General features: G+C 52.2%; 1 protein-coding gene and 2 pseudogenes across 9 annotated transcripts; all 3 read left to right on the top strand.

The window, feature by feature from the left end:
* The first annotated feature begins 49638 nt into the window (after nt 1–49638).
* Igsf21 (immunoglobin superfamily member 21) lies at nt 49639–270283 on the top strand. 9 transcript variants are annotated; one of them, XM_087215693.1, is made up of 10 exons: nt 50662–51057; nt 147774–147886; nt 202760–202881; nt 238302–238420; nt 258272–258387; nt 260741–261215; nt 268099–268184; nt 268801–268993; nt 269337–269375; nt 270045–270283. In XM_087215693.1, the coding sequence occupies exons 1-10, from the start codon at nt 50988–50990 to the stop codon at nt 270116–270118; spliced, it is 1407 nt and encodes a 468-aa protein (XP_087071819.1). In that variant the 5' UTR covers nt 50662–50987; the 3' UTR covers nt 270119–270283. The 9 variants fall into 9 exon arrangements, with proteins under 9 accessions (XP_087071824.1, XP_087071822.1, XP_087071819.1 ...); XM_021262926.2 differs by lacking the exon at nt 50662–51057 and adding an exon at nt 139257–139507 and having other exon boundaries at nt 268798–268993; XM_087215691.1 differs by lacking the exon at nt 50662–51057 and adding an exon at nt 146933–147182 and having other exon boundaries at nt 268798–268993.
* On the top strand, nt 53283–86638 carry LOC147827278 (uncharacterized; annotated as a pseudogene).
* LOC147827277 (U2 spliceosomal RNA) lies at nt 264820–264931 on the top strand (annotated as a pseudogene).
* Nucleotides 270284–285371: the final 15088 nt, after the last annotated feature.

Genomic DNA, 285371 nt, shown 5'->3' with positions numbered 1-285371 from the left:
CCCCTCTTCCCCAACCCCCCCTGCCATAGCACAACCTCTCCTCAGCATGTGCATATGCTTGTCCTTGCAGAAGACACTGCCTGGGTCATGCGTATAGATGATCAGAACCACAATGATGTGGATACTGCAGCTTCTGGCCAAGGATGCGAACTTGATGTCATGGAGAGCCTGTGTAATGTAAGATGTGAAGGGATGGAGATTCCTGGAATACCTAAGACTTGCTCCCCTCCTCCAGAGTTGCCTAGATTTTCACACCACTTGTTTTCCTGCGGTGAGGATAAACAACAGGTGTACTACAACAGCCTGGCTGCACAAATCTACATTCGCCTTATTCTGAGCTTCCCCCAAAATACTCTTGCCAGGATACAACCTGAATTGATCGTGAATTGGCAGACATCTCCTGCGGGGTCCAACCCTATCCTCATCTCTACCTGAGAAGCAACATCTCTTCCTTTGCTCTGGATACCAGCAGGGAGACTTCTGGACTTTCAAACGCTGTCTTCCAATACACTGGAGTTTGAGCATGATCCCTGGGGTGATGTGTCCAAAAGAGAAGTTCTCAGGGAAATTCTCTGCATCGTAAAATGTCAGGATGTCTGCAGTCTTTATTTATAGACACATTACTTTTCAACTTTTCTCACTCCAACATTTCCATGTGTTATTTCTGAAGATAAATGCACATTATGATTTCATAATAGAAATTGCATTTCTCCCTCGTGTCACCTCTAAGCATGTATATACATAAATATGGCACATTGCCTCCAACAGTAACTTAAAAGGCACTTTGAAAACATATTGATCATGACCAGGGAACAGAGCTGGCATCAGGAGTTCATGGAATCTGCCTCTTTCCTACCCCAGCCTATCCTCCTCTTCTTTGTTTGGATTCTGAAGCTCAGGAACTTATGATTTCTATTTATCTTTGTATATCAGGGTGCTTATTTATAGACATCATAGGCTTTGGGGGGGATGAAGGAAAATTTTATAACTGCAAAGTATAAACAATGAATGAAAAATGCAGCCTTCTCACCAAAGTGAGTTCACCGGAGGCAGGAATTCTCCATCTCACTCCTGGCTGGACTGAGGGCCCATGTGGGAGATGCTGTCCACAGCTGCCCACGGTTCCCCAGGGCTGCCGCTCTCTGTTCAGCTCATCATCACATTTTCTAAGGACTGAATTCTTGGTCCAACCACAGCATCCTCCTGGGCTGGGCCAGCACCCCCCCTGCTCCATCCACATCTGCCTGCCTCCTGAAGAGCTCTGGAACCTTGAAACACAGTTTCCTCCCTTTGAGCCATTCTTCATTGTTTGTGGAAACTACTAGAAACCCATCTCTTCTGGGACGTTTCCATGACTACTCAGAGCTGTGTCCCAGCATCCCTCTCTCTTTGTGGTACCCTCCACACTCTCCCAATCTTAGAGATGGTTTCTCTCTGGGCTACTTTTAAGATGGCACTGTCTGCCCGGGACCAGGGACCTCAGTTCACTGGAGGAAAGCGTTTTGAAATGGATTATGCATTTGCATCGCACCAGGCAGCTTCCCTCAGTCCATCTCATTCAGCACCTGCAGCAGACCTGCAGGGCAATGTCCCCCCCCCCGCCCCCATTTACAGAAGGGAAACAGCCTCAAACATTTCAAGCTACTTCTCCCACACAACCCCAAGATCTTGAGGCTTGAAGTGGAAAAATCACCACTCAACCCTCTAAAGACCAGACTCCTCTAAATATGTAAAGCTGATGGTGCTGGCATTGGTCAGTTTTTAAAGATGCCAGTTATTTCTTCAATTAGGAATAGTCAGGCAGATTGGTGCATGCCTATAATTCTGGCACTCTGAGAGGCTGAAGCAGGAGGCTGCCAAGTTCAAGTCCAGCCTGAGCAACTTAGAAACTCAGTGAAACACTGCCTCAAAATGAAAAAAAAAAAATCTTAATGGCTGGGAATGCAGCTCAGTGCAGAGGCCCTAAGTATTGGGGTGGGGGTGGGGGAAACAAAGCATAACAACAGTCTCTTGGCTATGCATGGACAGCATCCCTGTCCTGGCCAAGTGTCCTGCAGAAGTTCATGTGAGTCACAGGCCCCAGGCTAGAGCCAGCTTGGCTCTGTGACCATCACCTGTTCCTGTCTTTTCTATGTCTCCAGCCTCCTCCTCACCCTTCTCCTCTGCCCTTTCCCTCTGCCCTTTCCTCTGAAATCAATGTCTCCTACACTTACCTCTTGCACCCTCCTTTGGTCCTCTTTCCCTCTTCCTATACTCTTTCCCACCCACACCAGCATCCCTGACCATTTGCTCTCAGCATCTTTCCCACCTCCAGGGCAGCTCAGCCCTCTCGGACCACCTGTCTACTGGCCGTCCCTTGTGGCTGTCTCACAGGCTTCCCAAATTCAATATGGCAAAGATGGGGCTGAACATCCCCTGCTTAGTGAGGGGAATGCTATGGTTTGGATGCTGTTTGTTCCCACATTTCATGCTATGTTTTGGATCTTAAATGCCCCCCAGTAACTCACGAGTTGGAAACTTGGTCCCAGCTGACGGGGCTATTGGAAGATAGTGATAACTGCTGGAGGTGGCTCCTAGTTGGAGGAATCAGGTTGCTGAAGCCATAGTTTTCAAGGGTTTATTTTGTCTCCACCTCTCCCTCTGCTTCTTGGCTGCCATGAGGTAAGTGGCTCTGCTTGATTACCATCTCCCCACCATGATTTCTGCCTCACTGCAGGGGGAGAGAGAACAGAGCCAAGCATCCATGGACTGAACCCTCTGAAACCACAAGCCACCATACACATCTCCTTTTAAGTTGTCTTTGTCAGGTACATTGTCTGAGAGATGGAGAGCTAACCTGACTCATGTGTTGCAAACCTGGACCTTGTGGTGATTCAGGGAGGTAGAACCTAATGACAGGTCACCAGGTCCTTGAATGGATGAAGGTCATTTTCATGGGACTCTGGTCATTTCTCAAGAGTGGGTTGTGATGACAGCCTGAGCCTGGTCCCACACCACCTCTCTCTGGTTTCCTTTTTTTGTTTTGTTTTGGTACCAGGGATCGAACTCAGGTCCTTGCGCTTGCGAGGCAGGTGGCGGAACCACTGAGCTAAATCCCTGGCCTGCTGGTTTCCTTTAGATGATGTGATTTCTTCCTCCCACACACACACTCACCATCTGCCTGGGGCCCTCACCAGAGCCTATGCCATGGTGTTTGGATGTTCAGCTTCGAAAACTACGAACCAAATAAATCACTTTTCTTATTGTTAGCCTATCTTGAGCATATTGTTATAGTAAAGCAAAGCAGGCTGCTATGGGCACCATGGCCCACATCCACGGCTGAAGTCAGACGCGTTAGACATCCCCACTTGCTTCTGTTGATATTTTCCCACAAACCCATCCCCAGGGCCTACATTCTGTTTCCAGAGCTTTTCTCTCACATTCTTCCCTTGTCTCTGTGTCCTCCAAATCTGTGTTAGTTCAAGCCACCTCTAGTTCAGACCTGTTATGCAGTGGAGTCCTAGTGATCTCGCAGTCCCCACGCCACCCCCTTTAGCCATGTCACATGCAATGACCAGAGGAAGTTTTCTCAGGCAGAAACCAATCAGGTCCACCCTGCATCCTGCTCATGGTCAGCAGGAAGCATCCCCTGTGGCTCCCTCTTGGGTGGGGCACACAGTAGGTGCTCAGTGTGAATTTCTTCCCTTTTCCCCAGTTCTGTTCCCAGGTCTTGTGCCTGCTGACTTTTCCTCCCAGTCTTCTGAGATCAGTTCCATTTCATCATCTTAACTGTCCCTCGGAGCCAAGACCATGGGGGCCGAGCTGGCCTTTGCTTCTGCCATTAACTGTCTTCCCCTCTCAATTACATGGTAATCCCTGTTAAAATTACAAATTTATTTATAGTTTTTTCCCTTTCTTTTTTTCCCCATCCAGCAATTTTTATGGCTCATCGGCTGTAACAAATTCTACTTCATAAAGCAAAGTCCCGTTATTATTACCTTATGGAAATCGGCAGAGGCTGTAGACTCCCATTCCCAGATGCCGTGTTGTCTCCTCAAATCCATAATGGTTTCAATCACTATCCCGGTGGGATTCATTCAGCTCTTTGAGGATGAGGGCATTTGGACCTGAGAATGGCATTTCTGCCATTCTCCCAGCAGGTTGGCAGCAGCGGCCTCACCCAAGGGCCCTGGATATTGGTTGGTGGTCATTCGGTGAGAAAGGTATAGCAGGAAATCCAGGAGATTCCATTCTGGCCAAGAATAAGGAGATCATATTCGTGCATAGAATTTATCAAAAGCACTCAGTGACTATGAGGGTGACCACATGTGGTAGAGGCTAATTGGGATCCCGTTTTCAGGGAGGGAACCTGTGGCTCAGAATGCATGTGTGCTCCCTCTACAGGAGCACAGAGCAAGTGTGGACATCTCTAGAGGGTAAGCTCCTCCCGGGCCAAAGAGGCAGGCAGCAGGCATTGGGGTGCCTCGAGTTCTTTTTTCCCCTACAGATCTTTCCCAAGCTCCACTTAAGTCCTTCCTTCCTTCCTTCCTTCCTTCCTTCCTTCCTTCCTTCCTTCCTTCCTTCCTTCCTTCCTTCCTTTATTCCAAACGTACTAGCATTTACTGGGTGCCATGTGCTGTCTCCCATGGCTTGAACCCTGTGATAATTCAGCCCTGGAATAAAGAGGTGGACATCATCTTCTTCCCCATCAGGTAAGAGGCCAACTTTATCAATGAGAATGACATTGATAATAATGAGGAGAAAAGGAACTCAGGGAAGGCAGAGGTGAAGGCACAGAGGGAGAGCCAATGCCAAGCATTCCAATTCCAGTGTGTGAGCTCATGTTCTCCTCAAAGGCTTCTAGGAGTTGGGGTCAGAGGGCTTTGGAGCAGAGACCCTGAGCCCCTCAATGCAGACCTCAGCTCTGTGACCTTGGGCAGCCAATGACAATTACTGCACCTCATTCTTCATGGCTGAAATGGGGGTCACATCAACACCTACCATTACTGTATCATGAAGCAGTTAAAACATCAGATTTGTGCACAGTGTATTAAAGGCACTCAGTGGGTATTTTAAGTACTGTTTATTAGTCCATTGTACAGGTCAGGAAAGTGCAGGTCACATCACTGGCATCTTGCTCAGGGTAACAGAGACAGTGAGGGGCACCATGAGATCCTGGGGCAGCTCTGAGCTGTCTTCTCTCTGTTCACCTCCTGAGCCCCCACCATTCCTACTTTTCCATGCATTTGTTCAGTAATCAGGGCATCTGTTCAAGGTTCAGCCTCCTAAAGTAGAATTACAGCTCACTCCCCTTTAATCCAGCCACGTGAAGATGTGGGAACACAGCAGTGGACACAAAGGAGAGAGGAGGGTGCCTTTGGCCGGAAGTCCAGGGCAGAGCCTGGAGGGACAGTGAGGCTGGGAAGGAAGCTCTAAGAAGCTCCAGGTCATTTTGACTCTTCATCAGCTTCAGTGTCTCCATGATCCAGGGTACAACCTACGCACCAGTTAGGACTCCATTCTGTGCCCCTAGAAATTTTCTGACTGGCTCAGATCATGCCCAACTCCAGAACCTGCTGCCCTCTCCCATCACTCTCACCGTGGTCAAATCTTCATTAGAAGCATCACCATCCATGTTATCTTCCCTCTCCCCATTTCAGGGTCCCTCACAAATCCTGAATTATGTGACCTAAGTGTATGACCTTAGTGTGGTGTGACCAGAAATGAAAAGCAACATGTGTGATGATGATTAGATTGCTTTCATAACAAAAAGGTGACTTTTTTGCAAAGGTCTTCATCTGCTCCCAGATGGCACCATACACAGGTCCTTTTATTGGCCTCCCTGGAGCCTACCACTGAAGGTCAGCTTCTCTAGAGGTGAGCACATCTTCTCCTTCTGATTTGGGTACAGAGGGCACAAAAGGTTCAGGAAGGGATAAGGTGACCACTGGTGGGCACTCATCTCCCCTGTTGACTTCTCCCTGCTTTTTGTTTCAGACCTGATCATATTTGGAATAAAATCCATTCACTATCAGAGAATACCAGGGCATCCTATTGCTGGGGCATAAAGTTAGAAATGACAAGCAAGTCATATCTTCCCACTTCACTTAGATGCCTTTACAGACAGGGAACTCACTATCTATGGAGCAAGGCCATTCCTCAGCAGTCCCAACTCTCCCATGATTCTCTTTTGTTGGAGCCCCAGGTGCCAGGTCTTCAACTTCTGCCCACAGGTCATAGGTCAGCTCTTAGAGGTCTCAAGGGCAAGGCCAATCATTCCTGCCCATTCTAGCTGCTTGACTATGGCAGATGGAGCATGGGAACTGGAGGAGCTGGGAGGTCCTCATCTCCGGTTGTGGGGGGGTCCACATTTCCCCTGGGGCTAGTGACTGGGTCTGGCATTCCTGCTAGGTCCTGCAGGGCCTGTCATAGTCAATGTCTGGCAGTGATGTTACCCTAGCATCAGGGCTTGATCCCATCTCCAGCCTCCTTGCTAGCTGCTCTGGATACCCAGTTGGCAAAAAGTGGAGTTGGCCAGCCATGCTCACTGTCTGTGACCCCCCAAATTAACCCAGCTACCTGCAATGTAGCCCAGCTTGGCCTGTCTCAAAATCTGGATGCTTAGCTTCAGCCACATCATCACCCCCATCTGTCTGACAAATGCAGCGGATGGAGGCATCCTGGAGTGTTAGCCGACACCCATGGAAGCAGAAGTTCCACCACCAGAACACTTGTCGGTTTACTCTAAGATGGGGAAGGGCCTTGCTGATTCTCTGGTGTCCAGACAGGCTGAAAGTGCAAATGTGCCTTCCAAGGCCTTCAAAGTAAATGTTCCCTTTGTCCTGGAAGCAGCTTGGCAGAACAGAAAGTAAAAACAGGGATGGTGGAGACAGAGTCCAGATCAAATTCTGCATCTTTTCTGGTTATGTGACCCAACTCAAAGCCCTCCACTTTGCTTGGCCTCAGTTTCCTCATCCACAAAAGAGAGATTAAAATATCCCATCCAAAGGGCTATTGTTGGGTTTTAAAGCGAGAGAAATGAAGGGTCAGGTGTGGCCTGCTGTCCAGCACAGGACCAGCCTTCCCCATCCCAGCCCCCTTCACACACACCCCCGTCCTTGCACAATCCCCTCAGACCTGAGCCTCCTCTGGCTCACACTTGGAAGATCACAGTTACCATGGCAACATGGGCAGCACTGCTCCTGTTCCCTGCTCACCCAGCCCCATCCCTCTCCACTCTGTGCCCAGCCCAGGCCAGGCATCTGCCCAGGGAGCAGATGGTGTCGGGTTGACCACCACTGCCTGGGGGTTTAAAGGGTTTAGGATGTGGGGGCCCTGATAGGCTTTTCTCAGTCAGCAGTGGCCCTTCAGCGCCCCTACTCCGGTGCCTGTTGGGTCTGCTCTGTCCCTCACTGGGAAGACTGGCTGATTGGGCTGCTGTTTGGAGAGCTCTTCCGTGTGGCAGGGCAAGGGTTTGCCCTCTTCCTTCTCTTCCCTGCCTCCTCCCAGCATGTGTCTGGACAGGTTGTGTCTGGGAGGGAGGGGCAGGTGCTGAAACGAGCAGCATCTAGGTTCTGGGGCTGGCCTTACGTGTAATCCGCTGAATATGTCCACCAGGGTGGCCGTGACAAAGTACCACAGACCATGCCAAAACCACAGACATGTCTGTCTCACAGCTCTGCAAGCTGGGAGTTTGCAGTCACAGTGTCAGCAGGGCTGGCTCCTGCTGAGGCAGGTGAATCTCCTGGCTTTGGAGCAGTGGCTGGCAGGTGCTCTCTGGTGCTGCTCCGAGATGCTCCACCTCCATTTCTACCTTCACCTTCACCCAGGGTTCAACCTGAGCACATGGCTTTGCGGGCCCAATTTTCCCCTTTCAAAAAGGACACCAGCCATCTTGGAAGAGAGCTCAGCTCCGTCGAGACCCTATTTCCAAATAAGATCACATTCTAAGTCTCCTGGGGCTAGGACTTCCACATGTGCACTGGGGGGAATGTTATCCAATCTGTAACCCTACCCTTGTGGCCTTGGGCAAACCACGTAGCCTCTCAGGGCCTCAAAAAGACTCTTCTTGAACACAGGGCTAAAAACAGCTCTGTCCTCATGGGGCTGTTGTAAGGGTTAAATGGGACAAGATATATGCGTGGTTAGCCTGGGGCTGCCATGCAGAGCCAGTTGGCGCAGCTGCTCTGAATTCCCACTCCGGGGAGGGCATTGATCCTCACATTCTCCAGGGAGAGCGTGCAGGGATGGCGGGAAGGAAGCTCGAAGGCTTCTCAGGGTCATTACTAACCTGCCTCCTGTCAACCCCAAGAGGGCCACACTTGTGGCCGTCACTGATCGGCGCCATCAATTTCCTCCACAAGTGCTGTGCGTGTTCTATTCCATTTAATCTTTCCTAAAGTATGATTATTGCCAATTTACAGATAAGGAAATTGGGGCTCCAGGAGTGATGTGGCTTCCTCCACAGGAATGGAGGGAGCCCAGCTCACCAGTCCAGCAGCATGAACGTGCCAAGTGCAGGGACACATGCCCGAGTGGCTTTCCATTTCCTTCTTGGCGCAAGCTCCACCAACCCTTCAAGCCAAGGCCCCCCAGTGTCCGCCGTCGTCCCTGAAGGGGACCCCATGCACTCTCACGCCATTGGCACAGGGCGCTGGGAACTCTCTGATTGCACCCCAGCACGGATCCCCTGGCTCTCATATTTTTACATTTACATATGTCCTTTCCTTGTCATCAGGGTGTTTACCGCCACACAGGAATGCATCCTTCATACATGTTAAATAGATGTGCATCTCTGTGTGTACGTGTGTGCCTTCCCAGTTATATTTATGCAGTTCCTTGGAGAATTAATTTAGCCAAATAACCGAAGCTATTTAGGTAGCTAGCATTCACGCTGGAAAGAGAAGCAAGAATGGAGTTGGCGAGGTGCTGGCTCTGCTCCTGAGCCTCCCAGAACGGTTTCCTTAAAGTTGGGGGCAGGGTGGGTATAAAGGCCACAAGCTCAGCTACTTTGAGGTTGTGGCCCAGGACCTATAACAAGGAACTGTGCAGCTTTGGAAAAAGCCTCAGTTTGTTTTTCCCATGGAGAATGAAGTTTTAATTGATTCAATGAGTTCGAGATCTTCCTCATTGTAGGTACTTATTTGTTGGTGCTGCTTTCTCCTGCTTACGTCTCCATGTCATACCAAGTGACACATTGGATAAAAGTGAAATTTCCTGGCCTGACACAAGAGGTCCTTGCCTCTCTGCTCCCCTTTGAGCTTCTTCCTCTGGAGATGCTGGTGTCACTGCACCTGAAAGTGCTGGAGCCCAGTTGGGAGAACTGATGCTGTCGGAGCTCTCTAGGTCACTCCTAGGTGCTTGACATCACCCTGCATGGTGCCCTACAGCTTCCATTGGAAGATTAAGGGAGGTCTGACATTAACGCCAGCTCACTGCTCTGGTGGGAATGACCCATGGGCCTGCTCTGTCCTCTTGCCTATTTTTCCCAGGGCCTGGCCCCCTGGTTGGCTTCTGCAGAAACCTGCTCCATGATGCTGTTAATTGGCTTCATTCTCTTCTCTTCCCTGTCTTCTCCTTCATGCTCATACAGGTGTGTCTGGGAGCCCCTTCAAAATCAACTCTATACACTCAAATCCTTGTCTGGGGTCTCAGATTGAGTGGTGATGTTGGGAGTCTGGGTTCTGGGGCCCTCCACCTATCTTTGAACCATATTTTAAGGCAGTAAGAAATAATTTAACCTTTGTGAACCTCAGTTTCCTCTTGTGTAACGTGCAGGATTTGCAGTAGCTGCTCCAGGAGGCACAAGATGGCCACTGGGGTAAACTCCTGACTGTCTTTCTTGTCTGGATTCAATTTGCTCCTACACCCCTGTCTTCTGCCGCACAGAGATTCTATTCCCACTGATTTACATGTGGTCTTTCTTCGCAGAGACTGGCCCCACTTCCCCTAGCAGATCACTCTGAGAGCGGGTCCCTTGCTGTGGGGTGGGGTGGGGTGGGGTGTGGCGGCTTTCAGTACCTTGGACAGCCCCGGGCCCTCTGTAGGCCCTGACCAGTCCCTGATCTCGCTTTGTTCTCAGTGCCCCCCTACTAGTGCTGGGCACACTCCTGACTCTGGTTTTGCCCTTGCTGTTTCCATCGCCCTGAATCCCCCCGCCACCACCACCGATCCCTTGCAACTCAAGGAGCCGTCCAGGTCAATCCTGGCCCCTCTACCTGAAGGCTCTCCTCTGAGTTTTTTCCTTGGGCTAAGGACTTGGATCTTGGGCTCACTTCTGTTCAGTGCCTCCCGTCCCTCAGCTCCTGTCCCCTTTCCCAGGCACAGCAGGATGCAGCAGGGCACCTGCAGCTCCCTCCTCTCCTTGGCCAGCAGCAGCAGGCAGAGAGGACCACAGCCCCTTGCCCTGCCCAACTGGCAAGAGCCCTCCCTGCCTGCTCCTCCCTCCCAACCTTTCTGGCCAGTGACAGCATCAGACTCATTCAACCTCAGACCTAGGTCCAGCCTGCACAAAACTGTCTCTTAGCATCTTTGTGCAACATGGTGTACTTCCTTTCATCTCCCTCAAAACGCTAGGCAGTTCTGGACATAGCAGGGAGCATGGAGTCAAACTTGCAAAATAGAATTAGAAATAAAATTTGAAGAAGGTGGAGGTGGTTCAGAAGACCTGGGCCTTCCGGCTTACTCCATATTCCTCCGGAATATTCTCTCTCCTTCTCTGTGCCTCAGTTTCCCCCATATGGGTGAGATGATCTTGAGGTGCCTCCAGCAGGGAATAACAGGTCACTTGTTGAGCATCTACTACATGGCAGCTGCACTCACAGGCATGGTCCCTTGTCATCTCACCTCACAAACTGGTTGGCAACATCCGCATCTTGCAGTGTAGATTCTTTGAGGCAAGAGGGGTGAAAGTCCTGGAAGTCTGGAGCTCTGTCTTCAGGAATAACAGAGGACACCTGAGCCTGAACAGGCTTCTGGGTGTTTGGGGCAAGAATGCACCTCTTGCTGCCAGCCTGGGGCTCAGATGCTCCCTCCTTCACCAGCTGCCCACCTTCCATCACACTCCATCCCCCAGGGACACCATCCCATCACTGGGAGCCTGCTCACATTATTGCCCCAGGGTTCCACCCGTATGGAGCATGGAGCTTGGAGCACACGGCCCTACACTTGCTCATGGCAGATCACATCTGGGATCCAGGCCTGAGTCAAAAGTGTTTTCCCCCCACCAAGGGGTCCTAACCAGCCCACATGGAGCACATCTGTGGGTCATGCCATGCCCTATGCCCTCCCCCCATGACCTTGCTAATCCTCCCAGGGAAAGTGAGGCTGGGGCTGGTGTGATCATGTCCACTGCACATGCGCCCAGACCCAGGAAGGTGCAGCAACTTGCACAATCAGGACTTGAACTATCTCACCTGACTCCAGAGCAGGAATGTCACCCTGTCCTCTCCTGTGGGTGGTGACTCCCTGCAGCTCTCCAGTTGTCCTTCTCAGACCCTAAGGCTTTGAGTGGCCTAGCCCACCACAAATATGTGTGTGGGGAGCACATGGACAGACAGACAGGATAAGGGAGGAGAGAGGAGCAGAGAAATGGCCAAAAGACTGAGGACAGAGGCTGGAAGCTCAGGCCAGGGCAAAGACCCAAGCAAAGAGGAGAAGCAGAGGGGAAGGGCCTGACCTAAGGACTGTGCTTTCCTGTGGCCTCCCCTCCACCTTGGGAGCCCAGTGTGTGCCAGGGGTCAACTCCCAAGAAAAGCTCCGGTTCTCCTCAAGGCTGGGCCCTGCAGTAGCTGGAGTGGTCCCCATCCTTTAGCAAACTTATGGTGTCTGTCTCCCTTGCAGCCCAAGTAGCCACCCCAACACCATTGCTTTCAACACCATCCCCCTCCACCCTCTGACCACATCAACCCCACTACCATGATCCTTGTAATCTTATCTCAGGAGACCTTCTCCCTGCCACTCACACCAGGCCTGCCTCACTTCCCCACCAGCAATGTCAGCACTCTGGTTCACTTGTTCTTTCATTCCACAAAGATTCCTGAGCCTCTATAGGTGTCGGGTGCTGGCCTAGCCACCAGGACACAGCAGTGAACAACACCAAGACTTGACTGACTCTCAGGTCTTCCATTTCCCATCCTCATCACCCTCTGTGACCTGACAGTACCATCACTGTCCCCAGCACTAGCACCATCACTGTCACAGTGTTGCCAGGCCATATGGTGTTAGCCAGTAAAACACCTGAGACAAACAATGTAAAGGGGGAAGATTGATTACTGCTCATGGTTTCAGAGGTTGCAGTCCATGGTTTCAATCCCTACTGCTTTTGGCCTCTGGCAGCAAAATACATCATGGTCGAAAATGGAATAGAGGAGCTCCATTCACCTTGTGGCAGTGGAGAGCCAAAGAGACAGAGGAAGGGCTGGAGACCCAATATCCTCTCCAGGGGTAAAACCTCCCAATGTCTTAACTTTCTTCTACTAGGCCCCACCTCCTGGAGGTTCCCCCTAGTATCATCATATTTTGGAAACCAAGGCATGGTGCTTCAACATTCCATTTACTGAGCACCTATTATGTGTAGCCCACCAGACAGGGAGTAGGCCATACACAGAGATACCCCACCTTTGTGGTCCCTATTCTGCCTTCTACCTTGTGATATGCATCGGGGCAGACCTCTCCTGGAAGAGAGGCACCTCCAGTTCCCCGAATATTGTTCCTCCCCAAAGTCTGCTGGGCTGGGAGTGGGGCTCTCTTACCTACTTGGAATCTTCTTTCAGGGCAAAATGGAAGTGCCACTCCATTTTAGAGGCAGTTGTACTTCCCAGAGCAGAAACACAAATCAGACAAAGACTGTAGTGCTTCTCAACCCAAAAGTCCATTTGGTGCCAGGAGGAGCTGAGGCTGGGGCTTGCCATGACCTGGAGCACTCTCCACCCACCAGCAGCACCTCAGTGAGACCCGTCAGAGGTAACTGATGGGAGGCGTGGGAGCGGGAAGGGGCAGCCCCTGTGTCCCCCCAGTCACTTCTCTGTCTCAGCACCCCACCGCCTTCTCACTCGGCTCTCCATACTGCAGAGGGCCCCACCATCCCCAAGGCTGGGATTTACTTAAATAGTGAGTGAGTTGAATGGTGAAAGTGTGTGTTAAGCAATGTTTATTACAATCAATAAATCATGGCCCTGTATTTGATCCAGAGATGGAAAGAGCCGTGAGCCCAGTCTGGGGGAGACGAGGTGACTGCAGTCCTGGAGAGCAGCCAAATCCAGCCAAGGTTGGCCTCTCTGTATTGGCTGCCAGGAGCAGGTGTGCCCAAGGGACCTGTCTCGCCTGTCCCCATGGTTTCTCCTCTCCCTTCTCTTTAGAGTAACTTGGGACGAGCCCACGATTGTTTTGCCCAAGTGTGAGAGCAGGAGCTCCAGGTAAGGACCAGGGGGGCCCTCACAAGTCACAAGACTTAGCCAGGAAGCTCCCAGGTCTCTTATGGTGACTTCTTCCTGTGTAGGTGGAAGCCTAGCTCCACACCCTGTATTTCTGGGAGGAGAGCGAAGACCCGAGCTGGAAGCTGCCATGTGGGAATCTGCAGGCTTGAATGAGAGGAGCATGGATTTGGTATCATGAAGTGCTGGGTTCAAATCCCACTTCCTTGAGTGAGTTTCCAAACTCTTTGAGAATCCAATTCCTTGTGTGTGAAATGCGGAAGCAATATCCCACACCCTCCAGGGTCGCAGAGGAGGAATTCAGTGGGCGAACAGGTGCAGAGACACTGAATATGAGGCTGGCGTGTGGTTGGTGCTCAACACAGTACTTGTCATGGTAAGCTGAGTAGTGACTCCCAAAGATGTCTTTGTCTCAGTCCCCAGAACTGTGTGTGACTGTGTGGTAAGAGGAACTTTGCAGGTGGGATCAATTGATTATCCCGATTGTTCTGGTGGACCCTTCGTCCTCACAGAGGTCTCTGAAACAAGGACACAGAAGGCTGAGAGTGAGAAGGGAGACACATAATGAGAGAAGCAGAGTCAGAGAACCAGGGTGAGGTCCTTTCCCCTTCAGCTCATCAGGCATCTGCTGTCTGCTTTCTTGATGATGACCTTTCTGGAGTAAGATGGAATCTGTGTTGTTTTAATTTGCATTTCTCTAATGATCAGAGATGTCAAGCATTTGTGTGTGTGTGTGTGTGTGTGTGTGTGTGTGTGTTTATTGGCCATTTTTCTTCCTTCCTTCCTTCCTCTCTCCCTCTTTCTCTCTCTCTCTCTCTTTCTTTCTTTCTTTCTTTCTTTCTTTCTTTCTTTCTTTCTTTCTTTCTTTCTTTCTTTCTTTCTTTCTTTCTTTCTGTATCAGGGATTAGGCAGTGGAACCATGGAGCTAAATCCCTGACCCCGGCCACTTATATTTCTGAGAAGTATCTGTTCATTTCAGTTTCCCATTTTTTGATTGGGTCTTTTTTTTTTTTTTTTTTGGTGGTATTGGGGATTCAACTCAGAACCTTGGGCTTTCAAGGCAGGCACAGCACCACTGAGCTAAATCGCTGGTCCATGATTGGGTCTTTTATTTTAGGGGTTCTGGATTTTTTTTTTGAGCTCTTTACAAATTCTAAAGATTAGTCCTCAGTTAGAGGACATCTGGAAAAAAATTGTTTTCCCATTGTGTAGGTTGTCTCTTCACTCTGTTAGTTGTTTTGATTGCTGTGCAGAAGTTTTTTAGTTTGATATGATCCCATTTGTTGATTCTGGATGTTATTTCTTGTGCAATTGGGGTTCTGTTTTGAAAGTCCTGACTTGTGCCTATATCTTCAGAAGTTTTAGCCATTTTATCTCCCAGCAGATTGTTTCTGTTTTACCATTTAGGTCCTCTATCCATTTTGATTTTATTTTGGTATGAGGTGGTAGACTTGGGTTTACATTCAATCTTTCGCATGTGTGTGACCAGTTTTCCTGGCACCATTTGTTAAAGAGGCTGTCTTTCTCCCGGGGTAGTTTTTTGGACCCTTTGTCAGAGATCAGATGACTGAATATGCCTGGGGTTGTTTCTGCATCCTCTATTCTGATCCACATTGTTGGTGGGAATGTAAACTAGTGTAATCTCCATGGAAATTAATTTGAAGATTCCTCAAAAAACTAAAATTAGAAATTCCATTCCACCAAGCTATTCCCCTTCTCAGTGTCTTCCTGAAAGAGTTAAAACATCATATTACAGTCATATATGCACACCTATGTTTATAGCAACACAATTCATAACAGCTAAATCTTAGAAGGTGCCTACATATCCATTAGCAGATGAATGGATAAAGAAAATGTGGTGTTTATACACAATGGAGTATTACTCTTCCATAAAGAAGGATAAACTTGAGTCATCTGTAGGAAAATGGATGCACCTCAAGACCATGATGTTAAGTGAAATAAATCAAACACACAAGCTTAAATATGCATAACTTCTCTTATAACCCAAAGTATAAATAATTTTAAAAGAAAATAAAAGACAATAGGAAACTGGAAGGTAGATCTTTTGCAAATGGGAAGAGGATCTAGAGATGGAGGGAGGGGAGAGCAGGGGAGAAGAAGGGGAAGTAAAAAGAACTAAGATGTGTTATGTACATGTACCGACTCCCCAGGTATTAATGTAACCACATACTAATAAAAATATTTTTTTAAAAAAGAAAGAGATAGGATGTTATACTGGTGGGTCTGCAGATGGAGGAAGAGGTCATAGGAAGTCTCTGGAAGTCAGAAATGGTAAGGAGGGAGGTTCGCCCCTGGAGCCACCAGAAGGAACCACCCCTTCTACACCTCGGTTTCATGCCCATCAGCCTCACTTTGAGCTTCTGGTCTCCAGAACAGTAAGAGAATACATCTGCCTTGTTCAAACCCCTGGGCAACCTCCCATGGGGTCCGTGTGTGCCAGCCACCCAGGGGAAAGGCTGAGATTTCAACAGGGAGCTTTTCCTCAAATAGTGCTCTCCTCTGGACCAATGCACGGGCTGGCTCAGGATCTCCTCTGCCAGGGAGCGGCTCCCATCCAAACCAGACAGATGAGCCATCTCAGCAGTGAGTCAGGCTGGTGGGAAGCAGGGGGTGGCAGCTTCCTCTCCTTTGTCTGTTCTAAGCAGGGCTGTCAGCTCTCTTGGAGCTCCTATCCTGTATCATGAAGGCCTGTGGGGGGGGGCAGTGACTATCAGTGGAGGAGGGTGTGCGGGGTGGGTTCTGGGGCCACCTCAGGGGAAGGTGCTGGAGAAGATGGGGTGAGGACTCTGCTCTCTGGTGGTGGTTAGCAGGTGCTGGTGCCTGGATTAGACATGGCAGAATCGTCTGAGGAACACGTTCAAAGACAGACTCCAGAGACTCATCCCCAGGGGTCCCCACCAGGTGGTCTGCACTTGTTGGTGGTAAGTTTGGAAACTGCCAGTTTCCATGTTGGTTTCACATAAGTCATGTCCAGCAGGCTTGGAGAAGTGAGAGAAAGAGGGGAAGCAGAAGTGAGGACAAAGAAAAGTCAAAATGGAAAGACACAATGGGAGACCAGAGAAAGCATGGGCTGAGCAGAGCACCTAACCTCTGTTGAGGCCTCTGTGGGCAACAGCTTCATCCGCTCTTCCCTAGGGCCCCATGAGGTTACCATGGTTTTCCCCATTATTCAGTTGTGGATAATGAGGCCCCAGGAGCAACTTGCCAAGGTCAACAGGCGATGGGTTGTTGTGGTGGTTTATCTCAATTGTCAACATGATTGGCTTCAGGGACAACTAAGAGACTAATAATACATACTTCTTGGTGTGGCTGGGTGGGTCATGGGAGCATGACCTTGGGGACTATGTCTGGTCCCTGTCCTCTTCCTCCCTGACTTTTCCTGCTCATTCTGCTTCCTGGATGCCATGAGGTGAGCAGCTTTCCTCTACCAGGTCCTTCTGCCATGTTTCTGCCTCAGAGTCAGCTTACCATGGACTGAAACCTCTGAAACCATGAGCCAAAATAAACTTCTCCTCCAGTAAGTTGTGGGTGTTGGATATTTTGTTGCAGTGACAAGACAGTAGCTATGACATTTCGTAAAGTCCACATTTGTAATCACTGAGCTTATGAGGTAGTCCCTTGAGGGCTTATGTGCCCTAAGTCACATGATGAGGAAGAAATGTGTTTTGGGTTTCTGAGAGAAGGAACAACACCCCAGCTGGAAAGTCCTCCCAGCCTAACCTCAGGCTTTAGTGACTCAGTCAGACGATGTGAATTCTTACTGTTCAGATCAGAGCCTCTGGGGAGCTGGCCAGGCCCTCCCTTACTTCCCAGAGCCACTTCTTCCTTGTAAGCACTTGGCACTGGCCCCTAGTCACCTTGTCCCCTCCCAGGTGCTCTGACTGCTTCCTCTCGATGCCAGACTCCTCTTGGTTAGGACCGAACAGCACTTCCCAGTTAGGACCTTGGCCCTGGCGCTTACCACTGGGAGTGGCCTTTCCCCATGTGCCTCTGACCCTTCCCCAGGACTCGCCTCCAGCCCACCAAACTAGCCTCTTTTGCAGCTGCCATGGCAGCCCTTTGAGCCTCCCTCAGAACAGCACATGGGCTTCACATATCTCTCCACCTTGCTGGTGCCCAGGGAACACAGTGGGAGAGGAGAAGCGTATCTTGTGCTCTTAGTTCTCCTCCTGTGTCTGCACTGGGAGGGCTGATGTGGCTCTGTTCTAAGCTGGCATCCCCAGGGTGTGGCAGGCAGGGACAGAGCCCATCCTGGAGCTGTGACTATGCAGCCATTGTGAGGAGGGGCAGGGGCAGAGAGAGGAGGGAAGGGACAATGACCGGCTTCTTCCACCCCCACTTAGAGACCACTCGCTGTCCACCCAGTGCCTGAAACATGACTAATGTGTGAGTCATCTGAACATCTCTGTTGCAGGGCTTCTCCTTGACATTTTAGACTGGATCAGCCTTTTTGGGAGGGCTATCTTATGCCCTGTAGGGTGTTCAGCAGCAGCCATGGCCGCTGCCTACCAGTGACACCAACCCCCTACCTTGGCAAGTGAAAATATCTCCAGTTATTGCCCCATCCCCACCGGGAGGGGGCAAAGTTGTCCCCAGCTGAGAACCACTGCTGGCTTGGCCCCAGGCTCAGTGGCTTCTTTGGGCATTGCTTTACTGTCCCTCCTTCTTCATCCACGCCCTTAGCCACATGACCCTGTAGTCCCTCCCTGAGGGCAAAGCACATTTCTTCATCTCAGTGAGATTGGGCTCTGCCACAGACTTCCCTGGCCAATGGGACACGAGCCGAAGTGACAGCAGGTCAGCTCCAAGACTGGACCATGTGAGGCATCGCCTGTGAGCATCTTGTGTTTGTGCTGTTGCTTCCAGAAGAACATGCTGGGAGAATCCCTCTGGCCCCAGAGAGGGTGTGTGCTTACAGAGCAAGCCTGGACCCACCCACAGCTGAAGCCCAGGAGACTAGGCTACCCCCACCCAGCCGCTATTATGGAGGCACATGACTGCCTTAAATCCTATGGTGGTTTGTTATGCAGCACTGTGTGGTGACAGCTGACTGATACAGCTTCCTGTTGGAACCAGCAGAAAATCCAAACTCCTTCTCTGGCCTAGGAGGCCCAGTAGGATCTGGCCACTACCTAACTCTCCCAAGGGGCAGAGCAAGCACTAGATAGAGGGAAGCATCTGGTTTAGAGCAAGCATCAGGCAAGGAGAAAGATGGAGAGACGGCACCAAGGTGAGGTGTTCAAGGGACAGAAATGTGTCCTGTCTTAAGCAGGGAGCAGATTGTGTCTATAGGCTCTGCTTTCTAAAGAACCCAAGCTAAGACAGGTATAGGCAGAATTAAAGCCCAGGACATTCCAGTTGTAGATTCTATGTCCTTAGCATCCAAACCATAGGTGAAAACTACTACTGTATTGTTACAAGTAATAGTGGTATTGCTAGGAAGTGTTCTCTGTGGGCTGGGCCTGAAGCTACATATTCAATGCATCTTCCCATGCTGAGAGTGGGCTATTTATTGATCTGGGGACAGCCTCAGTGTACATAGCCTGGATCCTGGGTCAGATGCCCTGAGGTCTGTCCACTCAGCTGGAGAGGGGCAGATGGTGGTTTGGCAGGAGACTGGCCAAGGTCAAGGGACTAAAGGGGGCTTTGGCACTTGGGAAAGCTTCAAAGAATCCACAAGGCTGGGCTCTGGCCCCAACCTCTGCCTTGGAACCCTGGGCTTATTTTTTAAAGCTTTCCCCCATCCCCAGACAATTGCAGTGTACACCCTGCTTAAGAATTTCTACCCCAGAGGCAGTGTGTGCTCAGATGAAGTGTTCTTTGCCTCCACCACCCACCAGCCTTTCAATATTTTATGGCCAGGTTTTATAAGCCTTCCTGGGTTGATCACTAGAGACAGTGTTTTTTTCTAGCTTCCCTTTCCAGACCTGACTCTTAGAAGATGCCTCAACACACCCCAGAGGGACTCCCCATTGATCCTCAGCCTGCCTCCCTTCTTGAGCTTTCCGTCTCAATGAACGGCAACCTCTATCTTTCCAAAAGCAGAAGGGAAGATGCCACCAATTCTGGTTCAGACCCTGCCTGGGCTGTGGTGTCAGTCAGCCTCTGGTTCTAGCAGCTTCCACTGCCCACTGGCTGTGTGACTGTTAGCAAGTCATTTAACCTCTCTGGGCCTCCTATTCCTGACTACAAAATCAGACAGCACTGCACCCGTGTTCTCAGATTATGCTTATGGCCCATGGCATGCTATATACATCAAATGCTCAGCATAGCACCTGGCACCATGTGTGAAATCGATGCTCACTGCAGCATTCTGATGCTTCCCTCTTTGCGTCTGATCCTGTCCGTCCTGTTTCTGAATACCACATCCACCCTCTTCTCCATCTCCATCATCACAGCTGAACCGGGGCAGGTCACCATCATCTCTGCCCAGGGCGACTACATCTGGGTCCTTGCTGGCCTCTCCGAGTCCCCTTCTGCCCTCCTCTGATCTACTCTCCATGCAGCAGCAACCCAGTGATCTTTGAAAAACACATAGGAAATCTTTCTGATGGGCAAAACCATTCTGATTCCTTCATGTGCCTTTTGGCTGCGCCAGGCTGGGCCCTGGCCTTCCCAGTCTCCTGTCTGGCCTCCATCTCTCTCCTTTCCTTCAGCCTTTGTCTCCTCCTCTCTCCTCCAGCCTGTCACCGTGCAGATCCTTCTGCCTCATCTGCCCTCCTCCACTCCATCCTGCCTTCCCAACTTCTTCTCCCTCCTACTCAAAGCCATATCTGAGCTGTTGCTGGCTCAGGGGACACCTGATTCTCCTGCAGGTCCCTGGCTGTGTGCCCTGCTCCCCACTTCCTGTGTCCCCTGGTACAGCACCTGTCATGAACACACTGCATTATATATTAACATCTCTGGTCCAGTCTGCAAACATGTGGTTTCTTGGCACGATGTAAATAGAAGGTGATGCTTCAGTGCTCTGCATCCCTCACCCATCACTGTCATCAGCATCTCTCTCTGCCCAACTCCTGCCAGCGCCTCGGGTTTGCTATCCTCCTGGAAGCCAGGAAATTTGTGGCACAGATGGTATCTGTGCCCGATGCATCACCCTTCCCTGCCTCCACATCCAGTGCTTGTGACTTTGCAGTTCACTCCTCGACAGAGGCCAGGTCTATTCCTACCCCTCAAATCTGGACTGGCTTTCATACAGAAGGTGGCAGGCACAGCAGATGCCCATCCTGAGTTCAAGCTCAAGGGGAGTTCTGTGTTTCCTACCTTCTTCAACTTTTTGCCTTCCCCAGGCTTGGGCCAGCCTGCAGGAGGCTGAGATAGATGCACTGAGCTGAGTTGCAAACCATCCCTGATAAGAGCCTCTGAGACTAACAACAGCCACCCTGCCACACACTCATATGACTGTCGAGCCCATCCAGATCAGCAAAGTCACCCGGCTGGCCTGACAGGACCACAGACACATGGACAAGCCCTGCCCAGAGGCTCAGAGCCAAATAAGGGTTTATTATTGTGTGTCACATTTTCTTGAATGCTTGTTACATGGCATTATTGTAGCAATAGATAACTGATACAGAAGCTGTGCAGGGAAAGGCCAACCTGAGCACTAGGGAAAACTTCCCAAAGCTTTAGATCTTCTCAGAGTGCTGGTTGGTCATTAACCAGCTGACTTTCACTTTCACTTTCTCTGCCATCCACTCTGCTAACCCCACCCCAAGTGAACTACCTCACCTCCTTCTCACTGCCAGCCTGAGCAGCAGGGCTGTGAGCCCCAGGCAAAACCTCTGCAGGAGCCTCTGGCTATGGGAGATGGGTGGAGTCTAAGTCACTCAGGTTTCTGATTTCTGGCACCTGGATGCAACCCCACCTGAAGCTTCCCATCTGGTTTAAAGCTCTCAGCCTCCATAGAAAGACTCCCCCAACCTAGGTTCCTAGGGAAGGCTCCCATGAATAGTTTCGACTCATGCCAGCTTTGTCTCTGGGAACTGAGCAGTAAAGCCTTCTCCTTCTTTGAGAGGTGACAGTGACCAAGCTGTGACTTGTGGCACGCCTGTCTCACCTCTTAGCTGCCCCTTTGCTCAGCTAGTGCCCACGTTGGTGTCACCTGCTCACTGACAGCCCAGGAGAAAGTGGAAGAGAAGCCTTTTTAAAAATTAGCATCAAATAACCCCCCCCCCCGGTCCTTTGAAAGAGATGGCAAATAAGCCAATTTGACATAGGCTGAATTTTCACACCTGAGCCAGGTCCAGAGACCTCTGTCCACCCTCAGCATCACAGCAAGGAGGAAGCCACTGCTGTCACTTTGAAACCATCAACATTATTTCAGTTGTTGGCAGTGAATCTGCCAAGACATGAGACATGCCTAACATTGGGTACCCTTCCAGCCCCATCCAAGCCCCAAAGCCCCTTGACAAACCAAAGGAAAATATCTTTCAAGTGGTCCTGAACATTTGAAAATTTCTTGGACATCTGTCCCAGTGTGAGGGAGTGTAGTAAGAGCTGTCTGCTCCTTGGAGGCCCCAGAGAAAATCATCTCCTTCACCCAGGATGGAGCTAATGGCTGCTTCCCTTGGGAAAGGAGGTGGTCTCTGCTCTGCCTCAGACAAGCTATAAAGCAGGCCTTAAAAAACCTGCCTACACCAGATGATCCAGCCATTCCACTTTCCGGCTATGCACGCAAAAGAATTGAAAGCGGGGATTCAGACAGATAAATGCACTCCCATGTTCACAGCAGTATGATTCACATCAGCCAAGAGGTGGGAGCAGCCCAGGTGTCCGCTGGATGAATGGATAAATAAAATGCACTGTGTACATATATAGGGTCGTCACCCAACCTTAGGAAGAGGGAAATTCTGACACGTGCTGCTCTATGGATGCCACTTGAAGGCATAATAAGCTGGGTGAAATAAACCAGCCATGAAAAGGCAAACACTGTGTGATTCCACTCATACGAGTATCTAAAATCATCAAATTCACAAAGACAGGAAGTCGAATGGTTATGGGGCTGGGAGGAGGGCAATGAGGAGCTGTTGTTGAGGATGGACAGAATTTCAGCTTTGCAAGTTGAAGAAGTCTTGAAGATTGGTCACACAGTGTAAATATACTGAATACTACTCAACTGTACACTGGATAATGGTGAAGATGATCAATTTTATGCTGCATGTTTTTAATCACAAAAATAATTTTTAAAAGTATATGCTATATGTGTGTTAATTTAAAAAAGACTTTTCATGGGGCTGGGTATTTAGTGGGTTCACCGCCTGCTGCACAAGCGCAAGGACCGGAGTTTGATCCCTGGTACCAAAAAATAAAAATAAAAATAGAAATAAAAGACTTTTCATGCTCCTAACCTGGACATTTTTTGGTGGTGGTGCTCAGGATGGAACCCAGGACCTTGCGCACGCTGGGCAAGGCTCTACCGTGACCCCTCACCACCATCTGAGAACAACTCTTTCTTGACATTTTATAAAAATAAAATATACACATATGGCTAGAATACTTAAGCATTGTAGAAGAGCATAATTTAGATCTATTTTCTAAAATTTACAGGAAAAGGAGTTTTCTCAGAGCTTTCTGGGTTTTGCTCTTTGCACTCCTGAAACCTTGGAGACCTTTTTAAATCAGCACGTCTGCTGCTCATTCTTAGCAATTCCAGAATCCTAGGAAGAATCTCCTTTTCTGAGCCTGTATTGTCGGCCAGAAATTGTAAGAGCTTAATATGTGACCACCTGTTTCATCTTCCAGTGACCTTTGGAGGCAGGCTCTATTATCATGCCCATCTTATATAGAAATAAAAAGCCCCAAAGAGGCTCAGTCACCTGCCAGGTTCAGGTAACTGATCAGTGGGAGAGCAGGGAACTTGGTCCCAGAATTGAGCTCTGAGTCAGTTTGCGACTCTGAACCAGGTGGCATTTGATCTTACCGAAAAGCCTTCCTTTATTTAGCAAATTATTTGTGGCCATTTGTGTTATTTTCATTCTTTTTCTATTATAAATAATGCTGCATAAATGTGTGTGTGTGCGTGTGTGTGTGCGTGTGTGTGTGTTGTATCTAACTACAAGAATGAGTCTATGAAAAAACAAGAATGAGTCTATGGAGGAAATTCCCAGCTATGAATAGATGGGCTAAAGGGTTTGTGCATTTCAAAATTTGATATTATCGTCCAATTGCCCTCTGAAGCAGTAGCATCGATTTGCACTCTCGCCTCTAATGGATGAGAGGCTTGGCAAGAGCCCCTGTTAAAGTGCACACCCGAGAATATTCTAGGAGCACTGGAGCAGCCACACCGCTCTCCTTTCGCAAGCCAGCTTCTCGGGCTTCAGCAATGCACTGCCCACCTCTGGCGAGCTCTTTAGGGGGGTGGGGCCTGGCTCTGGAACTAGCACGAATGCCACTCCAGATCCCAGATGGTGCTAAATCACCATGAAGTCAGGATGTGCAGGCACCAACTGGTGATGTACCAGGCTCTGTGCCCCAGGTGACATGCTGGGGTCTTCCTCAAGTGACCACCTCTGGGAGGGTCCTGGTGAGACCGAGGAGGCTGCACAAGAGGACACCAGGACTGGAGCCGTAGCCCTGCCACAACTTTCTCTGTGACTTTGGCCAAATGTCTCTCCTCCTGGGCCTCAGTCTCCCCCTCTATAAAATGAGATGGTGGTACCTTTTCTGCCCCACTATTCTGTTATTCTGGGATTTGCGACATCAGCAGGGATTTTCCATAGAGCTCTTTTCACCTCGGGTGTTTCTATGCAGTGCTGTCAAACACTGAAATCTGTGGGCCCTGAAGCCAGACTGCTGGGTTCAAAGACCAGCTCCGGTCTTGTTAGCTGTGCGTCCTCAAGCAAGTCACACAACCTCCCTGACCCTTGGATCCTTCATCTAAAGATAGGAGTAAAAATAGTTAGATGGGAGGGTTATTTTGGGTATTCAAAGAGACAATGTATGCATTGTGCCTGGTCCATAGTAACCACTCAGCAAGGACTGGCTGAGGCTGTGGGCACAATTACTGCTGCTGTCACTTTCTCCCCAATGGAGCCTGGAGAGAGGCCACTAAGCAAGGCTGGCTTCTTCTTGGACTGCAGCTGCTTGGCTGTCCTTAAAAGAGGGAGCCACCTGGGGCACCCTGGGCCTTGAAATCTATCTCCAAATGAAGCATCCTTCTGTGTGTTGTGCCCTGGACACCTTGGAGAGGTGATGAGATGTGTTTGTGGCTGCAACTGTGTTAGAGAAGGCCATCGGGGTCACTGGAACAGGGCGTTCAGAGATGCAATGAGCCAGGCACACCTTTGAGAGAACACTGGAGACCTGCTTATTCTGCTCTGGGGGAAAAGTAGAGTTTGGGGAACTCACAGATCTGGGGTCAGGGTGCCTTGGGCACCTAATAGCCAGTGACCTTGAGCAAATAGCCATGTTCCCTGAACCCCACTTGCTTCCTCTCTGTAATGGGGATAAGAGCTGCTTTGCTGGGCTGTAGTGATGACGAAGGCCACAGAGACATGTCACCATGGTGGCTGCTTAAAAACTGGTGCCTCCTTTCCTTCCTGCCCAGGTAGCCCTGTACTCAGAGCCTTTGTCTGATGGCATTGATGGGAAACAGAAGGCCCAGCTCCTACCCTTGGGAGCTTCCAGTCCAAGGGCACCCTCGGTCTTGGCCTTGGTGACCTTAAACACTTTGACCATCCTGGGTTCCATTAGTCTGCCCTGCTCCAAGAAGTAGGGGCTCTGTTCAGAGTGTGGTCCCCGAGCCAGCAGCACCAGCAGCAACATCCTGTAGGACCTAGTTAGAAATTCTGGGTCTCAAAACAATCTCCAGGCCAGAAGCTGAACTGTGACAAGGTGCCCAGGTGATTTCTATAAGTGGCCACTTCCATGCAGCCTGGTGTATGGCACCGATGCTTCAGGGCCACCTGGGGCTCACCCTTGAAATCCATGTGCAAACAAAGCATCCTTCTGTGTGTTGTGCCCCAGGCACCTTGGAGAGGTCGTGAGATGTGTTTGTAGTTGCAACTGTGTGGCAACAGAGGTGGCGGGAGATTTGGGGCCACCAGTGTGAGATGCAGGTGCCTGGCCCTGTCCTACCCAGCCTTGGGTCCAATGGCCTGCAGGGACAGGGACAGAGTCCTACCTCAGCAAAGCACCCCTCAAAGGTCAGGCTAGCGGGACACAGTCTTTGTCTCCTCCAGTGCCTTTTCCCATAAGCCCTCCCTCTCTCCCTGTGCTGTCCCCTGGAATAAACCAGGGAAACTGGGGCAACAGGGGCTGCCTGCCAGCTAGTAATGATGCAGATCCACCAAATAGCCAACGCAGAAGGCCTATTAAAGACATTTGCTTGATCCCACTTTAATAACCTGCCACCCTGCGAGGCCACACACAGCTCAGAAGTTGTGGAACGAGAGGGCCATTTCTTATTATTTTTAATAAAGAGCTTTATATAACTGACTTTGTTGGTGCTATTAACATGCCTCGTGTTTAATAAGATAGTACATGGTAACAAGGGGCCTGCCTCGTTACTCAGATGCTGGAGGAGCAGGAGCTGTGGGTGCCTCTGCCTTCTCAGGCCTGTGTGCACACATAGGTATTGAGGTACACACAGGCACATGCATGCCAGTGCATGCAGATATTCGGGGCCGGAAGGAGAGTGCATGGACCTGGACACATGAATTGTACACACGTGCACACATGCTAAGGATGAACATGGGTTTCCAATCTGTGCACTGGCAAGGGGGAGGAACAAAAGGAGGTCTCTGAGACAGGAAGGCAGGGGGTAGGGAGGACTCCAATGGGCTGGGCAGAGGGAGTGGTGGCCACCTGTGACAGCCAGGGTGGCAGGGAGAGTGGTGAACCTGCCTGTCTCTTCTTTCAGAGATGCCCCTTTCACCCTTCAGGGGCTATTTCTGGACTCATGATGCACGCGCGCGCGCGCACACACACACACACTTGAAAGCACAGAGGAGGTAAGAGGACAGTGGCAGCAGGCCCGTACAGACTGGAGCAGTATGCCTGGCCTTCTTCTAAGTCCTGTGCACACATCAGCTTTTTCAGACTCATTCTCTTCTTCCTGGGAGTCCATGACAACCTCGTCATTACAGCCAAGGAGACGGTTTGCGGAGAAGGCAAGGGACCCACCTGACAGTTATCCTGCCTGTATGGGGTGGGGACAGGTACTGTCCCTTCTAAAAGCAGTGGTGGAGTAGAGGAAGTGAGAGGCAAGGGTGGGGAGGATTCAGACCAGAAAAAAAGGGAGGTGAGGAAGGGGAGAAAGGGCTGGGGTGACTGACGTGACTGCACTTGGTCTTTGTGTCAACCTGGGAGGGAGGGATTGGTGGCCTCCTTTCTACAACTGAGGCCTAAGGAGTTGCGCTGTGTGTCCCCCAAGATATCCTGGAGCAGGCATCTGCCATGGTCCGCTGGTTCTGGTGGGCACAAATTTGCAGTCAACTCAAAGTGTGGCCGGGGGCTCTTCTGGCCACTGGGCCATGCAGGCCAGCTGCTCCTGGGGCTCCTTTACAGGCAGAGATGGCTGCAGAACAAGGGGTCAGCATCTTCCTTGGATCACCTCGTGCTGGGTGACTGGTAATGAGACACCTGTCCGCCTCTCGTCCTTAGGCCTCGGCGCAGAATAGATAAGAGCAGCTCTTTGCAGAGTCTCACTGAGCGGGAATGAAAGGAGAAGGGCAAGCGAGAGGGGGGTGGAGGGCCATGAACAAAACCATCAACGTTTGCAAAGACAGATGTGGCGGTTCTGCTTCTGATCTATAAGCCTCTGGAAATTGGGGGGCCGCGGGGGTCCCTCTGTGCAGCAGTTTTTATTCTGGCCTCTCTGCTCCACATGGCTTTCTAGAGCTGGTATCGAACGGGCTCCCCAAAGGAGACATCGATATTGCCCGGAAAAGACAAAACGGTGAATCCCCCTGCCTTCTCTGGGGGCAGGTGAGGAAAGATCGACATTTTAATAGCTGCAGTCAGCGTGGCACTGGGTAGCCGGGGCCCAGACAAAAGCCCCAGATCCCTTTGCCAGTCCCCATCCCAACTGGCCTCCTTCTGCCTCACTGTTTTCTGGGGTCCTGTTCAGACTGGGCTTCATGCATGCTGGGCCCTCCAAAAGGTCAGGCGCTCCTGCCTGCCAGGCTGAACTGAAGTCTTGAACTTTAAAGGGACTGTGAGAGATGCAGATTCAAGGAAGCAGCTCAGATGGAGGCTGTGATGCTGCTAGGTCCAGGAAGCTGGTGGGGTCTGTAGCAGCTTCCTGGCTCCAGGGAGACTGGCTCTCAGCCCCCTCCTCCTGCCGCCTGGATGACCTACTTTCCCACCTCCTGGACTTGCCATTCTGTTTCCCAGGTCCAACCAGCACCCCCCGCCATGAGCAGAACCAAGTAATAGTAATAGGCACACTTAGGCACATCCCCAGGACCTCCATTATTGTCCACTATCCTGATACACATCTCTAACCAAGCTTGGTTGGCCCAGCAGGTCTCAGACAAAGGAGATGAGACGATGGCCGAGAATGTGCTTTGTGACTGCTCGAAGGTCACTTTCCCTGCCCTGGGAGGGAAGTGCCAGGATGCAGCACAGCTCCTGTTTCAAGCCAGGCCTGGGCTGAGCAGTGCACAGAAATGCATTGGTTTCATCTGCATGGTGACCCTAAAAGGGAAACACACTGACCTTTTTTACAGGTAGGGAAACTGAGTCTCAGTGAGGCGAAGTGACCGGTCCAGGATCATACACAGCTGAGTCAGAGTGGGGTCCAGGCTACCGACTCCAAACTGCACACTGCTATGCCTTCTCTGGCCATCCGGAGCCTGGAAAGCACGGTGCACCACCGCGTCTCACTCCTCCCCACCTGGCAGTGGCTGTCCTCTCTGCCGTCATCTGTTCCTAGTCCTGTGGTGGTCCACTTACCTCCAAGTGTCCCTAGACTCACTGTCATTGCTCTGGCACCCTTCTCCCCAGAGACTCTGGAATTCCTCCCTGTGGGATGTTGAGTAATAACAATGGTTTAGTCTCAGCTATCCTCCAAAATCATGACTTCAGATTCTACAGCCACCACCCTGGGCAGCAACAGTGATACATTCATTGAGCCCAGCCAGGTTCCCACTGTAGTACAACAACACACAGCCCAGGGCACTGGTGAGGAGGGTTGGGGTGGGAAGAAGCAGGTCTGACCTGGGTGTCTGAGGCCAGCAGGAAAAGATGTCCCTCCCAGCACCATGAAACACCCAGGCAGGACCAGGGGCCAGTTTATTGCCCTGCTGTTCGCCTGGGGCTGGGGAAGTAGGAATCCCTCTGGCCACCAGCCCTGTGTAGACTTCACCCCCTTCCCTCACCTCTGGGGGTTGGACGATGACAAGAGCCAGTACAGAATACCTCTAGAGCCCATATTTAGGGGTCAGTCAGACAGGGGTCCAACCCTAGTTCTTCTTGTATGTAAATGGTATGATGTTCCCACCAGTAAGGCAAGGGTGATAAAACTCACTGCACAGATAATGCAAAGACTAACTGTGCCTAAAGCAGCACAGACACTAAGTCAGGGACATTGCTGGGTGGAATTCCCCACTGCACCTTTGGGAACAGGACTAGGACCAGGAGTGGATACTGCGAGCTGCCCACGTGGCATGGACTGTCTTGGACTCATGAGCAGTGGGCAGTCAATGGCAGAGGCTGGCTGGGTAGGGACACTTTGGAGGACATCTCCAAAGGCAGGGAGAGAAATGGATGGCATCGAGATCCTGTTCCATCTTTTCAGACCTGTGCTAGCTGAAGCTCCTCCACATTTTCCTGACTCTTGACTGCCAAGTGGCCTTTCAGTGTCAGTGTCTGCCTGGATTGGATCAGCCTGGGGACTGCAATCACCCAGTTTAGGCTCTACAACCCAGTTATATCCAGAGCAGGGGCTCAGTGAAGGCTTTGCAGGGGATGAAGAAGACAGATTGGCAGAGCAGACAAGATGAACTGGGCCGAACTAATGGTGGTAGGAAAGGATCCCACCAAGCCAGGCGAGAGGGCCTTATTGAGCCCCGTCACAGTCCCAGCACTGGGCCTGGCCTGGGGGCCCCGGGATGGGTAGAAGAAAGCCCTTGCCATGTGAGACAGACAATTTGGCCACTCAAGGTGGGGACATTAAGTCTGACGAAGACACAAGATACCACGGGAGGCAAAGGAGGAACATCCACCCCAGCCTGGACAAAATGAGCCAGTCCCAAGGGTGCATAGGCCACAGAGAGGGGTGGCAGAGGAAGATAGGTAAGCTATTCCTTGCAGAGGGAATAAAAAGAAAAAAAGGAAAACGTTCTATAACTTACCTATATTGATCACCACAATACTCTAGCACTTAGCACAGTGCCTGGCAACTGTAGGTGCTCAAAAGACATTTGTAGAATGAATACTTAAGCTAGTGCTTACATATTGCTTATTAGTTTAATCTATTCAATAGCCATATGAGGCAGACGTTATTATTACCCTTGTACAGATGGGAAATAGAGAGACTAAGTGACTCATTCAAGGTCAAGTCACTTAAATAAGCTCATAAGTGGCAGAGGTGGGATTCGAGCAGAGGGATCTCACTCAGCAGCCCGAATTCTGAGCCTCCCTGCTGTAGTGCGGCCTCTGTGAATCCCCCGAGGCTGAGCAGGATACTTGGGTACACAGCCCACAAGCAGGGGTGCATAGTTTGCTAGGGAACACCAGTCACCTTGGCTTAAGGCCTACTGCTATGATCTTATTTAACTTTGTTACCTCTTTAAAGAGCCAGTCTCCAAATTCAATCACATTCTGAGATGATGGGGGTCTGGATGTCAACATATGAGTAGGGGGTACAGTTCAGCCCATCAAAGGGGGCTCAGGGCTGGAGTGATGGTCCAAGCCCAAACCCTGCTGGTCTCTGTACAAAAATGCCCCGAGTGGACCGACCACACCTGGAGGCTGAGGCGAGGCCCTTTGCCGGAGGACGAGGCTGTGACAGAGACTCCGAGGCTCTTTTCCGCACCCACCTCTTCAGTGGAACCGCAGGCCCCCACGCATGCCCACTTGACAGTTGGCAAGATAAGTTGATGATAACAACAAGGCATCGCCAGGTCACAATGGCATACATTTGCTGCAGTCAGCGATGCACAGAGGACTCTTGTTCAGCCGAACCTACCAGGATTAACTGAACACTACAAAGGTAACCAAAGCTCCCCAGCAGATGAACCTGACGATGGCAAGGTTAAACCAGCAGGCCTTACTAATTTCAAATCAAGAATAGCCGTCAAAGGGCATAGCTAATTCACGGTAGCAGTGCACCTGCCCCCCCCCGAATCTGGGGTGCTGATACCCCACATGAGCATGTGTACAGAAGGGGCTGCACAATGTTGGCAAATGCACAGGGAACTCAGACCCCTCAGGAGACGAATCTCAGCCCTGAGCATCACATGTTGGTCACTGTTCGTAATTCACCAAGTGGGTTAGTAATAAATAGGTCACAGTCTGATGTCGAAGCAAGCTCACAGAAGCCTGAGCCATGTGCCTGGAAGACAGGAAGAAGAGATCTGCAGTACCTGTGTGTTCCTGGTCCAGAAAATGACCCTCAGCTTCCCCCACCACTCCCTCCCCCAGACAGACCAGGAGCTACAAACATATTCTGAAAATCTCTGCAGTGAAGAAATAGCTCAGATCCACAGCTATTTGTCCTATACCCCAGGACCACCAACCACCAGGATGCAGGACCTGATGCACATTTAAAGACGTTTAAACATTTCTTCACTGAGAGTGGCAAGCATTTTCTAAGTCCATATTAAAGTCTCAAAGGACATAGCAGCCTTTGACAGGTCGTGTTCCAGAGGAAAGAGTCCTGGATGGGGAGCTGGCAGGCTGAGCACAGCCCAGCTCCACCCCGAGTCAGCTGCATCCCAGGTCCCTCTCCCCTCTGCATGTGCTCATCCATACAGTGGTACCCAAGATTCTTTCTGATCTGAGAGCCCAGGGTGTAGCTCCCTTTACATGTATTGCTCTATTTCCTGCTCACTGCATTAAGGATCTACCGCTATGTAATAAATTACTCCTAAATCTAGAAGTTTAAAACAGTATACACTATGGGGTCAGGGAAAGAGGTGTAGCTTAGTGGGGTCCTCTGGCTCTGGGCTCTCCCCAGGCTGCAGTCACTTGCAGGCTCAACCAGGGACAGTCCTGTCCCCAAGATGGTGTCAGGGGTCCTTGGTAGGATGCAGTAGTTTGTCCTTTGGGACTGAGGACATCAGTTCCTCATGTGCTGTTGTCTGGGGGCCTCCCCCCAGTCCCTTGCCAAAGGGACTTCTGCCAATGTGAGGCTCACTTCTTCAGAACCCCAAGGGACAGGGCCAGAGACAGTGCCAGCTGGAATGAAGTTACAGCCCTGTGACTTCATCTCAGGAGTGACATCACTTTCCCCATCCTGCCCATTAGAAGAGACTCTCCAGGACAGACCCATGCTCAAGGGGGAGGAAATCACACACATGCAGATGAGGGGGAGCACTAGGGGCCACTTTAGAAGCACCATGGGTCATCAAGGATGGACGTCCCAGCAGGCTGGCCCAAGGTGTCCTTTAAAGAGGGGTGAAGAGGTGGGCTTGTTTCATGGAGAATGGTGAGGGGGACTTATGGCAGCTGAAGCCCCATCGCTGTTAACAGGAGTTGCTCAGCTTTTTAATCAGGCAGAGAACTGGGGAGGAAAGGCCATGTCCGTGACACCTTCTTCCATCTGTCTCTTGTGTTCCATGGGACCTCGTGTCCTCCTGTCCTCTGAGCCTGAGTTACAGGCCCTTAAGGGTGACGAGACCCTGGGGAGTCACTGTGTTCAATTTGTTCTGAGGAGTTTCTGGATATCCACACCTTCTGGAAGAGGAAAGCAAAGACAGCTTTTGTGGAAGGGTAGCTGGACTCTGCTCTGAGTGGTAGGAACAGTATGGTTCATTGTGGGGAGTGAAGAGCGAGTTAAAGTTTGCATCAAATCCCAGAGACTTTGGACATGGACTTTTCAGCAATGCTGAAACTGTTAGAACTCGGGCAACTCTTAGAGATGGACTTTTGCATGAAGGGATGTGCATGAGTCTTTGGGGGGGCAGGGAGAAGTATTGCAGCTTTTCCTAGACATCCCCCCAAAGTCTCATTCAGTCATAGGTGGGACTTTTCAGAGGTGACTGGATCTAGGGTGTGTGATGCTGGGATTGATTCATGGTGTGATGCTGGGATTAAGGGTGCCCCACCTGGGTGTGAGTGCTACTTGCCTAAGGGTGAGTAGCCTGGATAGGATATGAGGAACAGGAAGAGGGCTGCTGATGTCGCTTGCTGCTGTTGCCGTTCGCTGCTTCTTCACTACTTCGCTGCTGGCTGCCTTCTGCCTGCTCTGCTTTGCCATGGACTGTTTCTCTTCTCCAATGCCCCTCTGCCATGCCACCCTGCCTTGGAACCAGCCAATTATGGACTGAAACCTCTACCAATTGTGAGCCAAAATAAACCTTTCCCATTTTAACTTTGGGGGTCAGGTATTTTGTCTCAGCAATGAGAAAAATAACTAAGAAGATGCTTTGTGAGATGTAACAGGAAAACAGCGTGTGTATTTAGCTTTCTCATTGCTGAGGACCAGTGCCTGACATTCACAATTAAAAGGAGGAGAAGTTTGATGTGGCTCATGCTTTTAAGGCATTCAGTCCATGGCTGAATGGCTCCAAACCAGAAATAGCACAGTAGAAGCCAGAAAGCAGAGAGAGAAGGGAGGAGCTGGGGAGGGAGATACACCCTTCCAGGTCTTGCCTCCAGGGATCTGTCTTCTCTGGCCAGGCCCCACCTCCTAATAGCACCTTTAGCTACACACTCATCCATGGATCAACCCACTGATGAATTTGGCACCCCCCTGACCCAGTCACCTTCCCAAACCTTCACCTCTGGTCACAGAAGGCTTGTGGGGGCATACTAGATCTACCCATAACAGTGTGTGTCACCATGGTCTTGCCTTATATGACAAGGAAGACCTGGGAACAGAAAGCATGGGAAGCAGATGTCTAGGACGTCCCAGAGAGCTGCCTGATGAATATGCACTCACCAGTTGAACTCCAGCCACATCCTTTGACTCCAGGGACAGGGCCTCACCACTCCCCAGGTCATGGTGGGCGGGGCCCAGCCAGGGTGGGTGTCAAGAGGCAGGGCTTCAGGAGACCTGCAGAGGTGCATCCCAATTCCACAGCCTGGGGCAGACAAATGTCCTGTGTGGGTATTTGTTCAATGTCAGCCTCTCCTCTCCATCTACACTGGACACTGCTCCTGTTTTTGTTTAGCCCGATGTTTCCTGCTTCTCCTCTGGGGTCTGGCACTTGTGTGCAGAGTGAGTGAATTAATGAATCAATTAATCAGCTCTCTTGTGGGTGAGATTCAATCCCTCCTTTGTGACCCAGCTCAGAGGCTCTTCCTTTCTGCAACCCTGTCTGTTACCTGGGCAGCTTTGAGGGCCCCCTCTCTCAGACTCCCATCATACCCCACACCTGCACCGACCACTGCCATTGTGTGCTCACTGAGGTGCTGTGAATGCTGCTTAAAGACCAGTGCTCCAGAGCGGTCCTCCCAAGGTCTGCATCCTCCCTCCAGCTCTCATTCACTCTGAGACTTTGGCCAATTTGCTGGACTTCTCTGTTCCCCTATCAGTAAATTGTGGCCAGTAATAATTATGTTGTAAAGGCATTAATACATATTAAGTACTGAGGATGATGCTGAGCAGATAGTAAGTGCTCAATAAATGCTGGCTGTTCTTGGAATCTGCTCACTTATCACCCTCCACTATAATTATCTACCTAATTAGGCAAGGACTCTGGCTTGCTCCTTTCAGTGCCATAGCCTGGCACTCAGTAGGCTGCAAATCCTGCATTCACTTTGGGGACCCATTTTGCCTAAGGAGGATAGAAAACCCTTGAACCCTGAGACTAGACTTGTGACTTTTCTCCTCCTCTTCTGTGCTCCCCAACATCCCTGCTTGGTACACTCTCCACCCTCTGGAGCCTCACGGAGGACTTGGGATTCCAGGATCCCCTGCCCCACCTCGTCATTAATCTTGATTAGGGAGTCCTTGCACTGGAGTTAATTTTCTTGTAGATGTCTATCAGTCATGTAGCAGGGAACCTTTCCTGAGCTAATGAGGAATCATAGTCTTGCCATGTTATTACTTAGCTAATTAGTACACAGTCTTTGGTGGGGGGAAGGTCAGAGAAGACATCAGCAGAAAGGGAGAAAGTTGTGATTTCCAAGGAAACTGAATGTGAGCTGCAGAGGAGGGGACCACTAGGTTCCTTCCCCTGGACTGGCCTGGCGGTCAGGCTGGGCATGGATGGTCCTGGGCAGCCCTCCCTGGAGCTAGCTCCCCCTGCCTAGTTTATGAGAGGCTTTGGCTTGTGGATCTGATCCAATGTCCAGTGAGCAAGTGCAGAAGGCAGCTGGGCAGGGCCCGGACAGGACAGGATTAGGTCAGCCTGGACTTTCGGGAGCCAGGATCCTCCTAGCCATGGCCGAGCTAGAGCAGATGCAGGCTGCTTGCTCTGGCACCTGCTTCTCTACATTCTTCGTCCTGACAAAGAAAACCAGACCTGGACGGTGCAGCAGTGGAAATGGAGTTGATTCAGGTCCGTAGCATGAGGCGGGCGAGCTTAGCATGGAGCCAGCTTAGCTCTGCACACAGCAGGGCAAGTGGGAATTTACAGGCAGTGGGGTCAGAGAGTAGAAAATTACCAAGAGGAAATACCAGGGGCTGAAGAAACGTCTGGCTAAACCAATTTAGCAGGGTTTTTGATAAAACTGAATTCTACCAGGAAGTGCACAGATAGGCCTAGGAGAAGTTTCAGGAGCCAGACTAAAGTTTGGTCAAGGACAGAATCATTTTTCTTTGGCTCATGATTCAAATTCTAAAGGACATAGTGGCAGAGGTCTGTAATTCCAGCACTTTGGGAGGCCGAGGCAGGAGGATCAAAAGTTTAAGGCCAATCTGGGCAACTTAGAGACTTACTGAAACCCTGTTTTGAAATAAGTAGAAAAAAGGCTGGCGATATAGCTCAGTGTGAAGGTCCTGGGTTCCACCCCTCATATTGAAAAAATAATAATAAAAGAAAAGAAAAAAAGAAAGAGTCAAATTCCATGAAAGAAGCTGAAGCTGAGTTGCTTGCCTGCCCTTTGGTGAAGAGAAGGGAACTTTGTGACTGTCACGTGAACTGACATCCTACAGAAGGTGAGTTTCTCTAAGGGAGCCAGGTCCTGCCAAGAAGGGTAACAAGTGTCCACTCTGCCAGCCATGAGCAAGCTGCCTTCTCTCAGCAACAGAAAGTACTAAGTTGTAAGGAACAGGGGAAGGGGACGTTACCAGAACCTCTGCAGTTAGTCCTGGTCTCGTGGGAGCCACAGCAGCACAAGGCGAATTACAGGAAAGGGAGAAAAATGAGACTGAGAAGAAGCTGAGCTTTAGGTCTGATCAGTGCTGCTCTGGGCGGCAAAGACGAAAGGCCCCAGCTTACTGGGCCTTTTATTCAGTACTCAGTACATCGGGAGAAACAAATGTAACAAATGACTTGCAGAGAGTCAGTACATCCTGTGTAAATAAGATGTAACAATCCAAGAACAAGGAGGAACTGAGTAGATGTTTGTGCCTCCCAGGATGTTTTCAGCTCCCAGGATGTTTCTTGTCCTGGAGAATCCCAGCATCACCAGATCATTGAGGTCTCAGTTGTGACCGGAGGCCAAAATGCAATTATGTCTCAGAATTCCATAGCAGGGCTGTAGGCAGGAGAACTAGGCTAACCAAATGATTTTTCCCTAAAATTATGTAGCATTGCTCCCGACACTAAGTGCCTACTGTGTGCAGGCACCGTGGCTTCAGTAAGAACACACAGGGAGGTCCCTGGGGGAAAGCAGAGCAGCCCAGTGGGTCTCCAGCAATAGTACCTCCAGGGAACACTCTGGAGGGCATGCTGGTCACCAGGTCTCACCAGGACGGGGCACCTAGGGAGAAACCTGCAGTCTGGGGTTGTGACATCCAGTGGATCAGATAGGTCTGGACTACTGGCCTGCCATTATGCACAGTTTCTGTTCCCAGGCCTCAGCTTCCCCATCTGTGAAATGGATTGTTTAATGTACATGGAATGATGTGTATATAATGGGTCTAATAAAGGCCTGGGATGCAGTGGGGTCCAGAACTTGCAGAGGAGTAGGGCCCAGGGTTAGGGCCCAGAGTGGACACGAAGCTGTATCACGAAATAGTGCAACTGACCAGGTTCCATAGAGGAAACACAGTAAGTCTAGGCCCCCTGCCTAGGATAAGAGGAAATAAGTGATTCTAGAAGATTCTTCAGGTGGGTTCCACTAGAGGGCATGGGGTGCACTGGCTAACAAGTATGGTTCAAAGCTCTTTGGGAAAAGCATCTTCCCAACCAGGTAGCGTTGCACTCAATGTGGAGAAAGTGTTTCCTCCATCAGACTAGCCATGCTCCAGGGATAGAACCGAGCCTCCCTCGTCAGTGTGGTGCTTAATAGCATGGACACTAGGCCGACCCAGAGTCTGAATCCCTTCCCTGCTAATTCTTAGCTGTGTGGTCTTGTATAAGTTACTTGGTTGCTTTCAGCCTCAGTTTCCATATCTATCAAATGAGGGTGACAGTGGTACGTGCATTGCATCATAAAATACATGCATGTGAAGCTACGTTAGCTATTGAATACTGTTCACTTGTGTATTAGTCACTGCCTGCTGCATAACAAGTCACCCTCAAAACTTAAAACAGCAGCATTTATTGTCTGAAAAGAATTGACAGGAACTCAGCTGGGGCTTATTTGGGTCCTTTGCCTGGAGATCTCACAGCCCAAAGTCTAGGTTTTGGCTAACATCAGAACTCCCCTGAGGATGGACCTACCTTTAAACTCTCTCCTGCAGTGGTGAGCAGATCCAGTTCCTCATGGCACTGAACTGAGTGCTCAGGTCCTCACCGGTGTCACTCAGCTGTTGTCCTCCCTCAGGTCCTGTCCTCCCTCAGGTCCTGTCCTCCCTCTCCATGGGCTTCTGGCATCAGGGCAGCTGCCTTCATCAGAGTGAGCAAGAGGGGGCCCTGGAGAGAGCATCAGCGAGACCAAAGCAGGCTTTGTCACCTAGTCTCAAAGTGGCATCCATCATGTTGCCCAGTCTCCTCAAAAGTGAGCTATGTAGATGAGAGGATGGCCCCATTTATTAGAGGCCAACATGGATTCAGGCCATGCTCGAGGCCAGGGGTCACATGGAGGCATCACCACTGGAGCCATATGAGAGCTTGCCTCCCCTCCTAGCCTGGGAGAAAGAGGGGCTTTTCTGTCACCTTCGTCACTGTATCCCTCACAGCTGGACTAAGGCCTGGTGTGATGTGGGCACTCAGTACTGACCTGCACAGTGTACGAGCCTGGGGCTCCCTCTGGGCAGGGCTGGTGGGGAGAGGCTCTTGGGAGCACCCCACAGGGCTGTGCAGCCCAGAGCAGCACATCCCAGGCGCTTCCCCTCCCCCATAAGGGCCCGCCTGCAGCCTCCTGCCCCTGACCTCCTGCTCTGTGGGAAGGCAAACTCTCTCCAGAAGGAGATGTGTGTAAATTGGATTTGCTGCTGGGGTCGAGCTTCACCATGCTTCAATCCCGGCTGTCACCTGCCTTTGAGACAGAGACTGTTTCTCCAAGTGACACCTCCCCCACCAGCCCCTCCTTGCTGGGATGAGAGCTCAGACGCCTCCTTTGGCCCCTTCCTGGTCATTTCTGTGGCCACTCTGTTCCAGCCACTGTCATCTGTCTGTGGCCTCCTGCCTGGTGACCTGATCTCTACTCATCCCCTCCTTCCAGCTCTTCACTTGGCAGCCAGAAAGGCCTTTCGAAAATGTTTATCAGGGCTGTGGTTGGCTCAGTGGTAGAGCGCTTGTTTGGTGTACGTGAAGACCTGGGTTCCATCCCCAGCATTGCTGGATGAGTGAATGAATGCACATCAAATCATGCCATTTCCTGCTTTAAGACTACCTTGCCCACAGACTCACCCCTTGCAGTCCATCCTGAACATGGTTCTGGGCAAAGTGAGGGGGAAGCTCAGCTCCAAGCTGGTCCCTGCCAGCCAGAAGCCCTCAGTGGCACCCAGCTGCCCAGTGGTCTCTCATCTGCGAGGCAAATGTGTATCCTCATCTCCATTGGGTCACCTCCTCCAGGAAGCCTCCTCTGGCTGCCTCTGCTAGGGAAGAGCTGGAGGTCAACGGCCAAACCCACATTTCTGTCTCCCTGCCATTTGCCTGAGTGTAACTCCAGGCCTGCACCTGCTTGGTGGGAGCAGCCCTGGCTGTCAGACCATTGAGCGGCACACATCTGTCTGTAGGAGTAGCAGCACACCAGAGGCCTCTCCTCATCCCTCCCAGAGGAGCCTTCCTGTCTGCATTCTCTTGTCGACTGGTCTATTATCTCTCTTTCCTCTGGACCAGCTGAACCATCTGGAGGGCGCTTGGCAGTGGGCTTGGTTCCCCTGTCCCACTGGTCCACACTCCTCCTGGCAGGACCCTGCCACGCCCTTCTCATCCTCCTCCCCTGCCTGCTGACCCCTTGCTTTGCACTAAGTGGGGTCGAGAGAGAGTTTGCTAAGTGCCCTTGACTCTGTCTTTTCCCCAGATATTCTTCATTTGTGGAGAAAAGCGACTCGAAGTAGTTGAATGCTCATTCACTCACGCGTTCATTCACCGAGGCTCTATCATGAACAGGAGCTCTGGTGGGGGGATTTCTGTCTAGAATTTGGGAACCACCGACACCCATGTGGTCAGCCAGCCTCTGTCCATGGCTGCTGTGTGCGCCAGTTATCCAGGAAGTCTCATCTTTTGGAGTCATTAGCCATGTGATCCAGCCACGCCACTTCGGGTAGATGTCAAGACAAAAAGGATAGAAAGCAGGATATTCAGGTGGCATTTACACACCCATGTTCACAGCAGCATTGTTCACAATAGTCCAGAGGTGGAAGTGACCTAAGAGCCCACTGATGGGTGAATTCATGAGCAAGACATGGTAAGTACCCACAATACAAGGGAATACTATTCAGCCTTTAAAAGGGAGGCAATTCTGACACATGCTTGGCCCCGGATGAACACTGAGGACATTATGCCAAGTGAAATATGCCAGTCAGGAAAAGATAAAGACTGTATTGTACTACTTATAGGAGGAATCTGGGAAGGGAAACAGGAATGGTTGTTGTCAGGGCAGCAGGGAGGGGGGGTGGGAAGTTTCAATTTTGAAAGATGAAAACGTCCTAGAGATTGATTGCGTTTAACAATGGGAATCTCCTTCACACTGCTGCGCTGTACACTTAGAGGTGGCTAAGATGGTTCAGCTTAGGGTTTGAGTATCTTACCACAATTAAATTTGAGAGGGAAAGAGAGGGAGGGAGGCCCTCCTGCCACAAGTACCTGTGCAGTGGGAAAGTCCCCCGGGCCCAAACTTGGCCTCTGATCCACCTCCTCCCCTCTCCATCCGTGGCCAAAGTGTGGCCACGCCTCCTCTTCCTGCCTCCCGGTGACTCTGCTGACCTACTCTGCTCCTCCCAGCTTTCCTGAAATCGGAAATAAATTGCAAAGGACATAAAGAGGAAAATCAAACTGGAGAGAACAGGTTTCCAGTTCCACTGCTGTCAACATACAACTCCAGTTCCTCAGTCCTGCTGGATCCCACACAGGCCTCCTCTGGCCACCTCCCGAGCCCTTTATGACTCAGATGGATCAGTGGAGCCAGGCTCCGCTCTCATGGAGGTTGCTGTGTCCCCACTGCCATGGCCACCACGACTGCCTGCCTGCGGGCTCTGCCTCTTCTTCCCCATAGTGCCTGGGCTCTCCCAGGGCACTGATTTCCTCCTCCAGCCCAGCCTGGTCCTGGGCCCCTACACCCCATGTGCTTGCTCTGCTGGTTTCCTGCACAGGAGCTCCAAGTCCTGTGGGCCTTTTATTCCCAGCTGCTGAGTGCCCTCCGTGGCCCTGGGGCTGGAGACTCCTTGGGGAGAGGGCCTCCAGCTATCCTCCTGGGATGACTTGGCTCTGGGAAGAGAGCAGCTGCCTTCCTCCCTGACCGCCCAACGCCTGGGGCGTGAGGTCCAGAGATGAGAGGCCAGCGCTCTGCATCCTTGACCCTGGCCCTTGGCCTCAGAGAGCTGTAATTGCTCTGAAATCATCTTCCACTGGACACTTCCCCATCGAGCTCTCAGCTCGTCTCTCTCTTTCTCTGACTCTGGGGCTGGGCAGATGAAAGCCACCCTCTCTCTGCTTCAGCCTGAGCATGTTCAAAGTTGGCCCTGGACTGTAGGGACACAGCTTCCAGAGATGCCATCTGCCAGGCCTTGTGCTCAGCTTCAGCCAGCAGCCCCAAAGGATACAGGACTGCACAGCCCCTGGCCCAGGTGGAGCGAAAGTGCTCACCTGGAGAGAGCAGCAGCACAGGGTCACCTGGAGGAAAGTCTGTGGTGACCTCTCTCACACGGCTCCACCACTTCACCTTTCTGGACTGCGCTTTCTTCCTCAGTACCCAGGAATGCTCCATCCCACCAGGTTCAAAGGTGAGAATGTATGTAAAGCAGGGCCAGAGCAGGAGGTCAGGAACTGTGCAGCCTTTCTCCCTCCTCTCCAGGATGCACGAGGAAGACTCCGCACCTGTTGCATCCATTGTCCGCATGACTGGACTCGCCTGGTGCGGTTGCCAGCCTGCTCGGCAGTGAGGCTGGGGAGGAATGACAATAAGCCTCTTACGGGGGCACATTACCGCTCTCAGGGCCCATTTCAAATTCTTCATCATATTTGATGTATAAAAAAAAACCTGGGGAAGGATACAGGGGAGACACGATTAACCCCGTTTTATGAATATAGATGCCAAGACCCAGACACCGCGAGGAACATATTCAAGGTCACATAGCTGGAAAGAGGCAGAGCTAAGATGGAAACTCAGATCTTTTTTAACGAATTTTGTTCTGGAAAGTTTGCTAAGACACTGCCCTGTTCTCAGAACCTGCGACAGACGTCACTCGCAGGCAGGGGTCCTGGGGAGGGTGGCAGGCGTGGCCCTTCATTCCCCACTGTGCAGTCTGAGGCCTGGATGAACTAATTGCCATGCTCCCTCGTGCTCACACCAAGCATTCCTCCCAGAGAGACCCTAAAGTGCTTCTGAGCTCCTTGTACATATTTATATGCCTGCATGTGTGATAAAAATAAAACCACTTCACCCACTGCTGAAATGCAGCCACTCATGGTGTGAAATATGGGGCTTATGGAACTGCCTTGAGGAGCGCCAGGGAGAGGCTGAGTCCCTCATGGCTTTACAAGGGGCAGTGAGATGCAAGCCGAGCGCACCTGGACCTGGAGGTGGAAGCCATGAAGACCCTTGGCCTCCGGGTGTCTGGAACTCAGAGTTGGCCCCAATGGTGCTGTCTAAAGAGGAGCATGGGGCCCCAGAGTGCACACTTTGCACACCCCCAAACTCATGCCCTGAGAGTGGTCTACAGGCATCAAGGGGCTCCTGCCTCTGCTCCCTTAAACCCAGTGTTCTACCAAGCTCTACACTCTCAGTCCTTTTATTGTGAGGCAGGGTCTTGCTAAGTTGTGCACTTTCCCAGGCTGGCCTCTAACTTGTAATCCTCCTGCCTCAGCCTCTCAGAGTGCTAGAATTACAGACTTGAGCCACTAAGCTTGGCTGCTGCTTCTTTCCTTAAGGCAAGGTCTCCTGGGCTTCCACAGGCTAAGAGTTCTCAGAGCAGGACCGGCACCTTTGCTGTTAGTCCAGTCAGGGCAGCCGGAGATAACAGAACCATCCTGGACTTCACTTCCTGCCACTGTGATCTTTCACTGGTGCCTTGACTGTTCTGTTTTCACAGTCTGTGCCTTGCTCTAGACTTCTGCCTCCCCCCTCCTGCTTTTCCACTATACTCCCAACTCCCTGGGGCGAGCACAGAGGCGGTAGGAGCCAAGAAAAGGCATCTGCCCCAGACTTCCTGAACTCGTGACAGCTAAAGCTGAGCTGGGAGCAAAAGCAGCAGTCAGCCAGCTCGGGACCTCCATGGGGGTGGGGGTGGGGCAGGGCAAGGGAGAGAAAAGAGGCGGGAGGGCACTTCCGGAGGGAACAGCACTCACAGAGGTCTGCAATGAGAAGGAGCCTAATGAGCAGCAAGGGCTGGGATGTGGACCGAGCAGTAGCAGGGGCCCAGCGTGGCTCCAACTGACTGACAGGCCCCTGAGCTCATCTGGGGCTGCTGGCCGTGGGGAGCAGGGGAAGAGTCCAGTCAGCCTGTCATCATGCTTGTGCCCAGGTGCCCCGGATGTGGGCAGGCTTAGGTGCCAGCGCCTGTCCTGTGAGCTAAACTACGCTTCCTGTAAGAGAGGCCTGCACAGGTTGAGGCCTGGGGCAGCATCTGAGGTCCTCAGGGAATTTGGGAGGGGGGAGCCAAGTGGCCAGGTGGGTGGGTGCGGCCTCTACTGGCAGAGAGGTCATTGAGCAGGCGCAGCTGGCTCCTGGATGCTGCCTCTGAGCTGTCTTCACTGTGTTCCAGTCCTGCCAACTGTGAGTCTCGAGGCACAAACCACATCCTTAGGCCTCAGTGCTGCTGGCCCCCAGGTGAGAGTCTGTTGCAGAGCAGAAGCCCAGTGACCATGTGAGGCCTTCGATGCCCTCATTGGGGGTGGTGACCCATCAGAGCAACTAATCTAGGGACTCTGGTGAGGTGCCCTCAGGGCTCAGGGCCCATGAACTTGTGCCGCTCTGGGCCTGGTCCCTTCTCTGTTTCTCTCACCAGGCTCCATTATCGCCCCCTTTAAGCGATGAAGGATTCTCCCTGTCCCCCACAGCCCCCTCTCCAGAGAGACCTCCTGCCTGAGTCACTACGTGGTCAGCCTAGAAGCCAGGGATGGCAGGAAGAGGTGGGTGACCGGGATTATTTCCATCATCATTCCAGAGCTGGGGATTGGATCCGGGAGGAGGAAAGGCACCTTGGCAGAGATGTAAAGGCTGGATCATGAAGGGATATGGGTCCTTGAGGGCCTGGGAAGGAATAGGGCAGCAGAGGGATCTAATGTCACAGTCACCTGATCCCAAGACTGGCGTGTGTGTGTCCAGATCACTTTGCTGTGCGAAGGCTGTTAGAGCAATTTTCAATGTTCCTCTGCATCCCCTGGCATCCCCTGCCTTGTGTGGTCTACAGAGACCTCGCCTGCCTCATGCCCTCTCCTCCCTGTTCACCCTGGCTCCTGCTGTTCCCGGTGGTCACCTCTCTGCGTGTCTGTGAGGCTTGGCATGCACCACTCTCAAAGTTTGTCTCTCCCTGGCTAACTCAGGTCCTTCCAAGAGTTAGGTTTCACCTCCTCCAGAAAGCTGGGCTCGCAAGCCTGAGTTCTGGGCCATGAGCAGACGATCTGCTTGGTTAGTGGCACAGGAAGGAAGGGAGGGAGAGAGGGAGTAGATGGGGAGGGGAGGGGAGGGATGAGGAGGGAGGGATGAGGAGGGAGGTGGAGGTGGATTCCCTCCTGGACAAAATGTCAGCTGTTAGGGGCCTGGTAGAGCCAGCCCAGCTTTGCTGCTTACAGATGGAACTGTGAAGCCAGAGAAATGAGATTACCTCCTGTCCTCTAAATCAAATTGGAATGTTCTCCAGTGTTTCAGGACCCAGAAACTGAAGACAGAAAGCAAGCTGCTGGGGAGAGGCGGAAAGGGTCGGCTTTCACCCAGTGGCTTTTATAATTAGTCAGAGCCCATCTGTAACAAATACCTTTAACACCCCCAATGAATGGCTGATGCGGTCAGCTGGACCACCCTTCTCTGCTTCCTAGCCCCTCCAAAACCACGTGACCCGGGACATAGCAAAGGCAGGGAAGATATGAAGGAACAGAGAGAGCTAAGCCAAACCTTCCAGAAGATGATGTGTAAACCAGACACGCAGGTGAACCGGCTGAAGAGAGCATCGCTTGTGGTGGGAACAGTGAACACCATGAATGACCGGGCTACAGGGATCCTTGCTCGGGCCTTGACATTCTCATCCGTAGTATTATGGACCCATCACAAAACCGTGGCTAACCAGGGAAGGTAAGCATATATGTTCAGTGATACGATGCCTTGTTGTGGATACACTAAGGCCCAACGGATTTGTGGAATAGGAAGCTGATTCGTTTTACAAAATACAGACTCAATTTGAAAGGTTATGAGAAATGGGACAAATCACATATTAGATGGCGCCACCTGTCGTCAATGTGGAGTATTGCAATTTGGCCAGGAAAAGCAAGGGAAGGGAAGGGCTCAGCCTGGAATTGACAAGGTGGAGACAAAAATCCAAAGCCAGGAATGGACTGACAATGCTGTGATGTGCAGTAGAGGAAACTGGAACTCCAGGTCTGTTCTCTTTGATTTTCTTTGGCTTGGGGCCGCTGTCTGCAAGACCCTTGAGATCTTGACCCTGTGGTTTTTATTCACCCCTCTTTCTCTGCTTCCCAGCACAGGACACTAAGAGGAATCCACAGCTGGGGTTACTACCGCATTGCTGGCTGCCTCAGTTCGGGTAAAATGGTTATAGTGAGTGTTTACAGACCACATATGTCATTTGAAGTTTATCTAATAGCCACAGGCCAGTGAGGTAGGTGCTCTGGTCCCCGTCCTCATGCTACAGATGAGGAAACTGGAGCACAGGGAGGCTCCATTATTTGCACAAGTTCTTACAGCAGTCCCTCCTTCCAACCCAACTTTCCTCCCTTCCAACCTTCCATCCCAAAGTCACTTTTTTGAGTGCTAAAGCTGAGGTTGGAGCCCAGGCAAGCCAACTCTGGAGCCCTTGCTGTTAGCCACTGCACTGGACTGTATCTGTAGGCACCGTCTAGCTGTGACCAACACTTGTCGTTCCAGGACTTTCACACTTAGCAAATGCAATGCTGTAGGAAAAGTGAAAATCTTGCTGATGCTTTCTGATCTTGATTCATCTACTCATGCACGCCTCCATCCATGTGTTCATCTACCCTAAGTTCTTTCTCTAATTCATCTGTCTGCCAATCCTCCCACCCCATTACTCATCCATCCATCCTTCCATCCATCCACGCAATAATTCTCACCTCCATCAGTCCACCCACCCACACACCCACCCATGGATGCATGTATGCATCCATCCATCCATTCTCCCTCTACTTCATTCATTCCATCCAACAGTCACTCTCTTGAGCACCTAGTACCCACCTGGCACCCATGATTGAGCAGAGATGAATGAGCTGTGTCCTCTTTCTTCTGGTTGGGTGCAATCTCAGAGATGCATAAAAACAATGTTATAGGTGCTACCTTATGGAGGAAAGGATATGCCTGACTCTGTGGAGTGGACAGCAAGTCTTCCTCAGAGACAGTAGGGAGCCCTGTGAGATAAAGAGCAGAGAAGCTGAGGGCCACACATTGTTAGGTCTGCACAGGGAAAGATTTCTCCACAGCAGCACGGAGGGTGCATTAGGAGGGTGGATAAGGAAGCATAAAGACCGGTGATTATCCAGGTTCAAATGCCAGCTTCACCAGGTACTGACTCTGTGACCTTATGCAAAGGACTTCTTGGTGTCTAATTTCCTTGTGTACTTTATGGACCTAAAAACAGAACCTACCTCATAGAGATGTGGTGAGGACTCAGTTAATTAGTATAAGGAAAGGAGTTAGAGCAGGACCTGGTCTGTAGTAGATGCTCAGTAAATGTTACCAATTTGCAGCGGCTATTCTTATTCTCATTCCTCCTCCTCCTCCCCCTCCTCCTCCTCTTCCTCCTGCCACAGTAATCAGGGAAGGGATCTGGAGGCTCATTCAGGGCCAATCCAGCATTTCCAGCCCTGGGATCTCCAGAAATCTTGCCCACAGGTGCTAATAAGCATTGTCAAAAGAGAGTTCTAAAGCCAAACGACTTCAATGAAATAAAACTAAGAAACAAAATACAAACAACTTCAGGACTTCTCAGAACCTTTTATGTGCTTATGTGAACTGTAAATCCCTAAGAAGTGAGGAATGGGCTTGTATGTAATATTTCTCAAATGTATTAGCCACGGCAACCTCTTTGGGGAAAGTTTTATTACAAACTTGAAAGGTGTTTTGTTCTTAAGACTTCATCTGGGGAGCAACGTCTCCAGCTTCTCTCTGCCTCAGCAGGTCTCTGCTGCCCAGCTTGGGAACTGGAATACTGAGGTCTCTTGGTTTCTTTCAGCCAGAGATGCCCTGGAAGCCTGCTGGCTCCTCCTCTGGAAGACATACAGGAACTTTGGTGCTGTTGGGCCCCATCCATTAAGGGGACAAAGTTGAACTTAATCCCAGGTGGCCAATCCCAAGTTGATTTGGGTCACTGGTGTTTAGGCATCCTTTTTGGTGGTGTTTAATTTAGACAAATGATGAAAACTTTGGTTCTGCCTAGGATACAGGCTGGTAGGAGTTGAGTCTCAGCACAGACAGAAGCAGAAGCTAGGGTGAGAAGGAGCCAGGGGGCTATCAGAGCATGCAGATGTGTGTGGATGAGACAGTGAGGGGAAGAAAGAGGCAGAGCTCTAGGACATAGCGGGAAGGCCCACACCTGATTCCTGTCCCAGAATCTATTTCTCCTTCACCCAGAAGCCAACATTTCTCTACATAGAATGCAACACTCCTCTACCCAGAATCCAACACTCCTCTATCCATAATCCAGCACTTTTCTACCCAGAATTCAACCCTCCTCTACCCAGAATTCAACATTCCATTACCCGGAATACAGTGCTCCTCTACCTTGGCCACTTAGGCAATTCTTTCCACTTTTCTGAGACTCAGTTTCCTTATCTGTAAGTAGGACACAAATAAAGTTGCCAAAAAGGGCTTTTATGAAAATTAAATGGGGCAAGAGGTTGAACACGCTGGACTCTTAGATATTTTCCCACCCAAACATGTCCTTCTTGAGTGTGTGAGTCTGTGTGTGTGCATCTACATACGTCATGTGTATGCATGTGAGTTTGTTGATCAGGGAAGGCATTTAAGAGTTCTGAGTCTGAAGTTGTTTCTTGGTTGAATTTGACTCCATTACTAGCTGTGTTGTACTGGGCAAGTTGCATAATTTCTGTATGCCTCAGCTTTCTTCTCTGTAAAATAGGAATTATTCTAGCACTCATGCATATGTTAGGGTGAGGACTGGAGTTTGTATGTACACACTAACTAATGGTGCTTGGCATAAAGGAGAACTTTCATAAATGCCTAATGTTCTTGATATTAATTCTCAAGCCCCATCAGTGTCCTTCCCCAAACCAAGGGATTCTATCTTCTGGAAAGCCAGGGAGGACAGAGCAAGGATATACTGCTGTATCTCTGCCCTCTCCTAGGAAGAAGACAGCTAGAGGTCACAGATGGCCCTTTTGACCTCTAGGGACGCTCCTTGGAGGAGGGTAGGGGACTCATGCTTTGTGCCCTCGCGCCCTCTGTCGGGAGAGCCTGGATCAGCACCATGGACAGAGGAGGGCTGAGGGCAGACAGCAGCAACTTCCGCCAGCTGGCCACTTGGAGGCCCAGAGCTCCTGGTGGTCCAGTGCCCAGGGAAGAGGCATGTCCCACTGTGACTCATAGGTCTGAATGCCAGGACAGCAGAATGGGAGCCCTGTCTCAGGCGGCCAGTCCATTAGGAGGCAGAAACCAAGGGATGTTACGCAGATTAAAAGTTTGTGGCCGCCCTGGGTGACTTTTTCTCTGGCTAAGTCACCCTGTGCTGACTGCACCTCTCAAGGCTCCAGAGACGCCTTTCTCTGGAGCACAGGGAAAGGCTGTAAAGCTGTGTGTTATGAAACAGGAGCTGGAGGTGCGGGCTCTGCTAGAGGAGCATTGGGAGTTAGGAGTCTTGCTATTTGTCATTACCTTACAGTAACAGACGTGTGGATGGCAGCCCCACCCCTCCTGGGAAAGCTAACTGTGACCTGGGCAGGATGTCTTCTCTCTGGAGGGTCTGGCCAGGTTCTATGACTATGTTCACTGCTATAGGCTACCTGCCAGCCCACTAAGTGTCAGCCTTGCACTCAGCGCTGAGGAATGGCATAGATAAGATGGTTCATAGATAGATCAGTTCATTCACTGATTCATTTGTGCAGCCAATCAACAAATATTTATGGAAGGCCTGCTATGCGCCACTGGCTAATATTTTTAATACAGAATGAAATATAAAAGTATGGGTGGTACAAAGGTCCTGGGGCTGAAGGAGGGTTGAGGTCTCCATATACCAGGCTCAAACATTGCACCTAAAAGTCCAGTTACTATCAGGCTTTCTTTCCTCCTCACTTGTCTCTCCCCAGGTGCCATTCACAGGAAGCATCACACAGACAACTCCTTAGCTCCTCTCCTGCTCTCTGGGGCTCCCTTTCTCAGATGGTATGAGCTAGGGGTGGAAGAAAGCACCCCCAAGTGCAGGGGGCGGGAATCTCATTACTCCCTGTACCTCCCCTCCAATAGCTGGGCTGCAGCAAGTGCAGCCAGGGAGCCTCCCCAATTCTGGGCTCCCCTGCCTGGCCACATCTGGTGTGCAGCTGGGCTCTGAGAGCAGGATGCCACATGCATCTACCTGCAGAGCCTGGGCCAGGGAGCCCCTTGCCCAGTGAGCTTGGAAATGTGATGGGATTTTGGTTCTGCTGGGGTTTTTCCCAGGCCCGAGGGGGAGGCAAGGGGCAGCAGGTGGGAGACTGTGCCCTATAGGAGGTGGAGAGATGCCCTCCAGCTAACCCTCAGCAGCTTGGAGAAGGGAAGACTGGGGCAGGACTGGGGTGACAGGAAGCAAAGAAGAGCCAGCCAGAGGGAGGAGAAAGGCCCGAGACTCTAGCATTCAAGCCATATCCAGCCCAATCAGGCTGGCAACCAATTAGTCTGATTCAAAAAAAAAAAAAAAATACCCACGTAGGGACAAACTGTAATCAAACACCTATTTATAAGGGTTTATTACGATCATTATTATTATTTTACTGAGAGGATCATTCTAAAGCCTGTCAGGTGAACTTATGCTTTCAGATCTTCATAAATGCAAATCGCTCCTTTCCCAGAGGGGAGGGCGGGTGAGCGAGCTGAGCTGCAAGCTGGCTGCCTTGGGAGACCAAGGGCTGAAGCTGGGAGGGCCAAGCCAGGCGCAGCTCCCTGCCAGGGGCATCACTGCAGGAGTCTGCCCAGCCACCGCCCAGGGCCCAGCCCTCTCCCACCCATCCCAAACTCCCAAGGGCTGCTGGAGATGGAGCTGGCTCTGTACCCATTGCCCACCCAGGTAAACAGAGCAATGCCTGCTGTAACCTGCCAGAGCCAGAGCAGCTGGGGCCATAGAAAGGACATTAGGTCATGGGATTTGACCCATGGCGGTGCTGCCTTCCTGGGTCCTGCCAGTCTAGCTCCTCATCCCCACCAAAGTTGAAATTCCATACCTGGATTTCCCTACCCGAGGCCACCCCCAGCCGGAGGGTAGCCCGCCCCCCCGGAGGCTCAGTGGTGTGTGCCCCGGGTCTGTGGGTGGGTGACGGTGGGAGAGTAAGGAGAAGAGAGGAGAGTCCCAAGGCTCCACTCCTCAGGCTGGGTGAGGAAGGTGTCAGGGCTGTAAAAGGGCGAGGGCTCAGTCTCTGCCGGGAGGAAACAGACAGCTCCTTCCTTTCCTGGCTGGATTAAGAAGGTGTCTGTTCCTGGGGAAGGAAAGCATAGCCCATTTCCCTGGGGTCCTGAGGGAGGGGGAGCCATGCACTTAAGCCCCTGGATCCTGATCCTGCACACCTGGCATGGCAGTGCTCCGAGCCACACCCTGCCTGCCCTGCTCCCAGGATGGCTTCGCTCCGAGGAGAGCGGCTGGGCAGGGATGTCCCAGAGACACGGCTAGGTGGAGGGGCCGGATGGAGCATGGAGCGTGGCTTCGGGGAGGGCCAGTCACCTGGGGGAGGGGTACTAAACTGAAGGGAGCAAGCCAGGGCTGTGGTGTGAAAGACTGGGGAGATCTCGGGGTGGGGAGGAAGGGTAGGGGACAAGGGAGCAGGGGAGGGGGAGGGGTGAGCTCTCCTTCTTCCTGCAATAAATCGGCTTAGCGGACGAGAGCAGAACAGCCCAGAAAGGATTAAAGAAAAGTCTGTATAATACAGCGGAGAGCGCGGCGCGGGGGGAGGGGGGGGACGGGGGACGGGGGGCGGGGAGAGGGGGAGGGACGGAGGGAGCGGGGAGGGGGCGCTCGCGCGGCCGGCAGAGGCGAGCGCGAGGCAGGAGAGCGCGATTCCGCTCCAAACTCCGCCGCCGCCGCCGCCGCCGCCGCCGCCGATCGGACTCAGGGCCGCGGTGGGCGCCGCGCGTAGAGAGGAGCCGGGAGCCACCGGGCGCCGCGAGGACGCCAGGAGCGCGAGGGTCGCAGCGCCCCGCATAGCCCGAGCCGAGTCGAGCCCGGCGCCCGGGGCCCGGCCGCGGCGGCATGGGGGCGCCCCCGCGGCGCCGTGGGCTGCCCATCACCGCCTCGGTCCGCGGCCGGAGGCAAGAGCTCGCCTGAGCCCATGGCGAGGGGATCCGCCGCCCGCCACCCCCTCCAGCCCCGCCGCCCGCCGCCTCCGCCGCCAGCTGCCGGGCACCATGCGAGCCTCCCCGAGCCTCCGCGGCGGCATCTGCCTGCTGCTCGCCGCGATCCTGGACCTGGCCCGCGGTGAGTGCGGGCGCCCAGCGGGGACGGACGCGGGGAAGGGCGCGGGCACGGGTCACTCGAGAGGCTGGGGTCCGAGCCCGTTCTGGCGTGCGGGGCTGTGCAGCTGGCTGGCTTGACGAGAGAGGGAGGACGTGCCTTTTGGAGAGAGCGCTCGTGGTCTGTGCCAGTGCGTGTGGGTGTGTGTGCGTGTGTGTCTGTGTGTGTGTGTGTGTGTGCGCGGGCGCGCGCCAGCGTGTCTTTGTTGCGTCTGTAAGGGTGTCCGGGAAGGAGCAGTGTGTGGAGAGGGTTCCGGAGTAAATTGAGAGACGTGTGTGTGCTGAGATGGTGTGGGGCTGTGTGTGTGTGTCAGAGCGGTACTGGAGTGTCCAGATCAGTTAGAGGAGTGTAAGAAGAGGGTGAGCAAGTGTTTGGGGTGTCAGTGTGTGCCAGCTTCTGCACGAGAGTGTGAAGTGTGCGAGCTCCTCCTCGTGTGTGTGAGCACAGTGAGGGTGGGAATGCGAGGGGTGGTGCTCCACGCGTGTCCCGAGTGTGCTCGTCTCTTAGGGGTGTGTGACAGTGGAAGATACTATTTCTGTGCGCACAGGAGGTGGGAATGTGACACTCAGGCCAGAGTGTGCCTACCTGGCATGTGCTGGGGTCTCCATGCTTCCTGTGCTGGGAATGTGTGGTCCTTGTGTGCAGCGGGGTATGGAGGGGTGAGCAGCTTGGGGTGGGTGTGTCCCACGTGGACTTGGTCACTAGCTAAGCTGAGCCAGCTGGAAGCAGGCTGGGTCTCGGGGGCTGCCCATTGATCTCGAACTATGGCTCTGCAGCTCCAGGGTGCAGGGTCTGAGGCCGCCTTAGGGCCTCCAGCCCAGCATCACTGGTGGGCCTTAAATACTGGCAGTCAGAGCGATGAACAGAGCAGAAGTGAAGCCTAGAACCCCCGCTGGAGGGAGGAGAGAAGAGAGCCAGAAGAGAGCCCTGGTCGAGGATTCCAAAAGGTCTGGCGTCCTGGTCCCCAATTAAGCTGAGGCAACTCTGGCTGCCCAGAACCAGCTTTGCTGGGATCTAAGCCCAGCTTGATGGAGGAGATGGTTTCAGTGGTGGGGTGTGTGTCCCAAAGTAGTCATGGTAATCAGTGGGGCCTTGGCCCCTATCCTAACTGAGCGATGGAGGCAGAGGTTCAGCTCTGGCTTCCGCCAGATCCCGCGTCCCAGTGGGAAGTGACTGGCTAGCTGGAGAGTGTCTGCCAGGAAGTGCTGTCCCCTCTACAGTAACCTCACCCCTTCCACCAGAGTCTTTGCGGAGCGCTGGTCTGTGCATGGTAGGAGCTGCGCAATCTGAGGCTGGAAGGTGGTCCCTTTGGCAGATTGGGGGGGGGGGCTGGAGCCCCCCAGGAACGCTAGCCCGCAAAAGTGGATCAAAATCTTTCCAAAGTGGATCAAAATCTCCCCCAACTTTGAGACAAGGGCTCCCCCATTCGGATGCCTCTAGAGGGGATGATTATTGGGGGAAGGGGGAGGGTCCTCCTATTCTGCTGCTACCTGAAGGGCGCTGGGCCTTGTCGAAACGCACTGGGGCCCTCACCTGGACCTTGCAGGGAGCGGGATTGGGGGCTGGGGACAGTAGGCAGCACAACTTTGGCCCCAAATGCGCAGAACCAAAAAATGCAGCAGGGGTGGGAGCAGTGACCAAGGAGAGCTGGGTGGAAACCCCGACTCCGCCAGGGCCCCACCCGCGCGCTCTCCGGGGAACCCCAGAGCTGCCTTCTCCTGACTTCTGGGTGTCGGAAAGCTGGCGATGTCCTGCCGCCTCCGTCCCCTCGCCCACCTCTGCAGGGGGCTTCGCGCCGGGGGTGCGCGCGTCTGGGCTGGGGAGCCCCCCTGGCCTTGGAGCCCGGGGGCCCAGAGTGAAGGGGCAGTTTAGAGGACAAGAAACTTTCCTTGCCTGCGGTGCAGGGGGAGGTCCAGGGCCGAAGAGGAGACAGGAGCTCACGAGGGTGGGGTCCCCTTCTCCCCTCCAGTCTCTGTGCACGTTGGTGGGGGTGTGCAAGAAGAGCCCCTGTGATATGCAAGAGGCGGGCTGTGCCCGAGGAGGGCGCCCTTCCTGCAAGTGGCCTCGAGCGGTGCACCTGGCCTAGGCTTTGCAGGGGCACCTGCCGGGAGCTGCCTTGCAGCGCCGGGAGGGGGCATCCAGTTCGCCACCCGGAAATGTCCTGGCCGGGTTGGGGGGTGGGGGTGGCGATGGCGGTCACAGCTGGGGGAGGCTCACGACTACCAGCCCCTCCCCCTTTGGGTCGAGCCAAAGGGGGTTGCAGGGATCGACTTTGGGGCGGGGGTCTGTGGGAGCATCTGCGGGAGGGAGGAGCCCGCTGCACACAGCAGTGGCTGGGCCGGAAGTTCCTGCTCCCGGCTCCCTCAGCGACAGACTCTCCGGAGGAGAAACCTACAAGCTTCTGGTCTTCCAGCTCCCCCCTGGAAAGCCCCAAGGTGCTGTCAACTCCTTTGGCCCCAGTGAAGCTTGCCTAGGTACTTCTAGAAGTCCTGCGCTGGGCCCGGGAGAGATGGGGCGCCAGGAAGAGGAGTGGGGGTGCGACTTGCCAGTCTTGGCGCTGGGGAATTCTCAGACAGCAAAGGGTGGGCAGGCCCAGGCCGCAGCAGGGGGTGTGGGGGGACGGCCCTGCCAGGGCTCCCCCGGCAGCCCGGAGTCAGCAGGTAAGAGGGAGGGAAGGCCTGGCTCTCCCGGTTGAGGAGCTGCTTCCGCGGAGACTGCGGAGGCTGCGTGGCGTGGCGTGGCGAGCAGGTGTGCCGACTTGGCATTTCATTCCTCCGCGCGCCCCCTCCCCAGCGGCTTTGTGGGGCTTCTCCAGCGCCAACGGGGGAGTTCAGCTTGGAGCCTGGAGAGGGGTAATCGTTTGTGTTTTAATAATTTTTTGTGTTTTAAGTGTGGAGAATGTTGGAGCTGGAACAATCTCCGAGATCGCATGGCCTGAAACTTCTAATTTTTTTTTAATCAGGAGAACCCTTCTAGAGGGTACCGATTTTCACCTCCACCGGACACCCCAATAATGCTATAAGCAAGCTGATAGGCCTGAAGGTGGAACCTCTGTGATCTATGTAGGTGCCGAAACCCATATGGACGCTGCTTCCACACAAATCTTTAACGACCTAAGATTGCTCCCTTCCTAATATCATAGCTGGGTTTATTATTTTTTTCAGTAGCCACCAATATGTGGCTTAGCAGTAATGTGTCAAGCCAGGGCCTAGCTGCTGCGTCCTCCTGCTGCAAGATGCATTCATAGCCCCTTTTCATAGCTGAGGAAACTGGGGCTTAGTTTTAAGATTTAATGACAGAGCACAGGTTCCTTTCAGTTTCTCCCTAGTCCCTCTTTCCCTCCAGTGTCTCCCTTCTGGCTTCAGAGAAGTTTTGGGCAGGGTGAGTGGGAGAGATGAATATGTGATGCCCAGATAGAGTTGGCAGCCCTGATTCTCAGATGGGGACCATGCATGTACTTGACCTTACTACACTCTGGCAGGTGGGCAGAGGGGGGCTTTGGGGAGGGTGATGGAGGTCTTAAAGAACTCACTAGGTCTGCAGTATAGGGATCCACGACTTCGAAGGCAGAGGCCAACAAGAGGAGGCTGCTAAGTGCTCCTAACTGGGTTTTCTGGGGATCTTGGGGCTATGTGACCCGGGGGGTCAGCAGACTGGCTTACCCACCTTGCACCCCTCTGACACCCCCACACCACTCGGAATTTATTTACCAACAAATGCTTATTGTATGTGATATGCCAGGCACGGTGATGTGGTTGGGGAAAGCCCCACACTTTATAGTGTCTTCAGATCAATGGGAAACTGAGTTTGAAAGGGGTTCTACCTCTGGCTGTAATTGAGCTGACATTGTGATTTATTCTTCTTGTTTCATTTGATCCTTACAAGCACTCTATGAGGTAAAATGAGTCCTTTTGCAGAAGAAATAGGTTCAGGGAGGCTGAGTGACTTGTCCAAGGCCCTCAGTAAGTAAGTAGTGAGCAAGGATTTGAATACAGCACTCTCTGACTTCCCTGGCTGTGCTCCTTCCTGTGTGCTCTGTGTCTCCTGGTGAGAATGGGCTGGGAAGTGACAGAAGTGCCATATAGAGGGCCACGGTGTCCGCAGTCCCCAGCCTGGGTATCTGCTCTCATCCAATCCCCAGGTGAGGTAGAATTGTTGGGTGTGCTCTTTGGCACAGATGGGAGAGGGCGTATCCCTGAGAGACACTCAGCATCCAGAGAATGAGCGAGTGTTTGCTGTGGGTGGGGCACGTTTGGAAAGAGAAGGCCCTGTGAGCAGTGGCCCTTACCTCACTGGGATTTGAGACCGTGCATGTTCCCAGAGAGGCAAATGGTGATCTGGGGCCCATCCTCCCTCCCTTGCTTTCTTTCTCTTCTCTCCTCCTCCTCCTCTTTTTTTTTTTTGTAAGATCCAGTGCTCAGGATCTTCTCTGAGGGGGAGAGCTGGGAGTTCCAAACTCAGATCTGAGACCGTCCACAGACAGCTGCCTTGTCACCCCAGGGAGGCCATGCAGCAGCAGCGGCGTCTTCCATTTGCGGGAGGATGCAGGGCCTTCCATTTGAAACCATACATGTCAGTGGTGGTGAAACACGTGACATCACCTCCTAAGAGGTGTCCGTGTTCGGGAGGGAGAAGGTGGTGAGATACCGCTTTACACCCTCAGTAGATCCAGGAGAAGGGGCCCGCGTTCACCAATACCGATTGGCCCATCAGGATTCTACAGACAGAGCCAGTAAATCCACTGTATATGGAGCTGGGGGTGTAGGCGTAGGCTGCTGTCACCTCTGCAGATCAGAAAAGCAAGAGAGACAGCCATGCGGGAAGGGGTGTCTTTCCGAGACTCAGGCTTAATGCTACCCAGGAGAGGAATCAGGTGTCCACTGTCCACCAGCCTCCCTGCATCTCCCAGGCACATGCAGATTTGCTTTGGGGAGGGAGGCACCTGCTCCCGGACTGTTCACCACCTTGGTGGGCAGGATTATCAGGTTAGGGACCCCCAAGTCACATGTTCTTTGGAATCTGAATATTGCACAGAGTCAAGAAGATTGAGAACCGATGGAAAGTCTCCCTGGCCAATGGAGCCTCTGAGAAACTGTACTCTGCTCATTTCCCAAGGCTGATAATGAGGGAACCCACCTCCCACCGTGCTGAGAGATGGAGCCAGTCAGCATATGGATGGCTCTCAGCTGAGTTCTGTGGGCGCCTAGGATGGGTGCTGGCATTAACCATGGCAACATCAGAGCGGCTGTAACTCCAGCAGTGCTGGGCTTTGGGTCTTTGCTGGGAACTCCCCCCTCGTGTTCTCATCAGCTCTCCCTTTTTTGTGGCTTGAGTTGTGCAGAGTCAGTTTCAGCAACTTGCATGGAAAGAACCCGCTTGATCCCCTAGGTGTGCTAACTGCCAGTTTGCTCACTCTTGGCAACACCTAGGGTACTGTTCAGGGCAGGCTGCCTGGTTAGAGGTGACCGAGACTGATGCTTCCACCTGCTCATGGCCGTTCCTGGAGGCTGGGGCTATTGAGTGCAGCCTGAGACCCAAGTTGTTTCCTCTGGTGACACATGGGGTGGGACCCATCTCACTGCACTCAGATCCCCTCTCCTCTCTGGCCTTGTTGCATGGAGGCAGAGGCCCCGTTTCTGCTTACCATTGACTCTTCCCCCTGAAACATGTGCTGAGTTCAGGATACAGGCTGTTTGGATGGATCAGCTACCTTTGGCCTTTGGAAACGTGCCTCCTGATTTAGGGGAGAGCTGAGCATTCAGTTCCTATTTCTCTGTAAAAGTGTGTTGAAAAGGCTTACAGCATGTGGGATTTAGGCTGGATTTGCAGGTGGACTTTTGGCAGCAAAGACCTAGTCCTGGAACTCCATTCTGTCTTTCTCTGAAGAGTCTTGGATATCGCAGCAGTGGAGACACCTCCTCCAGATGCCGTGGCCCTCTGTCTACCAGTAGCTCTTGAGAATGGACATCCACCATCCCATGTAGACCTCAGGAAGATAGGAAGGCAACTAGTCTTGTGCCTATTGCTTGGAGGAGGGAAACTGAGGCTGGGGAGATGGAAGGAGGGCTGTAGACATTGGCTGGGATGGACCCTGGGTGTTATGGTTGCAAGCTGAACTGTCTTCCCTCCTGACCCATCAAATGCTGCAGGCGGCCCCAGGGGTCTGAGATGACACAGGACAGCATCCATGAGCTCCCTGCTCGGTGAACTTGGACTGACAAAGGTGCACTTGAGCTGAGTGCTGTTCCTGCCCACATAAACCTCTGTCTCCCAAGGGGGCCATATCCTCAGGCCACAGGCGAGGACACTGGTGAGCTGGTGGCCACCCAGCTTGGAGAACAGAGCTCAGTCTTCCTGGCCCCACAGATTGGCCTGCACAGAGGTTCCTGGCCTTACTTCCTGTTCTCTACTCCACCCTACTTCCATCCAGCCTTTCTTGGCTGGAGAGCAGACATCTGCCCACAGCCAGCTCAGCCTCTGGCTCCCTCTGAGCCTTCCTGCCAGCCTCCGCTCTCCACATCTGCCCTCCTTCAGGGGGCTGCAGGTGGCTGCGGGCCCATCTCTGTCCTGAGAAGACCTGTTGAGGGAGGACACCCTTACATCCCAGCCCGGCACCTCAAGATGCGTTTGTTAAGTGAATGACTGAATGATGAGCCTGAGGTTCCGTCCAGACCTTGGGCTCAGGTGCATTTCCTGGCCCTGCTCTGTCACTGCTGGAAGTCCTTTCTGTGTGAGAATGTGCCCATTGTGCAGTTCTGTCCACTGTCACTCACACTGGCACTCTAGCTGGCATCTGGGGACAAGCCAGCAGTGGAGGTGGTGGGAAGACCGAAGGACTGCCTGTCCCCTCTCAGCTCCCCTTGGGGGAGTTTAAGGAAGGGAAGGAGGGACAGACAAGCACCCGCCGCGTAGTCCCATGTCCCCTCCCCCTGTGCCAACCCTGTTTATGCTGTGTCATATCAAATCCCCCGGAACCCCCGTTTGGAAGATAGCATACTCCCCAATTCACAGAGAAGGGCCTGGGGCTTAGAGAGGTTGTGTGACCTGCCTGAGGTCACCTGTTGAATGGGGTCCCGCTGGAGTCCTGCCAGGCTTTGTTTTTCAGGCTCTTCCCAGCTCTGAGTTTATCCTGGTACTAATGTGAAACTGACCCTGGGGGATATTTGTTTACCCTGGGGGATGCCAGCAGCGCTGCCGGTCAGGGCTCCCTGCAGAATGGCTGCTAGACATTTGGCAGCTCAGCCCGGCATGCGATCCTTCCTCCTCCCCGGCTTGGGCATGCAGCCTGGGTTTCCACCTGAACTGGATCCAAGAGTTGGCTGCTTCCTAGCTCTATATACTTGGGCAAGTCATTACTTCATCTTTTAAAAAGAGCGGGGGAGCTGGGCATGGTGACATCCAGCTGTAATCCCAGCACTGTGGGAGGCTGAGGCAGGAGGATGGAAAGTTTGAGTCCAGCATGGGCAACTTAGTGACTTGGCGAGACTCAGTCTCCAAACAGAAAGGGATGAGATGGAGCTCAGTGCCACACCCTTGGGTTTGATCCCCGTACCAAAGAAAAGGGGAGGGGGCCAGCTGGCATGGGGACCCTCACTTCCTATCCTGCTGGAGGCTGACTTTGACTTTGGAGCCAGGTCAGTGGATCTGGTCTTCCATTCATGCTCCTGCCTAAGCACAGACGGGTGGAGCCTCCCTCAAGGACTTGGGGTCACTGGCAGCCCCATAGCACAAAGCCACTCAGTAACCATGAGGATCTCACGTGATTAAATGGCCAGCACAGGGGTCCCTGGGGAGCACAGGGCATGGCCCAGGAAATTCTCTGAGGGGTCCCAGGCAGGGGACAGCATGTGCAAAGACCTGGAGGAAGGATGAGAATACCACCTGGGCTTGTTGAAGTGGCACAGTGAGGCAGGGCCTCACTAGGAATGAGAGCCTCACTGGGTCGCCAGGAAGGAGGATGGAGCATTTGGCGAGGTCGGCCTGCCCTCTAGGTCCCATGGCCGGGGAGCTGTTGCAGAGAGGGGAACAGTGATTCAGGAGCATTCATTTGGCTCCTGTGGGCCACCTGAGGCTGGAAACTCTTTGGAACCTCCCTAGAATTATACGTGGGTTCCTTGATACCCAGGGTTCAGGCATGGTACAGAGGGAAAACCAGACCTCTGCCCAGGCTCTGCCAAGACTGCCCAGCCTGGAATGCAGCTGCCCCAGCCGGAGCACATGCCTTGGTTTGGGGCCAGGAGTGATGGGAGGAGGGGCCCTTCCAGGAAGAAGCTTCTCAATCTCCAGCAGGTGTGGGCTCTGGGGTCTGAGCAGGGTCCAAGTCCCGCCTCCGCTGCTTGTCCCATGTGTGAACTCGAGACATCTGTTCATTGCTTTCTGTCTTGGTTTCTCCAGCTGTACATGCAGCTCTTCATGGCAGCCTTGTGGGAAGAGGCTGCTGGGAGGAGTGAATCCTCTGGGGTGATGGGATCCCCAAGAACAGCACCTGGAACACGGCAGGGGTTTGGAAAGGAGAGGCTGCGGTTAGAACAATATGTGGCTTACCCCAAAGGGGAAGATGTGTTTGTAACCCCAGTGCCTGGAGAACCCTAAAAGAACCTCAGAATCCTACACCTTGGGAATTACAGAGCATCAGAGCCAGAAGGAACTGAGAAATTATCTGCACCATCTTTCTCCCCATTTTAAAGGTGGAAAAACTGAGGCCGGGGGGAGCAAGTCATCTTTGGTGCACACATCTAGCAGGATGGGGCGACAGGACTTCTCCCTTGAAGTCCTGGGCCCCAGCCCTGGACTGTGCCAGACACTGCCCGCTGGGGAGCCCTGGGGTCTTTCAGGACGAGGTGGGGCCCTGGCAGCGTTCCAGCAGGGATCAGCCCCCACCCATAAATCACAACAGTCCAGAGTCACAGGGAGAGGCAGCTGAGCCATCGGGCTTTTGTTCTTCTGCCAAGCTCTTCCCACTGCCCTTTTCTTTCTTTCTGCGGAGACACCGTGTGCCTTTGATGAGCTCAGTTGTCACCAACTGTGGGTGCTCCCATGATCTCCCCAGCACCCCCAGAGGAAGTCGTCCTGACATCAGTGACATCAGGGCTACCCCGGCATCTACTGGGCTGGGCTGGGCTGGGCTGGATGGGCAGCGCCAGGCTGAGGTGGCCAGAGGGTGGGGAGCTGTGGCATCCCCAGCTGCCGTTCAGGTTTTTGTCAGGTGGGAATTCAAGCCCTATAGTAGCCAAAGGCCAGGTGTCTGGCTCCTCAGAGGCAGATGATGGCTTGCTAATTGTCACCCAGCACCTAATGTCCCAGGCAGAGGCAGAAGGCGTGAGGTGGGGCGCTGAGGGCCACCACATCACAAAGGCTTCTTTGTTCACTTCTGCAGCAGAAAAGTGGGTCGCAGCTCAGCTTGGAGGGGAAGTGGCATCAGAAGGCAGATTCCTAGGGCCTGTTGCCTGGCTGGGGAGCTCCAGGTGTGGTAGGGAGGAGAGGCCAGTACCTGGTTGGGAGGATCAGGGCTACCTCCTACGGCAGAGTTAGGGTGCCCAGGTCGGTGTGGATGGCAGAGACCAACTTCTTGTTTCAGGAGAAAGGACAGTCCTCCCTCCCTCCTTCTTTCCTTCCTTTCTTCCTTCTTTCTGTCCTTCCTTTGTGCAGCAAATATTTGTTGCCCACTTCCTTGGGGGCCAGGCACTGGGGAGAGTTGGAACCCTGAAGAGAATCAGCAGGCAATTCTGGCCCTTGTGGGGCTTAGAGCCTAGGGCTGCACCTGTTCAGTGTGTTGTCCTGTGTGACTAGATATTTAAATTACAATGAAATGAAGTGTCTCAGTTTCTGTGTAACTGGATTCAACAAAATCCAGTTTCTCAGTCGTGCAGGGGACAGCTTTAGTGCTTCCTGGACACTCCTGGCCAGTGGCTGCTGGGTTGGATGATATAGACAGGGCATTGCCATCTTTGCAGAAAGTTCAAGGGTGACCCGGGTCTGGGGTCACACTTCTCCCAGGCAGGGAGTAGAATAGCAAGGGATTGCAGCGGGAGGGTCTCACCCTTCTTTTAGATTATCTTTTCAAAGCCATGGAGAAAGCCTTAGGCAGATGCCATCATGTCTTTGTTAGTCAGCTTTTCATTGCTGGGACAAAATACCTGACATTCACATCTTAAAGGAGGAGAGGTTTATTATGGCTCACAGTTCCAGAGGTTCTAGTCCATGGGTGGCTGGCTCCAAAGCACAAACATCATGGCAGAGGAAAGCTGCTCACCTCATGGCAGCCAGGAAAAAGAGAGAGACAGAGAGGGAGAGGGGGAGGGAGAGGGAGGGAGGGAGAGAGAGAGAGAGAGAGAGAGAGAGAGAGAGAGAGAGAGAGAGGAGAAGGGGGCTGGGGACAAGATGTAACTCCCAAAACCATGCCCCCAGTGACCTATTTTTCTCCACCTGGGCCCTACCTCCCAACAGCATACTCAGCCATGAGTTCATCAATGGATCCATTCATGAATGAGGTCAGCGCCCTTGTGACCCTGTTACCTCACTAGGTGCCACTTCTGAACTGTGCTGCATAGGGATCAAGCTCTCAGTACACGAGTCTTTGGAGGACCCCTCATATTTAAACCCAAACAGTGTCTTTGATGCCCCTCTGTCCCTTGGTGGTCTCTTTTCCCAACAAAAAGAAAACAGGCCTAGGGCCACAAGTCTTCCACCTGCAGAAAGGAGCAAGACTTATATTTTGTTTCCATTGTAATTATTTCTCAATCACCCTGTGTTTAAGGCAGGTGATACTGGTTTGCCATTTGGGGCAGTGATTTAAATTCTCTCTTTTTCTCTGAAATGGCTTAATTTAAGTAAATAATGAGTCAAGTTAAAGAAAAATGTTTAGTACAAGGATGAGCAGGTGGTGCAGAGACGGCAGATCTGTGGAGGTGGCAGGTGTGGGTGTGTGCAGTTATAGAGTAACAGCATTTGGTGGCACCAAGAGTGGCTTGAGTTTCAGGGTCACCATGTGTAAGTTCTGCGACTTTGGGACCAGTCTCTGCACCATTAGGGTCAAGTTGCAGCAGGCAGTGGTGAACACTCTGAGGAGTCTGGGGAGGGGATTGGCTTTAAGGTCCCAGCCCCTGGGAATGTGGGGATGGGACACTGGTAGCTGGGTCTGGAAAGCAGATTGCACAGACAGCTGCATGGTGATGTGGTGGTCCCGGGTAGATGGATGCAGCCAACTCGGGGACCCAGCGGGGAACTGCAGGGAGAACTACCCCAGCATCACCCTCTTCTCCCTGGGGAGACTCTGCAGGTTACCTTCAAAGGCACAGAGAAGCTGGCAAAGGGGCAGAGTGAGCTGGGGTGCAAGTGGCAGAGATCTAGCACCATCTCACCAAGCCTCAGTTTCCCCATTTATACAGGGTGGAATGTGTTCTGTCCCTAACAGACAATGCACGGTGCTCAGGACTCGCAAGTCTTCATCAGAACAGCACCAGCAGGAGCCAGCTGCCCGCTCCTGTGCCCGCTCCTGTGCCCACTCTTGTGTGTGACGCTGCATTTGATGCTCCGTTCTTCCCTGGGCCATGAAGTCACATTGAGTCTGGGCTTCAGGAAGGGGTGGAACTGGCCTTTCAGGGGCCCATGAATTTGAATGGCTGTGTGGGGGACACTTGGTATTTACACCAATACTCTGCCCTGGCTGCTGATTAGACCTTTGCACGTGTTGTTCCTCCTCCAGTGTCTTGAATGTCCCTGCTCCTCCCTTGCTCCCTGGTCTGTCTTGCTGATTGATTACTTCACCCCAGGGCACACTGATTCGTCATTCCCCAGTCTATTTTCCACCCTGTTTCCCATGGAGATGTTCTTTCTCCTTAGATCCATTTAGGTCATCTTTCCTCCCATCCCTACCGGCTCCAAGCACATGCATCCTGATCTGTACCTGTCAGGAATGGGCTCAGAGCTTGCTTCACCCATGTGGAGAGCAGCTACTCTCTGGGCTTCAGCTACTCTTCCAAAAGGGGAGGCTGCCTCTGCCTCTGGTAGTGGGGGTACAGGGAGGAGGCCAGTGAGGGAGGAGAGAGCGCTTTGGACACTGGATCCTCATCTGTCACAGTCAGAGGGATCTTCTTGGTGAGAAGTGGCTGGAGTTCAAGGAGTACCTGGCTTCTAAATGGAGATAAATCTTCCTTGGGAAAATGTGCACGGTGGCCCCTTCAGCTCCCAGCTTCTCAGTTGGCCAAGTTGGCTTTCCTGTTGATCCTCTATTTTCCCTTGTCTGGCTCCTTTTTCCATCTACCTGATGGTTCAAACTGACTTTGATGAGGACTAATTTTGCCAGTTGAAATTCATGAGACGCCTACGCATTCGGTGCTTGGCTCAAATTGCCATGACAAATACTAGTGGCAATTTCTTCCCTGGCTCATTCTCCAAAGTGCCCTGGGCAAGATGGATGCCCCTGCCCCTCCCCAGTGTGCCGTCTGTCCCCTCTGGCAGCCCTGCCGTTTGCTCTGCCTCCACATGGCATGATAGTGGCCTTTCCTATGAGCTTGGTGCCCGTGGGCCTGTAGGGGGAACAGGTGCCTCCTGGGGGCCAATATTCCTTGGGAAAATCGCCACCAGCAGCTCGCCCAGCTCCTCATGACCATGCTGGCTGAGGTGACATTTCCTTGTTTAGCCCCTTCTCCACTACCTGACTGTTCAAACTGACTTTGATGAGGATTCGTTTTCTGGCGTTCCACAGGCTGGCCCTCCATTTGTCCTGGCTGCTGGCTGCTGTCATAGCACTGGTGCTGGTCTCAGCCTCCTTGGGTAGGGCACTGTGTTCCCAGAGCAGCCATGACAGGGTGCATGCATCACACCTTGGTCACCCCCTCATGACCTTTGTTGTGACGGCAGCCATCAGTACCATTATGCACATCATTTTCTGAAAGTCAAATTTAAATCGACTCCTTTTTTAATTTGTCTTGTGCAAAGGAATAACGTACAGGGTTGCTTTACTGAGTAGATGTTTCTCTCAGCTCCTATTAAGAGGAACATGTGACTGAATTTATAAGAAGCTTTCCCTAGTCCACCTCGCATCAGGACAGTAGCAGTTTGGTGGGAAGGGGCCCAGCCTCAGAGTCATGAGCCCAAAGATCTGACTCCAGCAACCCCACTGATAACCCTTGGAGCCCAGATGTGGCCTTTTAGGTGTCATTCAGCAGCTGTTCCCTGCTTGGGCTGGGGTGTGTACTAGGCTGGGGTGTCACAAATAAATCTCGTGATCAGTAGAAAGGAGGCCACATGACTGGGCACTGAAGAATGCATAGGAGTTTGCCAAGGGACGAAGGAAGCAGAGGGATTCTAGGAGGAGGCAGCTACAAGGACAAAGACTCATAGGCTGGAAGGAGGCTGGAGCATCTGGAGAGCACAGGAGGCAGAGGTGCAGGGTGTGTATGCGACAGGAAAAGGGAGGCAGAGGTGATAGGAGGAGTGGGTGAGGTGCGTTTACTGGGTCTGCACTGGTGCCGTGGGCAGGTTTCCTGGCAGCCTGGGCCCTGCCCTGGCCTGGGAGTACAGAGGCCCCTTTCCTGTGGCAGAAGCCTCTGGTGCCCAGGTGCCATGCAGATGGGGGTGCTGAGCAGGGCAGGGCTTGGGGGCGGGAGGCAGAGACACATCCGTGTAGGTCAGTCTTTCTGAGATGCCCTCCTAACACAGCTCCACGGCTGGGCCCAGCGGGTACGTCCACACTCCGGATCCAGTGAGGGGTGTGGCTGAGTCAGGGTGTCCTGGTCCTCACCAGCAAAGTCAGCACCGCCCTGGTGCAGCAGGCTGGTGACAGCTCCCACCACGATAACTCCTGCCTTACATCCTCACTGACTGGCAGGGACTCACTGCTGGGTTCCTTGTTTTGCGGAAAAGGCCACACAGCTCAGAGAGGTCAAGTCACTCACTCAGGGTGGCACAGCTTGTGAGTGACACACTGGGTTTTGAATTTCACCTGTGTCCTGTGCTCTCTGTCTCCTTGCTGCTCTGCCCCCAATCCCTTCCAACCTGACCTCTGTGACTGCCGTCCTGCATCTCCATGGCTCTTGGGAGCTCCAGCCTCCAGGACCCCACGCCTGGGCCGCTGTGGAAGGTTCCAGGCCTGTCCCTTCCTGCCTTGCAGTTCTGGGCGGCAGCTCGTTGTGTGCTGTTGTCTCTTGCCTCCTTATTACTATTATTTCTTTCCAGCATGCTACTAAAAGCTTCCTGCAGAGAGCACGCAGCCCAGCTCTTTAAAATTTAAAGGGCTTTACTTAAACAGTGCTATTTCCCTCAGAAAGGAGACAGAGAGGCAGATGCGATGGTTATATTTAGTGCAGTGTGTGGGTCTGAGGCAATGAGTGTAGGGCTGGGTGGGTGTGCAGGTGACTGGGAGATGTGGTTTGTGGTGGGGCATCGGGGAGGAAGAAACTCAAGGGGAGGGTCTGCAGCCAGCCTTCCTCCCTCTGGAACTCCAGACAGTGTGGCCTCAGGAGAAGACATTGTTCAGTGTTCTGGGAAGAATGGAAGGATAGAGCCTACTGAGGGTACCCACTGGGGACATAAACCTGGACAGAAAGCCTTGCCCAGCCTTATGCTCCAAACTGCCCCAGGGCCTTTGCACATGCTATTTCCTTTGCTAAAACATACCACCTCCTGTGTTAGTCAGTTTTTGTCACTGTGATGAAATAGCTGAGGCAAATGACTTAAAGGAGGGAAGGTTTATTTCGGGTCATGATTTCAGAGGTTTCAGTCCATGGTCAGCTGGGTCTATGATTTCCGGGCCTTGAGGAGGCAGTGCATCTTGGTGGAAGGAGAAGTGGAGCAGAGCTGTTACCTCATGGTGTCCAGAAGAAGAGAGCAGTGAGCAGAAGAGCCAGAGAGGAAGGGGCTGGGCACAGATGAGTCCCCAGGGTCATGCCCCATGACACACCCCTTCCACCGGCTTCCCCTCCTGTTTCTATCACCTCTGGTAATGACCTTGGCGGAGGATTCATCCTGATGCAGTGAGAACCACCCTATCCAGCCACCTCCCTGAAGCCCGTCAGCAGTGGTGTCTTCGGCACCTGAGTTTGGTGGACATTTTCAGTCTAGCCCATAGCACCTGCCTGGAGGTTCCAGTCTCCTCCCCGGCATCTGGCCATGTGGGCCACAGAGGTTTCCTGTGCGCCTGCTGTGTCAACACACCACGGGACCGAGGCGCAGGCCCTGCAGAGCAGGCATCGGTGAGATCTGGGAACTTGGATGATGTGGGTCTACAGCAAGGATGTTGCTGCCATCCCAGGGTGTGGCCCTGGAGGAGGTTCACAAAGAGATGGCAGGCCTGGCGGAGCCACACCCATTTGAGAAAGAAAAAAATCCTTCCTTCCTTCTTTTGAGTATCTATCTGTTCATTCATTCAACAAATGTTGATCAAACACCTGTACTCCAGATGGGCTGGAAAGAGTAATAGCAAACTGCGTTGGGGTGGGGGGGCTGTTTATTGAGCACCTACTAAGTTCCAGTCCCAGGCTGGAAACAAGTAATGAAGCAGAATCATGCTAATAAATGTTCGGGTGGTGAGAAACAGGATAGTGTTTGGGAGTGACCATCTGGGCCAACTCAAATGAGGCCCTGAGAGATGAGCAGGACCTTGAGAGACAGGAGGAGCTGGCTAACCCATGGTTTTCAAACTGTGTTCCTTGGCACCCCAGTTTTCCATGGGGGAACCCCATGTCACTTTGGGAGTTAAGAAGATGGGTCAGGATGATAATTGAAGGGGACCCTTGTCCCCAAATCAAGCCAAGGCCTCTCCTTGCCTGTTTTTACAGGCTGAGCTTCTTCAGCTTTATGGGAAACAGCCAAGAAAAGTGTTTGGAAATGAGTGGGAGTAGAAGGAGAGGAAGTCCCACCCCCTGGGCTGGAGGAGGGGGTCTGAGGCTTTTCCATTTAGGGTCCATCTCCTCTCCTCTACACATGGGGAAATTGAGGCCACTCAGAGGCCTGTGAGTCATCCCAGGCCACAGCAGGACAGGACGCATCTGTGACCAGAGCCTTTTGACTTCTGCCTCCTTCTGTCTGGGAGTCCCCAGGGGCCACATATCCCCAAGCAGGGAAGACACTGACCTCCCTGGGCCCAGCCTGAGGACCGCCCCCCCCCCCCCGGAAGTCCCTCTCCACTGCCAGCCCGACAGGCTGCCCCACCCTCAAGGGAGCCTTGAATTAAAGGAAATATTTTATGATCACACGCTTCGTTATGTTTTATTAAAGTGCTCGTGCTGGTCCTGGCTCACACAGCTGCCTCTGTCCCCACCCCGCCCTCTCAGTGCTGGGGCCCAGCCAGGGAGCAGGCACCCAGGAGACAAGGGGAATCCTGCAGGGGACCTGCCTGGTCCTGCAGCTGCCTCTGCAGGGGATCGGCTCACAGAGGTTGAGGATGGAGACCAGAGTCACCTGGCAGGGTGCTTGGCCTTCATTCTCCACCCTTGACCTTCTGTGTGCTCTGTGGAAATCAAGATCAAGCTGAGGTCCCCTCTGGGCTGCTCAAGTTCCATCCCCTGGTGACCACAGGTGTGAGTGGCCTTGCTCTCAGCAGCGGTGGTCCCAGGCTGGCAGCCACCAGGAGGCCCTGGCATCCAGATATCCTACTAGAGAAGCAACCCTCCTCCTTCATTGGCTGTAAGATGGCAGCTGGGGGGCTGAGGAGAGCCCTGAGTTATCTGCTAGATGTAGGCAAGGCAAGTATTGGCCCTGAGCCTTAGTTTCCCACCTGGGAAAAGGGGATGATGCTCTCTGCTTTGTTGGTGGGATTGCTAAAGCATCTGACGTCTAGTAGTCATTCAACACACAGTGGCCAAGGGTTTTAATGGTTTCTGCCAGAGGAGAGAGGGCATTCAGCCAGATCTTCACTGGAGGGAAGAGAAGTGAGAATCCTGCTCATCCTATTATTATTGCTGTGGTTGTTATTAGCTAGTACTCATGAAGAGCTTGCTGTTCATTTATCTGATATGGGTTTATCAGATATGGAATGACAATCAAGGGCTTCGGCCTTTGCTGGCTGAGACTGAAGTAAATAGATGAGCAGCCCGGCACAGCCCATGGCCCCACTGTGAGGATGCGGACGCAGGCCTGCTGCAGGGTGAGGCAGCTTCTCTAGACACAGAAAGATCAAGGAAGGCTTCTCACAGGAAGAGTCTTTGAGCTGAACAAGGAGAAGAAAAGAAGTAGGAAGAATGCAGCTCAGCTGGGGCATTGCTGTCCCCTGGCTGGGTGTTTGTTGTTGACTGCTTCTCCTGGGGCCTTCTCTGGGTGACACACCCATCGCAGGGGGCCTGGCACTTGCAATTCCCTGCTACAAATTCAGTTGGTCCATGACAGCACCTACTTCCGCCCTGGGGAAACCCAGGACAAGGGACTGGCGGCCAAGAGAGCGTCCAGGCAAAGGCTGGAGGAGGTTGGGGACCACGCTAAGTATGTGCCAGACCCATGGTCCTTTAATTCTGCCTTACATCCATTTTCAGATGAGGGACTTGAGCTGGTGAGTGGGGAGCTGGGATTTGAACTGGGGTCTCTCTGGCCCAGTCACTTCTTCCGAGTCAGCCAGCACCACTTGCTGGCTTATGCTGTACCAGTGCCTCTGGTGAGGGGACAGAGCCCCATGCAGCTGGGTGAGTGGACCGGGTGGCAGGGAGCCCAGGAGTATTGATGCCCTCAGAGCTGGTGGGCAGCGGTGGCAGAAAGGTATTAATTAGCAGTTATTCCCTGGCAGGGAGGAGATGGATCGAGATTAAGGTGGCGGCCCGCGCATCCGTTTTGTAGCAGCTGAGAAGCAACAGTAAATCAGTGCTATGAATCGATGCTGGATGAGGGAGATATGTTTTAATCTTATTAGCGGTATAGCGTTCCGGGAGCAGCAGAGAATCCCTCACTCGGGGGCCTGGCTCAGGAAGGAGAGAGAGAGCAGCTAGAGCCGGGACATGCGAGAGGATGGAGGATTTAGGTCCCATCCAGAAAGATGACGGGGAGGTGGGAAAGTGGGGGGCCTGCCAGGCTTCCCAGGGGTCACTGCTGCAGATTCAGTCCTACTATGCACCCCGTGTTCTTGCTCATGCATGGGAGCATGAGTTGGCCATGGGTGGCATTGGCACATGGATCCAGGCCTAAGCAAGCCTTCACCCAGGGTGAAAGGTAGAGGCGGAGAAATAGGACTGCAGGGTGAGGGAGGGTGCGGACAGGGACAGGAGCAAGGACCACCGTCAGGGAGCTCCTAGACAGGTGCAGGTGGGACTTTGAGCAGCCTGGCCCTCAGCCTGAAACAGCTCGGGAGAGTGGGCTCCTTGTCCCCATTCACAGAAGATGCTGTGGCTTGGCTGTGTCCCCTCTTATGCTAGGCTGATGTCATGGCCACACTGAGCAGTGGGGGCAGGCGGGCATCCGCCCTCCACCACAGGATGACATAGCAAGGAGGCCTCACCAGATGTGCCCCGGGGCTCCTGAACTGGGAGCCCTGGGTTTCTGTCCATTGTAAACCACCAGTGGGAACGTTTTGTTACAGCAGCACCGAGGGACTGACTGGGCAGAGCCCCGAAGTGCAGGCTCAGGCCGAGGAGGGGAATGAATTCTTCCCATCGAACTGGGGGTTCTGATTTGACTCTGCTCCTCTCTGCATGGTGGAAGCCTGCGTCCTTCTGTGTCCTTTAGCTTGCAAACCTGTGGGACAGCCTGAGAGCCAGCTGCTGAGGACAAGGGGCTTAGGGACTGGAGGGGCTCTCTTCCCTCCTCTCTCCTGCCTCAGTTCAGCTCTCCATGCCAGGGCCAGAGATCTTGATGGGAGGGAGACTGGGAGGCGGAGGAAACAGTCAGAAAAGTCCAGACCAGTTTGGATAATGCCCGAGCATGTTCCACCTAGGACAGGATGCTGCTCTCTCTGGGCTCCTTTCCCTGCCAGATCTCTGAAAGTTCCTCTAATGGTCTCTGATTTGGGGCTTCTCCCCTCTTCAATTAGCTATTTCCTACTGCATCATTTCAGTCTTTCAGTAGATCCTGAGACAGAGGCATCATTAGCCCCATTGTATGTACAGGTAAACCGAGTTAATAACTTTCTAGAGGATGCACAGCTAGGGAATGTTAAGAGCCTGGATTTGAACTGGGTCAGTGAGTTTTCAGGAGCTTAGCTCCTTCCGTACATGTTCAGGAGACTCTGCAGACTTCTCCTGGATCTCTGTGCACCTCGTGGGCCAGGGACCCTGCCTGCGGTACTGACTGGCAAAGGCCTAGGCTGTATGGCAGGGCCGGAACCTTGGCTTCCGTGCAGTAGCAGTGCTTGTAGTGGCTGAGGCCTTCCACAGAGGGATGACTGAGGTGACTGGGCTTGTGTCCCCTGCAGGCCACTCAGGGCAGCCTGGCAGCACCCTGGGGTCAGGGCCGCACTCTCAGGGCCTCAGGCACCCTACCTGTGCTCCAGGCCTCACATGGGGCTCCGTGGTAGTGCCAGGTAGTGCCAGGTTCAGTGGTGTTGCAGATTTCCCAGTGTCCTCTCCTAGATGGCTGGCGGCCCCCAGTGCCCCCTGCCTTCTCCCCCAGCAGCATCTGGCCTGAGGGACCCAGAGACATGGAGGCTCCTGGTGGGTGGGAGGGAGAGGGGACCCTGCTACGGTGTGCTTCTCTTCTTGCCAAACTAGTGGGAACCCAGCTTTAAATTCTTAACCTAAATTGAGTTATATTCACTCTCTCTCTCTAGATGCACAGCACTTTTTTGGAGCAATTAAGGAAAAGCATAAATCAGTCCAGTTTTAAAAGCTCAGCCTGACTTTGTGGCTGGCTAAAATTAGCGGTTTCATAAAGGAGATGGGGGCTGGATTTGGCTTTAAAACAGCCATTGTCCCAGGCCACCAGTGGCGCCTGGGCTAGGAGCCAGGTCCGCCAGTCCTGTCTCCCCATGGCTGACCACCACATCCTTGCTGGTCCCAGCCCTGTTGCAGTCTTCCCGGGTTCCCTGGTAGGATAGAGCACCAGTTTGCAGAGGGGCAGTCTGAACTCCAGCCTCCCCACACACCTGCTGGGTGGCTCCAGGAAGGTGTCTCCACCTCTCTCAGTCCCCATTCCTGCATGTGACAAATGGGCTGAAACCTGCCCCTCAGGGGAGTGTTCCACGGAGTCCTGTGAGCAATACGGTTTGTGGATGCAGAGGTACTGGGAAGGGTTCTACCATGTGCCTGCAGAGCATCTCTTCTCTGAAATACTAGGCACTAGAAGTGTTTCAGATTGTGGATTTTGAACTATTGAGGATCACACCGAAGTCTAAACACGAAATTCATTTGTGTTTCATGTACACCTTATACATAAAACCTGAAGGTAATTTTTAACATTTTAAGTTGTTTATTTTATTTTTTATTTTAATGTTGTTTATTTTATTGTATACATGAAAGAAAGTAATTTCCATTTGTGTTGTCATGTCAGCATTCAGAAGTTTCGGGCTTTGGAGCATTGCGGACTTCGGACTTTTAGGTTAGGGATGCCGAGCCTGAGATCCACAGCTTCTCTCTGGCAGCCCTGTGGGTGCCCAGCAGACCCCACCTCCCCTGGTCACCCCTGGGCAGAGTGACTGCAGGAAATGATGGTCCATGATGTCACATCCTCCCAGCTGACCCCAGGGGGCCGGAAGCCCGAGATCCTCATGGGCCGGTTCACTGCGAGCACACAGTAGGACTGAATGTGTCCAGCCCATGATTGCCTGTGCCGGGTCACTTTGCCTCCCAGAGCCTCAGTTTCCTCAGTACAATGACAATGAAGAGAACAGGTCTTTTGAGGGTGATTGTCATAGGAGATAAACTGGTATGAGGGGGTCTTTCTGGAGTTCTAACCACATGCCAGGCTTCAGGCATGCAGCAGTGAGGACCCAGATGTTTTCTAAACTCCAGGAGCCAAGAGCAGTGGGTTATCATGGAGAAAGCTCGCTGGCTGTCCTTAGGGAAATACTGAGTGAGTGAGCAAAGGAATGAGTGAATGAGTGAGTGAGTGAATGAGCACATGAATGAATAAGTGAATGAATGAATGAGTTAGTGACTGAATGACTGAGTGAGTGAATGAAAGGAGACTCCTTCCCCTCTGGCCACCTCCGTGCTCTCTGTCGACTCTTGCCATCTGGGGTGTCCATCATTCGTCGTGTGGGCGCTCAACTTTAAGCCATCTGGCTCCCACTGTCCTCTCTGAGCCTCACTGCCCTCTATGAGGTGAGGACTCTGATGTCATCTTGCGCCCCTCTGAGCCACCAGAGGTGTTTGTGCCCTTGTATTCCTGGCCCCAGAAGCTCCCAGGGGCTGTGAAGTCCAGTGACTACCTGTCCCGGCTGGGCTGCTGTCTGTTCCGCTTGCTGGCCGGCTCACCTCAGGGAGGGTTAATTGCTCCCAGACTATCTGCTCATCTTGCAGGCTTTTATCTGGGGCCTGAGCATTTAGGCAAACACATTAGACCCAGGCAGGCCTGAGCCTTTGGACAAACATCCCAGCTTCTTCTCAGGTGCGGATGCTGTACGTGGCATGGGTCCAGATGCCTCTGAGCCCCCACCCAAGGCCTGACCAGCCCAGGGCCACCTGCAGGTCCTGAGCACCCCAGGCCCTCACATCCAGGGACCCTGGGTAGGCACCGTGGGCAGCGAGGCCTAGCTGTGGCTGCTGCCTCCCGCCAGCTGCTCAGAGGTGCCCTCAGTTAATCAGGGGAGGCAGAGAAATCCTGCAGAGAGTTCTGTGGCCATGCCTAGGGGATTAGAGGCCTCTGCATGACTTAGCTTGATCAACAGATCCTTCTGCAGCTACAGGAAGGGGCTGCCACAGACCTGTGTGCTCCCTGGGGCCCTGGCCTCGAGTTCTCACCTGCACCAGTCCCCCAGTGAGCCTGCGTAATGGGCCCTGTTGCAGGTGAGGGCCCTGACTCCCCCAAATGAGATCGCTCCTGTGAGGGATCGGGAGGAAAGAGGCACATTATATCTGTGATTCAGGGGCTGGGGCTGCCCCTGCCAAGGTGCCCCACGTGCTCGTCTTCCCCACGTGCTCCTCCAAGAACTAGGTGCCATTGATCTCCACATTGCTCTCCCCGCTTCTCAGATGGGGAGACGGAGGCTCCACTGTGAATCCCCTTGCTGGTGGTGGTATCCCTGGCTGACCCTTTAAGTTACAAATCTGACCCTCTCCCTCCTGGTTAGAACCATCCGTGATTCCCCAGTGCCCAGTCGTGGCAGGCTCAAGGTCCGTGGCTGACGGGCAGTGCCTTATTTTATATCTGGGTGTGGGAGGCCTCAAGATCTGTTCTTCCTGCTTCACACTTTGAAGTCCATCGAGGGAGGCCGCTTTTGGGGAATGGAGATATAAAGAGAATTCATACTGTAATTTATTTGCTTGGATTTCTACCATGTGTGGAGGATTTTCCTGTATTTATCTTCTGATGATTGTACCCCAACCCTTCGAGGTAAGCAAGACAGATATTTATTTAACAAATATTTATGTAGTACTTACTGCGTGCTGGGCACGCTTCTAAGCACTTCATAAATATTAATAAGTTTAATCGGCATTAAATACTCAATGAGTTAGATTCTATTATTTTCCCCATTTTATAAATGTTGAAACTGAGGCACAGAGAGGTGAAGAAACCGACTCAGGGCCACACAGCTAGTGAGGGTTAGGCTGGGGTTCCATCTCTTGGCAGTCTAGTTCTTGACTCTTACCTTTTGCTCTACTATCATGGTCTCCAAATCGTTAGTACTGGAATTGAACCTAGGGCCTTGCTCATACCAGGAAAGTGCTGTAGCACCCAGCTACACTCCCAGTAATTCTTATTTTGAGGCAGGGCCTCACTAAATTGCCAGTCTGGCCTTCAACTTTTGATCTTCCTGCTTCAGCTTCCAGAGTAGCTGGGCTGACAGGCACACACTACCGTGCCTAGCTGGGCCTCCCCATTTTAAAAGAGGGAAAGTTCGGCTCAGCACAGGGAGTGACCTGCCTGACATGCACAGAGTAAGAGCCTGAGCTGGAAGCAGCCCTGCCTTGGGGACCCTGTTCCTCTGCCCCCGCCCAGCAGGTCCCTGCAGGGAGGGATGAGACTGAAATGTCCTAAGTGACAGGAGAGCTGGAGCCCACATTATCAGAGCCTGGAGAAGCCTCTGCTGAGCCCAGGGCTGCAGAATCAGAGTTCTTTAGATCCTTATCTTACCATGGAAGCACAGTAATCCCTCCCGGTCCTTGGCCACCCTTTCTTCTTCCCCAAGCCCTGTCTGGGGCTCCTCTATGTCACTCGCACAGGCCTGAGCAGAAACGGGAAGAGGGCACTGCTTGGCCGCTGGTTGCCCAGGAGTCCCGCGAGGGAGACACATTCCGATGCTACTAGTGTCATTCTGGGTCAGTTGCTGGGGGTTCCCTTCATAGCCAAGCCCAGACCAGGGTTTGGATGCAGTGGGCAGGGGGGAGAGACATAGGAAAGGAAGAAGCTATTCCTGGCCACCCAGGGCTGCTTTGGGGTGTGATTGTTCCAGCCAGTCCCACACAGGGGCCAAGGACACCCGTGGCTGGCTCCTCTTAGGTGGTGATTCGTGGAGGATGCTGGCGGTGTGGTTGCTGTGTTGCTGCAGCCATCTCCCTTAACTGAGCATTTGCTATGAGCCAGGCTCCCGAGGTATCTCACTGCCATCTCCTGTCTGTGGACATAGTGGTCTCCTTCTGCAGATGAGTAAACTGAGGCACAGAGAGAGCCCCACACAGCGTCTGTGGGAGAACTAGAGTCCAGACCCTGGTATTTAGTCATCAGGCACTCACTGAGTGCCTACTGCGGGTGGACCAGTGTGCCTAGCCCTGGTTCTGACTCTGAAACTCACATTGCCACCCAGGGGGCCCTGGCACGGCTCTGTGATCAAGCTCCCGCCCCTCCCAGGTGCAGAGTGCATCTTCTCTGGTTCTCTAGAATGGTCCCAACTGCAAGTGTTTTTTATTCTCTTCAATAAAGCCGATTTGTGGCATCTGTATCCAAATGTGTGCTGCTGCTTAAACCTCTGTATGACTTTGCGCTTGAATGAGTCTCCACTTCCCTGCCCTTGGGGACAGTCGTGCAGAATGAGATGTCGTAGCTGGGCTGGGTATCTGTGGCGGCTGATCCAGGGTCTGGGTCACATCCACTGTGATGAGGTCTGGTCCCGGTGAGAACATCGAGTGCCACCTGGGGGACCGCTACCCACACTTCCCTAGGCATCCTTGGCTCCTGAATGTCTTCCTGCTGCCCAGGCACCCTCTCTGTCTTCATCTGTCACTGCCCCTGGAGTGCTGCTGCCAGTTGGGACTGGACCACCATCTGAGGTGGGGGAGTGTGGCCCAACGGTTACTGTCTCCATCCATTTTTGGTGACAGAATACTCAAGACCAGGCCATTTGTAAAGAGTGGAAGTTTATTTGGCCCATGGTTCTGGAGGCCGGAAGCCCAGAAGCCTGACACTGCCATCTTCCCAGTGCCTGGTGCTGCATCATAGCCTGGTGCTGGAGTCACACAGTGTGACAGAGCAGGGTGCCGGCTCCGTCTCTTTATAAAACCATGGAAACCATCCTTGGTCATCTGATCCTTGGCAGCTTCCCAAGGCCCCATCTCCAGACACCAGTCACCTGTGACCTTGGGGATTAAGTCTCCAACACGTGAACCTGGGGGACAGCTTCACACCACAGTACCACAATCAAGGCAGCCTTCAGTGAGCTGCCTATGTGCCCCTGGGCCTCAGTTTCCCCATCTGTGACACAGGGTCGATGTAGCACCTGCTGCCATTGCCCAACAGAGCCCTGGCACATCCCTCCTCCTGTCGGAGCCTGTGCACTGTGAACGCGCCTCTGCGGCCAGCGGCCAGTCTGTTCCACGGCAGGCAGGGAGTTCAGAGAGCCCAGGTCCCTACAGCTGTTGTCCTCATCGACCTCCCCTCCCCACTGTGGGTCTCAGGTCACCTCCAACTTGAGCCATCTGAGCTTCAGACCTTGTCTCTGCAACTAGGAGAGCCCAGACCAAGCCAGTGCTGTCCCTTCTCTGTTGCTCTGTCCTCTAGTGTGAGAAGCACCCTGCATCTTCTCAGCCCCTGCTCTTGCTGCTTCTTCTGCTGAAGGCATTTCCCACCCTGTCCCCTTGTCCCCCTACCCAGGCATGATGTCCTTGCTGTCAAAGCTCAGAAGCCGCCTCTTCTGGGAAGCCTTCCCTGACCAGCTGGTCAGGGACTCCCTCCTCCACGCCCCCAAGCTCCCTTCCTCAGGCGCTGTGGGCCTCCACACCCCAAGTAGTCCTATCTATTCCTCTTCTCCTCAGCTGTCCTTTGGTTCTGGGGGTGGGGTGCACATGTGGCTGTGGGCCTCCTTTAGCCCCCAGTTGCCATGGCCCTGACAGGTCCCCCCAACACAGGCACCCCCTGACGACCAAACACGCAGACTTGAGAGCCCTGGGAGGTGATCAGCAAAAGAAACTGGGGCTCCACTCTTTTCCCAGGTGTCTCCTTTCCTCCCCAGCCAGCAGGGCGGGCACTGAGGGCAGACCCCTCTCTCGGCCTCAGTGTCCTGCCTGTAAAATGGGGCTAATTTTATATCCTGGCCGACTTCTCCAGCTGGCTCATAAGTTATTGGGTGGAAATCCACTTTACACAACTTACAACACAGTTCACTTGGGAAATTAGTGGAACAACCCCCAGCAGGGCGAGGCAAGAAGCAGCCCAGCAGAATCAAGTAGATGATTTGCATCTCCTCCAGGACGTGTCTGGGCCTGGGGGACTCCACTGAAATAACAGCCACTCTGTACCTCGAGCATTACCTGTAAGGACTCAATCCTCCCAACAGCCTACGTGGGTGTTGTGTCTCCATTTTTTTCTTTTCTGGTACTGGGGATTAAACCCAGGGCCTTTGCACTGAGCTATATCTCCAGGTGTTTTTATTTTTTTATTTTGAGCCAGGGTCTCACTAATTTCCCCAGTTGAGACTAGAACTTGTGATCCTCCTGCTTCGGCCTCCCAGAGCACTGAGATTATAGGCTTCTGTTTCCATTTTACAAATGAGACTACTGAGGCCCAGAGAAGTCAGTTGATCTTGCCATTGTCACATAGTAGCAAGTAGTAGAGCTAGGACTAGAACTTCAGCCTCTCAGCTCATAGTCCTGACTTGTTCCCCTTTGTCATTGGCCCTGAGATAGTCGGCCTCACCGGATCACCGGGTAGCCCCTCCCTCTCCCCAGAATATCCCTGCCCAGGAATCCCTTTCAGATGGCCTGGTGCAGGCTGCCCAGCTCTAGTAGGTGACATCGAAGAGCTCAGGACTTCATCCATCCACCCCACACCCTCAGCCAGGAGCTGGGCTCTGAGCCCAGCAGATAAGATCCTGGCCCCAGGGCCGTCCCAGTGGCCTGGCTGGCATTAGGCAATGCTAATTGCTCTGTCCACAGCAGAACCTTGTTTGCATATATGCAAATCAGGGGCTGATTAGCTCCGCTCCCAGCTGGGTCAGTGCTGCCTGGCTCGGAGGCTTTGCGAGCCAGTGGGACAAATGCCCATCCAGATGGGGGACACAGCAGGCAGGGTGGCGTGGCTCTGGCAGCCTTGGGTGGCTAAAGGCTGGCAGCTGAGGGGGCCACTTGTGACCCAGTGTTTGGATGGCTGGACTGGAGGCTGTGGCCCAATGTTCCCCCAAATCCCCTTTCCTGGTCCAAGGACCACAGCATGATGCAGGCCTGGGTGGGCCTTCTCCTCCCAAGGACAGGACTGCTGAGCTTGACCTTGGTCCCCATGTGCTGGGGAACAGCAGATGTCTCTGCCCAGCCTCGAGGACTCCCGAAAACAGTGGCATCTGGAGAGGGGGCCCAGCCTGCATTCTTGAGCCCCGACAGCAGCTTGGAGTGCAGCTTCCTCTCACCTCACTGGGGCCCTCTGCCCGGCCCTGCAGCCCTGAGACTCTGTCCCTCACCCCCTGCCCTCCCCGATAAATGCCACAGCAGCTGTCCTCTCTCCTGCCCCTTCCTTTCTCCTTCCTATAGCCTGGCTGATCCTTTCAAATGACAAATCCAAGCACCCTCCCTCCTCTCAGAGCTGTCCGTGGCTCCCGGTGTCATGACTGGGTTTGCTCTCCTTGCTTTCCCTGTCGGTGTCCTGGACTCCTAGGGGGCCTGGACAAACTCTCACTGGCTGATGTGGCCCCCACCCTGGCAGAGCGGCTGGCCTTCTGGAAGCCAGAGAAGCCATGTTCTCAGGGGATCCTCCCTGAAGGCTCAGCACTGTTCCTTCTGTGCTCTGGGGCCCTGGGAATGCATCTGCATGTAGGTGACCTGGTGGGTCACTTCTCTTCTAATCTCTTAAAGGGTGTTAAGGTCCTTTTTCTGGGCAAGGCCTTGACTTCCAGGTACATGGGAGTTCTCATAGGGTAGAGGGTAGCATTTCCCCATCAGATAGGGACCTCCTGGGCAGGGCTGTGTCTCCAACAGACCAGTGCTTTATGGAGGCAGTAGCTGTGTCTTTGCGTCAGAGTGGGAGCCCCTGGGGTAGGATCAGTGTCCCCAGACCTTATCGTTCTAAAGAAAATGTGTCTCTTCTGTCTCCTTTTCTGTTCCCTGGTGTTCCCACGTGCTTGTGTGGGGAAACCATGGGCAGAGGAAGGAGGATGTTTCAGGGTGCTCTCTGTTCCTCTTGATCTTCCCCCTCCCCTGGGTCTCCACCCTCCCCTACCAGTGAGGCTGACCTGGGTGGGATCTGGGGTCCACAGGGGTCCTCGTGCCTGGTCTAGCCTGGCCCTGCTCGGAGGTGGGCCTGCCCCACTCTGCCTCCCCACAGGAAGCCAGTCCAGTTTTCCAGCCTTACACTTTCAGTCTCTGCCCCGATCCTGACCTGGCTTAGCCTGGGTCTAGAACCTTCTCTAGTAGGCCCAGTTCCCCAGTCTCCTGAGGACACTACCAGGTCTTCCTGACCACCAGCTCTGACCAGAGAGGAAGCACAGCCCCTCAAACAGCATGACAGGAAGCCCAGGACCCTCCAAGGTGAGCGCCCCTCACTTTGGCTGGGACAAGCCCGCAGAGGTGACCTGGTTCACCAGGGCACCTTCGGGCAGAGAACTGTGGAGGCCAGGCCAGAGGGGCAGAGGGGCAGAGCGCCGGTTCCTGCCGAGGCCCTTTCTCTCAGTAATATTAAGACATTTAACTTCCCGTGCCTCAGTTTCCCCATCTCCCATGCTGCAGGGTTGAGTTGAGAACAAAATGAGATGGTAGAGCAGGAGCTCAGGCTGGCCATTCTCCTGAGGGAGTGGTGAGTGCCTCAGAAAACATCCCTTCCTGCTGTTCTGGATTATGTTACTTTAAAAAATAACTTTCTTTCTCAATTCCAAAAGTAATACCTGAGAGCTGGGGATAATTTAGAGCATTTAGGAAGGCACAAAAAGAAAATAGCCCTACTCAGACATGACCGTTGCTAATGCCGGGTGATTATCCCGCTAGCCTTCTGTGGGGGGGAAGGGCATAGGATTTCGAGGGGAGCCAGAAAGGAGTGTATGTGATTTCTTTTAAAAAGTTATCATCGAAGCTGTTTTTGTGGTGAGATTACTGCTTCTCGCTTTTGTTCCCTGACCCTCGTGTGGTATCTGAAAGCCACCCATTACCTTGTTTTTGCCACCAATTTCCTCAATTCATACTCCCTATGAACCACCACGGGGAGCTTTATAGGCCCACAAAGGCATTCAAAGTTAATGGCAAAACCGACCATGTGCAAACTCGCCATAAACCCCCACCTCACTCCCTGCTCCCGCCCCAGAGCTGCAGCCACTCCCCGCGCCAGCCGCCAGCCCAGACTCTGCTGCCCCAGTTGGCACCAGGCCCTGGGACACAGGGGACAGCAGCGGCGACGTCCTAGGGGTGACCTTCTCTGTGCCGGGGATGGGGAGCATATGTACGCCCCCATCAGCCCTGCGCACGAGCAGTAAATATCAGGAAAGTAATTTATGTTGATGTTTTCAAGTCCAAACAGAAGGGCGGGAGGGTCTGAGACGATGACATCCCTCATGCCGGCGGCGTCTCTCAGAGCTGCATTCAGGGCCCCTGCTGGCTGGGGCTGGAGGATGAGTGAGTCCATAGGTGCCCTTGGTGTCAAGGGATGGAATCCAGAACGGGGACAGACTGTAGCTCCTGCAGCCGTCTTTCCACTGACTCTCTCCAGACTGTTCTGCCACATGCTCCAAGCCTCCCAGGCAGAAAGCAAGAGAATCTCGGCTCCATTTTTTAGGGGAGAAATTATGTGGCTTCTTCCAGGGCAGTGAACAGAGTAGATTCGCTAGGGAACCTGGTTGTGCTGTGTGACCTTGGGCAAATCTGCCCTTTCTGACTAAGTTTAGACAAGGGTATATGAGAAATGAGTACCATATTAAAAGGAACGGCGCAGAGAGGGGTAGGTAAAAATGCCACTTTCTCCCCATCTTCCATCTCCTGGTTTCTTGCAGACCAAGGGAGGCTGGACTCATCCCTGTATTCCCTTGAGTACCCCAAGTTCAAAGCTCTGGGTCCAGCAGGGGGAGGTCTCTGTCAGTTTGCAGATACCTTCCCTCTTCATTTAAACAGGGTGGTAGGACAGGGCAGCCTGGAGGCGCCCTTGTGTCTTCTCTGGGCCACAACCTTGACCCTGCAGGTGACCTTGGTGGAGTCATTTCACCCTCAGGATGGCCAGCGTCCTCTCTCTCTCTCTGCAGCCCTCTGGGAGCCACTCTAGCACCCTGTCCTCCTGCTCCATGGGGGAGAAGGGCCCCCATTCATCCCAGTGGGTCTTCCATCAGCCTGAGCCCTGGGAGGGGAGAGGAACCGCAGAACCCTGAGGGTCCTGGTGGTTCTGGCCACCCCGCCCCTCCAGCCAGGGTCCCACCCGCTCTGTCCAGGTGTCTTCTCTGCTCCGCCTCACCTCGAGCCCATGAGGCCAGATGGTGCCTCATCCTCAGGCTCCTGGACAAGAAAGCACCACTCAGAGAGGTTAGGTGTCACACCAAGGTCACACAGAGAGTTAATGGTGGGGTCAAAAATAAAACACAAGCCTCCTATAGCAAGCGCCACAAAGGAAAACATAATGACAGGGAGTCACCCTGATCCCTCACACTCCACCTCCGGTCTAGGCTCTTCCCTAGCACGCCATGGATCTGGCTGCCTCTCTGCCTTGTCACTGCCATGCCCAGCCAGACCACCATCTGCCAGGGCCTGCCACCGGCTCCCAGCTGGTCCCAGCTGCCACCCTCTCTGCCCGCCCTCAGCTCCCTCTGCACCCACAGACATGTTATTAAAATGTAAATCAGAGCCCTGGCTGCTTCCGGCTTCATCCCCAGGGTCTGCCTTTGTACTCAAGCTCAGTCCTGCTCCTCAGCCTAGTGGGGCCACCTCACTGGCCTTGCAGGATCCCTCCCTCCTGCAGCCACGAGGCTTTGCCCTCTCCGACTACTCCAGCTACCTGCTCTTTTCCTGCCATGTGCTGGGAGCCCTCTCGCCTGCCAAGTGGGCCTCGGCTCAGTGTAGCTGGGAAATGGGGTCCCCTGTCACCCTGCCTCCATTTCCTCTCCGCATTAACCCTAACCCAACCACTGAACCTAACCGTTGATTTGTTTTGGTTCTCATCCAATTTGGTTTGCAACTGGAATTGTGGAAAAAATTAACTTTGTGAACTGCAGAGCCACTGTATTAATATTATAATTTATAGTATTATAAATTCCCACTGGAATGATGATGATGATGAAATTTTTTTTTTCCACTACTGGAGATTAAACCCAGGGCCTTCGCACTGGTCCATCTCCAACCCTTTTTTAAAAATTGTTTATTTTGAGGCAGAATCTCACTAAGTCACTAAATTGCCCAGATTGGGCACAGACTTTCAGTCCTCCTGCCTCAGCTTCCCAGAGTGCTGCAGTTACAGGTGTGTGTGCACCACTGTGCCCCTTGAAGATGAAACCTACAGATCAGAACTGTTCTAGGACTATATGTCCATAGTCCATTTAAACTCTGTGACAGAGGCACTGTCCTAGCCCCATTTCACAGACAGCTCAAGTAACTTACCCAAGGGGCACACCTAGTCAGTGTTAAAAGCAGGGATTCGACCCAGACAGTCCTGCTCTGGAGTCCAGATTCTCAGCCACAACATCATTCTGCTATCTGCACTGGCAGCGCCCAGGCCTGTTTTGTTCTCTGCTGCATCCCCAGTGCCTAGGGTGAGGTCTGGCATCGACAGGGCATGCAGTAGGTATTTGTGCACTGGAGCGAGTAGGACCTGGGCAGGCCTCAAAGAATCGCACATCACAGCACTGCGTGTTGCTCACAAGACTCGGAGAGATGAAAATAAGACACAGGAAATACAAGCCTGTGTAATTTAAAGAATGAACATTTTATCCTTTGAATGAGTGAGGTTGTTGTATTCAAGTGCAGAGTGGCCCGCCTGCTCCCATGCAAACAAGTTAATGTTTCAAAGCCATTAAAAAGCCTGAACACAACCCAGTGCTTGAACTAAGCGTGTGTGAGCTCCTATGGTGAGACCTGTCAGTGTCCCCGCCTCCTGACAGGCCCGGTCCACTGACAGGGCCCCAAGTACTGCATGCTCTTCGGAGGCCTCAATGTCCCTCAGTGCACCTCCTTTGGATGACAGCCGGCCAGGCATGTGTCCACCCATGTGCTCAGCGCCTGTATCCAAGTGCTGAGATGCCCCATGGGCCAGGACAGGGACAAGGACCTGCAGCCTCTGTGGAGAGACAGGGGTGTCTGGGGGTGCTCGGTGCATCCAGGGAGGCCCCAGGGCTGTGGGATCCTCCGCACTGCAGGGCCAGGGCAGGGAAGGTGGGCATGAAATGTGGGGTGGGGATGAGCTCAGTTCAGGCTCAGAGGCACCATCCTAATTGCTGGTGTTAGTACCTGGGATGCTCCCGATCACGGAGCTAATGTTATTGATCAGAAGGGCTGTGTAGCCTAACCGCAGCCCTGGCTGGGAGCTCGGCTGGCCGGCCCTGCCTCCTGGTGCCACCCGGCTACCACGGGTGCTTCCCGCTCTGAGTGCTTTCTGCGTACCCGACAGCCTGGCCCAAGAGTCTCCTAACCTGAGCCTGGTCAGGGAAGTCTTGGGTGGCTTTCTGAGGTTCCTCTGGGTGGACTTCAGCTTCCTGTATCCATTTCCCCACCATGGCTCTGTTGTTTTCCAGAGTGGTAACCCCGGGCCAGTTTCCCCATCGGTTGGTTGCTCCTCTGTGAAATGAGCACCGAAGCATCTTCCACAAAAAAAAAGGGCTCTGAGGCTTTTCAGATGCTGCAGGTGAAGCTCCAGGCACCGGTTTCAGCAGATACAAAGGTCCCTGACCCAAAAATCCAAAGTCTGGAATTCAGTTCCAGAATCCAACATGCTGGTTTGACCCCAAGTGGACAGTTCCACCCCAAGAGATTTTGTTTCATGCACAAAATTATTTAAACTATCATATGAAGGCTGAGTGTAGCTCTGTGATAGAGAACTTCCCCTGCATGTGTGAGGCCCTGGATATGATTCCCAGCACGTGTGTATGTATATTTATATATACTTATAATGTTTATATATACTTCAAATATTTAAATTTTATATATGTTTTATGTAAAACAGTATGAAATTACCTTCAGGCTGTTATGTGTATATGAAATATGAATGAACTCTATGCTTAGATTTCCATCCCATTCCAAGGTATGTCATTATGTATATGCATATATTCATAATCTGAAAAAATCTGAAATCCAAAAGACTTTGGTCCTGAGCATTTCAGATAAGGGATCTTCAGGCTGTATTGCTACAGTAACCACATTTTCATGGACTCACTAGCAAGAGTTGGGCTGGAGCCAGGGTGGCTTGGGGTGGAATGGCTGGGCTGCCACTCACTCCGGGGCCTGGGCCTCTTGAGCCTCAGTTTCTTCGTCTGGAAAGTGGTGGCAATGGCTGCCTTAGCGGGTTGGAGGGTGCAGGGCAGTGCACGCAATTCCAGGCGAGATAGCTCTCGCTCCCCACTCACTGGGGAGCCACCGCCTTCACCGTGGTCTCAACAGATGGGCTCACAAGTCCTGGTGTGTCCTGCACCATTCAAAGTCAAGCATGTCTGGCCTGCTGGCCAAGGTGAGTGTGCTCTCTGAGCTAGCAGGGAAGGACTGCCCCAAGCCTTCTGGTACCTAGTGCCATATCAGCTCCCTTCCTTGGCTCCACTAGAGATAAAGGAGGGGCAGTTTCTGCCCCAGTTTTCACCATAAAAAGCAAAGCCTCAGAAGCATCCTGGACCTGAGCAAGATCCCGAGTTTGTGAAGGATGTGACTGAGCCATCACGACTCACTGAGACTCTGGCTGGGACTCTGGCTCAGAATACCATAATGCCCCAGGCCCTTTGCATGTGCTCTGCCCTCTGCATTTAGTGATTTTCTCTCATTTCATTCAGGTCTCTGTTAAAAGGTTTCCTCCTGAGCAAACTTATAATAGTCAGGGATGTTGACATTGGCTGCTGTAACAAGTAACTTCAAATGCTCAGTGATGTAACAACATTTCTTGCCCAATTGTCATCAAAGGTCTGTGGTCCTGGGCAGAGGCTCTGCAGCCACACACTGATCCAGGGACCCCAGCCTCTTGCACTTTGGATCTCTTCTCTGGGGTCCCCATCATCTCCTCTGTCCTCAGCCTGCTGAAGAGTGACAGGAGGACAGGGAGGGTCTGGACTGGACATTCAGGGGCTGGTCTCAAGTGGCTCACGTGTCTTACACCCGAATTCTAGTGGCTGCAGTAGACCACATGGCCAACACACAACAGGTTGGGGAGGGAGAGACCTCTTCCTGTGACCCTAACTCTATCATCTGCCCTCTGCCCCACAGGGGCTGGGAAGGAGAGCGGGCTCGTGAGGGGGGATGGACCCTTTCACCCACCTCCTCAGATAGCCGGCTGCTCCCTCTCGTGGTGGTGGCCGAATCCTTTGTCTCCAAATGGGAGATTTTAGGTGAAGGTGTCACTGGCCAACAAACAGCAGGTTTCAGCCAGGATCACTGGAGGCTTTCAGAGTGTGGTCTCCCTATTTGCAACCTGCATCTTCTTAGGTGGCTTTGTGGTTCCTTCTCATACTCGCTTCAGCCTCAGATGTGACCTGGGAGGCCTGGATGTGACCTGGGATGTGACCTGGGAGATGTGACCTGCGTGAGACGGTGGCACCTTCCTGCTTGTGGGATGAGTGGGGACGGACAGGGCTAAACCCAGGCGGGAGAGTAGACTGGCCTCAGTCGGGAAAAGAAGCTTTTAGAGGTCCCAAGAGCTGTGTTCGCATCTGAGCAATGGGCTGGGTCCAGGCAGACCCCTGTGGAAGCGATGTTAGAACCAAGGATGTTTGGACAGCAGAGAGAGCATAGCCTCAATCTTAAGCAGACTGGAGCTCACAGTCCTGCTTGGCATTTTGAATGCTGGGTGAGCCCGGTGAGCTTGGTGTCTCTGAGCCTTGGCTTCCTCACCTGGAAAGGGAGATCAGGCACCCACCCTTTGCAGGCTGAGCTGGTCCTAATGGCCCTCCTCTGGGAGGCAGCTCTGCAGGCTGGTGGCACAAAGCCGACGGTGCATTTTCACCACACCACTCTTTTCCTCTTCCGTAGGTTTGACACGGAGCTCTGTCACTATGGTTTTTGGGCTCTGGCCATGTAGGGGACATGCAGGCCCTGCCCTCCTTCATTGTGTACCCCCTTAATGCCATCAAATCCCCGTGCTTCTTTCCAGTGTGGGATTCCTCACTGTAGCCTCAGCTCGGCCAGTTTGTAGTTGGGGGAACCTTGAACACTTAGCCCCTCTGAGCCTCAGTGTCCCTGGAATAGGATTAGCAAAGTGGTCTTACATGGTAAGGTGAGCATGGAGAGAGAACATGATTAAGAACCAGGGCTCAGTTCCTGTCCAAGGCTGTGATGTTGTAGCCCAGGCTGACGCTGAGTGACTGCTCTCTGTGTGTGGACCACCGTGGTCATGTCTGTTCCACAGTGACATCCTCTTTCCCTGCCCCCTCTGAGGGCACCCAGGCTCCACCCAGCAGCAGTAGCAGCAGTAGCAGCAGTAGCAGCAGCACAGGGTTCCCAAAGGAGAAGGGAGTTCTGAGAATTTGCCGCTACAGTGTGTGGCCAGCTTGAAGCAGGTAGAGTTGGGGAGGCGCTACAGGTCCTATGCAGCTTTGCCATAAACCCAGGACAATTATGAGTGGCTGTGTCCTCTTTAGCTGTCCATCCTGTGATTGTCCACACATGGCCCTAATGGGCTTTGGAAGGCCAGTGCCAACATCCTATCTCCTGCAGAGGAGGTGTGGCTCGGGGACGCGCTGTTTTGAGAGCCCCTGGCTTGGACAACCACAGCTCAGCCCCGGAAATCAGCCCTGCAGAGGCTGGGTTTGTGCTCAGGTGATAGTGCAGTCAGCACTCACAGGAGGCTTGGTCCCTGCTAATAAATCAGCAGACCCAGTTGCCTGCTCTGACCAGTGTCTAAACAGAAATGTTCTTTTCTCCCAGGGTCCTGTGTATTACATGTTAGCCCCACATCACAGATGGGGCAACTGAGTCACAGAGGTTTGGTGACCTTTCCTGGTGGTGCAGCTGGGGAGAGTGGGCTGTCGGGGTGAGGGTGAGGGGCCTGGGGGGTGAGGACCTGAGTTCCAGGTGCTCCAGACGGCCATAGTGCTGTGAGCCCAGCACCGCTCCCCCACGCTGTCCCTGCCCTGTGGCTCTTTGCTGCTGATGGCCTCGAGCAGCTTCCATCTGCGGTTCCTCTGACAGTGGTGACACCGGGCCCAGAGCAGGCAGGGCCTTGCTGATGTCACTCGGTGACTTAGTCATAGATACCTGTGAAAGTTGAGGTCCGATGTCTTCCAGGTCAGAGTGCCCACTCCTTAACCTGGCATCTGTGGGACCTGCAGGCCCCTGGCTGATGTCCCTGGAGCTGCAGTGGCCTGCTGTCTGTGTGCTTCAATTCATACTTTACTGCAGGGCTCCTGTTCTCCAGTCCCCATACCCCCTACTGCCTTCCAGGTGCCTGCTCTCTCCCTGTACTTCCTGGCCTGTGTCTTGGCTGTTGTCCTTTGACAGAGTCTGACTTGTGTGCTTTTCTCCCTTCTCTGGAGCCCACTCCCACACCCCTTTCAGGAACTGCTACTCCCAAGGCCCATGTTCTGTCCTTCCACACCTCCTTCCCCTCCTTCCCACATCAACACTCCCCCTCAAACAACTCCAGGCCCTCATGTTCCCAGACTTGAGAAGGCAGAAAAGGAGAGGAGGCGTCCATCTGCTCAGCCTTCTCGCCTTGTGGGCTGTTCCCCACCCTGTGAGAATGTCTATCACCCTAGGCCGCAGCAGGTCTGTGGTGCTGGGCAGGTGTTACTCCATGTTCAAGGAAGCCCCAGTGAGGTGGCTGTAAGAGACTGGGGCTGAGGGGCTGGGTTGAGGTTTCATTCATGGCTCCTGCCGGTCCTGGCTGGGGTGGACACAGTCCGGAGGCTGGGGCTATTCGATCCACCCAGAGCCTGCTCAGATTCCAGCAAGGGCTGGGGTCTCCAGGGGGTCCCAGTGGAGGGGACTCCAATACTTCTAATGGCTTAGCTCCAGGGGTTCCTACCTATAATGTACCCTCCCTGCCTCTTCACCCCCTTCCAGCTCTACCCAGAAGCCCTTGCTCTGCCTCACGGCCCCTCCCTGTGGCTCCAGTTGTTCCAAGTGGCTTTGCACAAAGGAATGTCATCACTCACCTTTGTGGCCTGCACCACTGCCTCCCCACTGTGCACCCAAGAGCAGAGATAGCCCTACACTCACACCCAACAGAGTGGGCAAGAGACCCTCACTCAGCCCTGTGCAAATCTGCCAGGTGTGGAATGAGTCTCAGGCCTGGTTCTGCCTTTGGGGCCATGTGACCTTGGATGCCCTTGTCCCCTCTGAGCCTCTCTCCTTCATCTGTACAGTGGAGATAATTGTGTCTGATTGGGGGTGCTGCTGTGGGCATGAAAACCCAGCCTTGTGTGTGGGGAGCTGGGCGCTTCTTAGACCTCCACTAAGCACCTGCTGCAGAGCAGGGCAAAGGGGCCCACTGTGCTGGCCCATGTATCCCTCTGCAGGGGGGGTTCATTGGGCCAGGGAAGGGGAAGGGCCCAGGGCATGGCAGCCCAGGGTATCTAAAAACCTGGGGTACTTACAGAGGACCTGTCCCCAAGACAAGCTCTCTGGGCCATTTTGGCAGCTCTGAGGTCAGCAAAGGCTGAGGGGTTTGGGGCCGGTGAGTGTCCATGGTGCAGCCGTGGGACTGGGGGCTGGAGGAGGGTCAGCTGCAGTCTTCCTGCAGCGCTGAAGACGGGGACTGGGCCTCCCACAGACCTAGGCAGTGACCTTGGCCCTGCCTGGCTCCTGACCCCAATAGGATGAGGAAGCAAATAAGCACGGTGGACTGGGGAGGCTGGGAGACTAATTGATTAATGTTGGCGTGTGCTTTGATGGCCCAGATGCAGGGCTGGCGAAGGTGAAGTATTAATACACATAACATATACAGTAATTATGATGTACCACCGGCCTGGCTGCCTGTGTCAATAGTTACCCAGCTGGGAAGTGATCCGGACACAGGGTCTACACTGCCTGCAGGCCCCTCTCTCCCACAGCAGGAGCCCTGTGGGGAAGGCTGGGCTTTGCTGGCCTGGTGCACCTGGAGGAGCCCATTCTGACTGGGAGGGCTGGTGTCTGGGGCTACGGCTAAGGCACCTGGGTCCTCCAGGGAACCATCTAGAAGGTGGTCATCAGGAGGAAAGAAGCCAGGCTGGACCGAGCCCCTACTGCTGCCTAAGTCCTGAGCATACTTCCTCTCTCCATGCTCTCTTTGCATATTGTCCTCTTTGTAGCTGAGGAGACAAACTCATGAAAGGCAAGTAACATCTTAAGGATGTGCAGCAGGTGGGTGGCAGAGCAGAGACGCCAATCCAGGTCCACCTGGCGCTAAGCCTGAGTGCTGTTTCAGAAAACAAGACCAAGGCCGCCACTTCTGCGCCCACCCCCAGCCAAGGTCACTCTCATACCGAGGATACACAGGGCATCTGTAGTGGCCTTGCTCTCCTCTCTCCTTAATGGAACCTGAAAGCTGGGAAACCAGGTGTGTTCGTCATTTTGTCATCTTGAGATACAGTATTTGAAACCCACAACTTAGAGGCGAGGTTTATTTTGGCTCATGCTTCCAGTCCACGGCTGGCTAGCACCAAGGTAGGAATGGCACGGTGGGAGGCGCAGAGGAGGACAGCTGCTCAACCATGGCAGCGAGGAAGTGGGGCCAGAGTAGAGGAGCAGATGTTATGAACCCACAGATGAGCTCAGCACCCCACCATCCAGACACCTTCCAGACACATGTGGCCCTGGGGGACATTTAAGATCCAGACCACACCAGGTTCCATAAAGAACGAAAGTTTAGGGATAACCCCAGGCAACTCCAGGCCCTCCTAACAGCTGCCTGGAGGTGACCCAAAGGCAGCTGCCATGTGGCTGGAAAGGGGGGTGGAGTCCTCACTGAGCCTGGGGACACCTCAGGTCCCATCAGAAAGATTCCCAGACTCCAGATAGGTTTGATCAGCCCCGCCTGCCTTGACCCTTCCCCTCCAAAGCCCCTGCTCTTCGCTGTTCCATGTGGATTTGGAGGGCCGTGGGGTGCTGACTGTGTCACTGCGTGTCCCCGGCTTTGCCCGAGCTGGACCCCACACAGAGACTTGTCTGTGTGGTAAGCCTGGGCACAGGCTGGTCCACCGTGTCCTTGAGTAGCCAGACCTCACCCTGCAGGTGGCAGCTCCTGGAGCTCAGGCCATGGCTCAGCTGCCTCCGCACAAAGCCTCAGCCCTGTCTGCCTCATGGCCACAAGCATGGGGCTGGGCACAGGGAGTTGCCTCCTCCTCCATCCAGGGCCACACCCCCCAAGCCCAGGGATCCCCAGGCAGGGGATTCAGTCCTCTCTTCTGTCACCATCATCCTCCCCCCCCCCCCCGGGCCAGGCCAGGTTCCTGTGTTAAGCCAGGTCCAGTCCCTCTTCCTTCCCACTGTAGCTGCTAATGGAATGGTAAGTGTGTGTTTTGCACATGAGGAAATTGCCGTTAAGAGAGGTGAAGTAACTTTCTTGGAGTCACAAATTTGGTTTGCCTGGCTCCAGAAGCTGCAGTGTTTTTCCTCTTCATCAGATGGTTCCTTTGGCAGATGGGGCTTCCAGGGTAAGGCTGTCTCCCTGATCTGACTCAGCCTGGGACCCTCCAGTGGTCAGATCCATGGCTCCCCATCAGGCTGGGTGAGGGTGGTTCCTCCCTCATCAGACTGGGATGGTTCTCTAAGGGCAAGCGCAGTGCTGCCTCCTTCAGACTGGGAGCTGGGCCTGATGTCCCTCAGCGCCTCTACCCGGCCTTCACGCCATGACCGTCTTGTGTCCTACTCAGGACCTGTCCTCCACTGGAGCAGACGCTGCAGACAGGCCACTAAGCCATGCTGCACCCCAGGCATTAATTAGTGTTGCGGCTGTTAAGTGTTTCTTCCCATTTATGCAAATCAGCGAGGTAAGAGGCACATAATGAAGTGTTTGTGGTTTAATACTGTGCAGTAGAAAGGAAGATGAATTTTAATTACTGGCTCCTAATTGGATGGACGGCTTGTTAATATCTTCCTGACAGGATTACTGCCCACCCACCTGGCCCAGGGTCTGCTGACCTCTTCCTCCTTCAGGGCGGCAGCACTGGGTATCAGCACTTCAGCAAGCCTTTCCTGCCTGCCCTTGCTCCAGGGTCGAGCTGGGAATCCTTCCGCCATTCCTCTTGGGGTTCCCGTGAACGCTAGGGCTCCTGTTCTAATTCCCACAGTGTTCCTGGCAGAGTGGCCCTGGGCAGGTTCTCAGCTAAGTGCTGGAGGGTAGAGGAGGAACAGGGGAAGTGAGCCGGCTGCACGGATAGGGATAATTTTCCAGAGGAGGGGGAAGTCACATAGCTTTGGAGGGAGCTGGGGAGAAATGGCATGGGGGTCTCTGGGACAGTGGAGAGGTGGGTGGACCCAGAGGTAGATGGTGCTGGGAACACCCCCTCCCGCCCATCCTTCAGGGCTCTGCTCAGTGGCATCTATTCCCAGACCCTGCCCCGGGCTCAGTATCTACTCATCCCCTCTTCAGAGAGTCCATCATGCAGGCCTCTTCTGCTGTGCTGACCTTGGGGCCTGGGGCCCAACACATCCCTGTCACCGGAGACATTTCAAGGCAAGAATGAGCTGTATGTGGCAGGCTCAGGCTTTATCGACCTGCTGAGGGCCTCCATGCTAAGGTTCCAGAGGAGGTTAGCAGCAGGGAGCCATGGGGAACTCTAGACAAGGGACTAATGAAGGGAGAATCTTCACCAGTTCCCTCTACCTCCTTTCAGACTCCCGTCCCTTCAAACATCCAATTGTGACATGGTCCAGGGCTCCAGAGGGCAAGTTCAGAAGCATTTATGGATCCCCTAGGATGGGCAACATCTGGAAGGGCAGGGCTGGGAGAAAAGGAAGGAAAATTCACTACCCCCCAGGAACGTCACTGAATCTGCTTACAGAGCACTATGAGCAGGTTGGAAAGGCTCAGCCCTCTCTGCAGTGGAGTTCAAGCCCAGCTCTGGGCTTAGCCAGCTCTGTAGTCTTGCTGAGCTCGACGCCTGTGAAATGGGCTAACGTTGACTTCGAGAGACACAGTGACATAGAGTGTCCCAAGCCCGAGACACAGTGCCTGGCACCTAGAAGATGCTCCACAAATGATAGAAATCATTGCTGTTGGATTTCGGGGACAGGGCCTGCCTTCCCGGTAAGCAACTCTGGTGCTTGACATAAAGTACACCTGATCTTGACCTTTCAGGCTGGGCGGCCCTGCCTACCCCCTGCTCCAAGCCATTGTTTCTTTAGGGTATGCTGGGGGTCTGTGGCGCCTGCTTGAAGTGCCATGGTGTAGGATGCACTGGTGCTCAGACCGGGCTCCATCCTCGTGACTCAGGCACTAACCCGGGAGCTGGGCCAGTGGCTTCCCTGTCCAATGTCCCCACATGCACTCTTCTTGAGTCATTGTGCAGCTCGGCTGGGCTCCCTGAGCTGTGGCAACCTGGGCAAACGTGCATGGGCATCAGGTCCAAGAGGTGTGGTGGGAGGTTGGGAGGGCCCCATGGCTGTCCTGGGAATAGGCTGGGCTGGGTGGATGGGTGGTAGCTGTAACCAGGGGCCTCCAGGAAAGGGCTGGGGTGCAAGGGCAGCTGCAGAGCTGAGGTGCTGCCAAGGACAGGGGAGCTTCCCAGATGATGTGGCCTCTGGGTCTGCTCCCGAGCTCAGAAAAGCTCCATTCCAGCGGCCCAGAGAAGGAAGGAGTCCCCTACCACATCTCCACCCTCCCCACCTACCCTCCCTTCTGCACCCACAGCCCCCTTGGGCCTCCTGCCGCTTGCCCACACTGAGCAGGGACAACCAGCAGGGCAGAGTGTCTCTCTGTGAAGATGGGGGCACTCAGGCGGTGGCAGGGATGGCGCAGTGGATGAGCCCTCCAGGAGGAGGAGGCCAGCCCGGGCCCGCCCACCCCATGCTGCACTCTCCTCAGGCCTTCAGGCACTTGCTGCACTCCCAACTCTGAGCCCAGCCACCAGAGCCTTATCCACCCTCCTCTGAGCCTATGTCCCTGGCTTGTCAGGCAAAAGCCGAGGCAGCTGCTCACTTTGCAAGCCGGGCCTTGGAGGGGACAAAGGAGGCCAGGGTGCCCTGGCCGGGTGGCCTGCAGAGCTCTCAAAGGGGAGCAAAGCTATGAGAGTGTTTGTTAAAAGGAAAGCAGATATCAGGCAGATGTGCTTCGACCCACACTGAGTGGTCCCATGTGGCAGCAGGATGAGGCCAAATATTTATTAAGCAATCACTGCACAGGGCAAAGGCACAAAGGCTTCAGAATCACCCAGATGAGGCAGACCCAGGTTCGAATTCCAGCTTTCCCTCTGGGTGCTGTGTGACCCCAGACATGTTCCCTTGGCCTCTCGGAGCCTGTTTTGTCATCTGTGAAAGAGGATCATCAAATCTGCCTTATGGAGCTTGTTATTGTTTATCAGGGGCACAGCATAGGGCCCAGCATATAGTAAATATCTGTTTCCCTACGCTTTGTTAGGGACTCTGGCAAGCCAAGGGTAGACTAGGCCAAAAAGAAGGAGCCACTCCCTGGGGACCCGTGACAGAAAGCAGGGTCCTGGAGGTTGGAGGCTGAGGCCCAGAGGTGCTTTTGGATTTGAGGGCACCAGGACCATGTTCTGTGAGGGCCGGGACAGTGAGGGTGCAGGGAGACTATGATGGTGTCTTGAGGAGCAGGAATCAGGTCCAAGGAAGATGAATCCAAGTTGGTCATGCAAGACTTGAACACAGGAGGTTTGTGAGAGTCACCCTGGGGTGACTTCTGAGCTGAAGGGGTCACCATGGGGTTTGGGGTCATGGGCCCGGAGGTCAGGCGCAGGGTTCTGAGGTCAGAGTGCTTGTGCTCAGGCTTGGTTCTGCTCATTCCCCACCCCGACCCTGGACAAATCGGCTTCCCTTGTTTCCTAAACCAAGCAAGAAGGATCCCAATACAGACCTGGGAGGGTGGCACAAAACCAAACAAGCCTGACAAAGTGCCAGGACAGGGAAAGTGCTCAGCAAAGAGCGTTGCTGGTGATGGTGTCGGTGTCACAGTGGAGGAAGAAGGATGCTTTGCAGGGGAGAATGAGGCGAGAGGGCAGAGTGAGGAGTTGGGTGCGGGCTGGGAGGGCAGATCTGTGTCTGCATCTCGATCCCTTGGTACTGGCGGGGTTTCTTTTCCGGGAACCATGATCCATCAGCTCGGGGTTGAGCAGCTCTCTAGGGTGCTGGCTGGCCCTGAGCGGTGTTTCAGGTACATCTGCCTTGGACTCCCAGCAGGAGAGAGCGCTCCTGGAATAAGCTCTGCTTTCCACACTCTCTGGTTTCTATTACCACCTGCATTTTGCCAGCTGCCCTGCAGCAGCATTGGCACTGCCAGCTGCAGGGCGGGAGGAGTGGAGAAGGCGCCCCACAGCTGCCCAGGGCCCCTGCGGAAGGAACGAGAGCTCCTGCCACTTTTGCCTGAGTTATGAAAGGAACTCATAACTTCCGCACCAAAACTCAGGGCTTGGCACTTCACAACAGTGGGTGTTTCCCAACTCCTGTAAAGTTATTAATATGAAAATCCAAATACCATGATGAGCGGTCATTTGTATCAAACCCAATTTAGTTTCCTGATTTGGTGAATCACTTGACTGAAAACAAGCTAAGAACATAAAGAGAAGTAAAGAATTGAGAACTGGAACAACCAAATGCTGGCACGCAGGGGCACAGTGATGACGAGGAGATGAGAACAGGACAGCACTGGCTGTGCACACGCTACAGAGCAGGGGAGCACTGCTCCTTTTTATAGCTGGGTAAACTGAGGCACAGACAAGGCAAAGAACTTGCCCCAAACAGTAGACTAATAGAGGCAGAGCCATGGTTTGATTTCAGGTTTGGTTGACTGCTATTATTACTGGATAGGGGCTTTCGGGGGACTTGTTTTCAGGTCTTTGGCGTCCTGAAAGGAGAATTGAGCAGGACACTCCTCGTAGCAAGAGTGAGATTTATTAAACATGAAAGTACACTCTGCAGGGTGAGCTGGCCCGTGAGAAGAGCTTGGGGCCCCAGAGGGCCAGGTGCTGGGTCTCATAAGGTCCTGGGGTCACGGGAGGGTCTGTAGCTGGGAACTGACAGGAGTCGTGGCCCAAAGGGTCACCTGACTTGGCCCACTCATCAGGAGGGGAGTGTTTTGAGTGGGAATTTTTAGAGGAAGTGTCGTGGTGTCCAGTCCCATGGTGGAGGGGCGAGGTCAAAACCGCAATGCAAATGAGGCTGGACATAGGCCAAGGTCGTGTGCCTTTGGGTTTGTGCATGCCTGAGGGTCTTGGGAGACAGGGTGACCTTGATTGGTTTTCTGATATTTGATGTAGTCGTTCTTGCTCTGTCTGGTTTCTCGATTCTTGTCACACAGCTCTCTGTTGTTTCCCTGTGCTCACTCCATGCCCTGCCTCACTGTGGTCCGAATGGGGGTCCCCAAAGCCCAGCACTGAAGTCTAGGTCCCAGCTGGTGGTGCTTCTGGGAGGGAGGAGGTGGGACTGTAGGGAACCAGGCCTAGCAGGAGGCCCTGGGGGCCACACCCTTCAAGGGGATTTTAAGGCCCGGCCTCTTCTTCCTCCCTTTTGCATCCTGCCATGAGGCGAAGTCTCTTTTGCCATGTGCTCCGCCTGATGTTCCCTTTCCACAGGTCCCAAATCAATAGGCCAACTTGCCTCAGGTTGAAACCTCCGAAGCTGTGAGCCATGATAAACCTGTCCTTTTCTTAACCTGACTATCTGAGTTATTTTGTTTCTGTAATGGAAAACTAAGAAACACAGACTCCACAGCACACATTCCTTTTTCCTCCTTACCAGGCTTCCTGCCTTCCTTCTGCTCTTCTCCCTGTCTTCTTTTCTTTCCTTCCCACCCTCCCTTCTTTTCTTTTCCCCTTTCCTTCTGCCCTTCAGTCATATGCTTTCTCCATAGGAGCGGTACACTTGCACTCCCACCAGCAGCACTGGAGAGTCCTCCTCGTTCTCCCTCATGGTGTTGGAAAACAACAGCCTTCAGAAGTTTTGTCTTGGTGCAGTACTAATTTTTGATGCATGAGCGTGAGCACCTTTTCCTCGGTCGATGAGCCACTTGTATGTCTTCTTTTGTGACTATCTTTCGTCATTGTTGCCCATGGTCAGAGATACATTTCTGGTCTTTTGTTCTTGCTGATTTCCAGGAGCTTTTACATGTTAAGGCTGTTGTTTGTAATAGGAGTCTGTATTCATTTCCCAGGGCCACAGCAAATACCTCGAGTGAGAGGGCTTAAGCAGCAGAAATGCATTTTCTCACAGTGCTGGAGGCTGGCAGCTCAAGATCAAGGTGCTGGCAGGTGTAGTTCTCCTGTGTCGTCTCTCCTTGGCTTGGGGATGGCCACCCTCTGGCCTTGCTTGGGTGTGGCTGATGTCTCCTGTGTTCACATTTTCTCTTCTTACAAGGACACCAGTCAGATTGGATGGGGCCAACCCTAATGGACTCATTTTAACTTAATCATCTCTTTAAAGGCCCTATTTTCAAACACAGTCACATTCTGAGGTAGTCAACATAAGAATCAGGAGAACACAATTCAGCCCATGACAAAGGCACACTTATTTTTCTCAGTTTTCTTAAACTTGAAGTATTTCCCTTTAATCACTATGCAATGTAGCCCCCCCACATTCCTGACTTTGAATATCTGAAATCAGGCCTGTCTCAGAAACAATTTGTCTTCTGAGACAACTGGGCCCAGAGGAGAGGGTGTGGCGGGCTTTGGAGTCCCTTGGACCTGAAGTCCTGCCGTGGTGTACAGTAGCAGGGTGACCTTGGGCAAGTCACTGGATCCAGTTTCAGAGCTGCAGCTCCATAAGTGGTGCTAATAATAATCTCCCACAGGGCTGCAAGGACTATAGAGCAAGGTGACATCTATAAAGAGTGTAGCCCTCATCTGGCCCATGGTGGGCCCAGTATGCTGTAGCCATTGTGACTGTCTCTATGAATGACAGCCTGGATTTGCAAAGCACCAAGAACATGAGGGCATGAGGGCAGGGGTGCCATAGAGCTGGGCATGTGTGTGTGTCTGTTCACATCTAGACTTGCAGCTGGAATGCTTGGGCTAGGTCCCACCACCCTGTGAAGCCCAAGCTAGGAAGAAGGAGGATTCACCATGGATGTGCAGGCCCCCAAGCGGGAGGTGGTATGGAGATACTGCCAGGGAAACAGGAACGGCCTTGGCCCCAGCAAGCAGATTGTAGGCATGTTTGGGGGAGTTTGGTCACAACTCTGCAGCGCTTACTGGGCAAGTGACCCTAGGAAAAGGCAGATGTAGTGCAAGGGACCCCTCAGTGTCTGTGGGGACCAAGGGCCAATCACAGGCTTCCTGGCTGAGGCAAGCTTGTGGGGTTACAGCACAGTTGGTGATGGGTGAGGGGTGGGGAGGATGTACCCAGGTAGGAGCACAGGTTCCCAAAAACATCAGCCAGATGGTGAGACCGGCTGAGAGAGCTGCTGGGCAGAGTGGCTCAAGGAGACAGTGGGAGGGGAGGAACGTGGGTGCTGGCCTGCGATCATCTCCTCTAGGTCTTGCTGCAGTCTGTGCCTTCCGCACAGAGGAAGAAAGAGACTGGAGAGGGAAACAGCTGCCGGAAGTCAAGCCAGCGGGCATGTGGAGGAGCCTGTGGAGTGGAAAAGGGTCTCAGATTCGGTGCCATGCTGAGCCCTGTGTAAGGGCTCTGGGACGCCACCATCCACCTGTCTTGCTGAGTCCCCTCTCTAGGGCAAGTGTGGTGTCCTGCGTGCCTGCACTGCTCCCTAGGGGTAAGGGAACCTTCATTTCCACCGCAGCTGAGCCTCACCTGGGACCCTGACCTTCATGATCTGTGAGGGAGTTGCAATGCCGGGCATCCCCTGTGTCCCAACCCTGCTGGAACAGGACCAGACCCCGTCCTGCCTGCACCAGACCCACTCTCTGTTCCCCACAGCAGGGGGACAGTGTTCCTGGAGGGCCATCCTGGAATGTGTGGCTGCTTCCTCAGCTCCCAGGGCCAGCTCTCCACCCCCAGGCCTTGCAGCATTCCCTTCCCTGCTCTGGGCCTGCCACCAGCCCCTGGGTAGTATGTTCCACAGGGCCACCTGCCTCCCTTCAGCACTGCCATCCATGGAAGGCGACCAGCCAGCTTAGCGTCATGGCCTGGAATACGCCCCAGGGGCTGCTTGGGACCTTGAGCACTGGGCCAGTGCTTTCTGCTGCAGCAGGGCGGGAAGTGTCGGGGCAGGAAGTGGCAGGGCGAAGACAGCAAAGCCGCTGATGTCCAGGCAGGGTCTCAGCCACTGCTGCTAGGGCTCCCTCTGCATCACTGCCCGCCACAGAGAGCACCGGGCTGTTAGCTTACAGATAATAACCCTTAAACACTGCCATTAAGTCACCTCTCATTCTTAAAACTGCCCGGGAAGGGAGTGCAGGGTGATGCATGGAGGCTTTTATGGCTGGTGCCAGGCAACATAAGGACTCAGCCATCGTCAGGCACAGGCGTTGATGCATAACTATGAACCAGTGTATATCAGAGCATCACACGGCTTGGTGTACAGATCCACACCTGCACCCCGCACCATCGGTGCTTGGACAAGGGTCCCCAGGGTTGGGGCAACTGGCTTGGAGTTGGACCACTGGGCCCTGGGATGTCGCCATAGGCTGGTGCATTGAGAGTCCTGTTACGTTATTCCCTGCCCACTTCTTCTTTCATTCATCCTTTTTCTCAGTTATCCATGAGGCTGTGCTCCACAAGGGGCAGGGGATGGAGGAGGAAAGAAAATACCACCTGCCATAATCAACCCACCTGGTCTTTTTCACATGGGATCCCATTGAATCCTGGATTTACACTCCAGTAAAGGTGCCTCTGCCCATTTAGGACTGGGAAACCCAGGAACATGTCCAAGGTCCCCAGCATGGAATTTGCATCCAGCCCTGTGCCTAGGCTCTGGGATGGCTGGGGTAGAAGCTGGTAGCCCCCACTGGTGGCTCCAGACAGCCAGGGGAGTCATTCGGGTTTGTACAGGAGGTTGTGGGACTGGAATCCTGGTGTGGCACTCACACAGGAGCCTGCAATTGGCAAACATGACATTAATATTTAATGAGTGCCGTGACTGTAGGGAATTGGTGTGTACTCAGCGATTCTCACCATCTGCCCTTGGCAGAGGGCTCAGGACCCAGGGAGGACCTCAGTGGTCCTGTAGAGGCTCCCTGGACTCAGGTCCCCCCTGGCTTCTGGGAGTCTGGCCTGGGTTTGGGTACTGGGTTGGGAAGAGCAGGGCACGGTGCAGTGTCACAGGCCTGGAGAGATCCCTCCTGCCCAGGATGACAATGCCCAGATGTTCCTTCCTCTTCCTTTTCCTCTAAGCCCCTCTGTCCAGTCTCCACAGAGGAGCCAGCCATTGTGCTGAGCATCCTGCTCCTCCCAGTCACCGAGGCAGCCCAAGAGCTCAAGGATGAATTCTGTGTTGTCTAACATGTCAGGGAGATCAACGCCCTCTCTGCTACCCCCACATTGTGTGGAGACAGTAGCACAGGTGGCTGTGTTAGGGGCATCTTTGCTGTGGCCAGAGCTCCTCAGGATGGGTGGTCTCCATGACAGTTCCATGTGCCTGATTCACAGGAAGGGAGCTGAGCCGATTGCCATGTGTCTGCTGGGAAGAGCAAGCTTTTCATATCACAGAGACCTGGGGACTGGGCAACAGGCTGTTAGTGGTCTTCCTAGTGCTAAAGAGTTTGTGGGTGCTTGAGGTGCAGAGCTGAGCCACTTTACAGATGGAAAAAGTGAAACAGAAAGGTTGATTCACTTGCTCAAGGCTGCACAACAGCAATTTTCAGAGTCCGGATTTGTACTTGGACTGCCTGACTCTGGAACCCATGATTGAAACCACAGGCTCTAGAGGTCCTTAGGAAGGCTGGGGAAATCATAGCTTTCTTTCCCGGGCACACACCCTAGCACCTCCAAGAGATTACCAGCTGCAGATATGGGGCTTATTCCTCTGTCTACAGTGCTCCTGGATTCCAAGAGGGGAGAAGTTGGACCAGGTTGGTGCCATCAGGAAGGCTTCAGGGACCCGGGAAGGGGCCATTCCAGGTAGGCAGCACTGAATAAACAAAATTCAGGAAGGCACAGAGGTGGAGATCCAAGGCAGAGGCAGCAAGGGGAAGGGAGGTCCTGGGAGGTGAAGCTGAGGCACAGGACAACCCCGAGGGCCGAGTCGCAGAGTCACTGCCTGTAGCATGAGGAGTTGGTGAGTCTTAGACCCTCAAGACCCTCTCTTCCAGACCCACCCCAGGCCCATGGGAATCAGACCATGGTCAAAGAGCCAAGCCAGAGAGGGAGCTTTAGGGAGGGAGCATCAACTCCAGCCCCAAGGATGAGTCATGATTGGTCTAAGGCTAAGTCAGTCTTGGCCATTCTGTTTTCTCTGCTACTGGTTGTTGAGGAAAGGAGCACTTGACACAACTGTGACCAATGAGAGTGAGTCCACAAGGGAGCTTCTGGGAAAGGATAAAGCAGCACACAGGAAGAAGTACTCCCTCTTCCTCCCTGGACAAGATTATGCCTGTAGCTGATGGCTGGAACCACAGTAGCCATTTTGTAGCCATGAAGAGGAACTAGATCTACAGACTGAGTAGGGCAGGGAAGAATGATAGCAGAGACTTGGGACCTTGATGAGAGACTGAATTAATCAGCCCTAGAATTCTCTTAGCTTGGAACTTCTTATGTGAAATAATTTTCTGTATTGCTTAGGCCAAGTTAGGTTTCCTGTTGGGGGTTCCTATTACTTGAGTCAGAAGCATCTACCTAATACCTTGTATTAATTAAAGTTTATTAAGCACCTGTTATTCCAGGATTAAGGCACTTGTGTATACATTATCTCATGGTATTCTCAGCCATGCAGCACAGTTGGTGTCTTAGCTCAGGTTGCCATAAAAAAGCCCAGCTTTTTGGCACTAGGGACAGATTTCATAGAAGACAGTTCTTCCAGGATTGGGCAGGGGTAGTTTCAGGATGATTCAAGCGCGTTACATTTACTGTGCACTTTATTTCTATTGCTATTACATTCGGTTCTCATATGGAGGTAGCAGCCTGACCTTGATCCCGTGCGTGCGCAGTGTATAGTAGGGTTCCCTGCACATACGCAGTCCACAGTAGGGTTCTTGCTAGGGGAGACTCTGAGGCCACCAGTGAACTGGCGGGAGGCGGAGCTCAGGGGCCCAGGTCAGTGGGTCAGGTTTTTGCAGGGGGGCTTTTCCTGATACCTTGGAGCTGTTCTTTAACAAATATGCACAGCCACACAAGCACCATCATATCAAGATACAGAAGCCCATTATCTGACCCCCCAGTCTCCTTTGTCTCTAACCCCTACCCCAGGCCCAGTGGCCTCTGATCTACTTTCCAGCCCTGTAGTTTGGCCTTTGCAAGAGCTTCTTGTAAATGCAGTCATCCAGTTTGTGTCATTGAGCTCCAGTGTCTTTCACTTGGCGTAATGCCTTTGATATTTAGCTGTATTCTTACAGGGATCAGTAGTTGGTCCTTTTTTATTGCTGCATAGCATTCTATTGTGCAGGTTTGTCTGATCAGGCTTTATTTGAATATAAAAACACTGCCTTCCACACTCCGATGCCCTGGGAGGCTCAGCCCTGCACATCCCCTCCCTACTGCTCCTGGATCCAGCGAAGCCTCAGGCAGCAACACTGGAGGCTGCTCACCCACAGGGATGGAGAGGCCCTGAATCTAAAGCACTCTAGTCCCCTCTTGTCACCAGAGAGCTTGTGCCCAAGCCCCTGCGGTGCTCCGGGAAGGAAGTGCACGAGTCCTGAGTCTCCTGACTGCCAGTGTTTAGCATCCACACAGATGGGCCTACATCTTTCACCTCATCCCAAACCTTTCCCCAATACCACCCTTCCTGCTGCTGTCTAGGGGGGAGCTTTGAAGTGGGGAAAGCGTCTGGGTATGAAGGCACAAGGAACTGGGCTGATAGGTCCAGGAGTCCCTCCCCGTGTCCCTGCTTCTACAAAAAGCAGCTTAATCCTCTAGCAGATGCTGACAGCTCCACGGCTCTGCCCTACCTCCCTCCTGCCTGGACTTCAGAGCGATCAGGTTGATCTGGCTCACTTCTGCTGTCTTTCCTTAGGCCCGCTCCTGCCTACCAGGACCCTGCCGCTTTCCCACCTCCAAGAGATGACTCAGTTTCCCCAGGGCTTCGGCCCACAGAGTCACCACTTACAGCACCTCACATCCAGCTCCCCCATGGCATGGACAACCTCCCTGGTAATTGATGCACATACACAGAGTCCTTGCCTCGGTTGGCTTCTGAGAGGCCTGTCCTGAGCCGTTTGGTACCAGAACTGAACACTCAGCCCAAATGTCTTCTGCGTACTTCCTGTGACCACAGTCACAGGACCCAGAGGTGGGACCCAGCACTGCCATCAGTAGATAATGTAACTGGGGTCCAGAGAAAACGAGTAATGCACCCAAAACCCCACACTTAGTGTTGTGGTTTAAATATGAAGTATCCCCAAAGACTCACGGACCAAGAGCTGGGTCCTCAATGCAGCAATGTTTGGAGGTGGAGCCCAGAGAGGTGTCAGCCTTGTTAGTGGATTAATCCATTGACAAGTCCGAAGCTGAGTGGTCTATTAGGAGGCAGGGCCAGGGAGGGGGAAGTAGGTCACTTGGGGCCATGGGTTTGAAGGGTGGATCCTGTCCCTGTCCCTTCCCGTTTCTCAAGTTTTTCCTGTTCACTTTGCTCCCTGGCTGCCTGGGTCGAGCAGCTTCCCTCCACTGTGCTGTGATGTTCCTGCCTTGGAGCCTCTGAAATTGGTGAGCCAGAGTGAGCCACTCCTACTGTAACGTGTGGGTGTCAGGCATTCTGTCTCAGAGCCAGAAAACTGACTGACGCATGTAGGAAGCAGCTTTGCCAAGTCTGGGATGCACAGAGCCTCCACCACCCACTCCACCCCTGAAGCAGACACACAGGCACAAACAAATTCACGTACACACATGCACACACAGCTGGTGGATCCCCACTCAGCATGTGAGTGAGGCTCTCTGCTTGCAGAGTCCAGGAATCAGAATTCTGCTCCCAGCTCTGTGGCAGATGTGCCAGGTGTCCCCAGGCAAGTCACTTCCCCTCCGGGCTCTTATAATCTGGAGGCTTAGGATGGCATGACATGAACAGACTCTTCTTGCTGTGACACCAGGCAGACTCTACGGGGGACGGAGGTGACTTTAGGGAGAATCGAAAGCTGCCTGCCCCACCTCAACCATAGGAAAGTCCAGGTGGAGACTGAGCCCCAGTAGATGGAGGTCAGGAAGAGAAAGGACACAGAGGAAGTTGGCTGTGGAGTAACAGGAGCAACAGGGACACTGCAGGACCAAGGGTGTAGATGTCCAAGGTTAAAGGCAAAGGCTGGGGGCCTGAACCCACCAAGGCTCTCCCACTTGGCTGGCAGTGTCTTGGGAAGAACCTAGAGGGGTCCCCCAAGCAGAGGTCATGTCAAATTGTCCTTCCAAGAGGGTCACTGGCCAGGAAGGTGCCTCCTCTGTGCCAAGACCAGTGGGTAGAAACAGAGAGGCTAAGGAGGCTGCACTGTATGCCTCCACCTCTGAGAAGCAGGAGCAGGGCAGAGGGAAGAGCCAGCATGCCAGCAAGTGCCTGGTAATCACACCCCCATTAAAATGCCAGTGTTGGTGTTGATTCCCGGCCCCTGAGGAGAGGTGCGCCATCCCTAGTGGGTCTGTGGGTACAGAGGGAGCTGGCTCTACCAGTCCCTGAGCCCCAGCTGGGTGTGGGCTCACTGGGTCCCTGCCTTGTGAAGGGAAGGCCCAGGGACAGGGCAGGACTTCTGAACCTGCAGAAGGAGGTTCAGAGATGTCAAGGGCCTGAACTATGCTGCAAAACTGTGAGCCTGGTAAAGAACCAGGGCTCCTACTCCCAGGCCCTGGGATGTGACCACAGGGTAGGTTTTTAGTGTTATAGTGGTGAGCTACCTTTAGAAACAGAAGATCTGGTCACTTGGGCAGAGAACAGGAAGGTAAAGGCCTCCTTAGCTGACAAACACCTAACAGTGAATGACCAGACACAGGGGCTTCAATTTTAGACACCCGGAGACATCTTGGCAAAGTTATGAACTCTGGAGTGTGACCTGGGTTCTAATCTGGCCTCCATCAGATGAGCAGCAAAGCCACTAGCTTTTCATCTCCGAGCCCTGTCTGAAAAATGACGTCCACTTCCCAGAACTGTCATCATGGTTAAAAAACATAATACAAACCAGACATCTCTTGGCATGGATTGGATGATCCTTGGGACAGTTTCCCAAGGAGAGGCTCTAATCCCCCCTGATGTGAGGAGTTGACACATAATCAGCATTTAAGATCACCTGTGTCCCGCACCTGCCTTCTCCCGGCTTACTGTGTCCCCACGAGAAGGCCTGGCAGGCTCGCCTCTAATCCTGGGGAAGGTGGGAGAAGGCCTGGGTCCCCACAGAGAATTTCTGGTGCAGTGCAGTTCCCCAGAGGAACAGCTTCTTAGTCTTTGGTGACCACACATACAAAGAAACCTTGCCTGCTGCTCTGAGAATCAAGAGGCTTGGGGGCCACCGTGGGACAACAGGGCAGATACAATGTTGGCAGTTATGCCAGGAGCTACACCAGGCTTTATTGAGCACTTGCATGCCAGGGACTTGACAAGCGGGACTTCAGCTGCTCTAGACTGGTTTGGGGTGGGCGATGTCTTTGCTCACCTACTAGCCAGGAAGGCAGAATGGTGTGCCAAGTGGCCAGGGTCTGCCATCCACAAGCCTGTGCTGTCACCATGGCTTTCTTTATTACAGCTGCTGACACTCTCAGAAGCTGACTTGCAGGTGAACTTGGGGGACAGATCCTTCCATAAGCTGAAGATTTCATGGACTCTGGTGGCCTAGAGGAACCAAAGTCAAAATGATCCAATAGTGGGCACTTTATGAAGGGGCCAGGCCACAGGGCAGGAGGCCAGGGCTAGAGCTGTTGCCTGTGCCCCTAAAAGACCATATGGGAGGGCTGGGGATTTAGCTCAGTGGTTCCGCCGCCTGCCTTGCAAGCACAAGGACCTGAGTTCAATCCCCGGTACCAAAAAAAAAAAAGACCATATGGGACCCTGAGTGTGTGCCCAGGGTGATGACCAGGGATGTGTGTGTGTGTGTGTGTGTGTGTGTGTGTGCGTGCTCACACATTGGTGCATATGCACAAATCTTTCACTTCTCACGTGCATAAAACATAAACACAGGTCACTCCCTGATATCCTGCTTTCCTTGATGGCCCACTCACCCCCACTGCTGAGTGCTGCCTCGCCCTGTGGCCTCACCTCCACACACAAACACACTGGTTGATGTGGTCTGTGCTCCATTCATCTGCAGGAGTATGTGGTGCCCAGGCAGTGACAGAAGGGTTTGTCCTCTTGCTCCACCCCAGCCAGGCAGCCCCTCTAGAGCAATGGTCCTGTATAGGGTGAATGGGTGTGTCTGGAAGATTGCATCTTGAAGGCGGCCCTGTTACTTTGAAAAGTAATCTCAGCATGCCTGTCATCTTCTGAATCTGACTGAGGGTAAGAACAGTACTCAGTGGGTGGAGGAGATGTTGATGATTTGGATCTCTGGGAAGAGATGGAGAGGCCTTGAGCCCAGAGTTTATCCAAAGGGGTGGGGCTTTAAAAGGTTGAGAAGTCCCAAGAGTCAACATGCCAGGAATTGCAGCTGGTGGGATGGGAAGGCAGCCACAGCGGGACGGCTTCTTCCATCTTCCAAGCGCTCACTGGCCAGTGCAAAGTGATCGCTTAGCTTTCAGTCAGCTGAAGAGCTCTAACCTTGAAGTGTGAGGTTGCTGGGAAAGAAAGGACAGGAAGGAAGGGAAGGGAGGTTGGAGAGCGTCCAGAAAAGAGAGAGGAGGTAGGATGCTCTGAGTACCTCCCGTATCGAGCACTATGGCAACAGGGTCGTCCTTCCATCCATTCCTCCCAACAGCCACTCCAGGCCAGCCCAGAGATGCAGATGGCCAGGTCTTGCACAGGTCTCCTGAGTCTTTTGTTGCCATTAAGCTGTATTTTCTCCATTTTAGAGCTGAGGACATGGAACCTTAGGGAAGGTCTGTCGGCTACCGAGAGGGAGACTCAGCTTTTGGCCAAATGTCTGTAATCTGGAGCTCATCCTGAGCTACTGGATGAGCTGTCTATTGGCAGGTGGCCTGAATGACCTCATCTGTGAAATGGGAACAATACTGGATAACTCTTTGGGGCTGTGAAGTACTCACTGAGTTAATATACACAGTGCCAGGTGTGTACGAAATCCCTTAAAAGCATTAGTGATTCCCCTATGAGGGTAGGTTGTTCGGGACCACGTTGAAAGTCCTGTCCCACCTCTTTCTCCCCAGTACTCCTTCCCACCACTACCTGTCCTTCCAGAGTCACCCCTGGCATCAGATTCTTCACCTCCTTCCCTGGGGGCCTGGGCTGTCCAGGCCTAAGGCAGGTGGAGCAGCGTGGGCAGTGAGCACAGGGCGCCTGTCCCCTCCCCTTCTCTTTGAGAATCTGAGGGCACAAGTTAGATAACCGTGACACCTGTTTTAAATTAGCCTTCAGAAGCCTCCGACAGCTGAGAAATTATTTAACAGGGAAAGAATTGAGTACATGAATAAATATTAATATTAAATTACTGCTTCTTTAGATTTAAGGCAAAGCATGGGGGAGTCACCCAGACATTGAGGCTGCAGCTGTCCCCGAGAAGCCACTGTGCATGGGGTGGGAATGGGAGCAGCCAGCCCTGTCACAGGTTCCTGAGTGAGCCGGATAGGGCCTTTGTCTGCCAGAGTGGCTTGCAGGTGCCAGAGGCAACGTCAGGGCAGCTCATAGCAGCTCAACAGGTAGTAGGAGCACCAGCCTCTTAGGTTGCGAAGTTGGGGGACAGAGGTGAAGTCCAAAAGCTGCCCCCCAGCACCTCAAGAGGGGCCATTGCCCTGTGCTGCTAGGGACTTTCATGGGCCCCAACATTGTTGCTTCTGTGGACTTTTCCTCCATATGAAAATACTAAATTGCACATTTTACGATCACATGCTATAAAGACAAACATCATCTGGGCTGGAACCTCGATTATACATCTATTAGTATAGTCACTTCCCCCTCACTTTCAAAGGGAGGGAGGGCCCTGGGCATGGGGCCTCCTGGGCCTGACGGCGGGGCTGCCATCCAGGGAAGCAGGATGGGTGGGGTGGGGGCCTCCTGGGGGCAAGGGTCCAGGGGACACGGTGAGGATTTGGTAGGTCGGATCCCATCTTTCAGCCCCAGATCACGTATTGATAGTAAATAAAACTGATGGATTCGTAACCAATAACAAAATTAATAGTAATGAGTATAAGTCACTCAGCTTTAGTGGCTCTGTCATCAAGCACTGCCCAGCACGTCCCAGGCTCAGGGCCCTGGGGTCTGCTCTCCTCTGCCTGGAACCCTCTGCCCCTGGTGTTCGAGTGATTGCTCCCCACCTCCCTGGAGACTCCCCTTCAACCTCCCTATCCCCTCTGAATCTTTCCATCTAAATCACCTTTCTGTGCCCTTCACTCTGTCCCCCTTACCTTGCTTAATTTCCTTCCTAGCACTTATACATCACCTGGCAAATACACATGCAGAGTATATCCAGACATGGTTACACTTTAGAGGTTTAGTAGGTGTTGGTCCACTCCACTGCATCCTTCATGAGGGTAGGGACTTTGTCTTGTTCATCTCGGAGACTTTGGCATCTAGGCAGTGCTGGCTAATTGAAAGAAAGAAAGAAAGAAAGAAAGAAAGAAAGAAAGAAAGAAAGAAAGAAAGAAAAAGAAAGATGTCTTGCACAAGGCAGCACAACAGTGATTTCTCCTCTGCATTTGGGATTGCTGAGGTCTCACAGCTCTCTATGGGGGAGGATTGTCCCCATGTCACCACGGGGACACTGAGGCCTAGAGAGATCAACAAGCCCCATGGCAGTGCAGTCAGAGCATCACTGTTCCCTTCGATAAACAGTGTGTGTGAAGGTCTAGGTGTGAGCACAGAAGGGTCTGGAAGATGCCGATGTGGAGGGATTGGTTATAAGGGGCCTGACTCAGTTTCCCCTCCTACTCCAGGTTCAGCATTTCAGTCACTGTCTGCACCAGGCCCTTCCAGATGAGGGTGATGCACAAGCCAGGATCAGGGTCCCACGGAATCTGAGTGGACCTGCTTCCCTCTGGCCTTGTCCCCCTCGGAAGGAGGGGTGGTGACTGCTCTTCCAGGCCTCTGTAGGGCTGGGTGCTCCCTGCTGCTGCTTCCAGGCTTCTTCCTGGGGAAGGGCATGAGCCTTCCTGGTCCCTGCCTCCTCCTTCTCCTCCTGAGCCCAGCTCAGGGCCTGACAGCTGCAGGTGCCGGTGGCTCCCAGTCGTGGAATGGATGCGCTGTGGCATCTTTAAACACCTGCCTGCTGTCTGCAGAGCTCCACACAGCTGTGCACACCTACTCTGCTCAGCTCCACCTAGATGCAAGCCACCTCCCCACTTGGCTTCTTGTCTGATTATGGCTGCAACACTGATGTGACAAGACAGGGTGTGTTTAATTAGACGACCACACACACGGACCCAAATGCTGCTTGGATCAGGGTTGTCTGGCTTGAGCAGCCAGACAACCTGTGTTTGATGACATCAGTGGGGACCTTAGGTGTGGGGGATTGAAGGAGATAGTGCATGAGTCTGATGGGACACAGGAGCCCAGCCAGGGCCCTGCCGTCGAGACACAGCCCCTTCCTAATCGTGACCCAGATGCCCGCTCTGCCCAGCCACTCCCTGAAGATGTCCCTCCTACAATAGCCTGGCAGAATGTCAGCTTGCTGTGTCTTAGATTCATCCTCCAAGAGCTCTAGGGTGGGGATGGGGTGGGGAGGTAGTGAAGGCCTTCTGAAGACATTGACCCTCGCCCAGCTCACTGGCATGTATCTGGCCCAGTGGCATCTTTGGGCTCCCTGAGGTCATATCGTCTGGCCCAGCCAGTACCTGGGTCTGCATAAGGTCCCTTACTAAGCATGTGTGCCCCTCTTTTATTTTATTTTTTGGTACCTGGAATCGAACTCTGGTCCTTGTGCTTTCGAGGCAGGCAGCAGAACCACTGAGCTAAATCCCTGGCCATGTCCCTCTTGATGGCTCTGTCACAGGATAAGATGTGAAGGGCCAGTGGGCTATGTTCATTTTGAGCCTGCTGAGCTCCACTAGAATTGAAGAAAGCAGATTCAGAGAAGTTAAGAAACTTGCCCCAAATTACCTAGCTAGAAAGTCCCAGAGCTGGATGCAGATTCAGATCTGTGGATGTCTGCCCTAGGCCAGGCACTTCCACCCTTTGCCATCCTTTAGATAAAGTCTGTACACTGTAACTGTGGGGGCAAAGTCCTGGGTGTCGGGCCAATTGAGCTTCCTTAACACCAGAAAAGTGAAAGTCTACCTCCCATTTCCAGGAAGCATGTTTTGAGGGTAACTTGATCCTGCTTTTCCTGAGTCCCACCTTCTTTTACAGGATGTCCCAGTACCCAATCTGTCCCCTCCCAAGCATCCATTAGTGCTCAGCCAGGGAACTTGTCCTAAGCCTTATGAGAGTAGGGTCTCTGTTCTGCCTTGGTCATCACAGTTGGATGAATGAATGAGTGAATGAGTGAATGGATGAAGGGTGAGTGAATGAACAAATGATTGAATGGGTGAGTGAATGAATGAGTGCATGAATGAATGAGTGTGTGCATGAATGAGTGAATGGGTGAGTGAATGAATGATACACAAGACAGATTCTTGCATACTGACCTCCCATGCCCCAAGCTGCTCTAGAAGCCCTGTCCCTCTCAATTCTTATGTGGAAAGACCATCAGGACAAAGAGATGAGGGCAGTGCCACAGTGCCCACTGGGACTGAAGGCCTACATGCCCCCGATGAGAGTGCCTATGGCTTCTGGTCCATCCACCCACCTGCCCACCCTGTGCTCCAGGAACCCTGACCTCATCTCTAGCTCCCTGGATGAATCATTCCAGGCCCAGTGACACCATCACAGTCACTGTCCTTATCCTCTGTCCCTCAGCCACCCTGCCCTCCTGTCACAGTTGGGCTGCTCTTGCTCTGTGATAATCTTCTCCTGATGGCGTGACTGACAGTGACAGCAGGGCAGCCGTGGTCCTCTTGGTGGAGGCAGGACCTACCCTGCCTGGTGACTCAGACCCTGCTGCTGAGGGATGTGGCAGGACTATGGATGGACAGTGTAGCTGGGAGCCAGGCTTTTTAACCTTGCCTTGCTCCTTGCTCTGAGAGTCAGTTCTAGATGATCAAATGACAATGCAGCTTCAGTCCATGAACCCTGAGGCACCCTCTAAGCTCTAAGATTTGGGGACTGTCCAATCCTTGTAATTATAACCCTCATGGGAATGGGCCCCTGTGTCTGCGAATTGGCCAGGCTTATTTTATGTAAATCATATCTCAAAGTAGCTGGCAAAAGCAAATCCGAACGCTCAACATACACAGCAGCCAAAAGAATATTCTAGGAACACCAAGAACCTTGGGTATGTGGCTGGTACCCATGGGAAGGGATCAGAGGTGAGTCAGAAAGCTGGCCGAGGAAGCCTCAGCAGCAATCTAATGTCACAAGATAATGACAGCTGCCACCACTCAGGGACTTAACGCATGATCGGTCCCTTTCAGAACCGTGAATTTGTGGAGGGTGGAGGTGGCTGACCTGGGTTGGGCTCCATCTGGCTGTTTAAGCTGTGTGTCCATCTGGACTTGGCTCCAAATTGAAGGTGGAGCTGTGACCACTGGGGGGTCCTTGCTGAGGGAGAAGCAGCTTTGGGGAGGGAGCCTCCTCAAGACAGGCAGAAATGCAGGAAGCTTTTGCACACATCTAACATCCCAATGGCTAAAGCAAGTCACATGACCAAACCACACCCTAGTGGGAGCAGGGAGTGCAGCTTTGCTGACCAACAGCCCATGCTCTCCCAGTGGCTCAGGGTGATGGTTAAAGTTGAAGGTTCTAGAACCTGAGCTTACATTCTGAGACTCATCAACCGTGAGACTTGGGGTGAGTAACTTGCCCTCTCTGTGCCTATTTCCTCACTGAAGAGGCAGGTATCATCAAACATGGTCCATTCGGTGGCACAATGCCCATTGGTCTTCCTGAGCACCTGCACACCAGCCAGAATGTGCAACATGATGAGAGAGGCTCCTGTTTCATCTTTCTTGTCTCTTCTGGTCCCCTCCGCCTCCTTCCTTCTGCAGGGCCAAGCCACTCTCCCTGCACCCCCTCCCCTCTCCCCTCTCCACTCTCTTCAAATATTTGGAAACATCCCCGAGGCCCCCAGTCTTGGTCATGGTTAAGCCAAGCTACACAGATTTAGTTCCTTTAATCTTTCCTCGTAAATTAATCCCTCTGAACCTTTAATCATTTTCCTCAAATGAGATTCAAATGAGACCCATGTTGGGGCTCCCACCAGCCACACGCTGTGGCCCACTGATGGGCTGTTGTACTGTCAAGTTTCCTATCCCACAGAGAGAAAGATTCTGGGGACTGGAAACCAGCACCAAAAAAATCAGCCGATACTCTGTGCCCGGTGCTCTTAGAGGCACTTGAATGTTTTGGTTCTGACCTGACCCGCAGGCTGAGGGGCCCTGTATGTTTCCTGAAGTAGAAGTAGGGGTTGGGACTGTGTACCCTCTCTCAGCCAGGTCCTCTGGTCACCAATTGGCCACCATCTGTCCTTCTATGGAACACATGACCCGTCTTTGTACTGGACCTGTCCAATCCTTACAGCCTCCATGAGGGTAGGGAAGAGGCAATAGAGCATCACTGTTAAGGCCATGCATTCCAGTCCCAGTCCGGATGCTTTAGAGCTGTGTGACTTCTGGCCTGTGTGACCTAACCTGTGTTCACCTGTGAAATGGGTCCTAATAGAGAGTCATTGGAAAGATCCAGTGACCTCATATGGAGAATGCCTTGGAGTAGTATTTGGCACAATTGAATTCAGTCCTGCTACTTGCTGGCTATTGAGATTACTGTCATTGAGTGCAGCAGTTGAAGTTAAGGCCTTAGGAGAGATGTGGTAAGCTGCCAGGTGTTGGGATGGGACAAAAGCCTGTTCCCTCTTGTGGCTCTGATGCCCGCCATGGTCCCAACACTCTGGTTCATGCTGGAGAAAGGAGTGCAAGGGTGGGACATTGAACATACCTGAGGCCCAAGGCTGGTAGACATCCAGAGACACAACCATCTGTCTGTCTGGCAGTGTGTGGGCTGCAGACACGGTCTCCGCCTCGGTTTCTCCATCTGTAAAACAGGCACCGTTGCATGCCTCCTGGGAGCAGATGTGAGAATCAACTGCCTCTGGGTGGGTGCAAGCACTTGGCAACTGGCAAAGCATTGTATATTCGGAAGGCTTATGCTTGGAGCCTCAGTGCCCTGTCCCCAGAGGCTTATTGTGTGGGACATTCCCAGCTTTTGTTTCTCCCCCTGGGAAACCAATTGGCTGGAGATTGGCTTGGGGAGGCAGAGCCATGAGGCGTAGGGCACAAGGAGAGAAGGGACTTTTAAATCTTCCCCAACCATGAGCTGTGAGGGGCCTGAGTAGACTCCATGGTTCTACCTCTCCCTCCCCTTCCCTGTCCTAGAGCTGTGGAAGAAGATGGATAACATTTGCTTCAAAGCCAGGCCCCCCGGAAGTCACCCTGCATTCTCCTCCACCCTCAGTGTCACCCCCCAAGGTCGATATTCCTGGGAGCATCATGGTTCTGTCCTGCTCCTCAACTGTGCTTGCGGTCCCCGTCTCTCTCTTCAATGTCCGCCGTAACACCCACTGGACCTCTTTCCCTCTTGTCTTCCTTAGAATCGATTCTCCAAGTAGCAGCTAGCAGGGCCTTTTAAAAACACCCATCAGACCCTTTTTCTGGTCCTTTGGTAGCTCTTGTTCGTGTACAGAAAATGGTTATTAGTCTGATGAAGTAGTTGCGCTTGTTATCCTATTTTACAGATAGGGGAAGTGAAGCCTGAGCCAGTTAAGGAACTCTGGCTGAAGGTCATTGAGCCCAGTCACCTGGTCACCTTGCAAAGGCCCCAACTCCAAATGCCATTGAAGTGGGGCTTAGGGCAGCAACTTTGGGGAAACCCAAGCATTCAGCCCAAAGTGGACAGCAGGTGCCCCTTCCCCCTTGGGATTATTAACTCCAAGCACAGATCTTGAAATTAAGCAAGCACTCAGAATGTTTGTTGAATTAATGAATGAACAAATGAGAAAATGAATGAAAAAAGTCATAGTCCTGCTTGAACACTGAATCTAGAGGTCCCTGGAAACCCACTTTTCTCCCAAGAAGTCTCTGTGAGCACAGAGGAGGCTGGGTGAGTCACCACTTGGGAAAGACCCCACTGCTTTATCAGTAGTGACCGGACTGGTAGGAAAGTTGTGGTTTGCTAGGGAACTTTCACTTTTTATGAAGCACAAAATAAATTTAAAGAAGAAGGAGGAGGAGGAGAAGGAGAAAAAGTTATGTTGAACTGCTCTGCTCTCCCAGCCATAAAATATACCCCGGGGATTAGATCCCTGCTGTGAAATACTACCCAGCGATTAGATCTGGAGCCATGAAATATCACCATGTATTTAGATCTCCACCTTGGAAATACAGTTTGCTGATTAGATCGTCCCTGTGAAATATGGCCTTTGGGTTAGCGCATGCCAGTAAAATATGGTCTTTGATTAGATCACCGTGGAAAAGCCTCCGATGCTGGCTGGGACTGGAAACTTTCACCACAGCCGTGCAAAATAAAATACAAATATATGGAGAGGAAGAGAAAGCGAAGAAGGTAAATTAATAATGGTGACATGCTGGAACTTCTTGGAGGTTATCAGCATAAGGGAAGGGGACAGGGAAGATGGCATGGGTGACACAGGGGTGGCTATAACCGGTGTATGTGGCTCCCTGTGTGCCCGGTGTGCTGCTGAGCATTTTATCTTATTTTATTCTCCAGATTAAACCCAGGGCCTTTGCCCTGAGCTACATCCCCAGCCCTTTTTAAATTTTTTATTTTGAGACAGTGTCTCGCTAAACTGCTTAATTGCCCAGGCTGGGCTCAAACTCTCCATCCTCCTGCCTCAGCCTTCCAGGGTTTTGGGATTACAAGGATGCACCATCACGTCAGGCTGCCAAGCGCTTTAAGTGTCAGCTTCTCTGGTTCTCTGGTTCTGGTCTGGGTCCCAAGGAATTGTCAGAGGTGTGATTTGAACCCAGGCCATCCACCTCTCCAGCCTTGATCCCTAACCGCTGCCCTTTGGATAGCCAGGCTGGGGAAGCACCTGCCACCTGGTCTGCCATGCTGGGGACATGTGGCTTCCAAGGGCTTCTGCTGCTGCAGGCGTGAGGAGTGGGAATCCCCGTGGGTCTCAGAGACAGGCCTCAGCCCAGTGGGGACTGGAGCAGAGAATCCCAGACTCAGAGCCAGAGGGACACAGGCTAGCCAGGCTCATCCCCGCAGGTACAGGAAGCTCAGGCCCAGGGCTGGGTCACAGTGACGAAGGCCACAGCTGGACACTGGCAGGGCCAGACCTAGAAGCCAACCTTGCCGGAGTTGAGGCAAACATCCCTTCCTGGCTGGGTAAGTCCCTCTCCTTCCTTCTCCCCCTCCCTTTCTGCCTCTCTCTACCCTCTGAAAGGAACAGAAAACTGAACTTGGCTCTGATTTTTTTGCAAGATGGCTTGGTGTAACCAGACTCGGGGTCACCTCCCAGAGATCTCAGGAATGGCTTGGGCGTGGCAGTGCCGAGATCACCTGACAGCCACCCTCAGCCCCCTCCCAGCTGGGTGCACCTGTCCCCCAGGTGCTGTTCATACTGACCCCCATCTGGGCATTGCCCTTGAAGGCTATGCCTGACCCCAGGTCTGACCACTGGAGCCGGCCTTGCCCAGGGCCCTGCTTCCTGTCAGTTCAGGCCGACTCTGCCTCCTGTCCAAGCAAGCCCTATCCCCACAATCCTGCACCCAGCACTCTGCCTCACCGTCTGTTTCCTGGACCCCAATCTGCAGCAGATTCGTGCTCCTTTCCCCTGCCGGGCTCTAATTCACCTGCCTGGGGTGCAAAGAGGCAGCTCCATGCTATTCCTGGCACACTGGGTGTTCACACAGCCCCAGAGTCCCCGTGGGCCATCTTGAGCTGAGGCTGGATGTCCCCGAGAAGCCATGAGCTTCTCCTCCTCTGACTGTCTTGGGGTGGGGGGGAAGCTCATTGCTATAATATCTTCTGGGGTGGCAGTGGGGGCCAGGAGGGGCAGGAGCAGGTACTCGTCACATATGAGCTCTGATCCCCTGGCCTGGGCATGCAGGGAGAGCTGGGGAGGGCGGACAGCCCCTTATCTTGCCAGAGCCAGCCACAGGCGGCCTTATCTGGGATTTGTGAGCTTGTAAAACACGCTGGCTATCACGCCATCGCGGGGCCAGAGTGCTCTCGGTGGGGTTTATCCTTGAGATCCGGGCCTGGGACTGAAGGGAGAGGAGGGGCCCTGGGGGACAGGCGGCAGGGGAAGCTGGGCCATTGGGACGAGGCCTGCCAGGGGCTGATGTGACACTGGAGTGAACAGGGGCAGAGTGCAGGCTCCCCCTCCCCTCCTCTTCTCCCTGCCAGGGAGGGGTGGGGGGTGCAGGCTGTGGGGAGACCTGAGAGCCTCAGGGATCTCAGGAGAAAATTCTGGAAGCAAATACAAGTAGCATCCACATTAGCAGCCCGTGTTTCTCACCCATTTCTCGTTAGGCAACTGGTGTGCATTAGGTCCTCTGCGAGACTGGCCTGACCACCGAACTTGCAGAGTGAAGTCCAGAATTCTAGCTCTACCTTTCATGTTTTCTAGCTGTATGACCTCTGCCAGTCACTTGCCCCCTCTGAGCCTCATGTGTCCAATGAGAATAATGGTCCTTTGAGACAGTGTGGGTGGGAAAAAGCTGCCTGACAAACTGCAGAGTCCCATGCCCACAGGAAGGATGAGATCAGAGGGAAAGTCTGTGGGTGGGTCCCACACCTAGGGGAAGACAGAGGTGCAGAGGATTCTGGGAGCAGGAGGGGATGGTGCTGGTGTTGGCTGCAGACCCCTAGGAGAAGGGAAGGAAGGAACAGAGAGAGAGCATCATCCTGGGCAGAGAGAATGGTGGGCAGGGCACGGGCTGGAGTGATGTCCTGCGCTTCGGGGATCTGGGCAGCCTGGTGGGTCGGGGAAGCCAGGCCATCTGGCTCTGTTTTTCTCCTGTCGCTCTGATGCCTTTATGCTGAGCCCCCATTTGTCGCTGTTTGCCTGGGATTCTCTTTGAACCTGACATCTGTTTGGGGCTTCATTAAGTCCACCCACTGCTGGCATCTGGGATGCTGGGATCTGTTCCTAAGGTGGAAGCTGGGTCTGGCTCCCTCAGTGGGGCTGGGGCTGGAGCTGGGGCTAGGCAGGGTGAGTGCGGGTCACTGCCTCCCCCAAGCATGCAGCACCTGCCTCTCTGGAGTCCAGGGTTAGCAGCCTCCCTGGCCTCCCAAAGCCAAGGGCTTCCCATCTCCACCTCGCCTGTCTCTCCCCCGCCAGCTTCAGGTGGCAGGAGAGCCTGGCCACTCCCAGCATTGGCTCTGAAGCTGGGTGGGTGTGGATGAGACCCTTGGCACTGTCATTTACCAGCCAAGAGTCCTGAGCTGGGCACCGGGAGCCCCCCATCTCCCGCACCCGGGTTGTAAGTGCTCCTGTCCTTCCTCCCTTGGGAAGTGACAGAGCTCTGGGCTGGGAGGCCAGAGTCTACCCATGGCAGATTTGTTAACCTTCTCTCTGTGCCTCAGTTTCCTCATCCACAGGACAGGAACAAAGCTTGCATTCAAGAGTTGATGAAGCATTGGGTGGACTCATGAGTCTATAAACTGCCTGGCACCACACCTGGTGCAGTCCCTGCTCTGTCCCCTCAGAAGCCTGTCCTGTGGCTGCCCCCAAGGCCACAGAGGGCAGAGGCCATGGCTGGGTTTGCAGTTGGGATCCTATGGTTCAGCTGGATTTGCACAGGGTGGGTGGAAAGGATTCATCAGAGCTGGCTTCAAGACTCCCCTGGCATTGAATCAGCTGGGTGGACCCCAGCCTGTGGCTTCCACACTCTGACTTCAGGTTTTATTTTCTTCTGCTAAAAAGTTGGGATATGCATTTATGAGAATTGTTCAACAAAATAAATGTGAGCTTCTTTGGAAAACCCTAAAAGTGGAAGGCTAATTCAGTGCTTAGGACACATAGGACCAGGGCATCTGAGAGAGGGAAGCCCTGGCTTGGTGCAGGGAATGGGGGTGGGAGAACAGGGTGGATGACACACATTCTTATAGGGGAGTAGCAGTGGGGGACCCAGTTGGACAAAGAAGCTCGCCAAGTTAATATTCTGGAACCACTGGGGGCTGTGTCCGAGGGGTTTTCAGGGAGGAGGGGACATTGGACATGAAAGTGGAGTGAAAGGAGACATGGCTCAGATATATGGGCCAGGGGTGACAGGCAGAGGGACGCAACAGAAAGGCCCTTGTGGGGGAAGCGTTGGCCTGTTCTAGGGGTAGCAGGGAAGCCAGTGTTGGGAGCTGTGGTCGGGAAAATCCCTGCTGGGCCCCACGAGTTAGACTCTGAGTCTAGAATCCCATCTGAGGGAGGTGGGAGCCATGGGAGGCTTGGGAAGGAGGGAGTGAGGATGTCATGTGCCAAGTGATTGTCTATACACTTGTATAATATACAAATGGGACAGCTGAAAGGGAACCAATTTTCCCATGAGCCTGTGTCTATGTGTGCAGAGGGGTAGGGGGGATGGAGTAATACTTTACAGTATGTTCAGGAATGGGAAAAAGGTTGGACCACTTGGCCTCAGGAACTCTGCTGGACCTGAGATTCTGTGATTTTATGCATTTATGTATCAGATCCCCAGATAGTGAGAGAGTGAATCTAAGATAATAAAGTTTAGGCAGGGGCAGAGTGTGAGGGCAAGGCAGCCCCCGGATCTGGGGGCAGCAGGGGATTCCTATCTGCTCAGAGTGAGTCTGTGCTCCCTGGGGGCGGAGGACAGAGACTCCTCATCCAAGCAGAAGTAAGGAGAGTTGAGCATGGTGGGCATCACCATGTGCTTGTAGCCACCTAGATCCAGCCTCTTCTGCTGTCCTCTGGCCACCTTCTCCATGGAGTCTCCCATCTCTCTCTCTCCTCTTCTTAAAACCCCATCAGGTTTAACGCCCATGGGAGTCCAGCATGACTTCATCTAACCTCTGATGTCTGCACAGACCTCAGGTTCAAATAAGCTACATTCTGAGGTTCTAGGTGGACATGCATGCTGGGGGTCAGTCCAGGAGATGCAGCTTTTGCAGGGAACACTTAGTGCCTCCCTGGTTTCACAAAGCCTCCAGGACAAGCTCTCCAAGGTCGACACACAGCTAGAAAGTGACAAAGCTGGCTTCATGTTAAGAGCACCTTGTGTGAAGGCTCGCACTTGCTCCGCATGGCCAGGCTGTCCCCACAGTGTAGTGGCACCAGTGCAGTGACACAGGGAACCCGGGATGCTCCAGCACCAGGAGTAAATCAGGGGCTTGAGGGTGCCATTGTGGGAGGAATGCTGGAATGAAGTGGAAGAGGATCAGAACAGGCTTGACTGGGCCAAGGAATCCCATTCTCCTCCTCCTTCTGGACCCTCCCTTCCTCAAAGCTCTTAGAGTCCCCATCTGGCCCACCTGGGTCTGTCACTACCCTGAGCTGCTGGCTCTGAGGCCTGGGCCTCCCTGGAGTGACTCCCACTCTGCATTCTCTGACCATCTGTCTCCTGTACCTCACCAACCCTGGACTTCCTCGAGGCCAAGCCGAACTTTATTCTTCTCTGTTCCCAACGTCCAGTGCAGGAAGCAGCACACAGTAGGTGCACTGCAACCACTCAGTTCACAGAGAGGTATGATTATGTGCTGGAAACTGAACCCAGAATCAGACCAAGGACGGTTTGATGGCAGACAGATGCACCTATGCTGGTCCCTGTCAGTTCAAGAGGATGGGGAGCCCAGTGGGGAGCCCAAGCCAGACTGCAGTGTGGGAAGAAAGCAGAGGAGGCTGCATGGAGGAGGAGTCAGGCTGCAGTGGGGAATAAGGGGGAAGGCCCAGGGCTGGAGTGAGGATTGCGTGCAGAGCCCTCAGGGCAACCAAGAGCTCATACTGCTGCCCGGCTGCAGGAGGCTTGGCCAGGTCATTGGAGGCTGTGCTAGACGGATACAGGGAGGGGAAGGACAGAGTTCAGTTAAGAGGACCAGCCTCGTTTTTATTTTTTATTTTGAGATGTGGTCTCACTAAGTCACTAAGTTACCCAGCCTAGGTTTGAACTTGTGGTCTTTCTGCCTCAGCTTTCTAGAGTGCTGGGATCATAGCCATGAGTTGTGACACCTGGCTTTAAGCAGGGACAGAATGTGGTCAGAGCTGTCAGAACAGAGGGGTGTGAGACTGGAGCAGGGGTGAGGGGGGAGGCTGCCCCATCAGGCACAGAAAGACACCAGGGGGCAGGATGGGGAGCGGAACAGGCTGGGTGTCACCAACTTCTACTGAGCTGGAGTCTGCATTGGCCTGAGGGGCTACTGGGACCTCTTAGCCAGGAGGAGAGACCTTCGTCCCTGCAAGGCCTGTCTCAGGACCCAGGTGGACAGCGCGCGGCCTGATACACTTAAATGTCAGCAAGAGAGCCCAGAGTCTGCCCTCTCTCTCCGCCAAAGTTCAGCGGAGGCTCCTGGGGTCCCGAAGGTGCCCGGGAAAGGGTCACATCAGAGCTGACACTTCCTGAGGACTGTCTGCTTCCCGGATCCTGTTGTAAATGTGACCTCAGTTGAGCCTTGGGACGCCACTAGAGGTGGTGCTCTTGTACTCATTTGATAGATGACGAAACCAAGGCTCTGAGGGAAGTGACTTCCCCAGCCTCTCACACCTGAGAGGGCAGCAGCACAGCTGGGATTTGAACTCCTGTTCTCCTGCCTCCCAAGCCCAGGCCGGTCCCCGGAGCCCCAGAGCCCCAGAAGATACTTTTTCTGGGACGCTGTCTCTGGGAAGACACCCCTCCCCCTGCGCTTCACAGGAGTGAAGGAACAGGGCCGTTTGACCCCCGAGCTTCTCCCAGCTTCCCGGTACCCAGTATATATTTTTTCTAATCGGCCGGGCTGCTGATGGTTATCTGGCTTCGCTAGAGAGCGAAAGAGACTTTGTGTCAAATGCTGAAAAATGACTTTTCAGGCAGCCTCTCTGTCTCCTGAAAAGAGGTGACGTGCTCAAAGCATACAAATCACTCAGCGCCGGGCGTCTCCATGCGAGGAAAAGAGTGTGTGTAGATTGCTAAAACCACTCCTGTCCCTTCCCAAGGTCACAGGCAGGCAACCCAGCTGCATCAGTGCCCGGAAGGCACAGGGGGCATGGAGCTGGGTGCTGTGGGCCTGGGAGGGGAGAGGGTGGCAGAGCCCAAGACAGGGCCGTCCTAGGATTCAGGTCTCCATCAGTCTGCAGCAACATGCGACCTTCGACGAGTTTCTTTACTTTCCTGCCCCTTGGGACTCTCCCTCCATGATTACAGTGCCCACATTCTGTTGTCAGCTAAGCCATCCATCAAGCAGTGGCTCTGATACCTGGGTTTGCCCGGTGCCCAGGAACCTTGGGCAGCCCTCGGGTGGCAAAAATCATGCCCAGCACCTGCAGAGAAGCTAGGGACTAGGGAGAGCAGGCAGCTCATTTGTGTCCAGTCCCGGCCCTGCCACTTGGTGGCTGGGTGACTGTGATAAGTGACATTTCTGGCCTCAGTCTGTCTCTTTATATTAACTGGAGAAATAACCGAGGCCGCCTGGGGAGTGAGGAAGGGCTCAGAACAATGCCTAGTGTACCTTGACATCCCTCAACCATGTCCCCTCTTGTCATGCCTGTATCTTGTCTGTGTGAGATGGCAAATCCCCTGACCTCGCCACACCCCAGTTTCTTCATCTGTAGAAAGGGGAGGGAACTTAAATATCTAAAGTACTTAAAAAGTTCTGCACATAGTAGGTTTTTTATCACATGGGGACAGTTTTCTGGCTCTTTGCAGAAAGATACTTTAAAAGTTTAGTTCTTGAGTGTGTCTGATGTCTTGCAGCCCTCTGAAAATATATAGCAAAGATGTGTGTAATAGACGCTGTCTCCACAGGAACACTGGATGGGTGGGAATATTCTGCTTCCTGAGCAGCCAGGATAGGGGATTTGCTGGGTGCCTCCTTAGCATTGTAGGGGCCCCTGGGAGCCTGAACACTGGGAGAGGTGCAGTGACAGCCCTGGCAGCGAGTACCCAGTCTCAGAAGGCAGCTCTGTGCCCCTGGGGCACGGTCCTGGCTGCCTGGCCTTCTCCTGGGAGGCTGCTTACAGCTCCTGGGGCCCCAGGGGGGACCCCTGCTGTGAGAGAAGGAAGCAGTGGCCACAGCCAGAAGCCAAGGAGCCTAGCCTAGCTATAGAATAGACCCACACAGCCAGGACTTCGGGAACACAGGCATCTCCAGGCTTGGCCACAGCCTGTCGGCAGCCAGCTTTATGCTAGAGCAAACCAACAGCCCCTGCGTGTTAGGGGACGGGATACTCTACATCAAGGGGGAGCAGCAGGGGGAGATGCATCAGGTCAGGAGAGAGGGCGGTGCACAGAGCCAGAGCCCCAGCTGGGCACCTGAGGCAGGTCTGTCCATGTCACCTGAAAGCCAAGTGACCTTCCTCCTCTGGCCCCACTTAACTGCAGGGTGTGGTGAGCCTCTGATGTGTCCTGGAGGAAAAAGACTTCATTGTTTGCACAGATTCACATGAAAGGACCGTGGAGGGCCTCTCCCTGCCCCCTGCCCTGCTGCCCCAAAGCCAGGACCGTTCATGGTGGCAATGGTCATGGGATAGCCAAGGGTGGTCCCTTCTGTACCCTTTGCCAGCTCCCTGTCTCCACCAGTCCTGGGGTGCCTCGGTACCTATAGAGAGGTGAATGAACGTCCTTCCAAAGCAAACCTTTAAAAAGTACATAGCTTTGCAAAACATCCCAGTATATCAAATAAGGGGGCGAGCTGCTCTCTCCCCCCATCCCCACCTTTGAGGAGCCTCTGTGTTCAAATACTGCCCAGCCCTCTAGCAGCTAGGTGATGTGCTTCAGTGACATCCATCTCTCTCAGCCCTTACTTCACCGCCTGTAAAATGCAGGCAGGCTGGGACCACCTTTACATGGTGAGGACCAAACAAGACAGAAGACACCATGCCTGGCCTGAGTAAGACTTGTGCCTGTGTCCATCAGGGCCATGATTCTCTCATGCCCAGGCATCCCTTGGGTCAGCGACTCTCCCGAGCACAGCGTGGGGACCTTTCACCCTGAAACCATCTCTCAGAGGCCCCTCACTATGAGCTTCCACTGGCTCCATGGCTCCTGCAGATCCATAATGCAGGCAAGGTGGGAAGTGACCTAGTGGCTCTTCCACAGTTGTGGCAGTAGAGCCCCCCAGGGGCCGGCATTGTCTCCCTTTGGCTTCCCTTCCTGGGCTTTCTTTCCCTCTCTTTCCCCACCTCAGACACAGCCCAGCGCTGTTACTGAATTGCTTCCACTGTCTGAGCTGCCCTGGGCAATCTCCCAAAATTGTGCTAAGGGGGCAGCCAGGTTGCAACGGGCGACTCCCTCCGTGCATTGTCAGATAAGGCCCTCAGTGTCCTGGGCTTGGGAGGCCACTGTGCTCCCAGGCATCCTTAGGAATCAGTCTCTGGGAGGGATACGGACAAAGGTGCCCTGACTGATGGATATTCTGCTATCCTTGCTGGCTAGGGACCCCCGAGATGGTCAGCTGTGGGTCTGGGTTCAAATGCCGCTTCTGCTGCTTCCCAGTGGCCTGACAGTCACTCTTCTCTGGGTCTCATCTGTCTCTTGAACACAACCGGGTGAGGTGAGACTGTGCTTGGAAAAGGTCCTGTTTATGTCTGGAGTGTAGTAGATGGACAGCTACCCTTTCCTTTCTTCGGGGTTGGCTTCCTGACTCCACCCTCCAGAAGGGGCTGGAAACAACTGATATCTCAGGGCTCTAGAGCTAGAAGTCTAAGATCGAGGTCCCGGATTCCTGTAAGGGAGGATCCTTCCTTGCTTCCTCTCAGCTCTGGTGACCCAAGCTCTGCCTCTCCGGGTCTCTCCCTCTATGTCTGTGTCCACATTTCTCTCTCCTTATAAGAACACTCCATGGGATCAGGGCTCCCCTCAGCTTATTAAGTCTGCAAAGATCCTATGTCCGGACAAGGTCACATGGACAGGTAGAGGGGGCAGGATCCTGACATACCTTTGGGGGTACACAGTTCACCCCACGATCTGCCCTTTGGCTCAGCTCTGCTCACCCAAGTGACCAGGATCCTCATGGCCCTGGGTGGCTACACTGTCCATCTCTAGGACCTCCCTGTTCGGAGTGTCACTTGCTGCATCTGCTTTGTCTTTCCCCAGTCCCCGTCACCTCTCCACTGTCCCTTCCTGCTCCAGGAGAGGATGGGTGTGCAAACAGCAGTGTGTCTGCAACCAAACAGGGCCACGCTAGAGAGGGGTACATTTATGGAAGTTGAGACACAGTGTCCCCTCCACGCTGAGGGGAGCTAAAGTGGGAAGGCTCTCAGGGGAGCTGCTGGGCCAAGCCATGAAGGATAAAGTGAACACTCAGCCCGAGGGAAGAGCTCAAGCTGGGAGCTGGGGACGGGATGCTCTTGTGCAGCCCTGTGGGGCTGAGGAGGATGGAGTTCCCCAGAGGTGGTGTACAAGGGCCTTGAGGGTGGCACTGAATGGGCACCAGGGAGCCAGTGAAGGTTGTAGAGCTGGGAAGTGGTGGGATCAGAACTGTGGCAGAAGGCTAATCAATCCAGCAGGAAGCACCTCCATGGTTTTGCTAAGGGGAAGGCTCTCCTCCGTGGCACGTAATTATCACTGGGATCTCAAGGAGCTGGAGAAGTCTGTCAACTGGAAATTTCCCAGAGGGGGCAATAACAGCCTCTTGGACTCAGCCTGCTGGTTCCAATTCCTTCTGCACACTAGGGATGGGCATCAGACATGGCTCCCAGATGTCCAGGAGCTGGGGCCCAGAGATGAAGCAAGGAGGCAGGCATCTCTGAGTCCTGTTGCCTTTGTCCTAACTAGGGGACAGGCATCTGTCCTTCCTGCCAAGATCTTAATGTTTACACCACGTCTAAGCTTTCTGGATGGAGTTTCCCAGGATTCACCTGTTTCTGTATCCTATAAGTGGGATCATTTACTTCCATCCCTCAATCTCGATTAAACTCACCTGGGAATGAACCACATATGAAACCCATGACCATATCCCCCTCCTTCTCTTCACCCCAACGGGGGCCCCCTTAAAGCAGGAGGCCTCAGGCCTGTAGGAAATCCCATCCCATGTCTCCCCAGCCCATTCCCGCTGCTGCCTCTGACAGCTTCACTTTTAGCTCTATTTACATTCTGAAAAGTACATAGGATTTTTATCATGTAGTTTCCTAGCACCAGTTTCCTCATGATGAGAACAAGGCTGTAAACACCCATATTTTCATAAGTCTATTACGATCCTCCATCCGTGTCTGTGGAGTCAGTGAGTGGGGTGGGCTGTGTGGAGAGTAGGCACAAGGTGGTGATGGAGCCCCAACTGCCCCGGGCCTCTGCCTGGCCCTGGGTGGTGGCCTCTGCTACTTCTGGGACCACTCACGTGGGACCCAGAGAGACAGAGACCCTATGTCCCTCAGTCCTGTCACCCCAAGGAGAGGCACCTTGGGCCTGGCCTGCTGGACCTCCGCCGGGCCAGGCTTTGGGCAAGAGACACCCCCTCTGGTCTTCCAATTGTTGAATAAATGAATGAATGAATGAACACTCTTGACTCTAAAGGGGTATGTTGCTAGTCAGCTTCCCATCACATATTGGAAACAAGCAATTTCGAAGGGGGAAATGTTCATCTTGGCTCACAGTTGCAAAGGTCTCAGTCTTTTATCACTCAACCTCGTTACTTTGGGCCTGTGGTGAGGCAGAAACACCCTGGTGGGCAGCACATGGTGGGATTTCCTACAGGCCTGAGCCCTCCTGCATTAAGCAGACCCCTCTTGGGGTGAAGAGAGGGAGTGGGATTCCGTCATGGGTTTTCTATGTGGCTCATTCCCAGGTGAGCAGCTCACCTCATGGTGCTCAGGAAGCAGAAAAGAAAGAGCAGAGGGGCCAGGGTCCCCAGATCCCCTCCACGTGACCTGGCTCCCTTCCACCTCCTAAATAAGTCACTCTGGCTGTGGGCTGCACAGGAGCAAGCAGGTGATGGGTGAGATGGGACCCAGGGCTGTAGAGCCTGAGTGCTGCTCCACTCCTTGTTTTCTTTATCTGTGCATTGTGAGCAACCCCTGCATCAGGTGAAATGTTTAGCAGAGGGGGAAACTGACCTGCAGAAAGGTGGAGTTGCTTGCCTCAGATTAGGTGCTAGTGAAATGGCAGAGCTGCCGATTGACGCTGGATGGTCAGGCTTGACGTCTCTTAGCATGAGCCCAGAGATGGAGGGGAGGGAAGGGGATGGCCAGGGACAGGTGACTTGAGTTGGGGGCCATCTCTGCTTTGGACACACAGCAGTCAGTGACAGGTTGCCCTGGGAACGGCTTCTCCCAGCCCTGAAAAAAGAGACATAGGCTGGGCAAGAGCAGGAACCAGAACAGAATCATAGAAGAGTGGGCCCCACCTCTAGGTCACAGCCAGGGCTCACCTGGAGGACGAGAAGGCCAGGTACACCTCTCAGGACCCCAGGAGTCTTTGGCCTGCAGGCAAAGTCCCTCGTCAGTGCAGGTGTCCCCCTTACAGTTCTGCATTCAAGATGCCCTTTGCAACTTCGCTAAAAGTGGGCTGAAACTGGAAGTCTGGGCTCTGAGAGGGCTGCTAGGAGCTCTTGGCCCCTGAGCTGGTCTGGAAAAGTTTTAGGTTGTTATTGTGTAGGCCAGAAAGGGGATCCATCTACATGTCGAGGGTAGAGGGTCACGGTGCCCTAAAACGCCCAGAGACAGACAGACAGAGAATTCTAAGTTGTTAGCAGCGGCTTTCTCTGCGTCGTGGTTCACAGGAAGGTCTTCTGGTTTCCTTTATTTTTGTATTCTGCTATTTTTATTTTCTATAATACACATAGATTCCTCTTGAGATCACCAAGGAGAGAAGTCATTAAAGATGGGAACATAGCTGAGAGCAGGGCTGTGCCTCTTCCTCTAGAGGGCATGATGGTCAGTCACCTGCTTAGTGGAAAACACATCCCAAGCAGAAGGGTTGTTTGTCATCCCAGTCTTTCCCTCTTATCTTGCTGACAAGGAGAGGAATGGAAAAGGCTCTGCGATCGAGTGAAGCCTGTGAAAGCAGGACTCCAGACACCCATCACCAGTGAAGGTAATCACAGGCTCCGCTCGAGCCTCAGAAATGACAGGAAGCATCTTGTCTTGGACCCCAGCCCTCAAATACTGATCCCGAGCTTGGTGGAAACCCAGGAGCCCCATTTGAGCCAGGGGAGAGCTGGCTCTGTCGGAACTCAAGGTGACCCGGACAAAGGATTCTAACCAAACTCAACCTAGAATCAGACTTGGGAGCAATCAGGAATGGGAACTGCCAGGGACTGGTGAGGAAGACACAAAATGCTGCCTGTGGGGGTTCCTTGCCCTAAGATGATCAGTTTGAATGTGAGGAATGTTCCTGTTGATTTGTCGCTTTCAATAAGCAGCAGGCAGCATGGAACATGGTGCCTAGCTCATCGAGGCACTGGAAGCTATTGACAGTTCTCTTATCTGCTTCCTGGAGCTAGAGATGGCGCAACGAACAAAAGAGACAAATCCATCCCTCTCAAAGCTGACGTTCTAGTTAGGGGGTAGGGGGTGTGTAATTGGTAATAAACCACAGATAAACTTAGCTTGTCATGCAGGGAAGTAGTGCAATAAAAAATAAACCGATTTTAAGGAGAGAGGAGTCAGGTGAGAGCTTTAGACTGGGAAGGCACAGTTTCTCTGAAGGAATGGTGCTGAGCAGAGATCAAACCGCAGTGATGAGGAAGCTGTGTGCATAGCTGGGACAAGGTGTTCTGGGGAAAGGATGTGCAAAGGTCCTGAGGTGGGAGTGAGCTGGGATATTTCAGAAAAGCAGAGAAGCCAATGCAACTGGAAGAGAGTAAGCCACAGGGAGTGGTGAGAAGCAGGGTCAGAGTGACAGCGGGGTGCCCCACTGTGCTGGCTTCCAGGTTATGGCAAGGGCTTTGGCTCTTGTCCTTCACTGTGATGGGAGGTATTTGAGAGCTTAGAGCTGGGCATGGCATGATGAGGACCACTTCCATCCTGGTAAATTGTGTTGTATTAGTCTATTATTGCCACATAACAACCAAGCCTGACACTTTAAAACAATGCCTGTTATCTTACAGTTCCATAGGTCTGAAATCCGGATGGGCTTCCTTCATGCTCCTGTTCTTCATCTTTCCAGGTCAAAAGCAAGGTGCTGGATGGCTGGGTTCTCAACCGAGTCTCTCAGTTATCCACTTCCAGACCCATTTAGGTTGCTGCAGAGTTCAGTTCCATGTGGGTGTAGACTGAGGCCCTTGGATCTGTTGAGTCCTTGGGCTGTGAGTCTCTTTGACTACTCTTCTGTCCCCAGATGTAGAAAGCTGTCCACCTTCAAGGGCTCACGTGACTGCCTCAGGCCTGGTAGGATGTGTGACAAAAGGTGACTATGTTGTGATGACTGCCCAGTCACAGGTTCTGGTGACTGGGATCTGGCATCCAGGAGAAAGGAGGTATTGGAATTCTGCTAGTGCACAAATGAGAAATGGCTTAGCATTACTTACAGGGCAGGTATCTGGTACATGAAAGCCTCTCTAATTGGAATATGAAAATTCAGAGTCACAAAGTCAAGATGACAATGCCAGTCTCTGTCATGCTCTTTCAAAGAACATTTATGAAGCACTTCTGTATGCCTGGAATGTTGTGTATTAAAGGCAAAAAACAGCAACAGAAAAGTTCATCTCCCAGGGAAGCTGAGACTAATGATGCAGAAAGCAAGGACAGTCATCCCTGGTGTCCGTGGGCACTGGTCTTCTCCAAAGATGCTCATCCCTGGTGCAAAAATGCTGTAGTATTTGCATAGAATCTAAGCATGTCGTCTCCTATACTTTAGATCATCTACAGGTTACTTACAGTGCTGAATACAATGTTACACTGTGTTACACCGCTGTTATAATGCGTGGTTGAGGGCATGATGACAAGAAGAAAAATCCTTCATGCTCAGCACAGACACAACCATCATAGGTCAAACACAGTACATGGCAGATACGTGCAACTTTCTTCAAACACTTGCAGTCTGTGGTTTGTTGAAGCTGCCAGTGCAGGGCCTGTGTTGGATCTGGTAAAATTTGATGGAGCTCAGGGGTGAAGGATGCAAAGCCAGGAAGCATCTGGAAGGGGTTGGATCCCTCCTTCACACCTCTCTCACCAGCCACAGGTGCCTGGTCCTACACCTCATGGATATTTCCTACGTGTGGCTCAGGCGGCTTAGGAAAAATATTTTAATGACAATAGATACTATTCGTAATAACCTCAAACTAAATCCCCTCATTGAACACAGAGAAAACAGATTGTGTTATTTCACATCAGAATACTACATAGCAGAATATCAAGAACACTGCTGAGAAAATGTAGCCAGACACCAAAGGACACCTGCTGTCTATATGTGCTATTTATATGAGCACCAAGAAGAAGCAAAACCAGTGTACAATAGAGAAGCCAGAAGAGAGTTGTCCTTGGGGAGGGAGGTAGTGCTGCTTGGGGATACCAGGGAACTTTCTGGGGTGCTGAGAACATTCTCAAGTTTTATCGTAGTGGTAGGTCCCTGGTGTTTATGTGTGTAAAAATTGATTGTACTTCACTTGAGATGTGTGCAACTTGCTCTAAATTATGCCCATCAAGTGGAATAAAATCGTTACAGCAGTGGTAGCATCAACCACATATTGAGTGATACATTAGCACTTTACATCTATTATCTCTAACCCTGGGAGGTAGGCATTGTGATTCCTACTTAATAGATAAAAGACTGAAGCATCAGCCAGGCATGGTGGTGTATGCCTGTAATCCCAGCACTCCAGAAGGCTGAGGCAGGAGGATTCCCAGTTCAAGCCCAGCCTGCGCAATTTAACAACTTAGGAAGACCTTGTTTCAAAATGTAAAATGTAAAAAGGGCTGGGGATTAGCTCAATGAGAAGGCCCTGGGTTCAGTTCCCAGTACTGAAAAAAAAAAAAAAAAATGAAGCTTTGTGTGTGCAAGAACCCAGCGTTAGGAAGGCAGAACAAAACTTCTGCCTGCTTGGCTCGCCTCCAGCCCTTTGCTGTCAGAAAGCCCCCCTGACTGGTGTTGGTTCCCACCCCACACTCATACACCGTGGAGTCGCCATTCTCAGAATTCCAAGTTGCCCTGACCTTTGTTGGAGTGTGCCTTGCCTATTCCTGACTCCTGTCCCTGGTGACAGACTGGCCCCAACGTGGCCCAGGCACCCCCTGCCTTGAACCCTCAGGGCTCTCATCTTCCCTAGAAGCAGGTAGCCTGGAACCCAGAAGGCTAGGCATCAAAAGTCTCCATCTCCCCAGCCCTGCCCCTTGCTCCTTGCTGACCCCACCTTCCATGCAATGCCCAGGAGCTGTACCCTGGCCTCCAGCATGAAGAAGTGAACTGATGAGCCATGGGGCCCAGCCAGCCTTGGGTAACAAGCAGGCACTCTATAACCCAACAGCTGTAATAGGCTGATGTTTATCTTGCAGGACGTGTGCGTTTAATAAAGTATTAATGTGAATGCCAGATTGCTTCTCCTGTCAAGCAGGCAGAGCCAGATTACCGAGGTGGGAGAAGCTGGGGACTCTCCTGGGAGGAGGGTGCCCCAAAGACCGCTGTGCATGTTGGGCCCAGGCCTCTGTGCTTGGCAGATCAAATGCATCCACCCAGGGTGACTGTAAAGAGTGTCTCCCATGGGATTCCTGTGCTGCAAAACCAAATCTGTCCCTGAGGGCAGGAGGGATGCTCTGGTGGAGGAGCTGACCATCCTGGTGCGGGTTTGGGGGAGTGTCAGGTCAGGCCCACCTAGGGTAGAGTACTCTGTAGGGGGAGCTTTCAGCCATCCACATTTCTGGCCTCGATGGCTGGTCCTGATGTTTGGAGACTCTGCCATACCAGAAGGCAAATGCTTTCCAGAAGTTTGCTGGCCATTCCACGCTCCTAGGGCAGAGAAGGTGAGTCACTTGGGCGCCAAAAGTACCACTCCCCCAGACCCGTGAAAATGAGAAGACACATAAACAAGCCTCAGAAACAGACTTCCAGATCACCTACAGCAACCCCAAAGGGAAACAAGATGGAACAATCTAATACTCAACCATCTGGACTCCCTGAGCTGGCAACAAAAGAGGATCTGGAAAAAATGAAATAAGAAATAATTTCTCAGATAACAGCAAAAATTGTGCCCATAGTGCAAGACATGATTAATAAATCTAGAGAGGACACAGATAAAAAAAAGAGGATCTGAGGAACATGATGGAATCCCAATATAGGAAACAAATGGAATCCATAAAACAGATGCAAATGGATTTCCAGGAGATTAAAAACTCCATTGAAAGTCTATGCAGCAGGATGAACCAATGTGAGGGTAGAATTACAGATATAGAAGATAAGATTGCAATTAGTGACCAGGAAAAGAAAAATTGCTTCAGAATTCTAAGGGACCACGAGAAATCAATCCAGCAGCTGCTAGACGATGTGAAGAAGAATAAAATAAGACTGATTAGAGTCAATGAAGAAAGAGGAGAGAGTGCAGACGACATAAAAAAGCTGTTCACAGAAGTGATGGCAGAAAACTTCCCAAGCAGGGGAAAACAACTTGACATACAGATTAAGTGAGGCATATAGGACTCCAAATAGCCTTGATCAAAAAAAATCTACACATAGACATATAATAGTTAGGATTCCAGAAACCCAACAGAAGAACAAAGTTCTACAAGCAGTGAGAGAAAAGAAACAAGTCATATACAGAGGAAAGCCCATCAGAATCACAGCAGACTTCTCAGTGCAAACCCTCAAGGCAAGAAGAGTTTGGAGGGATGTATTTCAAGCCCTAAAGGAGAACAGCCTCCAACCCAGATTGATGTACCCTGCAAAACTATCTTTCAAAATTGATGGAGAAATAAGATACTTTCATGATAAAGAGCACCTCAAGAACTTCATGAATACCAAACCAGCACCCCCAAAAATTTTAGACAATACCCTAGGAAAAGACAATGAGGATCACAACCCCAGGAAACCCAGCAGAATGAATCCATTAGGTGTGACAAATAAAATGCAAAAGGGGAGAATCCAACAAAAAGAAAAAGTCATGACAAGGCTTTTAAAACTTTTAACTTCATCTCCCTAATGAGTATATAATTCAATCATGTTATTGTTCATGATTATTATTTTTCTGATTCTAGTGTTGCACACCTTTCCTTGTGCTGTAGTGGCTATTTACCATCTTCATGTGTCTACTTTTTAATTGGGTTGTCTATTAATGAGCTGTAAGAGTTCTTTATATATTCTGGTCATAGGTTATATGCATTGTAAATATGGTCTGTTTAAGGACTATTTTTCATTTTAACGATGTCATTTAAGGTTCTAAATTTTGATGGAATCTCATGTATCAATTTTTTTCTTTTATACATCATGTTTTTTGTATCCTAGGAAGTTCTTGCCTACCCTAAATTCATAAATATTTTCCCTTATAATTTATTCTTAAAGTTTTATAGTTTTAGGCTTTCATATTTAGGTTCATAGATCCTGTCAAGTTATTTTTATGTATGGAAATAAAGGGTTGAAGTTAATTTTTTATATACGGATACCAGGTGTTCTAGTGCCATTTGCTGAAAACACTATCTTTTCCTTAGCTCTTGAATTGAGTTTATATTCTATAAAATGTTAATGTTAAGTAATCTTTCAAAACTCAGTGGACCATATATGTGTGGTTCTATTTCTAGATTCTCTGTTTTATTCCAATGATCTATATGTCTTTCCTTACACCAACACTGCCTTGATTACTGTAGCTTTAGAAGAAGTCTTAAAATTAGGAACTAAACGTCATCCAACAGTTTTTTTTTTTAACTTTTCTAGGTCCTTTGTACTCCTGCATAACGTTTAAATTTCAATATCCAATTCTTCATTTATAGCAAGTATACATAGACCTGAATTTTTATATATACCTTGTGTTTTCTAATCCTGCTAAATTCAAATACAAGTTCTCAGGGCTCCTAGAGATTTCTTAGTATTTTCTCTGTAGATGATCATTTCATCTACATATAAAGATTTTGCTTCTACCTTGCCAATCCTATCCTAATTGTGTCATTTTACTGCCAGACTATTTTGGTTTGGGCCGAGGTTTCAAAGTTTAGTGGACAGATGAAGAGTAAGCATATCTGCCCTTGTTCCCCACCTTAAGGAGAAAGCATTGTATCTTCTCCATTTATATAAAGCATTCTTGCTGGAAGTATGGAGTACATGTCTTTAATTTGTTGAGAAGGTTCTGTTCTTCTTCTAGTCTCCTGATAGCTTTTACCATGAACAGCTGTGGAATTTATTCCAATACTTTTTCTCCAACTAGTGACAGGATCATATGGCTTTTTCCTTTCCTCTGTTAAAATGATGACTTTTGAGGGTGGATCTTCCAATGTTGAACCAACACTGCCATCCCTATAGTAAAACCACTTTCTACATACTGCCAGATCTGACTTCTAATAGTTTGTTTTATTAAACAAATTTCTATCTATGTTCATACTTTTTCTTCTATTATCTTTATCCAGTTTTAGGATTAGCACAATGTTGATTTCCTAAAATGAGGGGAGAGGTGTTCCTTTTTTTTTCTGCTTTAAATGTTTGATATAATTTATCAGTTAAAATGTATATGAGCCTGTTGTTGTCATATAGGTAGGTTTTCAAGCTAGGATTATACTTTCTTTAATAGATGCTATTCAGATTTTATATTTCCTCCAGAGTTAGTTTCATTAATTTGTCTTCCAAGATACTTCTTAGAAGTTGTCAAATTTATTTCAAAACAGATTTTTGAAATATGCTTTTTATATCCTTTTAAATTCTGTAAAATCTGTGGTAATGTCTCCTAGATCTTGATATTGTAATTTTAAAAATGTATAATTAATATTGTATAATAGGAAGAAAAGATCTAAAGAAGCAGGGGAAGTGGGAGGGGTAGGGGAAAGGAAAAAAAGGAAAAGAAAAAATATGAGAAAAGGAAAAAATGGAAACAAAGCCTTTGCAAATAGGGAAGGGGGGGTGAAGGGAGGGCAGGGGAAGGGGAAAAAAATAAGAGTCAAGATGCTCATGTAAAGGTACAAGATCCCAATGATGAATGTAACTGTATTTGATACCTAAACTATACCAATAAACTTAATGGGAAAAAAAAAAGAAGTTTGCTGGCCTCCCTTTGCCTTGGCTCTCTCATGCTTGGCACACTTAGCATTTGGGGCCAGGAGTTCTTGGTGGTGAGAACGGTCCTGTGTCCTGTTTCATACTTGGCAGCATCCTTGCCCTGTACCCACCAGGGACAGTAGAATAGCTCAACAACCAAAAATGACTGTAGGAGTTGCCATATGTACCTTGGGGGTCAAAAGCCACCACTGGTTAAGAACCATTGTGTTTGATCAGACTGTTTCTTACAGTTGCTGAGGTGAAGTACAGAGGCAAAAGCTCCCCAGCTTCCCTGGTGACTGAGCCTCCTGGTGAGTCAGGGCTGGTCTCGGGGGCTTTGGTTCTGCAAAATGAACCCTTTCCCCAGTTCATCATTAGGAAAACTCTGTCACACCTGTTCATTTAAAAGTGATGCAGGTTCACCGAGCAGAGCTGCACTTCATTCCAAACACGTCTTAAAATAATAGGGTCAAGGAAACAAAACTGTTACCGAGCAAATTCCCTTTGCAAATTTCCAGGCCCTTTGGTGCTGAAATGAGGTGATCCAGTCTAGTGCTAGTTGCTTTTTTGGGAGAGAAAAATAAAAGACAAAAAAAATTAAAGATTCTTTTATTCTGCCTTTAGCTTCTGAGCTTCAGCAATTAATTCTTATGTGCTAAAGGACTTCTGTGTTTATGAGACATTATTATTTAATGTGGGCCTATTTTAAATTGTAATTTTTTCATTAAGTTGCCTCATTTTACTTATTAAGACCAGTTTATAACCTAGCTTAGACTTTGTTCCTGAGCAATAACTATTTTTCTTTTAAAATATTCCATTAAAAGCTGTTGTCCATATTTTAAGTTTTATTCTGTGTCGGAGACGCCGCCCTGTTCATCACGAGCTGGTCCCCGTGCTTCTGCAAGATGCTGGAAGACCGGGGCAGCCAGCCCTGTTCAGCCTTGGCTTTGGAAATCTCCAGGCTGGAAGCGAACAGCCCCACGGCCGCGACTGCTCACCCTCTGCTCTGGGGGTCACCTGAGGCGTCCAAGACACTTGCGCCCTCTAGCCTGAACCTTTCAAGCATCATCCCATAACCTGACGGTCTGCTGGTAGAAAAGCAGATGGGCCGTGGAGAAGTGAGGGGGCTACAGGCAGGGAATGAGGGCCAGGCCCTCCATGTCAGCAGAGTCTCCCACGCCAGCCACTGCACTGGGCTCCTTGGCTGGTCCCTCCCTTCTCACCCCGTATCCCTAACAAGGAAAGATCATTGTCCCCATTTGGCAGAGGTAGAAACTGAGGCTCAGAGCCATGGATGACTCATTTAGGTTGCAGGGCTGGCAGAGTTGGAAGCTGTCCCCAGGTCTGTGATTCCCAAGCTCAAAGTCCCAGGTTCTCAGCTCCAGTGGTCCCTGACCACATTTCCACACAGAAGAGAGCAGCCTTCCCAAGGGTGTTTTTCAGAACACCGTGCTCTGTTTCTCTCTGAGAAATAACACAATGAGCCCATTTTTCGGATGAGAAGAGTAGGGAACTTTCCCTCTGTGTCCACGGCCCAGTGAAAGCCAGCCCAGGCTGGGTCCTCTGCTTCAAGATTGGAGCTGTTTCCTTTCCTCCCACCATCTCCTGTGGCTTCCCCCTCACTGGATGCCCCCAGCCCCACCTGCTGGGCCCTGGCAGAAGGCACCACAGAGGCAGCCATAGCAGTCAGGGCCTCCCTCGAGCATGCTGTGTCACTGCAGCATCTCATCCTGCTTCCCTCCCAACAGCTGCTGTTGTGTCTTGCATGTTGGGCTGACCCAGCGATAAAGAACTGGTCACCTACCTGCAAGGACAAGAGAAAGTTCCAGCAGCAGGTTGTCAGATCAGAGTCAGACACTGGGGTAATAGAAGGGTCACAGGGCTGTGTGACCCACAGAACTGGGCCCAGTATTAGAGACCTTGGCTGTTTCTTCTTTTCTTTGAGGCCTCAGTTTACCCATCTGTATAACAAAAAGGTTTCCATTCCAGAACATCATGCCTCTTTTTCTCTGATAGCCTCTGACTAGGGAAGTGCTTTGGGAATCCAAGTCCGTGACAGTGTGGCCAGACGCACTGATTGCCTTATCCATTCATCTGCTCATTCACCGTTTTTCCCACCGAGAGCCCATTGAGCACCTGCTATATACCACCTATGAATGGAGCATGTTGATAGAGTAGCCACTAGAACAAACCACCCCAAATCTCCATGTCTTATCACACTGATGCTTCATTTCTCACTTACAGGAGTTTTCCTGGGGACCAGGGGAGGACTTTACCCCTTACAGTCAATTAACTACCTAGTTTTTTCCATCTTATGACTTCCTCTCCTCCAAGTCCGCAGAACCCTCCCCTCCCACGTGGCAAGGCAGAGGTGTTTGGGAGAACATGGAAGAATCGTAAGGGACAAGTGAGAAAGCCATATTGCCCTGGCCAGGATTTGGTCACATGGCCCTGCCATTTGGGAAATGTACTAAGGAGGAAGAAAACACAGAGTGTGGGGGCACATAGTCTCTGTGGGCTTGGGGGTCACACATGGCCCAGAGTAGATATTGTGTACAAGATAGATGTGAAGACAGCTTTGGACCCCAACATAAGCTCGAGTGACAGAGTTTGGAGCAACCTGAAGACTGTGGGTTCTGGATGCAGCCATGAATGGCAGTTCAGCCTTGCATCCCGTGGGAATCTATGCTCTTTGCCTTGTCGATGTAGGACTCACTGCCTAATGAAGATTTTCCAAGTCAGTCACTTTCCCTGGAAGACACCTCAAGGGCCAGAGGACTGACCAGAAATCCTGGCCTCCTCCAGACTCACTTTCATTCATAAAATGGGAAGCTAATTCACCAGCACTGGTGTCTGCAGGCCCCTGGGGAAGCATCAGGGGTCTGCAAAGGGCCACAGAGCAGGCTTCTTGAGTCTTCTTATTAACAGTATAACCGGCCGGGGATTTAGCTCAGTGGTTTCGCTGCCTGCTGTGCAAGCACAAGGACCCGAGTTCGATCCCTGGTACCAAAAAACAAACAAACAAAAAAACCAGTATAACCACGTCATTATCAATAATGAAACACAAGTTAATAATAAATAAACAAACTAATAATAAATAATACATATGTCATGCATAATACATTATACTACAGGGCTCTGAACATCTATTGCCTCTGACAGAGGGAAATCTGATTAGCTGTCTGGAGATCACAGAGAGGAGGATCTCAAAGGAGTCTGGGAGGTGGGCGAAGGGGATAGACATCTTGAAGTGTCACGTTCATCCCTCTGCAAGGTGTTTGAGGCCCTGATGGTCCAGAGCTGATCTGCCCTTGGGTTGATGAGAACCAGGAGCCAGCTGGGTGAAAGGGGAGGTGCCTCTTCCTGTTTGGGGTCTTACATAGCTCAAATGTAGGGTGGGGAATCCATGGCCCATTGAGGCAAACCACATTCAGCCTCAGTAGCATTGGATCACCTGGTCAAGGGTACTAGCCGAAGGTATCTGCAACTTCCTCTCTTCAGCTGTGGGTGCATGCTGTCGTCCAGTATGCCTTGCATGCCAACTAACAACATAGCCAGAAGCACCTGGAAATGAGGCAGAGTAACAGGGACAGGCACATGACCTTACAGGAGCTCCCAAACTGCTGTGGGACACAGATGGGCTAAACACGGTGTCGCTGTGCAAGGAATTGGAGATATGGTAGATGCTCTGAGGGGGCATTGATTTGGGGGTCCTGGGTAAATGGAGTTAGGTGTGTTGACATCTCTTGACCCTTAGGGTAAATGGTGCCTAAGCAACAAGGTGAGGGTGGGTGTTGCAGGTAGAAGCAAGGGCAGGTGCAGACCAGGAGCTGGAGGAAGCCTGGCATCTCTGGGAAACTCTAAGTCCATCAGGGCAACTGAAGCTCTGTGTGAGAGCAAAGGATGAGCTCAGGAGGAGGCACACCTCGAGCTGTCTAGGGATGGGAGATGGCTTCACCCCTAAAGAAATGTCCAAGAGGATCCAGGTGCGGGGTGGGTGGCAGCATGGTGCATGCTGGGCTGGGGCTGCACAGCTCCCAAAGCCCCACGTGGACATGTGGAGGCTCATTCAAGACTCCACGCAGGCAGCACACTGGCTGAGCAGCTGTGGTGTGCCATGCATTATACAGAGAACTAGAGTTGTGCACCAGCTCCCCACCTGGAGGAGCACCTTGTCTGATGGTGGAGACTGACACACAAAGAAACATCTGCTGTGTTACAGAGGGATGCAGATGGGCTGTGATCGAGATACAAGGGCCTGTGAGCTTGGAAGAGGGAGGATCGGACTCATGTAAATCAGAGCAAGGGGGACTATGGCATTGAATCTGGAAGGACATGGACAGATTTCCCTGGGCGAGCTCAGAGGAAAAGGGCATTCCAGAGAGAGAACAGTACAGGCACAAAGGAGAGCTTGGGCTTTGGAAGGGCCAGGGTGGGTTGCAAGGTGGCCAAAGCACAGTGTGAGACTGATTGAGCTGGAGGGACCTGGAGAGGCAAGCTCATCAGGGACCCAGTTGGCCATGACAGACTCTGAACTTGGTCCTGAATTGGAAGGCAATGGGGCAGGAAAATGGAATGGCATTAACCACAGAGGAGGCATCCTCATATTTGCATGTTTGTAATATCACTGAGACTCCAAAGAGGTGGGTTCGTTAGGCAGACAGGTCTGCAGGCTGGAGACCAGCAAGCCACTTGTCAAAGGGTCCTGGGGAGAGATTTCCCAAACCCGGGCAGAAATGGTGTAGAGCAGAGCATAAAAGACAGTTCAGGGAGCTATTGGGGCAGCAGAATGATCCATCTTAGAGATAGATGAACGGTAACTTTCTGCCCATTGTTCAGTGGCTTTCATCTCTTAAAAGGCCCTTCCACCCTCTGCCCCATCTCACTGCGAATAAGAAGGCAGATGGTTGGGAGCTCCAGTTAGTCCAGCGTAGAAGGGAGTATTTCCAAGAACCTCTGTACCAGTCTGGAAGATATGGTTGCAGTAATTGGTTTATTGTAATAATATTTATTGCAATAGTAATTACAAAGTGCAGGTGCCCTGGGAGACTGTCATCATGGCTGTGACATGGTATTTATCTTCTTGAGATAGGGGTGACCTTTTTTCTTCATGAGTGGTAGTGCACAGAGCTCTCACTATCATGTGGAGATAAATCCCAGGCCCACCCCAGGGAGAGAGCAGCACCAGGAATTTATGTGGCCCTGATGCCCATGGGCCACACTGATGTGGCTTTAAATTCAGCTCATGGACCTGCTGCCAGGTGCCGACCATCGCTCCGCTTCCACTCGAACCTTGGTGTGATCCATGCTGGGTTAGGACTCTTAAGTTCTTGGCATCATTTCCACACCCACAGACTGGGATGGAGCTGAGATGCTGTCCCTCCCCTCAGGAAGTCCTCATCTGGTGCAGACACGGCCCATGTGCTAGGATAGAAAAGTGAATGAACCATGTTCCTTTCATTCTTCATACTCATTTGGCATCCATAAGCGATAATTCAGGTGACACATGACAGGCACTTCCAGGGCAAAGTCACTGGTCTAGAGCCAACTCAGAGCATGTCAGGAATGCCATGAAACATTTTGGCCAACCCAGCTCTTACAGTCCTGGAAAGGGTCTCAGTCAGACGTCTTCCTGGCCCAGCATCCTATATTCTGCATCCTCAGCAGGATTTGGACTTGAAAATGGCCTCAGCCCAGCCTTATCCTGCTGCCTCCTTGTGGGTGTGATGTGTTCTGCGGCTGTAGTGGGGGGTTGGTTCTGCTGCACCTCAAAACAGACTCCTGTGTTCTTTGTGATCCCTAGCCCTGCTACCCACCTTTGTTTTTGGCTTCTCTCTTTGGAATTCATGGGTAGTGGGCTCCTGTGAGGTGGCAGGAAGGGCACTAGACTCAGAGTCCGAGAGCTTGCCAGCCACACCTGGCATTCTGTGGTCACAAGTCATTCTGTACCTCTGAGCCTCAGGCTTCTCATATATAGAATAGGGACCCAGCCCACAGGGCAAAGGTGATCAATACATAACAATCACAGACATCCTCTGGAAACTGCCAAGCACTAATCACATGTTCATTTGTTCATCTTATTTTTAGTTGCTCAACAACTATTTATTGAGCTCCTAAGAAGTTCCAGGCATTGCTCTAGAATCTCAGGATAAAGCAGTGATTCAACCATACAACGTGAAGGACTTCTGGGTCTGACAAGATGGAGTAATAGTCAAGGCCGGGCTGTCTTCATCTCTCACTAATTCAACTGTAAAACCTGGGCAGAATATATGGTCATCTCTTTGAAAAATCTGTGAAGTAAATGGCAGCAGGTGGGTTGGAATTTGAAGTACCACTGAGAAACAAAACCTAGAGTCTCATCAGGTAATATTTAAAATGTCCAGAATACACACAAAATAACTAGACACAAAAAAGCTATGACAATCTCAACTCGGATGCAGGAAAGACAATCTGCTGACCTCAGCGATGAGGTGACTCATATGATGAAATTATCTGACAAAGACTCTAGACAGTGCTTATAAAAATGCTTCAACAAATAATCCAAAATCCTCTTGAAACAAATATTAAAATAGAAGCAGCAAAGCAATAGAGGATATAAAGAAGAATCAAATGGAAATTTTAGAAACAACAAATGCCATAATGTAATAAAGCACTCCCTGGGTGGATTTAGTAGCAGATTGGAGATAACAGAAGAATGAATTAGTGGCCTTAAAGATACAATCGATAGAAATTAACCATTCTGAAAACAAAAAAGGATTGGAACTCAACACAGGCTGGGAGAGGGAAGAATATCAAAAAATAAGCAAATAAGTGGCATTATATATTATTTAGAAGGATGCAACAGGGTAAACAGATAATAATAGGAAAATTGTTATACATACACAAGAGTTATACTAGATAAGACCTCTCAAAATAGACAATGTGTGAGCAGACAAAAATTGGGGAGTTGAGCCTTGAATCTAGAGAAAGATGCACTGGGAGACAGAAGTAGCTTGTGCAAAGGTCCTGAGATAGGCGCATGCTTGGGGTGCTCAGGGATCATCAGAGGCTGTTGTGAGCCAGGGGACTGAACAAGTTGAGGGTGAGAGCAGACAAGGTGGTGGAGCAGAGGTGGCCAGGGGCACCTGCTGGCAGTCATCGCAGTTGACCAGGCATTGCCTGATGGTGCCCAGGCCCAGGGAAACCGTGTGGAAGGTGAAGTAATTGGATGCTGAGTGTATGTTACAGAGCTTGCAGGCCTTTCTGGTTGTATGAATGAGAGAAAGCAGAACTCCAGGAAGAAGACTGGAGGCTTTGAGCTCCCTGAGGGAGACAGAAGGGGCATCACTTCCCACTAGGGCTCTTCCTTTATAGGGCCCACAGACACTAGTGGTGCCCTGGGAGTGAGGTGATGCCATGTTGCCCGGTTCTCAGCCCAGGCCTTGCAGTTCTCTGCTTACAGGTCCTTGGCTCATCAGTCAATGCACCAGGGCTGGTGAGGCAGCAGAGGATCCAGGCTCTCATCTGATTCAAGCTCCCACTACCTCCACTGGGGAGAAGCCAGGGGTACAGGGTGCTGGCTGAGATGAGTGCCATGGGGGAGTACAGGGCATTGCTGAGGATGCAGCAGCAGCTCTGTCCTGTGACCCTGCATCCCCCGAGGGCGGGCACCGCTGGCGTCTGCCCCCAGCCCCTGCATCATGGCTGCTACCCAGGAGTTCCTCTCATACCAGCAGCTCCTCTGCCTCTTGTCCACGGCTCCCACTGAGGTACAGTCCCATTCTCCCCATGGGGCTGTCTGCTCACTCACTGGTGACATCCTGTACCCCACTGTCCTGAGGAAGATAGCCTGCCTGGGTGGCACCCAGCACCCATGCTGCTAAGTGGACACCAGAGAGGCTCCTGGACACTAGCTGTCACCGACAGAAGGTCATGTGGGTGGGCTCAAAGAGGCAGGCTTGGAAGCCCCTGAGCTCCTGGGAGGCCCTGGGCTTGGGCTGTCCAGGAGAAAGCCACAGAGACAGGGCTCTGAGCACAGCCCACTCTGACTACACAATGGTCAAGGAGCAAACAGAATCAATTTGTCTTTGTCTGATCCAAGCAGTGTTCCAAGCCCTTGGGTAATATGGAGATGGGGCAGTTCATGGCCCCGTGTCAAGGTGAATACACCCCGCATAGGTCATTATAAGCAATTTTCAGCGTCCTGGGGTCAGAGGGAGGGTGCTTTGGGACTTCAGTAGTCCAGGGAGTTAGGGAGTTTGTTAAGGAAGTAACATTTCCACAAATTGCTTGAAGGACAAAGTTACCAAAGCAAAGAGCAAGGGAGCCAAGGCTTGGGACAGAGAGGCCAGCCTGTGCACAGGCCCAGGGGTGACAGAGAAGCTGTGTATGAGGGAGAGCCAGGCATGGGCCTGACTTTCCCAGAGAGGTCATGTGCCTTCTCCCATGATCGTGGGAGGCTCCTGGGGGCCCTGCAAGGTCAAGGAAAGGAATTTCAGAGGGCTGATCGATAGGGTGGGGTACATGGTTGCAGGAAGTCCAGGCAGTCTCTGGTCTCATAGTCTGGGGGAGTTTGTCCTTCACCACTGCAACCACCCACTGGGCACTCGAGGCAGCTGCTGGGAGGCTGTGACGCTGGTCCTGATAGCTGGTCACAGCAAGGGTGGTTTCCCCTCTTGTCTGCACAGGTGGAGAAGTTGAAGTGATTTACTTAGGGCCACCAGTGGGCTAGAATTGTGACTGGGGTGACCAACTTGTTCCTGTTTGCTTGGGACTTTGCACTGAAAATCCCCATCCCCAGTCCTAGGCAAAGAAGAACACGGGACCTCTTTGCAAGACATCTGGGAGGCCCGAGTCCCTCACTGAAAGTCACCCCAGAACCAGCCCTGAGCCAGCCCCCAGAGCAGCCCCTGAGTTGGGCTTGTGGAGAGGAGCGAGGCTGGGGTTGCTCTGGGAGGCGGCTTTGGACAGAGGGGCCATCTGTCATCACCTCGTTAGGTGGTGCCTGGCTCCTAAACATCACTGCGATTTTGCTAAATGTATCTTAGCAGGAGCGGTGTAAATGCTGTCAGAGATAGAGGGCAGAGTGATGGGCCATGTGGGATAATGAACTGCTTAGTTAAGATGGATCCCTCTCTGCTCCTGATTTGCGTCTGGATATAGCATGCAGTGGGGCTCACGCACGGAGGCTGATTGTCGGCAGATGCACTGCACAGAAAGACAGGCTCCCGCTCACTAGGCCGAGCCCCTGGCTGATGCACTTCCCTGACAAATGGCATAGAGTTGTCCCAAGGTGGCAGCCTTGCTCCCAGACCTGGATTCAGGCTCAGTTACCATCTGATATGGGATTTGCTGGGACAGAAAAACCCTAAAAATTGAATTTGCTTCTCATTTCACAGATGGGGAAATTGAGACCCAGAGGAAACTTGCTTGAGGTCTCAGAGCTGGTTGGCAGCACAGCTGAGAGCAGAACCCATGCCCCTCTGGCCTTCCCTCATCTTCATGGCCCCTGCCCACCCCTGCCTGCTCAGCTGCCCCTTCTCAGTGCTCCAGAGGCTTTACCTGGGGAGGCAGCATGAACCTGAGGCCCAAGATTCAGACCCCCCTTGCTGGAGACCCTGGTGGCTGAGGCCTCGTTGGACTTGGGTTTTTTGTTTGTTTTTGTATTGGGGATTGGATGCAGGACCTTCACACTGAGCTACATCACCCACCCCACCCCCCAACCTTTTTTTTGAAAACCGTGTCTTTCTAAGTCATTAAGTTATCGAGGTTGGTCTCAAACATGTGGTCTTCCTGTTTCAGCCTCCCAGACTTCCCACAACCAGCCCCCTCTAGGTTTATGCCCTGTGCCTCACGGGGAGGATTCCTTGTGGGCCTCCAGCTTTGAGCCCCTCAGGACAGAGGCTGAGCTGCTCTGTTCCACATCCTCCCATCCACCCACCTGCCCAGGTGTCAGCCTGCTACCCTAGGACCATCCTTCCTGGGCTGGATGGTGGAACACTGAGGGGAGTGGAAGTCAGGGGTGGGGTCAGGGGAGCAAGGCCCTGGGCCACGCTTTGGGTCTTGGAACCTGATTGTTCCTGCAGCCCCACTGTGCAGGAGGAAGCCGAGTCCCACAGAGGTTCTGTAATTCAGCCAGCTGACGACTGGGTGGCAGAATGAGAAGCCTGAGGCAACGACTGACCTCAAGTTCGGAAAGGGGGCACCTGTGGAGGGAAGAGCCAGGAAAGCAGGAGAGGGGATTTTCAGAAAACGAACCTTTGCAGTTTTCTGGGAAATGATGAAATTTTGTGAAATGAGAGCTGGAGGAATGTTAGTCAGACCTAGAAGAGAACCTTTCCAGTGTCTTTCTTTTGGGAAATACCTTGGCTGTGAATGCCTGCTGTCCGTCTCCTATGTGTGCCTGTCCAGGAAGGTGGTTTCTCACCTGGGCTCAAGTGTTGACGGGCGCCATCCTAAGCCCAGCCCCACACACCTGTCAGAAGTCTCCGCCTCCCTCCCTCCACACCTGAGCTCAGAGCCTACACATGGCCCCCTGCCTGTCCTGACCTTGAATAGGAAGGGACTAGGTACAACGGAGTTAGACCCTGGCCTCAGGCCCCCTTCTCCTGTCCATCGGCAGACCCAGCATTCACTGTGTACTTTGGGGTCTCTCCTTCCACCAGGCCTGGCCCAGGCCCCACAGTGCTGTCCTGCCCCACCTGAGAGCCAGGCCTATGTCAAAGATGGTGTCAACCGATGGAACTGCAGATGGGGGGCTACCTCCCAGAATTCCCAAGTGACCTCTGTAAGTCATGTGACTCATCTCTGGGTGACAGCAAGAGGTGTCAGGATGATATCGGCCTCAGAATAGGACAGACGGGGTAGAATTCAGCTTGGCCACTTCCATCAGTGTGGTGTGCAGCCAGGTGCTTCCAGATCTGCAGAGCAGAGCCTGCTGGTGACAGAGGCTTGTGCCTAGGACCCACAGGGCCGGCACCCGAAAAAGTTGCGATAGTAGCTCTTGTCATCCTCTGACTTTGATGCTCTGTGGCTAGTGATGGAGCTCATGATCCAGAAGGAGAGACAGATGGGCAGACCGACAGCCACACTCATATGACAGGCCAGCCATCACGGCTTTGCACAGAAGCACAGGTGGCTGCAGCAGCCAGAGGACAGACTGAGAGCAAAGTGCTGGGAGGGAGGGAAAGAAAGAAGGGAAGGAAACAAAAAGAAAAGAAAAGAACAAGGAAGAAAAGCAAGAGTGTGCATGCTGGGGAAATGAGAACATGCTGTGGCCAGGGAAGGAGTCTGCCTTCAGAGGTGAGGCTCCTACCTCCCTGCAGCCTTGTACCCCATGCCGTGGGCACCGCATGGGGCTGGGGTGGGAGTGCCCAGCTGCCAGCGTTTCTCCTGTCCCCTGACCTCTGTGGCTCCAAGCAGAGGCTTGCCTGGAACAGGAGGCATGGCCGGAGCTGCCTCAGCTCACAGAGATGACTCCCAGCCTCTGCTCCCCAGGACTTGAGAAGCCCAGGGTGCAGTGCAGGGGCAGCTGTTCCCTGCTGGAGTGCTGTGCTAGGAGTGAGTACATCCTGTCCATTTGCACCCCAGGCTCCTCACTTGCCTCAACCTGCTTTAATCCTGCCTGATGCTTACTGAAGATGAGCTACAGAGTCTGAAAATGTTAAATGTTGAGAAAAGTTTCTTACTATGACCGTGACCTGGAGTGTCAGAGCACCCCTCAGCCTCAGGGGCTTTGGATTTGTGGTGTTGTGTCTGGAATGCTCTCCCCTAGGTATCTACATGGATCACACCTTCCTTTACTCAGAGAGGCCTGGTGGGGAGGTAGGGACTTCCCCATCTAGAGCAGCCCCTCCCACGTTGCTCTTTGTGGCTTTCCCCTGGTCTATTTTTCCTCACTACATATATGGCCACTGATATATTTTACATGAGTAACTTGATGATGGTCCCCACTGCTAGAACATTGTGGAGTTGTGTCCCCAGTTGAGAACATGTCTGGTTCCGGGTAGAGTTGATAAACCGCTCTTTGTGAACTGAGGAATGACAGGAGGATACCTTTCCTTTTGTTTAATTTTGTTTTTCTCAAAGTTAGTTAACAATAAAATTCATGTTGCCTGAAATGTCGCTCAGTCTCTCCCCATGTTCTGCACGCTCTGGGAAAAGTGGTCTTGTCTTAACCTGCCCAGTCAGCTCACTCCTGCGCCCAGCTTCTAACTCACGGCTGCCCAGGTGCCCAGGCCACACCTGCCTATGGACAGGTGTCTGCTTCCCACTGGCGTGCCAAATTGGCTTTGGACATCTGCTCTACCTGCCAGTACCCCTGTCGCTGTCACTCAGTTGCCAGAGCTTCAGCCACCCCTTGTACCCCTCACACTGTGACTCCCTCCTGTCTTGGTGGCCACTGAGACTACCTGTCCTCCCCTGCTGGCTTCTGCATCTCAGGATGTGTCTTTTTGCCTCTTTCTGGTGGAAGGGAGCTGTCTTGTCCTGAACCCATCAGCACCAGGACTGATAGTGATGCTCACTCTTGCCTGGTTACCTGGATTATCACAGGTGAGTGAATGGGAAGGGCAGAGCCCCCATGCCACCAAAGGCGAGTCAGGTGGTCATAGTCCCCCAGCACCCCCCACTGGACCTCTCCAGGCAGGGCTGGTGGAAAGTGGACAGGCTGCACTTTCTCTCACCTCTTCCATCCCTGGAGAGGCTGACAGCTCAGGGCTTATCATGGGGCTGGAAGAGCTGGGTTTGAATCCCAGCTCTGCAATTTACAGCTGTGTGACCTTGGCAATTTCTTCTCCTCTCTGTTTCCCTGCAGAAAGGGAATCATAATGTTCCTCTCTCCTAGGATGGTGGCAGTTGAGTAAAGGAATTCATATGAGGCACTTACTCAGGGCCTGGCAGAGCAGGGGCTCTGGACATGTGAACCAGCCTTACTATGTCACACTCGGCTGACTTGCCCCGGCGTGTCCCTCCTCCAGAGGGTGCCTCCTTGTTGGTCACCCTGGGGTCCTGGATCATCCGGCTGGACCAGGCTTCCCTATCTCTACTCTAGCCCTCACCTTCCTCCTGCCTCTGCATGGCCCTGAGTGGTGATCACGGTCTGATGTCACTGTCTTCCCCACTGGGTATCCTGGAGGACCACTCAGTGGCTTCTCTCATTGCTGTTTCCCAGATCCTAGCCCACGGCTTGCAGCTTGCTCAGAGCAGAGGGGAGCCAATGGGTTGAGGGAATGCAGAAAGGAAGAGGAAGAGGATTGGTTCTGCCAGGCAGCTGGTTCACTGCTTCTTGGACCACATGGGCTGTGGGGCTCCCTGTGAACTTGACCTCAGCCTAAGTTCAAGATCGAGGGACTTGACTTCAGCCTAAGTTCCACACTGCTCTGGGGGTGAACCCTGTGCCTGAGCCCTTCATCCTGGAGCCTGGTCCTGAAGCCTTGCCCTGCACAGTTTCAATCTCACTTCCACTTCCAAATTGATCCTCCACAGATCGATTCTTGGTTTTGTTCCTGGAGCATTGTACCCATTAAGTTCCAGGCAGGGGTCAGGCCCCTGGGCTCGATCCACTCAGGCTGCCTGCACAATTGAAATCCCCGAGCCCATCCTGGCTAGTTTTCTCATTAAGATGATTGGACTGGATTGATCCATTTGATCAATGGTCAGACATCACATCAGCCATTGGGAAGCCGATTGGATGAGCCCAGATGATCAGCACCAGGTTCCTTGAGTCAGAGTGTACCCAGCCTTCTAGGGGAGAGAGGAGTGGGTCACAGGTCTCACCAGGATGGGCTTTGGTGTAGAGGCAGTAGTGCCCCCAAGGCGTGGCTACCAGGGCAAGAATCCCAGCCCTGTTTCCAAGAGCTGGGCAGCTTTCCCACAGGCTTGTAGTGGACAAGAAGCTTTGTATAGCACCTGCAAAGATGGGAGCCTCTTTTCTGCGTGGTCAGCCTGAAAACCCATCCCCCAACCCCCCACAGCCAAGGGTTGGACTGGGCTCTCCCCAGGGACAAGGTATGTGTGATGGGAACTGTGGTGTTGAGCAGCCTCCTAAGACTCTCTTCCGGGAGTTTGTCCAGGGGAGTGGTTACGGAGCTGAGACTGGAGGGGACAGGTGCACCAGGTCCCACTGTGAACTCAGGGCCCCTGGCTGCAGAGAGCAGTGGTGGGAGAAAGGGTCTCTGGTACAACTAGGTTTGGAAAGGCAGGGCTGAATGCACAGCAGTATTTGCATTTCCTGTGGGACCTAGCAGTCTCGTCACACACATCACTACTCTGAACGGGGCGGAGATGCAGTATTGGCCCAGAGCCCTGTCTCTGGGTGTCTTGTAGACCTACGCTGACCCTTCCTGGAGATGCCAGCAGGTGCTACCTTCAGTTGGAAATTCATCCCAGAAAAAGTGCTTTTGGTTTGGGAGCTGGGAGGTGACAGATCAGGAGATGCCAGCAACTGAGAACACGAGCAGCTCCACACTCCCCAGCACCTGTCACAGGAGAACAGCGCCCCCTGCAGGGGTGTGGCAGCCTTTTCTCCTCCATTCCCCTCTCTCCCTGCCTACCTGGTCAGCTTCGGCTCTCACAGTCCCTCTCTCCTTTCCTCCACAGGCTACTTGACTGTCAACATTGAGCCTCTGCCCCCAGTGGTGGCTGGGGATGCCGTGACCTTAAAGTGTAACTTCAAGACAGATGGTCGCATGCGTGAGATTGTGTGGTACCGGGTAAGTCATCACTGCTGTTCCCCCCATGCTGGGGCTGCCAGTAGGGTTCCCAGAGCCCCCAGGCACCCTGGCTATGTCCTCAGCCCCGCTGCAGACCCAAGCAGTCCTGTGCCCTCTGCCAGGTCCTCATCCTGTGCAGATGCCCTCCCAAAAGACTGATCACCTTGCCCAGCTTCCCCTCTGCCCCCAGGACTCATCTTGTCTGATTTGGCTCCATATCTATGTCCAGGTCTGGGAAGGGAAGCGTTGGAGATGAGCAGGTGTCCGCTTGTCCAGGGCCAGGTGTCAGTCACGGGAAGGACTGCTCTGGGTCTTGGGCTTATGGGGCATTTCCAGCCATGGCGGAATCTTCATGGGTCAGGACAGGCATCCAAGCCTGTGTTCCCTTTGCCACAGAGGACTTGGTGCTGAGCTCAGAGGTCCGGCAGCACTGACACTTTTCTGCAAGGTGTGCTACTTGTGGACAGACGAGGTGCTGCAAAGAATTCCCTTTCCATGGTTTAAGCCAGGCGCGGGCAAGGATTTTTTCATTGAAGCCCCAGGCCATGGCTTTTTTTGTTGAAGCCCCAGACAGTAAATATTTTCTTCTCTGCTGACCGTGTGGTCTTTGCTGCAACTTCTCCGGTCTGCCATTGTGTTGTGAAGATGCTCCTGACAGTGTGTGAATGGAAGGGCACGGCTGTGTGCTCATAAAATGCTATGCACGGACACCAAAATTTGAATTCTATGTAATTTTCATGTGTCGCAAAATATTCTTCTCCTTATTTTTTTCTACAAGGCAGAAATTGTTCTGAGCTCGCAGGCTGTACAAAAACAGGATGTTGGCTGACTTGGTTCATGAGCTGTACGTTGCAAACCCCTGATCTAAAACCATACTACTGTAATCTTTGCAGGCTGGTTGCCCTGTCTTCACATGAAGTGGGTGGGCAGCCAGTCAGGTGGAGATGCTTGGAGTGAGGAGCAAGGGGAGGGCGGACATTGGGTACAGTTTGGTGATCTTGAATGTGGAGTGAGCTCCTCTCTGCTCCCTGGGGCTTCCTCTGGTCCCACACACAGGGGACCAGATGTCAGAGGATGTCCTAGGGCTCACAGCCTCGGCTCGGAACTGCTGTCCTCCTCCTCGCTCTCATTGCAGAGTTGTTGGAATCACCTGTCCTCCTGTCCTTTCCTGTATTTCAGTCATTGATCCATCATTGACTGATTAGAGCTATTTGGTTGGCTGGGATCTGTGCACCTTTGAACCCAGCCCCCATCCCAGCACTGTAGCTCATCTTGCTTAGAATCAGCTCCCCTTGTCCTGGACCCGAGCTCCACAGGTGTGAACCTGACACTCAGCAGCCTGAGGGCCTCTCTTACAGGAGGATGGTGTCCTGGGCCTAGAGGAAGTCAGAGTGTGTGTGAGGCAGGGCCATGAAGTGCATCCCTGAGAGGCGCATTTACAGGATGTGGGAGCTGCTGGGCTGACACAGGCTGTGAGCATCTCATTAGCACCTGGCAGAAAGATGGGAATAAATGAATTCCAGCTCAGTGCTGATGCTGGGGACACGTCCCTCCCTCCACCATCTTCAGATGGGGTGAGAGGGCGGGGTGGTAAGACAGAAACATGGGCACGGTGAGAACAGTTCACCGGGTTAAGATGGACGTGGAAATACCAGTGGCCTAGAAGCAGCTATTCTCACTCTGGTTTGAAATCGACTGTTGCTGCCACCCTTGAGGTGATGAAAATGTCCCTGCAGAGGCAACTGCCAGGGAGGGCCAAGGCCAGGACCAAGCTGGGTCCTGGGCAGGGAACTAAGAGGAGGCATCCATGTGGCTCCATTGTGTTCATGAAGATGGGGTGAGGGCTGGGACGGTGGAGGTCACTGAGCCCTGGACGGACGGACTTTCCTGGTCCTTCTCCACCCATGTCCTGAGCCCCCTTCTTCCCCTCACCACCTCTGTGGCCCTGTCCCAACCTGCAGTGTCACTGATTACTTGAAGAATCAGTTACATCTCTATGGATGTCAGATCCTGCGTATCAGGATGTGCTAGGCTGCACTAATTTATTTATTTTATTTCATTTCACATCCTTTGACTGAGGGCCTCTGGAGTGGGGGTATGCAGATGTATGCAAATTACATGCAAATCACCTGCTGGAGCCAAACACCTGGACCCTTTTAGGTCTGTAGCTGGACAGAGGTGGTGGCTCAGCTGACTGGTTATCTTCCTTGAGACTAGGGGAGCCCGTGTGCCCTGGCTGCGACAGGAAAAGGGGCGCAGAGGACAGAAGGAAATTCCAGGGACTTGGCTCTGTGCTGCCAGCTTTGCCTTTGCCTGCTGCTTCTCTGGCTTCCCTCACCAATTGCTTCTTTTCCCAAGGAGCCAGCTGAAGGGAGAGTGATAAGGGCCTTCGGAGGCCGGGGCTGCAGGAGCTAAGGCCAGGGCAGGGTGTCCAGAGGGAATGGGAGAAGCAGCAAGGGGAGCCCAGACTTCTTCTCCAGCCAGACCCTCTTCTGAGCCTTCTTCCCCAGCAGACAGACCTCTCCCAGGCCGCACCCCCCACGCCCCCACCCAAACAGCAAGCTGCCTGGCGCTGTTTGTTTTCTGGCCCTGTGTTTGCTTCCCTCCCTGGCTTCCTTCCCCCAAACTCTGAATGAGCTTACAGAGCCTGGCTTGGAAGGAAATGAATAGATCACACAGGCCCAGCCAGTACTGTGTCTCCAGTCCCTTCAGGAGGGAAAAGCAGGGCATTGTGATGGGACCACTGCTGCATGCTCAGGCCAGCGGGCCCACAACAGCCTGGAGCATGTGCAGATCCCCACAGCCTCCCCTCTGATCCCCAAGATGGGATGCTTTGCAAAGTTGGAGGAGCCAATAAAATCATCGGAAGCCAAAGCGATCACCACATTGGTGTTACCAAGCCTTCCGGCTGAATATCTGGGGAGGGCTTGCACATCTATGGAGCCCTAGGATGCAGGGAGAGGAATAGGGAAGGAGCAGAGACCTGAGGCTTGGACACCATGCCCTGCAGTCTGGGCGACTAGGAAGTGGCTGGGCCAATTTGTAGAGCAAATTCAAGAAAGTGCATGTTATCAGAGCCCTTGAGTCTGCCTTGTCCCTAGTGGAAGCCACTGGGCACTCATGGCTGTTGCAATGTAAGTTAAATTTAAATGAAAGTAAGGTAAAAATTCATTTCCTCCATCAAATTGACCACATCTCAAGCGCTCGCTTAGCTCCATGAAACCCATGGCTGCCACAATGGACAGAGCAGAAGCAGAACACTGGCATCACCTCAGAAAGTTCCAAGCCACCACGGCCTGCTGGAGAGACTCAGATGTTGTCTCCCTGTGGTTTTTGGAATATATTGTGTGTGCCTGTCAACAGAACAACAGTGACTGTTCTGTGAGCCTGCTTTCCTGGCAAATGCACTCTACAGTGAATGTCAGTAAAGTGGATTTTCTTTATTTGGTAACCTACCATCATTAGACTGGGGAGGGGGCAACGGAAGTGGTTATCATTCTCAAAAGATTTCTCTGAAAGCACACAGAAGATGCCAACGGACCTGTCAGGCCCCAGGGGTGCTGGGTATTGTAGTTGTCAAGCCCTCTCCAAGTTAAGGATGTTTCACTGCCCTTGGTGCTGTCTCCCCATGATTTTTCCTTTGCTGCACAGGTTCATCTCCCAGTCTTGGTCTTCACTGTGTCTGTGCATGGCTCTGTTTTTGCGCTCTACTTCTGTACAATGGCTGATCCCGTATTTGGCCAGTAGGAGGTGTTCACCTGACGACCAATCTACCCTAAACTTAGAGATGTTACCTTGAGCTGGGCAAGCACTGGTGCATTACATACATTGCTACATTTCCTGGTGGATAGCAGGCAAGCTCTATTGTTAATCCTATTTTTCAAATGAAGAAACAAGCTGTCCACAGAGACTGTGTTTCAGCTCACATTGCTTCCCTTGATTTCTCCAGAGTTCTGGACATGGCCTTCTCCATGATTCTCCTTTATGGGTCCCTACTTGACTGCTGACCTCATCATGGCAAACACTTGCCCCTGAAACATGAGCATCTCAAGTACAAAAGCTGTACCTTTTCTCCATTGCTCCAGGTGAGATCAAAAGTACAGGAAATGTTCAAATTTTAAACATTCATTACAGTAAAAGACACATTGCCATTAATCCTACCCCAAAATCCTCCCTCTTCCTTCAAACACACTGATCTTATTGTTCTTGCCTCTTTCTGAAGCAGTTCTGGAAATGCTCTTTCCTGAGTATCTTTAGTTCCTCTGTCCTGGCTGCTTCAGTGTCCTGAATTGATTCAAAATGTTTCCCTTCCATGGTCATTTTGACTTTGAGGAAGAGATAGGAGTCACAGTGCCAGATGTGGTGAATAAGGTGGGTGAGGACATGCTGTAATGTTTTTATGAGCCTGCCTTTCTGCTGTACGGCAGTTGGCAGCAGCAGTCACTGTATTTTTTGTGATACCATGTAAAGACACTCACAAAAGAGCACTTCCAGAACTGCTACTGAAAGTGGCAAGAACAATGGGATAAGTGTGTTTGAAGGCAGGGAGGACTTTGAGGGGACTAATGGCAATCTCTTACCTTTCACTGTAACAATTATTTTTATTTAAACATGCCCTTGTATTTCTGACACCTACTACAGAGTCGCCTCAGGACATACCTGTTAAATCAACAGATTGTTGAGCCATAAAAACACAAGCACACATGCATTTCCATACACAATGCTGCATGGTCTGCTTCTCTCACAGGTGGGCTTGTGTACATAGTCCATGAATACCACCTGTCTGTTTGGGGGAGGTGTGGGCTATTGCAGATTCAAGAGTCTTTGTGGAGTACTGGGAAGAAAGGAACATTTCTTGTTAGGAAGTCTTGTCTAAACTCATTTGGTTGGGGGTCATCTGCCCAGCAGGCAAAGCCAAAGGTTTGTTTATATCATAGAAATCCATTAAACAGCTACAGAGAATCATGGGAATTTAACCTTTCACAGCAGTTTTTATCATCCAGTCTTTGTTTTGTCTCCTTCCTTCACGATTTGTTCCCGAGAGCTGCTCTGAGCCTGGGTTACAATGCCACAGAATGAGCCGGAGAAGGACAGAGATCCACACGCAGCGATAATGGCCCTGCTTTCAGGCTCCCGTTATCTCACCCCCTCACCTTGCAGGGAGATGGGAGTCTGGCTGTTTGTTTTGTGGTTCAAATGATGCCACCTTGCTGGGCACGCACCCCCTGGGGGCTCGGATGGATGCCTCTTTGGGGAGGGTTGTGGCTCCTTCAGACCATTAGAAGAGAGACTGAGACTGCAGGCTGGTGAGGGTGAGGTGAGAGAGAGAGGACTCAATTTTCAGAATACCTTCATGTGCTGGGTGTGGTAGTGCACACATGTAATCTCAGCACTCAGAAGGCTGAGGCAAGGGTATGCAAGTTTGAGCCCAGACTGGGCTACATAGTGAGACCCTGTCTCAAAAAACTAAACAACCAAACAAACAAGCAGATAAAATACCTGCATGTGAGTTCTGGGTGTTTGACCTTGGAAGGTGACTGGAGCTTTCCTCTATTTTTGAAACCTTATGTGAAATTGGGCATGAAAGCACATCCTTGGTGGGCTTTGATGACATCATGTCTGCAGCCAGATAAAATGAGGTTCAGCTCACTGTGATGCCCATTCTGTGAGTGGCAAGCATTGTGCTGTCCTGCTTTGTGGTATCCTGTAGGATCCAAACAGGAATGACAGAGTAAGAGAGGCAGGCGTTTGGGGAGAGCCACCAAGGTCAGATTTGGCGAATTCCAGCTGACCACCTACACTCCCCAGAGGCAATGGCAGACAGCTCTTTAAGCTGGCGCACCACTTTGTTCCTGTGTGATGATGCTGCTGAACTCCCTGGATTTCAGTTCTTGGAAATATCATTATATAGTTAAGCTGTACAATGGGTCTTGGCTCTCCCTGAAACACGGAACTATTTCAAAATGTCTTTGCTGGCATTGGCTTTCTCTTGGTCTCAGCCCTGACCATGTTTTGTTGTTTGAAGAAAAACAGAAAATGATGATCATAAGGGAAAATTATGATCCAACAATGTTATAAGGGCAAGAAGCAAGGCACACTTTTTGAGGGACCAATAGAGATGGATGCCCAAGTCTCAGAGAACCAGAATGGAACAAGCTTTGGCCCTCTGGCTTGGAGCCCAGGCTGGAAACCACTGAACCTGGCTGCTCCTTCTTGCCCTCCCCCCCAAACATGATTTTACAGTCTCAAGATCTGGGCAGAGGGGAGGGACTGAGGAGGCCAAGAGCCAGGGCTGAGCAGGCTTAGGTTCCTGGTCCAGGCCTCCCTCCCTGCCCCCAGCCTCCCCATAGGCAGGTCCTCTCTCCCCAAACTTATCACATTGGTCACATGAGAGGGAAGAGAAGGCAGCTGGAGAGAGGGTCATTACATGAAAAGCTGGGGATGCCTGAGACTCAGTCGGTAGATATTAGACTGAGTCAACAGGATTGAAGCCCCAGGACATTTGTGTTTTTAACCAGCTCCCCCAGGTGATCACGATGCCCTTGACTCAGAAGCAGAAGGCATCAAAGATGTTAAACAGGGAAGCATCAGGACCTGGTTACCTTATCCAAAGAGCACTGCTAGGTGGGGAATGGATTGCAGGGGGAGAGGAGGAGAGGCATCACCTTGGAGGTTGTTCAGGCAGGAAGTGACAGTGAGAGGTAGGGTGGTGGCAGTGGAGATAATGGGAGGGAAGAAATGCTGCTTAGGGTTTGCAGGTGAAGTCTGCAGGGCTTGCTATCATGTGGCTGTTGGGAAGGGGGATTCAGGGTGACTCCTGGATTTGGGGCTTGGATGCTAGGTGTGGGGGACATGGTGGTGTCCCTGAGACAAGAGGAAAGCAGAGAGAAAAGGTTGAAGGGACAGGGGCCAAGCCTGCTTCTGACAGCCCTGTGAAGTGGGAAGCACCTCAAAGACACAGAGATGGAGCTGTCTCATTAGCAGTTGAGGCCACAAATCTGGAATTCTGGGAAGAAGTCAAGCCTAGAGATCTATACATGGAGTTGCTACTTGGGGATTTGAATGTGTTCCCCCAAGTTTATTGTTGGAGACTTAATTCCCAATGCAACAGTGTTGAGAGATGGGACCTTTAAGAGGTGATTGAATCACCTGGTCTCAGTGAATTTGTGCTGTGACCACAGGAGTGGGCCCATGGTCATGGGATCAGATTCCTGATGAAGAGTGGGTTCAGCCCTTTTCCCTTTCTTACATGGACTTGTGATGCCTTCCTTCATGGTAGGGTACAACAAGACCTTCACCATATGTGGCCCACTAAATGTGGACTTCCCAGGCTTCATAACCATGAGCCAAGTAAGCTATTGTACATCAGCTACTCAGTTGCTGGTTTTCTGTTATAACAGCACAAAATGGATCATCGGAATATGAATGGTATCTAAAGCCAGTGCCTTAGAACAATGAGAGAAGAATGAGAAGAAGACCCAGCACACACGCCATGATTTAGGCATAGAAAAGCAGACCAGCAAAGTGGCTGTGAAAGAGCTGCCAGCAAGATGTAAAACAAGCTAGGAGAGTAGGTGTCCACTCTCTTGCGAAGAAAGTTGTGAGACTTAGCTGCATCCAGTGCTGCATGCGTGACTTGAGAACACAGAATGATCATGAACTTGGCACCATGAAGCCAACTGGGACCTGGATGGGAGCAGATTCTTTGGAGTTAGTGGGGGCCAAAGCCCTGCGGAGGGCCTGTGGGAGCCTGGAAGACCAGTAGTCATGTGGCCTTGAAGTTTTGACTCTGAAAGGGCTTTAACCTTGAACTTCTGGGCAAATCTTTGCAGGTACCATACAGGTATCATTGCTCCACTTTGGTCCATCTCATGTTAGCCTGTCCTTAACAACTGCCAAATATAGTGTCTTTCCCAGATTTCTCCAGCCCTTCAATTTGGCACGAGAAGCCATCGGCCTCACTCTCCTCCCTGAGAATGAGAAAGTGGCTTCAAGAACATTTAGGGGACTCTGGAGCAATCAAGCAACGCACTTGGTGTTGGGAGGAAAGAGCTCTGGTCTGTAATGGACAGCTGTTCCCACACTCTTCCTGCACACATACAAGGGCCAGAGATACAAAGGACAAGGTGGGCCCCCCTCCCCTGAGGAGACAGCTTCCAGCCCAGTCCTGCATCATTAAGTTGTTGAGATCTATTTTCTCATCTGGCCAATGGGCTTGATCGCACCTCCCCTGAGTATCTCACGGCGATTTGCGGGAAACAAACGAGACACCCAGCAGACAAGTCATTTCCATCTCCTGCACGCCAGGGAAGTCAGCTCTGCTTCTATTACTTCATCCCCTCTTTTCCGCTTGACCAAATCTTACTCATTCTCTGCTCTGCAACACCGTCTGACCCTCTCACCAAGACAGAATTAAGAGACGCCCCTGCTGTGTTTCCTCGGCATTTTGTACATTCTTCGATTAGAGAGATAGCACCTGGTATTTTAGCTATCTGTCTTTGTGTCTCTCGCTGAGTTTTATTTATCTGCTTTTTCAATGTGTGCTGTGGTGATTGGCAGGCCCTGGACCAGAGTCCTTATATGGGTCCTCTGGATTTCTAGGATTATATAGAGGGACTTCTGGGGATGCTGAAAACCCTAGAAACCATGCCCAGTATGCTGTGTGCTTTCATGGAGGGAGGAGGCTGAATATCCTCAAAGAGCTCCCTGAGCCCCAGAAATGCTCAGGAGCTAGAGTGGTGAGTGTCTTAGTGTCTGTTGTCTATGGAATGTGCAGGACTTTGTCTTCTCCTTGGGTCACCAAGGTCCATGCTTAGGATGGATCTAGGAGACCTAAGGCCTGTGAGGCCATGTAGGGAGCTCCACTGTCCACCAGCCTCCCGGGGGGGGGGGCTGGGGGAGGTGCCAATAGGCACCCCTGGGTGCAAGGAGCCACCACTGCCACCTGGGATCAGTCCAGGCCATAGCTCATCAGCATGGATTTGCTCACACATGCCCTTGGACAAGAAAGAGATAAGAAGGGAAGAAAGGAGAGGCTGCTTTGGCAGCACATCACTGCTCTTCCTGGCACGAGGGGAGGAATTCATGACCAGAAAAATCTGTCTGCTCTTGGGGATTAAGATCAGGTTTCTGATACTGGCAATGAGATATTTTCTCTGCCCCATATGGGGTTGACAAGAGCCCTTGGCTTCCAAACTGCCAAGAGGGGGAGCCAACAATTGGATGTGCTCCCACATAACAAGATGCTCTGTTGGACCACACATGGACTCCACCAGTAATGGGCTGTTCCATTGGGTGATCGTGAAAGACATTAGACTGGCAGATCCAATGCAGAAAGGGTAATGGCCTGGCTCAGCCAGGGAGTATGTCCTCTCTTACCAAGTGCATAGAAGAGAAAAGAGCCAGCACCTGAGGCAGAGTGCCCTGCTTGGGCAATGCCTTGGGCAAACCATGCCCCTCTCTGAGCTGCATGACCTTCCAGTAACTCACAAGGGTGAAGTAAGATGGCATCTATTGTATGTGTCGCCTGCCTCCCTCCTTGCAGCCAGCCTCCCCTCTGTCTTTTCCCAGATTACCTGTGCTGGGAGAAGAGGGAGTGCCTCCTAGTTCAGGCCCCTGAATGGGCTTGGACAAGCCTTCATCAGGGGAGGGGACACTGCCCTGAGCTGCTGCTGTTGGAACCTTTGAGCCAGTAGGTGAGGGAGCTCTATTAAGCCCAGAGTGTGATTCCCAGCATCTCTGCCTGACTTACACCCTGCTGGGTTTAAATGACAAGGGGACTGACTTAACTTGTCGGAGAGGGATTAAAGGTGAACTTCCACTCAGCACACCAGTGAAATAAAATATCACAGCCCAAATGAAGGGTGCTGCAAGAAAACCAACTTAGCCTCCCCTCCTTCCTTAATGCCTCCGCCTCCTCCTCTTCTCCTAGTCGGGTTCAAAGGCCCACAGGGGCCATCAGTCTGTCCTTGCAAGCAGATAGACACACATTGGATATGAACATGACCACCCCGTCCTGCCCTGTGCACACAAGAGCTCCCCATAACCTTAAGGACCAAGTTCAAGATCATTGCCCCCCCCCCATGCAAGGGCCTGCATTCAGTCAATGCTGGCCAGTGTCTCCAGCCTCACTTCACACCATGACCCCAAGCACCCCTGGCACCCAGATCCTAGGGCTTATTTGCAGCTCTCCGAATGGGCCAGTGTTCCTTCCTGCCTCCACACTGATAATTATGCCACTGCCACACCCTCCCCTCCCTCCATCTGGCGAACTCCAGCTGGGCTTGAGAGTGACCCCGAGACCTTCCCCGCCTCTTATTCTCCTTCCACTTTCAACTTCCATGGCCTGGCTGTGTTAGAGTCTCACAACAGTCTCAAAATACACAGAACTCCACCATCTGACTGAACATGCTGGACTCACGTGACTGTAAGTAGAGATGGTGTCCTGTGTGACATCCAAAGACATGACGCATGCCTGTGATGCCAGTACTCTGGGAGGCAGGATAGCAAATTCAAGCCCAACCTAAGCAGTGTAGCAACTTATTGAATCCTATCTCAAAATAAAAATTAAAAAATGGGCTGAGGATGTAACTCAGTGCAAAGGCCTGGGTTCAGTCCCTAGTACCACACACACACACACACACACACACACACACACACACACACACACAGTGAGGCCAGTCTGTATCTAGGAGCTGAAGAAGGGGAGGGAGTGGTTCCAGAGGCACAGAAGATGACTCCCTGCTCCGTGGCCTAATGAAACACACTGATTTCCGCCTCTGTGGCCTTGCTGTAAACACTTCAGTGGTGACCTGTGCTCTGAGGATGGAGACCCTCCAGGATGTCACCCGCCCCTTTGTGTCCCTGTGTTCTCCCATGAAGGAAGAAGCTGGGGATATTTACAGACTGTGAGTGAAGGAAAAGGAAGGGCCAGAGTTGGGGAGACAAAGGCCAGAGGAGGGGAAGCAACTTGCCCAAAGTTGCACTGTGGGAGGTCAGCGGAGTGGGCCTTGTGCCGCCCCTCACCCCTAGGCTGGGCTCTTCCTGCCAGGCTCTGTGAAAGGCCACGAGCCTCCTGCCAGGGGCAGGAGAAACCCCCCAAGTGATCATCAACCTGAGGGCCAGGCCTTCCCAAACCCCTGTAATGTGGGGTGCCTTCTGGTGGGTAAGACAAGACCGAACCCCACGTCTCCTGCATGGCCGTCATGGACACCACCACTGTGGAACAAGTCAGGCGCTGCGCTGGGTGCCTGACAAGCATCGCCTCTCTGAGTCCTTCTGGGATCCATGTGGTTCCAGCACAGGGTCCATTCTGGACTTGGGGGCACTGGGCTTGGAGAAGTTAACTAGCTGACCCAGGCCTCACAGACACTGAGGGGGAGTGGGGTTTGTGTGCCGACTTGGCTGACTTCTGACTGTCTCAGTGTCTGAGTTGGTCCCCAGGACTACTGATGGGGATCCGCACCCCGCCTGGGAAGCCCAGCTGCCTCTTCTCATCCACTGGGGATGTGGAGGGGGCTGTCAGGCCTGGCTGCTTTGAGCTGTTGCCATCATCACATGCCGGAGTCACCTGTCCAGAGGTGCACAGAACATGCAGGAGCTGTCAGCATTGAAGGAGGATGCAAGGAAAACCCGGCTTCCACCGCACAGAGAAGACACTGCCACACGGTTCACCTACCCTCAGACAAGCAGCACGCAGCACACAGGTGGCAGCAACAGCTGCTCCTCCTGCCCTCCCTGTGCTGCTCCTTGCTGCATGGGGCCTGCAACAAGGGTTGGAAGGAGAGCTGTTCAGAGCCAGGAATCCCAGTCATGGTGACAGGCAGCCTGGATTAGTGGAAAGTCTGAATTGGAGACTTTTCTTCCAGAACAGAAGTTTTATCATCATCATCATGATCATCATCATCCTTATTTTGCAAGGCGGGGGAGTAACTCAAAATGAGTGTAAACAAGCATTGTCAAGTAGTGGTTCTTGGGAGACCTCCTTTAATGGCGATAATAATCCTTTTAATTGGCACATTAATTATATGAGAGCAGGTGTTTCCAAAATAATTGAGGGTGTTGAAAAGCTGTTTTCCTTAAGTGGTTTAAACATTCCCCTTTCACCCTGTTTACTCCACAAAGATCAAATCACTCAAGGCCTGTTCTTCAGAGACAGAGAAGTGGAGGCTGTGTGGATCTTGGGGTCTGGATTAGTGAGGGCTCTGTTGCTCTCATCCTTCCCTCCTTCCTGTGGAGAACTAACACCAGTGGGCATGACCCGGAGATGCCTGCCCTGCCAGGGAGATGGTGGCGCAGTGGGGGAAGAGGTGCAGAGGGCGGAGGGTGGTCCCGAGCCATCAGGCACTTGGGGAAGGGGCAGGAGGAGGACGGGCGGAGGAGGCTGAGGGCAATCAGGGGTCAAAGATCTTGCCAGGCTCAGGGTGCCCTACAAAGGAGTTGGACTGGAAGCTGGCAGCAGTCACAGAATTCTACAAATAAGAGCACACCGTCCAACAGTAGAAAGTTCCAGACCTCTTTCCAGAGATGTCTGATAAGCATCTTGGGCTTGGGATGGCCACAGTGGAGTCTTGTGTCCTCCCCATCTTGGCAAATGGCATCACCACCCTCTGGGCTCTAAAGCCAGACATCCAGGTCCTTCCTGTCTCCTGCCCTCCTTTGGCCTGACCCCATCCCACATCTCTTCCTTTCCGTCAGTTCTGAAAAACTCACACCCAACCCATTCACTTCTTCCCACGTCACTCCTTTTGAGTGAGCTGTCCCCTTAGCCACACTCCCTGCTTCCACGCTCGTCCCCTGGATCCTGAGTCCAGCATCCACACAGCGGACAGTGTGTTTCAGCATCAGAAACAGCACTCGCCTTCCCCTGGCATCGCCTGACACTCGTACTTTACTGAAACCCAGAAGGCCCAATCTGATCTGGCCCTGCCCCTCCTGCTCCTCCTCATCCCGCCAACCCTCTTGGGGTTCCTTCCATAAACACCCACACGTCTGCTGTTCCCGGAAGTCCAGGTCCCCAGCGTGCAGGCCCGGGTGTTGGTGCTGCTGGGACTGCAAAGGTGAGCCCCTGTATCCCAGGGCTGAGAATGGGAGATAGCTGTGAAGAGACCCTCAGCAAGCCAGGCTCTGGAGGCAGAAAGACCTGAGGTCACTTCCGGCACCACCTCTTCCTCTGTCACCTCTCCCCATAACTGTGTCTGCAAAATGGGGCACCATTAGCATTGCCCTCCCTGGAGGGTGGCGAGCAGCTGGGTGACCTGGTGTGACTGGAACACAGGGTCCAGATTGTGTTTGTCATTGGAGGGTGACTGCTAAGAGTATCCAGTGTACTGGGTTGGATGGTAAATGTCACTGTCGCCAATTCAGCATGTGGCATTCGCTGTACATGTGCTGACTCTCAGGATGGCACTGTGATTCAGGTGGTGGGACGTTTTCCAGACAGCACTCCATGCATTTCCCACAGGCAGAGGGTATCTTAGGCCAAAATTCAGGAAGGAAAGAGGATGGAGCCTTGGGCCACTGGATTAGAGAGAGTTGACCTTAGACTTCACCTCCTGCTCTGGCTCCAGCATGGTCCATGTGCATGGTCCCTCCCAGCACTGGCTGCAGGGTCGCTACAGGGATGTGGGGTGGGACTTCCTCCATCTGAGACCCTGAGCTGGGGGGTGGGCAGCCACCCCCTCCAGGGTTGACCGAACACCCAGAGAATTCATTTCCATTTGGGTCTCTCTAAACTGTACTCTAAGCCCTGTTTATTCATCTTCCAACCAATAGTTACCAAGAACCCACTATGTTGTAGGCCCAGGGCCACCCTTGTGGAATAAAGCAGACATGCATATTTGTATATTTGTGTGTAGACTGTCTATGCTCACATCTTATCGACACTTATCCTTTAATAATAGGTTTTTTAAATTTTCATCTTTTTCTATTTGTTAAGTCATGTAATTGTAGTCTCTGCAAATAATGGTGATGTTTCCCTTCTCTTTCAACACTTGAGAGACAGCATCTCCTAAGGTGTTTTTTTTTTTTTTTTGGTACCTGGGATCGAACTCGGGTCCTTCTGCTTTCAAGGCAGGTGGCAGAACCACTGAGCTAAATCCCCAGCCCCAATCTCCTAAGATTTTAAAAGCACATATCTTGAAACTAGATCACCTGGACTCAAATCCTAGCTTTGCTACTCAGAAGATGTGTGACTTTGGACAGATTACTTAACCTTTCTGGGCCCCAGTTTTGTTATCTCATGGTATGAACTTAGGACAATTCCTAGCACTATGTAATGTTGGTGTTGTTATAGTTACTGGACTTATTACAATTTCCCGCCTTATCCCATTGTCTAAAATCTCCAGAGTTCTTGTAAAAGTGTTTCCCTGACTTGTTCTTGGTTTTCTTGGGAATACATTTTTTGTTGCATATAATATTGCGCTGATTTCTGATAAGTACTCTATTTTAAACCTCTTCCTAAATGTACAGGGAGGTTACTTCTATTCCAATTTCTCCTAGACTTTTTATAAAGAAAAATTAATTAAACATTTCTTAAGAATCTATTGAAATAATCATATAGTTTTCTTCTTTAATTTACTAATGGAATGAATTATGCTGATGGTTTTTCTAATATTGAACCTCCACTGGGTTTTATAATTTCTTCAAACAAATATCTTGTGCCCCAAATTAAAAGAACTCTCAAGTATTTGTGTTTTTATTATGATAAATGCAAATTCCTGTGTTGGATTTTCTGTGGGTCTCTAGGCTGTAAGCATGCAGTGCTATTGATTTTGTGTGTGTGGTTTTATCTTGCATCCTAGAAATTAGATGAATTCATTTCTTTTCTCCTCTATAACCACATGGTGGCTTTGTTTGAATTGTTCAGGCATCCGATCTCCCCAGCTGATCCTGTTATTTCTTTCTTGCCTACATTTTTTGGCCCCACTGTGTTTGTCATGAACAAGTGTGTGTTGAGTGCCTTCTCCAGCTCAGCTCCGTGTGTTCCCCTCCTCCTGCCATGTTTGGCAGGTCAGGAGTCGGAGCAGGTGTGCTGAGAGCAGGGCCTGGTGAGGGGAAGCCACCTGCGATGTCTCGGAGCTACCTCGAGGCTGTGGGGCCTCAAACACTTTAACACTCAGGTCCGGCCCCCTCCTGACCGTTGCCTCTCCTCTTTGAGAGACAGGAGTGATTGATCTCTGCCCAGGGGGAGAAACCAGATCTTGGGAACATAGGGGTCACTTCTGGCAGTGAAAGCAGAGATCTATTACCTTGAAAGCCAGCCTGGAGCTGTCCAACTCTCACTCCCTCTATTCACCCTTAGATCTGGGACTTGCTTCTACTAAAAATGAGCACGTCTCATTTATGGTGTTTTCTGTCCAGCAGCATCAGGTTCTGAGGCTGGAGATGGAGCTGCAGTGTGCCATGGTCGCAGGCTTTCCCTGAGGCTGGTGACTGTCCCCTGCCCCAGGGTAAGGGTCTTCAAGAGGCTGATGGCAGCCAGGTGTCCACCAGCCTCCCTCCCAGGTTGCACTCCTCTGGCTGCCTCAGCCCCATTCCTTCCTGCCTATAGATTTTCTGTTGGTTCTATCACTTATTGCTCTGCCTTATCCCCTGCATGGTAGCCCTCTCTCCTCTTCCCAGCATCTGGCACCCCGATGAGCACATGTCTTGTCATCTCCCTTGGCCTAACACCAGTAACTTGATTATCCTTGTGGAGCTCAGGATTCCAGCCTTGGGGCTGGTTCTCTGTGGTGACCCTCACGTTCTGGTTCCTGTGGCCTTCCTCAAGCCTCCTGCAAAGGTGGCAGCTGGCATCTTTCTACCAGGACCCTGGAGTCGTGCCCTGCACAGGGCTTCCGGCTGAGACAGCAAAGACGATGACTTTTGCCATATGTGCTCTGCTTCTGGGTCCCCACTTGGGACGCCTTTTATTAATTCACACCAAATTACTGCATGTGTTTGTGGCAGCCTGTCAAGCATGCCCATGTGGCACCAAAGGGCCACCTGCCCATACGTCCCTAGGCTCCCAGGAGAGGCCCTCAGGTGCCACACTCTGCCCTGGTTCTTGGCAGATTGTGGGAAATCTGTCCTGTCTGAGGTTGGAAGCTGCTTCAGATAGAGGGAGGAGAGAAAGGACCTTTCTTGATTATTCACCCATTGCTTGGCCTTAAGACCTGCCTTGCCTCTCACAAAGCAGGAACTGTGTTAGCTCCGAGATGAGATGTGGCTCTCCACAAGTTAGGGCTGGAATTTGAACCTGGGACCTTCTGGTTCCAGAGCTCCAACCCGACGGCTTTCTTGGTCCCTTCCACTTGCCCACCCAGGGTGGAGCTGGCTCTGTCAGGCTACAGAAACAAGTCTGAGTGCCCACGCTGTTCTGAGGCAGGAACACCAGATTTGTTTTCTTCTTCCTTTGGGTCCTCAAAGCCACTCCTGGGAGCCACTGCCCCAGGGTCCCACCCTCTGTCTGTCTTTGTCATCTTTGGTGGTGTCAAGGAAGAGGGCATTGTCCTCTGAGCATTAGTTGCTGAGTCCTTGACAGGGTCAGGTGTTGGGACCCAGGACAACAGGTGAGCTCCCTGAGGCTGCTCAAGGTACCAGCAGGGGCTGTCGGACACGGTGTGGCAGATTGCTGGGATCCATTCCCTTGTCTGGAAAACCAGAAGTCGAGATATGCCCTCCCCACCCCGTGGGGGACTTCAGGGAGCCAATGAGATCGTTATGGCAAAAGGCCTCATTGAGTGCCCAGCAAGTCATATCAACGACAGCACAGAAGCGAGTATTTGTTGAACACTGACCTCAGGCCAGACCTTCCGTGCCTTCACAGGTATTGTCTCATTGATTCTTCATAGCTGCCCTATGGGTGGGTGCTGTCACTGCCCTGTTTTATAAATGAGCCACAGAGAGGCAGTAACTTGCTCAAGATTGTACAGCTGTAAGTTGCAGAACTGGGATTCAAACTCTGGCCATTTGGCTTCAGCGTATACACTCTCATTTAGTACATTGGCCCTCCTTTGGGATCCATGGGGGGTGCTCACTTCGGCAGCACATACACTAAAATTGGTATCCATGGAGGAGTGGTCCCAGGACCCCCATGGATACCAAAATCCACCAGTGCTTAAGTCCCATATGTAAAGCACCACAGTATTTGGATTTAACCTACATACATCTCCCCAGAGGCTGTTAGCCATCTCTGGATTCCTTAGACTACTGAATACAGTGTCAGTGCCCTGTAAATAGTTCTTGTACTGTGTGGTTTAGGGAATAACTACAGGAAGAAACCTGGACACACCCAGTACAGACAGAGCCATTGACCCTGACACATTTTCCATCCACCAATGGTTGAACCCATGGATACAGAATGCAGGGAAACAGGACTGTACTTTAGAGTGTTAGCCCCTCCCCAGGGAGCCCCCTCCCCTGCCAAACACTAGAATCACTGGCTGGAAGAAGCAAGCACTCATATGAAAACACCCATGGACAGAAGCATCTACACCAGCCAGGAGGATCTTGTCCACACAACACCAGACGAAGCCAGCTATTGGGAATATGAATCCCCCAGGCCGAGCTGTGCCTCTCTGTCACTTCTGTCCCTGTGATGCTGTCTGCGTAGACTCTGCACACTGTGGGAGCTGGCAGTGCTGGCTGAGTGGACTTTGAAGGGATTCTCTGCAACCTATTTCTGGCTGCAGGCAGTGACCCTCTGTAGGCCCCCAACTTTGGACAGCACAGGGGGCTTCTGGCAGCCCTTCAGAGGCTTATCTCTGTGGTTCAATGGAGAGATTGCCTCTGCAGAAAGCAGTGCTGGGATTTTACATTAAAACAGGTGGCTTGCTGTCGTGGCTTTCTAGATGGTCAGAGGGTAGAGCTGGGAAAACGTCCCCAAGGCAGGTGGTCAGCCTCCCACGTGGGCCTTCAGAAGTGCATCCAGAATGGCCACTTGGTGCTGCCACAGAGCTCAGGACCAGGGGTCAGCCCTTGTTGGGAACATGAGATCCGAATACTGCAAGGTGCTCTAGGGGCCAGTCATTCAGTCATCCAGCATTCCCCCATCATTTATTCATGAAACAGATATTTCCTGGGTACCCACGGGGCATCAGGCTCTGTGCTGGGAGCTGAGAATAAAGAATGCATCACTGAGCAGACCAGATCGCTGTGCTCCCAAGCAGCATCCTCTGTTGGGAGGTGTGGAAGGTACAAACCCAGTGCCTGCTAAGCAATGAGGAGGTACAAAGCCTGTCCCCTCCCAGACTCCAGTGGGCAAGTTGATGTTCCAGAAGAAAGAAAGAGAAAGCTAAGGATGAGAGGCTGAGAACCTGTTGCAGGCCCAAAAGCACTGTACCCCTGAAATTAAACTGGGTCATCTGTGGGAGTCTAGATAGGGAGCAGCGGAGAAGCACAGAGCATGTGAGGGGGGCGCAGGGCCCAGCAAGGCGTCCACCTGGACATCACTTGAACTTACCCCTTAGGGCACAGGGGTCTCCCTTGTTAATCAGAGGAGGCCCAATCCCTTTAGATGCTGCGAGGCTCATGAACCAAGACTGGGGGGAGGGGCGTCAGGGCAGGACCCGGGGTCGGAGGCTGCTGCAGGCAGCAATGGTGACATCACAGCTGAGTCTGGGATTGGCAGTGGGATGGAGGATGGGGCCGGATGAAAGGCCAGGTGCCTGCCAGACACAGGCAGAGGAAGGAACTGCCTGGCGGGGACATCAGAGTCAAAGGCTTCCTGAGGTCCTAGAGATGTGGGACTCACCAGCTAGAAAAGTGAAGGAGATGGAGAGGAGGCCAGAAGGGCCAGCAGGAAGTGTCACACTACTGTGGGAAACTGCCCAGGCCCCTTTCCAAGCTCAGAGAGCTCAGCCAGCATGGTGAAGTTGCCAACCTGAAATCTAACCTGGTTCTGCTTTGCAGCAGCTCTTCTCACCCTGCACCCCTAAATCTCTCCTGTTAAGGCCAGAGGAATGACCAAGTGCCACATGGCAAGGGAAGTTTCAGCTCTAAAAATTTAATCCCACCAATGTTTGCCCTGACCCTAGATTCTTAGGCTTTGTCCCCTTTCTGTGTGGCCCCAGAAAAGGCTAGACTCTGGCTGGGCAGGAGTTGGCACTGGTCAGAGCCTGCACCCCAGTCCCTAGCTCCTGATCTCAGGCACTTAGGTATGCTCAGCCTCATTTCCTATTACTAGGGATGCTTTGGAAGATCTGAGTCTCCTGCAGGCCCCACAATGAGGCACTCAGCTGTGTTCTCCGTGGGGAGGGAGTGTGGACAAGGAGGAGGCAGACTCAAAGCGCTGTCTCTGTCTCTCTGCCCCCCTTTCTTTCTCTTAGTTCAGTTTGTATGCCTCTGACTTTTTAGAGGCCATGGTGAACTCTCACCTGTTCTGCCCTGTGGCACTCACCCCGAGCTGCCCTGTAAATGCCCCTGTAGCCCTCTCAGGTGCTACACATCAACTTGGGTGTCCCTTCAGGGGAAAGGGACCATGTCTCTCCCATCAGGCTAGGAACCCCGGAGGGTAAGGACTGAATGGAGAGAAATTGCTAAGCACAGACCACAGTCCCCCTGTTCAAATACCTCCAAAAGAGGCAGGAAATTGAAGTGGTGGAAAGAAGATGATTGTGGAGTTAGACAAAGCCAGGTTGACGTCTGAGCTCTGCTGCCTCCTGGTTTTAGCCTCTCCGGAGCTCATGTCTTCTTGTGCTAAGTGGGGACGGTAACTCCAGCCTCACAGAGCTGCAGCTGTTAATGTCCCCAGTCCTCAAGCACTTGTAAAGTGTCTACCAGCCAGGAACTATTCTAGGCACCAGAATATGATGGTGAATTAGACAAACAAGATCCCTGCTGTAGCCGGGTAGGGAGACAGACCATTAATTAATTAATTAGGGAGAAAATATCAGAGGGTGAGAAGCGTGGTATAGATAACTTAGGGTGATGTGACAGAGGGGAACTCGGGCTTCTTAGATCAGCTGGCCAGGAAAGATGCTTCATAGAAAGTGACATCACAGTTGAGCTCCGGGGTGAGGAGGAGGAGGAGCGTGCCAGGCAGACACCATGCCCACTGAAGGTATGGGCGTGGTCACACTGTCCAGAGATGGGGCTGTGTGCCCGGGGCACAGAGGGTAAAGGGAAGGGAGTGCAAGTCAGAGAGCAGACAGGGCTCTCTCGTATTGGGCCTTGTAGATTTCAATCTTAGCACAATGGGACTTGTTGGAGAGTTGAAGTGATATGATCTATCTATGCTCTAAAAAGAATCCTCAGCTGTTGTGCAGAGCCTGGACTGTTGGGAATAATGTGAGTTAGGATAGCCCAGGTAGCGCTGCATTAACAAAACAACCCCCAAATCGCAGTGACTCGATGTACTGAAGGTTTGCTTCTTCTTCATGGAGATCCAGATGTGGGTCTGGCACCTCTTCAGAGCAGTCCCCCTCCAGGAGGGCTTCTTTCATCTGGTGGCTCTGCCCTCTCAATCTGCACGGTGACCACCAACATGGGCCCAGAAACAAGAGGACATCATGGGGGCTGTACGCATGGGCTGGTCTGGGAGAAGCTCAGGTTATTGCTGATCATAGTCTCAGGGCTACATCTACAAGGGAAGCTGGGAAATACAGTTTTCCTGAGTGCCTGGAAAAAGCCAATGTAGTTTTCCTGGGTGTCCAGATAGAGACACATAGCACTGTCTCTGATGAGCACAGGTGCAGCGGGTGCTGGGAGGGAGAGAGAGGCTCCTGAAGTCATTCGGGTGAGGGATGGTGGTGGCCAGCCTGTGCATGGGTCAGTGGGGATGCAGAGGGGTGGGCAGGTGGCAGGTGCTGTAACACCCACACCATACCCACTGCTTGCAGAACCGGAAGGCCCCACTCTGCAAGAGCTTATTGTAATCATCCCTTGTGATTAGAACATCTTGCTTTTCCTTTGTAGGATGAAGTCAGATTTCCCAAATGGCTTATTTCTGATCCCATCAGGTCAATAGGCTGAGATATTCTCTGAATGAGGCTTTTAAAAGACATGGTTGTAAAACCTTGAATCGTTGTTCTTAGCGTGGCTCTTAGAGATGTCCAAGTCCACCCTCTGCATCTTACTGGGGTAACAAGTGTCCCTGGGGTGGTCAGGGATTTGCCAGAGTTGCAGAGGTGGTTGGTGTCTAAGCAGGGAACAGAGCCAGGGGTCAGGTGAATCTCACATGCATCTCCATGCACCTCAGTGACTTCCAGGTGTCTCCTCCCAGCAAGGCCAAGTGTACAAACCACTGGGGAAGCTTCTCTCCTGGTCCCAAGCCCAGCTGTGGTGGTGGCTCCTCCCTCCCTGCTACTGAGACACCACGCATGAGAGCAGGCTGACAAAGCCACAGGTTCCAGTCCCACCTCTGCCACTTCCTCAACATTACATACTGAGTCAGTTACTTAACCACTGTGAACTCCAGACTTCCTTTGAGAAAGGGGAGCTGACAGGGTCAGCTTTGCAGGATTGTGCAGTGAGACAGTGGAGGTTCACAGCCCTTACCTCAGAGCTGCATACCCAGGAGCTCTGCAACCCATGGGATTCATTATCTGGTGGAATCTCTGGGCCTCCCCCACCCTGCCCCTCATATCCCGGATCTTGGACATTAATGTAGGCAGGCACTTTCTAGGCCCCCAAAACTGTGCTAAGAACTTGACACATCTTCTCTACTCTTTCAAACCACCCTGTAACATAGATTCTGTTGTTGTCACCACTCCCCAGAATCAGAAACTGAGACTCAGGTTCTTCCAGCCCAGTCTATGCTACTGGGAAGACTGGAGCCTGGGCTGGATCTGAAGCAGATGGTGTCTGTGCCTGGGCCTTTTATCTGGAATTGGGAGAGGTTTAATTAGTGCTTTCCCTGCCCCAAGTAGGCTGCCTTTCCTGGTGTCTTCATCTACTCTGCAGGGTCCACGAAGCCCTGTTTCTCACCATAAGATGCAGCCAAGCATCCTTGACACCAAGTTCAGAGACAAGGGGAGCCACAGTTACCCCAAGCTTTCCCAAGTCATCTGACAGAGGGGTTGCACTGTTCCCTAGCTCACCAATGTCCCCCAATGTCCCCCAATCAGCTTCTGTTGTTTGCTCTGAGCCAAATTGAGTGGAGGTAGGAGAGAGAAAGCTCCAGGATTCTGGCCATAGGCCATTGGCCTCTCAGAAGCTGCCTGGGCCCCTGCACAGCTCTGTGGCTCTGCCCAGGGAGCCCTAGACTGGATCCTCCCAGGCCCTGAAATCCAGCCTGGGCTTGCAGAGGGAGCTCAATAAAGAGAATTTTAAAGCCTTTTAATGCTTAGCAGGGAATCTATCCTTTGCCAAAGCACCAATTAAAGGGACGGGCCAGTTCAACATGACTTTATTACTATCATTTATTCTAGAAGAGGAGGTAGAAGGGAGATGCAGGCAGCAAAGGCCCAGGGACCTCCATCTCTGCCTCCTCAGACAGGGGCAGGGTGACAGTCACTGGGCGCCTGCCTCCTCCACGGCTCCAGAAAGGCCAAAGGAGTCTGACTTTGCCCCTCTCTCAGGAGATTTCACAGCAACAGAAGGGTACGATAATGGAGCAGGGTGGTCAGAGAAGGCTTTCTGAACACAGTGACTGCGTGCCGGGCTTTGTAAGGTGGATAGAGTCAGGGGCAAATGGACTGGGAGGGGAGGGCCCCTTGGGCAGAGGCCCTGCAGGGGCAAGGCAGGGTCATCATCCTAATCCATCATATTGGCTGGATACTTTCTGTGTCCCGGAAACTGTGCTAGGCACTTTGCACACAATCTCCAAACTCAAACCACCCTGTGGCATAGGTTCTGCTGTTGTGGTCACCATTTCTCAGTTACGGAACCCGGCTAAGGTCCCTCTACCCAGCCCATGTTTCTAATAAGTGCTGGTAGCCAGGTCTCAGTGCCTCAGTTCTTAACTTCTAGGCTGAAAAGTGGGGAAAGAGGTGGAGGGCCTGGGGTGTGATAGCTGTGGAGTAGGTAGAGTTTGTCTTTCCCTGAAGCTCACTGTCCCCATTTAGCCTGCTCTGTCCATCCTCTGACTGGGTCTGGGCCTCCCCCTCTAACCTGGCCTGGCCTGGACTCTGGTCCCTCTTGTCAGCATTCAGTTCTTTGTATTCTAGTAGGTGCCACTGAAACTGTCATTCCCAAAAGAGTGTCTGTCAGGTGGCCTTCTCAGGTGTGGCTTATGGTCTTGAGCTCCTCATCAACCACAAAATGGCCTGTTGCCTCCACTACCTCTGGGCCTGAGCTACCAAACAAAGTGACTGGTAGCTCTGCCCCCACTTCTGGGATTTTCCGAAGAGCTATATCCGTGCCTAAAGCCCATAGGAGTATGGTGATCAATGAGCTCTTTGTCTTTCCACTCACCCACTCATCCACCCATACATTTACCCATCTCCCCATCCATCCATCCATCCATCCTTCTATTCATCAATTCATCCCTCTTTCCATTCATCCATTCTTCTATTCATCTATCCATCCATCCATCTATCCAACTTTCTATTCATCCATCCATCCCTCTCTCAATCCACTCATCTATCCTCCATCCTTCTTTCTATCCATACTTTCTTATCCATCTTTTCCATCCATCTTATCCATGTTTCTATCCATACTTTTTTTATCCATCTATCCCCTCAGTATGTATTTTTGAGTCAGTGGCTCTGTCCTCCTTACACCGAGCCCTGAGCACTGTCAGCTGAAACTTTCTGGAGAATGGAGGAGTTGGTTCACCCAGCTTGTCTGCTTTTAGGCTTTGCCCAGTGACAGATGCTCTGTACCCACAAGGTGAAGTACACTGACCCTAGGGAAAGTGACAGGCCTGGCCCTGTTCATACCGGGTCTTCCAGTCTCCAGCCCTTTCCTCTGTAGAGAAGTGGATAGAGAAGTGTCTCAGAACCTATATTACTGGGTGAGAAACTGAGGCCAGAAGAGGGGAAAGAGCCTGTGTATAGTATAGGGAACCTGGAATGAGACCCCACCCCTAATCCCCTGGCTGCTGGTCCAGTACCCCACCTTGGTGCCCCTGATGGGGTCATGGGTCTGTCCTTACCATCCAAACAGAGTGGCTTTTGTCAAGCCTGACATTGCTGTTACAAGGCTGTGATTGCAGTCAGATGCTGGCACATGTGACGGGACACTCAGATAACAGCCGTCTGGAATCTCTTTGCTCTTTGAGGGCCCCCCTTGGCCTGTGCCCCCACCCTCATTTCTTTTTTGTAAAATTAATTTTATTGGTACATTTTAGGTATACAACTCGTTTACATTTATCATAGGGTGCTTGTACCTGTACATGATATATCTTGGTTCTTATTTTTTCCCCATTACCTGTGCGCCCTTCACCCTTCCACCCTTCCCTATTTACATAGATTTCATTTCCTTTTTTTTTTCTTTTCTCATAGTTTTTCCTTTCCCTCTTTTCCTTTCCCCTTCCCCTCCCTTCACTTCTTCATCTTTGGACCTTTTTTCCTATTTCAAATTATCAATTATTCATTTTAATCATTTTAACCCTTGTTTACACTATCAGTTTCTCACACTAGAGAAACGATTTGGTATTTACATGTGTGTCCTATTTATTTCACTTAAGAGTATGGCCTCGATATGCATCCATTTAGCTATAAATGACTCTAGTTTTTCATTCTTTATGGCTGAGTAGTACTCCATTTTATTTTTTAAAACCACATTTTCTTTATCCAGTTTCCAGTTGATGGGCACTTGGGCTGTTTCCAAGCTTTAGCTATTAGAAACTGTGCCACTATAAACATGAGTGCACATATATCACTGTGATATGATTCTTTTAATTCTGTTGGGAAGACATCCAGCAGGGGAATAGCTGGGTCAAATGGGACCTCTACCCCTAGTTCTTTGAGGTATCTCCATACTGACTTCCACAGTGGTTGCACCAGTCTGACTCCCACTAACAATGGAGAAGGGTTCCTTTCTCCCCACAACCCTGCCAGCATTTGTTATTGGTTGATTTCTTGATAGCAGCCATTCTTTCTGGGGTGAGGCCCCACCCTCATTTCTGTGTCTCTGCCTGCCCCTGTTCAAAGTCTCTCCCTGTTTCCCTGAACTCACCTGATTCTTCCCTGAATCTCTTTTCTTCCTGCCTGCATCTCACATATGCTCCCAGATATTAAAGAGGATCTGTAGCCCCTCACTTCGCCAGCCTCCCTTACCCAGGTCACTTCACTCCAAGTCCTGTCAATGCCATTCTCTAAACTCCTCTTAAAGGTGCCCACTGCCATCCGTTCTGAGTCCCCACGTGCCCCTCCAGTCCACTATGATGACTGTCACTCCTGACTTGTCCCATGCCAGGGCCTTGTGTGGCCTCCATCCATGCTCCACACGACAGCTAGAGGGACCTTCCCAGGGTGCAGGTCTGAGCCTGCCCTGTGGCAGCTGGCCATTGGCCTCAGGGTGGCATCCAGTGTCACAGAATGCCTCTGCCCTGTGTCATATAATGCTTCTGTTCTGAGTGTCCCTGGTACCCTCTGCTTCCTCAAGATCAAAGCACTTATTAAAGTGAATCCTAATCTCTTATTTCCTTGTCCACCGTCACTGCTGGGCCAAAGGGATTAGGATTCTCTAGGCTTCCAGTTTCCCAGAGGAAACCAGGAGCTGGTCCCCTGGTCATGCACTACACGGGTCACCCAGCATGCAGGCAGTCCCCAAGCCAGCTCTGGAACTGTCTGTGAGCTCTGCCTCCCGTGTCCCAAGAAGGAGCAGCCACACACTGTGCTCCTCTCAGAAGGAAAGACCTCGGCCTGGCCTAGTCTGGGGTCAGCGCCACCTGGAGGATCTGAAAGTCAGCTAGGAAAGTATTGCACTGGCCGCTGAGCTGTGGCCTCCTGAAGCCACACCTGCCTTTTAGCCTCTGGCCCATTTTCTGTGAAGGGACAAGAGCATCCCAGCAATGAAAAACTTAACACAAACTCTCTGTTCACCTACCTCCTCCTCTCTCCCTCCCTCTCTGATGGCAAGAAAGTGGAGACCAACTCCCCTTTCCTGAAACCCTGGCTCTGATGCCGGCCAGGCCTCCTTGCCCGCTGCCTCTGTGCTCCGAATCATGAAGGAGCCCACTTGCTCACCATCTCCCTGGCTCCCCCTTTTCCTCTCAAACCCAGCCCTCTTGGTAATATCGGATTAGCCCACTTTCTTGAAAGCTGATTCTCTATTTGCATAATCCTCCCCTCTTGGAGTTGTGAGGCGGCCCTGGACGATAAGCCGATGGGCTGGGGCAGTCAAGCACATTATCCTTGCATTCTGAACAGCCTTTGAAAGTGGAGAGAGTTATTTTTTAAAGAAGACATACATTTTATTTTATCTCCATGGTCCTTCTGACCGGGAGCATCAAGCCAGTGCTGGGAGCCCTCACCTGAGTTTCCTGGAATACATAAATCTTTATCAAACTACAGCAGCCGGGATGGAAGTCAGCCCTATGGAAGGACTTCCTGATAGTCATTGTGGACAGAATGCATATGAAAGCCCTCTATAATGACAGTGCATTCCATTTTATGTAGCTATGGCACATTTCCATCTGCCATTAGATTTTTCTCACCATAACACAGTAGAGAGAAGAGGGACAGACATCTTCCCCATGGGATAGTAGAGACCACAGAGGCTCTGAAAGATCCTACGTCAAGTCACAGATGGAGATGAAATTGGAGCTCCTGATTCTAGTTTCTCTGATGCCCAAGTCACTGAGCTCAATTCCCGGCAATGATACTTGCAGACTGCTCACTGTGTGGCACAGGTACCAAGCCACAAATCAAAGAAAAGTCTCCATGCAGTGAACCTTTTATTAAGTGCCTACTGTGTGCCAGGGCCACACATTACACTTCAGGGGGAATTCAGCATAGAGCGCAGACATTTACAAAGAGGGGAGCATAGTCCAGGGGAAGCCAGTGCCAGGCAATGGGTACCAGGACCCAGAAGCTAAGCTTCCTCTCCCCTCCCCATGGACCCGCTCCCTGATCCTCATCTGGGCACGAGGGCCACATTGCAGTCTGCTGCTCCCCTAAAGTGAGCTGAGGCCAGGCTGTAGGACAGCCAAGCTCCATCTACACAATTTGAAAATCGCCCTGTCCAGCCCCTGAGTAACCCAAGCCCACTGTTCGGGGAGGCAGCAGCCCCAGGCAGCCTTTCCAATCCCTCTGGGAAAATCTTGCTTCTCAACATCTCCAAGGCTTTCAGCTTCCTCCAGTGAACGCCACAACAAAGGTGCACAATCTAAGACAGCAAGCATGGGAGGGAGGGTCCCCCTGCCAGGGCTCGGCTGGCTCTCCAAGGTTGCTCCTAGTGGGTGTTTGGGAAACAGACTTCTCCCTCTCACCTCCCTCTCCTCTTCTCTGTCCAGCCTGACAAGGAGCAGAATGTCCCCAAGGCCAGAGAAAGAGCTCAGTGGCCCTTATGGGGGAGGTGGATTCTGTAGCTTTTTGGGTTCCAGTAACCTTGAACTTTGCCATTGGTGCTTTTGGCAAAGCCAGGCAGGAGAGTGGAAAAGGGCACAAGGTTGGGAAGAGGAAAGCCTGGCTTTCGTCTTGGCTTTTGTCCTATGTCAAAAGCCAAGAGTTTATAAGAATGTTTTAGCGGAGTGGCCTCCAAGTCCTGGCCCTAGCATTCGCTTCACCCTGTTGAGATTTGGTTGCCCTATCTATGCAATGGGGAGAGACTTCCTTCCAGGTACTCACTGCAGCCAAGTTTCCAGATCTAGTGCACAGGCAGTAATTCTCATATCCCCTCACCCCAACCTGGTTTCCATGGAAGCTTTCTGCACCAAATCCAAGGGGTGCCAGGGCTGAGTGCTTGTCTGAATTTACTGGTGGACAGAACCAGGCAAGAAGCCAGGTCCAGCCCCATCCTCCCTCCCTCTCTCCTCTGCTCTGCTGGGTTCCTTTTGAAAGCAGGTAAAACACCAATAAATATTGAAAGCAAAGAAATGGGTCTGGCTGCCGAGCTTTTGGCTGAATAAATAAAAGAGCAAAAGGGAAAAGATTGCCCCAGGTTGGATGCCTGCCAGACGCCCTTCAGATCAGGACATGCCACCGTGAAGGCCAGCAAAGCAGAGGAAGTTAGTTTATGGCAAAGACCATGGACTTTGGGGCCAGGCCAGCTGGGGTTTGCATCTTGATTCTCCCTTCAGGCATCTCTTGATGCTGAAGGGGACCATTCTGAGCCTCGGTTTTGTTATCTATAAAATGGAGAGATCCATACTCCTCACACAGTCAAGATTAGAAAGAATCTGGTGAAGTTCATGGCACACAGGAGGTGATTAATATTCCACCTGCCCCAGGACTCTGGAACAAAAGAAGGGATATTGATGAATTTAGCAGTCATACAGGATTACTGCAGAGGACAAAGAAGAAACTGGAAAAAGCCAGTGGGTTTGGGGCCCATGAAACGCTGGGTAGAAATTCACCCATGAGCTACTTTCACTCCATTTCTACCTCCCAAGGCCCCTGCCTGTGACCCTCGGTAGGGAACCCCCTCTTGACATTTCATGTTAAAGACTGGAGAGGCAGAGCCAGGGGGTGGAGAGCTTGGAGGGGCAGTGGTGGGCGGTACCCGAAGAGATGGCTCAGCACCTCACAGACCTAGGGAAGGGCATGCCAGGGGTGGCATGCACATTCTCAGATGGCAGGGACAGGGGCAGGATGCTGGTCCAGACAACATGCAGACTCCGGTTCTGTCACTTGCTCAGCGTGTGATTGGTTAGGTCTGACAGTCTCTCTGCACTTCAGTTTTCTCTCTTCTCAAATGGACTTAAATGCTTCCACTTTGTCAGATAGAGAGGGATGGATTTATAAGAAGACAAGATCCTAGTGTAGTGAGAGGTTTGATCAGTATATAAGGTGAATGTTTAAATGTTTAAAAAATCATTACAGGAAAAGCTACATTGCCATTAGTGCCCCTCACTTCAAACACATTTATCCCATCATTCTTGCTGCTTTCTGAAGCAGTTCTGGAAGTCCTCTTTCGTGAGTGTCTTTATAAGGCATGATAAAAATGCATGAATGCTACTACTGAGTGCCATCCAGGGGAAAGGCAGGCTCATAAAAACATTACAGTGTGTCTTCATCCACTTTCTTCACTGGACTTGGCACTATGTAACTTCTGGCTATTCCCCAAAGTCAGAATGACCATGAAAAGTAAATGTTTTTAATCCATTCAGGACATTGAGGCAGCCACAACAGTGCAACTAAAGATACTGTGAAAAAGAAAGAGGACTTCCAAAGCTGCTTCAGAAAGTGGCAAGAAGGACAAGATTGAGATAAGTAAGTGTGTTTGAAGGAAGGAGGAAGATTTTGAGAGGGATTCATGGCAATGTGTCTTTTCTGTAATAACTTAAACATCACTGAATTTTGTAATCACACCTTGTGTTTGTCACAGAGAATGTTCTCAGGTGTTAGCTCTCTTTCCTTTGGAGCTGGAGGAACCCATAGAGGATGATTGAAGACATAGAAAGGGCAGAAAGACAGATGTTATAGTTTTGATCTAAAATGACCTCCAATAGTTTCAAGTTTGGAAGTGGGGCCTGATTAGAAGGAGCGGGCAACTGGGGGCATGATCTGGAAGGGCATATTCTCATCTCCATTGCCTCCCTTCTCTCTATGCTTCCTGGCTGCCATGATGTGAGCAGCTGTCCTCTGCCATGCCCTCTATGCCTTGGAGCAAACCAACCATGGACTGAACCCTCTGAAACCATGAGCCAAATAAACCTCTCTTCCTTTAAATTTCAGGTGTCAGGTATTTTGTCCCAGCAACAAGAAAGTGACTAATAGAGAGGGGCCTGGAAGGAGGGTCAATAAACAGCCAGTGTTCTTTCCGCATTGGTGTCATGGAAAGGGCCGTGGCTATCCAGGAGCCCAAGGCCAGCCAAGAACCAGAGGTCCAGAGATGTTGGCAGGACAACTGTGCCTCATCCTGGGACCAGTGCACGGTTGCTACTGGGTCCACCTGTGGCTCTCTGTGTACAAGGGGCTGAAGCATAGAAGAGCAGTAGATGGAGCCCAGGTGACAGGTCGGGGGAACACCTTCGCCTTGAGGGCAGAACAGCCAAAAGCATCCTGATGTTGCATCCTGGCTCTTGCATGCTGATCCACATGCCTGGTGCACAGGGCAAGGCACTCGGGCCACCCAGCCTCACTTTGTCTCAGCTCCTTCATCTGTACCATGGGGATAAGAACAGTGCCTCCTTTTGTGGACCCAGGTGGCAATTAAGTGCAGTGACACATGCAAGGCACTTAGCATACTGGTTGGCCCAGGAGACATGCACAGTGTGCATTGGCATGAGGACAGAGGAGAAATGCAGAGCAGGTGACCTGTTCCTCATCAGGACATGTCACCTCAACCCTAGCCCCCAGGATGCTGTAGGAAGACTCAGGACTTGGCTCTGTCTTGGCAGGGTGGCCTGTGCTCCAGCCCCTGAAACCAGGATCTGGGTTCCAGTGGAGTCTGCTGGAGTTGATGGAAGAGGGCAGTGCAGAAGGATGGATGGGAGGGCAGGAGTGGGATGCCAGGGGGAACCATGGTCTGAGCCCCAGGGAACCTTGGGAGATGGCAAAGAACACAGCTGCCCAGTCTTCAGGGCACCTAAGTGCTGAATCGGTTTGTGAAAAAGGATTCCAGGGCTTCACCTCCTGAGAGTTTGATTAAAGAGACCCCGCTCAAGAATCTACATTTCTAAACATATTTCTGGGTGACCCTGGTCCAGGAAGTGCGTCCAGGACTAGTAGTGTTATCTTCATCCCACAAAGGGTGGGAAGCTGGGTATTTATCCACCGGCTTCCTGCCTTCCTTGACTGAGGATTGCTTCTGGGCTCTGAGCTCTCTGGAGATGCTGGCAGCCAAAGACAGCCTTGGGCAGAGGGTTACAGCAGATGATGGGTAGGTGAGTAGAACTATGTTGCTACAGAGGGTGGACACCAGCAGCACCTGCTACAAGGTCACAAGGCCCTGGCTTGGTTCCTTTGTCTGTCGCCTATAACCTGTGGGACTTAAGCCAAGCCTGCAACCTGTCTGAGCCTCAGTTTCCTCATCTATAAAATGGGGATGATAACTTTGTCATCAGTGTCATTATGAGAATTTATCTGGCAAGAATGCCCAGGACATAAAAGCTGCATAGTAAAGTGCTTTTGTCACCAAGTTTTGCTGGGCTTTTGTTCCATGTCAAGTTTTGCCACCAAAGAGTTTATACTAAACAAACAAACAAACCAGTTCTTGGTTTTCAGACACTTTTTGATTTTGCAGATTGCAGGGAAGGGATTGTGGGCTTGTGAAAATAGAGTGAGAATATTGATATTATGCTTGTGGTGTTACAATAGCTGACTCTTATGAGTGTCTGTTATGTAGGGGGCTCTTCTCAGAGACTGACAGGACACTCAGCAGGCCTGGGCACAGGTAGTGGAGGGACATGTAGGCAGAGCTAAGTTACCTCAACTGCTAAGAGAAACAAGGCTACTCAGAAGGCTGAGGCTGGAGGATCACTTGAGTCCAGGAGTGAGAAATCAGCTTGGACAATATGCTGAGCTCCTGTCCCAAATAAAGAGAGAGAGAGAGGGCAGAGGAGGCACATTCTACTCAGAGAATCCTCTGAGACACAGCACCTAGGAACAGACAGATTTAGTGTAAGCAGAATGTTTCCTCCTGCTGAATTTGTATGATCAGTCTGTGAGCTGGACACAGCTTCCGGATGTTTCTGGAACAAGGGATGATTCGTCTTTAAGGGATGATTCTGACTGTGGGCCCAGGGGCCTCCTGTCTTCCTAAAAGAGATGCACATACTGAGCCCTGGTCTAATGTCACTCTGTCCATGTGCTTCTGCCCATTTCACAGAGTTGAAAAACTAAGGCTCCGTGTGGGATCCTGGGCTGCTAGGAGAGCTTCTGGATCTTCATTTTGGAGGAAGAGGTCTCTGGGATCCATCCATGTTTCCAGCCAAGCAGGTCTGGGCAGAACCCAGGGCACCCAGAGCTGAGTACAAGTGCAGACTCGAGTTCCCCCCAGAGCCACCCAACAGGGTCTGTCTGGCCCCCGTGACTCTCATGCACACTGCTTTTGAGAACCGCTGTATACAAGACAAGAGGATTTTCTCTTCTTCCTTCTCTTCTGTAACCATTTAAACAAAGCCACCCAGCCAGGCTGGGTCACCTGACAGTGTACATGTAATATCTAAGTGGGAACAACAACTTATCAAATGGAACGGTTTACAATTGCCTGGGATAAAACTATTTTCTTTTCAATCTTCCCAGGAAAGTGACAGATAATAACCAGCCTAGAGACTGTAATATTATTAGGGCCAAAATAAAATAAAACCCCTTAACTGCTTCCTCTTAGACACAGAAAGCAAATTGTTCTTCAACTCATTTAAATAAAATGATTGTTTTCCCTGCTCATTATCTTAAATTCCCAGGGACCTGCAGCCCCCTCCCTCCTCTGTATGAGGAACGGTCTTATTTCCTCCCCCTCTCCTGACATTTTCCAGCAGGGTCTCTGCTTCTGGTTGTCTTCCCAAAAACAAGCATCCTGTTGAGACACCCAGCAAGAAGCCAGCCCATTTAAGAACCACTTTGAGAGTGCCCACCCCCACCCGCACCCCTGCATGTAGTCAGTGTCCAGCTGGTGCTTGCTGTCATCATGGATGGTGCTGTCACCTGGAACATGTGAATTCCATGATTCTGCTCTCACCCGGACACCTGCGTTCTCAGGCAGATTGCTGTGCACAGAGCCTTAGGTTTTCCCTCTGTGAAACAGGCAGAGAACATGTGGACAGAGTGAGCCCAGAGCAGGGCTCAGTACGCGCATCTCTTTCAGGAGGCCCCTGGGCACAGGGTCAGAAGCCCTTAAAGATGAATTGTCCCTTGTTCCAGAAACATAGGGATGCCATGTCCAGCTCACAGACTGGTCTCCCAAATTCAGCAGGAGGAAATATTCTGTCTACACTACAGCTAGGTACCGTATCCCAGACAATTCCCTGAGCGGGGCTCTACCTCCTGTCTGCCTATCTCTAGCAGTCATGGTGATGTAGCTCCAGCAACCTGCCCTCTGCCACATCAAGAAGGTGGCACCCACTTTCCAGGGCGCTGATGACTGCCCAGCCAGCCTCTCAGCAGGGCACCCTGTGACAGCTATTGTAGTGTCATGAGCATAATGTCCTCATTCTTACTCTATTTTCTAGTGTGCTTCCGTGCAACAAATTTTTTCTTTCCTTTCCTTTTTTGGAAATCCAAAAAGGTCAGAAAACTGAAAGGGTTTTTTTTGTTGTTGTTTTTTTTTTTTTTGGTTCTGTAATCCATTTGCTGGCAAAACTGGACCTGACCTGAGCCACTCAGTGAGAAGACCCAAACTGGGCTGTGGGGAGGTTATTGATTGTCTTTATTTATCTCACTTACCACCGCTGTCCAGATGCTTTTGTTGCAGAAATATTAATGTGGGTGATTATGGATGGAGCCTGCTGCCTACCTGGGTGGTTGTGTAGCACCCCGAACAAGCTACAGATGCAGCTTGGATAAGGCCAGGGTTCTGGAACACATCTGGACCCAGATGTGGGTGGCAGAATTGCAGTTCTTGTGTAGTGCAGGTCCTCTGGGTGCGACTCCTGCAGTGCACTCCTAGGAATCATTGCTTAGAGCTCCCCTCTCTCATGCATGCATGGAGCTCCAGCTCAGCCCTGCACGCCTGGCCTGGACACACACACACACGCGCGCACACACACACACACACACACACACACACACACACAGACTCGCCCTCTCTGCATCCCAGCCAGCCCCTGCCTTGGGGTGATGAGTCTCCATCCCTGCATGTGCCCACCACCCCCTCACCACCCCACTCTCCAGGCAGCTGGAAGGGACGGTGTCCACCTCAGCCATTTGTTTGCCACCTGCATGGGGTACTGCTGGCTGAAATCTCCCCTCTGCACGCAGATTTTTGGCACCAGATCCACACAGCCAGCCAGGGACCTCAGAACAGAAGCATGCATTTCCCAGGCAAGTGGGCTCCTTCCTTAAGCTCTTGCACCAGAGCAGGCCAGGCCTGGCCAATCAGCTCGGTCTGCAGTCTTGGGTCCTCTGCCCTTTTCTGCTCAAGGTTTTTCTTCTGAGCCAGGAGATGAAGGACTTGGAGAGAAAGGTTTTCTGGGATTTGATGGAACTTCGATGGAGCCTGGGGCTGGGGATGGGAGTGCCTCGCTATCAGACTGTGATAGGAGATGGAAATGGCCCAGAAATCTATCCTCACAGGCTCTGGAATAGCGATCTTATCATCAGTCAATATTTATTGACTGCTTGCTATGTGTCAGGTCTGTTCTAAGCACTTCACATGAACGGTCTCATCTAGTCCTCAAGGCGCCCTGTCAGGTGATATTTCCATTCTCTCTGCATAGAAGAGGGACTGAAGCTCAGACAGGCTGCGGGACTTGTTCCAGGTCACACAGCCAGTACAGTGGAGCCAGGAGCTGAGCCCAGGCCACTGGATGGCAGAGCCTATATTCTTGACCAGGTATATATCATGTATCAGTTATCAATTGCCACAGTAGTGTCATGTGACAAGTGAGCCCCAGAGGTGTACAATGAGAACTTTTTGCTCACACATCTGGAGGATGAGCTGGGCAGCTGTGCTCACTCTGTGCCCAGATGTGTCTGGCCTCTTTGGGACAACAGGGGTGACCCAGCCTCACCCCAGCTGTCCAGTGGTCCCCAGCAGCCTGGCCTGGCAGGTTCTCACAGCCATGGTGAGGCCTGTGGAAATGTGCAGGGTCCTTTGAGGCTTGGTCTCCTTTTCCTGTTGGCTAGTCCACGTGCTTTGGGGCACAGGGGCAGGGAAGCCTATAGGCCCTCTGGTGAGAGACGCTGAGTGTGGATACAAGTGGGTTGAAAAGTGCGGCTGACTTGTACCTTGGCACATGCACATCACAAAGGGGCCTTTGTGCAGCCCAGGCCGGGCCTCCTGGGAGAGGGGAGGGACCACTTATCACTCCTGCTGCCATGGATCCCGACACCCCGGGATTTCCCATCCATCTGCTGGAGACACAGCCAGTGGGGCCACGCACTCTGCCTTTGGGAAATCCCAAGACAAATGGGAAACCAGCTGTCCCCTCAGGGAGCTCCGAGTTCAGTGGGTAGGCTCTGGCGTCACTCTGATGGGGACAGGCTGTCCCATGGGTGTGCATGAGCACACAATCACAAAATAAGAACTAGTGTGGCCCAAGGGCCTGCTGGCGGGAGGAGATACAGGCAAGGCATAAAGCAGAGGGCATCCTGGAGGGCACAAGGCTGGGCCATGGCTGGGGAAGCATGGGAAGCTCCCAGCTGGATGAAGAGTAGAAGGCTTGGGACTGAGGTGTGGGCAGCTGACGTGCCAGGCTTCAGTCATTGTGGTGCCTCCTGTCTACTCTGCCGCAGCCTCGTATTGAGGCCCTACTCTCTGGACTTTTCAAGGTTCCCTCCTCCCTGTCCCCACAGCAGCCACTTAGGGGAGGGGCATCCTTGAGCTCAGACAGAGGACAAAGAGGTTTCGAGGAGGCTTGGGCAGGAGAGGCTGAACCACCACAGCTGAACCCTATCACTGTCTCCCATGCCCAGCTCTCAGAGGCTCCGGTGACCCCACCGGGCTCCCTCCTGACAGCCTGGACCCTCTGGTGTAGACAAAGCTGCAGCCCCTGCCAAACCCACTGCCCCATTCCCAGGGGTTTCGTGTGAGCAAGTACCGTGCTCACTCACAGCCCACAACCGCAGACCTGGTGTGTCAGCACTGCCCGGGGCCCACAAGGCTTAGACCGTCATGCTCGGCTCCTACGGGGAGCATCTGGCTGCCCTGGCTCACAGCACGAGCTCTCAATGGGCAGCATCTGTCTGCCTCGCTCGCTGCTGTCCCCAGAACGCAGCACTGAGCCTAGCATGGGGAGTCCCTGAATCCAGCACCCGAGTGCAGGGATGGCCGACCTGGATTCCCGCCGCCCTGGCGCAGTCTGTGCGGCTCAGGGTCACACAGGAGACAATCCCATATCAACCTCACGAAGTGAGCGACATTTCCCAGCCCTTCATTTTATCCTACTCCGACTGACCATTTTACAGGCGAGAACACAGATCTTCAGAAGTGAGCAGGGTCAAGCTGCAGCCACAGCAGCAGATCTGGCCCTAGGACTGGGTCTCCTGGCCCACAGCATAGACCTCCTCCAGCTGGGCATGCTGAGGTGATGCCCAGAGCTGCCCCAACCTGAGCACACCCCAGCTCTGCAGTTCTGTCGATGCCCAGTTGCTGTGAGTCCTGGGGGCTGGGACAGAGTGGGGCTCAGGGGCTCCTCAACTTCTGGGAAGCAAAGCTGAAGCAGGCAGTGGCTCTTGAGATGATCCGGAGGGTCCCCAGCCCCACCCCAGCTCTGGTCTGCCTGGTTCTCCTCAGCCCTGCTGCTGAGGATCAAGCATGCCTGTGCATGCCTGTGATTCGAGCTTCTAGGGAGGCTGAGGCAGGAGGATCATGAGTTCATGGCCAGCCTGGGCAACTTAGCAGACTGTCTTAAAATAAAGTAAAATAAAATAAAGTGAAATAAAATTTAAAACATTTTTTTTAAAGGACTGATGGTATAGTTCAGTGGTAGAGTACTTGCCTAGCATGCCCAAGGCCCTGGGTACCATTTCCAGTACTGCAAAAAAGAGGAAGGAAGGAGGGAAGGAAGGGAGGGAGGGAGGGGAAGGGAGAGAAATTACTTGTCACAACTTGCTGAACAAAAGCTAGTTGGTCCCCCCAGAGATTTGGAAGAGATGGAGCACAGGGAGTCAGACCTATGAGGGCTCCAGGCAGGGCAGAGGGAAGTAGCGGGCTCTCCCCGGTCCCACAGGTTTAGTGGGGAATGCAGCTGGCCCTGCCCTCAGGGACCTTGCCTCACATCTTGTGGTGGCCCCGTGTCTGCACAGTCAGTGCCCCTGCCCATGTCAATTCTGGGTGTCTTTTTCCCGAGCTGGCCGTTGTCCTTGGCGTTCACTGTCCTTGGTGTCCCCTGCTCCTCGGTGAACCACTCAGTCCAGGAATAAATGAGCTGCAGACAGACCTGGACCCAGCATGGGGTGGCTTCTCCCTGAGGGTCTGATCCCACCTGGGACAGGGCAGGCCAGGCCTGCAGCAAGTGCAATGCCCCGGGGACCCCTGGGCATTGGCTGAGGCTATGAGTGGTTGTCCTTTGCCAGCAGATGAGGGAGGATCCAGAGGCTGCCCTGTATCATGGGGATGGGAAGCCAGTGCCTGGGGCAGACTTCCTGGAGGAAGATGTGTCCCTGAATGAATAACGAGTTCATGGAAATTGGGCCCCTCATGCACAAACAGAGGATCCCCTCTGCCTGGAAGCTTCCTCTCCCTGCAGAGTGCAGCCTCCCACTAGACAGGGGTCTCTACCGTCAGTCTGACGACGCTGAGATTAGGCAGTATGGACACGCACGGCTGAAACCCACCGTCTGAGGACCCTGCCCCACCCTGTCATAGCAGGAGGAGCCTTCCTTGGTCTTCACTTCGACCCTGGGCCTCCCTTGGTCTCCGGGATCCACTGAGAAAGAGCAGGGGCTTCCTGGGAGCAAGGGCAGCGGAGTTTGCTATGTGACCTTAGTGAGCCTCCACCCTCTCTGGAGTTCTGTGTCCCTGTACTTAGCTGAGTCTTTCCCAAAGTTCAGGGCCATCCTCCAGCTCTCTGAGCTCCCGGCCACACCCCAGCTGGAGGGAACCTGCTGGTGGCACTCTGCACCCTCCTCAGGGAACCCAGGCTCCCAGGCACAGCCAGGCAGAGTCTCCTCCCTCAGCTGGGCTACAGCTCCTTCCTGCCTCAAGGGTGCTGAGTAGCCACCTTGCTGGGAGCCAGAATCCAGACTCCTGTTGCCTCCCCTGCCCAGACCTCACTGCCCCAAAGCCCCAGGAGTGGCTCTTTTGAAGGCCTCAATTTATTTAGTTTTTATAGAAACCAAAGTTTTTATTGGTATGTTTGTGATGCCTAATAATTACATTCACCCTGGGGAGCTGGTACCTACACATATGGCTCCTTTTTACTTCCCTTCTCCTCCCTGCCCTCCCCTCTCCCCCATCCCCAAGTTCCTGCCCATCTTCACCTCTGCTTCCTATTACCTCTTTTATTTGTCTCTTTAAATTATTTATACTTTGGGTTTCATATATAAGAGAAATCATATAACATTAAAGCATCTATGTCTGATTTATTTCATTCAATATTATAAGTGAATCCAAGATGCATCCATTTTCCTACAAATGACTCAAATTTGTTCTTCTTCATGGCAGAGTAGTACTCCATTGTGTATACATACCACATTTTCCTTATCCATTCATCTGCTGATGATATATAGGCAGCTTCCAAGATTTAGCTGTTGTGAGTTGTGCTGCTATAAACATGAGTGTGCATGTATCCATGTAATATCATGTCTTTAACATGTTCAGAAAGATAATTTAGAAGGGGAATAGCTGGGTCAAATGGAACTTCTATTTCTAGTTTCCTGAGGACTCTCCATACTGATTCCCACAGTAGTTGTCCTTGTTTACGTTCCCACCAGCAATGGAGATGGGCTCCTTCCCCTCACCCCCAGCCTCGCCAGCTGTTATCTGATTTCTTGGTGACAGCTGTTCATCCTGAGTGAGATGGACTCCCAGTGTGTGCTGACTGGTGTTTCTCTCATGGCCAGGAGGCTCCGCAGTCCCTCCTACACCAACCCATTTCTGTGAACACCTCCACTTAAACAAGGGCGAGGAGCTTCTGACATGATCTCCCACTCCTGTGGCTCAGACCTCCGGGACTGTTGGTTTACCAAGCCCCAGATATTTCAGGAAGAACAGCAGAGGTGGGGACATCCCTTGTGACGCATGTCCCTTGGTACCCTCCTGCTTCTTCCTCCAAGAGGGCCCACAGCACAGAATGGACAGAGTGTGCCTCCCGCTGGGCGGCGTAGGTCAGCCCCTGACTGAGGCCAGGCTCTGTGGCCGGGGCTTTCTTCCTGCCTCCATCGGAGCGCCTCTTCGGTCTCCTTGCTGCCAGGGGTACCAGAGGTTTCCAAAGGTAAAAGCGTTGCGGGGCCCGGGCAGCGGAAGCTGCTAATCACTCTCCGCCCCCCGCGCGGGCTGCCTGTGCGAGTAGACAAACCGCAGCGTCGCTACACATAACACAGCTTTCTCCCCGCAGAGCTGCACCCCTGCACTGTGACTCGGACCCGGCCACCGAAGTCATTGTCAGGCTTCCTTAGCGGGCTGGCAGGACGTGGAGAGCAGCAGGATCACGTGGGATAGCGGCCTCAGAAGAGTCCTGCGTGGGGAGAAGATGTGGAGCCAACGATGGCAGACAGGGCTCCTCTTCCCGCCCGCAGAGTGGGGCAGAGGACAGACGGTCACGGGCTCCCGGCCAAAGTCTCGCGAGGCTTGCATGCCTCTAATGGTGGGCAGCTCACCATCCAACAGCGGTGCACCACTCTGTCTCCTAGGGCCCATGACAGCTGCAGTGTTCTCTTGATGTCAGTGGAATCCGACATCCCTTAACTCCATGCCATTAATGGGGGCCTGGCTGCCCAGCCTTGTCCTCTGGACAAAAGGAGAGTTTTTCATCCAAAGCCTCTGCCAGGCTTTGCACCGGGTGGGAGCCGCTGTCTCCCCCAGGTCTAGAGAAGCCTCTTGCCAGATTTCTCTGATGCTGCCGGCCCACGGTTCCTTCTCCACAAACAGCCAAGGGATCTTTGAAACATGTCAATTGGGCCAGCCGGCTCCTCTGCTTAATGCCCCCCAGTATCTTCCAATTGCAGCAAGAATAAAATTCAACCTCCTCGCAGCCAGTTTGAAGACTTCATGTGACCGATCCTATGCAGTTCTGCACTGGCAGCTCCCACTTTCCACATCGCTCTTCCCACTCCTGCTACTGCATTCACCTTCCCCTTCTCTCAGTGCAGCAGTCTTTGTCGCAGGACCTGTGCAGCTGCCCTGATCTCTGCATGGCATTTTCTTCACGACTTCCCCTAAGCCAGCTCCTTCTTATCACACAGGCTCTAGTGAAGCCTCCTTGGCCCTCAACACAACCCCGAGGTCGTGTGCTAACCTCACACCCCGCTTTGGTGTTGGGTTTTGCTTCACAGCAACGATTCCCACTAGAAAAAGGGTGTGATGGCAAACACTTGTAATCCTGGCACTCTGGGAGGCTGATGCAGGAGAATCCCAATCTGGGCAACTTAGTGACTTAGCCGGAGTCTGTCTCAAAATAAAATAAATCAATAAGAGCTGGGGATATAGCTCAGTACAAAGGCCCTGAGTTTAAGCAAAACACACACACACACACACACACACACACACACACACGAATTATTCTGCTCCTTGTGTTTTCTAATTTACCTGTTCGGTCTGTGTCAGGATAATGCCTGCTTGCCCAGAGCCGGGGCCGCATCTTGAATAAAGGAGATAAAGATGTGTGATGTGGAGTGGGGATTACCGACTACACTGTCCTTCTATCCTCTCCTCATCCCTGGGAGGAGGCAGCTGTGTTCCCGTTACAGCCCTGGAGACTGAGGCCCGGAAGCCAAGTGGGGAGCCGGGGTGGAGCTGGGATCTGACTCCAAATCCCGCGTGCTTCTTTGTTCCTTTTCTTAATCATTCTGCCCATGAAGTCCTTGTTCTCTGGGGACAAGAAAACAAAACACAACCAGATCTATAATGAAAAGCAAATTTTTTTGTTGTTGTCGTAATAATCCCAAATGTTCGTTCAGAGCCAGGTAAAGACTTTTTTAATATAGTGGGTGATTTTTATTGGATAGCCATCTTGTAATAAAAACCAACGCTAGATCTTCAGCTCTCTCCCCCAGAATAAATAAAATCAGCCCTCCCACTGGCCGGGTGGGCGGCAGGACCATCTGCACACCTCCCGCAGGGACCAAAGACAGGACGTGTGCTGTTAGCCCTCTGAGCTCTGCTAGGAATCAGGGCCCAAGTCTGACTCCCAGCCTAGGAGTCTGAATCCCAGCTTCAGCTCTAGACTGATGCTATGTGTCTTAGGGCAGGTTGCTCAACCTCTCTGATGAAGCTCCTCTGTCAGAGAGGGCTCAAGGGCTCAAATGGCCCAATTTGAAGAAAAGAACCGGAAGCTATGCAAGGGGTATTGAGTCCCTCATTTCTTCACCTCATGATTATGTTCGGCCTGAGGATATACACGGAGGTAGGATACTCCTTGTGCTTCCCATCCTTCAGTTTGCAGGCTGGTACAGTCCACCTACTTACCACAAAGCCCAGGAAGGCTGCAGCTGCATCTTCCTGCACACCCCAAAGCCCCGTTCCCATTATGAACCTTGGCTTCTGGCTTCAGCTCCCTAAATAAGTCTGGATAGGTGCCATTCAGGGTGGAGACAGAGGAGCAGCTGGATTCTCCTGGATATGTTAAGAAAGAGTTTTGAGCTGAGTCACAAAGATGGAGCCAGAAACAACCAGGCAAACAGGCAAGAGGAGGAAGGTTTTTCACCTCTATCACCAACTATGCCCCATAAGCCAAATTCAGCCCTCCATCTGATTCTAGAAATAAAGTTTTATTGGAACACAGCCACACACATTTGTCTGTGGATTGCCTGTGGCTGCTTCCAGGCCATGGCACCCAAGTTGATCAGCTGTGACAGAGGCTGTGTAGCCTGCAGAGCCTCAAACAATGACTATCTAGTCCTTTCCAGGAAGTGTCAGGTCCAGAGAAGACTTGGTTTACCTGGGCTCATGATTTTGAAGGGTTCAGTCCATGGTCTTTGGCTGTGACGAGGTGGCACATCACTGTGGGAGCCTGTCATAGGCAAAACCACTACATCATTTCCAGGAAGCAAAAGAGAAAATGTGTAAGGGGATAGGGTCCCATTTTTCTCTTCAAGGGACACTGCTGATGACCCAGGGCCTCCCGTGAGGTCCTGGCCCTTAAAGGTTCTACCACCTCCCAATAGGACCAAACTGGAGGCCACCCTTTAGCACATGGGCCTTTGGGGACAGCAAGATGCAAGCTGCAGAAGGCTAACAGGCTTCCCAGTTGCTGCCTTCCAGGTGGCCGTGGCCACGGCAGTGCCTGCAGGATAGAGGCCAAGTGAGCCCGTGGCCCAGGCCTTCCCTCCTAGCTGCTCGCTGCTGTGTCCCTGGATTCTGCAACTCTAGCTCTTGCTGGGTGGCACTCTCTTCTGTCCCCACCCTCAAGGATGCCAGGAGAGCACCCCTTCTTCTCTTTTCCTTTGTATGTAAAGGTAGTGGCAGTTGTCTTCCTGGACCTGCCTGAACCTTTGTAAATGACCCCAACATCCCCTCATTTCCTATCTGTTTCTGCTGGACCCTGCCACACACACCACTCTCCTCTAGCCCCTGACTCTGACCCACACTCAGGCTTTTCACCATCACAAGGAAGTCACCCAGCACTTCCTGTGTTCAGTGAAGGCCAAGACCAAGCTCCTCCTGGATGCAGGTTCCATATACCGCTCTGCTGCTGCACCGGCATCTGCTAGGTCCCCTGGAGTACATGACTGGCAGCTGGTCTCATCTGCAGGGGTCAGGGCAGCCTCCCCAGGGGCAGGTAGGGCTGAAGGCCTGCCTCAGCAAGGCCCCATTCCCACATCAGTCAGGCTGCATAGATGGCAGCACTGGGTTCTCAGCATCCCTGTTCCCAGAGACAAGAAGGAGAAGCTGCCAGCCTCTGAGACTTGGGCCTGGAAACTGGCACCTCCTGCCATGTCAGTTGGTTCCATCAGTCACAGCAGCCACAGAACATGGCCAGCTTCATAGGGCAAGGACACTGACCCCCCTCTCCCAATATGAGTGCATCAAAGAACATGCCGCCATTTTTGACCCAGCACCATCCCTTCTTCTGGTTACTGTCCCGTTCTTCATGTGCTGGGAGCTGGGCTTGCAAACTATCATCTGGAGCCACTTCATCCTGTGGATGGTGTTAATTTGGTCTACACTGGGGCTTTTGGTTTTCAATGAAATGACTTTAGATCTGCATAGACTCCCCATGTTGACCAACACTGGCCCCACCACTTCCCGCCACTACCGGGAGGCTCAGGCCAGGGATCCAGGGTCCCTGACCAGGGGGTTCTGATGGCCCCAGCCCAGGACATTGATACCTGCAAACCATCCAGGCCCTTCCAGAGTCCAGCTGTCCCCAGCCAGCATCAGGAAGGAAGCAATCTAGTCATCGAAGAGCCCTTTCCTGCAGGGGCACAGTTCAGGGGAAGGAGCCTGGGCTGGGAGTCCCAGGGGTCCCTGATCTCATCGACACACAGCCTTGAGCTTGAACAGATCACCTGACTCCCTGAGCTGCTGCTTCTACATCATGCAGGACAGGGAAAGATCCAGGGGCTGGTGTCCTCCGAGTTTGAAGTCCAGCTCCTGTGCTTGTCTTGGAAAAGTCACTTCATCACTCTCAAAGCTGGGGTCACACTGGGAATCATGTGTGGCTGCTGAGGGGATGAAACACAGCAACACACAGAGCCCTCCTGCCCTTCCTGGCAGGCCAGGAATCCGGGGTTCCTGACCAGGGGGTTCTGGCAGCATGGTGGATCTCAGAAATACAGTGCTGGGACACCACAGCCTTCACTACAACTATATTCTGGGTGACTCCATTGCTATGAAATTCTACAAGGAAAAATGGAGAGAAAAAACCAGAATAATAGTTGCCTCTGGGTGCTAAGATGGACTGGGAAGGGGCAGAGAGAATGTTCTGGGGTAGTGCAGATGTTCTGAATCTGAGGGGCGGTTTGGGTTACACAGGTGTACGCATTCATCAGAACTCAAAAAATTGAGTGGTATACTTGAGGTCTGTGCTGTTTGTTGTGTGTCACTTTTACCATGAAAGAAAAGCATTGTAAATCAATATTGAACTCTATATCATGGTATTCATGCAGCAGATTTAGAAGCGTACTTTCCAGCTGACCGTGGAATGGATCAAATGAGTAAGCAGGGTGACAGAGAGAGGAGGGAGGTTTGTCCACGCAAACATGGTCACATTTTAATTGTAGAGGCCAGGTAGTAGGTGTTGCCTTTAAAATTCTTGACACTTTCCTGTGTGTTTGGAAATGTTCCAGATCAAATGTCAGGGAAATAAATCAGGGAGCTGCAGGACTCAGCCCAGGGCTCTGCTCTAGCTGCAGGGTTCCCATCTGTGAGGTGCAGAGAGCAGTGCTCACAGGGCAACTCTGAGACTCAAGCCAGAAGTTGTTGCACTGAGTCAAGGGCAGCCCACTGGCAACCCGCAGTAAGCACCTCCATTCTGCCCTGCCTCTCTCAGGTGTCACCCTTGAGTGCCAGCCTCTGAGTGGCCTCCCGAGGATCTGTTACAGCCCGCACCTCCTCCACCTGCTGTCCGTTTCGATCCTCTGCCCAGCCTCTTACTCTGACTCACTCCTTCCTTTTCCTTCATTTGATTCTTTATCTGTCTCCTCCCATTAGAATACAGACTCCAGGAGAAGAGGGACTCTTCTTGATCACAGCTGTATCCTTTGCTCCAAAAATGCATAGTCCCTGGCACATAGTAAGGGCACAGTGAATCTTTGTTGAGTAAAAAGCAAAAATCAATCCACAGAGCCTGTACATTCTACGTAGCCCTCAGGTGGAACATTCTGGCTGCATGGCTGCCTGTTGCTAGAACCTCCCCGACCATGGCCAGCAGGAGGAGAGCTCAGAGGGCAGCTCCCCCCATTGCAGGACACATGGACACCTGAGGTCCAGAGGACCATGCAAGTTTCCATGCTGGAGCTCATGGTCAAGTGCTCATCTCTGAGAACAGATGGCAGATGGACAGACAGACAGGCTTCACTAGGCTGGGCTGGCCAAGATGCCTGTGTTAATTACAGTGAGCATGACAAGCCAGCCAGGCAGCTTTTGCCCGTGTAGCTGTCCTTGTTTGGCAGCAGGCAGGCTGGTGCAGGCTGCTCACAGGCCACAGCCATGGATTTTCCTGTGGCCAATCCTGCTAATGCAGGCCTGGTTGTCTGCAGTGCCCCCTGAATGTGGTGGCCCAGGTGGACTGGCACAGTGAGGTCCCTCCCTGAGGACTGGTGGCCACTCCTGCCTGCCTCCATCAGCCAGGCTGGCACGGGTGAGGCTGCTGTCCCCATGATGAGCATTTGCTAGACACAACCTGTCTGCACAGGTGCACTTGCTGGCAGGGGTGGCATGGTGCCTGGGCACTGTGTGTGACCACAGAGGGCATCACAGAGGATGTCAGAGGCAGGGGATTTGAGCCAGATGTACATAGATGTACAGAGACTGGGATCAGCCAGTCCTCCGCCAGCCCCCCACAACCCCCAACACTGCTGGGATGCAAAATACAGTTTGCAGCCCTGATAGGGAGCCCAGGAAAATGGTCTCTCTTGGTCACAAATCACTCTTCCCGAGTCCAGGCCAGTCTTGCCCCTAGACCGACAGTGTACACCACAGCTGTGGGCAGCTGTTAAGCTTCCGGAACCTGTCACTCCCCTGCCCAAAACCTTCACTGGTTCCCATCCCCCTCCAAGAAAATAATAGCTGTAATAACATCTGCCATGTGAAGCATTTTACAGCTGATGATGAGTGCTCTGGATTCCATCCAGCACATGGGCCAGGCACCTCCCCAAGCCCTTTACCTGGAAGAACCCAGCGCATCCTCCAGACCCCTCTGAGGTGCTTCTGCTGCTGCTGCTTACCCCAGCTTACAGATGAGGAAACCGAGGCAGGGAGATAGGAGACCTGGAAATGGATTTGAACCTCCAGAGCCTAACTTCAGCCTAGCCCAGCTCTGTGGTGTGAAGCCACCATCCCCACCAACACTGAGTGCAACTCTTTGCCCGTACCCCTCCTTCCCCTTCCCCAAGGCTCCACATCCAGAGCCCACCTCAGAGTGGGCACTGTGGGGGACTTTCCTCCCTGTCACCATCTTTTCTGTGAGCCCCTTATGACCAAGATTATGTGTGACGCATCACTCTGTCCATGGTCCTGACCGAATGAGAAGCTAGTCATTGCGGTTGGAGAAATGAAGGCTGAGGGAGGCAGCAGATGGATAATTCCCTCCTTCCTCCTCCCACCTCATCTCTTCTATATCATGATGAGAGAATGGGTGGGCACTTTGGCTACACAGGGAGAGGCCCCTTAGCTGCTCCCTTTGGGGGAGTCTATGTGACACTGGAGCCTGCAGAGCAGCCCTGGTGGGGTGATCCTGGTGGTGTAAGGCAGTGTCTCCTGATTGTGACTCCTGACCCTGCATCCAGTTGACTCTATGGGACTTGTTACAAGTGCAGAATCCAGATGCCACCCGGGACTGGCTGAGTTGAACCTCCAGAGGGGCTTCCAGGAAATGGATATTTGCACCCACTCCTGCTCCATCCCTGGACTACGCTGTGCACAGAAATATGTGTCTGGCACTGATCGTGTCCTGCCCTTCACCCCTGTTTCTTGCCTGCTAGCCTTGCAGTGGGACAGGGTGCTAGGAGGTGAGGAGGGGCCTCAGAGGATTTTAGCAGTGCTGGTGGACTAGCCGGGTATAGGAGATGGCAAGGGGGCAGGGAGGTGGGCTCAGCCTGGGGAGTGTCAGAAACATAGGTCCCCACACACTGGGGCTGACATTACCTGCTCCTGGCCTGGGACAGAAAGTGGGATGTGTCAGCTGGGCTCCAGCTAGGAGTGCAGACATCATGCACGCATGCACACCTCATGGGTCCACAAGGACACACAGCCCCAAACCCACTGTTCACTCCCGACAAACCCTCGGGGAGTGCAGGTGAGTGGGTGCATATTTCTATGAAGCTCAGAAACATGCCTCAGTTTGCACGTATGCCCCCACCCCTCTGAGCACCTGCCCTAGCAACTGCCCATGTGTGGAGCGCAGGGCCCACCAGAAGCCCGCAGCTGCTCCCTCTCCTGCCACCCCTGCCAGGCCCATCCCTGGGCTGCTGTCTGCCATTGCACGATAACCAGATGAGACAAGGCAATTTATGACACCAGCTGTCTCTGTCAAAACCAGATCTCCCACACATGCTGGGGGAAGCCAATTACCCCCAGCCCAGCCTGGCCAGAAACCAGAATTCACGAGGGAGACAGGGGAGGGCTGGAATCTGGCCCTTGAGGATTTGCCCTTTCTTCTTGCCCTTGGGGATCAGGTGTCCTTTTCCCTAGCTGCTCTGTGTGTGTGGCTGCACCTCTGGCCCAGCCCCCAGGCCAGTGGCTGCAAAAACAGTTTCAGGGTGGACAGCAGGTGGGTGGGGAGGTTTAGGGGAAGAGTGGTCCAGGGTCTCCATGGCAACAAGGAAGACAGGCACCCTGTGCCCCTCACCTCTCCCACAGTGGACCATCAGGTGTTGACAGTGATGTCCTCTGCCTCCCTCTACGTCCATTCTTCTCATCCCCCAAGACCCCTGCCTAGATTTCCTTCTGCCTAGAACAAATGCTCTCCTCCGTGCCCTTCTGAACTTCTGGATCAGACTAAGAGTCAAATCTCTGCTTCACCAGGAACCAGGTGGGCAGCCTGGGCAAGTAGCATTTCTTCTCTGACTGCAATTTGTGCATCAGTGAAAAAACAAAGAGATGGTCATTTCTATAAGAAACACTGAGCCAGAATTCACTGTGTACTGGACTGCGTTCTAGAAGTTGGGAATGCTCCATGGAACACACGAAGTCCCTGCTTGCTGAGCTGCTGGCCCTACTGGAGAAGGCAGAAAGTGCACATTTCTGGAATTCTTCACTGTCCTCACTGCTCAGTCTGTAGCCCCTTCCAGCACCAGCATAGCTCAGGGAGGATGATCAGCCACCAGCCTCACACAGGCACAGGTGGCTCAGGGCAGAGCCCTGGGGTTGACATGAGCTAAGTGACCCTTTTATGAAGCCTCATTGATCTGATGGACCTTGGTCACGGGCCTTAAAGAGAACTTTCTCAGCCTCGTTTCTGAGTGTCTGGACACAAAGCAGGTCCATTAATATGTATTCATGTCACATACCATGTACCAGTCCCTGTGCCAGATGAGCAGGGTTCAGTGAGATGAGAGGGAACTTCCGGGTGGTGGCTGGCCTGGTGGAAGATTCTAGCAGTGCTCTTTGTCCCCTCCACAGTGTGGGAACAGAGATGTACATTCACATTAATCATAGTGTCCACTTCCCTTCATAGTTTACAGGACACTTCCACCTCTTTTTGTCCCTTGAAGCATTTCTAACACTGTAGGCATCAACTGAATGAACATCTCTCCTTTTACAGATGAGGAAACTGAGGCTCAGAGTCCACTGTTGACTTGCTCGAGAACCCAGAGCCGGGGGGGGAAGCACTCACAGTGGAACTGATTCTCCTCGAGCTCAGCGCAGTGTCTGCTTGACATCTGTCACCTGCATTGTCTGATGCAGTGCCTCCTCCACCCCAGCACCCCTGTAGGCCAGGCGACACGGTTGCCCATTCACAACTGGAAGCATGACTGTCCTGTGCTGGGATTTGAACCTGTGCCCAGCTGATGCAAGTGTCCTAGGCCATGAGCAAATCTGTAGCAAATCAGTTCATTAAAACTCACCTTGCAAACACTCCTGGGCACAGAGGCCCCAGCTGCTCCATTTCCAGGAGAGCAAATTCCTTCCTGGCTGGAGAGGAGTCAGGATAATGTAGGCAGGCAATTTAAAGAACTCTGGCAAAAACAGCACTCTGCCACGATTACACTTCCCAGCCATGGCAGGATCAGTCCGTAAGTGGGATATCAAGTTTATTACAGCTATTTCCAACCTATAATTGGTTTTGTGGAACACAAAGAGAAGGAGGATGGGGGTGGAAGGAGGTGATTTTTCCCCTTTTCCTTTTTTTCCTTCCCTTTTTCAGATGATGGTACCCAGGGAATTTGGTGAGGCGGCTGGAGCTGGAGACTCATTTTTTTTCAAATTAAAGTGTACCCGTCTGGCCAGCAGGGTCTCATGCTCCTGGCTGGACTAAGTCCATTGGCCACAATTTGGTGGCTCCACTTGAAAAACCACTGGCCGGGCTGCAGCCAGTGGGGAGCAGCTGGCCCTGGGATGGGGTCCAGCAGCCTGGAGGGGGATTGAGAAGCTGTGATCAGGTAGGGCTGATAGTTCTAGAACCAGAACAGGGCAACCCACAGGGTTCAAAGAGCTCTGTGGGAGGTCACCATGCTCCAAAATTTAGGGAAACTGAGGCCCTGAGGGGTAAAGAATGCAGAGGTAACTTGTGGGGTTTGGACCCCAACTTTGGGCCCCTCAGAAACTTCTACACAGCAAAGCTGGTCATTTGGGGAATTCATGGCAGAAACATCATTGGGGTGGGAAGGAATTGTATTTACCTAAGCACCGATTGTGTGTCTGCTGCCCACCCACACCACCACCAATAGCTAATGTATGTTGAACACACCCTCATAGAAGTACATGAGTTTATAATTTCAAAGCAATGCCTAGCATGTAGTAAGCATGCAATGAATTCACTAGTATAGTTTCCCCTTATTTGGGACTTGACTTTGTCCAATTTCAGTTTACCTGTGGTCAGCCCTGGCCTGAAAATATTACATGGAAAAGTCTAAAACTAAACAATTCCTAAGTTTTAAATTGCTCGCTGTTGTGCATAGTGTGATGAAATCTCACACCATCCCAGTCCTTCCAGCTTGGGACTTGAATCATTCCTTTGTCCAGAGTATCCACACTATATATCCTACTCTCCTGTTAGTCACTTAATAGCCAACTTGATTATCAGATCAGCTGTTGTCTACATGTATGCATACATGTTGCATATGAGAAAGCACACACATTCATGTAACTTTTATTATGGTACATTATCATACTTTTTAGTTTTGTTGTTGCTGTTAATTTCTTACCATGCCTAATTTATAAATTCAACTTTATCATAGTAGATACATGTAGGAAAGGTATAGTCTATGGGGCTCAGTACCATGTGTTTTTAGGCATCCACAGGGTCTTGGAATGAATCCCAGGGGTAAGCGAGTGACTGTGTTGTCACCCCCGCCCTGTTACCATGACTGGGTGCTCCGCAGTCCTGGGCTGCCTGTCACTGTGTGTCTGCCTCCAATGCTCTGCATTCTTAAGCAGGGCCCTTGCAGAGGGGATGATGCTTTCCATTTTGCAGCTGCAGAAACTGAAGCACAGAGACCTCTCCAAGGTCACACACCCGTAAACTAAGAGTAACAGAGCTGGATTCTAAACTGAGAGCCATGTGACCCACAAAACCTCTGCACACCCCATCACACCAGGCTTCACTCTTGCAACCCCAGAGGACCCTCACTTCCTAGGGATTCTGCTGAGAGCTCAGCACCACAGTGTGTGGTCTCAGGAAGGTCACCTGTCACTCTCTAGGACTTAGTTCTTTAAGAACAGGGGTGATGCTGGGGCTGACCTTGCTTCAGGCCTTAGGGATGGCCTGAAGCCACAGGCTGGGACCCGAGATCCCAGTCAGCCTGGGGCCGGGCAGCAGGCTGTCCTGGGCTCGTCTACACTGCAGGGTAGCAAGAGCTCCTAGCACTGTAAGGATGCTGCCTGGTCGTCCCACCATTTATCCTTCAGTCAGCAGATAGTCATCAAGAAAGTACTCCGTGCGGAACTCCGGGAACAGAGAGACGAAGGGACAGACACAGACGCTGCACTCACAGAGCTCCTGTCCTAGGGAGCATTTGCATCCAAGGGCTAATTTACTTAATTGATAAAAATCTGTTCAATGAGTGAACAAAATCATTCATCTCAGAAGCACTGCTCCTGCTGTGGGCTGGAAAACCCACCTGACCCAGGGCTGGCTCCCAGGACAGCAGCTTCCTGCCACACCAGCTTCCCTGTTGTGTGTCTGCCTGCTCCCGCCCACCCTGGCACCCTAGGAGTGCTTCAGGGCTCTGGACCTGCCCACCTTGGATACGTGCTCAGAGCAGCCTTGGGCTGTTTGGGTGATTGATGGCTTTCCCTCGCCTGACTCCTCTGAGAGCCCTCCAGGATGGTGCTTCCTCCAAAGGAATCCCGGCTCCTCTGGGAGGACATCCTGTAACACTTGGTAAACACTTGTTGCTGCAGCCTCCGTCATCCTGACTGTTGTCTTTCACAAACTGTGAGCCTGGTACCTCTTCACCAGACCCCAGGTCAGGCGTGCTGGGCTGCAACCACCGCTACAATAATTTCCTCCTCTCTCCTGGGGCCCAGAACTGTGCCTGCACCACTATTACCTGGAGAGAAGGTTCCAGAATTAAAGAGGTGGTATCCTCCAGCCCATGCTCAACCTGGCACCCACTGCACCCTCTGCCCACATCCTGTGATCCCTGTCCCCACCCAGCTTCTGTCTTGGGGCCTCCTACCAGCAGGAGCTACAGCACAGCCTCCTTGCAGATAGCTGGGCTTGGTGGTGCATATCTGTAATCCTAGCACTCTGGGAGGCTGAGGCAGGAGGATTGCAAATTAGTCCAGCTTGGGCAATTTAGTGAGACCCTGTCTCAAAATAAAAATAAAAAAGGACTGGGGATAGAGCTCAGTGTGACGGCCTTGGGTTTAACTCCCATAATTTCCCCTCAAAAAGTCACTCACCCACTGGCGGGAGAGTATCTGATCTCCCTTTCCCTTCGCTGAGGTGCGTGGGGGCAGGGTGGCGGGGGGGGGGGCAGGGCGGCGGCTGGGGGGTGGGCAGTGGCCAGGACCGGAGAGAGGTGCCTGCCACTAGTTGTCGTCCTGGCTCCGAGATCAGCCGTCCCCAGTGTCCCAGGCGGTGTGGCAAAGCAGTTTCTCACTCCCCAGGCTGACAGCAAGACCCCAGACACAGCCCCAGAGAAAAAGATGTAAATAAAACCAAAGAAACTAGCCTCGTCCTTGAAACTCCCGTCCCTCGGCCTGAAACAGCGATTTACGACTTGAATAATTGTTCCGTGCTGTACCCCGGAAGTGTGGGTCCGCGTGCCGATGATGCGTGGGTGCAGGTGTATTTCCCTAGTCGTAAAACCCTCAGTCCCAGCGAATAAATTTGAGGAGACAGTTTTACTGACAGATTTTTTTCTCCTTTGTGTAATAAAAAAAAAATGGAGTGAAATTTGGGATTGGGGCGATAAGGGCTGCGCACTTTAGAAGATAAAAGAGCCGAACCTGAAGGGAGGCGCGGCCGGGACACGCTGAGGTGGGCGCTGGCTTCCGGGACACGCTGAGGTGGCCGCTGGCTTCCGCGCCACCTCCCCTGCTCCTCCGCCAGGAGCCTGGGGTGGAGGGTGAGGTTGGGCACTGGTTCCCTCCCAGGTCTGGCAGGTCGGCCAGGAGCCAGAGCCCACTCAGCCCCTCCAGGCCTCAGTTTCTTCATCTACCAAATGGGAAAATTGTCTTCTATTCTGCTCCCTTCCCAGGGCCCACACTGCGCAGTGGGATTACACCGGGTTTCCTGAGCTTGGCTGCCGACCGCAGGGCCGGGCAGTTCTGTTGGAGGCTGTTGTCAGCAGCAGCCCCGGCCTCTGTTGGCAGATGCCAGGATCCCCCTCCCTGCCGTGATAACCAAAAATGTCTCCAGAACTTGTCTGATGTCCCTTGGTAGGAAAGGGGACAAAACTGTCCCCAGATGAAGTCCTGGCCTGAAATGTACTTCGTTGTCTCTAAAAGGCCAAATGAATGTCAGAGGAGCAGGGCATGGTGGCTCATGCCTGTATCCCAGCACTCTCGGAAGCTGAGGCAGGAGGACAGCAAATTGGGGCTCAGCCTGGGCAACTTAGTAAGACTCCACCTCAAAATAAAAACTAAAAAATGGGCTGAGGGTGTAGCTCAGGGTGAAGATGTTGGTTTGATTGCCAGTACTCCAAGAAACAAACAAACAAAAGAATGAGGAGAGCATAGGAAGTGGGTAGAGGACTGAGCAGGGAGGGAGCCCCAGGCCAGAAGTGGAGAGATGGGAGATGAGTGCTCTGGCCTCCTCCTCAGCAGACCCTGTGCCCGGCTGGAGGCAGTCAGCAAGGGCTCCCTTCGGGTTTTGCCAGACACAGACCAAGCCCGGGCTGTTTAGGGGTGGGGGCCTGGGGCAAGGGCAGTGTGGAGCCCAGGGAGAGGAGGTGTCAGCTTTCCTACTCCTGCTCTTCCGCTGGTTCTCCATTCTGTGCTCCTCATGCTCCCATGGAAGCCGGGCCTGGCTGCAGACAGGCGAGGGGAGGAGTCCTGTGTGGTCCCCTGCCTTCCACCCCTCAGAGCACAAGCCCAGTACACGAGTGAAAGTGGCCTGGGTGGAAGGGAGGGGCAGGCCCTTAGAGGGCAAAGGAGAACCCACCGTGGGACCCCTGCCTCCATGGATCTCCATCATCCTTCTAAGCTCCCCGATGAGGCAGGTGTCCCCCTGCTGCTCTAGGACGGGCACCAGCACAGATATGGCCCGTGCCTGGCACACAGCTGGTGCTCAATAAACGCTGGCAGGACTGCCCTGAACCTGCATTCCCTAAGCCGCCCAGGCACATGGAGTCCAAGTCTGCTGGGGGCAGATGTGTCAGAGGAGGCCAGCTCCCCAGCCAGAGGGCCGATCCCTGTGCCCAGGCAGCTCTGGGCATCCCCCAGCCCAGCCCTTCTGAGGAACAGGTTCCTGGCCACCAGCCTCCCAGCCCCCTCTCCCCCTGCCTCCACCTCCCAGCCACAGGGAGTTAATTCCACTTCTCTGGGCCCAGGCATGAGGCCTCCCCATCGCAGGCTGTTAGCTTGGAGCCCAGCTGAGTGGCGAGAGGCTGCAAGCTCTGGGTCTATAATAGAGTTGCTGAGACAAGCAGAAAGCCGGAGCCGAGTAAACAGATAAATAATTGAAACAGTTACAACACATACCTTGCTGCTTTGTGGAGTAACACTTTCATTAGTGGGAGGCAGCACAGGCATGGGGAGGCAGCCGGGCAGCCAGGAACCCGGATGCTTGGGTCTAGCTCTGAACAGCTGACCGGCTGGGCAAATCCCCCACCTCCCATCCCCCACCCACATCTTCCGGCCTCAGCTTCATTTTCAGCCCCTGGGTCCCCTTTCTCGAGCGAGCCTCCCTCTTGGCCTAGCCTGAGGGCAGCCACACAGCACTCAAAGCTGATCCCTCTCCCTTCCCGGCCCCTTCCCTCTAATCTTGCCACCCTCCTGGACTGCTCCTCCTAGAGCCTGAGGGGGCTTGTAAACACAATCTGTTCCTGGTCCTCCACCTCCTCGGTCCTCAGGGAAAGCTGCAGTCCTCTTTACTGCAGCCCTCTATGATCCCACACATCCTGCCTCTTGCCTCCACCCTCTTGTTCCTGTCCTTTCTGCTCAGGCACCTGACAGTAACTTCCACAAATGCTCACTGTTCTGTCCTGCCTCAGGGCCTTTGCTTCTGCTATCCTCTCTGCTTGGAAAGCACTCCCACCTTTTGTCAGGCTCCCTCTACTCTTCCTGCAAAAGCAACTTAAGCCTCACTTCGTCCAGGAATCCCTCAGCGATTAGCCTATCTCCCGAATGATGGTGGTGAATGATGGTGGTCACGGCTCTGGGCTCCCTTGCCATTCTGAGTCTAGCCTCTAAGAATTCATCAGACATTATAACAAATGAACTGGTTTGTCTGTCTATGAGACACCATGACTGCACCATGACTGTCCCCTGGTTCCCATGTCCTCCCCCTTCCCGTCCAGCCTGCTCCCTAGTTCCTTCCCTTTTTGGGCTGAGGTTCTGGCATCAGACTGTGACCTGCACTGCAAACCCTACTCTAATGGCCCTGATCCTGCCCAGGGCTCCCCAGGTGCTCTGGGTTGCTGGTCCTAAGTGGGATCTGCTCCTTCCTGGCTGCAGGGCCTGGAAGTCCCTTCCCTTCAGAGTCCCCTCCATTGATGTCACGCAGTGGCAGTGATGCTCTCATGGGAGGACTCTAGTGATGGTGGTGATGCCTCCCGCAGGGATGTCAGGAGCCCGGGGCTGGGCAGTGTCCTGGGGAAGGGACAGTGGGACAGCTGAGCTCACCTGCAGTGCCTGTGCTCTTGGCAGGTGACTGATGGCGGCACCATCAAGCAGAAGATCTTCACATTTGACGCCATGTTCTCCACCAACTACTCGCACATGGAGAACTACCGCCGGCGGGAGGACCTGGTGTACCAGTCCACCGTGAGGTGAGCACAGCAGCGTCGGGTGGGTGGCTGAGGGCACTCCTCAGGCAGGATGGCAAGGCAGGCTTCCTGACCCCATTTCCCAGGAAGACACTGAGGCCCAGAGAGAGTGAGCAGTGTGCCTAACCTCACATAGCCTGGAATGACAGACCAGTTTGGAAGCCCGGGCCACACACTCTACTGTCCCCCGAGGGCTCTGGGCCATACAGGCCCTAGCTTGGAAAGGAGAATGACCCCACACAACTTGACTGCCACAGATTCAAGCCAGTCAGGTCTCGTTCCAGGCTGCTGTTTTCTAGGGCTGTGGGTAGCCACAGCCCCACATCCTCCCAAAAGACTACAATCCTACCTCATTCCTGTGACCCTTTCTGCACATGGGTCCATCTTCCCGGAGGGCCTTTGTCCCTTCCGTCACCTGGTAAACTCCTCATCAGCCTTCAGAACCCCACACTCCAGGTCCACCAATGAGGCCTCTCCCTTGGACAGACTCTTATCCAGCAAAACTGAAGTCTCCAGGCTGGATGGCTACAGCTCCCCACTACCCACTCCTCCTCCAGGGGGCCTCTTATAGCACAGAGAGAGGCACTGCGCCCCTGTACTAGATGTGCACAATTTTTGCAAGCATGTGCGCACACATATACACACTCACACGCAGGCTCTTTCACGTGACACACCAAGTGTTTTGCCTGCTGCCTGGATGCAAAGTGGCAGCTTGCTCCAGGGCTACAGGAGGATCTGGCCGTGCTGGGCCCCACTGTGTCCCTGGTCACAGCCCTTGCAGCATACACTGTGGCAATGGCTTTGTGGGGTGCCCCAGGAGTGGTTGATGCTCCACCACTTAGACTCTGAGCCCCAAAGAGGGTTAGGCTCCTGTCCCCGTCATGGGGCCATGGGCTTCAGGAGGAACAATGTTCCCCCTCGCCTAGCAACCCCAGCTCTCAGCCTGGTATCCTGCACTCAGGTGCACAGTGAATATGCAAAATGAGTGGGTGACCCTGGAGACACTGTTTTGCCCTGGGGGGCAGCAGAATGATTGTGTGGCACCACAAGATGGCAAAGGGTGCATGTAGCCCCACAGCCCTGCATGGGAGCCTGCTTGGGCCAGGCCAGGAAGGCACCGTGGCCCGGCATGACCTTGTTGGTCCCCTCCTCTCCTTGGGGGCTGCAGAGCGGAGTAAACAGTTGCACAGATGCCCTCATCCATTCAGTTAGAATTTCTCCAGTACTTGCTTTCCAAAAGCAATTGGGACACCTTAAAATGCTAAAGCACACCAAAAACAAGCAGGTTACAATCAAGATGGGAAAAGACATAAAAACTCATTTTGGAGAAGAAAATATCTATTCTGGGAAGCAGATATAGTTTTGTAGCAAGTGAGCTCTCCAAGTGAGCTCTCCCATGGTCCCCATGCTTCCTGGAGCCCCAGCCCCTGTGTGGTACCTGTGACCTCCTCGGGGAGCCCCAGCCTGACCTGTCTGTCTGTCCAATCTGCCACCCCTTCCCCAGGCATGGCCTCGGTGGTTCCTTGGCTGTGTTGCCTAGGTGGAGAAGACAACCCAGAGACTGCCCAGAACCTCCCTGTGCCTGCTGGCTCCTGTTTCCTGCCTCATCCAAAGCGTGGCTGGGTGCGGGGAGACCTGGGTTCAAATCCAGACTCAGCCACCGCCTACCCCGTGAGCTTCTTCACATGTGGGGCAGGCTCCCTGGGAGTGACTTCCTTCAACTGCTATGGTATCTAAGGAAAAAGTACGTCCAGTGGCCCCCGCTCGAATGTTGGCTCTTCCCCCTCCTGGCACTGGGGAAATCTGGGACTGGCAGCTCTGTGACTGAGTGTCCTGGTCTCCAGAATTAGATGACAACAGCAAGTAGCTTGCTGCAGCCTCAGGAGGACCTGTTAAGTGAATTTGATAAGTGAATTTGCGTAAAGCACAGCGCAGAGCCCCTGAGCAGGGCCTGTTTGCTGTTATTGTCTCACACAACCCTTCCCTTCCACCATTAGACCAAAAAACTCACCTTTTTAAGAATCTCGTAAAGCCTCCCTGTACACTGCTTCTCTTTTGATTCTCACAAACAACCCCTTAAATCAAAGCAGGCGTTATTATTTTCTGTAGCCTAGAGGATGTTTTGGTTTTTGCTTTTTAAAGAAGGGATCAAAGCTCAACAAGGTAAAGGGACTCATCCGAGGGTCTTCCCTGGAATGACATGATCTGGGTCAGTCCTGAAGCCACTTCTTTCTACCCCGACACTATACTGACTTGTCTTACAGTTGAGGAAACTTAGGCCCAGAGAGGGTATGAGACCTACCCAAAGTCACACAGCCACCCTGACTTAGCTCAGTCTCTCTGACTTGTGGCTGGGGCTCTTTTCTTCCCCTCTTGGGGAGCTGGACAACCTGCTTCAGGGTAACCCAGTTACCCTGGTGATCTCCCAGGCAGACAGCACCGCAGAGATCCAAGGGGTCCCGTTGGTGGCACCCAGGGGTCCTGGAGAAGGATCCAACCTCTGAAGTCTAATCAGATCCCAATCTCATGCCACTGTGGGGGGAGGCTGTGGGCCCCAATAGGGCTGAGGGAGGAGGAACCTTCGCATTTACATATAGACGAAGATATTTACAAATTAGTGCATCTCCACAGAAAGCTGGCTCCACAGCTGTCTGAGGTGCTTCCTCTTCAGCTGGAGAAGCAAGCGGGAGAGAAAGGAGCTCAGATACTGAGACCTAAGAGTCTGCAGAGGAGCCACAGCCCCCAGGACTCCCTGAGCTTTTCCCTCTACTGGTGTGGCCCCCAGGGATGGAAGTCAGTGGTGACTGGTGGAGGCCTTGCTGATGCAGGGTGACCCAGCTGTGCAACCTCGGTGGTCACTGCCCCTGTGAGCCTCCAGTGGCCATCTACACCGGGCCTCCTGAGTTCCGAACCTCAGGACCCAGAAGGCCTGAGTTCGCATGGACCAGAAGGTCTTCTCTGAGGGTTTGTCCACTGCCCACTCACCAAAGCCTGGCCTGCTGCGAGGTGCCCAGGGGACCAGGGGACAGTGATGAATAGAAGGGGCCCCGTGTTTCAACCCCACAGGACATCAGCCTCCCGGGATGCCCTGTGAGTCAGTGCCCCTTCACCGCCCTGCCTGCACACACGGTGCCTCCTGTATCCTGAGCACTTTGCAGACCTTGTCCCACACCATCCACTCAGCACGTCACGAAGAGCACAGGACGGGTTTCTCTGGCCCAGGTGACGTACAGTCACGCCCTGGGCTGGGGCCACCCAGGCACACCTCACCCACTATGGTTGCCCACAAGCGCCCTCCCTCCGGATCGGCCTCCAGGAAGCCTGTCCTGTGGCAGGATGATGGCCCACCCTCCCTAGGCTGGAGGACGGGGCCAACCAGGCCTGATGCCCTCACAGTAGCCCCCCATCAAGGGGTGGAAGCCACGGTGGGGCCCCCTGCTGCCCCATGAACCAGCCCACTGAGGAGGGAACATTCAGGCCTCCATCCCTCCCCTACAGTCGCACCAGATGCTTGTCTCACAGTGATTCCTGTGTGTGATGGACAATGAGGATAAAATGGTGAACACAACAGCATCATCAGAGCCACCTTTGGAAGGGTTATAGTGTAGTGAGAGAGGAGATACAGCCTACAAACGGGTCTAAAATCAAGGAGAAGAATGCTTACAGTGTGGTGCGCATGCACAGGAAGTCGCGTCATAGGACAGAAAAGAATGAGAATAACGGAGGTGGGGGAAGGACACAGCTTCTCACAGGACCTGGCATCTAGGCGGAGGTCGCAGTGTTAAAGAAGCCAACCAGGCAGGGCTGAGGGTAGGCAGCGCTTTCCAAAGAAAGGGCACAGCACATGCAAAGGTCCTGAGGTGAGAAGGAATTTGTTGTGAGCTGGGAGCTGCCACAGGGCCAGTGTGGCCAGAGAGCCAGAAACAAGGAAGCTAGTTGGCTTTTATCAGTGTCTGGAAGCCACTGAAGGCTCTGGCCTGCTGTGAATGCCTTTTGGAAAGTCTACCCTGAGTACTGAGTGAAGGATAGGTTGGAGGTGCCAAGAAGGGAGACAAAGCCATTCACAGAGGAGCCTGAGCTCTGATTTCCAAGTCCCACTGGAAATGTGCGTAGACCCTGAGAGCCAGAAACAGGTGGCTGGGTGGGGCGGGGACCTGGGCTTGGTGCAGAAGCAGGGGAGGGAGAAGTGGCTGGAGCCAGTCTGGGCATGGGGGAGGATGCCACGCCCTCCACTCCTACTACAGGCTTGGGTCTGCAGATCTGTGTCTGATGCTCGGCTATGGGACACAGAAGGCCCAGGAGATCTTAAAACCGTCCCCTTCCCTTGATGTCCAAAAGCCTGCAAGTCCCTCCAGAGCCCAGGGCCCTCTCCCTTGCGCTCCCCCCCAGACCTACTGGCATTTAGAGAGGAACAATAAATATTGTGGAATGGAGAGAGGGGGGAGATAAAACATGGAGATAAATAAATAGCTAACAATCCAAGTAATAAAATGATTGCCATCCTAGGAAAGATTCAGATGCGGTGCTCCGATGAATCAGAGATGCAGGGACGGGGAAATCATGATGTAGGTGGCATTTGAAGTGGCTCTAGCCACAGAAGCAGGTTTTAGACAAAGAAGGCTGGGGGCAGGTGCTCCAAGTGGAGGATGCTGTGTGCCCAGAGGCACAGAGGTGGGAAGTGCCCAGAAGGGACAAGGCCACACCAGACGGGGCAGACAATGGCTCTGAGTAGAGGCGCTCTGGACTGTGCTCTGATGAACAATGGAGTTCCTTCTTAAATGAACACATTAACGGCTTAGTCCAGAGAGCAGAGGGATTTGTTTGCTTTTGAGAACTTCCTCCTTCTGAAATCTCATGTGTTAATGTGACACCCAAATGCTTTCTTTACTGTTGGTACAAAGAAAGACACCATCTGACCCACACTGCAGTGATAGTGCATCTGGAGCTGTCTCCTCCCTCTGCATACAATCATGATCCACACACCCTTCGCCTCCAAAATATACATAACAGGTGCTGTGCGCCTGTGAATGGTCATTCATTCATTATTCATGTGGCTATTCAGCAAGCACACATGAACACCTACTATGTGCAGCGCTGTGCTAGGCTCTGGGCAACAGAATACACACAGGCCCTGCCCCATGGAGCTCTCTGCAGTTTTGTCTGATTCCTGGCCCACTGTGCATCTGCTCCTGTCTCTACCACCCAGAAATCATCCAGGCCTGGAAATCTGAGAGAGCAAGAACAGCCTCTTAGTTATATCAAAACTGAAATCCCCTACTTCCAACCCCAAGTAGGAGACAGTCTTGTCTCAAAACCAGGGATTATTTAGTAGCTGCAGTTCTCCCTCCAGCCACTAGGGGCATCACACATCTCCTGAGCACCTAGCTTCTGGTGGTGTCTACACCAAAGGCTGGTCCATGGGCCACTTGCATTAGGATCCACTTGGAAGTTACTTGAAAATACCAATTTCTAGGCCTCATCAAGACAAAATTTGATTCAAGCCCGGAACAGAACTCAGCAGTGAGGAATCTTTCTTAAACAATCTTCCAGGTAAAGACATTGGCAGGGAGACTTGGAAAGCCCAGCCCCCACACACACACACATCTCCCTCCTGCCCTGTGTGCAGACTGGAGCCAAAGAACGCAACAGAGGCTCCAAAGCAGCAATTATTCTAGTCACGGCTGGCAGCTGTTGGCAGCAGACGATGGTTTTGAGGCTCTTGCAGTGGAACCCGCTGGGTTGGAAGGTGATGGAATAGCCGGGCCACCAGGGACCTCCCAGTCCATCCCCTGAGTCCCGATGGCCTCATAGGCACCAGCAGTTCTAGACATGGGTTGTTCCATGCCAAGGCTGTGCTACATAGAAGCGGTTCCCTGGGCCTAGGGCTTCTTGCTGAGGCTGGGGGACAGAGAACAAAGGAAGCTGCTCCTCCAACAGCCCCTGGACACACCCCTTTCTGCTAAGATGAAGCTTGGATCTGCTTTCCAGCTGGAGGTTACCCTGGGGCCATGGGAGCCACCATCTCACAGCACCAGATAGGGAAGGGCACCTGGGTCAGGCTTGTCTCTCAGGGGGGACCCTCGCTCCTCCATCCCTCCATCCTCAGTGGTCCTCAAAGGGCCTGGGAGAGCTCCCCTCATGAGCCCAGCTGTGTTGAGTGGGTTATGAGTTGTATCCAAATGCAGAATGACCATCTCCACCAGCCAACTCTTTGCCCTCCATCACTGGGTTTAACCCCAACAACCATCTGTGGAGCACAAATCTTATGCTCACTGAATCATGTTGAGCAGATGAGGACATGAAAGAGCAGAGAGGTGCAGTCGCCTGTCCAAGGCCACACAGCTTTTGAAGGGTGAAACCTAGGTGAACCCCCAAGCTGTGATACTCCATGGCCCCCCGGACTGCATCCACTCTCTGGGCCATTGTGGGCAGGCTCCTCAGACTGACAGTGACAGGTGCCCAGCCCACCCCAGGACCAGGGCCAGGCACTGGGGACTGGGGTGACTGAGTGAGGGACACTGGGGTGTGACCTTATCTGTGTATGGTCACACACGCACACAGGTGCACACACAGGGCCCCTGGATGCCCTGGCCAAGGAGGCCCAGACTTGTCAATCCTGGCTCCAGGAAAGGGATGCAGGAAGCCACTGTCCCAGATCTCTGCCCTCTGCGACTGGCAGTCAATTCCATCGACTGGCCGAGAGCAAGCTGTTCAGCCTGACATGACTGGCTAGTCGGCAGGAGGCCTCACAGAGCTGCCCCGTCCCAGGGCACCCATAGCCCCCCTCCCTACACCTTCCCTGCATCAGCCTCTCCCTCCTCACCTCTTCTTCCTTCTGCAGGGTCGCTGCCCCCTCCTAGTCTGTGCCCACAAGTGTGCATCCATATGCCATGCAATATGCTGGAAACATCCTTGCATCTCTTAGCTTGGAGCTCCCTGCAGCCTAGGTCTGCATGCCTCAGAGGCCCCAGGATCTTAAGGAGGCCCTGTTTCTGCATCTAGGGCTTGGGGTATTCCGAGGTGCTTCTCCTTGGGCGAGTCTTTGGTGAGTGGAGGCATTTGAGCAGGGAACTGAGAGATGCTCTCCTAGGCCATGGCCCCTACCAAGGAGTCCCCTCCACCCACCTGCTCCTCCTGAGCAGTCCTCTTCACCCACCTGCCCCCATTCTATTTGACCCCAGATCAATGAGACCCATAGGGCTCCCAGGACACGACCCCTTGGCAAGGGTCTAGCTGTCCCCCCGAGGGACATTTGCAAAGCTGCCTGCTGCCCTCTGGTGATGTGTGGTGGTATTGCAAAGGTGAGAGGAGTCTCACCTAGGCCCCCCATCACCATGGAGGGGTCCTGTCACTTAAGAATAAGGACTCCCCTACACCCAGGTTCTCAGTGCCCCAATCAGCACCTCAGTTAAGGCTTCTTCAGTTAATGAGCCCACAGATTATCAAACTCCACACTTACCATTTCAAAGAACCAGTCAAACTTTCCCATCCATTGCGTGATTAAACAACCACCTGTGCACCTCAGACCCTGTTTAAGGGGCTCAGCCCAGAGGGGGCAGTGACTTGCACAGCCTACCTGCTGATGGGACTGAGCCCGTGCTAGAGTCTGGAGCCAGTTGCTGCCCAGGGGAGATTTAAGATCACAGAGCCCCAGCCTAGTCCACTAATACAGAACATCAGCTGGGCAGGGACACAGCATCTGGGTCTGAAAGCCCAAGGTGATTCCATTGTGCAGGCACAGTGGGGACCACAACTGTAGAACATTCCCTGTCACAGAGTCTGAATCCTGTTCTGAAAGTGATAAGAAGCCTTTGAAGTCAATCCTGTTTATAGTTTTGCAGTGCGGAGAGACAGACCAGGGTCCCTGGAGGGGTGGGGCAGATGTGCAGTCAGAGCCAGCAGGGGCCACTGACAAACAGGAAATGGGAGAGATCAAAAACAGAGACATTGATGGTGACCTCGAGGGCCATGGCCATAGCATTTGGGTGGAGGGGCTCTGTCCTGAATCAGGGAGAGTGCTGAGGACCAGTGAGGGCAGAGGGTGGGGGCAGGATTTCTGAGCTCTTTGTGGATCTGGATGGATGCATCTGTTGGACAGCTGAGTGCAGACAGCTAGTGGGTCACTGAAACACGGGGCCGGGGCAGAGGTTGTGAGAGTCACTGACATAGAGGCCGCCTAAATCCACTGTCCCCTCCCAGACTCCTAGATCTGCCAGCAGCCTTTAGCATCACCCACGCTAACCTCCAGATGAGAAACCAAAGCCCAGAGACTGTAGGTGACTTCCCTAAGGCCACACAGCAAGTCAGCTGCAGAATCAAAACTCAGCTTTGGGCTCCTAGAGGAGAACCATTTTCACCACTGGGCTCTGGACAGCTTCCCTATCACCTGCACCTGTGGGATGGAATTGCTGATATGGCGAATAATTTATATAGCTGCAGTCTAGAAAACCAGAGCTGTGGGAAATCACACACACACAGAGACACACAGACACACAGTATCCTTTTAGTTCTAAGCAGAAAAAACAGTAACCAGGCTGTCGGTTTTATTACTAATTATGTAACTATTTTATTGCTGGTATTAAAAAATTGAAGGCTGAAAATGCTCAGGAAAGATCTAATTTAGTAAACAGTTCAGAATAAAGTATTTGTCACCAAGGTATTTCTTCACATTAGAATTTGCTTTAGGTAATTCAAACCTCCTCCTTAATATATGATTGTGGTCTAATAAAATTCTGTGGTCCTGGGAGAAGCTCCTTCATTGTGAAAGATAATTGTGTTTCAGGGGGTGAGGGTTAGGTGGGCCTGATGGCCATTGAGTGGAGGCACTAGGGAACCTGAAGGTGGGGAAGTCTGCTGGCAGAGGGCAGAAGTGAAGAGTTTAAGAGGTGTGCCAAAGGCCACTGCCAAAGACAAAGTAAACCTCAATAATAGATGGGTGGATTAATGGATGGGTGGATGGGTGGGGGGATAGATGGATGGATGGATGGATAGATGGATGGAGAGGTGAATGGATGGGTGAGTGGGTGTATGGATGGATGGATAGATGGTTGGATGGGTAGATAGATGGATGCATGGATGTGTGGATGGATGCTTGCATGGATGGATGGATGGATGGATGGATGGACAGATGGATGGATGGATGCATAGAAGGATGGATGGACACATGGTTGGATGGGCAGATGGATGGATGCATGGATGGGTGGATTGATGGATGTATGCATGGATGGATGAGTGGATGGATGGATGGATGGATGTGTGGATGGATGCTTGCACGGATGGATGGATGGACAGATGGATGGATGGATGGATGGATGGAAGAATGGATGGATACATGGTTGGATGGGAAGATGGATGGATGCATGGATGGGTGGATTGATGGATGTATGCGTGGATGGATGAGTGGATGGATGCATGGATGTGTGGATGGATGCTTGCATGGATGGATGGATGGATGGATGGATGGATGGATGGTTGGATGGATGGACAGATGAATGGGGGATGCATGGATACATGGATAGATGGGCAGATGGATGGATGGATGGATGCATGCATGCATGTATTCAGGGATGAGTTCCCAGCTGGATCTTTCAGTTGCTGTAAAATGAACCCTGAGTGAAGTAGTCATTTAAGATCCTCACTGATAAAGATACAAGAGAGAAGGTGAACAAGCTGCTGGCCATCCGTCCAAAATAGGTACTGTCACTTCTATGTGCAAGTAACAGACTTCAGCTTAGACAATAAAGCAAAAAGACACAAGGCTGCTGGGCATGGGCAACCTTTCTTATTTTGCAAAACTGAAAGAGATGACCAGAGAAGTTGAGTGACTTACTCTAGGTCACACAATCTGGTGGTATTGGAAGCCCAGGGGCCAGGCCTCCCAGTGTCCAACCAAGAGCCATCATTTTCTTTACAGGGTACAGCAGGTTAAGTCCTCTTTCTGGGCATCACAGTCCCTCGATGTCCAGGTTCATCTACACCCACCCAGTAACCACAGGGAGCTTTCAAAAGTGAAATTGGGTCATGGCAGCTTGGCTGAAAGCCCTACAAGGGCCTCCCACTTACTTGGGATGAACCCCACTTTCCTATCCTGCTCGCGGGCAGCTCATCTGGCAGCCTCCCTCTCAGCCCCTCCCTACTCTGGCTTCAGGTCACCCTGGCCTTCTCCCCAAGCTCCTTGTCACCTCAAGATATTTGCTTCTCCCCTGCCATACACTCTTCCCCCACCCAGGTCTCGGGTGAGACCCTGAGCCCTCACCTCCCCCAGGTTCCCACCAATCCCATCAATCTGCTGGTTGCTTTGCTTGTTCTGCACAGGGTTGATTACTGTTCTGTAGGACTCCACTGACTTGTCTGAGTTTATGTTTTCCTTTCAGCCTCTCAAACGCAGGTGCCCCTGAGGACAAGTCTTGGTCCCTCTGGCCCTGGACAGCCAGCACCTCCTGATCCGAGGGCCTGGTTGTTAAACTAGTATCCAGCTCTGAGCCAAGAGGCCTGAGACCTAGACAGCTGAGATCCCATGATAGCAGAGTGACTGTGCCAATCACGTGACTTGTCTGGGCCTCAGTTTCCTTTTTGTCTGGTGCATATATGGGAGGGTGCTGGGCGCAGGCTGCCCTTTTAGATCTGGCGTATCTGCGCAACTGAGGAAACAGGAGGAACCAGATTCCCAGGGTTACCTGGCTCCATGGGTAGGTATGGTGGCATTAGAGTTTTGATCAGTTCTGTGTGCTCGCATTCTGGTTCTGATTGGCTGCGTGTATTTGCATTAGGATTTTTCATTTGGGTTCTGATTGGCTCCATGTGTTTACGTTCAGCTCCTATATTTGCCTTTGTGCTCTGCCCTTGCTGCACCTTTCCTGGCAACCCAAGCTAAGCTCCTGATTGTTATTTGGAGAGGTGTGGGAGGCTTGGCTAATTGATTACATATTTCCTACCTTGGCAGGACATTTGTTTGCCCGTGTCTTGTTTTTTCCCTGCCAGGTTAATGCTCCTGCATATGTGGAGTACTTTGTGGGGACCATGGGACCAAGTCCAACCATAACTCTCCCCTCCGCCCACCCTGCCCAGGGCTTCCAAGCACTTTAATTTAACTTCCCTGGACCTTTGCTTCCCCCTGGAGAGTGATGATAGAGCAGAGCCCTGAGCTCCCAGCACTAAGAATAGCTGACATTGGCTCTGCTCTAAGCACTTTCCTCACGGTGACTCATCCATCCTCATGCCACACCAAGAAGGTCCTACTTATACTTCTGGTGGTGAGTGAGACAATGAAGTTCAGAGAGGTTCGGTGACTCACTGAGTTCACACAGCAGGTAAACGGACAAGCCAGGATTCCAGGCCTCCATCTGGGTGAGAGGGCAGCAGCAGGACACAGGCCTCAGGGACCCTTAGCAGCACTGGGGAGCTGGGCAGGTGGGCAGCTGGGGTCTAGCTGTGCTGGAAATCACTGTTGGCACCGGGCAGGACTCAGAGCTTCAGCTGCTTCATCAGTAGAAGAGGAATTGGGGTTCTGGTCCCCAAGCTGGGGTGAAGGTGGTGGATTCTTATCTCCACGTGCCTCACCCAGCACCTCTCATACAGAGGTGTGAAGGAGAGGCCGGTGGAGTCACTGGCGCTTGCGGCATGCTGTGCTTCCTGCCTTACACCCACGTTCTGTGGGAGGATGACTTTTATACCGTGAGATGTAATTGTAGTAATAATGGGTTTCTCTGAATGGAAGGTGGCCTTTGGTGTGGTCCCAGTGGGGACAGTGCCGTGAGCCTCCCCCTTTCCCACAGACTGAGGCTCCACAAGGGAGGGGCCCTGTCTGCGTATGTGCATGCGTGTGTGTGTGTGTGTGTGTGTGTGTGTGCGCGTGTGTGTGTCCCGGCTCTGCAGGGAGTGCAGAGGGAATGGAGGAGTTAATGAAGGTTCCGGCTCTACCTGCTTTTCAGAGCATTCTTTCCTGGTTCCTCTTCCCCCCCAGCCCTCCTAACTGTACCCCTGTGCCCCAGTGTGGCTGGAGATTTGCGGCCTTGGGCTTGGGGCAGGGAGGGTGCAGGTGGACCCTGCTTTGTGAGTGGTGTAGCCTCATGCCAGGGTTTGTGATCCCTGTGTCTGGAGGGCGGTTGTCCCTGCTGCCTCCTTCACCAGCACACAGGCTCTACACTTGCGTCCTGTTCGAATCCAGAGCTTCCCTCTTCCCTCTTCCCTCAGGGGATTCAGACAAGGAGAGAAGCCCACAAGTAGAGCAGTGTGGTGGGGAGGCAGGAATGTGGCCCGGAGGACCTTGGGAGGCCCCTGCAGGACAGGCCTGGAGCTCACGAAGTGTGAGGCTGAATCAGGCCCAGGCAGGGCCCATGGGTGCAGCTCTCAGCACTTGCTGCAAACAGAAAACATCTCCATGGGACCTGTTCTATGCCTGGCAACCTCAGGTCCCCACATCCCCTCTTTAGAGGCCACTAAATGGCTCCAGACCTGCCCATGGCCATAGGCATCTCAGCCTTTGCCTCGAGTTGCCTCCCCTTCCTCATCCTCTCAAAGACAACAGAGCCAACCCCTGCAGGGCCTGCACGTCAGCAGTGTGGTTCGAGCTGTTTATTTTCCATTTCCATTAAGGCATAATATATATACAGCAAAGAGCTGAACACAAAGGGCTCAGATCAGGGAACTGTTACACATGCCCCACCACTGTCCAGGACAAAATGCAAACACCCCTAGCATCCCACAAGGCTTCCTCTCACCAAGAGGGACATGCTGCCCTTACTTTTACTAGGAGTGCTGTAACGATAGGCCATAAGCTAGGTGGCTTAAAACTACTGAAATGTAATGTCTCAAAGTTCTGAAGGTTGAAAGTCTGAAATGCAGGTATTATAGGGCCAGACTCCCTCTGAAGTTCTAGGGGGAAATTCTGCCTTGCTTCTTCCTAGCTGCTGGTGGCTGCCAACAATCTGTCCCTCTTCTTGCCCCTGCCTCTGTGGATCTGTCTCTGGGTCCACATTTCTTTCTTATTAGAGCACCAGCCATTGGATTAGGACCCACGCCGGTCCAGTGTGGCTTCATCTCACCGTGGTCACATCTTCAAAGACCCTATTTCTAGGAAAGTCACATAAGTGGGGACAGGGCCTAGGACCTCAGCATCCCTCTGTGGGGTGGAGGCACAATTCAACTCCCTGGCAGTGTGCCAGAGTGTTTGAGCCCATTCTCACTCCCACTATCCAGGTATGAGAGCTCCCTCGGCCCACATCCTGTGTGCACTATCTGGACCCAGCTGCGAGGCTGGCTTTATATTTCTTCATGGTCCACGGTGTTTTTCTGCTACTTCTGCAAAGCTGGGACCCATCAATTACCTCTTGGGCCTGGGCAAACCCTGTTCATCCTTAGGACTAAACACAGGCATCTCTTCCCAGAGCTCCACCCAGGGAGAATCTAGAGGTTTGCACTCCACTCCTCTGCACTCTGATCCTCCTAGAGACCCCCAGTCCCTACAGCCATGGCCAAGCTGGTCCTCAGACCCATGTGAGCAAGTGCCCTTGCCTCTCTGAGATCTTTACTTGGACCATTCCAAATGTCCACACAGCTCCCTCGTTGGATACCTCTGTGTCTCTGCCACATGTCACCTCTGCAGAGAGGCCTTCCCTGGCCACCTGGTCTAAAACAGCATTCCCATCAACATCCATGCCCTGCCTCCTGTTTCTTTCTAGTTCAGTGTCTACTCACTTGTGTGCTTGCTGATTGCCTCTTGCACCCCTAAAACTAAGTTTCCTCTCATCTCTTGCTCCCTGTCCCATCCTTAGCACCTGAAAGACTGCCAGGGGCATCAATAAATGTTTGTGGAAGTAGTGAATGAGAGGACTTTGTGAATCACAGACAATAGCAATGTCTATGTGCTAAGGTGGGGAGTAGGTGGGACATTAATCAAGGTCACCTTGGTTAGGTGTGAGCCCAGTTGGAGCTCCATTGGTGGTGGCTGTTTTCTTGCTTTCCTAGTGCTGCTATAATGAGTCCCCATAAACAGAGCTGTCTAGAACAAAGCAAATTTAAAGTCATGTAGTTCTGGAGGTCAGAGTCTGGAATGGGCCTCACTGGCTAAGTTCCGTCATCACCTCTGCTGTAACTTACATCCTCCAGCCACCCTCCAATAAGGACTTCTGTGATTCTTTAGGGCTCACCTGGATGACTGAGCATCATCTTCCATCTCAAGACCCTTAATCACATCTGCAGAGTCCATCTTGCCATGTGTATCAGTCACTTTCCTGTCCCTGGGACAAAATACCCAACACCCACAATTTAAAAGAGGAGAGATCTATTTGGCTCAGAGTTTCAGAGGGTTCAGTCTATGGTAGGCTAGCTCCAAAAAAGAAAATGGCATGGTGGAGGATCATTGTGGAGGAAAGCTGCTCCACCTATGGTCATCTAGGAAGCAGAAAGAGAAAGGAGGAGCTGGGACAAGAACATATGCTTCCAGATCAGACCTCAGTGACCCACCTCCAACCAGGCCCCACCTCAGCAGTACATTCAGCTGTGACCCTCATCAATGGATGAATCCACTGAACATGGTGTCCCCATAATCCAATTGCCTTCCAAAAGCCCAAGCTCTGAACAGACAAGACTTTGGGGGAACATTTCAGCTCGAAACCATGAGACCATTTGAAGTGACATATTCTGTGCACAGTTTCTGATCATTTGTGGAACCTAGAGTCCTGCCCAGTGCTGTGTGGGACCAAGGAGGACACTGTGCCAGAAGGGTAAGGAAGGATGGGGGAGCAGAAGAGGGAAGGGAGGAGTGGCCAACCATTTAGCACTGGGATCCAAAAGAGAGGATTAGACTTGATCCCCCGCATTTGGGTCCCTGATCCTTGTGATGAATAATAAAACCAAAATCTATGGAATGTTGAAGACAAGAGGTCCAGGTGTCTCCAGGCATGAGAATTCCAGCCCACCCTCTGTATGGCCATGGGATCCAAGACAAGTCACTACCTCTCCTTCAGTTTCCCTCTCCCATGGAGATGATGACAATGGTAACTATCCCATAAGCATGTTTGAGGCTGAAATGAGACAGATGAGTTCTCAGGAGGGTCACAGGTTGAATGAAGGAGGAGGGTAGTGATGGTTATGGACCATGAACCTTGCGTGGATTTGGCCCCTCAGCACATTTGTTCAGTGAAATCTCCAGCGTGCCTGCTGAGAGCCAGGCATGGTGCTGGGCTCCTGGGAGACAGTGGTGAACAATTTTGGTTACGTAGCACTCTCCATACCACACAGGCAGGAATTATTATTGCTCCCATTTTACAGGTGGAGAAGCCAAGTCCTGGCCATGCTGGATACTTGCCTGGGGCCATAGACCCGGCAAGCAGAGCAGCTGGCATTTAGAGCTAAGCTGCATTCAGCCGCTGCAGTCTGCACATAGCATTGCCACCCAGTATCTTGGAACTCTGCCCTGAATCTTTCTGGAAAATTTGGATACCATTTTGAAGCAGGGGTCTCTTCCCTTTATTATGGCCACCTAGGGAAGATGTGAAAATTTAACTTGGATCAAATTAGACTCATGTTGTGGGATAACTTTCTATATTCACCATAAAGCTAATAAACTAATAAATTAGACAGAATGAAAATATCATTGGGCAAGACTGTGCACTAAAGCATAGCTGTAATTACTCACACAGCCGGGGCCAATTTCTCATATTTTGCCTTGGCCAAGTTTCCTCAGCTCACCGTGTCCCTAATAAGGCATAACTCACTCTATAAACATTAAATTGACTTATTTATTTTAAATTACAGTGGATCTGAAAACCACCTTGATAAACCTATTCTCATGCATCTGCCTTCCCAAGAGCCCTGCCCAAGGAGGCTTTTTGTTTCTTAAACAAAGAAAATATCTGGTCCATCTCAGTCCTCTGTCCGAAGCCCAGCCTTACAACCCTTTCCTCACACAGTTCCCTGGAGACTCGCATGGGTCATCCTTCACGGATGAAGATGATTCATACCTGATTAACACTAATAATGGTGCAACACTTACTGAGTGCCTATGACTGGCACCAAGGGCTGGGACTCTGCTACAGCCTCCATGGGAATCCACCTAATCCTCATCAGGAGCCCTGAGCCTTACTTTGCAGAAGAGGCAGAAGGGATCATTGAAAGAAGGTGACTTGCCTGAGGCCACCCAGAGACTGAGCTGCAGCATAGCCGGGATCTGGACCTAAAGCTTTGGGCTTCACTGTGCTCTCAGCAGAGTGGCACCAACTTGGCTGTGCCCAGCTGGGATTTCAGGCTGCCTGGAGACACTTCTTAGGCTGTGGCAATGCTCCCAGCTGGGTGGGGAGCTGGACAGGCAGTGTCTGTGCCCAGGGGCATGGACCATGATGGAGATGGTTGTTGGGGACCTGCGAGTCCACGGGTCTCTCTCCAGCCTGGCTCACGGAGGCTGGGAGGGCAAGGAGCTTGGGAAATCCATCAGAGATCATGGTGGGGTGTGAGAGTGGGAGACCCCCACACAAGGGCACTGAATAATGGCTTCCCAGGCATGGCAAGGCGAAGGCCAGACAGTGTGGCCAGAGACCTGTGGCTGGCATGAAAGGGGGCATATGAGGGAATCTTGGCAATGGGGAGCATTTGCCTCAGTCTACCCACATTCTCTTGGGGCATTCCCATGTGGCCCCATGGAGGCCATGCCCCTGCCAGCCAAGTCCTCTCTGCTTCCTGACCTCCACTCCCTTGCCCTTTTCTAGGTAAGCTTCTCCTGACTTTTCAGGACAGCTTGGTCAGGTCCTCTGCTGTCAAGCCTGCCACATCCCAAATGCCTCAGAGAACTCATCACTGTTATTAAACCCAGATTTGGGCAAGTTCCATCGCTGTCTGCAGCTCTAGAAAGTGAGCTGCTTGAAGGCAAGGATAGTGCTAGCCTTGTTCACTGTTATCTCTAGGAATAACTCATGTGCCATTCAGTGGGTTATTGCATGGCTGGCTAGCCAGATGGAGAGATGGAGGGAGAGAAGGAAGGAAGGAAGGAAGGAAGGAAGGAAGGAAGGAAGGAAGGAAGGAAGGGAGGGAGGGAGGGAGGGACTGGGCAAGTGGAGAATGGATGGATGGGTAGGTAGATGGCGAGAAGATGGATAGATGGATGGGAGGGGTGACTGGATAGGCAGATGAACAGATGGATGGATGGATGGATGGATGGATGGATGGATGGGTGGGTGGATGCACTAATGATTTAATATGGTCTTGTGTAGGAGCCTCCAAAACAGTGCTGGCACAGGAGAGTCACCTGGGTTTGTGATATTAGAAACAGAGGCCCCACCCCCATGCTCAGGACATGGATCCCCAATTCCCTCTCAGGCTCACTTTCTGGAAGGCAGAACCCCTGATGGGAAACCAAGAGTGAACCCCAAACCAGAGGGGTGCAGAGGCCACTTGGGGTTGTGGGCCCATGCCAGGATCTGGGCCTGGGCTTTGCCAGGCGTTGAGGCAAAGCAGTGAGGGTAGGGAGCCCTGGAGATGCTGGACCCTGTCAGAGCAGAGCTGTCACCCTGTCCCCTCTTTTCTTGCATGGGTGTAAGCAATACCAAGGTCACAGAGAAGGAGTTTTGGAGTTGAATATCAGGGAATGAATATCTTTCCTGCTGCTGACATGGACAGCCCCCTGAAGCCTTCCAGAGCCCACAGGACTCTGCCCCTCCACACCAACTGCTTGGAGCTCCCCAGGGACCCTCCTATCAGTGCTTCCTGACCTTGAACTCAGGTGAGAGCAGTTCTCCTACTGTCCGGGTGCAGCCTCTGAGCTCTGATCATAGGCAGATCCCCAGTGTGACCCTGGCCTCCACCTCCCAGCTTATCCCTCTCTGGGATGCCAGTTCCTCCCAAATAAGACCCTGATTAGAGCTTGCCTCAGGTTAGTAGTGAAACTGGCACTCTTTTGGTGTGACCTAAGGCAAGTTACTTGACTTCTCTATGCCTCAGTTTCCCCACTGTAAAATGAGGATGGTGATATGGTAATAGTACATGATAATAATGGCAGGGCTGTGAGGGGCTTAAGTGCGCTAAACTGCATGAGGTGCCGGGGCAGTGCCTGACACAATAAGTGCTGTGTGGCATCGCTAATCATTTAACAAATAAGCACCGAGCACCACTAGTGCCAAGTTCTAGGTGCTGAGGTCCAAGCGGGCAAATGGGGCTCCCCTTAAAGGATAGAGCCAACCCTTTGCTTGTTTCATAAGTCTGGAAGACATCACTGTCCACCACTCCCTGTCTATGTGACTTCAGGTGGGTCACATAAAGTCGTGGGGCTTGAGGTTTGCCATGTCCCCAGTGCCCACCCCTCTGGATTTGGGGAGGGTTAGAGATGACACCAGTAGAGTGCGGAAAACCAGTACAATCTCAGGAAGGGTGGTTGTTATAATCCAAGCCAATTTCTCAAGGACCCACCCCTCTACTCCAGGGTCTACAATGAGGGCAAACATTCAATCCTCTCCAGTACTGGTATCTTGCTGCTCCTCACAAGCACCTCATTTACAGAGTAGCAGACACAGCAGACAGGTTAAACCCCTTCCTGTGGTCACAGTGCCCCTAGTGGCAGGGTGGAGAGTTGCCCCAAGTCTGTTGAATGCCACTCTGACACCAGATGGGATCTCTTGACCCAGAGATGGGAGAAAGGAGGCTGGGCCCAGTATTGTGAGCACACACATTCCTACCTAGGCAAAGCTTGGGGAGGGGCAGTGCTTGGGTGAGTTGGGTTTCTCTGAAGGGGATCAACAGTTGGTCAAGACGGTGACCAAGATGCTGCTCCAAGAACAAGGAGGACAGCAGGCATTTATTGATTTGCTGCAATGGGCTAAAGTCTTGTCATTCCCATTGGCTAAGGGCACGGCTGCAAAAATGTTTCTCTTTGTGATGGACTTGGATCACCAGGTGGTCACAGTCGCAGTCAAGTCTCCAAAAGACTGTTGAATTTCATGCATCTGGGGTATCACCCTGTCCCAAATGGCTGGGTTACTCTTTTTTTTTTTTTTTTTTTTTTTGGTACCAGGGATCAAACTTGGGACGTAGCGCTTGCGAAGCAGGCGGTGGAACCACTGAGCTAAATCCCAGGCCCAAAAGTTTTTTTGGGGGGGTACCAGGGATCAAACTCCGGACCTTGCGCTTGAGAGGCAGGTGCCGGAACCACTGAGCTAAATCCCCGGCCAGACTGATCATTTTTTTTTTTTTTTGATACCGAAGATCAAACTCGGGTCCTTGTGCTTGTGCAGCAGGCAGCGAAACCACTGAGCCAAATCCCCAGCCCCCTGGCTGGGTTACTCTTAACCAGTGATACTGCTGTCATAATCTCGCACAAACGTCCTGGCCTTGTGACAGGCTGAAGGGGTCAGGGCTGCCGGGAAAGCCCAGGGTGGGATAGAAGAAGCACATTCCACTCCACCGGCAACTGGCTGAGCTCACCCTGTATTGTATCCTTGGACAAAATCCTCTTAAATCATCAGCCCATCCACATGCAGAGGTGAGCAGAATCTGCCTCAAGGGAGCAGAGGGGACAGATACAACATGGGGTCACAGGTGCCGGTCACCATTCCCCATCTGCAGGCCCAAGGGAAGAGTCTGTATTCTTAGCAAAAGCAGCACCAGGTTCCCAAGGAGTAACCTGGGCAACTGTGAGCATCGCCCACCTGTCAGAGGCTCCTGCAGCTGCAGCTGGTGGGAAATGGAGGATGCACTGCCCAGCCCTGGGACCCTCAAAATGAGTGATCTTGAAACTGACGAAGCACAAGTGAAGCAAGAGGGGTTATTTGGGCTTTTCCCTTGGTAGCAAATGCCTCCTCAGTTCATGTGAGCATTCTGCTTCTGCAGTTAATCAAGGCCTCATGATGGGTCAAAACTGTATCCATGCTGCCCAGGGTAATCGTTCATGGCACGCAGGAGTTACTTTGTTGTCTGAGCTTTTGTCCCACCGCTCTTGGCCACCAAGCCCCTTGCCATGGAGTGACTGCCGGATCCAAGAGAATGAGAGCCAGGACCAAGTCTTGGACACTGGGAATGGTGTGAAAAAGAGGATTCCCAGCACTTAGTGTTGAGTGTTTCTCAGGAGCAGCACCTACCCCCCTTCTCTGGGTACACCCCAATGATTCCACATTCCCAGAGCCCCCTGGTCCTCTTCCCACCCCCTCCCAGTTTCCAGACATGAACCCACGTTCCTATCCAGGCCTCTCCAAAAACAGCAGAGGAGAGCTGAGGGATAGGAATAACGCACCAACACGCATCCCAATGAATGGAGTACCCATGGTGCCAATGCACGTGTCAACTCCAAGCATCACTGTGCCGAGTGCATCCATGTATTACCTCATCTAATCTTCTCAACAACTCACAGGAAAGATACTGTTACTATCTTAATTGTATGAGTGGAAATGGAGACCCAGATTGGAATAGTAGCTTGTTCAGCTGGTATGTATGTGGAGGAGCCAGGTTCAAAGCCAGGCTGCAGCATCCCTGCTCTCAGAACCACTGTCCTTGTACCCACAGTGCTCATGCACCTGTAATAGTGGAGCCTGGGGAATCCACAGGAGAGAGAACTCGGGGAGGAAGCGCCTCGACTCTCCCCAGCTTTTCCCCAATGGCACTGTGGGCCATGCCACACCCAGGTGTTGACATTTTCCTGGGCCAGGGAAACTGGTGAATGGCATTGCTGAGGGAAGCAAGGGGAGCCCTGTCCCCTTCGGGAGCTCACAGGCAGGCAGGTGGACACTTGCTCCCTTCCTTGTCACCTCCCCACACCGCCCAGAAACACACCTCCTTGCGTTGGCAACTAGCAGCAGGGACAGATGGCAGCAACTTGGGTTGACAGTGACGTGTCCGTCTCAACACTCCAGGCTGCCAAGCTGCTGCTCACTTCTCGGGCCTCGTCTCTGCTAATGTGTGTGTGTGCGTGTGCGTGTGTGTTTGCTCAAACAGGACCCTTTCTGTTTGGGCCTTGGTGAGAGTCCAGGAGGCTGGAGTGAGACTTGTGCACACAGGTGGCTGTGGCTGCCACTCCAGCTATTCCAGGGCGCGATCACCTCTGAGCACCAGCTGTGCTGCTCACCTCCTCTTGGTCTCTGCCAACAGCCCCTCCCCTCAGGCCTCACACACACACCACACACACAGGCCTGTCAGTTGGCCCTACTTGACCTGCATTGACTTTTTTTCATTAAAGCAATGTTTAATTAAATCAATGACACACTTGAAAATCAAAAGGGTTCCCATGCAGATCTATGTTGCTGACTTTTAAAAATTGATGATGTGGCTTATTTTAACTGGTTATTCCCAAATTATAGTTCTCAACCCCCATAATGGGAGTGACCAAATTAAATCAAAGAAAGACCTCATCATCCCCTGCACAGTCTCCTGTCTGAAACATATGAATTACAATAGTTTGGGCTATCTGCAACAGAACCCCAAAATAAGTATGGCTTAAATTAGATGACAGTTGATTCTTTTTTCCCTAATGCCCCAGATACTCTGTGGAAAGCATTCAGGATGCTAGCAGTATCGGGGACTCAGGCATATCTCTCTAGATCTTCAACTGTGAATTCTCCATTCCCAAATTCTCCTCAAAGTTTATGATGGCTGTTTCAGCTTCAGCCATTATCTTTATGCTCTAGTCAGTAGGAAGGGGAAAGGAAAGACCCTTTAGGAAGTTGCTGCCTATTGGCCAGAACTTAGTCACATGGCCACCCCTGCTGCAAGGGTGGCTGGGAAACAGAGTCTATTTCAGGAGCCGTGGGTCTAGCTAACTATCATAGTAACTACAATTTGAGTAGCCCTTATTCTAAGTGCTTGGGACCAGAACTGTTTAAGAATTTAGATCTTTTTCACATTTTGGAATATTCACGTATACGTAATGAGATACCTTGGGGATGGGACCTAGGCATAAACATGAAATTCATTTATGTTTCACATAATTTTGTACACGTAGTCTGAAGGTAACTTTATATAATGTTTTTCATAGTTTTGTGCATGAAACAAAGTTTCCAGGTAGAGAATTTCCATTTGTGATATTGTGTCATGGCTCAGAGGCATTTCAGATTTTGGAGCCTTTCAGATCCCAGGTTTTTGGAGTAGGGAAGCTCAACCTGGATTACTATAAAAAGAAGAGCCACTGAGTCACTTCACTTCCTCCCCCAGACCTAAGCCCATGACATGAGACTTCCTCTTTGACATTGCCTCTGAGCTTCTGCTACTTTATCAGTGATTTATATACTGTTGTTCATCTCACAAGGTTGTTCCAAGGAATTCACAAGGACATGATGTCATAAATGTGCCTAGAAAAGTGTGTGGCACTTCATAAAAGCTCAGCAATCATCACTGTCACTGTCATCTTCCCTTACATATCACTTGGCTTCCTCCCTCCCCGTCTTCAGTTCTTTGCTTGGGTGAAGCCTCCCTTGACTGAAGCACAATTTGAAATTTAAACCCCACCCCACCCTCAACTTTCTGTAGCCCTGTCTGGTCTTTGTTTTTGTTAATGTGCATATAATCACTGACATGCCATATTTTTAAAGCTTATGGTCTGTCTCCGTCCACTAGAAAGTGGGCTTCATAAAGATAGTGTTTTTCATCTACTGTTGATAGCTGTAACCTCCAAGACCTAAAATGGGTCCCGGCACACAGTAGGCACTCAGTAAAATTATGAAAAAGGAAGGAATGACCAGACATTCCTTCCCTTCTACGTGTGAGAGGCAGAGCAGGAAGCAAGACAGCTCCGTTTCCACACCCCCGTGGCATGAAGCCCAGAGCCAAACACACTAAGATAAATATCTATTACCTTGGATGGGTGCTCGGCGCCAGCAGGCGTCCAGGCATTTTAATTTTGCTTTGACAAAGAGGCTGATGGGAGAAGCACCTGGCCCTTCTGCCCCCCACCTTCCTGTAGCCCCGGGTGGCCCGGCCTGCCCTTCCCCCTGTCAGCCCCACGTAGCTCAGGCCTGTAAAACATAATTGGCCTGCCCTACTTTTTAAGAGAACTCAGATTGAAGGATTGGGTTTTTGGTGGGCTGACCTGTTTAAGAGCTTTAAGAGGGAGCTGGGAGTTTCAATTTCCCACTGCCAAAGCGAGGCTGTTTTTAGCTCGGCTTTGATGAAGCAGCAGGGATCGGGTTCGGCCCCAGGTCACCCATCAGTTGACCCGGTTGACAGAGGCCCCCTGCAAGGCCCCAGGCCCAGCTGCAGGTTGGCCGGAAGGTTACAATTTGCTTTACCAATAGAGTAATTGGTTCTGCGTTGAAGATGCCCCTGGGCCATCCCAAAGAAGAGAGAGAGGGAATCTCCAGCCACTCCAGAGGTTTTATTCTCTGCCTCGACTCCCTGAGCCACACAGACCTGAGTTCCTCCCCCAGCTATTAGCTGTGTGACCTTGTACAAATTGCTTGGCCTCCCTGAGCCTCAGTTTCCTAATCTGTTAAAAGTGATTCATCTGTCTGATCTCGCTGGGTGGTCACAGGTACTAAGTGATGGGATACTGGTTGACTTCTATGTCCACTCTAGACCTGAGGGTATTTACCCTGGACTTTCCCCCCCGCAGGAAGCCAGGCTGGTTGGCAGCCACACCAGTGGGCCAGGCCAGTTCAGCTCCCCACACATGTGGCTTCTCAGAATCGCAGTGCTCAGGCACGCTGGCTGCCTGCTTGTCCTACTTGGGCTCCAGAACCAGCTCTGTGAGCTCTTTTCTGATCCTTTTGTCCAACAGTGATTGAGCAGTTGGGCCTCTGGGTGCTTTGGTCCCATATCAGAGGGATTCTGGAGATGGATTCCGCTGGACTTTACTTGGCCTTAGACCTGATGGCTCAGGAACCCCAGAAATTCACTTTGCACAGTTCTGGGCACCAAAACTCCAAGATCTCAGTGGTTTCTCACCAGGAGCTGTCTTCCTCCTCTGGGAGCCAGGTAGCAGCTGCACTCTCTGTGGTAGATGAGACCGGGCTGCTGTCTGGAGCCATTTTTTTAAGGGCAGGAATCGAACCTGGATCACCCCTCCCCAGTCTCCTCCTCCTGATGCCATTGCATTGGTGATTAAGTTTCTACATCTGAATTTGGGGCCGACCAAACATACAGATGCAGCAGGCCTCTCCTCAGGGCCCCAGGGCCAGGGCTCAGCCCAGCTTTGACATCCTCAGGCTGAGTAACCTGAGTCAGTAGCCACAGACAACATCCCCGAGCCTCAGTTTCCTCACTGTGAAACTGCGATGTCGGGGAAAATCAACATCTACTTCACAAGGTTGTTGTGAGGATTAAGTGAGTTTTACAGACAGAGAAACTGAGGCATTGGCATTAAATAACTTGTCCCAGATCATGCAACACTAGCATGTTCAAACTGGGAACCCCTGGCTCACAGAAAGTTCCAGAGAAGCATCAGCTACTATTGTTGTCTCTACCATTACTGCTATGGTGGGGGCTTTGGGGAGGGGCGAATGATTGGTTCCCAAAGTGCCTTGTTCAGGTTCTGCTCACAGTGGGTGCTCTGTGATCCCCGACTGTACCCGGAGGGGTAAGGCATGCTTTGCCCCTAGAATCTCAAGGGCATGTGACCTAATTCTGACCTTGCACACAGTGTTCACGAAACAGGGTCAGACTGGAGGAAGGATGTGGAACTGGGGGTGCAGATTCGCCTCTCTTGCTGAGGACAAACCTGAGTCCAAGCCAACAGGCTCAGGCCTTCCTCATGCCAGAGCTCACCTGCCACCCAGTAGAAGAGCACACAGGAGACCAGAAGAGGGCAGCCACGTGCCCCCAGCCTGCTTTGCTCACTGCCTTGTTAGTCTGATTTTCTTGGCCAACTGCCTGGTTTCCATACCCCCGATGCCCTGTATCTTTTTCTCTTGAGCTCATGCCCCACACCTGGTGCTTGGCTGCAGGGCCTAGGATGGCATCGGGTAAAGATGAGGGAGAAGGAACCCCCACCAGGCACTGGCCCCTCCCGCCCTTGCCACCCCAGCCCAGAGCCTGGGTTGAGCGTCCTGGCTGGTCAGGGGCTAAATGAATCAATCAGGACCTGGAGGAGGAAGTGGTTCCCATGGCAGCAGCAAGAGGCTGAGCAAGAGAGGCCTGGAGAGGAGGGAGCAGAGAGCAAGAGGGGTCAGAATGAGAGAGATGGGACTGGAGGGGAGGTAGGGGCAGAAAGTCAGGGGTGGGGCCAATAGGAGAGAGGTAGAGGACAGGGCATTGATTGGGCCCTGAGGTGTTTTCGTTTTTTGTTTTTTGTTTTGCAGTACTGGAATTGAACTCAGAATCTTCACACTGAGCTATTATCTCCAGCTTTTTAAAAAAAAAAAAAAAAATATATATATATATATATATTTGAGACAGGGTCTTGCTAAGTGGCTAAGTTACACAGGCTGGGCTCAAACTTTCAATCCTCCTGCCTCAGCCTTCAGCCTCCAAGGGCGCTGGGATTGCAGTTGCTCCCCATGCTCTCCTTACTCTCCCTCTTGGCCCTTCCTGCCCTGTTTAGCTGCTACTCAAAGCCTCGGGCCCAGCCAGGCTCAGTGGTGCACACAAGGAACACAGTGAGTATGTTCAGTGCTGGGGGCTGGGACTCACAGGACTGACTGGGTTTGCCAGGGGCTCTGGCCTCTGCCCTGCCCGCCGCACCCACACCCCAGCCACCCCTGGTGCAGCTCAGTGCTGCCAGGTAAGCCCAGCCCTGACCTGCTCCCCAGCCAGTGGGTAAAGGAATCCAGGACCTGTCACCCCAAGATACAGCACCCTGGAGATGGGCAGAGGCTGTTCTCTGGCATCCCCTACCTGCCTAAGCAAGGACTATCTCCCATGCAGACAGACTGTGCCAAGCTATCAGCTGTCTCCAGGGCCCCCTCAGCTGGCAAAAGAATCAAGTACAAAGGACAGTGTGGTGGGCCCATTCAATTCCCCTAAAATCAGTTGTTACCCTCAGAATTGCCTGCATTCCCCAGCCTCCCCTGTGAAAGGGGGCATACGGGCACCTGAGCCCCTTACACAACAGTAAATTATTTCCCTCTCCCCCCTTTCCTCCCTTCTTCGTTTGTCTTTGAGATGGGGTCTCCCTAAGTTGCCCAGTCTGGCCTTGAACTTACAGTCCGTCTGCCTCAGCTCCACACATTAGAAATTCCTCTCCTGTTAATCTGCCCGTTGCCAGTTTATTTCCGCAAACCCACAGCGGGGGAGGGAAAGGCTGTCCTTTACTTCTACAGGGGAGTGGGGGAATACGGCAAGGATCCCCGCTGTGGCTCCAGCCCATGGAGCAGTTCCAACAGGACTGTTTCCTATTTGGCTGAGGGAGTTGGGCTCAAATGCTCGAGCTTTGTGTGGTGAAAGGCACAGCAGATGTTTCTGTCTCAGAGACCCCCTACTCATGGAGACTTCAGCTCACAGGACATAGCCGCAGCGTCCTGAGCACCTACTATGCACCTCCCTCTGCGCTGGGCTCTGTCACACTGTCAACAGGTCACCTGCATCCACCCATTTCCCTGAGGAGTCACCTGCCCAGGTGGTCGGAGTTTGCCACTAAGCATGCTCGGGCCTTGGGGCAGGCCGTTCCCCTCTGTTTAGTATCTCGCCTGTTAGATGCCAGGTACCCGACTGTCCTGAGTGGTCTGGGACTGGAGTCTTCCTGGGATATGGGACTTTCAGTGCTAAGACTGGGAGAGTCCTGAACTCTTGGACCACACTGAGGGGCTGATGTTAAAAAGACAAAGCTCCTCTGTGGACAGCCTGCACCCTAGGACAGTCTCTTTTGCTGAAGGGACAGTCTTGACCATCTGCTTCTCTGCGTGCTGCTGTCCCCCAGTGCCACGCCCCCTGGGTGTCCCTGGGAAAGGTTTATTGGGGTGGGGGGATCAGGGCCTGGGCAAAAGGAGGTGAGGAGATCGAGTCTGGATTTCAGATTTTCTGTGCCTGTGCACTCAAAGGCGGAGCTTCCCTCTTTTCAGGGCTGTGTGGGCACCACTGTGGAGGTGACACAGATCTTACCTCTGTGGGTGGCTCTAGTCCTGTCCATACCAAGACAGGATACCTTGTCCTTGGCCTATTGTGGAGTCTGAGTCCACCTCTCGGGCTGGACTTCGGTGCATACTCCCCTCCAGGGGCCAGGCATCCCCACAGAGGCCTCAGTGCTCTCAAAGATAAAGGACGACTGGATGTAACGGTGCGTGCTAGTAATCCAAGCACTCTGGGAGGCTGAAGTAGGAGGATTCCAAGTCTGAGCTTAGCCTGGGCAACTTAGTAACTTAGTAAGACTCTGTCCCCAAATAAAAAATACATGAAATGGATTGGTTTGTAGTTCAGTGTGAAGGCTCTGGGTTCAATCCCCAGTACTAGGGTGAAAAAACTGGAGGACAAGGGTATGCAGGTCTAGGGTGAGTCCAGGAAGCATAGTGGTGATGCTTGTCTTCGGCCAATTTTGTGGCAGCCTCTGGTGGCTCAAAAGCCCCACCCAGAGCTGTGAAATCTGTCCTCAAGCCATCTCTGCTGCTTAGTCCCCTAAGGTATTTGGCTTTGATGGAGTCAATGGAAGGAGACACTAGCAGGTCTGGTGGGGCAAGACAAGGTCCAGTAGATGGCTGGACCCCAGGGGGAGGATGGAGGACTGAGGGCAGAGACTTAGAGGGGTCCCCTGGCCAACATGTGCCCAAGCTTCCCCAGGAAGTTGTTAGAGACCCTCAGGCTCCGCCCCAGTCTTGCCAGGTGGTCCAATGAGTCCGGCACACATTTGAGGTTGTGCTCTACAGCCAGCACCCTCTTGGGGTGTCCTGTAGAGGATCCATCCCAAGACAAGTCCAAGGTAGCCCCCTTTTGTCTGTCTTCACCTGCCTTCCCAGGCTGCCACCATGAGGACAGCCAGGGACAGGGAGCCACCATCAGGGCTGGCCGAGCAGGTGTAAGCCTGGGTCACTGGACCAAACAGGCAGACTTGAACTGATCCCGGCTCCCAGCCAGGCTCTGCAAAACACATGAGTGCAAGAAGAGGGGGAGAAGGAGTAGGGCAGGGACCTCACCCCAGCCTTCCCTTTCCAAGAGTCTTCTTAGCAAGCATCCCAACAGCACCCAGGGCTGCCAGAGATTTTATGGCCATTTTCATTAGCTCTGCATCATGGCTCTGCTGAGTTGGAACACGCATTCTGCAAATGCCCCGGCCCCAAAGGGCATGACCTTGAACTTGGGAGGGAGCCGGTGTTTGAGGGAGGGAGAAATAAGGCCAGCTGTATAGGAAAGGAGCAGCCAATCTGGGTAGCAGGGTGGATGTGAAACAGTGGAACTTCATGACTTCACACTTGGGACCCTTCCAGCCGGGAGGAGGCACAGCGGAGCCTGGCAGTGCTGGGCTAATACAATTGCAGGAGGCGTGTTTAACCTACTTGCAGGGAAGAACGCTTCCCGGGCCCTCAGAAGCTCTGTTTCCGTGCAAACAATGGGTAGACAAATGAAAAGCCTCTCTCATCTCTTCATTAAAGCAGAGCCTCAAAGGACCCAGCGCTACCTGAATCTTCTCTGTGAGCCCAGAATGAGGTACTGTGTATATAAATGAAGACGCTTGAATTACAAAATGCTTTTTAAATAGGGCAGATTATACAAGTTTGGTCCTGAAGAGCCTCCTCATTCAGTTGCTGGATTTTGGCAAGAGATGCAAGGCCACACACCATTTCCTCCCTCCATCTGTCCCTTCCCTCCTCCTTTCTGGGCCCTGGCCAGACCACAGTTTGCAGACAGACTGTTCAGGCTTGGTGCTGCAGTGAATGGAAGCCACAGGAAGGTTTTAAATTGGGAGAGGAGAGGCTGGTCAGGATGGATGGATCCTCATGGTCATGAGGTCACTCGGAGTGGGCAGGGGAGAGGGTGGACTGGAGGTAGCTTGAGCAGGGAAAAGGAGGCAAGAATGGAAATAAAAATGAAAGAGGATGGAGGGATGGACACCGCCAGAGCCCGCTGGTCCCAACATCTCCCCTATCTGAGGGAAGAGTAGAGGAAAAGGGGGTGGGAGCACCCCACTCAAATGTCACGAGTGCTTCTCGCATCATGAAATCTTCAGCTCCACCTGACTCCCAAGCCTTCTTTGGTTTGGATATGTGGTGCCTGTGTCTATTGCTTGCTAGGTTCCACCACTGAGCCCATTCCAGCCCTGAGCCTCTGCACTGCTCTGAACACCAGCTCCAGGCCCTCAGGTGATCACTTTGGGAGTCAGCTGGGCTGTGTCTTCCTGAGCTGCACAGACCCCCATCCAGGCCTCTGCTCCATGTTTATCTGAGGGAAGGGAAAGCAGGTGTCCAGAGGCTGGCACTCCGGGGAGATGGGGGAGGCCCTCAGAGGGAATCGCAGGACCCCAGTCCTCTTCACTTCATGGCTGCTGTGAGATGAGCCACTTTGCTTTGCCAAGTGCAACCCCCCACAATGTACTGCCACCAGCCCAAAAGTAATAGAGCCAGCAGGCCATCAGCTAAAATGTCTGAAACTGTGAGCCAAAATAAACCTTTCTTCTTTTTAAGGTCATTGGCTCAGATATTTCATTACAATAACAGAAAGTTAACCTGGAAACCAAGCAAGAAATTGCGCACACTCTGTGGTGCAATTTATATAACGTCCTAGGTAACATGCTCCAGAGTGCCAGGAAGCAGGTCAGGCAGTGGCTGCCTGGGGATAAGGTTCGTGGATTACGAAAAGGCAGGAGGAACTCAGATGCAATGCATGTGTTCATTATCTTGATTCTGGCAATGGTTTTGCCATGTTAAAACTCATCAGATGTGCAAACTTTAATATGTCCAGTTTATTGTTTGTCAATTTAATGAAGCGAATAGCAATATTTAAAATTAAACAAACAAAAAGTCAATTACCCCAGGAGACGCTGAGCATCAGGCCAAGATAACTTAACATGCTGTGAAACCCCAAGGCCCAGCAAGATGAGATTGACATTTGTTATGATGACCTTGATCCCAAGCAGGTTAATGCACGTCCTCCCTCCTCCCTCTCAGGAGGAGAGAGGTGCATACACAGACTTCCTGGAAAAGACGACTTCATAATCTGGCCATGCAAACATTGTTTTATCTGTCTTGCTGCTCATTATGTAGTTAACATTGAAGACAGTCCGTGGTATGTGGTAGGTGCTCACTAATTTGTTTTAAAATTTTAATGAATTAACAGTGTAGAAGGAAGAATATGACAACCGCCTACAGCACACTAGGCTGGGTTCTAAATGCATTTGCACATTCATCAATTCAGACTTGGGTTTTTGGCAAAAGTCAAATATTGAATCTCCTGATTCCCCCGAAGTATGGGAAAAGTAAGTGAAAGAACCTTTCCCTGTTTCCTCTAGCCCCACTCCTCTGCCAAGTCCACTATCTCGATTCTGGAAGAATCTAGGACTCTTCCCAGTGGAAAGACAGAGCAAAGAAGCAAAGGGCGATCAGAAGCTGTAAAATCTTGCCAAGTATGGAGAATGTGGACCTGACCAGCTCAGCAAACCCCAGGCACCAGAATTAAGGGGCCCTCCCAAAGCTTGGAGAAGGGAATTTAGGGAAATAAGAGGCCATGCTGTTCCTCCCAGCAGGGAGGAAGGAAGCATATGGCTCTCCTTACCTGGAGAGGTAGTGAGGCTCAGAATAGAAATAGTCAGGCAAGGCAGAGGCAGCTGCAAAGAGATACCTGCAGCTCATACTGATTTGCTGGTGAAGAAAGAGCTGGGGCAGTGTGGGGAGGGGTGGAGCATGATCCCTTGGGCTTGGGTTCAAATCCAGGCCCTACCTGCTTACTCTGTGATCTCGGTCCTGTTACTGTGTCTCTCTGTGCCCGTTTCTTCATCTACACAAAGGGGAAAGTAATATCTCTATTGTTATACAGTAAGAATCCTAGTGTGTCTTAGACAGTGCCCTAGTGTAGCAGCAGCAAGGATTCAGTGAAATCCCAGGCATGCTCAGTACGATGCCTCCCACTATAAATCTCCATAGATATTAGCCATCCCTCCCTGTGACTGTAATCCCACTGGGCAGGAGTTAAACATTCATTGAACAGATGAAGAAATTGAAGCTAAGAGAAACCAGAAGACCTCGTCTCACACCACAGACTCCTCAGGTGCAGAGACAAGGCCAGAGCCCCAGCCCCTCACTGCTGGACCTGGCAGTTTCTGCTGGCTTCCTTCTTTCCGTGGATGCTCTGGGAACCTACCCCAGGCCAGGCTTGCCTTCCAGAGCTACCAGCCTGGGAAGACAGGTAAGATCCACTGTGTTCTGCCATGCAATAGCAGGCAGGTGCTCCATGCTAGCTGACAGATGCAGCCAGGCAGGCAGAGGTGAGCTCTCCCAAGGTAGAGCCTGTGGAGCTCTAGGCATCTAGGGATTCTGCACTATTGGATACTCCCTCTGCACTGGCTTCTAGCTAAACCTTTGAATTATCCCTTCTCTAGTTCCGGGGATTTAGGTCAGTGGTTCTGGTGCCTGCCTTGCAAGAGCAAGGTCCCAAGTTCGATCCCCGGAACGAAAAAAAAAAAGAATGAATTATCCCTTCTCTTCTTGCCAACAGTCCCATGAGTTAGGTGTTACAGGTGGGGAAACAGGCTTACAGAGGTCACGTGATTTTTTCCCCAGAGTCACAAAGCAGGGCTAGGCCTGAGCTGGGGCTCATATGTTGATCAGACAGCCTTCAAATTCGTGCTTTTAACCACTATGCTAAACTACCAGGCTTAGAAAGATGGCTAGAAGCTTGACATGCTGACAGAAAAAAAAAAAAAAATGAAAAGCATCCCAAGCAAAGCACAGGCAAGGCCGGAAGTAATCTGTCCCTCTGCAGCCACCCCAGCCCTGCCCCACCTCAAGGCTCGGCCTGGACACCATGCCCACCAAGTCTAAATACTTGTGCAGGATGGGGATGGCCCTGCATCCTAGTCCAGGCCCTGCCAAAGCCATGGTGAGCAGCCCTTGCCTGGCTTTCCAAGCAGAGACACACACGCAGGCAGGGACAGCCCACAGGGCTCGCTCTTCCTGTGCCCAGCTTTTCAAAAGCACAATTACTCGCCCTTCAGAGATGCTGTCAGTGTGGGTAAACTCCAGCCGCTAAACCGCATTACACTGATCTCTGCAGAAACCTTTGCAGATATTAATAGTTTATTGATCTCGGCCCATTGCTGATGAGAGGGAGCTTTCCCCCGCCCTCTCGGTCCCTGCTGCCTGTGGAAGGAAGGCCTTCTATCCAGCATGCAGATCGATGCCACTGGCTTCTGGGGAAAGGAGTCTCTGGGCCACTTAATCCACTTTAGCAGGACAAGAGTGCAGGGGAAAGCTCAGGTTTTGATGAGGCACCGAGAAGAGGCGTATTGGTCGGAATCAAAGCTGGGACCTGGCAGCTGTTGGATCCAACATGAGAACCAGAGTCTGCCTTGGAGTGGGGAGGGGGACGGGGCTGCGCCTGGACTCGTAAGATGGTGGCGGTGGGCAGGGCGGGCCCGGGTGTACAGGGTTCTCTATGATCCTGGCTACTTTTCTGTAATTCTGAGTTCCAAAATAAAATCACACAGGAACCTGGCACTATGAGGGGTGCATGGAGGGCATTGTGGCCAGGAGAAGGTCAGAAGCTGGAGCCAGAGGTGGGGAGGGAGCCAGGGCTGGGCCAGTGTATGGGGATCCTTGGCTTTGTCACAACCTCAACTGCAGAGAGGCTTTGGAAGGGATTTAGGTCCAAGAACCACTGCTCTCACCTGCATTTGAAAAGACCCAGATTGTACCTGAGAGCTGCTCACGAGGGAGACTGGCAGGTGAGAAAGTCCAGCAAACCCTGGGCCTCAACACGGTGAGACAGAGGGGCAGGGGAGACGGGGACCTGAAACGCCTGGGGCTTGGTCACTGACGGTTTGGGGAGGTGGACAGGGTAGGTGTCAAGGATGATGGCAAGTGTGTGACAGGTTAATGGCCAAGAGTGGGCCACTCACGTGCTGGGGAGCCTGGGGTACAGGGGAGCGAGGGACATGTTGTGCGGTAGAAATAGTCCCAGGTGGGCTGCTGTCTTCTGCCTAAGCCACTAATCCACGTATCCCCTGAGCCGTCTTCTACAACATCTGTGTGGTGCCCCCATTTGTGTTACCAAGCAAATTGCTTATTTTACTGTCACCTGAGCATGTCATCAGCGTAGCAGTTCCTAAGCATGTCACCTGCGACACTCTCACATAAACACATCTGGTTATATCACCTATGTGATGGTTACCTGCATGGGTCCACCTGTGTATCAACTGTGTCATTATTCTCTTATGACATCACTGGGGAGCTGCCGGCTACACAGGTCCCCTGAGGCTGTTTCTTCACATGCTCCCTGTCCTGGTCTCCTACGGAAGTTACTTAAGCAGGTTGCCTCTCTAACAGACACCTGTGAGTGTCACCTAAACATGTCACTCTAGGTGACTGTCACATGGTAACGGTGCCCAAGCAAGAAGACTATGTCCTCAGTCTGGCTCAGTTGCAAACATAGAAAATTGTTCCTGAGGGGAGACAGGTCCCCTGCTGTTCCCACTGTCACCGTGCTTTCTTCTGGGAGGACAAGCAGAGGAGGTGGGAGAGTCTTCTCCTGAAGATTCCCCTGACAAACAGGACGCTTCTTTCTTCAATAACAGCGGGGAGACCAGATGTCAACCTCTGTGTGTTCTATGCAAATGAGGGTGTTGTTTATACTAATCTGTGCTGGGCGGTGCAGAGGGGAGGGGTGCCCAGGACTGGCTCAGCTCCATGTGACAGCAGCAATGGGGGTTGGCGAGGCTAGGGACACAGTGAGTCACAAGGAAAAGGAGATGGGAGGCAGGGATGGGGTGGGGGAGGCCGAGATTGCATAGATCAGCAGAAGTAGATGAAAGAGAAAGAGAAGCTCAGCCGAGTGTGGCTTTCTGCTGTCACTGGAGAAGCTCTAAGACCCACAAGACTCACAGCACTCTAAGTTGGAACTAGCACAGGCTGGAACTCGTGGGGGGTCACCCACCTGTCCTCCATGCAGCTCTGACATGGCTTCTACAGTTCAGCAGATCCCACTGGCCTGGAACTCCCTGTCCCCACAGGATGCCATAGGACACCAGACACACGGAGGCCCTCTGTCCATTTGGGCACAATGCTCCTGCTCACATTCTTGGGATGCATTGCAGCCAATCTTCATTGCAGTCCTATGGAGCATCACCTTTTATTTATTTATTTTTTTAATGCAGTACTGAGGACTGAACCCAGAGCATTTATCCCCTGCTGATTTAAAAAAAAATTTTGCATTTTGTTTTTTCATATTGAGATAGGATCTGGTTAAGTCACCTCCAGTTTTAAGATAATGGAAATAGAGGAAGCCAGAGGGAACATGACTTCCCTGAAGTTCATGGATGCAAATACAGGAGCAGAATTTGAACATGATTCCTCTCTTGGGCACCACATTAAAGCTTTTAAGACTTTTCTTTCAGTAGAGGAGTCAGGATAGAGCCACTCTGTTTGCCCTTTTCATGGGGCAAGAGAACAACATACTGACTCACTTTAGCATGATCTGACCATGGAAAGATCTAGAATGGGGGTCATCATACTACAGGGTGTAGCCAAACACAGCCCTTTGCCTAGGTTCCCCCAATCTGTGAACTGAGGATGTTTTTAACATGTTTAAATGGTTGGGGGGAAAAAAGAAAACCAGACTATTTCATGGTGCATGAGAATTATCTGAGCTTCAAATTGCAATGATTGTCAAAAAAGATTGATTAGAACCCAGCACACCGGCTCCTGAGCTCATGGTCTGGGGCTGTCTTTGTGCCATGGAACAGGGTTGAGCAGTTCCCACACAGACTGCGAAGGCAGCAGAGCCTAAACTACTTGCTCTATGGCCTTGTAGAGGAAGAGTCACAGGGCTACAGCACAGTGACTGGCCTCCCTCACTCCTTGTTCTTGGGATGAGGAGTCCCCCTGAAGAGAGTTCTGTTGTCCTCTTTTGCAATGTCCCCAGGGGATGTGGAGACAGAAAGTCAAATTGTATCATCTTAGTTCTTATCAGGTGTCTGGACCAGGGGCATAACACCCCCTCTTGTGCCTCAGTTTCCCTGTTTATGAAGTGGGAGTACTGATCTGTGCGTGGACCGAGGTCATGGGGGATGAGTGAGGCCACACCCACTGTGAGCCTGTGCTGTGTGCTGGCTGTGCGCTGAGTGCAACATTTCTTCCCTCTTCCTCACACCCCACGTGTGGTGCATTATCAACCCAACAGCTGAGTGACTGCCCCAGGGCCCCTGGGCATAGACTTGGCTCCGTGGAAACATACAATGCACCTCCACCCTTGGCAGCATGGAGCATGGGGTCTGTATACAGTCGGTGCTCCATGGGTGTCGCTTCTCCTCCCAGGCCAGTGCAGGGGTGGCGGGTGTCATAGTCTTGCACGGAGGCTACAAGAGTGGGCGTTAGGTTGGTTTCCCAGAGCACTGCCCCTCCAGCCTCACTATGCTGGGACTCACCTTGTCCTCTGCCTCCCCTCAGGCTGCCCGAGGTCCGGATCTCAGACAATGGTCCCTACGAGTGTCACGTGGGCATCTACGACCGCGCCACCAGGGAGAAGGTGGTCCTGGCCTCAGGGAACATCTTCCTCAATGTCATGGGTGAGTACAGATCAATGCCCCAGTGTCACGGGAAGGAAGGGTGTGTGTGTGTGTGTACATGTGAGCGTGCACAGAGCATGTGAAGAACACCCATCCTGGGGGACTATTGTACTGGTAACGGACCCTCTTCCTTCTTCTGCCCTTGCCCTGGAGTGGCACAAGGCCAGGCCAGGCCAGGCCAAGTGTGGCTGGCTGTGAGACCCGGCCCAAGATGATCTCCTCTATGTGACCTTCCTCCTGCCCTCGCTGGGCCCTGAGCTGGGAGAGACGCCGAGCTGACCTCATCCCCAGTCCTCACATGCCTGGCAATTGTGGGGCTCTGACCCAGAATGCATGAGTGACTGAGGAAGGATGACAGGCCCCAGGGAAGCAGGCAGGCTCTGGGCCTCAGTTTCCATTTCTGTAAGGTGGGTAAGAGACACGGGCCTCTTGGGTCACCACGGACCACCCAGATCTAGGCTCAGTGGCCTGACAAGGACTCAAGGAAGGACACAGGCTGTGCCTGCCACTGAAGCCACAGTTTCTCTCCTGGGCTGCAGCCAAGAGCCCGCAGTAAAGACCTCTGAGGGGAAAGTGCATTCTGGGTGCCCCTGCGGGGACCATCAGAGGCATCCCAAGTCACCCTGCCCCAGGATAGCCATTCGTCCCATGCCCAGAGGCTCCTCCCTGACCCTCCCAAGGCCATCTGGAGATGTCGAAGGAAGGGCCAGTGATGAATGAGAAAGAGGCTGGGCACAAGGATCCTGAGTTCTCACCTTTGTCTCTGGGCCTCCATTTATACATCTGTAAATTGGGGATAATAACACTAGTGTCTGTCTCTTGCTGGGTTGTGTCCATGGGCAAGTTAATCCCCACCCCAGCCTCAGTTTCTCCATTTGTAAAACAAGGGTGTTGCTCTGAGCAATCTCAGGACCGCCCCCAGCTCTGATGCTCTTGTCAGGAGCACTCTGCCAGCTCTGCCACAGGAACACTGGGACTCGGCTTTGATGCTGGGCTCCGTGTGATCGAATTTTCTTATCAAATAATATTTACTAGAGAAGCAAAGCCTGCTGTCATCAGCAATCGATGAAAGCACAAAGGCCCTGTTGAAAGCCCCTGATCTGGGGAAATTGAAATCCTCCAACCTCCAAAGGGGCATTGATCCCATGGTGGTGGCACAGGTGTGCTAGGGCTTCCAGTGGAGCCAAGGTGTGAGGACGTGGCATTGCCAGGACTGACTCTTACAGTGGCTCACTCCCTGGCCAGCTCCTCTGACACATGAGCCAGGAGCCTTCTTGGGCTTGGCCGGGAACTAGCAAGGAACAAATCTCAGTTTGCATCATGAAGGGGCTCCCGGTGTGATGAGACATGTGCACTCAACAATCTGTTTATCAAATATTGATTGAGCACTTACTGTGTGCCAGGTAATGGCAGCTAGTTTGTGGAGGGGGGATGCACAGAGACAGCAAGTGACTTCCCTAAGGTCACACAGCTGAGATCACAAAGTCTTCCTGTGGTAACAGGAGGCTCTCTGTTGCTGCCAGATACAGGGTAAGGCTGACCCTGGAAATTCAGGGCATCCCTAGGCAGGATTCTCCCTGGCACGGCACCCACACATCATGCTCAATCCTGGCCAGGTCCCAGGCATGTTGGCTCCTGGGCTGGCTCTGTCACACTGCTGGAGGCAGCGTTGGACAGCAGCTGAGGTTTGAGACCAAGGCCACTCTTCAAAGGTCACCCCTCCCCAAGGCCCACACTTCCCACTGCGCCCCCAAAGCAGTCTGAGCAGTGAGGACCTCTCTGTACTAAGAAGGTTTGGACCAGGTGACCCTAAGCCTGTGCCCAGCTCTGACACCTGTGAATCTATTATCTCATCTGTTAGGTGAGGAAACTGAGGCATCATGGGGCTGACCCTGGTGCACAGATAGCCTGAGGGTCCCTGATGAGCTGATGGGGTGCTCCTAGCCAACTGAGACTCCCTTCCTTCTGTGTCCCTGTCTGGGGACCAGAAGACCTGTGGCTTCTCCTTGGGAGGCAGCAGTCATTGGAGCTGCCGGACATGGAGGAAGCAGCAGCTCCTGGGATTCCACTCTCTGAGTCACCGGCAGGGCTCAGAGGACTCTGCAGGAGGCTAAGGCTGCAGGAGGGGACAGGAGGGCAGGGCAGGGACACCACCCCATGTGTACCCCAGTGCCCCCAGCTGCAGGGTGAGGCTGAGCCCCAGGGATTGGGGGCAGGGTTCTCCCCAGTGTGCCCCCACTCATCAAAACTGAGCCCCTGCTCAGAGGTCACTGTGCTTGTCATGTCTCCTGAGGGGCAGGTATACCCTTTCTCTTTGGGTCAAGGAATGTGCCAGGCTCTTGCCCGGAATATTCTGCTGTATGGATTATTGCATTTAACCCTCCAATCTGGGCGAAGCCCTGTCCTTCTCCGAGCCAAGTCTGTGCCACAGGCTCCGTGGAGCTCCTGCTCTCAGGTTTATTATTCTCTCAGGGCTTCAGTTTCCCCATCTACAAAATAAATACCTGGCCAGAATCTAGGCTTTCTAAGGAGTTGGATACCTACCTCATAGGCTGGATACCTACTTCATAGGGTTTAACTTAGATCAGGTTGGGGCACAGTGGGAAGATGAGTTTGTTGGACTCTGCATTAGTCAGCTTTCTGTTGCTGTGATAAAACACCTGAGAAAAACAACTTCAAAGGAGGAGAGTCTTATTACGGCTCATGGTTTCATAGGTTTCAGTCCATGGTCACTTGGCTCCATCTCTTCTGGGCCGGTGGTGAGGCTGAGCATCTACGTGGGGAGTGTGTAGTGGAGCAAAGGTGCCCACCTCATGGAGAACAGAAGGTTGCAGAGAGCATGGAGCAGGGACACAATACAGCCTTTGGGGAGGGTTCCCAAGGACCTGCTTCCTCCAGCCAGGCCCTACCTCCTAAGTTTCCACCACTCCCCAGTGGATTAACCCACGAAGGAGGTCAGCACCCTCATGGCCCAATCACCTTCCAAAACCCCACCTCCGAGCCCCTGGAGGACACTTCCTATTGACATGTGACAGGTGACAGTGTTTTCCTTATCATTGTCTCTGGCCCACCCCTCTTGGGCGCAGTCTCTTGGCCCTGTGCTTGGCCTTCCTGTTCATTCCAAGGACCTTATAGCAGCCTGAGAAGTAACTTCTGGGGTGAGCACAGCTGCAGGCACCTGGCTCCCCAGAAGCCCATGGGGTCAATGTCACAGTCCACCCTTCATTTCTGTGGCTTCTGCACCCACAGATGCTACCAACAATGAATCCAAAGTATTTTTTTATAACAGCATTTGTACTGAACATGTACAGATTTTATTCTTATCATTAGTCCCTAAACAAAACAGCATAAGAACTATTTAAGTAGCATTTACTTTGTAGTAGGTATTATAAGTGACCTAGAGATGATTTAGAGTATAGGAGAAGGTATGCTTGGGTTATGGACGAACACTATGCCATTTAGAGAAGGGGCTGGGGCATCAAAGCTACAGCTGGCCCCTGCAGATGCCAAGGGAGGGCTGCACTTTTATCCCCAATTCACAGACAAGGAGGCTGAGATTCAGGGAGAGGAAGGATTTGCTCCAGGCTTCTGAAAGTAGTGGCTCTCTCTGTCCCAGGGCAGCGTGGCTCCTATTATTCACCACGGTCTGGAATGGTGTGGGGTGGGCTAAAGAGCGTTTCCCGGACAGTATCTCCCACCAGCCAGGGGCCTCAGCAGCCTGGGAGCAGGAGCTCTACTGAGCCCATGGCACAGACCTGGCTTGGAGAAGGACAGGACTTGGCCAAGACTGGAGGGTTAAATGCGATAATCCATACAGCAGAATATTCTGGGCCAGGGTCTGGCACATACTAAGTGATCAATAAACAGTATCTGCTATGATGAAGAACAGTAAATCGAGTTAGTCAAAAAAGACAGGTACAGGGCCGGGGATTTAGCTCAGTGGTTTAGCTGCCTGCTGCACAAGCGCAAGGACTGGAGTTCCATTCCCAGTACAAAAAAAAAAAAACAAAAACCAGGCACAGTCAGCCAGGCAAGGTAGTGCACACCTATAATCCCAGCACTCTTGGAGACTGAGGCAGGAGGATTGCAAGTTCAAGCCCAGCCTGGGCAATTTAGCAAATTAATGAGAACTTGTCTCAAAAACAAAACAAAACAAAAGAAGAGTGAGGGATGTTGCACAATGCGAAGTCCCAGAGTTCAATCCTCAGTATCAAAAACAAGCAAACAAACAAAAACAGGCACAATGAATAAAGTTTAAAAAGTATACCCCCTGCCCTCTTCTTGCATGATCCTCCCCTTCAAATATATTTTAAGGCAGGTTTTAAAAGTTAAAATAAATAAAAAAAGAAGTTAAAATCTGTGCATTATCTTGGCCTGTCTGAGACATCACAAGACCCTCCCTTCCCACACACGCACACACTCTCCCTCTGAGGAGTGGAGATCATGCGGCTTGGGGGTCTCCTCTGTGTCTCAGGACCCCTAAGGGTGTGGCAGCTAACAATGGCAAACAAGACAGCCCCCCACAAATGTGGGGCCTGCAGGGAGGCTCAGCGAGAGGGGCCATGAGGAGAGGCACAGCCAGAGCTACCTGCACCAGAGGCCCACCTCCCCATGGCATCCAGCGTGTCCCTACACAGCCACTTCCTTCCCAGCCCTCTGGCAGAGATCGAAATGCAAGAGCGGCTGTCATTTTCACTCCCAGAACATCCTGATATGCGGTAGGGAAAGACATTTGGGAGCCCCAGAGGTGACAACGAAAGTGTGTGCTACCCAGAGTCATTAAAATGTTTTTATCCAAGCTGTGATACATTATAAGCCAATTTGAAAGTTGCATGCTGAGTCCCCGGAAGACATTATACACAGTCACAGAAGGATGGTACCGATTCTTCTTGGGGTACAGTCATGAGGGGAGCATGTTGAGGGTTCACTGCTACAATCAATTAAATGTATCAAGGTCCAGCACCTCTACTGAAGTGGCAAGGCGCTGGTCTTCTGGTTGCCCCAGAGTGGCAGAGAGCAGCCTTTCTCTGTCACCAACGTGCAGCTAAGAATGGAGGCTGCTTCCCCCCACCTTCCCTGTGCTCAATCTGTGGCTGATCACATGACCCCCACTGGTGTCCTTGGAGGTGGGCGTGGTCACTGCCAGGTTACAGATGAGGAAACAGAGACTCTGGATATTTAGGGGACCCACCCACAAGGGTGACAGAGCTGGGGGGGGTCTCATCAGGACTGCCCAGTCCAGGGCTGGCACCCCAAAAGGCACCCTGACTCCTAGGGCAACATCCCTAACCTTAGCATAAAGGCTGTCAGTGTTGCAAATGTCAGCTGAGCATGGTATGTAGGGTGAGTGGGGACCCTGACTAGGAGCACTGGGTGCCCCAAACCTGTGTTGGGGGTTGCTTGCCTCTCAGGAGCCTGTAGGAGTCTGGGAGAGAGGAAAGAACCCTCATTTCTGTGCCCCTATGTCCATTTCTGGTTTTGTCATTCACTGCTACCCAGGACCTCCCTCACTGCTCAGACTCTCTGGAAAGGGCCCTGAACTTAGAGTCTGGCAGGACCAGGGTCCACATCTGGGACTGAGCAGACCTGGCTGTCCGTCCCAGCCTCCCCCCCACCCCCAGGCCTGCTGAGCTCCTGCAGACTTGAGCAAAATAGAGATCACATGTCTCCACCACTCTGGAGGATGCTGGGCAGGGTGCTGGGCAGACCTGGCACATAGCTGGTGTACATGGCAGTCAGGGGGCAGGATCGGTCAGGGATGGAGGCCACTGGTCTGAGACCCCTTGAGGTCCCCAGCCAGGCTTGCTGGAAGCTACGATTCAGAGCCACAGCTCCTTCTACATCCCAGGACTTCTGCTAGGGTGAAAAATGATCAGCTCATTCCCCTGCCTGGTGCCTGAGTGGCTGAGCCACCTGCTGGGCTAGGAGCAGTCACATGAACTGGCCCCAGGAGACTGCAGTGGCCACAGACTCCAGACAGCCAGGCTGGCAGCTCCGAAGAAGAAGCCTAGGCAGGCGGGGATCCAGGCCAGAGCTGCAGAGAATTTGGGGCCCAGAGAGAGAGATATAAATTGAAACTTCCACCTCCTGCCCCAGAATCCCCAGGCTCTGAGGACTAGCTAATGCTGGGCAGGCCCAGTGCCTTTCTGCTCCCTCCCTGTCCCCTGTCCTACTTCTGTGGGTGAGGGACATGCACATGACCCACATCCTCCCAACTAGAAAAGGAGGAGGCTGGTGGATAATTCCTAGTTGGAGAATTCTCCCTCTGTTCAATTAAGTTTACCACAAACAAGGAGCTGACTTCCTTAGAGAGTCCAGGAATGGCTAAAGGTATGGGTTTTGGATTCAGACATAAATTTTCTACCCAGTTCTACAACCAATAGTAATAAAGGCAGCTAATGTTTACTGAGCATTTACTGTACACTAGGCACAGTTCTGCCTAGTACCTGGTATATCATTTATAACAGCCCTCTAAGGAGGTTCTATTACTACTTTCCTCATTTAGCAAGTGTGAAACTTGTGAATGGATTTGCCCAGGGTCACAGGTCTGGCAAGGGTAGAAACAGCCTTGAACTGGGGAGCTGGCTACAGAGTGGACCTGACCACTGTACTCTACCACCTCTAATGGGGATATGGTGTTTGGCAGGGTATTTGATCTCCCAAGGTCTCAGTTTCCCCATCTGCTAAATAGAAGTGACACAGCCCAGCTGGTGCTCTCTAAGTCAGGCAGTGACAGCTCTGCCCCCACCCTGGGTCCTGGCCAAGGAGAGCCTGAGTCCACAGCCCCTCCTCTGCAGTCCTGCTGGGACTCTTTCTTGCCCTGCCTCAGTTTCTTCATCTGGGAACTGGGGTAATTTAGCTTTGCTCCTGCTGTGAGGAGCAGATCGGATGGTGCATTTAAGCAGACAGAAGTGCTCTGGCTGGATGCTGCATCATCATGAAAGCAGAGATGACAGGGCCAGGCAGGGGCACAGATGCAGCAGCTGTACAGAAGAGGCCTCTCCAGGCAGAAGCCCGGGCATGGGGACCAATTGGAGAGATGGGGATGGCAGTGGGAGTTAGAGTAGGGCCTGGCACTCCATGGAGATGCCCTGTTCGAGGCCCCAGGGAGCTGTGTGGTCCTGCTCAGCAGTCAGTGACACCAGGTCTGTAGGGCCAAGGACCTCCCCAGGGGCAGCCCCCTGCCAGCTGGAGCTTCTGAGGGCAGCTGGATGGGCCACATGGGCCTGAGACAGCTGCCAGGCTGGGAGGACAAAGGCAGAGAGGCCAAGATCCTCCACGTAGGACACGAGCATGTTCAGAGGCCAGAAACGGTGGCTTTGAGTGTGTGGAATGGCTGGGGGCATGGGGCTGGATGCCCACTCTGCTGTCCGCCCTCCTGCACGGGCCTCTGGGCTGCGGGGATCACGTGCTGAGAGCCAGTCCAGGGAGGGGCAGACAGATGGGTTTGGGGCTCAGAGGAGCACTTTGAAGCTAACTGAGTCATCTAGCAAGGACAGTCACCTCCCAGCGTCAGCCCCACAGGTCCCAGCCTGTGGACTGGCTCTCAGACAGGTTTCCACCCTCCTCCCACACCCCTGCTGCACAGCCTGCAAGGGCACTGCGCCCTTGAAGCTGCCCACTGCACACCCTGTAGAGGCCTGCATATCCCTGCAGCCGTCCCTCTGTCCTCCTGCCATGCTGCAGGGCAAGGGACACCTCAGAACCAGTGAGAAGACAGGCTGCTCAGAGAGGTTAGGGGATGCCCCTGATGTCCCACAGTGGTGTGCAGGCTAGGATTTGAGCTCAGGGCCCTAGGAGACTCTAAATTTCCAGGAAATGAGGCTGCAGGGAAGACAGAGGTGCCACCTCTCTGAGTGTGGGATGCTGGCGCAGACAGATGACCGCTGGGTCAGGGGCGCCCCACACACCAGGCCTCCTCTGGAGGAGAACAGCTTGAAGCATCAGAGGAGCCTGGCAGCAGCTGGGAAGACACAGGTGGGGACTAGATCCCCATTTTACAGTGGAAGAGACTGAGTCTGCTCATAAAGGATGGTGTCTGCATGCCCCTCTCCCTCTGTGAGAACCTGAAGCCCCCAGCTGGGGATGGAGGCTGAGCCTGTGAGGCCCATGCTGAGTGTGGCTTTGGGAGCTGAGTAGCTGTCACCCTGGCCTGTCACCCTCTACTTCAAGCATTTTCCTGCATCTCGGCCCTGGGGCCACAGGGCTGAAGGACACCTCCCTCCCCTCTGGGGAAGTCAAGGTCTAGTGGGGAAGCAGACTGAGGCTTTGCCCATTCATTTCTCACATGCCCCAGGCCTTTGACTCAACCTTATTTATGAGCAGCTGCCTTATTCCTGTTCCTGCAGAGGGGCAGAGTTCCATCTCTCTCCAGGTGGGCCATCCCAGAGATGCGTCATAACACAGGACAATTGGAGAGAATTTTGCTGCTCCAGGTGCCAGACATGTTCCAAGTACTTAAATATACTAATTTATTTAAGCTTCCCAACCCTTAGGAAGGTATTTCTATGATTCCCTGTTTAATAACTAAGGAGGCAAGCAAGGTAGAGAATGCTAGTAATCCCAGCTACTCAGGAAGCTGAGGCAGGATGGCAAGTTCAAGGCCAGCCAGGACAACTTACTGAGAACTTGCTTCAAAATAAAAATTAGAAAGGGCCAGGGACATAGCTCAGTGACAGAGTGCTTGTCTAGCATATACGAGGCCCTGGGTTTAACCCCAGGAAGGAAGGAAGGAAGGAAGGAAGGAAGGAAGGAAGGAAGGAAGGAATTAAGGCCCAAAGAGATTAAATGACTCGCTGAAGGTCACACAGTGGGAATAGCAGTCTGTAAACCTAGCCAACCTGGCTCTGGGGCCTCACTGTAGCCTCTAAAGAAATAACCCACGGTGCCCTCCTGAGCCAGGCAGAAGGCGCTGCTATGCTCCCTGGAATTTCCCAGGCCGGTGGCTGCAGCCCCCTCGAGGCTCCCCTCCTGTTGCAGACCAACACAGCCACAGTCTCCCCCACCCGCCAGGCAGCCCTGCAGTGCATCCTTAAACCTTGATAAGTGTAAGGTCAGCTCCATGCTTTATCCTCTCCACCATTGGGAGCGGGATTTAGTGGCACCAGCAGAAGGTAAACTTCCCCTACCCAGGACAGGCCCCTTAATTACAAGTGATATGTGGCTGTGGGAGCGCAGCACCTCGGGCCATGATTTAAGGAGCAGGCAGGAGACTGAGGTTACAGGTGTGCACAGAGCCAAAGCACAGCCAGGAGAGCTGGGCAGGGCTGTGAGGGGCAGGAGCCTCCTGAAGATGCTGCCTGAGACAGCCCCAGGACCTCATGCTGAAGGGGAAACTGAGACCAAGGTCACACCGCACACAGCTCAGCCTGGGACTCAGCAGTTCTGACTCTGCTGCCAACTTGAAGTGGATCCCTGACTCAGTTTCGCCATCTGTGGACAAGGAGACCAGGCTCCCCCACTCACTCCAAGGAGCAGCGATCATGATAATCTTAGAAACAAAATGACACCATTGAGCACTGTTTACGAGCCAGGCCTTCATAGAACACCAAGCACCCCATGAACATTCCCTTGCTCTGTCCACACGGCAGCTGGCAAGATGAGCAGGATTGTTATTCCTGTTTCACTGAAGGGGAAACTAAGGCCCACAGAGAGGAAGCAGCCTGCCCAAGATCACACAGCTAGTGAGTGACCAAGCAGAGATGCAAGCCCCTGGAAGGCTTCCTGGAGGAGGTGCTAGATACAGGGCTCATCTAGCTGCCCCTCTCGGAAGCTCCAGCTGGCAGGGGGCCCCTGGGGAGGTCCTTGGTCCTGCAGCCCTGGTGCTGCACCCCCACAGCCCTCTTTCTGCTGTCACTGGAGGGTGGGAGCAGGTACAGGGCCAGAGGTGCTGCACCAGGAGCCCTGTGGCCACAAAAAGAACATGGCAAGGTAAGAGCCCAAGGCATCGGTCAGGGGAGTAGTAAGAGGTGATGGCAACATCGCTGACTGACCAAATGGCTGACATTTACTCTGTGCTCAGCTGGTGCCAGGCCAGGGTCAATACTTTTCATAAAGCTCACATGAACCCTGTCAATACTGTGATGATCCCATTGCAGAGATGAGGAAACTGGGGCCCAGCGAGGATAAGCGACTTGCCAAGCTCACTCAGATACCAGGTGTCAGAGCAGGGATGTGATTGTGGGCAGCCTGACCCACCCCCAAGCTCCTGTAAGGTTCACTGCAGGGCCAGATCCTGAGGGAGCAAGAGGCCCTATCTGCCTGTTGTCCACGTGGAAGGAGAGCCCAGCGATGCCCGTCGTGGAATGCGGGAGCCCGTGGCCAGGGGCTGCTGAGCTCCCTGCAGTGGCCTGGGCTGGGGACAAAGGGGAGGACAGCAAGGCCACTTCCGGGGACCAGTGCTGCATTGGAAGTCGGAGATGGCGTGGGTGACCGGGGGGTGGGGGGGGTGGCTCAGGGCTGAGGCAAGGCCAGGGGAGAGGCACAGGCGCTGAATCTCTGAGACCCCACCCACCTGCCCCTAGCCAGGCCCCTCGCCCGGCCAGCATCCGAGTCCCTTTGAGGATGAAGCTTCACTGCCTCGTCCAGCTCTTTAAAAGACAGAATCCAACAGATGTGCAGGAAAGCAAGGAGAGACCCATGTTCCCTGTGGAGCCTGAGTGACTGGCATGTGAGTCTCCTTGGGACAATGAGTTGAACTTTCTCCTTGAAAATCGCGAAGGAGGAGAAAATGTGTGATCCCTTCCCACCAAACAGCTTTCTCCACCACTCCTGCCTCGTGACTGCTTTATGAGCAGCAAGTGGCAAGAATATTTACCCACCCTCTGACTGGGGACATCAGTCCTACGATGCTGCTAGGACAGGAAAGATGGTGGCAGAGGTGCCCCCTGGGAAATCTCCCACTGAGCTAGGGCATGGGCAGGAGTGGCTGCAGCCTTGGCACAATCCGGGAGGATGGGGTGGCAGGGGTGGCCCAGCTCAGGGAATCCCGTAGGCCCTCATGGTCATTATCAGATGCGGGAAAATATGTGGACGCTTAGACATTGTCTGCTGCACCTCTGGCTGCTTAAACGAGGAAACTGAGGACAGGGAGGGGAAGACACATAGAAATCAGTGCCAGAGCCTCCTCAGAGTCCTTGGCCTTTTGACTTTCCGTTGATTCCTTTGCCCCAGAGACAATCGTGAGCTACAAGAGCAGGAATGAGTAGAATTTACTGTGCACTCACCAAGTGCCAAGTGCAGCGCTTTAATGTCTTCCTCATGATCGTGGGCGGGCTGGGGGTGGGTGCCACTGCCCAGCACCGAGAGGCAATAACACCTGAATATCAGTAGCTCAGGAAAAGATCCAAGTCTAAAACTCAGCCAAGCAGTTTCTTTCTTTCTTTCTTTTTCTTTTTCTTTTCTTTTTTTTTTTTGGTACCGGGGATCAAACTCGAGACCTTGTGCTTGTGAGGCAGGCGCTGGAACCACTGAGCTAAATCCCGGGCCCCCAAGCACAGTTTCAACTAAGTATAGATCGCTTTCACACCAGCTGACCCATCAGAAGTCATGGACCCTCCATACTTCGTTCACCAAAAGTAGCCCACAGGGTACAGGTGCCCTTGTCACCTGTGTTTTCTGGGCAGAGCCCAGGAAGCTAAGCAACTGTCTCCAGGTCACAGTGCTTCTAATGTTCCCACACTCTGGGCATGTAACGCCAGGATAAGCCCTGTTCTAAGCCCTAGACCACCCCGTGTCCACCCCATGCCTGGGGGAAGGGACAGGGGTATTCCTTGGTGGGGGTAGAGGGCCCTAATCTCCACTGCTCACCTGGGAAGGAGGAGCCCTGGCTGAGGGCTGCCACTGCTGGCCGGATCTCCAACAGGCCTCCCACATGCCAGGGCCTCCCGAGCTTCCAAAGGCTTCCAGAGGCTTCTTCATAAAGCTCCAAATTTAGCACCTGGTGAAATTGCCCATGTGTGTAATATATACCTCTAGGGCATATTGAAAACATCCCCAAATTGGCCAGCCTTGCTGCTGTTTAAAACGAATTCGTGTCACACTCCGTAGATATCATCTCTGCACAAACGGCACCTATTTGTGGGACTTAAACACTCACTCTGTTGCCACATAAGTTCCCAGGGCAAGGAAGACTGGGGCTCAAGCAGTGGCCCCCCATGGGCTGCTCCAGCTGGCAGAACCCCAGGGGTGGAAGGGGTCCACATGGGACTGGCAGCTCAGGGGACCAATCAGAAAATTGGATTATTGACAAGCAACCAATCAAAGTGTGAGTGAAAAATTGTATCCAGCTGTGGGAGGTGGAGCTTTGGGGATTTGTGGTCCATTCAGCCAATCGGTGCATAGGGCCAGGAAGGTTCCAGAGAGTTCTATCTATGCCCTGTTTACTGATACTGTCTGATATTGTCCCTTTGATCCATTCCTTCCTGGTCAGCAATAATCTTCTCTACTATTTACTGAGTACCTACTATGGCCCAAGCCCTCCATTCCCATAACAACACCATGGCATGATTCTTGTTACCCCTAATTTAGAGATGAGCCAACAGAAGCTTACATAGTTCAAGGCAGTGGTTTTTATACCTGAACTTTTGTGGAAGCACCTGGAGCACATGTTTAAAGCCAGATACCTGGATCTGGAATGGGGCTCAAGAATTTGCATTTCCTACAGACTCCTCAGGTGATGCGTATGCTGCTGGTCCAGGGACCACACTCGGAGAACCACCTGGTTAAAGGAATAGTGTAGAAAACAGCAATACATGCAAATCTGGGTCCAACACAAACGTGCTGCCCTTTCCTATCAGCAGCAGCCTGAGTGGGATCTGCTCCCCCAAAGCACTCAGCCAGAGCCCCCATTTGGGACTGTAAACTTTATCTTCTATCACTGCCAAAACAACAGCTGGCAAGGGAGGGCCAGGCAGGGAGGGGGGTTGCAAGCACCCCCATGGTGGGGTGAGGCCACTAGGCCCCTCCAGTGGCTGTGTCTCGTGGTGGGGAGCCCTGGGTCAGGACCAAGGGCCCCCCACCACGAGACACAGCCCCAGCACAGGGCCTCCTACACCCCACAATCATGTTTGTGGGGGAGGGGCTCAGCTCAGCTGCTGCCACATAAAAGGGCCTGTCCCAGCCGTGAAAGGACAGATGCTGTGTGCATCTCCCTGTCGCCAATGTTGACTCCACCTGGGGACTTCTGCTGGGTTTGTTGTTTGTGTTTGTGTTTGTCCCTTAGCTGCTGTTACTGTTCAGGTCAGTATTTAATTTTCTCATGAGCTGGAGAGTCGCACTACCCCTCCCTTTCCTTTCTTGCTGGAGACCCCCCAACCCCGGGTCCCTTTCTCCAGGCCCCTGCTGTGACCCTTCCCTTCCACATTGGGTGGGGACCTCACTCATTGAACAAATACTTCTTGAGCAATTCTGTGTATGCCGGGCCCTTGGGAGGTGACAAGGACACCATCTCCATGGTGCTTGTGTCCTAGTAGGGGTTGTCAGAGAAGGAGACAGGTATGCACGCCCATGTGTGAAAGGACCACACACTGTGACGCACTCTATGAAGAGTACAGGCAATGCGCTGTGACCGGGAATAGAAGGGAAGCTTGGCTCAGACTAGGAGGGATGTGTGAGTTGAGCCCTGAAAGGTGAGCAGGACACAGCTGTGCAAAACAGTAAGGAAAGGAAAATAAACAGGGATGGAAACAGCTGCCTCAAGGCAGCCGGCATGAGCTCTGAGGCTCAGTGGAAGGCAGACGAGCCGAGGCCCCCAGGAAGCATACAGTCTACTGAGAGACAGACAGGGTCTTTCTGTCCCAGGGCAGCTAGTACAGTAAGTGCAGGGTGCTCCAGACACTCAGGAGAAAGTTCCAGAAGGCCGCCTGGAGGAGGTGACCCTTGAGGCTGCCCCGAAGGATGGATGGAATCACTTAATGAGGGTCCCACCTGTGCAGGTCACAGAGGAGGTGAGCAGTGGGAGGCAACCATGGCCAGCTGAGCATAGCTGAAGCAGAGAGGGCTTCCTGGAGGAGGCTCTTGAGCAGTCTCTTGAGGGAACAGGGAGAGAGAGGGACAGAGACGGCGGGGAGAAAAACCAAAATGTGAGAAGGAGGCTAACAGAAAGGGAGCAAGCAAAGAAAGAAGGGAGGGAGGGAAAAGGAAGGAAGAAATTAAAATCGGCAACATGAAGGGACATTTATATTCATGGACACTTTTCTATTAAGAGGGCACTTTTCTCTTTTGAAATACGGCATAATGACTAGGAGCTGAGTGAGAAGAAAGGCAGTCGATAGAACAGGCCTGCTGAGAGGGAAGAATGGATTTTTTTGCAAATAATATAATTTTGAACTTGTCTCTCCCTTCCTCCACCCTTCCCCAAATCTAATTGATTACCTCCCCATGATAAACGACACTCAAGCAGGGCACTCTCGGCACCTTCATAGAGCACTGCCCAAGGAGTAGGAGAGATCGTCCCTCCCTCGACACAATGGGCACCCCTGAAAGGGACTGAAATGCCCTTGTGACCCTCTCAGCCAAGGGAGGGGCACCGGCAAGCGGAGAGGTAATACAGGCAGCCTCTTCTGCGCTGTCCTTGTGTGAGTCTGTCCCCTTTGCTTCTCCTCTAAATCCCTGGATGCTGTAAGGTTGGCAGGGTATGTGTTATTGAGCCCATTTGATAGATGGGAAGATTGAGGCCTATCAACTGATTGGCCCACAGTTACATGGGGTGTTGGTAGCCGAGCCTCAGAAGGAGAGCTGGGGACCCTGGGGTGCTAGGATGGGGTGGGCATCTTGGTGAGAAGAGGCTGGAACTCTGGAATGCACAGTTAGACACAGACACCGTGCCGATCTCCTGTTCTACACTGCTGGGGTCTCTACCAGATGGGGTTTGTGTTCCCAAATTGCAAGGGCCACAGGCTGATCCACTGCACAAAGAAGAGCAGCCACATGATTGCCATGTAGTTACGAGGACCAAAACAAACTTCTGCTTGCAAGATGAAGACAGGCAATATTTCAGGGTTAATTTTCTACCACCAGTCGCCCAAGCATTACCGTACTGTGTCAGTGTTAACAGCCGAGTCTAAATATCTTCAATCCTGTATCCCAGAGTGGTGGTGAGCGGGGTGATGGAGGTGACCTGGGATGTGCAGCTGGCTGTGTTAGATGCCAAGCCACTTTCCCTTGCCTGATGCTGGGCAGAAACTTCTACCGGTGATTCTTTCCACTGGAGGCAGAGTGAGAACTAAGCTGGAATGTCCCCTGGCTTGGCTTGAGGGGAGTGTCATGGTGGTGGCTCTGGCTGGACCATGGTGACAAGCTTACCAGATGGGGCAGCCCTTTCTACTGCCCAGGGCCAGCCATGAGCAAGTGGGATGAGGGTCCAGAGTGGTCAGTGAGTTCTGAAGCTCTGTCCAGGGCTATGTCTCTCCACTGTGATGCCGATGACATGGTGACTACTGTGGCCCCTTCCTAGAGTAGTGTGCCCTGGTGCTGTGTCCAAGGGTGTTTCAGAAGGATGGTGCCCAGGCTGCGATGCATGTTTACTCCCCACCGTAGAGGGCACTACACAGGCACCTCAGGCCTCAAGGGTGAGGGACAGATGGTGGCACTTTGGCACTGTGTCTGCTCATGGTGCAGATGAGTGGGAGAGCTGAGTGAGCTGGGGTCTTTGCTGCAGATCCTTCGCCATCATATGTCCCACCTGGCTCTCCCCTGAATGCAGCTGAACAGTCACCCTGCTCCTTCCAGAGCCTGTCCCTGTAATTGGGGTTATTTGTGTCCAGCTTGATCATATAGGTTGGAATGGGGCGGAGGATGGCCAAGAGAACAGGGATTGGGTTGTGGTTAGGGATGGGATGGAAGTGGGAATGAGGACAGAGTCAGGCAGGGACGGAAATGGAGGGGAGGTAAGGAGGAAACCATGTGACAGGAGTGGAGAGGGAGTGGAAATGGGGTGGATGGTGTTGGAGCTGGGGATGGGACAAAGACAGAAATGAGGACAGAGAAGAGGTAGGGATGAGGATGGGCAGGGAACAGAGCTGGAGGTGGAAGGGGAGATGGGGGGAGATGAGGATGGAGAGTGGAGATGGAGAGAGAGTAGGGATGAGGATACCAGAGGTGGGGATGGAGGTGGAGATGGGATGGAAGAGGACAAGGGAGAAGAAGGTGGGGATGGGATAGACACAAGGACAGAGGTGGGGGTGAAGAGGCAGACGATGGGATGCAGATGGGACTGTGGGTGGAGATGGGACTGTGGGTGGAGATGGGACTGTGGGTGGAGATGGGACTGGGGATGGAGGTGCAGGTGGGGACGGAGGTGAGGGTGGCACAGAGATGGAAATGGGAAAGACCTGAGTATGGAGCAGGGGACGGAGCTGTGGTGGAAGTGTGGAGGCAGTGGGGGCGGGGATGTGATGGGAGATGCTCTGAGTGAGCGGAGGTGGACTGCAGGGGAAGAGTGCTGTACTTAGTCAAAGGAAGAGAAAGAGGAAGCAAGGGGAGATGCGGAGTGCACTGTGTGGGCTGGAGCACCCACGGGCAGCCAGGGACTCCCAGGTGTAGACAGTTTTCCGATGCCTACGTCAGAGCCCTCTGCTGAGTGACAGGAAGCAAGATGCATGGTGACATTTTCCCAGGCCACGGTGCCAGGGAAAATGGTGGGGAAAGCGTGGAGCCGCCTGCCCTGATATTAGCAGCTCCTCTGTGTCACCATCCATACAAGCGAAATCTGTTATTGTCTCACGAGCTTGATTAACTGTACATATTGCTCACACCTGCTCAGAAATATAACGAGGGACAGGAACACAGCTCCCAATCAGGGTCTGTGTGGGTGGCGTGCGTGACTCGGGTGCAGATCTCCAAAGCGGAGATGTATCTGCACTGGGCATAGAGGCACCATGCTGGGCAGAGGACCATGGCCGGGACCTGGAAGCCTGGACCCCAGCAGAGGCCGTGCCATGACATATGATGTGACTGTGGGCAGATCTATACCTCTCTCCAGACTCAGTTTGCTTGCCTGTAAAATGGGAAGTCTATGCCAAAGCCGCCCAATAGAAACATACTGAAGCCACATATGTAACTGTGAGTTCTCTAGCAAACACATTAACAAAAGTAAACTTTTAAATGTGAAATTAATTTTAATACTATATTTATTACACCCATATTTCTAAAATATTTATGTGAACCTGTAATCTATTAAAATATGAATGGCATATCTTATGCTCCTTTTAAAAAATGCAGTCTTCAAAACTTCCTTCATTAACAGTGACACAGGGCCAGGGGTGTGGTGCAGGGTGGAGTCCTCGCCCAGCATGTGGAAGGCCCTGGATTCTAACCTCAGCACCACAGAAATAAAAAGACACCAATGATATTGCTTAAAACTGCTAACCTATATTGCAGCCACCTTATATGCATCCTCTAACTCCTCGAGGGCATTCTCTCAGGTAGGTATCGGTGCCTGGTCTCTGCTCAGCGAAGATGAGAAAATGAGTAATTTTCAAGGTGTCATCTACTTAGTTGGAGCCTCCAGGATTTGTGGGGGGTGGGCCAAAGCCTGCACACATGCCACAGCTTTATGCTGAGCTCTAAGTGGTGTGCTTGGTTCCTGACCTTTGGGGCCACCAAAACAATCAGAGCCACCCAGGGAGCTGTTCCCGAGGGATCGGGGCTCCTGGGCATCTGTGTCATTGGGATACACCAGCTTGGTGTTCCCCGTGGCCAAACTGCATTTCAGCTGAAAGGGACGACAGGGACCGGCTCCTGTTTCCTTCAGAGGTCCAGCTGGCACAGTCCTGAGTCAGAATCTGGACTGTGGAGCCAGACTGCCTGGCTCCATCTTGCTCTGCCTCATGCTGGCTCTGTGGACCCAGGCAAGTGGCTCCTGCTGCTAAGTTTCCCCACCTGCAAAATGGGAATCTATAAACTCACCTCAAGACCAAGGTTGTAGCTAAAAAAGAATTAATGCAAGTCAAGGGCTTACCACAGCTCCTAGTTCAGTCGTTAGCCACTGTTGGCTCTTGCTTTGAGAGCTTAGTTTCCAATGGAGTTCTAGAAAATTTCGATTGTAGAATCTGCAACTTCTGAGTAATGGCAGTGTTCATGTGTATTTTTCCCTTCTCAGAATCCTGGCCCCACTTACCATCTGTTTCTATGCTCAATTACAACTCTCTATCTATTGTTCTCCTACGGCTTCCTGTTTGCTTCTCTCAAGACAGAGTGTGGTGGCTGCTGGGATGAAGGGATGAATGAAGGAATGAATGAATGGCTCATACCTGGCTTCATGTCACTAGCCCCTCAAAGAGAGAGGCCGCTGCGTCTGTTGCCCCCACCAGACTGTGAACTTCTCAAAGATGTGTCTATTCAATGCTGGGCGGCCGCAGCAAGCACCTGGCACCATGCCCAGCACCTAGTAGGTGTCGGGAAATGTTTGCTGAATTTAATTAAACTTAACTGGGATGAAAAGCCCCTGCAGGAAGGCAAGGCCCACATGACTTCATTTTCTCTTCTTCTCTTTTGGCCTTGAGGCCAGGGCCAGGAACCGAGAACTGACCCGCTTTCCCAAGCAAAGTTCTAAGCCCCTGGTAAAGAGGAGACTGGGGAGACCATAGTCAAAATCATCATAATAGCTGGTTCCTACCATGTACAGGGCCCTCTTATATTTGTTCCTCCGAGTTTCCCCCTGCCACTTGTCTGACTGCTCCTGTTCCCACCTCCCAAATGGGAGAACTGAGTTTCACAGATCTCGAAAGGTACCCGAGGACGAGGAGTGGTAATGACCCTCCTGGGATGCAGGGCCCAGGGTGCTGATGGCTCAGCGTGTGCCCCCCACCTCACCCACGGTACCTGGGTGCCCGGCTTTGGCAGAGGAGCCCACGGTGGCAGATGAGGAGAGAAAGGCTGTGCGCTGGTGAGAGGGGTGCCAACCATGATGAGCCATGTTCAAAATAAAAAGGAAGAGAAGCTCCCAGCTCCAAACAGCCCTCAAACTCACCTGCTTCCATCCAAGTGGAGTCTGAGTCACCATCCTTTCCAGCCTGAATTCACAGTGTGTTTCCAGTCCCCTCATAATGCGAATCGTACCATGTCTCTGCTGCTGCTCCCCACTGCTCTCAGGAAAAAGAAGAAAAACTCATAGCCAGTGGTGAGCTGGTCAACCAGCTCTCTGGAGTTTGGAGCAAAGGAAAGGAAAAAAAAGAAAAGCCCGATTTGTAGCGGTTGTTGATTTTTGTGGCACAAAGACACCCACTGCCACCCGTTTCAAGTTGGCAACAGTTTAACAACTGGTTCACAAAATTCCTGAGACGGTCATAGTCGACTGCAAGGTTGGAAGTGCTCCGGCCCACACTGAGAGCTCTCGCCCTCATGCTCTTGGAGTGCCCTGTCCATCTGCCCAGACCCTTGGGCACCACATGCCCCACGGCCTGCCCAACACCACTCTCCCCTGCCAGCCTGACCCTGGGCCTTGGCACATGCTGCTCCTCCTACCTGCATGCTGTCTTCTGTCCACTGCCACACCCTCTAATCACAGCACAAGGGGGCTTCTCCCATAGTGCCTTCCCATAACCCCCCACTCAGATAGGTCCCTTCTGCACACTGTTGCCTCCTGGTGTCTGATGCACTTAAGTGTTAGTGTGTGTGGCCTCCTTATTCCTATGTGTCTTCCCCACTGGGCTGGGAGGCCCAGGAGGAAAAACTCTGGCCTATACTCCCAGCAAAGGGCCTCGTGCTCACTGTGCCCAACACTGGTGGCACCTCTGGAGCTGTGCAACATCCTGGAATCCCCGCCTTGGCACCTGCCACGGAACCTGCCCACCAGTGAGCTCTGCCCAGTCTTCCAGCTAAAGCCTCTGTCCCCTGTGCTTTCTCGGGCAGCTCCTCCCACCTCCATTGAAGTGGTGGCCGCGGACTCGCCCTCCCCCTTCAGCCGCTACCAAGCCCAGAACTTCACACTGGTCTGCATCGTGTCTGGAGGGAAGCCAGCGCCCATGGTGAGTGCCCGTGACCACCCAACCCTCCTCATCTGCCAGCCATCCTGTGGCCTGGTTTGTCCAGCTGCAGCTGCCCGCTCTGTACCCTTGGAGGGTGTGGCCAGCTGACCTTGACTCTGCCACACCTGCAGGCATCTGAGGCTCACTCACCTGACCCACTTCTCCTGCACCCAGAACCCCAGAACTGCTCAGCTGGAGTGGTCTTCCGGGACCCAGCATCCAGCATGCCCCACCCCAGTGATTGAGCAGCGTGGAGACAAATGAAGGTAGTTAGGAGAGGGAAGGGACTTGTCCAGAACCCCTTTGATACTCTTGACAGAGCTGGGACTCAAGTTCATGTTCTTAAGCTCCAAGTTCACTGCTCTTCCCAGGACCCACTGGCTCACAGGAAGCCCACCAGAAAGAAAGAGAGAAAGAGTAGAAGTCAGAAAGAAGAGGAAGAGAGGACAGAGGAAGGGAGGGCAGCAGTAGGGCAGGGAACAAGGGAGGGGAGATGCCTTCTTCCCCATCAGACCCACACTGGCCTCTTTGGGGTCTGTGGGTCTGGTTCACAGGGTGTTTTGGTGCCACGTGAACAGGCTGGGTAGGGTGTGGAGCCCTACCTAAGCATCCAGGGTGCCAGGTTCTAGTCCTGGCCCCAACATTCCCACAGAATTATCTGCCTTCCCCTATCTCTGCTTCTCAGTGTCTGTAAGGGGCTAGACAATAAAAAAGCTTTGCAGCTGTTTTAGAAGCAGCAGGATCCTTTTGGTCCCCATGCCTACATTTAAAAGTAAAGGGAGGACAAGTCATCTATGTGGACCTCTGAATCACCTCTGTGGAACACTTAGGCTTCCATGGAACCAACACTGAGAACCTCTGATGTACATACTCCCAAGGAGCCTTTCAGCCCCAATACTGTATAACCCCTTGGCTCTTGACTCTATGAGCTCCATGTGTCACTAGGATTTAGTAAAGGCTGGAACTAGAGCAATGAATACACGGAATTCAAGATGGGGAGGCGAAGGGTTCCCCTCATTCCAGATATCCCTGTCTGCTCCAGATATGCCCAGCTGCCCGGGACAAGGAAGTAATGAGGTGTAAAAGGCCCAGAGCAGTGCAGGGAGTTGGGGGCAGAGGGCAGGGGTCAACTGTTCTCTCAAGGAAACACGAATAAAGGTAACTTCAACGCCACCAAATTCTGAAAGCAAAACATGGCCCTAGATTTTCCTCTTTGGAGCCCATAAAGAGTTGCAATCACCCTAAAATCAGGAGAGCTGGTCTTTTCCCCCAAGGCAAAATCCCTTTCCTAGAAGGCATGAAGAAAGGGTTCTCACAGATTACCTGGCTGCCATTTAAGAGGTGGCAATAAAATATGCAGGGGCCTAGTTTTCTCTCTCTCTTTCCCCAGATATAATATGAAAGATCTTCATCTCCCCACATTCCAGGCCTCTTACGTTCATCTGGGACGTCAGAACTTGAAAGAAATTCTTTGATATAAATTACAAACCTGCTTTTGAAGCACTTTTCAAAAAAAAAGCAAAGAAAGGGAAAAAAAAAAAACCCACCCAGAGCAGGATATTATGCCCATAAGAGATTCTTCTTTGGAGTTATAAACTCTGGCAGATTCTCTAAGTCCACATTTCATTCACGCCCCCCCTTGAGCCCCCCCCGCCGCCCCGCATCTTCCTCCCTGCCATCTACGTCCCTGAGAGCTGCTTCCTGTGCTCCTTTCTTCCTGTCTCTTATCGATTTATTTATCTGATTTATTAAAAAATACACCCAATCCCTGCAGGCCTCTGGGTACATGTACCAAAATAAAAAGACAGCAAATTAAATTAAATGCTGCCTCTCAAAACTTGAATTCCCCATTAGCAGAGAAAGGGAGAAGATGCCTGATGCCCGCACCTAGCTCCCTCCCACGCACGCACCTGCTTTCTGCCCACACACACAGATCCTTTCTTTCTTCTTCCTCTTCCAACATTGTGCTTAATCCCGAGGCCAGATCCATTCCCCTCTCCTCCACATGCCCCTGAGGTGGACGTGGATCACCCCCTAGGCCCTGTGTCCAACACCTCCATTTCCTCACATGCTTTCATTCAAGCATCCAACAGCCCAGGATGCAGTTGCTCTTATTCCTCTTTACAAGTGAGGGAACTGAGGCTCAGAAAGCCTGGGCACATTCCCACTGTGCCGTGCTGGCTCCCAGTTCTTGGGAGCTTGACATAAAAGGAGTGGGCCGTGGGGTCACTAGATGACCACAGGAGAAGAAGGGTTTGGAAGAGCTGGCTCCTCGGGCAGTTCATGTAGAGCCCATTGGGAGGCCAAGGTCATTCATACAGAATCTTTCCCCACATTCTTCTTGCAATTTCAGGTTTATTTCAAACGTGATGGGGAGCCAATCGACACAGTGCCCCTATCAGAGCCACCAGCTGCGAGCGCTGGTCCCCTCCAGGACAGCAGGCCCTTTCGAAGCCTCCTGCACCGTGATCTGGATGACACCAAGATGCAAAAGTCACTGTCCCTCCTGGATGCGGAGAACCGGGGTGGGCGTCCCTACACGGAGCACCCCTCCCACAGCCTGACCCCGGACCCCAGCTTCCTCCTCCAGCCCACCACAGAGAACGTCCCAGAGACAGTCGTGAGCCGCGAGTTCCCCCGCTGGGTCCACAGCGCGGAGCCCATCTACTTCTTGCGCCACAGCCGCACTCCGGGCAGTGATGGCACCGTGGAAGTGCGCGCCCTGCTCACCTGGACCCTCAACCCGCAAATTGACAATGAGGCCCTGTTCAGCTGTGAGGTCAAGCACCCCGCGCTGTCAATGCCCATGCAGGCAGAGGTCACACTGGGTAAGACTTGGTTGGGGCCAGAGGTGGACGGTGGGGGCCCTTGGAATGGGCTCACTGGGACAGCAGAAGTCAGGGAGGTGGGGAGGAATGGCAGGAATCAGGTCAGCCCAGAGGATAGAGTTGGGTCTCTTAAGGAGGTCTGTGATTGGATCAGGGAAAATTACAGGTTTCTGGGCCCGGAAGAATTGGCCAGATGAGGCCAGCAACATCAGAGCTCGGTTTGCTGGGGAGATAGGGTAAGAACATAAGAGGTCAGAGGAAGCTGATGGGTCAAGGAAAGAAGGTCATAGCTAGGTTACCGGAAGCTTCACCAAGCTGGGGACATGGGAGGTTTTCAACACAACCTGCACTTTAAAGCACACTGACAACCTGTGGGTATGTGGGAGGTAGACGCAAACAGGAAACTGGATGCCCAGGGCCAGCTTGGCCCCAGAGCCCAATCTCTGTCTGCAACCTGCTTTCCTTTCCTGGGAGCACCCAGCTGAGTCAGAGCGGGGGAGGGGATACAGCAGAGCAGGGAGTAGGTGCTGGGCCTTCTACCTGTGTCCCTCTGAACTACTGTGATCAGCAGCGCATGGCAGCTCTTCCTTGGGCCCAGGAGGCCATGGCTGTCCTCTGAGTGTCCAACAGAAGTCAGGGATCCACAGTCTCAGGTCCCTCATGACCAAGGTCAGAAAACGGTAGCCAAAAGGTTCAGGAATGCAGCTGCATCAAGGGATCCAGAAGCTTTTCTGATTTTTGCTAGCTACTGAAACCCCCACCAGTTCCTCAACACTATGGGAAAGCATTCATGTACGTATTGTACCTACCGTGTGCCAGGAACATGTACAAGACCATCTCCTTCAAATTGAAAAGACCCTTTGATTGTCACAAGCCACCTGCCCACACAGAAAGCAATAAGGGGTAATATTTATTGAATGCCTACTCTATAGCAAACTGTTGTTTTTCTTATACTAACTTATTAGATGCTCGTGATAACACAGTGAGGCAGGCTCTGTTGCTATCCAATTGCACAATAAGGAAACTGAGGCCCCGGGAGGTTAGAGAAGCTGCCCAAGGGGAATGGGGCAGGACCCAAAGGCAGGCAGTATCTCCTATTAATGTCCCTTAGGCCTGTTCTGGGCACCCGTCCCTCTCGGCTGCCACCCCTGGGCACCACGTGCCCATGCTGTTCCACAGAGGCATCACAAGCACCCTGCGGACCCTCAGTCGGCCCTCCGTCCTTGCCCACCCTTCACTTCCATCCTCCTCCGAGTCCCTTCCTCCCAGCAGAGCAGCCTCCCACTTTCCATAGCTGCTTTGGCATGAAGGCCACCCCTGCCTCCCTGAGGAGCACTGGCTTCCTTCAGAATGTCTCTCCTGCCATCCCTTGGTGAAGTCCAGGCCCTGTTGTCCCTGGTCCTCAGTTTTCTGACCTGTGGAATGGGGAGAATATTAGGCACTGCACTGCACAAATATTTTAAGCCCAGGCTGGGAGCCAGATGCCTTCCTCACCAGCTCTCCTGGAAACAGGGCAGTGACCCTGGGTGGCCGCTGAGAGAGGCCACACTGTCCCCATCCTGTAGATGAGAGGGGCACAGGCGTAGAGTGATTGTCCTTAGGTCAGGAGCCAGGGCTGTTGGCCCAGTGCCCCCCTCCTCACCACTGTGCATGGCAGCCCACCCGGGTGAGGAGTCAGCGAGCCAGTGGAGGTGGCTGGGCCTGTGTGTGCCGCACCTTGCACAGCCAGGGCACCTGCGTTGTGGGTGAGATGTGGGGCAGATACCATGATCTGGGGGCGCAGAAGCCAAGCATCTGGCAGGGACATTGAACTTAAGCCCCTGAGAGTCGGTGCTGATCTCCCTGCAGTGACCTTTGCCTGCCATTCAGCAGGTGCCCCATGCCCAGCCATCCAGGCACCAGGCGCTCAGGCCTGGCTCGTTGCAGTGCCCTCCAGACTGGCTTTCTGCTCCCACCCCTGCTTTGTCCTATGCTCCACCCCGACTGATCTACTTAGACAGAGATCGGACCATGACTCACACGCACTCCAGCCCCAAACCTGCCAATGGAGACAAACAGATTGATAGAGCAGAACAGAGCCCAGAAATAGACCCACAAGTATAGAGTCAATTGATTTTTGACAAAGACCCCAGGGCTATTCAGTGAGCAAAGAAGAGTCTCTTTAACAAATGGTCCTGAACAACCAAACGCGGACGGGGAAAACTGGACCTGGGCCCCTACCTTGCGCACACGCAGGCTAATTTGAAATGAATGATAGACTTAAGTGTAAAACCAGCACCACAGATCTTCCAGAGCAAAATGTAGAAAAACAACTTTTTGACCTTGAGGGTAGCAAGGATTTCTTAAAGTGATCACAAAAAAAACATTAAATGAAAAATTGAAAATTGGTCAATTTGACTGAATCAAAATTCAAATCTTCTGCTCATAATAAGCCATCTTTTGTTAAGAAAATGAAAAGGCAAACTATAGAATGAGATATAATATTCTCAATACATATATCTGACAAAGCGTTTGTACCCAAGATATATAAAGAACTACCATATATCTGTAGAGAGATATCCACTTTTTAAATAAAGGATTGCAAATGGCCAAAGACGTATTAAAAAGTGTTCATATTATGTATTATAGCATAATGACTATTGAAACCTCAATGAGATACCATTTCACAACCATTAACTGGCCAAGTGTTTTTTATTAGCATTTTTTATAATGCTGAGGATGGAACCCAGGGCCTTGTGTATACACCTACTGTGGCTCTGAGCCACATTCCCAGCCCCACTGGCTAAAATTTTGAAAGCTGACAACATTAAATGTTGACAAAGATATGGAATAATCAGCACCCTTCAGCATTGTGGTGGGAGTATAAAATAGTACTACTACTTGGCATTTTTGTTCAAAGACAGAAACGCCTACTCCATGACCACCAACTCCACTCCTAAGTGTTTATCCAAGAGAAAAGAAAAATATGTCCACAAAGATTGAGATGTGTATTGAGAGCAGATTTATTCATGACAACAGCAAAAACCAAAACGAAATGACTCAGGTGTCCATAGTTAGGAAAACAGAAAAACAAATTTGTGTATATTTACATAATGAAATACTTTTCATCATTTCCAACAAATGAACTTCATCTCATCTGACCCAGTCCTGGCTATAAATCTCCCTACTAGTCCATCTACTCCAGCCCAAGGTCGTCTTTACTCTTGCCTGGATATGTCAAGCTCAGCCCACCCCTGAGACTTTGCAATGGCTTTCCCTTCTGCCTAAAATAATCCTACTTGAACACTCAATTCCTCCATTCAGACCTCTGCTGAAATCTACTCAGATGGTTCATCTTTGAACACTACCTAACACCACCTCTTCTCCTGACCTCTGCCACCCCTTACCTCACTTTGTTTTCTGTATAATATAGTCTTCATTCCCTTATTGTCTGGATCACCTACCAGAATTTAAGTTGCCGATGGGCAGGGTCTTTAATGTGCCTTGTGACAAACAGAATTAGTATTCAATAAATATAAGCTACTATTACTATTCATCATTATGTCCTCAGCACAGCCCTGCATAGTGGCCAACACAAATTAGGTGTACAATAAAGAGTAAGATCATCGCTTCCCGGCCTTTTGGCTAAGATCAAATGTAGTATCTGTTCTTATCAGTTTAATAAAAAATAAGATCAATAAAGTAGATGAGTGAATGGGCAGGTGAGGAGACTTGTAACTTTGTGGGTAGGTGTATGGATGGATGGATGGATGGATAATATGATGGGTGGATGATATAACATAATGATGGATGGATGATACGATGGCATGATGGATGGAGTATGGATGGAGGTGTGCCTGTCATAAACAATACCCAGAATCCCTGGGGGAAACCTAGAGGAACTTTTCCTTAAGGTTTCACAGTGCTGTTCTGTCCTTACAGACAACAGGATGTTGGGGGTAGGGTGTGAGGAGGGGGGCTTATATAATCAGGCTTTTTTGCATTCCCCCGAGGAGATAGGTCCCACTTTGGGGGGAGAGTTGAGACAGGATCTCGCTATGTAGTTCAAGATGGCCTTGAACCCACTAGGTAGCCCAGGCTGGCCTTGAACTCATGGCGACACTCTTGCCTCAGCCTCCTGAGTGCTGAGATCATAGGCATGGGCCGCCATGGCCAGCTCAGATCCCACTTCTTTACATTTCACAGTCCGGCCTCATCTCTCTCCCCCATTCTCCTTTCCAGGCAGGGTGGTGGCCTACTCTTCCCACACAGAGGAGAGAATACAGGTTGAATTGACTCATCTAAGACATAAGCCTGAGAGGAGAGGGCTGGGCCTCACTCCTGGGTCTCTGGTCTCCTGCTCTTTCTGGATGTGCAGGGATTGAGCAGAATGAACACAGAGAGGCTGGAAATGTGTCCAGCAGTGCTCTCAGCTTGCATTCTGGGAGCGGGCAGCGGGGCAGGCTTTGGCTGGCGGGAGCTGCTAATGGGCTTCCTGGTGGTGGTGGGAGCAGGGGGTGACAGCCGCAGGCCTGGCCTCCAGAAGCAGCATCACACAGCAGCAATGAGAGAGGCTGGCACCTTCTGCCGCAAGCGCACTCATCTTCTGGCAGCTGCCAAGAGGGAGCCTGGAGAGCTGAGGGCAGAACAGACCCCCCCACCCCTTCTCCGTGCCCCTCAGGGTCAGCTCTGGAAGCAGCCACCAGGACAGGCCACCCAGGACAGCAGGGAGACTGCCAGGGTGGGAGAGGCCACCAGCTCCACCTCTCCTGATGAGGGCTCCTCACCTCCCCCTGCAGCATCTGAGCTTGCAAGACCACTGCTCACACTGTGAACTTGGGCAAGCCACTGTCTGCCTGTCCAATGGGTTTCTCAGCAGCCTACTTCATAAGCACCAGGATGGTGAGTCCTGTGGAGACTAGCACATGTTTGGCACCTGAGAAATGTCACTTGCCTCTCCCATTGGGAACCAGCAGGTCAGAGGGGCTGAGCAGGGCCTTCAGAGAGCAAGGCATTGGGGACTCTGACCCAGGAGGGAAAAGGCCCCTGTCCTGATATGAAACCCCTCAGCGCCCTCTGCTGGCGACAGCCAACCTGCCAGCCCAGCCCCACTTTGACAAAATAACCCAGGGCCAAGGCTGCTCAAGGGCCTTGAAGCCTTTGAGAGTGAATAGAGACATCGGGCAAGGGGCCTGAGTTTCCTTATGGGACAATCTGAAAAAGCTGCAAGGTGAGTTGAAATAATGCAGAAGGCACTGAATTAAGGGCCTGGTGCTTACAATGTGCTGGACCAATGTTAGCCATCCAGGGTGTGGGTTGGTGACCGGGAGCTGGCCTATTGAAGCAAGGTGGGACAATTGCCCCAAAGGCACGAAGGCCAAGCCGAATCCAGGGCTCCCAGTCCAGCACTGCAGCGGAAGTCCCCCTTCCCAAGCCCTTCCTTCTCCCCTCTTCAGGCCGCTCTTCCCCCAGCCTGGGCCATATGACACTTCAGATGTCTTGTTCGTGGTTAATTAATAGTCCTTTGGTCTCATTCTCAGAGAGTGAAATCAGCAGTGCCGGTGAGACCACCCCCATCTTCCACTGCTCTGGCTTCTGCTGAAGGCTGACACAGGGAGAGGCTCAGGGGGCCCAAGGGCAGCTGGGTCATCCCAGGCCAGCCCCGAGGCCGGAAAAAGCTGTCCTCCCAGTGCCACCCTAGAGGATATTGGCAGAGTAGCACAGAGTGTGCTAGCTCTGGAGCTCTAAGGATATGTCCCCTGCTCTACCACTTCTGCCCTGTCACTCTCAGTGCAGGGCCATGCCCTGGTTGTCTCTCAGCCTGGAACATTCTTCAGCAGCAGAATGTTCCTCCCTTGTCAACTTCCATGCCATCTATTGCAAAAGACACTCTGAGCACTGCATCTAAAGACAGCACCCACTGCCTCCCGACCACTCCAAACTGCACTCAGTGCTGTCGCTCTGCTTACATCTTGGCCACACATTAGTTGCTGATTGAATGTCTCCCCTCTAAGTATAAGCTCCGGATCGGCAGGCACTTGGTCTTTAGCCACTGTGTCCCCAGCCCAGTTCCAAATCCTGATGCATGATTGGCTAGCTCAATAATTTCTGTTGAATATGTGAATGAATGAAGGAATGGGTGGATGAGTGAATGAATCTTGGAGATGAAAGTCAGAAATCACGAGTAATCGACTCTGTGTGTGACCTTGGACAATCTTCTCAGTTACCTATGGGATTCTTTCCCAATTAAACATGAGGGGACAGACCCAGGGATCTCAGAGGCTGCTCTGTCCCTGGAATCCACAGTTCCTACTCACAGGAGAGCAACAGCCCTAGGCACCTTGAGGACATAAGGACAAAGGCCAGCCTATAATGTGACACATCTCCTCCCACTGGGAACCTGGGATCATGAGTCAGGAGACCTGAATTTTAGTCCCTTTTCTTCCTGTCACTTGGCAAGTCATTTTGTGACTCTCAGGACCTCAGTTAAGTCACCTGGACAAAGAGACAATGACAGCAGAACTCGCGTCACAGAGGTTTTGTGCCGGTGGGGTCTTGGCTGCTGGATCAGGCTCCCTTCCCGTCCTGCTCCCCATTAGTGGCCAACTTGTCCCTTAGGTACCACCCCCCCCCAGGCAAGTTTGCCTCCCCTGTCTTTCTCCCCCACTGATGTATGAACCCCACAAAGGCAAGGACCATACAGTGAATCCCCAGGTCCCAGCCAGGGTCCAACACTGCAGGGACTGGGAAATGTGTGAATGAAACAGCAAATGCAGAGCTCGCCACTGAGAAGCAGCTAATCCCTAGGAAGATGAAGGACCACTGGACAGAACTTCCTTTTCTGTATCCCTCCCCTTCCTCGCTGGCCCCACCCCTCTCTGACCCAAAGTCCCTCTCCCTACAGTTGCCCCGAGAGGCCCCAAAATCGTGATGACACCCAGCAGAGCCCGGGTCGGGGACACAGTGAGGATCCTGGTCCATGGATTTCAGGTCAGCCTCTGTCTGAGCATCCGGGAGGGCCAGCAGGCAGTGGAGACACCCATGGGGCACCAGCACCCTAGGAATGGTCCCCTGAGCCCTTCCCTTGCCCTCCAGCTGCTGCCAGTGGCCCTCAGTCTCCCACCCTGAGCAATGGCATGATTGGCTGCCACGAGATAGGACAAGGCACATGTGTGTCTCACTCCCCACCCAGAGGTCAGAGCAAGCACAGCACTCCCATTCTTCATGTTCTCCCTCAACAACCGGGGCTGGGGATTGAACTCAGGACCTTCACACTGAGCTACATCCCCAGACCTCTTTTTATTTTTATTTATTTAATTTTGAGACAAGGTCTCCCCAAATCACTAAGTTTCCCAGGCTAGGCTGGAACTTGTAATCTTCCTTCCTGTCTCAGCCTCCCAGAGTACTGAGATTACTGGCATGCACCACCATGCTGGGCTTTTCATGTTCTTTTCAGCCCTAAAGTCCCTGTCCTCCTGGGGATGGAGCAGCCACTCCCAACCTACCCAATGTGAACATTTGGTCTGCCCTGGCCGCCCTGGCTCTGACACCCTCCTACCCTGGCAAAATGACCCCCATGACCCTCCTCTCCTCCTTTGGCCAGCAGAATGAGGTCTTCCCAGAGCCCGTGTTCACATGGACACGGGTAGGGAGCCGCCTCCTGGACGGCAGCAGTGAGTTCGATGGGAAGGAACTGGTGCTGGAGCGGGTCCCTGCCGAGCTCAATGGCTCCATGTACCGCTGCACAGCCCAGAACCCGCTGGGATCCACCGACACGCACACCCGGCTCATCGTGTTTGGTATGCCACGCTCAGTGGGGGACCAGCAGGGACCCAGGGCATGGGTGCTGGGGGGGGAGAAGCAAGAGCTCAGGTCATCTGAGTTTGTTCCACAAAGATGCAGTGTGGTTCTGTGGTTAAATCTATAATGAATTTGGAGTCAGAAAGACCTGGGTTCAAATCCCAGCTCTGCCACCTGTGGCACCTCCTCAGTTTACCCATCTTCACGAGGGCTGACAGCTCCACCCTGGGGAGCTTGGCAGCTGCACTGTGCTGTGCTCAAGGCTGCAGCTAGGAGCGGGATAAAGGGCCGTCCTTTCTGGAGTCCTGCCTTACATCCTTCTGTTCTGTTTCTTCCCTGCAGAAAATCCAAATATTCCAAGAGGAACAGAGGACTCCAATGGTGAGTCTGCGCCTCAGGACTTCTTGCTCGAGAGTGAGAGATGTTTGGGGCACTAGGAGGCTCCTGACCCCCAAACTGCCCACTTGCATGCCCTCCCCCTCCCCCACCCTCAGACAGAATCAGAAGCCAGTTTGGTCAGAGAGGGAGACTGAGGCAGTAAAAGGGGAACAAGCACCCCAAAGCAACTGGCTGAGATTTCAAGAGCCAAGTATGTCCCTCCCACCATCAGCGTCTGGAGCCTCTCAACTCTGTGCAGCCAGCAGCCTTGGCCTCAGGAGGGCATGTCCAGCTCTGACCATGGGGTTCTGCTCTGGGTCCCTGGACTACTCCCCTGGACAGCTGGGAACACATACAGATGCCCCACTGGGGACCTTTATGTCTCTGGGCTGCCCCCAACTGATCACGACCCCAAGGGATGCAGATGCTGCTCCCCGGCCCCCATACACACTGAGCCAGTTGCATGGTTCACAGGGGATACCCCTGCCCCTGGCCCCCATTGCAAATCGTGATGGCCGCTAGGAAGCCAGGCCTGGGTGGGGACGCTGTCGCTGACAGTTGAGGGGCAGGTGGCAGAATTGGGGTCTGAGCCCCACTCATCCCGATATGAAGCCTGCTGCTCCCAGGCCGCCCACCCAGCGTCCCCTGACACTGCCCCCACCACCCACACAGGCTCTGCATCTGGCCCCGCTGGCGTCCGGCTCCCCCTGGTGCTTGCCCTGACAGTGGTTCTGGAGCTGACGTGAAGGCGCCACCTGCTCCCAGCACTCCTCTGGCACTGACATCTCTGCGACTGGTTTTCATTTCTTTTCTAAACAATTTCCAGTCTTGTTCTTAGTCTCTTTCTGTCTGTGTCTTGGCTTCTTCAGTCCATTTAATTAAAACAAACAGACCAATTTTCCCCACCGCGATGCATGGCTCTGTGTTCTTCCTTTGTTCTGTAGCAGCCAGTGGGTGTACCTGCTGGCATCCTGGGCCACTGACGGGGTAACAAAGAAGACAGAGGGCCTGGGACTCCCTGAGGAAGGGCAGATGTGTGGCTTGTGTCTCACTCACATCCTAACAGCAAGGGGTGGGAAATGGTCAGAGGCTTTTGGGAACCCCCAAATCCTTCAGGGATAAGTGTAATAGTCAGCTATTGCCACAGTAATGCTGTATAACAAAGCAGCCCAAATCTCACCAGCAGGCAACCAGTGTTGGTAGTTACATTTAGGTTGAAGTAGCTCAGCTAACCTCTATGGGTTGGTTTGTTCCATGGGTGTTCCATGGGTGTTTGTTTCATGGGTGTTCCATGGGTGTTTGTTTTTATCCTAGGCTAAAGGGTCAGTGGCTATCTGATATATGATCCCTTTATGATGTGTATTAGTCAGCTTTTCATCACTATAACAAAATACCCAAGATAATTAACTTATAAAGAGAAAAGTTTTATTTGAGCTCATGGTTCTGAAGGTTCCATGGGAGTGGCCTCATAGCTTTTGGGCCTCTGATGAGGAAAAACCACTTACATCACAAGTTGGGGAGCAAATAAAGAGGAAGAAAAATTTGGGTCCCACAATCCCCATTAAGGCCACACCCCCAATGACCTAAGTACCTCCTACTTGTGCTCGGTTCGGCAGCACATATACTAAGTACCTCCTACTAGGGCCCACCTCTTAAAAGTTTCCACCACCTTCCAGTAAAGCCAGACATTAACACATGGGCCTTTGGGGAAATTCAGTATCCAAACAATAGCATGGTGGAGCATCAAAGCTTGAGAAGAAACCCAAAGTATGCAAGCCATTTAAATTTTGCCTGTGTCATGTCCAGGAACAGTTCTTTAACCAAGCACGTCACTTGGCCACAGCCAACATCAGTCAAGGCAACACATAAATCAGTGGTACAGGTTTCCCAGAACATTTCACTCAACCACTAGAAGATTCCATATGCCATCCAGCTGTCATGTCAGAAGGAAGGACACAGAGCCCTTGGGAGGGATGGGGTTGGCGTCTCCCAGCTGTGCCGAACACGTGAGAAACACAAAGAGACAACTGGAAGATTCCATTCATCTGTGGAGGGCAGTGATGGTGAACCTTTTAGAGATTGAGTGTCCAAACTGCCACCTAAAACCCACTTATTTATCAAAAAGTGCCAACACTACAATTAAGCCTGAATACTGAGGTTTTATTTTAGAAAAGTATGAGTTCATACATTAATATCGCCTGTCATAAAAGAAAAACAACATGTGTGCCACAGATTCACCACCATGGGTATAGAGAAAGCTACACTGCAGTAACATATTAATCCTTGTGTCTTACTGGATTAACACAATAAAGATTTATTTTGGGCTCATGAAAAGCCCAAGGTGGTTCAGCAAGCTTCTCCAATCTTGGCTGCACACTGGAATAGGTGGCTTCAAAAGTGTCCAGGACTGGGGAAGAGGGCTGGAAGAACACTGGGGTGGGCAGAATAAGGACCCCACCAATGGCATCCATGTCCTAATCCCCAGAACTTGTGACTATGCTGCCTTTCATGGAAAAAGGGATTTTGATGATATGATCAAGTTAAGAATCTTAAAATGCAAATATAACCCTGAATTACCCAGGGGACCAATGTAATCTCAAGGTCCTTACAAGAGGGAGGTGAGAAAGTAAAGGCAGTAGAGGGACATGTGACTACAGAAGCAAAGATGAAAGGGATGCAAGACAGGGGCCACCAGGCCATCCCACACTCCTAGGGCAGAGAAGCTGAGCCAGCCCCAGCACCCAGAAGGAAGCTCCCCCGCAGCCATCCCACGCTCCTAGGGCAGAGAAGGTGAGCTGTGCGGGCACCAGAAGCACCCCTCCCCACCGTGGAAATAAGAAGACACATAAACAAGTCTCAAAAACAGACTTCCGGATCACCTACAGCAACCCCAAAGGGAAACGAAATGGAACAATCTGATACTCAACCACCTAGACTCTCTGAACTGGCAACAAAATGGATCTGGGAAAAATGAAATAAGAAATAATTACTCAGATAACAGCAAAGATTGTGCTCATAGTGCAAGACATGATTAATAAATCTAGAGAGGACACAGATTAAAAAATAGAGGATCTGAGGAACATGATGGAATCCCGACATAGGAAAAAAATGGAATCCATAAAACATATGCAAACAGATTTCCAGGAGATTAAAAACTCCATCGAAAGTCTATGCAGCAGAATGAACCAATGTGAGGATAGAATTTCAGATATAGAGGATAAGATTGCAATTAGTGACCAGGAAAAGAAAAACTGCTTTAAAATTGTAAGGGAACATGAGAAATCAATCCAGCAGCTGCTAGACCATGCAAAGAAGAATAACATAAGACTGATTAGAGTCAATGAAGAAAGAGGAGAGAGTGTAGATGACATAAAAAAATCTGTTCACAGAAGTGATGGCAGAAAACTTCCCCAGGAGGGGAAAAGAACTTGACATACAGATAAGTGAGGCATATAGGACCCCAAATAGCCTTGATCAAAAAAAGTCTACACATAGGCATATAATAGTTAGGATTCCAGAAATCCAACAGAAGAACAAAATTCTACAAGCAGTGAAAGAAAAGAAACACATCACATACAAAGGAAAGCCCATCAGAATCACAGCAGACTTCTCAATGCAAACCCTCAAGGCAAGAAGAGTTTGGAGTGATGTATTTCAAGCCCTAAAGGAGAACAGCCTCCAACCCAGATTGATGTACCCTGCAAAACTATCTTTCAAAATTGATGGAGAAATAAGATACTTTCATGATAAAGAGCACCTCAGGAACTTCATAAATACCAAACCGGCACTCCAAAAAATTTTAGACAATACCCTAGGAAAAGACAATGAGGATCACAACCCTAGGAAGCCCAGAAGAATGAATCCGTTAGGCGTGACAAATTAAACGCAAAGGGGGAGAATCCAACAAAAAGAAAAAGTCATGACAAGGCTTATAAAACTTTTAACTTCATCTCCCTAATGAGTGTAAAATTCAATCTTGTTATTGTTCATGATTAGTATTTTTCTGATTCTAGACTTGCACACCTTTCCTTGTGCTATACTGGCTATTTATTACCTTCTTATGTCTACTTTTTAATTGAGTTGTCTATTAATGAGCTGTAAGAGTTCTTTATATATTCTGGTCATAGGTTATATGCATTGTAAATATGGTCTGTTTAAGGACTACTTTTCATTTTAATGATATCATTTAAAGTTCTAAATATTGATGGAATCTCATTTATCAATTTTTTTCTTTTATACATCATGTTTTTTGTATCCTAGGAAGTTCTTACCTACCCTAAATTCATAAATATTTTCCCTTATAATTTATTCTTAAAGTTTTATACTTTTAGGCTTTCATCTTTAGGTTCATAGATCCCATCAAGTTATTTTCATGTATAGAAATAAAGGGTTGAGGTTAATTTTTTATATACAGATACCAGGTGTTCTAGTGCCGTTTGCTGAAAACACTATCTCTTCCTCGGCTCTTGAATTGAGTTTATATTCTATAAAATGGTAATGTTAAATAATCTTTCAAAACTCAGTGGACCATATATGTGTGGTTCTATTTCTAGATTCTCTGCTTTATTCAAATGATCTATATGTCTTTCCTTACACCAACACTGCCTTGATTACTGTAGCTTTAGATGAAGTCTTAAAATTAGGTACTAAATGTCATCCAACACTTTTTTTTTAAACTTTTCTAGGTCCTTTGTATTCCTACATAACTTTTAAATTTCAATATCCAATTCTTCATTTATAGCAAGAATACACGGACCTGAATTTTTATATATACCTTGGGTTTTCTAATCCTGCTAAATTCAAAAACAAGTTCTCGGGGCTCCTAGAGATTTCTTAGTATTTTCTCTGTAGATGATCATTTCATCTACATATAAAGATTTTGCTTCTACCTTCCCAATCCTATCCTAATTGTGTCATTTTATTTGCAGACTATTTTGGTTGGACCTAGGTTTCAAAGTTTAATGGACAGATAAAGAGTAAGCATATCTGCCCTTGTTCCCCACCTTAAGGAGAAAGCATTGTATCTTCTCCATTCAAATAAGGCATTCTCGCTGGAAGTATGGAGTACATGTCTTTAATCTGTTGAGAAGGTTCTGTTCTACTTCTAGTCTCCTGATAGCTTTTACCATGAACAGCTATAGAATTTAGTCCAATACTTTTTTTCCAACTAGTGACAGGATCATACGGCTTTTTCCTTTCCTCTGTTAAAATGATGATTTTGGGGGGTGTGTCTTCCAATGCTGAACCAACACTGCCATCCCTATAACAAAACCACTTTCTGTATACTGCCAGATCTGACTTCTAATTGTTTTGTTAAACAAATTTCTATCTATGTTCATACTTTTTTCTTCTATCACCTTTATCCAGTTTTAGGATTAGCACAATGTTGATTTCCTAAAATGAGGGGAGAGGTGTTCCTTCTTTTTTCTGCTTTAATTGTTTGATATAATTTATCAGTTAAAATGTTTATGAGCCTGCTGTTGTCATATAGGTAGGTTTTCAAGCTAGGAATATACTTTCTTTAATAGGTGCTATTTGAATTTTATATTTCCTCCAGAGTCAGTTTCATTAATTTGTCTTCCAAGGTACTTCTTAGAAGTTGTCAAATTTATTTCAAAAAAGATTTTTGTAATATGCTTTCTATATCCTTTTGAATTCTGTGAAATCTGTGGTAATGTCTCCTAGATCTTGATATTGTAATTTTAAAAATGTGTAATTGATATTGGGTAATAGGAAGAAAAGGTCTAAAGGAGCAGGGGAAGTGGGAGGGGCAGGGGAAAGGGAAAAAAGGGAAAAGAAAAAATATGAGAAAAGGAAAAAAATGGAAACAAAGTCTTTGCAAATAGGGAAGGGTGGAGAGTGTGAAGGGAGGGCAAGGGAAGGGGAAAAAATAAGAGCCAAGATCTCATGAAATGGTACAAGATCCCAACGACGAATGTAACTGTATTTTATACCTAAAATTACCAATAAACTTAATGGGGGAAAAAAAAAGACAGGGGCCACCAGCCAAAGAATACAGGTGACCTCTGGAAGCTGGAAAAACAGATTCTCTCATAAGTGTCTTCAGAGGAACCAGCCCAACTGATATCTTTAGCCCCATGAGAGTCATTTCCAATTTCTGATTCCAGAACTGTATAAGAATAAATGTATATTCTTTTAAGCCACTAAGTTTTTGGCAGTTTGTTGCAGCAGCAATTAGCAAACTCATACATTCACAAGGGATATGATCAAGAGCCAGATGTAGTGGTGCCTAGATCACCTCTGCTCACAGCTGGTTGGCCAGGAGTAGTCACATGGCCTAACTAGCTGCAAGGGATGCTGGGACATTCAGCCTTCCATGCAACCTGGAAGAAGAAGTGGATAGTGAGCTCAGAGCATTGTGCCTGCCACAAAGACAATGGAGCCTGCTCAACGATCATTTCTACATAAGTCTGCCCAGGCCAGAGAGGCCAGAGGAAGGGATGGTTTTGGGCAGGCCATCCCTGGAATGACTTTCACTCTCCTCTGCCATGTGAGTAACCTAGGCTTCTCCTCCCTTCCCAGCCAGGAGAGACATGATATCTGACCCCTGTGTGCCTCCTCCAGTCAGGCAGATGTCTACAGAATCAGAGGCCATTCCTATATAACCTCCAGGCCCAGATACACCAAGCTGGGACAAGAGCAGTAGCTCTGTCCCTTTGCTGACACCACAGCCCTTCAACTCTGGCCAAATCAGGACCTGGATGCACAAGTCAATTAGTTTCCACACTGACTCCCAAATTGCTGCCTTCCTAATTTTTCCCTGGAATTCCAAACTCAGGTTCCACCCCCTACTACAGACCCTTGTGCCACTGGATATCTATGTGCACTAACTTGATGTGGCCAAACCCAACCCATGGGTTCCTTCCAAAGCAAGTACCTCACCCAGCCTTCCCTTCCCTAGAGACAATACCACCATCTATCTGGTCCTGTGGGTTAAACATTTTGTTTTTATTTTTGGTTTATCTCCCTCCCTCATCCTTCCACATCCAATCCAACAGTGGTTGGCTGTTCTCTCCAAACTCATTTCCCTGTGCCTGGACAACAGTCCCAGCCTCTCACCTGGTCTGCAGATCCACAACCCACCACCCTCACAGTTCAGTCTCCATAGCAGCTAGACTCCTTTTAAACATAGTTCACAGGGCTGAGGTGTAGCTCAGTAGTAGAGCACTCGCCTAGCATTCACGAGGCCCTGGATTCTATTACCAGCACTGAAAAAAAAAGTCATTCCATGGTGCCTTCCTACTCAGAAATCTCCAATGGCTTCCCATCTCAGGGACATAAATCCATATCCTTTGCAAGCCATACAGGAAGCCAGGTTTAGTGCCACATGCCTGTAGTCCCAGGTATTCAGGAGGCTGAGGGAGGAGGATTGCTTAAGCCCAGGAATGTCTTGGTGTTTTTTGGTACCGGGGATTGAACTCAGAACCTTGTGCTTGCGAAGCAGGCAAGGTGCCACTAAGCTAAATCCCTGGACCAATCCCAGGAATTTGAGGGCAGCCTGGGCTATGTAGCAAGACCGTCTCAAAAAAAACCATAAAAAACAAATTATATAGGCCCTGGCCCTGCCTGCCTGCTCCTTTAACTTGGTTTCATTTCTCTCTCTCTCTCCCCCGCCCCCGCCCCGTGTGTGTGTGTGTGTGTGTGTGTGTGTGTGTGTTTTATTCACACTCACCTTTCTGTTCCTATAATTCTCCATCCCCCTTTCTGTCACAGGGCCTTGGCTCTGGCTGTTCCCCATGCCTAGAATTCTCTTCCTCTCTGTGGAGCTGACTCCCCCTTGTCACTCAGAAGACAGCTTAACCACCACCTCCTCCAAGGGACCCCTGACTGGCCCTCACACACAAGCCACCTTTAATTCTCCCCCAACACACATTACTACCTGCAGATTTTGCTCCTTCTTTATGTATTTATGTATTTATTTACAGCCTTGTCCTTTTCTAGTTGCATGCAAATCGTGAGCCCTGTGAGTGCAGGGACTGTGCCTGATTGTTTAAGGCTGTGTTCTTGATTCTCAGACCAGTCTGGCACATGGGAGGTGCTCACAACTATTTACACAGTGGATGGATAAATGAACAAATGAATGATCATCTCCCAAAGACCTCAATAGGCCAGTTCCTGTGAATAAGATGAGTAAGAGTCCATCCTCTGGCAGCCCATAGGACAGTGAGCAGGAACTGAGTGGGAATGGGAATCACAGTGAGAAGGACTCGGCACAGCTGCCTTCAGTCCTCAGGGCCATGGAAGTGGAGAGACTCACTCTGCAGGATGGGAGGAGTGGGTCAGAGGCCAAGGAGAACACGCAGCAATGAGAGAGCTCTGAAGGATGAATAGAGGATGGCTAGGCAAAGAAGGGAGGGAAATATTCCAGACAGGGAGATCAGCATGGGAAAAGGCTTACAGGTAGGATAACTCAGCATGGATTTGGAGAAAAGGTAAATAACTGTATCAGACTCTCTAAAAACACATTTGTTACTCAGCACATATTTATTAGCCACTTACTAGGGCCAAGAAATGTGATGAATGCCACAGAGCAAATAGGTACATGGCTCTTGTATCAGCTATCAATGCCATATAACAAACATGCCAAGAGTGCAATGGCTCCAAACAACAGCTATTTGGATGTCCCACTGGGCTGTGGGCAGTGGCTGATCTGGGACAGGTTTGTCTGACCTGGACTGGCCTCAGAGCTAGGGCTGAGATGACTTTGCTCTTTCATGCTGTCCTTCACACTTGAGCAGAGAAGGGGGAGAGAAATGAAGTCTGCTGGCCTTTTGCAGCCTAGGGGAGCTTACACACTGTCACTTCCAGTGCATCTTGGTGGCCAGTGCAAGTCACAGGGCAAGTCCAGATGCAAGGGATGGAGACACTGATTCCCCTTCATGATGAGAGAACCTGAAATGGTTCACGCTGCATAGTGTGTGGATACAGGGAAGGAAGAGGAATTAAAGCTGTTTTTGCAATCTACAACAGCCTTCCTTTCTGATCTTGATGTTCTACAATCTTGGTTTCCTATGCACCATTCATGCCCTCATTTAAGCCCCAACGCCTCCTTACAGCAATTTTTCTTTTAAACATACAAGAAATAAGTGATTCATTCATTTAACAGATTGGTGTACTCACATTTTGTCAGTTGATAGCAGTACTGAAATATATGGCTTCCAATGGCCAAAAACACTCAGATATGCATTGCTGTATGGACATCCAGGGCAGACCAGCGAGAATGACCACATAGCACACCTGCCTTCTCAGCCAACTTCCTTCTTCCCCAAAGCCCTGCTTACATGAGCCAGCTGCTCTCTCTGCTGTCTGCAGCAATTCTATATAAGCCTCTATCACACAATGCTTTTATCTATTTTTTGGAAACAATTTTTAAAAAACAGATTTGTTTCCTCTCCTTGCCTTAATAGCAGAAAATGCATGGAGGCATGAAATTGGAGTTGCTTTGCTCTATTAACAGCATGGTCATTGGGCTCTGCTGACCCCTAAAGTGCATTAATACCTCAGCAGCGAGTGGATGAACCATGTAAAGTGGCAGGGGACACACCTGGTGAAGGCCAGCTGGGAGGCCTGAGGGCCACCATGGGTGGGGTGGCCTTCTACTTTGGGCTCTGAATTGGAGAATTTTCAGCCTGGGATTGGAGGAGGAGGTGACAGAGGCATAACAGAGGGCTCAGGCTGAGAGGGGAGAGGGATCCCATCTATTCAGCCACTTGCTCCTTCTTTCATTCAACCCAGACCAGGCTGGGCAGTCTCTGCCCTCCATAGCCCCAACATCAGGAGAGACAGACTTGGGTGAAGGATCTGCAATTCCGGGACCTAGGTTTTGGAATGAAGTACAAAAGGATACAAGAGAAGCTCTGCAGAGGTGAGGGGCCCAGAGGCCTCCAAGGAGTAAGGACCTTACAGCCAGGCCTTGACAGGTGCAAAGTGGCATCCTGCTCAGCTCTGCCCAGCACAGTGCCCTATTTGGTTCAGGTGCTTGGCTGTGTCTTTGGTGCCAGGCCACATGCTGCAGGTCACTGGCATGGGGAAGGCCCTGGGTTCTGGCCCATGTGTGTCGTCGCCTGAGGCACACACAGGCAGGGGCTGCCGGGCCTGGCCATGACCCCAGAAGCTCCATCTCCACTGTGCCTCTTCCCCTATGAATCCTTTTCCCACTCACCACCTACAGATCCTCCGATGGGGCCCTGGCATGCAGAGGGCCCTTGGGCTGGCCAGCTTCCTCCAGGCTGCTGTGCCCTAGGAGCCCTGATCCCTGTGGGCTTCGTGTGTGCCCAGTGACCAGGTGGGAAGCCCTGCCTTGCTGGTAGAAGTGGGAGAGGCAGGGAGAGAAGAGTGAAGAGAGTGGGCAGGGCAGGAGAGAAGGGAGGACCTGAGGAGGCTGGGGAATGGGGAAGGCGAGGAGGAAGCTGCCCGGGGCTGTGGATCAGGGGTGGGGAGAGGAAGGCTTCTCAGAGGGCCTTGGAGATGGAGGGTGGAGGAGCAGGGGAGGGGGTTCGCTGGCAGAGGGCTTCTGAGAGAGAAGTCCTGTCTTTGGCCCTAGGGAGACAGAAAGGGGCAAAGGTCAGCACTGAAGGAGGTGAGAGGAAGTTGGAGATGCCCGGAGTGGGTAGAAATGAGGACACAGACCGACAGACAGAGAAAGAGGGTCCGGCCTTGAGTTGTGGGGAGGTGGCGTTGCAGCCAGACAGGAGCAGGGGAGTTTTCCAAAAAGCACTTAAGCTGTTATGTCAGTGATTACGCCCCTGGCCTCCTCTGGGACAGACGACAGCCCTGAGTGATGGGTGGAAGGAAATAGATGTGCAAAATACATGCATTTTTTTCAAATGGCCCAATCACAGACGACAGACCTACATGGCAGCATGCACAGCCAGATGGTCCTGAAGCTCCCAATGTCCCTGCAGCTGCTGGCTCCCTGAGGCCACAGCCCTGGGGTCTCAGGTCTCACAGTCCCCACCCCAGGCTCCCGTACCTCACTCCCCTCAGCGCTTGGGCCCAGAGTCCCGAGAGGCACAAGCAAAGGGCACCTGGAGAAGTCTTTTGATGCTGTCCTTCCCTCTGGTTCTCAGGCTGGCCCTCTCCAGGGACCTTCTTCCCCTGACCTCAGGAAAGGTCCTCCCTGAAGTCCAGACCCCAGGCTGCGACTTTCTACACTCAGAGAGCGTGCCCAAGCCATTACCCATGCAGACCCCGCCACCCCAGCCTGCATCTGCCGTTACCATGTCACCATCAGCTGTGCTGCTCACTGTCTCTATGACTTCCACTCTCACCTTCTCTGTGCCTCTATTTCCTCTTCTGTAAAAAGGGAAAGTCATGGCGCTCACCTCAGAGGATCCCATCAGTGAAGATAGGGAAAGCTCTTCCTGTTGTCGCTGTGCCATAGGGAGTCACCAATGGCTTTGGAGCAGGGGCGGGAGCATCAGAACCACAGAAGACTCTTGGGAACAGAGCAGAGTAATCCTGCAGGGGGAGAGGTCTAGATCCCCGTAGGAGCAGCCTCGGACCAGCAGGATGACCAACCCTGGAGCCTGGTAGAAATGCAGGGTCTCAAGCCTCTCTGGACCTGTACAGCTGGTGTCTGTGTTTTGTGAACATCCCAGGTCCTTTGTATGTCCCCAATGCTTGAGGAGGCTGCTCATGGCACAGGGAGGTAGGTGGGGAAAGTTAGGGCATCCGGGACGGGGGGTCTGTGAAACTCCAGGATGGAGCGCATCATGCTGGGTCCTCGTTTTCCAAATAAGAGGCACAGCTCAGAGAGACTGAGGCACCTGAGTGGCAGGCAGGGCTGGTTCCAGAAAGCTGGGCAGCTATTGGGCTGGTTCAAGCAGCCCCCACCCCTGGAACGAGGCTGTGTGACACGAGAGAGGGTGGCAGTCCTTGGCCTGCACAGAGAAGTGATTGCAGGGCCCAGGACAGTGCAGGGGACAATGGTGGCAATTAGCCTGACACTGGACAAGCCAAGCCTGGGGGGCAGCAGAGACACCCATGCCAGCAACCAGCAGGTCTGGAACTCAGGAGAGACAATTTGAGATCAACTGCTTGGAAAAGAAGTAGCATTCATTAGGCACTAGTTACCAGCTGTAAGAACTAATGCTCCCTGTATCAGATGAGTGGGCAGAGGCTCAGGGAGGTGGATCATGGCCCTGAGACCACACAGCTTATAGTGGCAGCTCCTTGATCAAAGCCTCCAGCTGTCTGGATAGGGGTCACGCTTCATCCACTGTGCCAAACACAGATAATCTGATGCTTGAAGTGCCTGAGGATCTTGGTTTGGGTTCCCCCAAAAGCAGATTGTATTAGTCAGCTTTCCTGTCACTGAGATACAATACCCAACACCCACAACTTAAAGGGGAGAGGTTTAATTTGGCTCATTGTTTGGGGGAATTCAGTCCATGGTCACCTGGCTCCAAGGCAGAAACATCAAGGCGGAAGGGCATGGCAGAGCAAAGATGCTTAGTCCATGGCAGCTGGGAAGCAGAGCAGGGGACAGTGCTAGAGAGGAAGGGGCCAAGTACTCTACATAGCACTCAAGGCCACGCCTCCATGACCCACCCAGACACACCCACCAGTGTGCTTTTAAACCCCCAGCAACTTCCAAGCCAATCAATTTGTCACAATTAAGTATAATCATCACATGGACCCTGAGACAAGGATTTGGGTGCAAATGGTTTATTTGGGATAAGATTCAGGAAGTACAACAGGACAGGTCAAGGAGCAGGAAGGAGGAGGAGCCCCTATGGCATATATTAACCAGTGAGTCACCAGCCTGGACAACTGGGGCTTTGTCTCAATGGGGCCCTGGGATCCTGAATCACACACACTTCATGTTGTGCCACCATCAGCAAGCAGCCAGAGTAGCTCACCCCTATGGTGGATCCTTAAGGCCACACAGCTGGGCAGCCACTGGGGCCTGAACAGAGTCCCTGCAGCCAGAGAAATTGCCAGTACATAGGAGAGCTCATAAACTCACACACTGCAGGTGACCCTGAAGGGCTCTGAGAGTGGGATGGGACAAGGACATCATCTGCTAGACTGAAACTTGGCTTCTCCAACCCCCATGGCCTCCTCTGTGACCTTGCAGAGGGGGAGAGGGTAGAGGGACAGGGCTGCCACTACCCAGTGGCCAGCACTAGGGTCTGGCTGTCTGTGTCCTGCCCAGTTTGTATGTTGAAATGCTAAACCCCAAGGTGATGGCGTTAGAAAGTGGGACCCTGGGAGGTGATTACATGGGCTCTGGGAGGTGACACCTCATGCATGGGATTGGTGGCCTTCTGCAAGGCTCCAGGGGTCCCTGCTGTGGGGAACACAGAGAAGACAGCTGCTGGGGAAGCCAGCCCCCAAGATGGTGGGATCTGCTGTGCCTTGGTCAGGGCATGCGGCCTCCAGTCCATGGGAAACAGATGTCGGGGCTTTAGGCCACCCCTCACTTAGGGGTTTTATTTCTTTTTTAAGGTGAGAACTGCAAGAAGGGGGTGACTAGGGAGAATATCACATCAGCCCTGTGCTCAAATCCTACTCAAACCCGGACCCTGACCCCGTCTCTGAACTCAGCTTTCCCAACTGTAAAATGGGGATAGCGACACAACTCACAGACTGTGACAAGTTAAACATCAACATCTCCAGTCTGGGCAATTTAGCAACTTAACAAGACCGTGTTGCAAAGGGGCTGGGGGATAATGAGGCTGGGGATGTAACTTTGCAAAGGGCCTGGGTTCGATCCCCAGTACCATCACCACCATCCAAAACAAAAAAGAATTTACGTAAGTACCAGAATTTATTTAGGGATTTACCATTCCATATGCCAGGCACCGTGCTAAGGACTTGGCATGTGTCATCTGTTTTGATCTTCACAACACCCTTTCAGAAGCATTATCTCCACTTTACAAATAAGTAAACATAAGCTCAGAGAGGTTGAATAAGTTTCCCACGGTCACACAGCAAGTGAGTCCCTGAGCTGGTATCTGTACCTAAGCTTGATGCACCAGGATGGAGGCCAGCCTGGGTCAAGAGTGCTGACCTGCCTCCCTGGGAGACACACAACAATAAGCCTGCAGGGTCACTTCCAAATTCAGGAAGAAGCCAACTCCATTAGTCCTTCCGAGTTCAGCTCTAGGATTACACTCACCAGTCTTTCACAGAGAGGCCAGTACTTTGGCCAGTGTGGCACCCCAGGGACAGGCCTCTTAGGGGGGCTGAGGACTGAGCCTATAGGCTCCTGCTGCTGCCACTATGTGGGCTGGGATCACCTCAAAGACAGCTGCCTGAGCTCCTCTCCCGTATACCACTGGGCCCTGGCATTCTGGGCACCCTTCTACGGGGGCTGGGGGCTCAGTCTGGGGCTCCTGGGGGAGGCCCTGAAGGACACAAGTTTTCAGGAACAACTTTGCTCCCTGTGAGCCTGATTCTTCCTTGTTCTTTTTTTCTCAATTTCCCCTAAAATAGATATGTGTGTGAGTGTGTCTGTGTGTGTGTGAGTGTGTGTGCATTGAGGTTATTCCTAGGGGACTATTAACTAAGAATAATTTATCCAAGAAATTTGTTATGTTAGAATTACCAATTAGATATGATTATAACTTACCATGGCTAACACTGCACTGCTGTCGGAAATCTGAATCCCATTAAAATCTAATTAGCATATATTAAGTCGAAGGCGGTTTTACTGCAGTGCGCCAGCAGGTCTGAGCTGCACCAGGCCAAGCACAAGCATTCGCTGCCAGCTTTGGGGTCCAGCTATGTTGCCCACCACGCCCAGGTGGGTGCCAGGCAGCCCCAAGGTCCCCTTTCTCTTCAGCTGGGACCAGATGGTCAGTCCCCGTGGAGGGAACTTGGCATTGGAGGCTCTGTCTTTGGGAAGTGGCCAGGACCCACACCAGGCTTTGACATGTGGCCAACCCAGACCATGCGCTCTGGGGTCGGCGTCCTGGGCCAAGAGGGTGGGAGGGGTTTGGCCACCCCGGCAACCAGCCAGCTTAGAGGCTGAGTGGTGGTGACCCAGAATGTACCCTCCCCTGGGCTTAGAGCACAGCAGGCCATGGCATGAGGACAAAACCACCATGTCCCCAGGCCTAGTAATGCCCTGGCACAGTGACAGCAAATACGCATGCCGTGAGCTCTTAGGATGAGGTAAGGTCATGCTTTCACCTTCTTCCTTGTCCTCACTAGAACTCCAAGAGAAAAGTGCTGGTCATGCACCCATGTGACACAGTAAACTTGAGACTTAAAGAGGCAAGAGTTTGCTCAAGGTGGCACAGCTGCTAAGGGGCAGAGGCAGCACTTGACTCCAGGTGGGTTTTATTTTTGTTCGTTGTTAAGTCTCCTAACCACTGGTTGCAGGAATGAATGAGGTCTACCTGTTGTCCAGGCGAGGCCTTGCCAAGCCACCCTTGGCCAGCAGGGGGAGGCAATGAGAACCAGGGAGCCCTGGCCAGGTGGCTGTGTTCCTGGCTGGCTGCTGCAAGATGGCTAGGGGACATTCAAGGTGAGGATAAGGTCCCCGAGACCAGGCTGCAGAGAGTCCCCTACTTAGGGAAAAAGTCCTTCCTCTGAGCGTGATTGATTGGATTACTGTACTGCCTCCCCACCATCCTGTAAGTGAAGGGTAATTGTCCCCAAGATGGTGCATGACCCCCATATCCCTGCTGATGGTGGGCATGGCTCCGTGAGCTGCTGTGGCCCATGCAAAGCCAATGCCTCTGCCACTGCCCCACACCCAGCAGGGACCAGCCCTCAACTTGCAGCTCCACTGGGCACAGGTCCATGATGCCCTGTGGGCCATGAGGGAGAAATGAATGCTCACTGGTGCCAGTCACTGAGCTTAGGGCAGTTTCCATGCAGCACAGCCCAGTGACAGACCAGGGGACAGCCCTGTGTGAGGAGGAGAGACAAGCTATTCCATCTGGTGAGGTGTGGAAGAGGGGACAAAGCTGCCCCTGGCCACCCCTGCCATTCCCCTCTCATCCCCAGACTCCGCTCTGTTGC

This window comes from Heterocephalus glaber, unplaced genomic scaffold, assembly GCF_053883595.1.
Source record: "Heterocephalus glaber isolate CG9 unplaced genomic scaffold, H.glaber_assembly_v1.0 deba00001452, whole genome shotgun sequence".
NCBI lineage: Eukaryota > Metazoa > Chordata > Mammalia > Rodentia > Bathyergidae > Heterocephalus > Heterocephalus glaber.
This window is presented reverse-complemented; position numbering and strand designations above follow the sequence as displayed.

Bases quoted from the DNA above. Each gene is read 5' to 3' on its own strand.
- Igsf21 (XM_087215691.1), top strand. From the start codon at position 147,092: ATGGGAGCCTCTTTTCTGCGTGGTCAGCCTGAAAACCCATCCCCCAAC. The intron at 147,887-202,759 runs GTAAGTCATCAC...TGCTCTTGGCAG, and splicing joins GTGAGATTGTGTGGTACCGG to GTGACTGATGGCGGCACCAT. The intron at 258,388-260,740 runs GTGAGTGCCCGT...TTGCAATTTCAG, and splicing joins GAGGGAAGCCAGCGCCCATG to GTTTATTTCAAACGTGATGG.